Raw genomic sequence first — 288358 nt, 5'->3', positions numbered from 1 at the left:
GGCGGATGCTGTGTGTGTGCCTACCTATTAATTATTGTTATGCGACGTAGGTAGAGGCGTGGATCTAGAAATATGGAATGGGCTGTGGGGGGAGGGGTCCACACTTTTTCCAGTTAGAAAAAACAATTACAATTCTAGTACATATAGGTAATATATATTATAAATAACATTATAATGATAAGATTTGAAAACAATATTAACATTTTTATTTATAATATGTATTTTAAATGTATGGATATTAAGACGTATGAAGTATATTAATTATTATATAAATATATACATTGTCTAATTTCCTTCCCCCCCCCCACTGGATCCACGACTGGACCTATTTAAGTAGGTACCTATGCGAGCTCATCATACCATAGTAGATTTCCTATTATAATATTAATCGATACGTATGAAATTGGGACACGGCTGTAGATTTCACCATATTATAATAATATAATTATATGTTGTAGATTACATATAGTGTACCTACACTTACAAATCTGAGATGAAATGCTTTCGTAGAAACTCAAACTGCAGCGTAGGTGTTCAAGATAATATAGTGACCGTAATATTCACAGCACATGTGCCTGCGCCTATATAGACAAGAACGTCGAGATTAAAAATAAGCCATTCATTCGCATAATATTATAATTAAGACGATACATTTTCCAAATTGGCTCTCAAATATACGGTTTAGGTATTCAGGTACTTGTCACGAGTTTTATCAACAGTTACTATAATACTATATCAATTATTTACTTATATTTCTCTGATTTTCTCCACTGCAGTTTTCTTTTTGAATTAATAATAGTAGATTTTGTAATGTGCATTATATAATAATATACGAAGTAGTGTAGATTTTAAATGATCATAGTACAGTGTCAAAAAAATACAATTTTTTATTACGAGTAACCAGAATTTTAAGTCTTAAAACCCGTAGGTATATACTCAGCAAAATGTGCAGCTCCCTGGCTAAGGATGTTTGGGGTTACTATATGTTTCAAATTTTCAACTAAAATCGATCGCAAACCCTGCAAGTGGTATTAAATATGATATTTTTAGAATTATAATATGTGGACAGATCCTTCCTACACAAATGTATTAAAATGATTTTAGCTCTTCCAAGATTTCGTCACTATAACATTACATGCGGTATAATGCGACTCTCGCCATTGTCTCACTGTTTGCAGACGAGTCCATCCCTCTTTATCGTGTACATTATACGCAGAACACGGTTCGAAAATAAAACTAAAAAATATCTACTTCCCAGATAAAAATAATTTTAATAAACGTATACACCGTTATTATTATTATTATTATGTACACGGCCGCTAACGCCTCGGGACGAATTTATATTCTCCGGCTGGCGCGACAAAATGGCCGCCTCCCCTCGAACGACGTTATCGTATAGTTATTATTATTATTATATCTGGCGACGACTACGACGACGGCGAGACGTATATATGTATATACCGGCGTTCCCTCCGCCCACTACCCTATCGCCAAATTCCCCTCCTGACCATCCCTTCGCGAAGGCGTCGTCGTCGTCGTGGTGAGAGGGTGGCGAAAAGCTGCTCGGGCGCACGCGCCCGCACCCCGCACCTTTCGCCAAAACCTTGGCGAATCTATATATACCTAAGCCACCGCCGTCGCCGATGTAGACGACGATACTCTCGGGGAATGGAGAGCGGTTATTCGTATATACATATTGTATGATACATGATATACAGGGTGGTCTTGACGCCATACGCACTTTTCGTCGTCGTCGTCGTCGTCAGTGATGGATATTTCACGTGCTCACAATATGTCCTATACGAGACTGGTCGTTTTCACCAACCAAACGATGACTTTCTTTTCACCGACTTCCAAAGATATTATTCCGCCGTCACGCCAGTGTTTTTTATACTGTTTTTTTGTATACCTATACAATATAACAATCAGAAGACCTTCAGCACTCATCAATAAGCGTATTGATAATATTATTAATACCGCGTATAAGTGCTAAATACTATATTATAATTATATATCCGCTCGGAAGTTTTTGCGCCACTATATAGGTACTGTAAGTATTATAATATTATAATATGCTAATCGATAAATATATTATATAGAATATTATACCTGATGACAATATTAATTTTCCAGTTTTTTTTTCCATTCGTGAGTATTACATATAAATAATATAATGTATAATATTATATACACTCGACGTATACAACAACAGTCGGCCGACAAAAACCAACGATTACGTGTCGAAAAAAATATCACCTTGTACGAGTATAACACACGTTCACGGCCAATATGCGCGCCTCTCCGCGAGCAGCGTTCCGGATATTGATTGAGCTCCTCCTCGTCCCGTCTTCTTCCGGCTTCCGATGCTTCTGCGGTGCGGCAGTGCATAGTACACGTATTTTAGGTATATATAATATGGAGCAGTTTATATATATATGTATAAACTTTTGCCACCACCCTCCCTGGCGTCTTCGCGTGGATTTCCGGCTCGGTATTTTATTTCTCTCGGGTTTTTTTTTTTTTCATTTACGTTTTTCTTTCGATTTTTTTTTTTTTTTTGTACTCCCGCGACGAACGTTATTATTGGCCGCAAAACTTTGGGTATATACATACATAATGCTATATATAAACACCGCACTGCCACAGGCTCGGCAGCGAGAGGAGAAAAATAAAACCCTGCGATGCCATAGTATCTCCCCGACTGTGCATATATATATATATATATGCACTGCACCCACCACCGTCGACGTTCACCCCGTCCCAAACGCTTTTCTCGCGTGCGCAACGACGTGACCGTATCGTATATACAACGAAGAACCGAGGGCGAACGAGACAAACATTTTTAAGTAGCTGTTTTGATCGATAAAAATACGTTTAAGCGCGTATAAGCTCTGCGCGGTATAAAGCAACAGCAGCATACATATCATGCACAGTCTTTTTCAACTTCACTTTTTTTATATTTTACTATGGAAAAATATCTAGAAATGTAAACTCTAATAGAATATAAATTATATTATAGGTTTAATATGTTAGGTATAACAATATGTCATTTTCCAAAATAAAAACTACATTAAAATAATAGCATGGTACATCATATTATAATTTGTAAGAATATTTGATAATATTATAAGACCGTTGCAAGCCCGTATTGTCGTCAAAATGTTGTTGATGTATTAATATTATGTTATTTTGATGTTTAAATTATACAGAAATCTATAATTACATATTATTATATTTACGCCGTGGTATTAATTGGTTTTATTTTTAATTTTTAAATATAAACTGCCTGAAAATTGTTTTATTATTATCACCAATATCCAGAAGACCAGAAACACAGTTTTAGATACTGGAATACTGGATAATCGTCGCCACTCGCCAGTCGGCACTAAATTATTTAATTGCATATTAGTGTCTTGTGCTCGTAGCCTTGTTCACAAATATTCGCGTGTTTTTCCTATCCTTTGCTTGCAAGGGACAATAGTACGATGAAGATCAGTCAGCACGTATGGTTGGCTTGTTAAGTGATTAGCATTGTGCCATCGTGCTTATTCGTATTTCATCACATCGTGCCTTCGAGTTACTAAGTTTATCATGGCGACCAGTGGCGTGGCGAACTAAAAATTGTCCAGAGGCAAGTTACAAATATCCCAAGTCCTAATGCATAATAATGTATTTATATAATATAACTTATTATATTTCAGATCGTTATTGAGTACCGGTAGCTATTGAGTATATCATATTACATTTACTAGGGGACCCACCGGCTACCACCCACCCTTAACTATTTAAGAAAAATCTGAGAGGTAATTGCCTCTGAAATTACTGATTACTAAATACACTGATGGCGACTAGAAAGGTAAGATTCATTATAGTATACATCAAATATCAATACTTAGTGTACCTATGTTATATTATTATTATAAGCGTTATTACGGTTAAAATGTGAACTTTTGGGTCATGCTCTTGTAGCCCTGGCATCTGACATTCGTACCCCCATGTGTACATATCGACATTCGTCAGGTGACAAAACAAATGTAAATTGATTATGTTTTAAGTTTTTATTTAGGAAAATCAACAAATATGTTTATGTGCTTTCATGAACAACAACAATGATTGTGGGTATTTAATTATAATTTTTCCTAACGATTATATACCTATTAAAATGTTCTTCTACACACATTCCATTTTAAAAATTCATTGTGTTTTACTAGGTACCTAATATTATAATTTATGGATAGGTAAATTTTATTTTTATAATATTTCACTTTTTATATAAAGGGTGTACCTATCTTATGTCATTGTACGCGGGGTTTTTTAACGATTATAGATCGATGACATGGAATATTGTTAAAACGAAAAAAGACGTGTTTCTTTATTTTTAACAGGCAATTTTTTTATTACAATTTCAAAATTTTTAAACACGCAGGTGTACCAATAGCAAATTCAACTTTATTTTTTCAAATGGCAACTACTATATTTTTTAATGGATTCTGATAAAACCTTTTTTTCTGAAATTTTGGACAGTCAAATCATCAGTTTTGGTTTTGCTAGTTTATTAACTAGGGTCCTCTAAAGTTTAGTAAAATCTGCATTAATACTTTTAATTGAGATAATTGGTATAGGTTTAATTTACAAGAGCTAAATACATATTTCTTATATCTAACTTTCATAACTTGAAATTTGAACCATAATAGTTTCCTATATTGGTAGGTATCGCATGCAAAGTATGAATTTAATAGTTGAAATTCTTTAAGAATTATTTAATAATCGTGATTTAAAACAAACTATTTGCAAGATATTTAGATAAATAGTCAATCTCAATATAGGTTTGTAACCTAACTAGTTTGTAACCTAACTTAGGCATACTTTTAATCAAATTTAATTACATATTTTTAATATTATTATAACAAGAATCAAATATACCATTAGGTACCTAGTCCTTAGCCGCCTAATAAAGAATCCAAATTGATGCTATTGTAAGAAAAGTATGATAGGAATGTATGATAGGAAAAGGACGAAATAAAATTTAAATTTTAAATGTCCAAAACTAAAAAATAAGAGGGGTTTCATATTTAATTTCAACTCCTAAATTCATACTTTGCATGCGATACCTACCAATATAGGCCTACCAATAAGTATAACCTATATGGTTCAAATTTCAAGTTTATCCCACTACCTGGTACGAGAATAGCACTACAAAACATTGCACTTTTTTCATTACACATTTTTTTTAACCCCCATACATACCTAAGACATTAATGTCAACAATCGAAAACCATTTACCAATTTACCATTATTACTTTAGCCACCTAATGTAGAATCTAAATGTATGATATTATAAGAAAAGTAACTGTGAAGTAATCTATTGGAATATACAGTAAGTATACTCGTGAATCACACATTTTTCTTTTTCTACTTCACACCCTGTTTTGGGTGTTGGTTCTTGGTAGTAGTAAGTACCCAGGTACCCTACTTTAACTCATATCGTAATCGTATGGGTAGATATTATTTTGAAATGTATAACTTTAATGGTTTAAATAAAATATATATGCGATAATCAACGGAAACATACATATAACGTTTAATGGAAACATATATACGACGTTTAATTAAAACATATATAGGTACAGCGTTTAATAGAAACATACACACGATGATTAAAAGTAATATATAGGTAATATTTCGATTCAGGTCCTCATGAAATGTCCTAGGAACTTCAATGAAATGTAAAATTGCACGGTGGGTACTGGACATACCCCGGCTCGGGATCACCCTGGCCTACTCTGGATACAGCCATTGTCTCATTGCGATCAGAATTATTTTCATCGGAAACGAAGTTGTTGTCAATCCATTCCATTTTATCTTCAGCAACAGTTCTATACTTTCAACTTTTCAACTCCATATTATACTCAATTTACATACCTGAAACGTTAAAAATGTTAATTTAAAATGGTTTTTTACTTAACTACTAAGATAAGACATATTATGATAATGATCATGTATAAACTGTTTGATAACCATGATGTTGACTGCCGCGGATTAGAAGATAATCCATATTCTTCTTTTTTTCTTTGGACATATTTATATACGAACAGATTAAATTCAGAGGAGTGGGTGATTGTAAAAACAAAATTGATAGCACAATTCATTTATGTAGGTCCAAACAGAACATCTTTAGAATATTGTTACTATGGTGTCAAGGCAACGTACCCACAGTATTATTATTAGAAAACTTAAAATTCGAAGGAATATAGAAATACGAAATAGAATATGGAATGATGAAAATTGCAGTAAAAACCAAGTGCTGGCGAAATGGGAAAATGTGTACATATAAAGGTATTGTATAGTCGTGCTGGGGTAACTGACCTACTGATCACTGCAAATAGTTTCAAGTTATTAATAATATGAAATAATATAACGTAAACTATTTTAAGTTCAGTGTGGTTAAAACTTAAGACATATATGATATAGCTACTACAACAGAGGTTTTTTTTTTATTAATTCATGTAATGTACGTACGTATAACCTATTCCTGTAACGTATGCGTACATGATAATAATATAATGGCTAAAAAAAAAAATCAAGAACCTACGATATTTTGTTTTAATCTGTAGAAAACACCGCGACTCGACACTTTAGTGGTTTTCAACAGACGGTATTATTATTTCACATGATATATTATGTTATTATTTTGACAAACTAAACGTTTAACACGAGTTACCATAATATTCGTATACGAATAAAGAACTCGTTATACAGGTCGTTCGGTGTTTTCGGATTAGAAGAATTTGATATTAATATATTATAATTATACAACGAGCGAAAATCACTGTACTTTTTTAATATTAATAATATAGGTATTATAATAATATGCACAGATTAAAGTCAATAGCGCCCCAACACTTATCGCGAAAAACGCGAGTTGATAATTGTATTGTACTTCAACTATTATATTATTATATCGAACGCGTTGCGTGTTATATGATTTAGGTACCTATTATAATATATTATATTGAATTATCGTTTTCACTGTACCTATAGGTATAATAATGATAATAAAATTGCACACTCCGGTTTGTCCGTATACTTAGGTACTATAATACACCGCGAGCTATTATATTATTATTATTATTATCATCGTCTGAACACAGATTTAGACAAGGTTGAAAACTATATAGCAATATAGGTATGTAGTACTAAGTAATAAGTTATATTATGTACTTCAGTGTCTCTTACGCCTCATACGTATAGCGCATAGGCAAAATACGTTACCTCGGTATCCCTAAATTTAAGCAAATATGTTTTTTTTTCATGAACAAATCCGTCTAGCTATATACAAATAATAATCAGACACGATGTTTGTTTTGTTTAACATTTTGACCGTTACTGAAGTGGTTGTACAGTGCACACTGTGCCTATACACATAATAATATATAACTAATATTCGACAACGATTTAAAAAACCATTTTGAAAGTATATTATCATGAGTTTAGAAAATGTTAATATAAATATTTGGTTAAAATGTCAATTCTCTTACGGTTTTTCATATTTGCATTACAACAATCTAACTAAAATAGTTAGATGGCAAATCGTTATATTGAATGCAAATGTTAATAAATATCCAATTTTGTAAAGATTTGAACCTAAATGCCTATAAAAAAATGTGAAGATCTAAATGTTTGTTTATTTCAAAGGTAAGGTATGTATTTTCAATATTTTTAAATAGCTTTAATATAGAAACGACTTATAATGAACATTGTCTATATTTTCAAACTTTATACCGGCTAAAATGCATTTAATTATTATTTATCATGAAACACAGCCAAATATCCATCCACATTAATCGCTTCGATCAGAATCTAATATGTCGAGATTGTATCTATAGGTACATGATGGTATAATATGTACTAAAATGATTTGCATTTTATTAATAATTATTACATAAAATATGTACGTGTAAGCGTATATTATGTGCCTATATTTAACATGGTCAAACATTTTATTTACGTTTAAATGTATGAGATTAAAAAAAACATTTATAGTATTATAGTTTCGACGAGGTCAATTTTAATTGATTTTACTAATTTTTTAATCGTATTTGTCTTTGTTCTCAGTGAACTTTTTTTGCGTTATAATATATTATTATATATACAGGTACCTTTATCATAATATGTATTTATATATATACATAGTATGTGTAGGTACTTACCTAGTATAAGTGAAGTAAAATTAATAGATACGTTTTAGGTATACATAACGATTTTACTAATATCGGTGGACAAAAGTGATTTATAAGTTTTTTGATATGTTTCACTGTATGTTTTACGATCACTATAAATTAATTATACGACGTTTTCCGTGCTAAGTATAAATTAATACTAACACTGATGGCAGTATATAGGTAGATGGTCTTTACGTATATAATCTGAAATGTCATTCTAAATGTTTGAAATTTCACATTTATGACGGTCGCAGTATCACGGATTTAACTAATATTAATTATTGCTTTATTCAGGAAGTAATTTATTAATCGATAACATTGTTGATAAAGTTGGGCTTGGCTCACGGCTTGTATGGTTCCTGTAAGCTCTGTTGGTGTTACAAAACGTGAAAATCATAAATTAAAAATGTAACGGGGTTAAAAGAGGAAACGTCACATAAAATATTGTATACCTTATGCTCAATCGTGTTGTACCGAATTTTTTTTATTTCCCTTTTAAATCCCCGAGAACGCCACTTCACATCGTACCTACACGTAGGTACGGTATGGAAAAAAAACTTGTCAATAATTCGCACACACCACACACGCGTGGCTATTAAAAATTAAAATAATAACACCTGTGTATACATGTTATAACAAAAATAACTGACAGATATAATCACCCATCATAATATTATCTAATACTTTTATTCAAATCAATTTTATTTTAAAAAAAATTATAAATGTTTACTGTTGATTACATTATGTCAAAAAAAAATAAAATAAAATACTGATAAGAAAATGTAAGTTATTATGAAATTAGTTAATTACAATATTATATTGTTAACGGTTTCTGTCACAACCTGTATAATTTGATATGTACCTATACCTACACTAGTGCTAGACCAATATTAAAATATATATGGGTATACTATATAAATATAATGTATAATATTAAATTAGTAACAGAATGACCTGGCAAACTAACTTTTTAATTTTTTCTAATCTATATTAAAAAAATTGCTTAATATATAATTAAGGTATAGACGTTTGTGCTACAAGTACGGTATACAATTGTTGATTTTTATTTTTAATATTGAACATTTCAAATTTCAAATTATATTACAATTTTTTTTTTGAAAATTTCAAAATAGTCAATTTTTAAGTCTAATTTTCAGAAAAATATTGATGGTAAAACGTTTATTTAAGTCAAGTAGTTAATTGTTTAAAACTTTTTGAAATATTTTATTGGAGTAATTTAATTTGAAACGTAATAACTTTTTTAGTTTTTACAAAATATTCTAATTGGGAATTTTCAGACTTAAGTAAATCTCAAATTATCTATTATCCATATAAAATTCCTAACTTTGTTCATTCGTTTAATTATAGTAGGATACATTTTTAATTTTTAACTAGTCAGGTCTTTCTGTTGCACCTATATATACGACGCGCGACGTTGATACGTACAGTCGCGGAATAATTCAATTTTCAGCCAATTTCCCTTTAAGTGAATTTGCAAACTCGTTCGCCGCTCCAGCAGCAGGTACCTGCCTATATACCATGGTCGTCGTTTTAAAACTTTACCGAGAACGTATTATTATTATATTGTGTACGAGCAATATTATATAGAGGTACACGACGATACCTTCGTATATGGCCACGCAATAAGAGATATGATTCACACTGCGCCTACATATATGTATATTGAACGTGTAATAATAACACAATATATAATATTATAATGATAAGTCGATAAATCACGCGGCGGCGTTTGTTACATTATTATCGGCCGTGTAATTTTCACTCGGGACGTATACACACGCGCACTTACATATTATGGGCACCTATACGTATATAGTATTATAACATATATTATGTTTTTTAATACTCAGTTTTACGACGACATATTTCGAATTGACGACCTTTGACTACCGTGCGATATATACGACACCTGTAGACTGCAGTTGTAGTGCCCATACGGGTAGAGGTAGAGGTATACGATGCCGACCGAAATGGAACTTTCTACGTCCAAACGTAATAATATTTTTTTTTGTATTGTACCTATTCACCGACCTCGTGATTTACGCACGACCGCCGTCAGCTCGTCGTCCGTTCCCGCCGCGTATAAAAATAATATTAATTTGCGGTGGTCGAGTTCGAACAACAACGACATGTCCATTATATGAGCAAAATAATAATAATATATACCTGCGAGGTTCGTCCGCGAACATGCGCCCTCACCAGTCACCACAATTTTTAGTTATTTAATTCAAATGTTTAGAACATTTGAGTGACCTATATCCGAGGAACATATTTACAAATAGTAATATTTTTTAACATTTGAAGAGTGTCCTCCAGTGGCGGCGATACCTACAACTTCTTTTTCAAATACGATCGACGCTATTTTATATTCCTTTAAAAAGTTAAACACATGAGTTCTTTAATTTTTTTTGTACAATTTCATGTATCTATATTATAAATCAAAATTCGAAAAAGTACCTCCGTCTTTTTGAATTATTTTACACTGTGTAGACACTAAAATCTAAATAATTGTAAACATGATCCTTAAGACGTATATTTCAAAATTCCAAAATTCGGAATTTGCACAAATTAATTAATAAAAGAAAACTGGGGATGATTATGCTTGGTGATTCATCCTGTACATTACAAGTCGGTTGTACAAACTGACATGACTGCGACGTGCTCGGTGGGTGCAATATCAAAATATAATTTGGGCAAACGGATATGTTACGTTTTTATGTCTTACACTACATAATACGTGACGGAATATTATTTTAGGTAGGTACCTACTGGGTGTGTTGGATAAGCTTTTTCCTTAAAACATGCGTTTACGCCATCGAGCCCTCGACGATATTAAATCCCCACTTCCGGTTGTATACTTATAACAACATATTCTATATTATATATGTACGTGTCGTGTAGGTAGTGTGCTATCTACAAAATTATATATAGGTAATCGTGTCCCTACTTATCTATGATTATAATATCAAAATTCAAAGCCACGCATATCGGGTTTCAATTATTGCGTAACATGACCAATATGATACTATTAAAGTCTATTTTAAGTCGGGACAGTGTGATTTTTCACATATTCATAATTTATAAAAATACCGGAAAACCGTTTAGTGCCACAATCGATTTGGCCATCGGAAATCAGTTGACCAATGGATATACATATTGTAACCTACGACTATACGTGTTTTTAGCAAAAATAATAATAAATATGCATTACACATATTTAGACTCTGAGCGGAGCGATGATGATGAACTTATTGATTTTAAAATTATGTTTTGTGTGTTTTTTGTACACTGCTGTTATATTACTTATTAATATAATAATAATTTCAAATTAATGAATAAATGAATAATGGTATAGCGACAATAATAGCTTAAAATGTAACCATTGTCATGACTGCTAATACTTACAAAGGACCTTCACACAGCATCGTGACGTCCGAGTTGAAATATATTGAATTTGTAAAATATTTAGGTAACGTACTTAAGTGTAATCAAAAATATTTTATACTGATGTAGTGAGCATAATACACGTACACAAAGGACACGAGCAAATTCAGTTTTTAGACACCTTAAGGTTTAGGTAAATTATGATATATCTGACAGCCACCATCAAACGCATATATACCTTGAGTACTTAATGTGGTACAAGAGTCATTAAATATTTATTATCGAAATAGGTTGAAACACACATTTTATTTTTTTATGTTTCTATGTTTGTACCTATATAATTAACCCGCGTGAGTTGTAAATTATAAATACATTCATGTACCTATATAGGCTTATATTGAATGTATCAATTTAATAAAACAATTTTACTAACTAATTTGTATTTATTTATTTTTTTGTTAATGAATATTTTGTTTAAAAAGACACCCATTTCTCATAAGTGACACACTTTTGACTGGGAATTGGTATTTGGATGATCAGTAATCAGCTATTTTGACGAAACAGATTGTTGTAGACGCATTGCAAAAGTTTGAAAAATACTGCATTGATTCATAATTTTTTTGAATCACATATTTTTTAAACGAGGTGCATTGTAATTAACATAGTAGTTAATCGACACACTTTGAAATCGTATTTGTCAAAATATATTTAAATATAATCGCCATCATATAGGCGCAAATAAAGATTCAAACTTTTGTGTTTTGTATATCAAGTCGAATACAAAAATGAAGATTCAAATGAAACGATTGTGATTAAAAAAAAATAATATTCAAACTTTTGTGTTTTGTGTATCAAGTCGATTACCAAAATGAAAATTCAAATGAAACGAGATTTTAACAAACACCTTTTCAGATATTTCCGATTAAAATATTATTGTCTATTCTAGTTATTGATCATTCAAATTGTTGCTGGTCTTCCATTGTTGTACATAAGATAATATGGTTTTCAAGTCGTTAGCGTTGAAGGGAATAACAAAAAGAGAGCCTGGGCAGTGAGCCAATTATTCGTCGTTTCTATTGTTTGAGAGTTGAAATTACACAAATAAAAAGGGCTAAAATTAGGGGGTCGGTAAATGATTTGAAGTCGTATTATAATGAATCTTGACTTTATTTTATTAAGTAACATATAACTTGGGGAGACAAAAAGATAATGTGATTTTGTACTTAGTGACTAAATATTATATAAAACAGTGCAATAATACAATTTTAGACTTTCTTAGCTATATTATAGAGTACACCTATATTATTTTTAGCGCAACTATCAAAATATTTAAATATAACTAGAAATAAAATAAGTTACATTTTATATTTTGGAAATTGATACGGATGATATTTAATAGACATATAGGTAATAGGTTACATTATTATATAATAATGTCAATTAATCATAATATCTAGTATACACCGATTTGTCTATAGGTTAAAGAGTTAAATGACTTCGACGTGAGTACACGACCACGGCAAGTAATATTGTTTTATATATTGTTATAAACACAGTTCTGTACATAATAGAACATAAACTCAAATAGGAAATCGAACATAGAAACAAGCATTTCCTGGTTCTAAAAAATTTTAAAATTAACTTTTAATGTTTGCCCAGTAAGTGCTCGATTAAATATAATTGAGTTGTGCGATTTTTTAAATTAATCTTATTATTGAAAACTTAATATTTCCAGCAGTGCGTTAGAACGGTCGGTCAGTATATATTATAGAAAACGTTTAAACGAATATATTCATATAGTGACCGAAAATGTCGGGAGTTGTACAAAACGTCATATAATATAATATTATAGTCGGATTCACTGTATGAGTGCTCGATGTACCCAAAAAGGCACCGCAATGAAAACGATCTTCGGGTTACAAAAAAAAAAAAAAATTGGAATAAAAGCGCTTCGGACAAAAGACTTCGTAACACGGTGAGCGGTGCCTATAAAATAAGGACGTGTCGTATATATATCTAGGCGCTATAATGACACACACATACATATATTACAATGTGTCCTTATAGTCCTTAGGGTTTATTACGTATTTTTTTTTTTTTTTTTGGGGGGGGGGGGGGTCCGAGTGAAGAATGCGATAAATATTACTGTCGGCCTCGCGGTTTCCCACACGACACATATTGTAAGACACAGTATGATATTTTATATAATAGACATTATTGAACAGATATGCATAGGAATACCACACATTTCGTTCGTTGGTGTTCCGGCCTTCACGTTCATGTCGATAATAATATATTATATTATATTATAATATATTCGGGGACGTAGTACGACGTGTATAATGCACAGAAGTATCCACCAAACATGTTCACCCACATGTTATACATAAATTGTGCGTTTATTCAGATTCTAATTTTTGGAATTTTTAATTATATATACGTCTTAATAAATACCATGATTTCAAATACTTAGGTGGCGTAACAGATTTCTTTTTTCAATAACGAGCACCACCCTTTTCTACTCGAGTCGTTTAGTACCTACATGATTTTTTTGAAAATGTCAAAAATGAAATCTAAACAGCTGAAATCTGCACAGTTATTAAACTCTTTAAACTTTATACGAGAAATCATAATTAATAAACTCTAGGCTTATTATCATTATATTATATAAATTGTTAACATTGCCCATGCATAAATGTATTATAAGTACTACAACCTACCTATCTACTATACTACAATTTATATCTATTTTATATTTTATGTTTATATCTATAATAGCCCACATAATGTCTTCTAAACCTGCAGTTATTATGATTCGCGGATTATTGTGTTTGTAAATATGGTACCTATATATATATATAATGTATATTACACATTAATGAAAAGGTATCCAAGCTTCCCCGTGGACAACTTTTGACGTGTCAACTATTCATATTATCTTGTTAATTATTTTTATTCAGAATTGTAATTAAATAAAATGGAAAAACGCTGGGTACGCTAAATGGCTATGCCTCTTCAGATATACCTCCCTAAGCAGCGCACGGTGGTGTTCTGCTAATAACTTGCCCCTATTTATTATGTTATATTTCTTGAATTTCTATAAAAGACAAAACTCATCATGAAACTGATTGTGTGATTATTTATTTTTGCCCGTTGAGTTTTTAATATTGTTATGTCGAGTAAAAAAGTCGAGAGAACTGCGTATCGATGTAGGACCTGTACTGGATGTACTTAAAAATACCACATAATATCAGAATTTATAGAATTGCATAGCCGTATGCCAGAGGTGACATCACTCCACTAAACAATATTAATAATAATAACACTTGCGTTTCGTGTCGCACACTCGATGTAAGTGTATATGCATTCATATTATACTGCTCATATCCTTTCACCCCGCCACCGCACTACGACCGCATTGCGTGTATACATTTATAGTATATGTGTTTACCTCGCCCCCAACCGTCCAGTCGACGCGGTTTTCTACGGCGTGTGGCGAATCGGTTTTTTTTTCAACTGTCTCGGTCCTTCTATCCTCGGGTCCTTGACGTTGCAGCTAGCCATAGGCGCGGAAAAAAAAATACGAAAAGAACGAGGATAAGAAGACAAACTGAAAAAAAAAAAAAATAAACGAAAAATCCTATACACATATATTAATACGGTTTTGACAACTTTATGGGGTCGTAAATCGCTCCGGACTCGTCCTCGCATTGTATACGCCACCGCCACACGCATCACTATAATAATAATATATAATATCGAGCCGTATTATATTATATTATTATGGTCGTCGTGGCCATGTATGTGCGTCTGCAGTCGTGTGAGAAAAGGTACCGTTGCCCGGCGGTTTTCGGCTCCCGGTGTTTGGTGTGAAGGGTTAAAACTGTCACGACGAGAAGTCGCGACGGAAAAAAAAAAAATACGGACAGAGACAGAGAAGATCGACCGCCCGACAACAATAACGCTCACAGAACAGACCTTTTGTGCGTTATGAGGCCACACTTTTTGTGTAAATAAAACCACTCTATTGACACACACACGCGGACGGACGGACGCTCACACGTATAACGATAATCATAATAATCGATTGCACGGTTAAGGAAACCCACAATACGCATAGAGGGCACCTATTTATGTGTGCGTACCTATATATAATATGTTTTATACGTGTATTACATTACACATTTAGGTGTACCCTACGAGCGTAACGTCGTAATATTTTGTATATAATATAATATTATGCTCATTGGTCGCGTTCCGGTCGACTTTTTTTGCCCCTTCGCTTTTATTTACACCGCGAGCCGTTTACGATATTTTATGTAGATACCTATACGTTTTATATTATGTATAAACACCCTGCACATTACACCGCCCGCAATGCCCGTGCATATAGGTTTACGATTTCACAAAATATCGCGTCATGTACAATATATTATTATATTTATTGTGTTCAAGTTAAAACGAATCTCTGTTTGATATGATATGAAATCTATTATCTGATAACAATAACTGCATTGTACGTAAAATACGTCGAATACCACGTTTAGGCACCTACATAAGCACTATTAATACACTGCTAAACACACTATTGGTTACATGCATCTAAAACAATTGGATCAAAAGTAAACTGAATCCTATGTTAATTCCTAATATTTTTGTTGTATTAGTATTCTATATATTATCTTCCATGCGTGTACAAGCATGCTCGCCCTCTTTTTTCTACAACAACGCAATTGTTAAAAATCTGATTTTTTGAATTTTCAAACGTACTTTATGGCAATATTTTCAAATTCAACAGCTTCTGTTATTAAAATGGTATCCATCCCTTTTTATTTTGTAAATTATTTAGCGAATAATTTTTTTGAACATTTTGATGTATGAAAATAAAAATTCGAAAGAGCAGTTTTGAGTTATTTAAATTTGTGTACTATTAGGATAATGAATAATAAAGATACATGATAATGGGTTTATAAAATTTGAGAGCTAAGGTGACTTGAACTTTTTGGTAATTAATATTAATCTATCAACATTTATAATTTGTAAAAATGGTCCAAAATAATAAACATTTTATCCGATATTACCTAACAGGGTACCTTAGGTCCATAGGTACATCTATTTTATATTTTTGTAAAACCATTTTTAATGACTATTGTCATTAGTACAAACATTTTTATAGGTAACTGAAAAACTACTCTTTCGATTTTTGAATTAAGTGTATCGACATTTTCCAAAAAAAAACATGCACTAAATAATTTACTGTGAAAAAGGAGGTGGAGGTTTCATTTGAAAAACAGAGGTTTGTATCACCACAAACACTCCTTAAGTGGTACAATAAAATCTCAAGAATTTGGAAATTTGATCTTAAGTGGGTAAATTTAAAAATTCAAAACATCAGAAAATGAATAAATTCATTATTAAATGAAACAACGGAAGTAATCATTCTTGATGAATAACCCTGTATACTAATCAGTGTTTTTAAGTAACAGGTCTTGGTATATTAGACATTCAATTATAAATTGTCATTTGATATTAACGCCAAAAATATAAATTCGCATTAAACAGTTAACATGTTTATTTTTTAATTCCAGAGTTACTTCTGCAATTTCACAAATCAAATTAAATCCTTATGTATCGTTTATTTAAAAAAAACAAGGCAATTTACAATCTGTACACAATGATATGACCATGAGTAAATTTGATAAATTAATAAGTAATACATGGCATGAACAACATGATGAGAAAATCACCTGTTTCTGTATAATATATCACCTCTTAATTAAATTACAATTAAATAATAAACGTACATTAGCCTAACATGAATTAAAAAGGCGTTTATATGCACCTATATATAGTAACGTGTTACAACACCAGAATTAACTTATAATGCGCATTTACGATTGCATATTATTAAAGTGGTACATAATTATAATTTCAGTTTCAGCTTTAATACTAAATTTTTGAGTTTGACATACTATTCGTAATTCACTAAACATAATTTGTAGGTATATTTTATAGGTACAAATACTTTCAAGGACCACAGTGTTTTTGTTGTTTTGTCTAATTTTATATAATTACAAACATTGTACATTACAGATGTTTAATACAATATAATATACGCATCTTGGATTACTGTACAGTATAAATGGAAGGGTTTCCGAATATTTTAGTTAAACAATATTATTATGATATAAACCATTTTACCACTAATAGACTTTTATCCGTACTTATAAATAATTCCATGTGTGAATAATAATTTATGAAATAATATAATATACCTACATACTGCGCAGTCGTAGGTATACAGCGCATATTCAATTTTTAAAGGGGTTAATAGAAATCAAATTCATACAAAGCAATATAAAAATACATTATTTTAAATTATTCATATGAGACTTGATTAATGTAAAGTATAATACATTACTGCGTTTATATGTATAGATATTACATGTTACAATAGTTAATTTTCAATAAAAAAAAATATAAAAATACCAAATAGGACTAAAGTCTATGATACGTATAAGGAAACAATAAAAATAATTGATACTTTGTTAATAGTCAACGTGGATACAGAGAGATACAATAGAGATACATATTTGGAATTTCTTACTTTTGACCCATTCAAAGAACCTATTAAATTAAATTGTCTACTTGCAGGCATTGCCATCAAAATTGAAGATAAGAGTATTTTTACTGCTCCGCACTGCTGATGACAGATTCAAAAAGCTAACACACAACATTATGAGACATTATAATACATTCTATTCTATTATTCAATCTAAAATATTTTTTGATTTATACGAACGTTTGAATTCATAAAAATAAAATAGGCTATATTACTGACAGTATAATATTATAACAAAACAGTTTAAACAGTAACCATATAACGCTAAAAAAATATACCTACCTATGGCGCCATCCTTGTATTGTTTGTCAAATACTATGAAATTAATAACAATAACATATTATAATAACATAATAACGTTATGTCAAGGTACTAATTATTTATATACGATAGTGTAGATAGGTAATGATTTTCTCCTTTAATTTCTACTATAGTTTAGGACGATAATGAACCATGAAAATATTCTATACGAATAGTCTATGCCGACGTCCGACAAATTGATTTGTGAATGCCACCCATATAACAATTATTATTATGACGAGTTTATTAAAATTTTATTTTTTTTTACCTTTTTTACCACTGGATATATAATAGATATTGAATATTTATAGTTATAGATACTATTGTGGGAAGTACAATTACATTTACATTATATCATTGTACAGTGGTGAATGGGTTATGGTGATTCAAGAATCGATAATTGTTTGGCTGACCAACGAGACAAATTGAGGTACCTACATAAATGTCCTTGGATCCGTGGGCTTCTAAATTTAAAGCACAAGAACTATTTCAACATGATTTTTTTCACACAAAATAGGTAATTTATAGTTTAAATTATTGTAGTTTTTTTTTTTTAATTAAGTGTCTATTTTAATTATATTTAATTATTCACCGATAAGTTTGTTATTATTTTTAATATATTAACCTTTTTTGGGGGAAAAGATGATTTGGAAATGTTTTATCTATCTATCCCTAGTGTACACAGTACACGGCAGTACATATTTGAAGAATATCTTTATGAAAACTCATTTAAAAATTAACTTACGCAATTAGGTAAACATAAAAAAAAAAATAGTAATTTTGAAACTAAATGCCTATTAGATGTAAAAAAAGTATGTCATAATGGGAAATAAAAATATTGTTCTTCAAATTTGGGTGACTAAATCTAAGGATCCTACTCAGGGCTCTTGGCCTTTACAAAAGTACATTATTCCTTTAAAATAAATAAATAGAAATAAGTATTTCAATTTCAAAAAAAAAAATTGATTGTTTATCTACAATAATTTCATTATATTGGTTAGGTTTTTTCACTTGGTTTTTGTTTCAGCAGTACATTATATTTATTTTTTCTCGCCGGTTTTATAAGATATTTTATTTTTATGGTTATTATTCGCTGACTAGTGAATTGCATTTATGTGAATGTGTTGTTCTTATAAATAATAATCGGTTTAACTACCAGGTAATTATTTTATATTTATACCTGTCTTAGAAGTCTGCAGAAGTAACAATTTACTGTCGAAGCGAAACGAGAAATGTGTATTGGGTTTACAATAATATCTCTCCAGAATATATTTTTACGATCTTTGACGTTATTACTTTTAATATAATTTTCATTGTAATATATTGTCAATGATCATTCGTATAATTTCCATTGAACCACTATAGGTGTTATAGGTACTTGGCCTAAAATATAAATTCTAAAATAAATAATCATAATATATGGATAATTTCAAGCACACAAATAAAATTCAACCAATGTCTAATATGTAATTTAGAATAAATATCTAAAGAATATGGAAAACAAAAACAGTGTTACAAAATTATTCTGTTCATATTAAACAAAACAATATTGAATTGTTGATAATTACAGAACAGAGTAAATAATATATTTCGTTTGTGGTTCAAAAAATAACAAGTTTTCTATTACCTATAAATAAAAATAAATATTTATTATGTACAATAATATTTATGTTAACGTGTTACGAAAAATCGTTATGTAGATAATAGCAACAGAAATAACACTGCAGTAAATATAAAACTCGCTTTAAATGTTATTTATGCATTGAAAAGTGTTCCCTTTTTAGAGACCTCGTCAGAGTAATAACAAAAATAAAATTGCCACTGATAAAGAATAATTTCTTTACAATAAAGGAATTAAATAAATCAATATGACGTCTGCGTATAATAGTATTTCGGATCACACTTTCACACTAATAAATGTTTACAGAACTATTGTCCAATCCCTGGTATAGTGAATGTATAAGACACCAGTAGGTTGCCCATCGACTTGTGATAAGAAAGTCAGTACAGTGAATCTGCCTTTTTTATTATAGCAATGCTCCTTGTCCCATATTATTTTTTAGGACCACCTCCCCCTCTAGAAATTTTTTTTAATTCGCCACTGACCATACTATCTTAAATTGTGGTATAAGAGCCACTACCCGCTGACGAACGCCCGCGCCCACACACATATATAGTATATAGAATATTAGAATGTATGTACTATATAGGTATAGATGCACTCGATTGGAAGCGTTACATTAATTGCCAGTGTCGATAATTCTTTCACTCACATACGAGCGGATAGAACGGGCGTGTACATGTACTCACGCATGATTCAAACGGAGAGCTGAGCCTCCCCGCAACAGAAGTGTTCACTTCAACAAATCAAAAATATGCAATAAATTAAAATTTGTCCTCTACGTCGGTGAATTTGGGTCCAGCGGCCTCCACGCCAACCAATCTCCAATCTACCGGCTCGCATAACCTCGACGATACCGTTTTCACCCCTTTCGTAGGTACACTGAACGGCTCATCCTCCTCCTCCACCTCGGCCCGTGGATCGGTTTAATCCGAGGCCGATATATTGGCGGCGGCGACAATGCCCCGTGACTAGAACGAATCCGACGATAATAACAAACAATAATGTACGCGTCTCCCCGACCCGACGCATAATAATAGGCATATTGTAATAACTAACAGTATGTGCGCAACGACAAAAAACGAAACGTTGACAATGCTCGACGCATATAAACACCCCGCGACTCGTTTTGTTTGTGTTTATTTACTCTTTTCAGACGCGTTTTTGTATCGCTTTCAATACGTCTTTAATATTTATTGCGTAAACAAGTATATATAGGTACCTTTTACGTCGTAACCCGCGCGTCTAAACACATTTTTTCAACCACGTGTTAGTACCTACGCGTCTTAACGCTGTAGTTACCCTTGTATGTAAGCACGAGGTGCTGCATGATAGCGGGACTCTATACAGTTTCACATAATGATAATATTACCATATTTTATGCTATATAGGAACAAATATCTCACTGGTTAACGTCATCGCGATTAGGTATATGTACACGATGGTTTAGCAATGCTGAGCACAAACGGGAAAATAAAACGTTAGAGTCAAGTTCATTTAAACTTTTCAACTGATCTTTTATTTTTAATTTAACTTTAATAACTTAACTTAATAATTGTCATGCTGTAATTGACTAATACCGGAAGCTATATAAATAAAAAAAAAACTTAACTTGTAACTCGATTGGTTTTTATTGCGTCAATTTGTACCCAATAGTTATATTTGTATAATAATAATTAAATAAGAAATATTATAAAATTATGATTGCCTAATGATACATACCTATAATTATGTCCAAATAGAAAATTAAAAAATAATTTATTAAATGTCATGGACCTTGGCTTACATTTAAGCTATAACCTATTGACTCTTAACCACATGTAGAATATGTCTGCTACAAAGCATTTAAAATATTCTATACTGTTGTAATGTTGAAAAAGGACTTTGGGCAAAGTTGCTTGTTAAAGTATTATGTTGTGCTCTTATCCCCCTTATATTGGAGTATGGTTGTTTTGTCTGAGATCCTTGACTGCTAACTCAAAGGTTAGGTTAGCACGTTTTTGAGCTTTGCCTGCAGTTAGGTACTTGCTCAAAATTCTTTGCCCGCCGCTCGATTATGCACTGGTTAGGTAATATACTTGGCGTATTTGGCTAAAAGGATACGCACTTTACAGGTACTTTAAGGTCGTTGAAGAGTTGCTGAATGCAATATTAAGAATTATCTGCACTTGTCTTGCTGGTCGCTACTGTCTCTGATTATATAAGTACCCTATATGTTCAACTGAAACCACCAAGGCCGGATTAAGGGGGGGGGGGGTCAAGCCAGGGTGGAAGCCCCGGGGCCTTCTCAAGTACTAAAATAAAAGAGATCCAAACAATTTCAAGCTGATACACATTTTTCAGTGATTTTAAAGAATAATTTTTCTATATTTTAAAAACCATTTTTTTTTATCGACAAAAACAACTAAATAGTAAATACCTACAAAAGCACTATGGCGAAAAGACGAACTTTACTGTTATTTAATATTTTCATTGATATCAATAGTATCATCAATAATGTTATTTATGTACGAAGAGAGCTTTTTCTAAATTAACTAGAGTAAAAAATAAGTATAGGACCAGTCAAACCCAAGAAAACTTATAGATTATACATAATAACTTAAGCTCATACAGACCTTTGTTTGTTTAAGTTAGTACTATGTTTCAAATAAAATAATAAGTAAACATGTATAGCAAACAATGTTAGCTATAGAAAAATATATTACTTAAGTCCCATAATATATTATGTTACTTAGGTAGGTACAAAGTACACTATACCTATATACACTATTTAGTATTTACCTACTATAATATAATATATTAAATATTTTTTTTAAATGCAATAATTTAAATATTACGTTATTATATTACATACTTTGTTTAGATTTCACGCATGCGTCGTAACGAAATTTTTATGGCGCCAAGTGTAAAATCAAACAATTACAATAAAATTGATAATTTACTAAAATGTGAATTTTGTTTTAAAAATATGATTAGTGTACATGTTGACTGTTGGCAAATCAGAGGCAAAATAGGTTTATCACCCCGGCACCCCCGCTACTATCACAGGGGTACCTAAATAAATAAGAAAAAGTAATAAATATAATATATATTATACGCGGTGAAAGAAATTGTTTATACATGACTACATCACAGGATTAACATATTATACTATACCTATCATGTTTTTTAATGGTCAATAGTACTTAACATATTACGAGAGTATGATACAAATAGTTCATGAGCAAAAAAACCAACTATAACTCATATTTTCTTTTTAGTGTATTTTTTAGGTGTTCTCGTGTCAGTTTGCATTTTTTTTTTGTTCTATCCCATGTTGTACGGTTTTTTTTTTGTCCAATAATAAACGCTGTGATACCACGTGTAGTTTTTGGAAATATTTTGACTAAAAGGCTTTGTTTTATTTTTGGACAAAAATCAAAATTATTTTTAAAGTTACCACGCGTATTTGACACCCTTAATCCTTGGCTGTATACATAGATTATGTTATTAGCGAAAAAAATATTCATTTTCCATTTTGGTAATTTACGACTGAATCCACATAATATAGCATGTTATATGTAATAATATATATAGGTATATATAGACACTACAACTGCGATTCAATAATTATATAAATGTCGTTCCACGTAGTTTGTACAAACCGAATATAATATATTGTCATTAGGCACGGCGGTTTCATAAATTATCCATACGAATAATTTTTTATCGGTTTGATTTGTTCTGTTTACGTCAATGAGTTGAAAAACGGTATTTTTTAGATATTTTGATTTAAGGTTTGGCACATACAGTTCATTTTTTTTACAGTATCTGCAAGCGATCAGTTTTATTTTATCATCGTTTCGTCAGGTACTAATAAAAACAATATAATGACCGATGAGCAACAATATTGAAAAGACGGTCGGAGGACGTTTTTGGTTTTACGTTTTCAGTTGGATATTATTCTGTCGATTTATAGGAGTCCGAGCTTCGTCGTCGTCGTATGTAATAATAATATATACGCGACCCCAAAACGTGTACTTACGCGGCGGCGCAATAATAACGCCCAACGCTATCGTCGTCAAGCCGATGACGGAGAAAAGTTCTAATTGCAATATGTATATCTAACACCTACGCATACCTAGGCTCGGCGGCGGTGAGCGACGAGTGTTTCGTTTCGATCGCTGAACATCAAAATATAATACTCGATGACTGACGACATCCGACATACCGAAATGATAATAATAAGCTCTGTACGAAGACTACTCTCGGTTAGATGATCGACGTTCGAGGGGGACACGAAAAAGTCACAATATCAGCTTATGACAGTTTGGAAGAGATTTTTTTTTCCGATATCGAGAATATTTAGAATAGTTATATTTAAGTACGAAGGTTCGAGTTACAGCCGCGGGTGTTGTAACTTGTAGTCTGTGATAACAATGACTAAATATAACTGTATAGTATATATAGCCATAGTTATTGGAGGTGGTTAAATAGGGGGAAGCTCCGGTTGTTTTAGCTCTATAAAACTCCAAAATAAAAATCCCTTAAAATTATAATACTTATCATCACAATAAATTAATTTTAAAAGCGATTGAAAATAATTGTAATATTTAATTATATTTATTATTGGTATAAGTATGGATAAAATTAATAAATTTAAAAATGTTTTAAAATTCTTTAATGTATATAATATGTGTTACATCGCTATTAATAGGTATTCTGTATAATATAAATCATTGAACAATAAACATAACTGTACGAATGTTAAAATCTATTCAGCCTATTTTAGGTGGGTAAATGAGATAAAAATAAATATCTACTCACTTTTTAGATATTATTTAAAATAAATATATGGAAACGTTTTAAATTTACCTAATAATTGCATGTAATAATTTACAATAAAGTCGAATTTCAATGCAGTGTATCGGAGTGGTTTACTCTCTCCCACCTCCCAACAAAACCTTTGGGAAAATTAAAAAAAAAAAAATACATAAGTGTTTTATGTGCATTGGTATTACAAAATAAAATATTTATATTCTATTATTATTATATTATCAATCAACACTAATATAGAACTGTTGCATTATCCAGATGACAGGATTACAGGAAGTCATTCTTAATAGACTTCGAATATGCCACAAGTAGTTGTTGACCCACAGCCACTTCATGATCAGAGCAGAACCAGACCAATACCATACATGCGGAGAAATACTCACAGTAAAATACATCATTAATTGCCACTGCCGAAACTACAGGAACGTCAGAGGCAATCTTGAAATAGCCTCCAAGAAGCATTACAGACAGCATCAAAATAATTTTAAAATTATCAAAACTGTACAATCTAATTTATTACCAATCTAATGAAATGAAATTGCACTATTTGCCCCTCTTTCTTTATTATTTTGTTCATAATGTAAAAGACAATATTATATACCTTTCTAATGATTTAAAAAACCAAGAATCGTTGTTGTTGTTGTTGTTTCTTCAATAACTAAATGAAAAAAACTGTTATGATTCATAATTATTTGACATTCTTTTAATGTAAAATCAATGAATCATTGACGTTGCGTTTTTAGTTTCTTTATATCTAAAGTTTTATGTTTGAAGAAACCGAAAATTATATACCTAAGGTTTTTTAGTGTTCCTTTCGATTAGCCTATTCGACTTGCCAGCCCACATTGACCATATTTCGTGCAAGGCAAATAAGGTATTTGGTTTCATAAAGAGAATCGCAAGGAACTTAAAATGTTAAGGTTCTTAAAGGCATTAAACTGTTATTTAGTCAGGCCGATTATTGAGTATGGTTCCGTGGTGTGGAACCCTCGCTTGATGGTATACACTTCCAATAAATCGAGCGTGTCCAGCGTAAGTTTCGCAGCTTCGATGGGTTCAATTTAAATATTTCCATCCACCTCATGACTATGCCCCGGTGCTCCAAAACTTGAACTTATACTATCTCTGACCGATCGCCGCAATGCTCGTGACTTAACCATGCTCCAGAATATCATATGTGGTAAAATTCTTTCTCTCATTCAACACATTATCTTTAGAGTTCCTACGCGTCCTACCAGTAACATTGGTCCGTTCTCTATACCATAATGCACCACTCATCACCTGAATAATGAACCCATCACTCGATGTATGAGACAGGCCAATCGAGACACTTAATTAGATACTCTAACTAAGTATGTTGTTTTCACCAAATTACGAATCGTTTTTCTTTTTATTTTCTACCCATATATTCTGTATATTTTTGTATATTATTTCTAACTGTAAATATCAATATTACTGTACTACATCTTAAATGGGATTCCGCCCGTCAATATTAAATAAATAAATATATTATAAACATAATTTATTTAATTTATTTTGTACATATTATATAATAGATAATATTATATTGTGTAAGAGATTTGCATATTTTATTTAAAATATCTTTCATAATAATACATTGTAAAAATATTTTACACATACTATACAATAAATTAAATTATGTTTTCTTAAAATAATATAGATATGTACACTACAACAAACTTCATTTTTTAAACCTTTACGTTATAACATAAATCTCTGAATATATAAAATCGAAAAAAAACAATGTGCACCAATGAATGAAAAATGTATTGTTGTCGTTGGGCGAAAAATTCAATTTAAGTTTACAGGGTGTTAAGGATTTTTCTTTAATATCATATCTGGTAATTAGAAAAAATTGTTCTTTATGAATATAATATATATCGCATATACATATTTATTACTTTTTTCAGCCTCTCATCAGCCCGGAAATATAAATCTCCATACGCTTTTGTTGCAAGGTATGCAAAGATGATCATGACGTATAAGTGTTCGGTTTTTCGAAGAATTCCAACCTAAGCCGATTTGGTATGGATGTGCAACAATTATTGAAGAAATTTCCATTACGAACCTCGCCTCCAGAAGAATTCTGAATTAACAATATGTAAATACGTGCTAAGACCGCGCGTGATGTGACGTTGAATAGTGCTTTAGCAAATGCAATTTATTATATTATGTTAAATTATTATGGAAGTTTGTTCATTTTTGAAAATATTTAATACCACGTACCTTGTTTAAAGGATAACGTTTAATTAATGTTGGTTGATTTTTAAGTGACATAAATTTATAGTTGTTGCAATTGAAATCGTTATTGCATAAAAATCCTAGTCCTAATTATAACATTATAATTTATATACATATTATACCATGACCGGCCCGCGTATATAGTTAACGTTATAATATATTGTGCATACCTAGTTAGGTTAATACCAGGTACCTATACATAAACATTCGGTATATTACACATTATATTTAGTTATAATAATTTGTATTTATATCACGTATGATTATCTTATACATACATACCTAATAGGTGTATATATAACGTGTATACCTAAGTATCTAAGACACCGTGGTACACAATATGATATATATATATATATGGGTGTACTGTGTATATATACGAGAGCACATAACGTTAAACGTATATTATATATATATATATATATATATGGACGTCTTATAACTAAATATATGTAAGCGTAAAAAAGTAGGACCGAGTGAACGACACGGCCACGACGATAACTCATTCGCGTTAAAAAGAGTCTCGACATTCGGATAACAAATTACGAGACAAACGGTTTTATTATTATTATTTTTATTTTTTTTCGGTGAAACCGGATTTCGGATTTTCACTATTGGTGTGCCTATAGTATATTATATTATATTATACGCTGCGCAGCACCCGTCCACAGTAGATGCGGTAAGGTAGCGGTGTTGGCGATACGAGCATAGGTACATAATATATATAAAGTAGCAGACAGCAGTAATCTTAAGTATATAATATATATATATATATATTCCCATACAGTTATTATACACATTAATACACACATGTATGTGTTTAGTATTGTGTAGTAGTCGTTTCGAGTCGTCATTCCGAATTGGAAATAACCCCGACGTCGGCGTTGACGTGATCGTTAAGCCTCGGTTTCCTACGATAATCGCGCGCTAAAGTCGAAACACCCAACAACAATATTATTATTATTTTGTGTTCATTAATAATTGACGCGAACCTATCCTTTACGCTTCGTATTTAATATTTTCGTTAGGAATTTTTTTTTCCGTGGCGCATGCAGAGACGCAGGACGCGCTACGGCCACCGTTTCATGTGGGTGTCTTATACAGGGTGATTCAACAAGCATGCTCACCAAATAACACAATGACGCGATCCTCTAAAATCAGGTTTTGATATTTTTTGTAATACTTAACCTTTTACAGTGACGCGCGTGGTATCACACCTGATAGCTTTTTCCATTCAAATAATAATAATATTTTTAATACAATTTTTTATATACTCTCAATTCAAGCATATTAACTGTAACATAGATAGAAAAAATAAAAATAATATTTTGACATTTATTGATTACACCATAATTTCTAAGATATCACATTACTCAATGGTATATCGAAGACTCACAAAAATATAGTATAGCATATACAAATAGACTGAGGTAAACGATTACCCCACACGCATCACCGGACGTTAAGGAGTGTCCTGTGGCGATAAAAACTTCTGTTTTTCAAATGAGAACCCCTCTCTCTTAATTTTTTTACTGTAAGTTATTTAGTGGATAATTTTTTTGAACATGTTGATGTTGATACATTAATATTAATCACCAAAATATTCAAATCACCATAGGCTCCATATCATCCAAATCCATTATCATTATTATCCTTGGTACACAGGTTAAATAACTCAAAAACTACTCGTTCGAATTTTGATTCTAATACAACAAAATTATCCTCGATCAAACTCGGATAATGAGTGATTTATTTTTGTACAGCTAACACTCATACTCAACATCACTAAAAGTATCAACGGTTAGATTTTTAGAAAATGTTTTTTTATTTTTTTTTCATAATAATGTAGTCATTAATTTTTTCCTATTTTTCGTTCTATACTGTTTTTAATTACAATGCATACATTTTTAAGTACCCATGTATTTCAATGCTGAATATTTTTCCAAGAATTTGTATACATTGAATGTCATTATGCTTAGGAATCTTAAATTAATAAAGGTTAAATATCATTAAAAAATATTGTGAAGGATAATGACTTAAAATTATGAAAAAAAAATGTTTCCATATCGTTTTTGTTATAATGTACTATACTGTATTAAGAAAACACTGCGTATACATTGTACGTATTGATTGCTAGTATGATACATTGATTCAGCACTCATTAATAAGTATATAGTATATTATTGCTATATAACCTATATAATAGTAAGTGCATTACTTAACCACAAACAGTATAATTTCCTCCGTTAATTTGTTATCGTTATAATTTTTAAGCGTTGGCTTTTTAAAACGACAACATATAGGTACGTCATACATTTTTAATTTCATATTTCTATGTAGAACATTCTTCTATGAACTTATTTTTACAAAAAATGCTTTCAAAAACACTTAAATTTATTAAAAAAAAAATTACTGTCAAGGAATTATATAATCACCCAGTGGCCAGTATCCTCCTGAGTTCCGAGACATTCATTTCCTTTTGAAATAATGTTTATATCCAAAAATAATTTATACATTATAATGGACGTATCTATTTAGTAAACGCACCAATGCCCAATCTAATTATAATATATTTATTAGTAGGTACCGGTGACCCATTTTTCATTATTTTATAATATTTTACCAATTTCGATCATAAAATATATTTTTCTACTTTTGTATCATGTAATTGCAAGAATTATTTTAAATTAAACAGTTTTTACTTCACTTTTGATACTATACTTACCTATTTGATTGGACCTCACTGTCACCACAGTATATATTATGTATAAGAAATATTAAACACCTGCAGTACCTATATATATTGTTACCTCCAATTTTCTTCAAAATTTTAATTTATTTCGTGGATATACGAATATCATCGTGCGATGATTTCCCAGTAAAATCATTTTATTTTATTTTTCCCGCACCATATTACTAAACTTTGCCAGAATTGTTACTCCTTAATAAATAGCCGGCTCCGACCAGGGTTGTAGATTTTAGAGATTTGACGCTCTGCAAAAAAAAAACGCCTCATTATACCAAATTTTAGTTTAATGCAATTAAAATACAATAAGTATTGAAATAATATTACAGTCTGTAAGTAAAATTTTGACATTTCAGTCAACAAGTACTTACAGTTTTGAGGAATTAAATCTACAAAATTCGAAAGTCGAAGTACCTAATCGTTATCAATTTATTGACAACAATTTCTTGAAATATCGTCTAATAATAAACATTTTAAGTTTTTACCAAAAAAGTTTATATAATTTCCAAAAAATAAGTGCATTTAAAAATTGTTTTATATGATTTCTGTTACTCACTGTAGTTAACACTTGTGTATAAAGTGTCATGCAATGAGCTATCATACTATAGAACTCCGCCCGAATCAAATAATGTCAGTAATGACCTGTTCAGTTCTATATTATTATTATTATATTTTATACTCCCTGCTGTTATGTCTATGTAGGTGAGCTCTTTAACACTGGGAATATTTTATGTCATTAAAACCAGAATAATCGTTTCGTTACGTACAAGTTTCACATTCCGAAGCAATTGTTGTAATATTATGTAAAAGAAAAACAGTGTTTTATTATTACGCCGTTAAAGGATATATAGGTACTATATAATTATTGTAGTTAAAACACGCTTTATATGGGAACCCCAAATATTTCGTGTTTAAAACGATAGGTACCTATTCAAAGTTTTCCACAATTATTCGGTATATGCAAATAGTTTGTACCTATACCAACGCTGCAAGTCGACAGTTTTATATCTGCTACACATATACTCGGTAGTTTTAAACTTTTCTACATATTGAATATATTGTTTTTCGACATGTATACGCAGTTAGAAGACGTTTATGTTTGCGTTCTTAAATGTGCTATACTTTGGCCTAACCTAATATTTAAAATAATTCACCTGAAATCATGTTCTATGCGTTAATTCTGAATTTTGGAATTGTCGAGTGTCCTCCAAGACTACCTTAGTACCTTTAGATAGGTACTTGGATTTTTTTGCGACTTAAGAGTGAAATTTTAATTTGCGAATTGTTAAGAAGATTATTTATTATTTTTTTTCAATATTGATGCATCTAAATCATAATTCAAATGAGTAGTTTCTGAGTTTTTAATCTCTGTGCCATTAAGAATCCTTAATAATGTTTTTGCATGAAATATGTGTGTCTAATTATAAATTAGTATATTATAGTACCTACTCTATAATACTTGAATGGTTTTTAAAAATTATAAAATTATGATTAATAAGTAATAACTATATAATTTAAAAAAAAAACTATTTATAATTATTAATTTCCATATCATTAAACCCCTAAATTTCTAAATCTATTATGATGGTCAATTATCTTTGGTGCATTAAGTTTAATAATTATGGTTAGTATATTGAAAACATATAACATCTACCTTTTTAAAAATAATAATAATTTGTTTAAAAATTTACGGTAAAAATAGTAGTTATAATTTTTTTTTTTAATTTAAGTTTTAATTTACACGGAGTAGCATTCTTAAATGGTTCATAAATCTAAGTATTAAATATTAATATGGCCTCTAAATAGTAAGTACCTATCACGTACCTATATGCTTAAAAATTCTAAAAATCATAATTTGAATAAGCACATTTTTAAAGGAAAAATTAGGGTTATCTTGCTTGGCGAATAACCGTGTATGCATATTTGGATATAATAAAAATAAATTAGCCGTAGTGTCAAAAACTTGTGAAATTCGCTAATTTAATGTCCGGTGAAAATGCAAAAGACCTCATTGTTCTGAATCTGTGTAGTTAACAATCGCGCTGTATAGGTACACTCTCTCTGTAAAGCATAACAAATGATATTAAAATGATCCTGTTGCGTTGGAAAACTGTATCGTATAATATATAATTATTAATTTATACTGTTTACACACATGTCGACGACATTGTTTCGACCATGCATATATTATCATCATCGTTAACATTCCGTCTGCGTAGACAATAATATTATATATTATGCGCCATTATTGTTGTAAGGTACCTACCAATGTCATTCTACTATTATTATTGGGTATTCCTTTCATTATTTACCTCCACGCATGCGCGCGACGGACCGAACAGAATTTCATTGAATATTTAGTAGGTAACTATAAACACAAAATATGTAATACACAGATATACACACATATCGTCGTTATAATATGCACCTATCGTTATAACATCGTGTATACGTCATATATGTAGAGGATTTAGTAGTTTAGTATAATTCACGCGTACAAACGAAAAAGGAGAAATACGACTCTTCTAAAGTCGTAGCTGGTAGGTACCTACGTCTCTTATATGCGATGATGATAATATAATATGTATATTATTATAATGACAGGTACACCTGTAGGACAGGACGCGTCTTACAACTGTTCGATTCGAAACTAATTGCCCCGCCGCCGCTTGTCTGTTATAATATTATTATTATTATTATTATTATTATAGACGTGTTTGTTGTGTTTACGATGTTATCGACTACTGCTGCTGCTGCTGCTGCACACACGATTAGATTCGAATTCGTTATTTGAAATAAACGCTCGTGTAAATGCAACGGACGGCTGGGCGATGGTATAATATTGATGTAATGACAATAATAATAATATTATACAAATCTTTCGACGAAACAAACCGGCGGCGGCGAGCATCTCCAAATCTCCCTGCCGGTTTTTTTTTTTTTTTTAATGTCATGTTTTTTTTCCACACCGATAATATAGTAATAATAATCGTTACAAGTGCACCGTGTCCTCCGACCATATAGGTGTAAGACGTGTAAGTGCACATCGACGCATTATAACAATATTTTTAAGTACCTATACCTCACAATAATACGATAAACGCGTTTTCTGTTATTTTATGGTTATTATCAATAATATAATATGCGATGGAATGATAAAAATATATAGGTACCTGCAGGATAATCCCCGTGTTCTTCCACGTCGATAACTTTTTTGTAATTAATATTTTTGAGATGAACTATATTATATTTCGGACACTGCACCGCCGTAATAAATTACTGTATTATTATAATAGATATATGCATATATTATATTTATAGGACGATGTTTCCTGCGTTTGTTCGATTTGTATAAGCCACCAGCTAATAATGCACCGCACAATGCAGGATACGCGAGTTTTTTCTTTTCTTCAAGAATCGTTGTTTTAATTCCTTCAAGTTGTATTGTTTTAAATGCGCCTATTTTATTCGTGCTGAATGCTAATGTAGAGTTTTTACCGAGTAATTTCTCATAGTTAACCATTGTATTCCAATCAAACAAACCCAAATAGTAGTAATTCTCTTGGATAAATCTTATAAGGAGTGTGTGTGGCTTTGACCGGCCAGTGATGTCATTATCGTATATTTGTATTTAAAAACGTGTTGTATATAAAACAATTACTCGATGTCTAAATCGGTGTGGGCGTGTCATTGTGTCATTATAATATAATACATATAAATGGTACCTATATAATTCGGTATAATATATTAATTATATAACTTACAGGTACCCATATACAATGATACCTACAGTTCAGGGATGGACGATTAAGGCCTATAATACATGCCCAGGGCATCGATGAGCCGTACATGTTTGTGCATGCAAACATAAACGTATTTGTATTCTATAATGCATTCATAATACCGATTGTTGAACCGATTTGTAATGTACTTGTACAATTAATACAATTACGTACTAAAATGTATAACAGAATAAAAAATAATATTATTTGTGTTGCACACATAGATATGCATATTATAATAACTATACGGCTGACAGTGTTCTTAACAATTATACCCGATAGGCGGTAGCCATTTACAACTTGCGCAATACCGTGGTTCAAGATGAATTGATATATCTTTAATCGTGAAATTTACTAATCGTTAAAATTATATGAAAATTGCAACAAATATGGCTAATCCAAGGTGTATTGATACACCTTGGGCTAATCCATCGTTGAAATAGTATAGATGTCATCGGATATTTTTTTTGATATTTACGAATTAAGAATTAATTCTAACATCCAAAAATGCAAATAATTCGTCCAACCGACAAATTTTGACTTCATCATATTTTTCAGCATACTAAAATACATAAATCCACTAATAATGAAATTAACACAATTTTACAATAGTCAATGTTATGCTGTATTTTTAAAAATATAAGCTTCTTTCATTCATTAAACTGATTTCAAAATTGTTTTTTTCAATATTATAGATGAATAACTCTACAAAATGGCTATTTTCGCATTTTGAAAAACAAAAAAAAAATGTAAGCGTTTTTTATATTGGGTACGAACATTAAAAAAATTGCTCTTCAGAATCTGTATTGTATATTTTCGAATTAGAGCTATTGACTTTCCAATTAATTAACATACTACATGTATTTTATTTTGTTGAATATATTATGTTATAAACGAAAATCAATACATATTTTTGTTTATAATATAATCGTAGTTTTATTTAGTACACTATTAAAATATTTTTCTTTTAAATAACTATTTATTAAGTACTAATTAATTAATTAATAAATACTAATTATTAGGTATCCTAATTTATTGTATCTTCATTTGATGGTGAGAGCGGGTGTTTAAGTTTAAGGTACCTATCACTATCACTGAATATTTAGGACCGTAGTTTTTTTGTAATTTTTCTATGTATTTAGGGTCTTATGGAATGTCTTTTACCCAGATCCTCGTAAAACAAAACGCCAAATAGATACAGTTCGATCATATAATTACATAACATAACTATACGTAAACGGTATACCCTCAAACGACTCGATTTAAAATGTATATACTGAGGATTTAGCCATTTATGACTAGATTTTTGTCCGGGGCGTTGGTCTCGTATAATTTCTAAACATTATTATAATGTTTCATCGGCCATATTATGTTCTACTAATATGAACTTGTATAATAAGCCTGACAAATAGTTCCATTTTTTTAAATCCAAAAAAAAAAAAATGTATTTTCATTTGTGTCTGCAGGTTACTAGACTCTATAGTATCTTGACTTAAAAATAAAATATTAAAAAAGATACAATATTTGAATCGGACAAGACACACACCTGAGAAAAAGTTATAAAATACAAGACACAAATGTCAAAATATATATGTACAGTAGACACAAATGTATCTATATATTCTATATAAGACACTGCAGGTCAGTACGTATGCAGCGTACCTAAATAAGCGACCGGAAGTAAAACAGCGGCATATTATATTATTATTCATATATTTTATTACCATAATATATGTATTAGAATAAGTGAGTATGTGTGTGCGCATCTCGAAATGTTATATCAATTCTTGTGGTTCGTCGCGGTCGGTAGCCGTCTCGGACGTCATATTACATTATATTATTAATATCGTCGCCGGCGGGGCGCGGGCTGGATGAAAAATGGGCGTGTGAGGAAACACGAAAAACGCATTTGTATATATACCTAGGTACTTAAACTATGGGCACACACACACACACACACACACTCAAGCACACGTGAGCTAGTTGTATTTATTTTTGTACATAATATATATATATATATATATATTATATATACGAGTGAGGAGTATATTATAACTAATAACTAATAATAACTATAACAACGTTCGAATAGTCGGCGGGTACAAAAAACAAACAAACACAAACAAACAGACAAATTAATTTCTGTTGAGTTTTTTCCACCAAGACCCCTCTCCCTCGCCCGTCATTAGCCGACCCATTCGTACCGCCGCCGGCGGTGGTCGAGTTGTGTTAATATACCGCGTATACGTTTTAAACTGCGGACCGGAATCCGGTGACCAATTATAACAAAATCGAAAACGACGATAACTCGGCAAAACACTTAACAAATGTGGGGCCCGACACGGTGGCAGATGTTTCACTACGTACCTACCTCCACCGATAATATTATAATATCAGCAGGGGCCTCTGCGCCGGGATCCGGAGACGCGAGAGCGCGCGCGCGCACGTCGGAAAGCGTATATCATATTATAATATTATAATATTCTATAGGTATATGTGATGTGTATAAATATATTACCACGGTATAGGTATCCATACGACGCGTCACGAGACTGCATTTATATTATTATTATTATTATTACGCCGCAGCAGTGTGTCGGGGCAGTGCCCGCAGAACGGTTCAGTCAGTCGGCGGCGGGCGGTTAATATTATTAGGTATATACCTACATATTATTATATTATGGCGTATATAGTATATACCTATACCTACCTACCTACCTACCAGCGCGTTACCGCTTATACAATTTAATTACTTTTTGTACACGCAGTGACCATTGTTTCTTCAAAAGAAGTCGCTCGCTCGTCAGTCGTATAATATATAATAGCTGTGATGACGGTTTTGTGCAGTAAAATAAATACGACTTCGTAATATAAAGCAACGTTTTTTAGTGCATTTATACCATTCCATAGCATATACTACGGTCCAGAATTAAATAACGTGCACCAAAACGTACAAAATATGGATGCATTTATGCACTTATAATCATTAAATATGCACTAAATGTATTATGCAAAAAATGCGGAGAAGTGAAAAAAAAATTCCATGTTATTAAATTGAAACGAGTTTAAAATTATAAGATTATTTAAATAAATAATTCATATTATATTAAATAAAAATTTATTAAATAATTTAAATAATTGAGCCGTGTATTGAACTCGTATAACTCATTGACTCATTGCATTGCACATTGTACTATGAGTATTAACTCATCCAAACAAATTCATGGACAAAACTCAATTTAAAATAATAAAAATATTAGATTTTTATAATATTTTATAAACTTTACACACCAACTCATTGGACCAAGTTTTAAAAGCATGTTTATACCACGTAATTTTTAAACAGATAAATTAAAATATGGAATTACATAATATTATAAACTAGTGCCCTTAAAATAACTTATTAAAATATGTAAAAACTATGCAAAATCCAAGAACTAAAAAAAAGTGCAAGTTTTTTGTTTTTTATAAACGGAGAATATAGCAGCTGAATGTACTAAATATGCATAATAATATGTTTAGAACGTTTCTCGAGCATTATAATTCGATGTGCAATGATGACGTGTAAATAACCTATTACCTATCTATATTCTATACCTACGGAGGACATTATAATATAATATGGTACTTTTTGATCGTGTATAAAGTCTCTTGTACACGAATTCCGCGTTACAGATTTGACGGGGAACAGGTAGGTATTCCATTCAAGAACTTACGACGCGATCCCCACCAATTTTGTAACACGAAATTCGAACGACTCGTACCTACACACAACAACTATTATATTATACTACAATAATAATGATAATAATAAATATTGAAAACGTCCTCGGTAGCGCACACGAGAGAAGTATAATAAAATATGGTATTTATTATATTATAATATAATAATATGAGTGTCCGCCGCGTGTAGTCTGCACCACGAGACATCACGGTGCTGCGGGAGCCACGGGTGGGTGCTGAAAATAGTATGCTCATGTGTATTTGTTTAACTTTTCTCCTCCACTGCCTCACGGGGGTGTGCGGGGGAGGACAGTGACGTGGAAAAATTACTATACACACATTATACATTACTTATATTATATTAAGTGTTTGTGTGTGTTGTTATAATGCGCGTTCGATAATAATATAATACATCGTGTTGCATTGATGTGTGGCGATGGCACTCCGCGTGTAGCCGGTAAACCCATATTACGTATAATATATATATATGTAGGTGTATACCCCCGGTGATGTAAAATGACTATATGTATATAAAATAATAATATTATTATGCACGCGTATATATACATATATGTGTGTGTATGTAATATGTTTATATGTATATAATGTGTAATGTATATATGGAGGTATGTGGGATATTTACCGGATATTCAAATTGAATATACCTGCAGCAGGTATTTTTCGTGTTCAATTTAAATTACTTTCGTAGTGTTATTTATCTACACACTGCATCGGTCCCGTGTACCTATATAGTACCTTATAAATTATAATATACTTATGGCAACATATAATATTATACATATGCGTATATGACTATAGGTACCCACACTGCTGGTACGAGTGATATGAGTATCTACAAATATGAGTTTTACATTATTTTTTTTTTCTTAATTACTATCGTTGGTGTTTAGTACAACACTGTGTGTACCGAACCAAACTATATAAAAATATGTAATGCAAGTAGGTAGGTACCGTACTCAACTTAATGATATCGTAGAAATATTTTAGTTTAAATTAATACATACAAATCGACTAAAGACGCTTTACAAATACCATACGGGACTTTTGAATTAATACATTCAAATGTCGCGTTACCTTATAAATACTATTTAAGCGTTCATTACATTATTATTAAACAGTAGTGCCTAATGTCTATTCCTAATTTATTATGATATTTAAAAATGTTTTTTTCAGGTATTTTCGAACATAAAAATGCAATTCTACAGAAATGTACAATAACTAACAAAGTATAGTAATATATTATATATATATAATATTATATAGTTATCGTAATGAATTATATAATTTATATATTTTGTACATTTATGCAATAATACAAAGTTTTGGCATTTAAAAAAATATTGGATTACAATATTGTGTGAACTTTATCCATGTATATACAGCGCGTAGAGGTGGTGTTAAGGCATTTTCTTTCTTTTAGGGACTATACATTTAGAAGCAATAACAACGTGTTGGACTTGTTCTAAGCCCAAAACCGATTGTTACTAGGGTATCTATATGTAGTGTAAATGTATGTACCTATATGTAATCCAGACCCGATATCCAACGTATTTGCATTATTTTTTTTTTTTTGTATGCCTACCTACGTTGGCAATTCATGTTTTTTTTTTGTCATAAGTCAGTGTTAGCGTATTCCATCAGCTATAACAGTGATGGTGTTGCAATGTATAAACAATTAATTTTTATGACGTGCGTATACTGTGGACGACCTGCCCGCGTTCGTTGTATGGGATTGTAATAAATAATAATAAATGTATACTTTATGGGCTGTGTCGGTCGGTCGCGGGTATCCAGACATCTGCAGCAGCAGCTTGACCGATCGGTTGAAAAAAACGGTGTTGATGGGCTTCTGCGCACCGTTCTTTACAATAATAATTCCGTTCAGACCCCCCCGTATGATATCCTGCACATAAATGCATGCACACAGAACAATATTCAAGTATAATAATATTGCCTCATCTGCGACCACCGCCATTGCGGTAGGTTAGACATTCGCAGCGAGTTTGTTGTGCGTCGTTTAAGACTGCTTCTTATTTATTTTTTTTTTTTTTTGATTATATTTTTATTGCGTTTTTTTCCATACACATAACTACTGCACTGTTCGTAGTTTAATAATACAGGTGGTGCCTATATAGCTGATGTTATGGTATTATATTTTCATATACCGTGCGCGGTCCTATTCTTTTCATCATATAATAATATTATAACGGTCAGTTTGCACCACGTCAATTAAAAATAGATTATTACGTGTGCATTGTACATATTATAATATGATATTACTAATTAGCAATTTGCACCACCGAATATTCTTCCATGTTGATTAATTATCGAAAATAATATGTAATGGATGATCATGAACATGTCTGATGGTGGGTATATTGCAAGGAATTTAAAAGATTATTTTAATTAGCGTATATAGTTATAGGCGTTTGTCATATCGTATTAATATATATATAAATACGATTTTAGATTGACCACCTGCAACCTTTAAAGACGCATGTTCGTGATTTCATTGAATTGTGCAATTATTGTCTTGAGCGTTAATATAAGAATAAAATGCTTTACTAGTTACTAGTCTTAACATAAGCCGTAACCATTATTATCATTTTACAAAATGTTGTCTCTACGCTAAATAAATAATAATCGGAAATATTTGATCGCGCAATAAAATACAGAATAGGTAGCAAATCACATAAATTTCAATTAATCGGATTTGGATTATCGAGACACTAGTCCGGGGAACATTTACAATATTATATTATTATATTTTATATCGAGTGCCGAATTGGGGAATCGGACAATGTGCTAGGAATAACGCCCGGTCCACACAATAGCCAGCTAACACGTGCCAAATACATTGGAAATTTCCAACAATACTCCGTAATTTCACACTGCCGAGTCCGCCAAGTGGTAAGTTAATAATTGTGTCGGTCAAAATGATGGAAAAAAAAAAACAAAACAATAACAATGCGTTTATACTTTTTTTTCCAAATTGAATTACCCGACGTGACTTTACTGCGTTTATTTGTTCGCGGTGCAATTGATGGATAATTTATTTTCATATGAACCTTTTGAAATGAGATTTTCTGCTTATCACAATAATTATAATGATATAATCGTCTGTACTGAACTTTGTTGTTTGCCGTCAACGCACAAGCAATTCAGTTGATTAATAATCGTTCGATTTGTCCGAACATTTATACGACCATCTCTTATATTATTCCTCGCATTGTATATAATTTAGAGTGGAGATTGATCATCAAATTCAACAAACTTTATGGTCATTCCTCAAAACAATTCGTCAAATAGACATTTTTAGATAAAAATGTTTTTTTTTTTTTTTTTTTGAAACACTATCAAAAATGTTTTCAAATGTTATGGAAATTTAGAAGAAATTTAGCTTCGACACAATTAGAGCAGGCGGGGGAGGCCCCAAATTACCCCTTCACTCAATATATACAGGGCGATTTTTTCATTATGCACCACTTAATATTTCATATAAAAAAATATATATTTTTTTAATGTTGTTTTTAAAAGACATGTAAAAAATTATTTTTCAAAAATGTTAATAGGTACTTTTTGAGATATAACGTGTGGTTCATGATAAAACCAGATACAAACACCTGGTATACAAAAATTATTTTACGCCACTGTCCTGCAGGATTTCTCGTTTTGACATCAATTTCCCGAGCCGGCTGTAGCCCGCATACCTATATTATAGTAAGCTATAGCCTCGTTCATCCTGACTGTAAACTTAATATAATTTATATTTATAGACATTATGCGCATAATATAATGTGATGTAGGTAATAGGTATGTTAATATCTATGTTGTTTTTCAGACAGCGAGCCAGCAGCCAATAATTTCTTGTCGAATTCCCCCCCCCTCCAAGGGTTCACTATATGCGATGCACGCGCCCTTGAAACAAACTGTTTGCACCCTATGCCACGTATTCAGACAACAATGTCGTTGTTATATTATTATGTTTTTTCGGCGTCGTCAGCGCTACAGACAAACGCACAATATATTATATTATAATACGTAAAGGTCAAGCTCATTTGCCGGTTTGCGCCCTCCAAGTGTGATCTTTATATGACTCGATGAGTATTATGGTCAAGGCCGCTTTTAGGATCGTCCAAACGGGCCATTTGCCCCGGGTGGTAATTTTATTTCTAAAACGTGTATTGAAAAATCTCAATTCAATTCCTTTTTTTTTTTAATGGACTAAACACCATGTTAATTATTATAAACTCATGACTTATACATTGTTGTATATATACCAACTTCAAATGTATATAAAAATAAATAGATGAAGGCGTGGTGGCGAAAAAAATTTCCTCCAGGCGAAAATATTGTAAAGTTGTATACCCCACTGACTATGAACCAGGTATAAGGTACATATCCTATACCTGCAGTACATATTATATTATTATAATAATTATTATTATAAACAGTAATCGCAGTGTATGATCATATAAAACACTGCAATGTACTTACACCCTATAAAATAAACAATTCGTATGTTTATTAGACTCTAATGCAGTGGTCTCAAACACGAGGCCCGCAAAAAAATTATTTCATCAATAATTTTGAAAATAAAAATAAATTATTATTAACCAAAATATCAATATGTAATCGTTGTAATATCTTTAGTACCCATTAAATACAGTTATAATATAATAATTATAATCAATAGAATAGGTAAATATTATTGTTGTCCTCATTTATTTTGTTTGTTTTGGATTTCGTATGTTGAGTATAAAAAAAGTGTTTTGCCTGCAAACCTTTGACGTTTAATATTAATTAATATATGGCCCGTTGGTAATTTGAGTTTGTCTAGTTTGAGACCATTGCTTTAATGCAATAATTGGCCTCTTTCGCAGTTTCACATCTACTTATTATTTTCGTTGTATAAGTATTATACAGAAGTTCATATTTTTAGTTTATCGTTCACCTATAATAATATAATCCACAATTAGATTTTGCATAAAAATTCTATACATTGCAATGGCGAATGTGAATAAAAAGTTAATTTATATTCATACTTAACTATTTTTATAATATTAAGTTACGTAGATTCTGTAATTTGTTGAAATTAGAATTAATAATATTATGCAAAGGTTCATCTGTCGAGGTTAAGTACCTAATATATTATGTTACCTAGTTTGAAATGTCCACTATGAAAAGTAGATATCATTGTTCAGTATTGTTACTTAAAATTGTAGTTTGTTAGAACTACTTTTTTAAAACTAGTTATATACTATATTACTATTTAAGAATCGTCTAATCAAGATATTATGGGTTGTTGTGAAATTTTAATTGAGTCAAAGGACAGTGTACTCTACCCACACATTAATTGTTACTGTTATTATTTTTATTAGATAACCGAGTTGATTCAGTTAGAGGTTTATGTATTCTCTTTACTTGTAATTTATCCTTCTCTATTAATACTAATATAGTTATAAATAAAATATTTAAAATCCTAGGTTTCATATTAATAGGAATATAGGGAATTGATAAATGATCTATTGTTGCCTGGTTAGATCTGGCACAGAGTTTGGATCATTGATCTAGGATCAAAATTCGACTCCATTGATAAACTGTTTGTCAATGTTTAATCTAAATTCCTAAATTCGATTACTTTTTATTTGAATTTACCAATTTCTAGTGACTTATTTTCATTAGTAGCAGACTATCTATTTATAATCAGCCATGTGTGGTAAGACGTAATTCTCATGTCCAATTTATTTATGATCTTCTTAATAATAATATTGAATGTTCCAATTTATTATAACTTATAATTTATAAGTATAGGATCGGTATTTGTGCGCATAATTATTTCATTTGAAATTCAAATTTATTTTATGAACCATTAAAAAAAAATTATTACATATTTTAGTACCTATATAGTGCATATATTATAATACATTTTATTTTTAATCATAATTTACTATATACAATATGTGTATTTTGCTATTTGGTTTAATTTTTTAGATACCGTGGGATTTATTATTCGACCAATTTCTCTACCAATAATACTCAAAATTATTGTTGAATCTAAAGAATGGTTTTACACAAACTTGCATTCTCAGTATACTACTGCAATATAATAATATGACAGTTTAAGTTTTACATCTTGTTCAATGAAAACCTAAATTTTACATCTCATTCAATGCAAAAACTGGTTTTACAAATGATTCAACGCAAACATCTATTTTTCATCTATCAATTTCAAAATTAATTTAGTTTTTAAAGTATTACAATAATATATATTATTATAAATTCTGATTTGAATTTCAGTGAAACGCTCTTATAAAATAGCGAGCGATTTCTGTCTACTTGTCATACTTTATTAGATACTTAACTTCGTCTAAAATTAAGCTTCAGTTTTTTGATATTATAAAACAAAACCTTTAACATCTGCATACTTAAAAGTAACTTACAACCTGTTATTTGATTTGAATCATCTCCGGCCAATTATATTTTCGTTTGATCACGAAGTTCTTATGTTATATAGTTATATTAGTTATATTAGTTATATTATAACGACTATTATAAACAAAATATAAATATCGAATTTAAAACGAAAAAAACCTAACCTAACCTATATTCCTTTCATATAGACTTCATAATGCCTATACTCTTTTTCAAATGAGAACGCACCGGGCGGCGGACGAAAACCGGTCGAAACGCGCGCATGGCCTCCCCACTCCCGACAGTTTCAGCTGTCGTAGGTGGTGCCACCTTGTATACGTAGTGAGTTGTATTTCCACAACATTGACGGCCGTTCGCACAATATGTGAAACGATATCTACTGTTTTGTTTACGCGCGCTCAGTAAATATATTGAATTTTGGCTTGGATTTGTGCGTTTAAATTATTTTTTTTATCGTGTCCTGCTTATTGGACAAAATTATGGATGACGAAATAATTGTTACACCAACAAAAAAAAATCCAAAGGGAAAGGTTTGTATTATTGTGATTAATTATATTATAGAATAGTGTATATTATGTTATTTGCAATGTATACAATAATATTATTATCATACATTTATTTATTCCAGTTTGTTTCATCAAGTCAAAAAGTGATGATTATCAATGCGTACAAAATGGAGTTGAAAAACAATCCGAAAATCACTATTAGGGAATGTCGGATAGTTCTTTCCAAACGCCTAGGCATTGGGCAAAGAACAATTTCAAACACTATTAGTGAGTACAATACCTCAAAGACTGTGATGTCTCCAAACAGAAAACGATGTAAGAAATCGTTTAAAGACGATTTCGATGATTTACATCGTAACACTGTGCGTCGTCATGTACATTCTTTTTGGTACAACAAAACCATTCCTACATTGGCCAAAATATACGCAGTTATTAAGGACGACGATAGTTTACCGTATGTATCAGAAACCAATTTATATCGTCTTTTAAAAACCATGGATTTCGAATACACCAAACGAAGCCGCAATAGTGCTCTCGTCGAAAGAGACGAAATAGTTGTATGGCGTCAACATTACTTGGAGGATATAAAGAAATACCGGGAAGAAGGGAGACACATGTACTACCTGGACGAAACGTGGGTCAATGCAGGAGAATGTACCAACAAAACATGGGTAGACAAAACCGTCAAATCGTGCCATGATGCATTTGTTCGAGGCCTCACAACAGGGCCGAAAAATCCAACAGGGAAAGGCAAACGACTGATCATTCTACACATAGGGTCGGAAGACGGGTTTGTACCAGGTGGACTCCTATGTTTTGAGTCAAAAAAAAACACGAATGATTATCATGACGAGATGAACGGTGACACATTTTTTGAATGGATGCAAAATATATTACCAAAACTAAAAGAAAACTGTGTCATCGTTATGGATAACGCATCATACCATTCAGTAAAGGCAGACAAAATACCTACTACATCAACAAAAAAGGCGGACATAATTAAATGGTTGGAAGAAAAAGGTGAAGTTATCGACAAGCCTATGGTAATTCCTCGACTACTTGAAATAGTACGCAGAATTAAACCAATGCACGACAAATATGTAATTGACGAACTGGCCAAAGAACACAATCGCACCATCTTAAGACTCCCACCGTACCATTGTGAGTTAAATCCGATAGAGCTGGCTTGGTCATCAGTCAAACATCACGTCAAAATAAACAATACCAGCTACAAATTACCTGATGTGAAAAACTTGTTGTTGGAAGGTATCGAACGGGTAAATTCCGTTATGTGGAAAAATTTCATAAGTCATACCGAAAAAATCGAAAAAAAATTCTACGAAATGGATTTCATCGTTGACCAAATGTTGTCTGCAGAAGTAGAACCTGTTGTCATCAATGTAAGTAATTCCTCTTTCGAGTCTGAGTCTGACTAAATGTATTTTTATTTTTTATATTTGTAATTTTTATTTTTTTTTTATGTGTAATAAAAAAAGAAATATTAAACAAATGGTTTTCTGTACTTATTAAAATATCATCCATAAACCTATCCATCGTGTTTCTGTGTATAATATAATCAAATAAAATAATGAAGTATATATATTTATATACATTTATATGTATAAAAAAAAAAATTTTTAAATGTTTTTTTGTTGTAAGTGATATACAATTATAAACTAACTACCTATCTGATCGAAATCAATTTAATGAACCGTTTGATTAATTTAAATACATATCTAATAATTATACAATCATGAAGAGCCAAAAAAATCTTTAAATTCAATATTATATAGGTACGATTAGTGTCGTACTTATATAAATGCGTATTATAATATATGAGTTGATATACATCATAATATATTATATATTAGGTATAATAGGTGTGTGTGTGTATATATATATATAAGTATATATATATATAAGTATATATAATTATCCCATTTAGACCCTAACACATGGATGTACTAAAAAAAATATATATATAAGTATAGCATTTATATACACGCGTTAATATTGTGTACGTATAACATAATATAATATAATGGTCCCCACGATGCTATACTTTATATATATATAATAATTAATAACACACCAAGTATATTATCGCCAAAAATGTGTACGAAATCTTCGCCGACCTGCTATGAATGTTCGAATTTCAAAACGTACATTCTCATCACAATAACCTCGTGCGGCCCGCCGCCGGACGTACACAATATATATTATACTATAGGTCAGAGTTGGGCCAAATTTTATCTAGATAATTATTCGAATAAATATGTATTCGATTAATTATTTATTCGAATAAAATGTTATCTCAATAATCATCTAAATAAAATTTCATTCGAATAACGCCCTACTCTGCTATAGGTAAATACTATGGACTCAACAAGTCCCTGTGGTGAACTGGCACCACAGCCTGCTACGACTGCTATGGACGATTTAATAATTTTGTTTTAAGAATTAAAATATATAGGTATTATTATAGATACCATATTACCACGATGCCATAATATCGACAATATGTATACTATAAGAAATACATCAATAAATAATGAATAATAATAATCCGTAAGTGTTTACGTATTTGAGTATAAAAATAATAATATTCTGTGGCGTGCAACAGTATGATGCGGTAGATAATAATTATAATAATAATTGAACATTCTGTATGCCCGGCGGCGTCGAAAGTAGCCGATCATTGGCGACTAATCAGAAATTAATTACTAACTTTGTGGGAGGGGCTTGTGGTTCCGCCTCTGATAACGATGCGCGACCCGGTGCGTTCTCATTTGAAAAAGAGTATAACAACAAATACGAACATTCACGGTCGCCACAAATCACAATTATGATTCACATTAGATAGCAAATGTAATTAAGATAAAGACGCACACTATACGATCACATATTATGAACTACACCAGTGAGATATTATATCCATTTCAACAATTTAATAATAATGAGATATATATATATATACATATACATATAATGATAAACAGAATAATGTAGGCCTAATGGATTTGCTGCATCACATTTTACTAGAGCAAATTAAGATTTCATTAGTGCTCAACCGAATTTTATAGAAATTAGACAGTAGTCATTTAGAAACAGATTATTTAAACTATTTTACAATACATATCCGAGACGAAATTAATGAAGTTAATGATTTTATTTTGAATGATTTAGGATATTTATTGATAAATTGGTGTGTAAAATTAATAATTATGATAAATTAATTTGGATAAATAACAAGTTTGTGTTTTTTTTTTTTTTTAAAAGGAATATTTTTAAATTCATTGGAAGAAATTATTACAAGATTCACATTTCTTCTCTGAAGAATTGATAGTAAAATGCTCGTGGACTGGGCAAAGAAAAAATATAAACACTTATGTGGGAAATGCAGAACTATTAAATATTTTAAAAAGTAATTAACCTATAGAGAAATTATATTTCTTCAAGAAGTAACATAGTATAGCATTTAAGAATGCTATACACTAGAAATATTTAAGATTCAAATCAGTTTCAGATATTTCATATTTACTTAATAATAATGGAATTTATAAATACTATGAATATTTTTAAAAATGATTTAACAGTTGTCACTCATTCATAGATATTAAATTAATATATTTGTGTGTGGTTTTAACAGAAGTTGTCGAAAAGTCTACCAATACAAATGTATTAACTGATGTTGAGTATGAAAATGTTGCATCAGACTGGGTTAGATATGCCTAGACTGAGCAGAGCAAAACAAATTGATTTCAAGTTTAAAGAATAAGTTAAAGAAAATGTTGTCATTATTTATCCTGTTTTTATAATATTATATAGTTTAATTTTTAATACTAATATTATTTACAAAGATAATTTGTTAATTATTTAATAAACAAAATTAATATATAATTGTAAGCTTGATTGAGTAAAACAATATAATTATATTAAATAACGTTTGACTTTTATTTTTATAAAAATGTAGAACATGTAACAGTACACCGTCATACACATAAAACGGTCCTTTTCAGGACCACCAATCATAGCCCAGCATAACAGCACAACCCGGCAGAATAACTTTGCGCCCTCAGTACAGAGGCCCAAAGTTATTCCACACTCTGAACAACAAGGGCTACAAAGGTGTGATCAAGACGAGTCGAACAATACCAACCCCGTACCTATAGCCCCAAAACTATGCAGACAACACCACTTCCCGCACAGAACATAAACACAACAGCAACGGCGGCAATACAAGCGTTTACTAGTCGGTACGGGACCTAGTATATATACCGGACGCTTTCACCACACCGACATCATCACCCGAAGGTTAACCTAACCTAACCTAACCCGAAGTCACCATCATCAGTCATCAATCCGGTGTTCATTCAGTGCAGACGTGAGTAAATAAACAACCTCTGAGACACATCCCGATCGAAACAGCATGGGCGGCCGCAGAGCCAGCTCCAAAAGGAATCAAACTCCTCCAGTCACCTAATCGAAGAAACTCCGCAACGAGACCTTCTCACCGCCACCTCTACAGGTTGCCGCCACACAACGGCAGCGTGATGAACCGCCATCGTCCGATCCATCAGATTCTGAATCGCTGTCAGGCGACTCTTATGTCTCAACGGAAAACTCTCATCCAACCAGCGAACTTTCGGACTCAGAATCGCCTCAGACCACACCGACCGGATCTTCTTCCACTCTCACATCGGGTAAATCAAATACTATGAGTAAAATTTTAACCTATCCATTGGACCCCTCCGCCCAAAGTATACCAAAAACCCCGTTACCACCGCCAATCATTATTACTGCGTCCTTGTGGCGTCAAGCAGCACCGCTCATCTTCCAAAATCAAGAAACCTCTCCAATTGGCCTTACTGCCAAATCTACAACCGACGGCAAAATCTATATCAAAACCTCAAGCTCCACACAATTCCGTCAAATTCAAAAGACTTTTCTTGCTAATAAAATAGATTTCCACACTTTCTCCCTCGCCGCTGACCGCCAGCTGAAAGTAGTTATCAAAGGTATTCCTACTGATATCTCTGCTGATGAACTCGTAAACGAACTGGTAGCCCGTAACTTCGAAGTAAAACTAATAAAACGCTTCGGGCCGGCAGATAAACCTATGCCAATCTGACTCGTTATCTTATCCGGCACCCAAGCCAAAGAAATTTATGAACTATCTGAATTATTCTATCTAAAGATCACTGTTGAATCTTAAAAGAAATCCGGCCCTTCTCAATGCCACTCCTGCCAAAAATTCGGCCATGGGTCGAAAAACTGCGGCAACTCTCTTCGTTGCGTCAAATGTGCAGGCTCGCACAGCACCAGCGAATGTACCAAACCCCGCGATCAGGCCCCGACTTGCAATGGTTCTCACAAAGCAAACTTTCGCGGATGTCCATCTTTCTCCGAAATAGCTAAAAATTTCGCAACAAAACCATTCATGCCAAACAATCCATCACTGAGCAAATCTACCTATCTTTCAACCTCACCCCAAAATAATGCCACCCCACCAACTCAACTACCACTAGGAAATCAACCCACTCAGTATCTCGACTACGCTAATGATACCAAAAACAAGCCAGCAATCTTCTAACTGAACTCCTATCAGCCATCTCAACAACCGAAGATCCTAAAAAAATCATCTCTGTTACAATAAGCTCATTCCTATCTCTCTTAAAAAACAGTTATGAATGACCTTAAAATTCTCTACTGGAATTCAAACGGCATTAAATCCAAAACAAACGAATTACACGTACTTATGTTAAAAACCAACGTTGATATCGTATTATTAAACGAAACTAAATTAAAACCTATCAATCAATTAAAACTCCGTAACTACCACGTATATCGTTCAGATAACACCTCAGGCTTACGGGGTCACGCCTGTGATGGCACCGCCGCACTCGTCCACCGCAAAATAGTGCACAGACAAATTATCATACCGACGACAATTTCGTCAACCACTGTCGAAATATCCATGGGCAACTACCAAATACAAATCTTCGCCGTGTACAAAAGCCCAAATCAACCAATGAAAACCGATGATATAGACGCGCTGACCAACGGCAACCACTGGTTTGTTGTGGCGGGCGATCTTAATGCTAAACACCCACTCTGACACAGTCATTGCTCAAACGCCACCGGCGTTATATTATATAACCATGCTCTAAATGACGACTACACAGTTACAGCCCCGGACACACCAACGTTTTTTCCGGCTGTCGCAGGTCACAGATCTGATGTATTAGACATAGCTCTAGTCCGCCTTCCACAACTCTCCTGCGATGTAAAAAACCTCAACGAACTTTTCTCCGACCACAATCCAGTGCTAATTACACTATCCGACTCACCAATCACCTCTTCGCCACCTCAAACCTCAAGATGCGTCAACTAGAATAAATACATGGCTACAATTGGTTCCCTATCCCTATCATCACAGTATATATATATCACATATATCATCATCAATCACATAATCAGTTCGAACCACAGTTCGTGCCGCCACAGTGCTGACCACCGCGCCGCCTGACCCGTGCTGCTCGCCGCCACGACGAACGCGACAACGTGCTCACTCATCTTCACCTACCCGATCAACGCTACTACAACTTAACTGTAAGTAAAATCATTCTTATCGACCACGAGGCAAGTGCTGCCCGAAACGGGTGCACAACGCCGGGTCCTAACCGGAAAAACAGTATCAGTAAACCACCAATCATTCCCGTAACCCCTGACACTATCAACCGCTCGCACAAGCGCAGCGGCTCGTACAGCCATGGCGGGGAAAACCAAGAACAAAAAGAGAAAAACGCCGCCACCGTCTTCACCAAATTACCGTTCACGTTCTCCTCTTCCGAGGAAAACAGGACAACGCGATGAACCTCTAGATTCTCCAAACACGAAGGAAAAAGCACGTCCAACATCACATCAAAACAAAACAGAAAATGATAAACCAACGTCTGTAGATAATGATCAAGAATCGATGTCTGGAAATTCCGATTTATCATCATCAACATCCGACATATCTAAAATTGACAACCAAACTCCCGAAACAAAAACCACCAAACCAAGTCATCGAATTCCACCAATCTTCATACAAACCAGCCCAGAAATCTCATGGAGAGAACTCGCCAAAGTACTCTACGAAACACCAAACCTCGACCCAGTGATAGCAAAAACCACATCCACCCCTTTCCAAATTCAAATTAACTGTCCAAATGAAAACTCTTTCAGAATTGTTCAAGAATTCATGACCTATAACAAAATTAATTATCACACCTTCGCACTACCTGAAGAGAAATCCCTCAAAATTGCAATTAAAGGCATCCCTCTCGACATTACAAATGAAGAGATCATGGCAGAACTCCAACGAATTGGTTTTAAACCCAATTTTGTACGAGCCTTTGAAAAGAACGGTAAAAGATTACCAATTCACATGGTCTCCCTAAACCGTACTGAGAATGTTAAAGAAATCTATGAAGTATCCGACCTTTTCTACATTCGTATAAAAATCGAACCATATAAATCTACAGGACCTGCACAATGTTTTTCCTGTCAACGTTTCGGACATTCTTCTCTGCAATGCGGGTACCCACCGAGGTGCGTAAAATGCGGAGCAAACCACTCAAACAAAGACTGCCAAAAACCGAAAGTAGACGATCCAACATGCTGCAATTGTAACAGAAAACACACTGCTAACTACAGGGGTTGTTCTTTCTACACAAAAATTATTACCGAAAAAATTGAAAAATCTAGAGACACAAACACTCGAACAATCCTGAAAGCCACACCTCCGACAACTTTAACTCAAACACCAACGACCAAAATACAAGATATCGCCACAACAACAATTTCCTACGCGAAAGCAACATCAAAACAAACAGAAAAACCTGAACCCACCATCAATGCATTAACACTCCTTCGCATTCTAAATGACCTCCTCACAACAGCGCAAAAATGTGTAGATGCTACATCGAAAGACGCAGTCATTTCAACAGCACTAAAAATCATCAACGCCATACCTACAATCCACAATGAATGAACTAAAAATTATTTCATGGAACTGCAATGGCATAAAGAACAAAACACCCGAACTCACAGCTTTCATCAAAGAAAACAAAACAGACATCATCCTACTAGGTGAAACCCACTTGAACCCAAGAGACAAATTAACAATCCCAAACTACTACACGTATAGAACTGATCGACCAAAACCAGCGAACTGCCCTACAACAGGTGGAACGGCCATCCTCATCCGTAGGAACATACCCCACCATTACCTGGTACTTCCAACAGAAATGGAATCTACTTCGATCCAAATAAAACTAAACAACAATACGGCACAAATCACCTCAGTTTACAAAAGTCCTAGAACAAAACTCCACCAAAAAGATTTAGATACTCTAACAAAACACGATGGACCCTTCCTAATAGCTGGTGACCTCAACTCCAAGCACCTGACTTGGAATAGCCGACAAACGAATTCATCAGGCAGAAAACTTCTTCAACACTCAGAATCAAACAACTACATCGTCATCGCTCCTGATTCACCGACACACTTTCCTTATAACGGTAAACACCAACCTGACGTTTTAGATATTGCCCTGATAAACCTACCTTCAATTAACTACACGCTGACTAATCACAACGACCTCTCATCAGACCATAACCCAATTCAACTTAACATACAAGCATCGCCGATATCAAGAAATCCTCCGAAGACATCCAACAAAATCAACTGGACAAAATTCAAGAACGAACTCTCGCAAATTAAAATATCCAATGTCCGAACCACCACAAGAAATTGACCACAAAATAGATGAACTGACAAATAACATCAAAACCAAACTAGAAAACTCAACCTACACCATCGAACCAAAATTGAATAAATCACACCTTCCCGCCGAAATAACACTTGAAATTGAGACAAAACGACTTCTTAGAAAAATGTGGCAAACTACGAGAGACCCAAAAACGAAGAAACTATACAACGCCCAAATAACATTTGTCAAAAAACTGTTAACTGACCACAGACAATCAGAATGGGACGCCTTCGTACAAACGTTAAACTTTAAAGATAAATCACTATATAAACTCAACCACTGTCTTCTCCACAAGAAACCTGCGAATACCCCACTACAAACCACGCATGGCCGAAAAATATTCGAAGCTGACGGAAAAGCAGAGCTGTTTGCTGACACCGTGGAGGATCAATTTACAAACAACCCAGGAGAAAACATACAAGAGGCCGTTGATACGTATACGGAAATCAATCGAGACAAGACACCGTCTCAAGAGTTAGTCACGCCAAAACAAATTTCGAACATTATAAACAAACTCCCAAACGGAAAGGCACCGGGACACGACAATATAACCAACAAGGCATTGAAGAACCTTCCAAACAACATACTTACTCAACTAGCTCATATATTCACAGCATGTCTTCGGGTAGCCTACTTTCCAAAAAACATGGAAAAGAGCTATCATAATCATGATACCTAAACCGGGAAAAAATCACTCCAAACCAGAAAGCCATCGCCCAATATCGCTATTGCCTACCATGTCCAAATTATTCGAAAAACTAGTACTGAAATCACTACAAAAATGTATCAAACCACGACCAGAACAACATGCCTTCAGAGAGGGACACTCGACGACCACCCAACTTGTACAACTGTTCAAAGATTTAAAAAACAACAAATCAGAAAAGAAATACACAGCTGCAACATTTTTGGACATAGAAAAAGCGTTTGACCGTGTGTGGCACATGGGTCTCATCTACAAACTAAATAAGAATACAGATCTACCAAATTACACCGTAAAACTAATCAAATCTTTCCTGACTGGACGTTCCTTTCAGATAAGAGTAGATGACCAACTATCAACAGAAAGAACCATACAAGCAGGGGTACCACAAGGCTCATGCTTATCACCGATACTATACACGCATTACATCAATGATCTCCCTCTTCATCCTCAAGTAAAAACATCAATATTCGTGGATGACACAATGTTCCATGCAGCCCACAGAAACAAAAGGTATGCGGTATCCCATCTGCAAAAACAAATCAATCTAACTCTTGACTGGACCGACAAGTGGAGACTAAAAATAAATGCAGCAAAAACTGAATCAATTATCTTCGGAGGAAAACCAACAAAAACTAAAATAACCGTACGAAACCAAACCACAAACTGGAAAAATAAAGTTAAATACCTTGGAATAACTATCGACTCAAAATTACATATGCAACAACATGTAAAAATCGCAACGCAAAAAGCAAAAGGAGCAAGAACTTCCCTCTACCCAATATTAAACAATAAATCTCCTATACCGCTAAAAACAAAAATTCAAATATACAACATGTATATAAAACCAATTATCCTATACGGCTCAGTTGCGTGGGCACCACAAATTAGCAAGTCAAGCTTGAAGAAAATGGAGGTCGTACAAATCACAACATTAAGACAAATAACGGGCATGCACTATCTTACTAGAAATGAAGCTATCCAAAGATCAGCAAACATACAACCCCTCTCAGACATCATAAAACACGCAACCCAGACTTTTTACTACAAGGCCTCAATATCAAGATACCAACACATTCAAAAACTATCAACATAAAATTCAAAAACAAACAGTCCTAAAAACTTAAAACAATCAACAATCAAACTAGAGAGAAAAGCCTGGAGCTCTAAATAGGCCATAGGCCGTCCTACAAAGGCAAGTCCAAGTCCCTATCCCCGTCGACTAACCCGCCAATCAGAATGCCACGGGACATCGGCGCGGCTTTCGACCATTTTAACACGAGCATTATAACCGCCGTTAATAACAGCAAATACATAAAAAATAATCGAGCATTCAAAAACACTCTATCCTTTTGAAGTACTAAAAAACCAGAAAATATTGAAACTTTTTGCCAACCATTTATTGTTGATTTGTCTTCACTCTTAGATACGGGTATGGAAATTGATGGCATTGATATTAGATTTGAAATAGGACATAATATAGTGTGTGATGCACCTACTAAGACATTTCTGTTCAATGTCATAAGACACAATGCATATTTTGGATGCACATCATGTGTGCAGGAGGTACATATATTCAAAATCTAGTGTTCTTCTTAAATGTTAATTCATCACTTAAAATAAACGATCCGATTCGTAATAAAATTGATGAGGATCATCATAAAAGATGGCCATTGGATCAGTTGCCAATCAATGAACAGTATGCTTACACTTCATGCATAATGTTTGTTTAGGTATTACCAAACAATTAATTTAATATTGGGTTAAAAGAAAAAAAAAAATGTCTGATTAACTAACGATAAATCTCAGAGTATATGTACCATATGAGTTCTGTCGCTTTCCACGAAAACTTGAAGATATCAAGTACTAGAAAGTAATTGAACTGAGGTTTTATCTTTTGTACTGTGGTACAATTATATTGAAACACAGATTAAAAAAATAATTTTATTCACATTTTCTGCTTTTGTCATGTGCAATTAAAGTTTTTATCTCCTCATATTTGTCAAGTGTTCAATCATTTAGCTGATGGGTTATTACAACAATATGCTATGTTATACTAATATTTATATGGAGAACATTTTGTATCATACAATGTTCATAACTTATAACATTTACCTAAATTTGATCAAAGATATGGACCACTAGATAATTTTAGTTGTTTTAAATATGAAAACTATTTACAAGAGATAAAAAAAACTACAAAAGTGCAAAATACCTCCTTCAAGAAATAAGGAATAGAATTAAAGAGAAACAAAATATTTTTGATTCTTATGGATACTCAATTAAAATTATTTCAATCAATAACAGTTAAAGAATTAGAAAATAGAATACCTTCATATCTTACACATTAATTTATAAACTTTTTTAAAGCATTATTTTTAACAATTCAAATATTTATATAAATGTTTTAAGATTGAGTGACAAGTATGTTAAGTTAAAAAATAATTTACTGGTAAATCATATTGTTAAACAAAGCAAACTAGACCAAGATTGTGTAGTAAAACTAATTGTAAAAAAATATTTAAATTGAACCACTTTCTTTTATAGAATTCTAGTATTATAGATTCATATATAGTTGACACACAGCTTCTGTAAAATAATTTTTAAATTTATATTTGTGACATTAAAATGATTTTATATTAGTATTGCAGGTGACAAAGCTATATTGTAAAAAAATTAAGTCTTACATTATCCGTATGAATCATATATTATTTGATATATATTTTCATAGAATATCTATTCAATGATAATTTCAGGTAAACGATCACTGGCTATTAGCAGTTACGACGAAGTACATTTTATAATAACTCAACACATTTTCTAATGTTACATGTTACAGCGTAATATTGTATTATATAACTTATCATCAATGCAACGTTGCACAGTGGATATCAGATGAATAATTTGTAATAAGTGTTACGGATGTAAAATATAAATATTTTTGTACCTATACCAAATTAAAAGGCAATTGTAACAACATTATGCCATGGTAATACGGTATAGCTGAGTAGTGCAAGTTATTTATATAAAAATGAATACATTTAGCTACCTATTATTATTTTTATTTAATTAAAATTTATTTTTTCATAGGTTAGGTTAGGTTAGGTAACAGGCAATTTTATAGAAATTATCCTCCCAAAGTTTAGAACCTAAATGTAGTCATTTTAGTTTTGATGAAAATCCAAAAGTAAACAGCTTGCCAATGATGAAATCGATTGAAAACAATATTACTATAAAACCATGGAAAAAAATGATTATTGAGGATTACTTCCACAATTAATTGTTATTTATTGCGAAAACAAATTAAGGATACGACGAGGTTTATAAATATAACTGGTGACAAAGATTTAGGATAAACATTTTCGTACACTTTTTTCGTATTTCTACCTTTAGTATCTATACTTACCTGGGTAAAAAGTGTTCGTTAACATGTTATTCCAAACTGTGGTGCCGTTGGGCGATGAGAAATGTTTGCAATGGTGATCTCCCCAAAATCCCGTACCGACGTGCTAACACAGTACCACGTATAATAGGTATACGTGGTAATATAATTTATTGTAAATAGGCAGCGGTAGCCGATTTTTGAATGTCAGGCACGTATACGAATTAGACCGATTAGAGTCGACAATAGTTTATTAAATATGTTATTTTTTTAATGAAAACAAAACGCTAAAAATCAGATAAAAAATAATTGGTTTTTTGTAAATATACAACCTCCGTAAAATGAAATACAAAAAGTATTGCTCAGTTGTACAATATGTGTCTAGAGAGTCACGGTAATGGATTTGAAGATTGAACTGAATGACTTATTATAATCATTACAACATAAAATTACAAAATAATTTGGAAATGTTCGTAAATTTTACGAAATTTATCAAAATTCCAACTCCGTACGCTCCTAATAATTTGTTGGGGATTTAGACGGTGGGCTTTATTGTAAAAGTAATAATGTGCCATTCTATCTAAAAAACCCACCCGAAAAAATCGGAAATTTTTTTCGAAGTATTAAGTGCGTGGTTTTTTGATTTTTGATTTTTTCTCCTTATTTCTATACCAGCCCTCTCCAAAAACTATATAGGTAATATATTAGATATTAACAATCCGTCCTTTTCCCTATAGTTAATTGTTATTGACGTTAATGGCATAGTTAAGTTTTTCGTTTTGTTGTTAGTTATTCCATTTTGTTTGGATTATTCATTGAGTGTTTACAGGGAAGTTACCTAATACCAATGATTAAATATATATTTCATCAATACTTATACCTTATATTAAAAGTAAAAGACCGTTAACGTTTCTATTGACCATTGGTGTGTAATTTTTTCGGTAAAACACGATTGACCATATACCTATTTTGCAACATTGGTTTTTTATGGGTTTTTCAAAATATCAAGTGGGTTTAACCCAGAAAAGCTGCCTTGGTTTTTTCGAACTGGGCTTTTTCGTGCCAACCTTGATATAAATAGCTTGACATGAGTCAACATATTTTGAAAATATTATGGTGTATAGAAAATGATAATTTAAACATCCAGTGAACATTTCCTGTATCTATGGAAATTTCTTTTAGAGTTACCCCAAAACCATAATTTTGAGTAAAAATTTCCGTTTTTTTTTATTTTATTTTTGTTTTTCTCGGTGCTTATAAAACCACTCGGAATTTTAAATGCTGACCTCCCAAATACACTTACTAGATTCACTTTCCCACCAGAAAAAAAAAGTTGAAAATCGAAGCATTATTTCAACCAACTTATCATGTACACAGACACAAACAAATTTTAAAACACATTGTAAAATGTTATCAATATCCGTTACACAAGTAGCTGCTGCAATCGAATCCTCGGCGGTCCATTTATTTTCTAAGATAATCTGCAACTGATTGTTGTACCTAAAATATGCAGGAAGGACTTTTGAAAGGTAAACAAAAAAAATGGGACACATTGATCATATACGATTATTATACTATTCTTTATTACACATAAAACGTTCACTTACACGATAATAATATATATTATAATTTCAATAGTGTTACACTCGAGTAAAACTGTATAAATATGTACAAATCACACGAGATATATATGTATAGGTACGACAGAAAATTCAAACAAATACATATTATAATAATTATTATATTTATATTTATATTATTATTATTATTATTTTTTTTTTTTTGTTAAAAATTAAATATAATAATTAATATAATAGCGAGATATATGATTTAATAGAAAATATCTAATAATTATAATAATAATATAATATAATATTTTACATGAACGTATCGAGAAACGTATACGGTAAATAATTAAATAAATAAAAAAATTTCTAACGGTATTTACAGCGTATGTAAAAAATAATAACACGCATAACACATTTCGCGACAGCCATCTGCAGAGCGAAATGCATAATAATAATAATAATAAGAAACATCTTTGGTTACCTAGTTTTTATCAATCCATTACACCTATCTATCTATGTATATCTAATATACAATGTACATTCGTTTAAGGTATATTATATAATATCAATATATTTATATGTGTGTGTGTGTGTGTGTGTGTGGGTACTTGAATAAGCCAATAAATATGAATTAGAAAATGTTTTTATTTTTTGTTGTTAGTGTATACAAGGAAAGAAAAAACCAAAAATGTATAATATCATAATAATGATGAAACATTATTAAATAATAATAGTTTTTTTTGGTAACTGAAAATTTTGTAATTATAAATCACATTGATCGTTATTGTAATAATAGATTTTAAAATATTATATGAGTATTAGTGTCCATGTCGCGTAGTTCACCTGCGCACGTGGACGAGAGTATTTTTCGATACGGTTGTAATGATAATACATATCATAATCAACACATAATAATGAATGAATATTGACGATTTACGCATGTTGTGGACGCAAAACTATGTAGGTACGCGATGAGAAAATATTTTGTACCAAAAACGCGTTTTTTTTTTTGGCAAACTGAAGAAATTATCATAATAATATATAATAATGATGAACAACTGGAAGAAACGAAAAAAACACGACGAAGTAATATTATCATAATATATTGCACATAAATCTGGCGCACCTCACACGCGCTATATACCGCGGTACGGTCTGTAGTGGTTATGACTGGTGGCGATATTGGGGGGGGGGGGGGGGGGTTGTTGGTGTTTATCGATTTTCAGGCGTTGCCTATAATATACGTACGTAAAATGAAAAGGTGATTTGAATTTGAAAAATCTCAGGTCCCAAACACGCTTTCAACGCTAAAAGCGGATTTTGACGGCGTGCGGAAAGGAAAAACAGGTAGGCAGTCAAAACGGCTTATAGGACCCGGCAATGCCTATAAAATATCAAAACCAGAAACCGGAAAACCGCACCGTTTGGACTACCCGAGGAGAACTATAGTAAGATATAATAAGTGTTATACTTATCGGCGGTATCACTAACCTATATAAGTACACCCCAAAGACATGAACCACGGATACGCAGGGTACCAATATTGGTAAGAGGTAAGCGGTAATACACAGTGGCGGTCAAACGGGGGGGGATGAGGGGGATAGATCCCCCCCCATGAATTTTTTTTCAATACCTATTTATAACAATTTATAATAAAGCATTACATATTGTTCTATTTTTTTTTCTAAAAATAAATTTCGATAGACTATATATGACAAGACTATAATAATATTATTATCTAGACTCAAGTTTAGGTACTACTAGTTACTACTAGGATATTATTATTGTTATTAATATTTAGTTGTTTACACAATATATAATATTATGGGAATCCCGTATTATCCTACTCGATGATTAAGAATTTTCAATAACAACACGCTCTACACATTTCCAGAATATTGCCGATACGGGCGATTACATTACGATCGGTAGGTATATTTTTCAATACTACGTAGTCGGTTGAAAACTTGAAACATTGATTGTTTATTATTTGTCATAATATTAGTTATCATCTATCATCGTCTTTCGTACACGAGTTTTCTACTGTGTGTGGTGTGTCCGTGTAGTGTACTAAAGTGTCAATTATACAGTCGGTGTTTTTATTATTGACTATTGTTTATTTTACATTTTTATTTTTTACCATTATTATGTCTAATAAAAGGAAAATTACTAGTTATTTTGATGCAACTTGCTGTACTTCTAAACGCTCGGTGTCGGCAGATGAACAAATAAGTAAGATCACTAATATCGTTACAGAAAATCAAGTTGTGGACTTAGTGGTAATATTTATTTTATTAAAATTAATATAAATGTTTTATTTATGAGGAAAATGGGAATTTCGATTAAAATTATTGTTCTAGACTGTTGATTTAAACGTTCATGACATTGGATCCTACATTAATAGTACCTTGACCGATGCTGATAGATATTTGGTAAGAATTACAACTTTTGTTAGTAATTTATTATTTATTGTTTAGATTACTTCCATGTGTAGTTATAACTTATAGTTCATTATTACCTTCAATTAATACAACTAAAATTGATTCAGATTCTTAAAGATGTGTGGATACCACCAGCTACATTTCCATTTCCATTACTTGATTGTAATGCCAAAAGAGGCTTAAAATTCAAACACCATTGGCTCAATGCTTATAAATGGCTGGCCTATTCTGAAAAATACCAAGGTGCTTTTTGCAAATACTGTGTTGTTTTCTCAACAAATGGTGGTATTGGTGGTCAAAAATTAGGAACCCTTGTATTGGAGGCTTTTACTAACTACAAAAAAGCTATAGAAGTATGTATATTTATAAACAAATTTATTGAAAATTTTATTTATAATTTTTCTATATTTTGATAGGTGTTTAAGAAACATGCAAATTTGGAATACCATAAAACTGCATTACTGAAATCTGATAACTTTTTAAATGTTTATTTAAATAAGAGTTCTTCGATTATAAACCGTATTGATAGTGAAAGGTACATACAAATAATAAGTATACCTATTTAACCTTTAATTAAATATAAATAGAATATAGATGTAAGAAATATATTTGAACTAATTTTTTAATTTAATTTTTAGAATGAAACAAATTGAAGAAAATCGAAAGCGTTTAATTCCAATCATTGAATGTGTGATGTTATGCGGCCAACAGGAAATAGCTTTAAGAGGTCATAGAGATTATGGTCCTATTTGTTTCAGTAGTATGTATATTATATAATACTATATAGGTAGCTTACAACTTGTTAAGGCTCAAGTAGAAAAAATAGTTAATGCCAAAATTGTATTAGACTGTTCAATACTTTAATAGGAGTAAATACTAAAGAATATAGTTTTTATTATATAGTTATAATATAATATAGTATTTATTGTTTAGGTGAATCAAATGAAAACGAAGGAAACTTTCGTGCTATCTTGAAATATAAAGCTAAAGATATAGATTACATGAAAACCTATTTAGAAACAGGCTCTAAAAACAAATATATTAGTAATCGAACTCAAAATGAGATAATTGAAACATGTGGAGATATTATTTTAAAAAAAATTGTTCAAATTGTCAATAAATCCGGTTTTTTTTTCTGTCTTAGTCGATGAGACAACAGATGTTTCGGTAAAAGAGCAACTCACCTTATGTGTCAGATATTTAAGTGGATCTGGAGAAAATGTGTCTATGAATGAGAGCTTTTTAAAATTTATTGAAGTACAAAGTCTAACAGGAGAAAATCTGGCTACAGTTATTCTTAATGGTAATAAATAACAAGATTATTTTATTTTATAACAACTAGGTAACTCTTTTATTCATTTAACGTTTAATTGTATGCATGTAAATTATTTTTAATTTTAAGGTTTGAATGCTTGTGGAATTGACTGTAATAATATGGTAGGACAAGGTTATGATGGAGCGAGCAATATGTCAGGACATTTAAAAGGTGTTCAAACTATTATTAGGGAGACATACCCTAAAGCATTGTATGTGCATTGTGTGGCTCATAGCTTAAATTTAGCTGTATCTAAAGCTAGTAATATTCTACCAATTAGAAATTGCTTGGGCGTTGTAGAAAAAATATACTGCTTTTTTAATTCTCCTAAACGCCAAAATGTGCTTTTAAATACAATTGAAGAAAGTGATCTAGACCCAAAAGTAAAAAGCTTAAAGCGGTTATGCGCAACAAGATGGGTTCAGAGGTATGAAGCTGTAAATGATTTTATAGAGCTTTTTAAGTTTGTAGTGGTGTCCTTGGAAACCATTTCTAGTTGGAAAGATACTAGTGCTACAGATGCTACTATTTTAATTAAAGCGCTTGATTCTGAATTTTTGGTGTCACTTCAAGTAGTAAATGTAAATTAATAATCTTTTAAATGTTATATTTTATTTATATAAATCATTTTAAAGAAAATAATTGTTTTTAGATATTATTTTCTTATAGTTTACCATTGTGTAAATTACTACAAAGTAAAGGCATTGACTTAAAGGAAGCTATAGATCTTGCAGGTGATAATGTTACAATACTTAAAAACTTAAGGAGTAATATTAATACAGAGTTTAATCAAATGTTCAAAAAAGCACAGGTAATTATGATTACTTTGATTGAAACTTAAATATTTTAAATTAAATTTGGAAGTGTAAAATTTTAATTATAAAACATTTATGATAATTTATTATTTGATTAGAAAATGGCTGAATTCTTGGATTTCGATATTAAAATTAAACGAATTAACAAGAGACAGATATATAGAGATAATTCTATCATAAGAAATGATGGTTCTACGCCTGATTCTGAGGAGTATTTTCGAGTATCCATATGTGTCCCTTATATTGACTTCTTTATAAGTCAATTGGAAGAAAGGTTTTTGGCTCACCGTAGTATTTTTAAAGGTTAATTTCCTATTTAAATAAATAATAGTTCAATACTTCATACTTGAATAGTTCTATTTTAAAAATTAAATAATCAAATAAAAGTAATATATCATCTAATTTTAAGTTATTTCAAATTTAATATATTTATTGCAAATTTAGTTTAATTGTACTTAATATTAACTTTTCAAGGTTTTCAATGTTTATTTTCAAATGATTTTGAATTAGAAGGTTTTGAGGAATTAGTAAATTTTTACCTTTCTACTGATATTGAAACTGTGAAAGCGGAATTGAATTTATGGAAAACAAAACTTTCACGCATAGGAAAATCTCCAAGAACAGGACTTGATGCTATAAAGTTCTGTAGACGTGAATTATTTCCTAATGTGTTTGATTTATTACAAATATTTTGTACACTTCCGGTATCAACCGCAACACCAGAGAGAATGTTTTCATGCCTTAAACGGTTGAAAACATATTTAAGAAATAGTATGGTAGAGGTAAATATTCTGTATTGCTGTGGTCAAATATTTGTACATATAATCTATTGGAATAAGTATTAAATTAATAGTTCAAACATAAAACACTATGTTTAGGACTAACTTTTTAGGTTTTGTTAATTTCTTTTGTACATATTTCAATTATCCTTATGAATTTTTGAAATGTCAATTTAATGCTTTATGCTTATATGTAAATTGTATAATTTTATTATTCTAGAGTCGTCTCAATGGCTTGGCCACTATGGCTGTTCATCGTGGGGTTATAAACATTACATCCAACGAAGTACTGGATGAATTAGCAAAAAAAAAACAAAAAAATAGATTTACTAATATAATAAAAATATTGTTAATGCTATAATAGTATAATATATTTATAAAGTCGGTATACCTAACTAAGTTATAAATAAAGTTTGTATTTCCCATAATTGTATTAATTGATATTAGAATTAGACATAACCATAAATTATATTTTTAATGATAAAATTATGGATGTTAAAAAATTAGCCATATTATCCCCCCCCATGACAAAATCATTTGACCGCCACTGGTAATACAGTATACATATTATCATTATCATATAATATAATGAGTATTAAGTAGTAGGTAATAGTATATAGTAATAGTAGTAGTAGTAATAAGTACCTAAGTATAATCATATATATAATAATAAGTATAATATATATAACATAATAATAATAATATAATAGTTGCGTCCGGTGGATGAATATTATATATAAAAATGATACAATATATATTTACAAAACGGGTTAGGACGAGGAGGCGTTAGGGGATGATGGGCGGGGAAGTTTGTACAGGAAAACGCGCTCAGAGCAAGCGGAACGGATTACGATTCGTCGGCCTTGACGGCGTCGAATGGCGAATACCTGGCTGCGGACGGCGAACGGCGCTTCTGGTACTTGGAGGCTGACCTGCCGTCCACGTCCGGCGACGGCAATGACTCGGCCGAAGACGAGCCGCCGGCGCCGGGTGGCGTTCGAGCGGGACTGTACGCCCGGTGGTGGTGGTGGTGGTGCTGTTGCTGGTGCAGACCAGCGCCGTGGTGGTGTTGGTGATGGACGATGGCCGCGGCGGTGGACGACGGCGACGACGATGACGTGGACGGCTGGGGCTGCTGTTGGAGAGGCGGAGGCGGCGGTGGCTGAAGCGACGCTTGCGGCGGGGATTGCGGCGGGCCGGCCGCGGTGGACGACGAAGTCGTGGGCTGTTGCTGCTGCGGCGGTGGCGGAGGCTGAAAAGCGGCGGCCGCCGACACGTACCTCGGGTATTGCGACTGCGGCGGCCACGTGAACATGGACGATGGGTGCGGCGGGGGTGGCGGACCCGGGTACGACGACGCCGCGGCCGCGGCTGCGGCTGCAGCGGCGGCAAATCGTGACTGCGACTGTTGAAAGTGGTTGCCGTACACTATGAGCGAGTGCATGCCGGCCGCAGCAGCCGCTGCGGCAGCGGCCGAGTGCTGATAGTGCTGGGCAGCCGGCCCACCGGCGCCACCGCTACCGTCACCGCCAGACTGGGACCTGCCACCGCCGGACGCAGCGGCCGCAGCTGCCGCGTTGTTCAACATGTGAAACTGAGCCCGGGCAGCGGCCGCGGCGGCCAACATGAATCCCGAATTGCCGCCGCCGTTGCTTTGATCCTGTTGTTGCTGTTGCTGATGCTGCTGCTGCTGTTGGTGGTGTAGGTGGTGGTGCTGCTGCTGCAGCTGATGCTGTTGCTGGTTCAGCTGGTGCTGGTGGTGTTGTTCCATTGCCGACTGCTGTCCGGGGTGGACGCCGCCGTCCTGGGACGACGGCCAGAACATGGGTGTAGCTGCCCGGCTGAGCAAGTGCTGGTTGTACTGGTGTTCCAGGAACATCAAGTCCACCGGGTCTCTGCAAAAAGAAATTGACATCAAGTGTGATTATTATAAACTTGTCACGTTATTCATTGTGACGTTCAAGCGTTACGTTGTTTGCTTATCGAATTATTAGCGGCTACGATACAATATAAGATATATTTAAATCAAACAAAAACGCATCATCTCGCCACTTCAAAGTGTTATCTCAAATTGCATGTCATACCGTGCCTTAAAATAAACGATCCTGATGATCCACACGTGTGTGGTCAAATTCAATTTGATTTATAACACTAAGATTATACAGATATATTATATTATTACTGGCGAGAATATCTACTTGTGCAGTATTCTCCATATGACATGAAATATATACATATAATATATTATATTATCATCAATTTAAATAGGGTATCTATTGGAGCGCGTATCTACTGTTTCTGACGAAATAAATTGTTGGAATAAACTTTAAGCATTTGTTATTGAATCATCATTTTACGTACTACTCGACCTGCGAAGGCAAACTTGCACTCGTACTTTGTTACGAAATCCGAGGCACGTGCGGTGCAACACACTCACGCACTCATAAACACATATATTATATAGGTATAGGACTCGGGTAGAGAAGACGCAAAGGGGGTTGGCGAATATAGCCGTTATGAAGAATATGCAGTAAGCGCCTACTCCACAAACGGATTTGAGGGAGGCGTGTAGGGCGTCATCGCGATCAATGCACCCTTGGTGTAAAAATATCGTCGAACACCGCACCGGGACAGTGGTGTGTGCATCATTATTAAAATATCACAGACATATTATTATTAGGCTTGTGACTCGCTGGGAGAGGGCGGCTCATTATTGTTATACATGCACGCAAGGTCGGGCGGATAAGCCGCGTTCGGCGTTGTCTCATAGTGTGTGTCAATTATTTATCGTCGTCCTAAAACGGGGTGTCGGGCTGGGCGGCACGTGTCAATTTGTCGACTTTATCGTGTAGATACATGACAATGTATATACTGTCGGGTTACAAATCCGCTGGAAGACGCCGTCTGCGATGGTGTTGATATCGTGGCGCCGCCACGAATCCCGTGTATATTGATATTATTGTTAGCATTTCCTCTTTCGGAACTCAATTCCAACTAGTATTGGCTCGACCAGAAAATTAATGAAAGCTCTGAGTTCCGAATTGCGAATAAAAGTACCTATATTATATAGTTACGAATTCTATGTGAAAAATAAAGAGCCGCGAACATTCGCAGGGTGGTTCTTGGACAGTCCATAGGTACTGAGATAAATGAAACGCATTTCATATTGTAAAGTTAACCGAAGTGACTAATTTTCCTATTTTTTTATCGCGATTGTAGCCCATAAAAAGTACGTAAAAAATATACTGTTTTCGGCAAATATTGAACAATATACAAATAAACATGCCGACAACGTCTTATGTATTTTTATATAGATAAAGCAAATTCATAAATGAGCAAATTATCATGACGTATATCCCTAAACGAAAAACTAAGCAATGTTTTATCCGAATTCAAATATTTGAAAAACTTAGGAAGAAAGAAATATTGCTAGAACTATATAGCAAAATTAGAATTTAGAATTTATAAAAATCAATCTATTGATCAAAAACAAAATTATTTAAAGCAATTTATTTCTTTAACTTATTTGACTATATCTACCTATGTAGTATAGACATATATAAGTATATAACTATATGAGACATGATAATATTATGATGTCGGTGTTAATTGTAAATCTGTAATACTTTGTTCCATACATTTTAATTAATGATCTAACATTGTTGTGTAGGTAATATACTTTTATTTATTGACTACTAAATATAATTTTATAAAACTGACAAAAATTTTATGAATCATTGATATTTTGTTGTGTACCGAATGCGTGTAAAACCATTGAACAATATAATATTTGTATTATTAGGATTAATTATATACATTTATACGTTATTATTTTGCATCCTAACTTCAATCGCGGGATACATATTTTATACTTGGACGCATGTGTAGAGTATATCCGAATTCGGCCATCTCCGCCCGGTATATATATTTGCCGGGTCCCCAGCGCCCTCGCCAAAATAGTATAGGTTAAGGGTCTGGGTAAAAAGTTGAATGAAAATTTGCGGTGAGAGCGGTCTACATCTGCGGATCGGAATAAAATTACGGTGTCGCACCGCTGCTGCGGGAACGTATTATAATATAATATATATATTAGGCATATGAAACGCGGTCGGTCCGTTCGTCAAACGGTTTGAAAAAAAAATTGGTCGCGCCCCTCGCGGGCGTAAATAGGCCACGTATTATTGTAATTTATTATTATTAATACGACGCGCGCCGCCGCCGCGCCGAACCGGTCGCGGCGGAGGCGCGTGAAAAAACCGAGGCCGGTCATGATCCATTAGCGGTTGTTATAACAACGTGCCGATGGATTTCGTCACACACACATTCACAAGCTGCGCCGCCGGCGGCCCGCGGGAGCTTGATAATAATAAAAAAAAAAAATATTAATAATAATAAAAAACGAAAAATATAATAATAATAATAATATAACGTCAAACGGTCGGTTTGCGTTGCGGCCGGCGTGTTATTAAAATATTATTATTATTATACGTGTCGGCAGAGAGGTGCGAAGAAATTTCCAGCCGACGACGTGTCGTCGTCGTATACGACGCGTCTACATAGGTTTTTGTGTGTATAATTTACGCGCTGGACGTGTTAAACACTACACGATAATAATAATATTAATAATAATATTCCCGTGGCAGAAGTGCACAGAGAGTGAGAGAAGATTATAAATATTGTTATATGCGGAGAGAAAAAACACGAAAAATTATACACGATAATAATAATTAGAAGCCGACGGCGATTTTCCGTTTGCCGCGGTCAAATTACCGGTTTTAATAACATAATATAATAACAATTTCGCCCCCACCACCGCTCGTGATACCGATCGGCGGCGGCTCGGACATCCGAAACAATAGGTCCGTCGATTAATTATTATTAACACCCCGCGATGATGCGCACCGTTCTCACAATTTTTTTCCTCTCCTCCGCACAGTTAACGCCCACAGTGCGCATAATCAAACCGACCGCCGCCTGCGGCCTTCGGCTAAATTTTGAAAAAAAAAAACCGCTTTGAAAAACACACGCTCGCCGACTCCCGAAGAAATTCTCGATCATAGGCTTGTTGAGGGGCGGTCGGGGCATATAGCGGTTTCCACACGGTCTTATTTAATTAGCTACTTCGACGCATTTACGTATTAATTGGCGTATAGCACTAAGAAAATTAACTCCTGTGCGGAAATCTCCCCAGGAGGGGAGGAATGAGTTGGGCAACGAAATATATATATATTTTTATTGATTCCCATTTTCCGTTTAGGATAGTCATTATTTCCTGATTTTGAAATGTATCTCGGGACGGCTAATCGCATCTGTATCGGAAGAAAGCCAAATTTATATTTTGTCTACACTCTATATAAATGTATGTTATGTATAATATACTTTGAAATTGTAATTTTACTTTTAATCCGTTAACTTAGAGCCATAACTCGTGGGCATGTACGAAAGTACATATCATTAAGCTCTGCTACTCGAAATCAGAGTTTTCTCCGTGCAAAGTTCAACCCATAAAACCAGTTGTAATGCACACTCCGTATGAAAATTATAGCAAAAATTATTGACCAACAATGAAATAATGGAACGGTTTTCAAAGAAAATTAGGACAATAATTAAATTTAAATAAAAATTGTTTGATTACCACCTGAAACTATTTTACACGTCATAATATCGTACGTTATACCTACTTAATGTATATAGGTACTCTGCAGCTTGTTAAAATTTTTACATGAACAGTTGTTTTTATTTAACACATGTTTTCCGGAAACATAACTATAGAGCCATACGTTATATTAATACGGTTAAAAGTGTTGTTAACACGATAAACTGTGTGTACGGCTAAATATTAGTAATAAAGCTATATAGTAAAACATCCCCCAGACCATTAAGACAGACGACAGTTGGTTCACGGAATAATTGAGAAACAGCACTTCATTATAATAATATTGTAATAATCGTGAACGAGTAAAAAGCTTTATGGAAAAAACTTTAACTTCCAACCCGGAAAAAACGTATAATATGACTGAAATTCCAGGGCAATGACACACATCCGACTCCGGTAGAACAGTGTAAATTCCGACTTGATGACTATTATAAAGGTTAGGTTATGTATAATAATGATATATGGTATTCCTCTGTGACGGATATTTTCAATTTTCATATGTCCGCAAGACGGAGGTTTCCGGGATCGCGGGCACCGAAGGAAAGGGAAGGGTTTCACCGTAAAATGTAATAAATAATAATAATTATTCGATTATTATTATTAAAACGTATACACACCGGGTATAATAATATAATATGCGGACGTAATCGTTTTTATAAGCGGTTATGGTATGCGGTAGGTACATACTTATACAGTAGGTATACCTACCTACCGCCTACTGTTATTATGTTATATTGTACAGGTTAAGGTATATTGGTATCGATATGCGCACGGTGGTAATAAAATATATATATATATATCATTACGAACGAATAATACCTATGTTTTATAATGAAATGAATCGTATCCCCCGCGTGGCCGATCGCGACGACGAGAAGCGATAAAACGGACGACGACTCCCGCATGCAGCAGCTGCAGCTGCAATACACGATTGAGCACAAATTTCAAGTGCACAGTTCAAAATTGATCATAGACTTGTATTGGTTTTCATAAAAATCGCTCGATTCTTTCAATGTCGTACATACATAATTATTGTATGTATAATTACAATATTATTAAAAAAAAAATAAATATAGTTTTAATGAAAACACAATGAACACGACCAAACGATTCAATCACATTCGTTTGCACTGGAAAACCGTTGTCGCCACATGAATATATTACGTTGGTAATTTATCGGGTTTGTTTGCATTTTTATTTATTTATTGTTAAATCCTTATTATTTTTTATTTGAACGCGACAATAGAATGCTATATGTAGATATGAGCCATGAGGTACCTATATCTTAATCGTATATACCGTAGGTGTGGTTGTTATTGGGTATTATAGGTATCTTCCTGTGGTTTGTCCCAAGGTTGGAGTATCGTTTGTTCAAAACATGTTTGTTTTATCGCTAAAAACAATTAAAAACCGCGTGTGTAGTTCGTCGTTAAAATGAGAAACACGAATTTTGCCAATCTCGATTGGTCACCCCCTCCCCCTCCCCCTCCCCACACACAAACGCTGCCACAGACAGTCGACCTGCAAAGGATCTTGTAAAAAAAAAACAACAATTTATAGCTGCTATGTAAACGCAAAGTTAAATGTATGTGATGGACGATGGTACGCGTTATTATTTTGTTACTATATATTATGTATTTGGATTATACAATTTTGAAAACAAAATTTGCTGTATTTAATGCGTTACGACCAACTATAAGTATTATAATAATAGTATAAATATTACATACGATGATAATATCAAAATATTATCATATACTTGGAACCATATAACCTCAGCATGGTTTTGTGGCAGCTAGACCGTCGCGTGTCTACTTGCAATAATAATACAACACAGGTGGATCGAAAAAAACCGAGAGCGCGTTCGTATTGGCGGACTTAGAGAGGTCCGTGATGGACACTACGTAGACTATAAGGAAATAATTAGCCAACCCAACACGTGAGTTGGCCTTTTTGATTAGTTTTTGGATTTATAGTCGCCTTTCAACGAACTCAAGTATTTGACGTTGTCCGTAGCTATATAATAGATACAATTTATATCTGCCAGACCCCATAAATTAAAATCAGTAGAACCCCAAATTCCGACCTTACGTCGGCGTTGTACACCTATTGCTGTGTAACGACTACTACTTCAACTGCAGCACTGCGGCCATATAATATTTGGAAATTTTGCCGTTTTGACGGACGATATTAATTTAGTACCTATAAGAAAGCAGAACGCAAAACCCAGTAGGCAGCCGGTATAATATTATTACAAGTAATAATAACGTTCGCACGAGCCGGACGAGCGGTAATAATTCAATTATTTAAACGACGTTTTGTCCTTGGCGATTTTACGATTTCTTTATACCTACCTATCTATTTTATATTGTACGTGCACATAAGTCGAACGGCAGCGGTATCATTTATACATGTACAATAATAATATATAATATATTATATAGGTGGGTACACTGCATCTACGGGTATAATGATAATATTAAACGATATATCATGTTAGGTATATATAGGTACCGTGGGTATACATCATATTATGTGCATTGTATACGATACAACCACCGTCGTGTTGTTGTAATGTGTATAATAATATGATTTCAACTTTTCGGTGTGTGCACTGTGCAGTACGCGCTCGAGAAGGTACACCTAAATAATAGTATGATAAATTATTGTTATCGACGTGTCGAAACAGCGCGTGTAATATATTATCGCGTATTGAGGTCGAATCGCTTAGCCTTCGCCTAGCTCCTACTATACACAAGTATCATATCGTTATAATATAGTAGTAATAAAATAATCGTATAGTCATCGTGTGTGTGTGTGTGTATGTAGGGATGATGATTTTTTTCGAAATGTATCGAATTTTATTTTATAAACCGTAGATATCTTCAAAAACATGATATTTTATATTAACTGTAAATCATCGACGTCCTCAAAATTAATTGTTCAGGTCCCTATACTTAGCTCTCATATTGCGCACCACTGCACTGACGGTAAATACCAATAGGAAATATAATCAATAAAATACCACCAGAAGAGAGTACGATTTATGTCAAACTTATATTATGACAGTTGTATAAGGTTTTTCGTTTTTGCAAAATTAATGAACATATCCACGAATCGCGACCATTTTTTTAATCAAAACTTATCGTCTAGATTGTTTGGACATATTTATTTAGATGGTATTCAATTATTTACACTTGGTAAATTCCTAGTCTTATATACATAACACAACACGTTTCTATATAGCACAAGAAAATACATTATAATATAGTCTCTCACTTGGAACGTGCACAAAAGATAATCCATCACTGCGATCATAGTATAGAATATTGTGATTATGTGCGTACTTATGTGATTATTAATTATTGTTGTTACTGTTATTGTTATTATTTCGAAGCGGTGTCGACTGCTACTAACGTTAATTTTTTTCGACTTTCTTGCACCTGCTTACATTTCAGAGCACGCATTACTGCAATAATTATATATACATAGGTATATACACGGCACTATAAGGTACATAGGTATAGGTTAGGTACATACAGGTGACTTCCCGCGAGCGGCCGAAACGGAGCGTAAAAAAAGAAGAAAATAATAACAATATAATTCTATTAAGAATATAGTTGCACGACTATATCATTATTGTGTGTGGTTTTTCCTCGTCGTCGTTTCCGACGCGCAACACTGACGACATTTCCACGATGACTGGCGGTCGCGCGCCCATGCAGTATAATCTCTTTTTAATGATTTTCGTTTCGGAGCAGTACACAGAATTATCGTGGAAACCATCACCCGGCGCTCACGGAGTCCTAGCCCGACCGACAGTCAACTAGGCGCATTACCTGGAATATACCTACTTAAGTATATTATATGCCATATTAAAAAATAATAATAAAGACGTCGTATCTATTACGTATATACTTGAAGCATCAGCTGCGGTGGTCGCCGACGCGATGAAAGCAAAATGGTAAAAAAAGATGTGGTTTTTTATCCCAATTGAATTAATTTTAAAATGATGAGCTACGCAGTACCTATTTTGATGGGTAAACAGTGTAAACACATAACAGTAGTTTTTATAGAAATCGGTTGTAGCAGTGGCGGAATACGAGGCCGAGTTTGGTCGCACTGTGAATTCGATATACGCTTCACTTTAAACGATGCGATCTCCATACTAAATATTTAACTTCTACCATATAAGTCCCTTATGTTTTATGACCACAAAACATGTCGTTATCACAACAGACGTATAAAAACTGCAGCAAACCGAAAGGGATTATTTTGTGACACACCAGTGCCTAAATGAATAGAAAATTGCTTAGATAATATAGGATTTTTATACACAGCTCAAACGCATCGCACGTTGATAAATATCGACCTCTGCAGACGCGGTCCTGTAACGATATAATATAATGCAATGAAATATTGTGTGCTGTTGTGTTCAAAGCGCATAATATAATATGGGCATATGGCACATGGCCCTACACAGCTCCGAAAACGTCTAAGAGGGTTAAACGCGTCGAGTGTACGATCCTAATGGACGAACCCATATCTATTATACAGCGAGTACCTACCGCAGGGTTAAAAGACGATAACGGAAAGCCTGTGAAACAATAATCGTCCCATCAGGACGTAGATATATATATAAAACATATATAGCGACGCGTAACCTTTTAGACCGATGCTCAACATTTTGATATTAAATATCTTATGTCTATCTAAGACTACGTATGTATTTGCGGGGCGAAGCATCATTATACTATTAAAACGTTATTATCAAACAGTATGGTGTCTATGGCTTATGGTTTTTTCTGACGCCTGCACTGGATAAACGAGCACGTGGTCGAAACACATTTATACCACAGCGATTGGCTTTTAAGAGTAAAACGAACCTGTGGTATACCGCGCATCAGTTTCGTGTGCACATAGGTACCTATACAAGTTATTATAGGCGTATGCGTAAATGTATATAGTATAAATGTCATATATATATCAAGTGTAGTTGTGTTATAGGTACGATATTATAGGAGCAGAGACGTAATTTTCAAGACGAAAGGATGTGCAGATATAATTTTAATCGTTAGATTATTACATCATATCATAGTGATAATATAGCAACAAATTATATATAACGCATCGTCTTACGTAAAATATATTTTTGAATTTGTAAATTTATCTTATCGCATGTATTTGATTTTGATTTTCAATAAAACATAATTAATGAGTTTTTGTTTTAGCCTTGCACATATACTCTGTAAGTTTATTTTATTATATTTTAGGCACAACATTTTTTATCACCCCACCAGGTTTTCGTTTTATTTCTTATAGTATCTAATAGTATATTATCACCCACCATAATGTAGCTTTTTATTTTTATACGAATTAGTCATATAAATCGTCGAGAACGACAGACAAAAATGTATGTTATTGATGCAAATGTTAATTTCTTAACAACAGTTCGAACAACAATAGTTGTGTGATAGTTCGAAATATTCACAGTTTGGAGTAAATTTCCATCACGAAATTAAGCAAAATATGCCTGCATTGTCTGGCAGCACTGTTGTAGGTACCTATTTGTGGTGTGTTCGGCGGAACGGGCCCTGTCCAAACCGTATCAAATATTGAACAATAATAATTGAAAATCGAATATAATACAATATGCACGCAGGGCCCACGCTCGTCAATCGCTAACCGTGGTATGCCTCGTGTGTTGGCGGCACTATATTATTATTATTACTCTATATTTATATGGGAAACAATCCAGGGGGAAAAAAAGGGTAGTCAATAACTTCGACAGTACATATTATTACCTACTATAACGATCCGACATGAATGGCACCGCACAATGTATATTACGCGTACACGATCGTGTGTCTGTCGTTACACAGCTCGAGGCGAAACACGCAATGGTTTTGTTTTTTTCAAATAATATTATTTTTGTCGAAGAAATTATACCGCGTTCGCGCGCTCGGTTTTGACAGACTTTAATAATTGATACATACATATTAATTATTATTGTGTACGTCGTACATATTACAACGCACTCTGCACGAGAGGATACCCGAGTGTGACTTTATCGGTAGGTAAATTATACATATTTATACGATACCTACACAATATTGCGTGGGCGATAAAAAACGAAAAGAGACGGCGGTGTAGCATAATGTTTTATAATATGGTATAATATACAAAGCGCCAATGCACTTTGATAATGGTAATAATAAACTAATAACAAAACAACTCGACCTAACACAAACGTTGGTCGGGTTAAATTCGGCGGACACGACCGGGCGGGGCTTTTCCGATTTTACCCACCACTGCGCCACTTGTATCGCGAGTGGCAGTATTTAATACACACGCACACAAGTATTCCTACCTAAATTCATATATACACGTAGGTATATATATTAACGCGCTACACCTCAAAGCGAACATGTATATGTGTGAGTGTGTGTGTGTGTGTGTGTGTGTGTGTGTGTGTGTGTGGTGTACAGTGCAACGCGTATAATGTGTAGGTACCTAATATGTTATATTATGTGTATATATATATATAGGTGTAAACGGAATCGCGTGTAAAATACATCGCGGCGATACCGTGCCCTGTAATTTTGTGGCACGACTGGAAACCCGATTCTATATACATCACCCGTGCGTAAATTTGCCATATAACAACGTGTCAAAATGATAGGTTTTAAGGGGACTGTATATTATATTATACGTAAATGTGTGTGTGTGTGTGTTACTTTTTCTTTTCTTTTGTGACCGGCTCTTTTCCGCCGCCGGTGGTTATATATCGAGTAGGAGGTGTCGAAACATAAAAAAAACAATATTATACGCATACGGAGAAAATAACAGTTTCAGTACCTATTTATATATATATATATACAATATGTAATATAATGGTATGAAACAAAAACGCGATGTTGTAAGCGCGAGAAATAATTATCGTTTTTTTTTTATTTTTATTTTTTAACAACGAAATATTTTGCACGGCGGCGCTCGTTACCTACACCTTATTATATATATTTAAATATGCTATATATTTTATATATTATACAGAGTCAAGTAATTGTACATTTCACGGAATGTACCTATACAACATAATATTTTGTACAAAGTTCAACTATATGTTATTGGAGCACTTCTAACTATACATAAAATAGAATGAATATTTTCGTAGTCTGTACTGTGTACCTAAATATTTTTAATTTTGGCTTTGAATAGAAAAATTGCATTAATCGGTGTTTTATGCGTTATTTCCGCATAAGGTTTTTAGCCGCAGGGCACACTATCGACGAATAGTCACGACCACTGTTTAAACTAAATATAAGCAAAAAACGTAAGCAACTGCATTGGGTACTCAAATTTTAATTTTTAACCGACGACGTCAATAAATTACTGGTTTTAAACTAGCACTCATGATATTCGTACATTTGTATAATATGGACTCTGAGTAAGAAAAAACGTTATATATATATACGTTGCACGAATTCGTGTAGGTACAAAGTTCCGACTTTTTTAACCCCATGACTTTTATACTTTCTTCATTATTGTACTGCTGTATAGACAATTATGTATTAAAAATCGACCACTCACCTTTCTAGTTCTCCTAGTCGCGAAGAATCACGGAATCCTTTTGCGAATGGGTTGCTGTCGATTTTCAATTTCGTGATCTGGAATGGAAAAAAATACATAAAAAATCTCTGTCATTATATCATAGTATATTTTATATGATAGTTTTACAATTATTCGTGCGTGAAAGTCGGGCTATGGTATTTAATACGTTTAGCATTAAAATAACCAGTAGGTCGATAATATGTCTTTAAACGATAAAATAGATAGTTAATGTGAACAAAAATATAAATAGGACGATCACTAAGTGTCGAATGTCGATCACCAAAACATTATACAACTCCAACGCCACGGTTTGTCGCTTGTTATTGTATGGCTGGAAGGGGAGGGGAGGGAGTACCTCTAAACTGTAAAGCTTCTTTATATTACCTAAATATATATAGGTTTATAGGTAATTCTATATTTCTATATTACGTAGGGTCTACGGTTTTTTTTTTAGTTTTTCTTCAGACTATGAACGCTGAACTATGTATTTACATTTTACAGAGATAGAGGTATACGCGATAATAGTGTGCTGGAAACAAGTTCAAAGTCAGATTTAGTAGTTTGATATAAATGTATAATGTTATCTCTGACAATATAGATTGCATCGATTAACACAATTTTGCAATTGACACTGATTAGGTATAGTTTTTATATATTTCTTGAAAAATCACATTATATAATGAAAACTAAAAAGTTGGGTTTATATTAATCTTAAAAATTGTAGTCGATCACTATGATTAAAATACTATTTATAAATGGAAAGTTGGACATCATTATATAGGTATTTAGTACTTACAAATACTTTATAGAAATTCTAGGAAAGAAGCAAAACGAGTTTAAATGTTTTAGAATTTTTTACTGCGGTTTTTATATTCTCCGTCAGTATATAATAATAGTAGACATAGGTCATGTGCTAAAATTATTTCTCTGTTTAAAACTGAAGTTTTCATTATGATTTTAGTCTGCAGATAGTGTAGATATGTATTTGTTGTATTATATTGAAATGTTTAGTCATTCGGGGCGTGTTTTAATAGGTTTAAATAGAGTTAACATTTATTAGTTATGAGTTATATGATTACATATTACGTTTGTATGATTACCGAAGGCATAAAATGTGTAGTTAAAATTAAAGCATCATAAAAAATACAATCTAACATAACTTTTCTACTCGGTACAGACGCACAAGGTGTTAGCAATCTGCGGTGCGTACAATACAGCGTACGGTGTAACGATGACTTGCAACCAAAAGCTTTGGAAGGATGGAGGAGTTCGGGTACGGCGTTTATAAAAAAAAAACGGAACAAAACGTCACGACATGGACGTGGCGGTGAACGTTTGGAATTTAATTTGCGTGGAGATAATAGTAATAATATAATAATTAGTATAGAGCATACAACACACGTGGTAGGTATATATGTCATTTATAAGCCCACGTTACTACATATGTATAATATTATGTAATCGTCACACACGCGCTCGGGACTCGACAACTACGCGCGCCGGGGGAAATAAATTACGCGTAGAATGAAAAGGAACTGAGTTGGAAAAAAAAAACGATTTTTGTCAGGTGAACGGCTACCGCGGTACCCACACCAACCAATATGTGTATAAAATAATACGTACACCGTGCACACGACCTGTCTACTTATCTGCTGCTGGCTGTCAACTAAATCCCCAAAGACCGCTGCGAAGCGCGCGCGCCGTTGACGACCAGACAGACGCATACACATATCGTCGAAATGTCGAATTATTAGGAACCTATAGATAGATATCGTGAACCGGTCGGAAATGTCTTGGGAAGCACTCGGATTATATACCTATATTTGTTTTTTTAACGTTTAAGAACATAATATTATATTGATGTACCATTTTTCCACAATATGTGGTTATCTGTATGTTTTGTTCTTGAATTTTAAAAATTTCTCGTACACTTTTGAGATATTGCCACCGCGGTATATAAAAGGATCTCCGTGTGTCTAATGTCTATATACCATACTAACCCGCACGTACATTATATTATGCAGAAGTCGAACGCTACCACCATCACGTGCGTAATATTTATATATAGGTACACATGCAGTTTTGTACTTACCAGTTGATTTTGATAAGCCGTGACGGCCGTGAACACGGTTTCTGGGAACACGAAAGACCGGTACTTTTCCGCGTCCAAGTCGGTCACCATTCCCCTCCACTTGACCAGATGTATCCGGGGCTGATATCTGTGCATCGAGTTCAAAATGATCTGCGGGGATAAAACAAAAATGACGGATCGATATTATGATGTATGTTTAATACAAACGAAGACGACGACGTATAATGTGTATAATATTATGCGTGAGAAATATCGATACAATATTGGTATTATATATATATAGACATGTGTAAGTAGGTCAATTAGAACGCGAGTCATATACATACATATATACATAATATAATATAGTGTCTGATATGATATAGTATGCAGCAGACGCGACTTTGGATAATGTAACATCGTTCAATCGTTGTGAAATGGGTATAAGACGCTCTCTCTCTCTCTCTCTCTCTCCACATAGGTCTGCTGAATGTCGAACGACATCGCTCTCGGCGTGCCAGTACGTCTTATATATGCATAAAATATCTAATATATTTATATAGAGTGCTACACTACATAGTTTCCAAAGTGAATAAAAAAACCGTTTTCAGTGTAATTGATTTCGAGTGCACGTTGAGATCATGACGTTATAACGTCATTTCCGCCGGCTATATAACTTGCAGCTACATTATCATTATTATTATGATCATCAAAACCGCCATACAGCAGTCTGTCTGTTTCCATCAGCTCTCTGGAAATTCTGTTGTATATCACGAAAGCATATTATGATATACTTATTATTTATATTTATATGCCTACACAGAAAGATTAACCCACGGTCGGTATAATAACTATTATAGTTGGTCGGTTTCGGCAAGACGCTCAGCTAGCCTGGTATAATACGATATACATATATATAAGTACCTATTTTCATCAATCTCGAATTCTTCTACTACAGTACCCATAACCAGCTAAATTTAGCTGTTTCAACTTATCTTTTGATTTTGCAAACTCAACTTGTAAATACACACGACGCGTGAGCCACTACGATACAGCAACGAGGCGAGTGACGAAATGAGGCGGCGGTATAATAATATAAAAGTTAGATACCTATGTACGATTACACTGCACAATAATAGTAAAATAATAACATTATGTAGTACCTATGTTATAATAACGTGCATTAGGTAGGTATATGATACACATGTATACATTATACATCGCCGCCGCCGTCGTCGTCTAGCCCCCGTCCGTCATCGGTGGTCGTATAATGGATAACTAACCGGCAATTAACCGTTTTTTTTATAACTGACACCTTGGGCCGCCGATGATGGTATCTATCCCGTTTCTACACCACCGCACGTATTAAACGCGCGGTAAATACCCGGGTCGTACTACGGTCTTCCGCCCGCCACTGCAGCCACCACCACCACCGCCCTACGGGTCCGAGCCGTCATAAATTTCAAATTGCCTTCGAAAAATTAAATAAAAAAAAAAAACAAAAACAAAATAATAATAATAACACGTCGACCGGCTTTACAATATTACATATTATTATTATTATTATTACTGTTGTTGTTGTTGCTGTTGCAGTACATGCGCCGCCGCAATAACACCATACGGCGGCGGTGGCGGTAATGGGAATAGAAAGAGAGGCAGCACCGTCAATTGTCACTCATAATTCCTGTGCTTACGCCCACTTCCTAATTATCAGGTGTTGGACAAAAGGTTTCTCCGACTCACCGCGCGACGATAATAATTATTATAAAACCGGGCCCGGACGCGCGCGCGTCTATTACCTGCAGTGGTATGTTCAAGTATAATATACCCACTCCGATATGACCCTACATGATATATGTGTATGTGTGTGTCCGGGGGTAATGACGAGACCGCTCACTCGCGAAATACCAAGTTGTTTTTATTGTAGTTAAAATATAATCGTTTGACTTTACGCGCGAGAATTTCGTTTTTTCTTTCCCCCTCAACGACGATGACGATGACGACGGCGACGACGACGACGTTATCGGCTGCGAATATTAACATAACGGCGATATAATAAATACGATACGACGATATGGGCGGGAGAAAAAATATATATATGTATGGGTACCGACACGTCCGGCCAACGCCACTGCTGCTGCAAGAGATGTTATTAGATGTTCTTCGTGAGAGATCAAAAAAGCCGCTAGCCGTCGCTGCGACCAATAAACCTCCGATACTTACGCGCAACTCATATAATAATGCTCTACACGATTCGCACACGCCATTATAAAAATCTTAGTTACGCCGTGAAGGACGGTGTTTTTTTTCCCGAACGATTTGTACGATAACATTAATAGTAATAACTAATAATGATCAGTGGCGTAACTAGGATTTACAGTGCTGGTGGCAAAATAATCCGGTTCAATAATGTGCAGTTCCAACGTATTTTTTCAGAAAAAAATCACCGTATTCAAATAAAAAAAAATAATTTTACGATGAAAATACTACGGACATGTTCATAATATTTATAACAATATAGGTAATAATGATGATGTATTCAGTGATGGCCGATTGGCCCCGCTTCTGTATAGTCGTAAGCCCGTTACTTTATGTCCTCATAACGCCGTAACTCTATAGTTTTGCCACTGAAAATAACTCGAGATGGATTGTACCTTGTGGTAGGACGATCGATGTCTTAGCAGCACAGATTGTAGGTATCATAATATTATAGTAGTACTGCGCGGTTTCTGGCATATTTTTTTCAGGTTTCGAAGCACGTTATCGTTGGGATAGAAAAATAAAATAAACTATAGTATTGCTTTTTATCGTATACGGTTTCGACCTACCTCCCAACCGATTTTAGGTTCGTAATGTGATGTGTACAATAAACACGACAATATTATTATGATCGCGACACGATAACACGAAAACAGCCGTAAACGCGACGTAACGACCGTCGCTTTGTCGTCGTTGTCCCCCGCATACATAATAAAATCGTTTCCATCGATCATAAAAAATTATATATAATACATACCTACGTCCTACATCAAGCGTAATCGAGGCAGCGGCAGCCACCTATTGTAATATTATTATTATTTTATTTTTATTATGCACCTACGTATCGAGCGTTCGTTTTTACAAGCCTATGCAGTTGTATGATATTGTTTTTTAAATCGTTTCGTTTATCGTCCGAAAACATCATTGTTAACAATCTGTTCTCGAGCTTGCACTTTGCAGTATTATCTTACCCCTATAATGACAATAATAATAGTATTTATTCCATAACACGTGCGCTAAAGCAACGTAATATACCACCAGGACTCGGCAGTCATCGTGTATATAATACTGCAGTTGATAATGATAATTGACCAGATAATAAGTCAGTAAAAACCGAGACTAAAAACAACATTAGCTATAATGTAGACGAATTTAAATCGCAAGCCTAGACGACCAGCGTCGACGTCCGCGGCATCAAAATATTATTCCTATTCAAAAAGAGAAAACCGTATAATATTATAATAATATATGTATAATTCTTATTGCGGTCTGCACAGCGTCCAGAAGTGCCACGTCTAAATAGTAAACAGTGACTTTACGGCTTAAAATCTCCCCGTGCTTTATCGGCTGTAAATATTCGTCACGCGTCTGTCTGCGGGAGTGGGAAATAGTAAGGTTATGTTTTTTTCTTCGAGTCGTTAAAAGTGAAAAAAAAATTAAAATGGAAACGAACGGAGGAAATTTGTCGACTGTCACACGACGACGAGTGTCCGCTGCGGGGGGGCGCACACGAGCAGCATTCCACAGCGTTTGAACCGCGCGCACTCACACCAAGCTCGCACACGTATCATATAGGTAGGCACGTCGGGTGTGTGTGTGCGTGTTTGTGTGTGTGTACGGGTAACTGCTGCCGGTGGTGGTCAGACCCGCGAGACGTCGTCGTGTCCGGCGCGTTTTTCTTTTTCGTTATTATTTATTTATATATATTTTTTTATTATTATTATTATTATTATTATTATTACTATTATTTATGTTTTAATGTATAAAAATGTGTATATAACGCGCGTACGCACATAAAAATAAACCGTCACTGCTGCCGCTCATAACGATCGTCATATAATATGTATATAATATATATCTTGCATATGTGTGCTCGCAATGGCTTTCACACTGTCATACACACACACACTTACACACGAATATTTCGGCTAACGATTATCCAATTAACATGACAAAAGATTTATATATATTGTTATTGTACACACACGCGCACACACACACACACACACACTGCACATTATATTATATACTGCACGTGCGTCAACCAGCTCCGGTCGTCGTATGGTCTACGCTCGCGAGCCAGCTCCGATCCCCTACCGCGGCGAAGTCCACGGCTCAGGTCCTCGAGTCGTGGTCGTCGTTTTGGGTGCAGTGTACAAAGAAATTGAGTCTTTAAAAACGTTCGCGCGCGCCTCCTTTCTAACCGTTAAATCATCGGGCAGTTTAACTCTTGCGCGGGGCCTGCAGGTCGTAATATTATAAATAATAATGCATAATGCGCGAGTGTATTGTGTGGGTACCTACATATACATACGGGGATAACGATGACGATCCAGCTTATGCTTATCCTATTTACCTACACCCTATACGAGCATAATAATATGTAATAATATACCACACGTAAACACATTATATACGTAATATATTATTGTAACCCCGCACCGACACCCGCGCGTATTATAGGTGATATTAACGAGGCAATGATGGCGACGCGAGTTTTATTTTTTGTGCACGCCTCATAATACGTTTTTTAATTTATATAGGATCATGTTAACGTATTTCGAATTCAATTGTTAAACAGTTATGATTAATATATTAATCCCCTACCCCCCTCCCCTCACCATAAATAGACCAATAAAAATATTATATAAACAAAAAACAATTTCAATTTTTGTTGGCATAGGTACTTAATTCAAATATTTTCAATGTGTTTTTTTCTTATCGTAAATGTGTCATATCCATTATCTCGGGTTACTGTTGCAGCTATCAGTCAGTAGATATCTATGTCATTTAAGTAGGTATTGAGTAATGCCACTATACGTCTTGTTGAATTTCTTTTAATTCTGGTTCGAAGCGAATCGTGATATTATACCAATAGGTATGCCTATAAGCTACAAATGTAGTTTTCGCTCTCGTACTAATGGTGGATTTTGCATTGAACCAGTCGATGTATGTTTGAATAATATTGTATTATAGGTACTATTTGTCATACAATAACATAACAGTAATACATAGTATAGAAATGTATGTTATATACTTATATAGTTATATAACTATTAACTATGCACGTACGTGCAATTTTAAATAGTCCATGTCAACGAAGCATGCATGAACCGATGTAGCTTAACATAATGCATGTTAATGTAAAACACAATAATAATATTATTGATATAGATAGATCGGAAAAGGGAGAGTTTATAGGTGGATCCCAGAGTAAAAGCCGATGAGGATTGTATACATAAGTATTATATTATGTTAAAGACTAAATAGGACCTAGGTACATAATAATTCATACTGTGTTGATATTTTGTTTTAAAATTCAATGTGTTATTATAACCTAAATTGCAAATACAATTATATCGACGGTTGGTGTAGCCATCGTAGGTAAATGTACAATTATTTATGACACTGTATTATGATGATGACTGACCTATGTAGAAATAATATAGAGAATAAAATATATTGCGAAGCGACCTGCTTGTCATGCTCGAACACGTGCAGTGACGTGCGTAGTATTTAAGTATCTATACAGTTTATACTGAAATAATATACCTATATAATATGCGCACTGTTCGCGCGTATCGTTTATGGTCAATAGAGGTTTTGGCGATAATTCGGAGATTAATTTTTTTAAATGTTCTTAGACTGGACGGCGAGAAGCCTAGGACGTTCCCATGAAAAATAATATCACGTTGTCAAAATGTGTAATCCGACTCCGCGACGACTGAGACCTTAAAAATATATAATCGGTATAACACCCAAACGCGTCGCGCGTATGGCCCACCGCCGCTGGTAAATGGAAACTGTTATTACGAAATAATAACATTATGATATAGACACGCGCGCGTGGGTCGGATAAAGGTAGGTTATTATATTATATACCTATATATGAATTTAATAATAATTACGTTTTCAATTTATTTTTTTCTTGTACGAATTCGACTTGCGGTGTTTAAAAGTGATTAACCATAACCTGGTTGATCAAATATATATATATAAAATATGTTCGTTTATATAAATCTTACGTATGGTTTCCAATAATTATCGTGACGTCCTTTTTTTATACGCTAAGAGATTAATAAGATTATTAAAAAAAAAAAAATATAACAATAATATAATATCAAAAACGGTGAAAATTTAATAAGCCCTACCATAGTTGTGCAAAAAAAACAACATATAATACATCGCAAACGTATATACGTTTGTTTAAATCTTACTTATGGTTTCCGATAATTATCGTAAAATCGTTTTTTTTGTGCACTCGGAGATTAATAAGATTATCAAAAAAAAAAAAAAAAATTATAAATAATAAGCCCTTGCATAGTTGTGAAAAAATAACATATATGTATAATATTACACACATACCTACGTTATACATATAACTCATATAAGTAATCGGAGACCTATTTTATAATCGTATAAATTTACACCACGGACGGGTTTTATCTTTTGTAGATAGGCCACGGTCCACAGAGGCACATTTCGATATGTGAATCCCCCCACAATCGACTTTCGGAACATTTTATTTGCATGTATATAATTGTACACTGTCTTTATATTATATTTATACATAATAATATTATATCAGTACCTACTGCAATTTTAACCTTGTCTGTACGTTTCTATTTTCTACCGTATAGGTATGCTTCTAAAATAAGTTTTAAAAAAAAGAAACAGATTCAAAAATCATAAAGCTGGTAGAAAAATAACACAACAAAATACAAGTTTAAAGTGCGGGAAGTTAAAAAATTGTGTGTTCGTTATCGACTATATACCCATAGTATGTATAAAGCCCCCCGAAAATCAAAATCTGAAGTCCACCTTTATGTCACAGTTACGTGTAAACACGTCGGTTTGATCCGAAGAAAAGAATTAAAATGGAGTTTCAAAATTCATATACATTTAAATATTTGTCTGGGTCCATGGCGCTGAAATATACGCCCATAACGTGCATGATTCGGAACGTCATCGACCAGAACGCTTATAATATACCTACGAATATAACCGAGGTGTATACATAGGTACCTACCATATTATGTAATAATAAGTAGACACCTATACACGTAAAGGCAATAAGAATTTAAAAATCCAGCAAGAAATCGTGAGAAATACCTATAGGACCTATATTGATGTATGAATTTTTAAATGCTTACACAGGCTTTAGAAATAAACCACAACAGTTTTAATGTGTTGACTATTTACAATAGGTACAACAGAATATCGCACCCGTATATAATTATTGTATTTTAATTTAACGATCGGCTAAATACTTAGGTCTGACAATTGACCGTCGGCTCACATGATCACATCACATTAAAATTAAAAGGTTTGCTTTAAATGCACGACCCCGCATCCTCAAAACTCTAATTTCCAAAAACAAACACACTCTTTTAAATACTAAACTCCTAATTTATAAATTCTTACCTAAGCCTATGTGAACCTATGGTCTTCAGCTCTGGGGCAATGCCAAAAAATCCAACACTAATAAAATTTAAACCTTCTAAAATAACAACCTTTGTAAAATCACAAATTTTGCTCCTTATATCTCTAACCTAACTTTACACACCGATCTAAAAATTAAAACAGTCCACGAAGAAGCAGTAACTTTTTACAAACGATTCCACTCGGCCCTTTTCATACCAACCATCTCATTTCAAACCTTGCCACTTTCACAATTCCTGGGAACCCTCCCAGGAGGCTCGAAAGGAAATGGTGTCGAAATCTTCTCAACGAGTAATGTAAAGTATAGCAATATATATTAAAAAAATTGAATGATATATCTATGTAAAATGTATTAAATAATAACTATTAATACAAAAACCAATGAATTTTAACAACATCACTATTCACTACACGTATTATATACCTAGACCTAAGATTGAATAATGTGTTGTTTTTTTTTACTTCGAAACATTGCATAGTATAACCACTGTATATTATAATAGTAACTAATCAACTAAAATAAATAACTCATTTTTATCGCCGAGTAGGTATATGGAAACTATATATGAATAATACTGTCAAATCCTCTTAATACACTCTTTATATTATACGAGTGGCTTTTCAACAGTTAATTGTTTGTACACAAATGTTAATAACACTCAAGTGTATTTTAAAATCTAAATATATACTTGACAGAATAACTATATAATATTATATACCCACTTACCAGTCACTTAAAAATCATTTATGAATTATTTTCATAAAACGATATTTCTTTTAAACGCGTCATATTATTCATTAGTTTTCAAATTATTTATGAAGTGACCTGTAATATTTTATAATTTTTCGTTAGAATTAGAAATTCCAAAAAACAAGTTTTCTAAGAACGTTATCACATATAAGTAGTTGTGTAGGTAGTGACATAATAAAACCGGCAAAATAAAAGAAAATAATGGAGATGCGCTGTGCGCAGATGAATATAAGAATCCGAATATTATAATAATTTATTTTTTATTAACTAATCGTTACATTAAAAAAAAAAATAACGATATTGGTTGTAAACTATTATAATATACCTAATTATAATTAATAACCAATTTTTATATGAATTGTTGTTAATTTTCAATTATTTTGTGGATATTATACTAAGTAATAAAAATATAAAATTACTAAATATTTATGAACCAGTTATCTATAAAATATAAATACAAAATACAATATATCAAATATCAATATTGTTACTGTAGAATACAACTCAACTCCGAAGATCTTGTTAATAAAAATGCAATTAGTGCATCATTATTTTGGTTTTCTCTGCAGCTATCAAATTGAAATATTTATTAAAGCATTTATTCGCAATTATTATAATATGGATAAAACAAAATGTAACCAGTTTTTGGTGTGAAACCTAATTTATTATTTGAACTACAAAAAATTGAAGACGTTATACGTTATACGTTCATTTATAGAACACAGTGAACTATATAGGTACCTACCGAATAGAATATAGACTAACATTAAAATGGACAAACGCTTATAATGCGAAGAAAATATTAACTCGCCATCCTGCAGTTGGAGCATATCGAATAAGCGCGAACAAAAGATTACACACAAAATCTTTTTTTTATTACACGGACACATAATATATGATAAATATATTACATAGTAATTAAGCCAAATGTATATTGCAGAATTGACGATTATTTTAATCTCTTTTCGATAAAAGATAAAACGCACCAGCTTAGGCCTTAGAGAAAAAAAAATAATGCGCACGATTTGCGCACGTTTAGTCCCGAACTCTGAGCGTGTACAGCTGTGTATGTGATGAGGTCGACGAGGGCGGCGATGGTATCTGAGATCTGTGAACGACGAGTCGAAAATACGCGCGCCCGCGTCATTTGATACCTTTGCGTCCGTCCGACGACGAAACGTCTTCGTCCTAACACAGTCGCCGGCCGTGTCTCTCGTCGGCCACGAAAAAAAGCATTTTTTCCTCTCTTCCTTTTTTTTTTTCGTGTTCGCGTCTCACTCCGTTGACACGTCACCGCCACCGGTGTCACGTGCAACGCAGATATATATATGTATAATTATAGGCTGCGCGTTATAATATATCGTTCATCAATCATCGCGTCTTGTCAAAATTGGATACGTACACACACACAGAAAGAGAGAGAGAAATAGAGATCTAAAGAGAGCCATTTTGTGCGCACGTCTACTGCATATCATAGTCGACTCCGTTTCACCGACGAGAGACCTTTCTGACTACGCGTAATTATTAATTATAGTATAAATATGTCACATCCACTTATTATATATTAAATTATTATATAAATCGCTCTTATGGTGGAACGGATAATAATATTATGTACAAAGTAAAAAAAAAAAAAAACGTTTTTCTAAAAGCCGTGTACAACTGTCATAATAATATAGACTCAAAAATGTAGGTACCTATATAGTTTATCATGTTATATAATATACACGTTCGATTGTTACGTCCGTCTGTCCAATATATTATGATAGCTGCAATGTACCTAATCAATTCAGTTAGGTTAGACATTTTTCAGTCTTTGAAGTAATATTTATATGATTTAAATAAGCACGTTCACAATTCACCACTATCTGTTTTACAGCAGATGAGGACCATAATTCTTGAAATCCGAATACGTATTATTTTATAGTTACTAAAATTGTATAGTTTTGATATTAAAAAAAAAAAACAAGTCTGGGCGTATAATATTTGTGCAATAATCGTCTCTATAGCTTATCAATCACAAAAATTCGATTACAAAATAAACTCATAGAAATAATGAACACGGCAGCAGATTTATCCAACGAATTATAAAACGATTTTGATAGAATCACAACTTTTGGTATCTCTACTATATCGATGTACAGATTTCAGCAGAAATGATGTTCCGAATAAAATATAATATAGCCTATAGGTAAACATATTGAACTAAACAATCGTTTTAAATATCATAATTCTATAAAGACCTATGGTATATTTAAAAATGTATATCTACCATATAAATTCATTTATAAATAATTAAATGTGCAAAAACGATAATAGATATATTATTATTATACTACCTATATTAAATAAAAGTATAACGATCCATACGAATAATTTCACCAATTTAAACTTCAGTACTCAATTATTTTGTAAATCAACTTATATTATGACGCCGTTTCTAAGTTAATACTCATCTATATAGATTATAGACTAGTTTTATGTATTATATTATGTATATAAGTAATGTATATGAATTCAAGATTAAGGAACGCAAGAACAAAACGTGAGACAAGTAATTTATATTAAATAAACCGCTCTTACCTGTCCACTGATGTCCATCTCGTTGTTGGTGAGCTTGACTTTTTCGAACGACACAAACGTCTTGTGCAGCTGGTCACCCGTGAACGGTGAATCGGGGTGAGTGTACAGCCGATGTGGGGCTGGTGGGTCCGCCTTGCCGGCAACTAGCCACGATGACTTGTGGTATGCGTACCGGTATCGTTTGTTGTCCACCGGTACGATATCTATGAGCACCGAATACTTTTGGTTTGGGTCCAGCTTCCGGAAGCACACGCGCAGTGTGGGGAACATCCTCCTGCAAACCACGCCAGATGTCAAGATCAAATAATATCGCAAATGGAACCCATTTTATATTACATATATGACCCATCAGCTAACACCAACTATACTGGTGGCTTCACCTCTTACACCCAAATCCTAAGGCTTCCCCCCCCCCGTTTGTAACTTGAAATTTAATATCTGTAATTTAAAATATTTTTAAATAAAATATGAGGAATATGTAAATATTACAAAACTTTTTTAATATAGGTAATATTTATCATGGATGCATCACCAATAATGTGGATTGGATTTTCCGTTTTTTTTTACCGCTTTGACAAAAAAAAATATTTTTATGGATTTTCGTTAAATGTAGTATCTCAGTACTACTATAATATTTAGATTTTGAAATACCACTGAAGCAATATCACAATTTAAAAAAAAAACCTTATTAGTGTTGCGAAATGTTTGCTAGCAATATACAAACCTCTAATTTTGAAAAACGCGCTTTTAAACTAAATACAATATCTGATAATAATATGATAACCACAAGTCCACGCGAGTATGCTGTAAAGAATGGGAAACGATATGTACACAGCTGTACCTATTATTATATGAACGTGTTGCGTCCTTTTAATAGTTAATATGACATATTGACATACTTCCTATTACCATCAGGTATTATTTGTTCATCGGTATAATATTAGTTCGTGTACTTCGTATGTACACGAATTTTTAAAGTTTAACCGCATAAAACTATCGCAATCAATTCTCGCTCGTGTGACGAGGTCGGACGGGACGCGTCCATTACCTGCAAAGCCGAGCCACTAACTTGTTCAGAAAGTTAAAATTAAGTTTAAAAGTTACTGTGTAATAACAAGTTTATAACTCAATCGGTTAGTTTGGATTCTTTATACTACTGCAACTAACTCAGTTCGTAATTCGTTGTATCGGAAACGTGAAAGTATTTAATTAATTAGTGAATCCACTTATATAGCACTAAACGCAATGCACTGCTAGAAATATATATAGTTGTGCGTACAGTCAATTAATGTCATTATTTTTTCTTGTACACAAGATTACTAAACATCAGTAGGTATAAAAAATTCACCGTTCGATCATAAAATATATAATATGTATATGTATAATACACACGATTTATGGAAATACAAATTTATATTTTTATAGTGTGTAGTGTGTATAGATATGGATATATACATCATTCACGTTATCGATGCTGCAATTGACTATAATATATTGTATTATGTCATTACGAGAGCAGACCGATTTACTCGATCAAAAAGGTTTTCACTGACGGTTGTATATTATATTCAATCGGATATCCGGAATGTCTACATCTACCTGTGGTATATATTATTAGGTAGGTATACGTGCAGCGTGCAGTTTTGCTGCATAGTATATAGGTATGTGTGCATCATATCAAAGTATAGCCATAATAATAGTATGTTGTGGCATATATATTATAGTATAAATATTATAATGATGTGTAATAGTTGACTATAAAAAAGAGAATCGATTAAAATTGAATATAATATATACTTCGAATCAAATAATTGTGGACTGGTTTTATATAACACTATAAATAATATATTATACGGAGTGGCTTGAGAATAAGAAACGTTATAATATTATATAGGTAGTAGCGTAACTTTTATTCAAGCTCGAGTTATAATCGTTTGCCCCGAGTGCACATGCACTGCACACTGCAGTTCTATCCGACCTGCACAGGTTGAGACATGTGTGAATTTCAAAAGCTATAAAATATCAAACTAGGTCTACATATAATATCTGATGAGTCTCTAAATTATTATACACACTCTGCAAATCAAAGACAAAATTATTTGCCTCGTATGATCGCTGTGTATACAAATTTGCTGGTTCGTTTTCGTACATTGAGTCAAAAAAAAAAAATTATAATATAAAGTACTTAAAAATCTGTTAGTTTTTATATTTTCCGCCACCTCGACTTGAACCAGTTTAAAATTAAAGAGCTCGTACGCAACTTGTCGTCATCATTGCTGTGTATATATAATTGCATTACACGACGTAGGTATACCTACTACGTATCATCGTCTTGTCGCACCTGCAGTTTACGCGTATATACATGAACATGTCATATGTGTAAGATAAATATTATATATTAGGTACATTGACGTTGAAAAAGCGCAGGTGAAACAAGCGCGGCTAATTATCCGTTAAGTCGGAATATTATGTTTTATGAATTATCGTTTTCGCCGGGCGTGCAGCTCGGAAGTGGCTTTTATTATTAATTACGATCATCCCCGTATTACTCGCGCGCACACACACACACACACACACACATAATATTTTATGGGCGTTTGTGTGTGTATGTGCACATAATATAATATATAATGGTATGTCAAGAACTCGTTCTCTCTCTCGTTCTGCGGGTGGCGGCAGATATTATTATTATTATTGTTGTTATTGTTGCTGTTGTTTTTATTATTATTGTAAACTAAATATTGAATTTCATGCAAGCGGTCGTAATAATATAAAAATACTATTGCAGCAACGTTATTGGAAACCAGTCATTATTGTACGAAACGACCGTCGCGGCCACCGCCGAATTCTGCAGAAAATAGAAATGAATTGTTTGAGTGGATCAACTAAAATTAACTCTAAATGCAGAGAATACAGTATTCTACTGATTTTTCTAACTGAAGCAGGCAGATGCGCGAAATTCTATTTTTAGAAATGTGTTTATTTTTTTTGGATTTCTGAACGATATAACGTTCAAACGAGATAATATGGATTGATGATTGTGTTGAATTAGTGAGTCGTGGAAAATATGTACAATGACGTACGAAATTTTCAAAAGGCGCAGAGTAAAAATACGTGCAGAGTTCGGCTTAACGTTTAAGCGGTGATAACTGCAAATTCATGTCAAATGCTATAGACTTTACGAGACGACTGCGTGATGCTGATGACACAGAAGGCTCATTCGGTTCAGGCTTATTCGGTGATCACCATTATACTGGTCAGTCGGTTACCACGACTAACAAGTTCGGTTACTCAATATAGTTAACCGTGCATTCCGTACAAATCTAACCAGTAGGCAGTATTAACTATGTATTATTTAAAAATGTTGGACTATTATAATATGCAGTATTGCAGTGTCCGCAGACTAACCAACACGGCTATATTATCAGCTGTACGTGTATACAATTATACATATAAACATATAAAAAACAATTTATGAATAATATCTGTACAGCCGTGTCCCCCGCCAAACATAATTATATTATAGGTTTGCCGCATCGCAGCGCTCCGGGTGGTGACCGTAATTTCCTCACCGTCGTCGCTATGTATAATGATAATAATATATTATATGAGTGCGCGTGTATGCTTTTATACCTAAATCATGTTATACAGATGCCTAAAACGTTATTTGTCGACGACCACGGTATACCGCAGCGAGATGTTTGGTTAAAAATAATAACACTCTGTTTGATTTAATTATCGCGCGTTTAGTGGGCTCGAAACGACCGTCGATCATGATAATAAAATATATCGCACCCATAGCTATCATAGTATAATATTATAATGTATAGATGATCGTGCGGGGAAAGAATATAGCATCATGCATTACAACGAAATGGAATGGGAAATTCATCGCTCGCGCATATAACCACGAATTTAAGCAATCATTATATTAATTCACAACTATTTGGCAGTGTTTTGAGTCACGCGTGCTATTTAACAGTAGAAAAAAACGCTAATAAATTACAAAACGGCATCGGTCTACGTATATGTGCGTATATATATAATATAATTTACAGTATAATACACGCGTCATCATCATCATCATCATCATCATACCACCGGACCTTGACATAAAAATAATAATAAATAATAAAATCATTAATATATGTTTTTGCAATCGTATACGCGAAACGACGTGTAAAAATATGGTATAAACGTTTATCGACCGATAAAAAAGCGAGTTGTTTTAACGACGGGATCACAAAATTAAACGTGTACCTTTTCCGGTAATAAAGGAAAAAAATAATCACAAAAACTAAATTATTATAAACCCGATATTTTATAATTTTTCTAGCTTTCAGCAGAGATGTTATTTTTTTTGTTTTTTTTATCGACATCTTACATAATATGTCGTACAAGTAAGCGATCTATTTATTATAAAAAGGGAAACTACTTTTTTGTTAAAGTGCAATAATAAAATAGCATGTTAGTATATGTTGTCGGCTTGTCAGTTGTCGATACTGTTATGTGTACGGTGTATGGGTATTGGGTATCTACTGTCAAGTGCGTCAAGCGTGCTTATATTATACAAATATTGAAACATTATTTTTAAATATCGTTTTCACTTTAAAGAGTTATTACTTATTCACCGACTCACACACATCGACTTCAATTTTTACAACAAAACATATTATCGTTAATTAAATGTGTGACAATAATAGTAAAGAAATGACGATTAAAGAATCTTTAGAAAATCGAATTATTTGTTTGTGTTAATTTATGTGAGCAATTATAAGATATTTATCATTGTGCTTAGCTTATAAAAATATATAATATTTCCTATTATTATTTACCTAATTTTTTTTTAAAGTTTTTTTTTCATGACAACTGTCTTAAGTACGATGGACGCCCCGACCACGATAGTGGGTTGATAACAGACAAGTATAATATAATATAATGGACCTATGCATACCTAGCACATACGTTGCAAATTCCCGGCACAATATTATAATTCCGATAACCCCTTCCCCCATCTCCCTCATTAGCTCGCTGTGACCCTAAGAAATACAACATCCAGTCCATGACGCATACATCACCAGTTTTCCTGGCGTCCCAAGCCCTGTACAATATACCCTGTATAATAACGAGCCCAATGAGCGTTACCACGATAGTTTGACAGATCGAAAAAATAAAAAAAATACAATATAATAAAAAATCGGTTGACATTTGTCAACGTCGCGACGTTTGCCGGCGGCCGCGACCGTCGACGCAACGCGACGGAAGACCGCACGCTGCGCTCGGTATAGAGCTGATTGTAGTCACTCCATCGAACCAGCAATGTGCGGAGAGCTACCCGAGACGATAACCTTAAGTGGGAAAACGTATATAATAATATAATATATAGCCATTTAGGCATATTGATAAATCGGTGAGCAGCATTCTTCTGAATACCCAGATTTTGTCTGTACAGGTTGTGTTTGAAAATAGGTGTAGTCGCGATATGTGCGGTTATGTATGAATGATAAAGGAGCAATTAGTAGGGACATACAAGAACGATCGAAAAATACCAAGCGACCGTGAGTCTTTTTTTCATTTGTTTTTATTAAGTTTTTTAAATTGATGAACATTTTACAGCTAATATGTAACAATATTATAATTTATATACCTGGTAAATAAAACATAAATATAGCTTGTTATTCAGAGAAATTACATTTGACAGTATATTTTCATTGTACTAGTAGTAGCGATTTCGATCGAAATTTACCACGACGATGACAAGGAATGAGACCGAGTAAACTACCACGACTCATCACCATTCATGCATATCTCGAGTATTTTCAGAGAGTTGCGAGGATCGTCTTGTATACGAGTCCAGCGTACTATATATCTACATGACTACATATATAATAACTTTACACGGGATGATTCACACCAAAAATGCTCAAATTTCGAACAAGATGTATCAACGTTTAAAAAAAACCACTTGTAACAATTCACAGATAAAAAAGGTTGGTTCTCATCTTAAAAAAATATGTTTAAATCACTACTACAGGATGATCTCAGAACAAAATCTATAATCATCTAAAAGTATGTCATAAAGTATATAGGTAGGTAGGTATACTAAAATGTTCAAAACCATCAAAATTTGAATACAATGCATTATTAAAGGATAAAATAATCCCCTGAAAAATACCACCCTGTATAATAGCATCACGGTCGTAAATCCCATAATATATATGTATTATATTCATATTGGTATGTCGGTGTGTGTAATCGGTCGCGACAGTATCATTGTATGCGTCATTTTTTTTATTTACCGACCACGCTCGTCTGTATGTATATAATATATATGTATTATTTATTTACGCGGTCTCCGCGCGATGTATATTAATGATGGCGCGTCAAGTCAACGCCGCGCGACGTCCCCGGCCCGCCCGCCGGTGACTTTAATGCAATTTTTTATTTTAATTATCATATGTACGTATACACAGACGCCGCAGACACGCGCACTGAACGTATAAGTAGAGGTAGGTTATACATTATAATATAGGAACGACGACATCGCGAATCCGGACAAACTGCATTCCCCGAACAATATAACATGTTTAGGTTTATAATATTATGCTGCACGCGCATAAAACATTATATAATGTTATTGGTAGGTACCTATGTATGTACAAATAAACATCATAATCTCGTTGTCGGATTGGGCCAGACCACTAATCAACGATTAGACCCTCCGGTTTTTGTGGGTCCCTGGCTACTCTATGTATACACATATAGGTAATCGTATTTAAATTAAGTTTCCAAATAACATAAGAACTAAATTAACTTATTGTTCTATAACTATATTTAATGTCATTGTTTAATGTTCAATAAATTGATTTAAACGTTTCAAGTGTGTGATTGAATGATTTTATTAAGAGGACGTTTCACCCGCATGTGTTGTCACCATACGTTGTCATACGTTTATAATACAACAAAATAAATTTATGTCCAGGAGAATCTATTAAGTGTCATTAATTTATTTATTAGGGTGAACTGCTCTATAGATATACAATTTAAAGTGATAACATTATTTAGATACTTTTATCGATATTTAAATTTTAAAGCTATATAGTTATTCTTATCAGCATTTTAAAATGTAATATTTTACATAGATAGTTATAAACTATTACTTTAAAATTAAATATCTAAAACATTTTCGTGATAATATATTCTGAAATTCTTACCATTAAATGTAATAATACACCCGTTCATTACAATATTGAAATTAACGGCACTAAATGGATTTATCTGAACGAAAATTTGCAGTAACAAATTGTGTGTTCGACGGAGACAACGCATAGAGTATTATATTATAGAGTAGTCCTAAATGTAATCTTGATATTATATATTTATAAGTGACTATTAATTATTTGTTTTACAAGTATAAAACTTGAATAAATCGATCGTTAGCGAGTTGGTACATTATATTAAATTTTGAAAACTGTTTACTAGGTAATGATAAGAAGTGAGAACACATAATATTATCATATTATTATTCCCTCGCAGTTCCCACCCACCTACAATTTACCAACAACATATATAAACACATAACCATCGCGGTATTATTGTAACCAACGCGAAATTATGTACACGATATTATTAAACATGGCCATGTTGGAGCGTTATTAAAATATAATATTTTATTATTGTAAACGAGTCCAAACACGTGTCTACACGTACGAATGCCACATTATATATTATATATAAAAAACATAGTATAATATACGTTTTTTTCGAGCCCGCAGCGTCTGTACATACTAAATACACACGATCATTGAGGTACACATAAATATAATATTATAATATGATGTGTGCGTTTGTGTGTGTGTGTGTGTGTGTGTGTGTGTGTGTGTGTGTGTGTGTGTGTATTATACCTACACTCGTTTCATCGCCTGCAAACGTTTAAATAATATGTAATTTAGCGGAACCAGTTGACGTCCGCGAATATTTCGAAATAGACGTCAACTGTTGTCGTTCACTTATTCGTCGTCGGGTTTTCCGAATATGATCAATAAACAAAAAAATTTGTATGGTAATAAAAAAAATATATTTTTTTTATCTTTATCATACAAAAAAGTCATGTGCACCTATTTTATATTCCACATATTTCATTTTGAAATATTTTGAAATACAGATATTCAATTTCAAGATGCAAAGGTTGTCACAGAGGGTCTAGTAATAATATATACATTACACCGTGTAAGTAGGTATACTAATATTAGTTTTGACGATCGGTTCCTGTTAAGGCTATGTCTTTCACAATCAAAATATTGTTATAATTATACAAATGAATAATGGTTATATTGTACATCGGCGGACAGTAACTAGTTGAAAAGTTAAATCCAAGTTAGTTAGTGTTCACTTTTCTGATTATGATATATTAAATTAAGATGTAAGATAAGATAAAATGTACCATGTTAAAACCTATAATATGAGGTGCCCAAATAGTAATATTTTTATCTTAGACGGAGGCAACACATTCGGGCGTGACGTCCTAAGTTAAAATCACGTTTATACAAATCTAAACTAAAACTTCCAGATCAGTGGTCCTATTAAATTCCGAGTTTTACTGCCATTTTTTTTCGTTCTAGAAGAAACGATGGCACGTGTGTGACAACAGCTGTAGCAGATTTGTGTCCTGGGACAGACTGCACTTATTAGGATATAAGACAGGACTTCGATTTTATTTTTTAGGTGGGGGAGTATATTCAAAAATACCTTCCCGTGTATTCAAGTCATCAAATACCCGTGAACATAAATCATTCACGATAACAAAGAATCGCGTCCGCCTAAGCTACTTTTTTTCAAATTCAAGTGCCGTGCTATAGCTTATATTTAAACATAAATAACTATTTATTGTTTCTCATAAAATAATCAATTTTATTAGGACTCAATAGCTGTACCAGTGTAACAAATTGCAAAGTTTCGATAATATTCCCGATATTGTTAAATTCTAATTTATATTTTTTTTATGTGCACATTTTGACTATAAGTTTTTTTTTTTAATAATATACAAAACTGGTTACGAAAACGACCATTTATTGAGTTTTTAATGAACTTAAATACATTTCAAACATTTATTTTTATTTTTAGGGCATTTAAGTCCGTTGTCTAATATTATATTATAATATACGTTGCATCGACCGGATATCGTTTCTCCTCGCACCCAAATGGCCATATAATATACACAATAATATAAATATATATCACATATTTATGTACAGTGCGACGTACTTTTATAGGTACATATACCTACCTATATTAGTGTATAATATACGGACCAAATGTAGATATGTCGGCGTATTATATATACGAATTTATTACGTGTGCGCACAGGTGTCGTCGTCTTCAGTTATAAATTCACAATATATAATAATAATAATAATAATATTGTACATGACGACGCGATCACGCTGTTCTACCGGGAACACACACACACACACGCACACGCACACGCACGCACACACACACACACACACACACACACACACACACATGCATACGCGGTTAAAAAACGTCTCTCGTTATTATTATCACCGTCGTAACATTGGCCCTATGCAAATAAGATGCCGTAAACAAGTGACAATAATAATATTCGTCGAGTTATTATTATTATACGATATTGCGTTTTTTGTGGCCGTCCGGGAACCACGTTTAACATATATTATATACATGTTATAGCTGCTGTTATATTATTATTATATACGGTTGCTACTTTTTGCTGCTGCTGTTAAGGCGTCGTTGTTATAATATTATTGATGAAAGCGATAATTTTTTTTTTTTTTTTTTGACAGGCTATTATGGCTGGTTATATAATTTTATTTTATTTCATTTTACACCACGTTGTCCGTTGTCAAAAATTAAACACGCTCGCCGATTTCGACTGCGCTCAGTCGTGGGATGTACCAGTGATTTCGTATATACCTATATTATACATAATATTTAATAACATTATAAATTATTATGTATTTATCTAATATATTTTCGCATTTTTAATAAAAACCCGAACAGGTGGAAATAGCGAAGTAGTGTTTTGTGTATTACCTACAGTATAGCCAAGGCCCAAACGACCGATATAAATGATAATATTAATATTTCAACTCGACGCGTCATTTTATATTGTTTAATGCATCCGGCGCAACTATAATCAACAATTTAGCTTGAAAAAAAGTAGCAAAAATTAATAAAATTATGATAATTTTCAAATACATCGACATGTAATATAATCATAGACCGGATAATAAAGAATAAACGGGACATCACATCTTCATGTTGATTCTTGAACATGGTACTTGAATAATTATTACTATATTATGTGGTAAACATATTTTGGTCCACGATAAATGAAAATATAAATGTTTCGTAATATATGTACGTTTGATAATATGTTTTACCACAAAGTATGCATAATTTATGCACGTGCGTTTAAAAATGTGTAAAATAACTATAACATTTGATTTAATCTGCTAATCACTCGCTGTTGGCTGGTTATTTTGAAATTTGTATTACGATGATTATCAATAATTGGTGTAGTGATATTAGTCATATGAACGGTCACAAATTTACAATGTGCATGTCGCTTTGTCCTATATAAGTCTTCCCGCGGATCATCCCAATAATTCATCTATCACTAATCTGAGTTATCACTAATATTATGACAAAAGTATCCTTCCTCCTAACCAATAGGGACATCTAACCCCCTCCAACCGAAGACTATAATAATTCCAGCCATCTGCAGCAGCTGCAGTTGTGATTGCGGGTATCACGCGGAATTATCGCATTTGAGTTATAACATTAATTTCATAATAAAAAATATTTCCGAAATACGCGATGCATACCTATAATTGTGCACAGTACCTACACTGAAAGTATATATTATAATTTTAAATAATATATGCAGTGCCGCGTTAATCAATTCTCTGCGGGTCGCCGCACAGTGCGACTGCTGAGTTGGACCGCGACCGATAGTGACCATATATAATATTATACAATATAATATGTTGCGGCTGATGATCATATTATTAATATTATACATCACAGTCGTCGGTCATACAGTGTGGCGGGTTTCGCATAAATATGTATAATAAATATGTCATAAAATTAATTCGACTACTGAAGGTGCTGCTGCAGTCAATATGTATACTTCATACGTATATTAATATTGTATTTATAATATTACATTTATACATAAAGAAAAAAATAATGAGCTAGGTAATAGACGGACTTTTTATAATTATACAATCGTGTTTGTTTTCAACGACCTCGTATAACTTCTCTCTTAACACCACTACCACTATAGGTTAATAACGTATTGTAAATATACGTATAAAAGGTGCAGCATTTTCAAGAGATCTGTGGTTTAAATAATATATCAATTGAAATTTCTGATTTTTTTTATTATTCCAGAGTTTTTGATGAGATTATAACATACAAAGTTCACATAATATAGATAGCAGATAGGTATGTCCGAAAGCGCTCTGCAGCATACTTGTGGTTCTTACACTTATAAATTATATAAGTGTATAATATAGTGTCATCCACGGAGTATTGTCTTTTTTTCTACTTATAAACGCCGTTTTTCGAGTGAAAAAAAAATGAGAAATGATGTTAAGATAATATATAATTGGGTAGTCCCCGCGTGGAGAGTCGTTTGCAACCATATATGCTGCTGCCGGCATTAACTCAGCATCATTAATCTTCTCTATTTCTCGAAAAATAACAGAACAAATTAGGTCTGCACGTGTTCAAGAAACGATATACACCCAAAACGTCGACGTTTCATTCTTTCTCGCGCTAACGTAGGTCATGTGAAATATACAATACTTATAATATTATACGATTTAGAGGCGCGTATCATATGTTTCGACCGATTTAGCAAACAAAACGTGTTTTGAAACTACACAACTCGGAAATCAATGAACTTGGTAGACACCTAGGTACGCGAAGTATTAGGTACAGTGTATACTATACATGTACAATTATTATTGTAATAATTATTTATATAAATTATTATTATGCACATAATATGATGATTACGTATTTGCTCTTAATTTTATTTATTAGCAGACATTAGCAAAGGAAACCGTAAATAATATATAAATATTCAAATGTTTGCGTGTGGTTTGGTGTACCTCCCAAATAATTAAATAAAATTATTATGCCATTTAAAGTTGTATTATTGTTATGAATATTTTTTTTAATAAAATCAATTATTTCATCTTTCATTCGTCCCATAATCGCTAAGCAATATTTGACACATAAACTAACACTAACTTGTCAGTTATAGCTACTAACTAAAAGCCTTTGAATGATTGATAATAACCTATCCTGGACAGTAAATAATACTAATTTGATAGTTCTTATATCACAGTGTGGTTGATTACCTAACTATACCTCAAATATCAATATAATTTATTAAAAAAAAAAAAATAAACGCTAAACAGAAAACAAAAAATTAAAATAACGTTTAGAAATATATATGTATTTATAATAAGCCGAAGAAATCAAATAACGTTTGAAAGTACAATAATGATAAACATTAAAATTGTATAGCGTTTAAATATCAGAAAACGTAAAAACGATATTATTTTAAATTTAAGCCCTGCCCACTAGTCACACTTCCGTCATACCAAGGAGCAAGTATAATATATTAAAATATATTAATATTTGTATCTGGTTATATATTTTTATCAAATCGGACGTCAATGATTAATTTAGTACAATATCTTTGTCTGTCACACGCCGGCAATGGAAATCGATGACAACGTCGTTAATTAATTTAATTTCGTGTCGTTGTCACATGATGATGTATAAATAGTATTATTGTTCGCAGTTTTCAGACCAACCCCCCCCCCTCTTCTCAACCATTACCTATACATAATATACATAAATAAAATATGTACACAAAGCGAGAACGCGCCATCCCTGCAGCATAATAAGGGTATATAGTATATACGTGCATTATATATGCGTATTACAATATACAAACGTATATATAATATTATTACATAAACGAAACGTGTAAGTGGCGCTGATCAACCCGTTCCCGCAAGTGGCACGTTGGGGTCGGTGGTGGCGTAGAAAACCATCGATCGCCTCCCTTCGCTGAACCCCTCATCACGCGCCGCCACTGTCGCCGCCGTCCGACAAACCACGCCCTTGTCGGTAGGCCTGTTAACGGCGACGGCAGAAAAAAAAAATATAATAATATCATCCTGTGTCTATTGTTGTCTATATAATATGTGTTTGCGAAACCGCCAAGTCGATTTCTGGCGATTGGCCGAATATTTATTTTCACTCATGTCGTAATTTTTTTTATACGCGTCGCCGTCTCGCGATCGATGCTGATTGATTATGAATCGCAGACGACTTGACCCGGTCGAATGCAATGGTTTTATATATACTGCGCGCAGTTGTAGTACAAGACTATAAATATTATGCTAAGTATGCCATTCTTGTAATATAATATGTATTGCCAACTCAGCTATTTATTTTCCACCAATATCCTCAGATGTCATATAAAGAACAAGATTCTCTTAAAAATTGATAGACTTTTATATATCTTTATAGAATAACACAATATGTTGGTGTATATATCAATAATTACAGCAGAACTAAAGTTGTGCAAAATAAACTTATAAGACTTAATTCAATACCCAAAACCATAATGTATTCACTTCCATTATTAAAAAAAAAAATTATCTAATAATTTCTATAGGTAGGTAAGTTACATACTAATGAGAAATATAATTTAATATTTGTTTGTGTAGAATCAACTTAATGGATTCAATGAAGTAGGTAATTTATATTATAATACACATAAACATTTAATATTCCCTATTGGGATCCATTTTGGGCCCCTTCCCCAATGTGAAAATGTCAAATCCACTGTAGTGTAGGCTCGCCTACATATCAAATAAGTGATATTATCTAATTATCTGTATCTTAAAATATAACACGATATAAGATAAATGAATTGTGCGTTATTATATTATTTTACCAAAAATTATATAGGTACACGAAACCGCGGTTGCGTACCTATGTAATATGTATGTGTACAAAATATAATACACAAATGCGCGTTCAACGTGCAATGTGCACTGAATTTGAAAAAGACCATGCAACAAATTGGAATATTTAAATTTTAAAATAAATATACATTTATCATTTATGTGACCTATGAAATTACTCACCATAGAGCATTTATAACTACCTACATTTAATGCATTATTGAAACAAATAACGTTCACATTTCACCACATCTAATATCATATAGACTATATTGTATTTTAATCAGGACTTGCAAACGTTATAATAACGTTATGATTGTAACATTACATTTGACCAAAAACGATTAAAATTTGTAAACGAAATTATAACGGAAAGCGATAATCAAAAATAAATAATAATTAACTACCGCAAAACCAAACATAACGATTAACAAAATATATTATATATCATTAAACAAAAGATAACGCAAAACGTAATTTATAAAATTTAACTAAACAAAAATAACGCAAAACGAAATAATTTAAAATCCATTTATTTAAAAGTTCTATTGGTTTCGTAGAACTATTTATTTCATACATACGTACATTAGAATTGATATATTCCTTGCCCGTATTAGTTATTAATTATTATTAATACATTTAATCACTATTCTAAATAACGATAAACGAAAACTTGTAAAATGTTTTAATTCTGAATAACGATAAACGCAAAAATTGTGTAACGTTTTAATTGTAAATAAAACGGAATTTTTTTTTTTAAAATATTAGCCCTTTTTTATACAACGTCTATTAAAACATACGAAACGGTCGAAAATTAAAATTCACATAGTTTTGCGCAATAAAATTGTTATTAAGTTAAGCATAATAGTATAACAGTTTGTAATATTATAATATTATGTTTGTAATGTTTACAGAATTGCAGTATACGCATTAAGACCGGACCCTGATTCTGTGATTCGTGCTGCGTATAGAGAGCTGTAAACAGGAAAAAATGCATACACATTTAGGGCGTAAAACAATAAAATGATAAAATCTTTCGTGCCAATCGGATCAACTAAATACCTAATAATTAAATAGGTATTATATAACATACTCGTACAAAAGTTACAGAACAATATAATATTATACTCTAGTTAATGCGTGTTTCGTAAGAAATATTACATGTATATTTACTATACTATATATACTTTATACGACATGGGTACCTATATACAGAGGTATATGAAAAATATGTAATGTATTATTCAAAAGTGTACACAATAACAAATTCAACTGATGTTTTCGGTAGATGTAGTTATAGGCAGGCTGAAAGAAATCGATGAGAATGGGTGTTTCTTTAGACTATTATTAATTATTTTTCTTTGTTTAATTATATTTTAATCTATGTAATCCTTCATTAGGTACATATTAAAATATGGGTATAACTGATTTTCCAACGAATTCAAACACCCATAATATGAGGCTGAGTTATAAGTATAGATAGCTATAACAGATTTCCCTTTTCGGTTAAAATCAATTTTTAATTTTGCAAATAAATACATTATTACACTGTCATTTTTTAATGTTAAAATAACTAGATAAGGGGAATAATTTAGATAACCATTTATCTGCTGAAACTTGCGTAAATCATAAATGCACCTCAAAATATTTATATCAGAAATTAAAATTATATTTCACAAGAATAATACAAACAAATCTAATGCCTATATATAACGGGTTATAGCTTATAACCCCTTGGGCCCCCTAAGAGGCCCATATGTAGCTGCAGTTATACGCCACTATATAGAGATATAATATTATACCTAACTTCATATCATGCGTGTATAGGAGAAACGGGATAACGCAGTAATCGAAGTATCACGATTCTCGAGTGAAATTATGTATATAATATCGTCCCCGTTCATGCAAAACACACCAAGTCCAAAAACATGATTTTTGAGTATGAGCTTTTGCAATTTTTCCAACCTTTAATTCCATAATATTATGTAACCAAATTTTTTTTTTGCTTGTTTTAATTGATTTTCTCTTAAGTAAAGTAGTCATTTATAAATGGCTGTAAACAATATTACACTGTGAATTGTATTATTCTTATTATAGTTAAAATACAATTTACTAAGTTGGACTTAGTGACTTTTGCATAGTTTACATGGACTTAGTGTGTATTGCAAGTATCTAATTGTTGACCTGCAGAATCTAAATAATATAATATAAAAACTCATTTTAATACAATTTAATTCTTTTTATTTTTTTATAATCAATAGGAAACATTTTATATTTTTTCATAATATTATAATGATATTTATAGGTATAAAAAATGCATAAACTTTAACATTTTAAAGAATAACAATTAAAATAACATTTTAGAAATTAACATAAGCAATATACTTTAAAATAAAATAAAAAACTTTAAAAAAATATTATGTAATAACTTTTTTATTCTGAAATCTTATCAGAATTTCTTTCAAGTCCTGAATTTAAATTTAATTCTCAAAATAAAATAAAATGCATAAACAAATATAAAATATAAATTAAAAAAACTTTCACTTTTAAAATGTAATTAACAGAATGATTTTAAATAAAAAAAAAAATTAATAGAAATACATAATACATATTTTTTATTCTGAAGTCTCATCATAATCACTTTCTAGTATAGGATTTAAATCTAACACTCTTAATGTGGATGGTAGAGAAGCATACCAAGCATGGTATTGAGAAGGAATAACATTTTGCTTGCATAACTTTTGCAAATCATTGTACTTAGCTGTTGATATTGGTAACATACTTGTATAGGCTTTTTTAAGTTGATCAGCTTCTTTAGGTACAAACTCAGTTCGTGCAGTTGACCTTCTTTTGACTAATTTTATGTTTATTTTAGAAAACTCATCAGAATAATCATATCGATATAGCAAATGATTTGGATATTCTTTGTCATATCTCAGTGTTTTTATTAAATTTAATTTTTAAGTTTAAGTAGTTTAACTATTTAACTAATAGTTCTTATCAAAATAATATTCTAATCTTCGCGAGAAATAACTATTTATAAACTTCAATAAATATAAAATAAGTATTTATAATAAATATTTATAATCAATTGAATTGTAACCACTAACCACTAACCACGATTAAATACTTTAAATCGTGATTCTAACTACTCAATAATGATAAAAAAAATAATATTATTAATAATTTATAGATTAAAAATGGACTTAATTAATTTTGCATGTTAGTAACTATATTCTATGAATCAACTCATGCAGTCATGCACAACGCATTAAGTCCACGTGTGGACTTAGTGTGTTCTGCGTATTAAGGAAAATATCGAATGGACTTAGTTAACATTTTGAATTGTATATTAAACATCTTTAAATAATATTGGGACTTAGTTGAATACAGCATATTGTAGATATTTTTAAACTGAATTTTATATGACAATAAACCGGAAAACCCGATTTTTGGACTTAGTGTGTTTTGCATGAACGGGGACGATATATTAGTTAGTTATCTGCAGGTAAGTCGCTAGCGATGTTTATAAATATATTGTACACTTATTGTGCCACGTGTGTTACGGATGGATGCAGGCTGGTAAAAGTTTAAAACGCAGTCGCCAGTCACCACTTTGTAAGATAATTATTATGATATATATATATATATATATAGAACACAAATACATAATTTCTGTATGTGCGGCCACTTCCCACTGTATACATGACATAACGAATATAACTATTATATACAGGCATTCATATATATTGTAATTTGTAACGTATCTAAAAAATTATATTAATTCATCCATATAAATATGGACGGTCATAATTTATTTTGTACCTATAATATTATTGTTCATTGCAGCAGTTACCGCCAGTACCTACCAGTACCTACCTATATACCTAATATTATGCATATCTAATATAATATACAGGGTTAGGTTAGGCGACAACGACAAAATTTTATCAAAATATAGACATAAGCGAACTGCAGATATGTAGTTTTGTTATTATCAGAGTAACGAAATATTAATTGTTGTACCTACGGTTTATTTTTATGGTTTTTACATTCATACAGCCGGCGCGGGGGCATGTCTGCTATTGCACCAGGACACCCGGATGTAATAAACGAAAGTAATAACTCGCACGAAAACTATTGTACAACATCTAAACATATTTAATATATATATTATATTATTATACACATAATAAAATCATTTTTATTACCCTAACATGACCGTGAGTAGATTTCTGTGTAATTCCACATGGAGAGACCCAGTGCGCACGATATCCGTTGTTGATACAATTTTGTTCATTAGTCGTAATTACTAATTATTATTATTATTATTATTGCGTCTGTGTTCCGTGCGCATAGTGCGAAAAAAACTTTGTTACTATACAGTATATTATATTATAATATGTGTATATACTGCAACTACTTCAGAACATATATTACCACTATAGTCTAGGCTATAAATGTATTTTAATAGGCACAAATATATAAATACGGTGCACCTACTTTGTATAGCCTGTACTTTGTATACCCTACGCATTTTAATATATTTAAATGTATTATAATATTACTGCTACCGATGCAACGGCGTACTTAGTGTCCAATACAAAAATCATATTATCTTGACTCCTAATCTTTATATACCTATTATAATTATTGTCTTGCTAAACATGCAATCATGTCGAAAGAAATCAAATTTTTTTTGGATAACTGGAAATTATGAACAATCTACAACAAAGTTTTATTTACATTCCCTTAATCTAAGGCGATTCTTAGGGCATGTAATTTTAAACATCACACACTAAAAAATAATCCAAGTCGATATAATATAGTACTTAATATTAATTAGTGACTAAAGTTCAGTATGAAATCGAATTATTATATCTTATTATGAATGCGTCTATATCAAATGTATGATAAATATTTATTTACATAATAATTGGCTGCGGTACATCACGTCACTGTGGTTGCATTAGACCGGTTTGTCAAAGAAACAGTCAGCAGACTCATTTGATAAAACAAATTATATAGAGCCAATATACAAACAAGTAATTAGCTAATAAATGTATTTATAAAGTTTACTTGAAATACGATAAAGCCCTTCGATTATGTGTGATTAATTTTTGTTAAGTTTTAAATAATTTTGAAAGAGAGTTTTCGTTTAAAATATACAGCAAAATAACGAATAAAGGTCATCGCCACCATACAGTGCAGCGGTAGCTGTAAAATTATTTTGTTTTGGCGGTGCTGTGTGCAAATAACATGTATGCAAAATAAGATAAAAACGTTGAATTTCGCAAATTACATTTTTTGTTTAAATTACCTACCTAATTTAACAAAATATAATTTCGTGTATTCCTGCAGACGTGATTTCTTAAAATAGGTAGGTACCGCATTAAATAAGATTTATTGATTGATTCATAAATTCTTGAACTTTATGTCAGCCTTATTAGGCCACAATTATTGTTTAAAAGTTTTGCGATCAAAAACGTTTCCATGTGATTTATTTTTGCCGGTATCGGTGTGGCACACATCATATTATAGTGAGTATATAAAATCTATATATATGAAGTAGGGTTTTGCATATATAATACGTAGGTACATTTGACGGCATCGGCGATGGGACAACAATCAATCGGTTTTGCCACGCTAAGCCGTTTGATCCGGACCGGAAGTTAAGTATAAAATAACATATAATCCGCGGTGCCGATTCTAATTTTCGGTCCGTAACAATTTCACACCTACAGATTGGTCGGCGGCAGAGAGGGCAGATTAAAATAGTCAAATTCGTCTATTAACGCAGCGCGTCCGGTACGGCTCAGCGCGGGATTAGCGTCGGGTCCGAAAACGACGAGGAATCGTATATTATACATTTATAATTCTCGTATTATGATAATATTTCCCACATCCGCGTAAATTAATATTCGTTTTAACGCTCGTATGCAGCGGTTATTATTATTTATAATCCAATCGATTGTTGGAGGCATATAGGTACCTAACCTACGTTGTGGCGAGCGAGTTTTTAGTCACCTCATCCACGGCCACCGATATATAGGTACGCGTAATCCGCACGTGCGTTGTTAACATATTTTACGCGGACAGTTTCGGGTATGTGGTATAATCCGAAAATGTGTTCAAACTTGTTTTTATATCTTCATTCTCCACACGTCGAATAGTTGTCACATTAACGAATTACGGTTGATTTGTAAAAATATATCAATTATATTATATTTGGTATTAGCGTACTATAAAATAGATGTGGGTACTTCTACGGCTCTACGAATAATTTATACAATGTGAAATGTACTAAAAATGTAAGTACTATATTATTTAATGATAGAATTGCACAAATTGTCAAAAATATGTATCTCTATAGATGCTTTATCTAATTTTAATATATACGGAGTACGGACTACACGTGATTTTATCGTTCTACCGATAAAGTCCAATGAACTTTGCCCTATTATACTTTATGGCCTTCTTCAACGAAACGCCATTAAAATTAAAAATAAATAGATAATTCTCAATAATTTATTTTTATTATAATATAATGTTATAGACAAAATTGTTGAGCAAATAACTCAGTATGACTAAAGTTTATATAAGGATTACACTATATCGACTTCATTAAATTACATACATCCATTGCATTTGCCATTAGATATAAAACTATCTTATGGGACAATATAATAAAATAATAATTAATAAAACATGTTTGATACTTGGAATATGCGGCTTGTCTATTAAAAAAACAATTTAAATCCAACCCGTGCCTACAAAAATCCCTATATTAACTATCCCCAAATGAAGTAAGATAAATAATTAATAATAGGTATATTGAAACAAAATAGTATTTTTGAAAATAACAAAATGGCTGATTACCTAATTAATTTCAAAACGAGAATACATTTATAATAATAATATATTATGTATTTGTATTTTATATCTTATGATTGGCCATTTTTTTTAATAATGTATACTGAAATTAACTTAGTAAAATTAACTAAGTAAAATAATGGTAGGTAATTTTTATAAACTAGATCAAATTATATGAGCTTGAAATTATATATGAGTAATAAAATATACAAAATGCAATTTAGTCATATTATATTATGGACTACTATATAACAATTTATATATAATTAATCTTTTAATACATATTTTGTTATTAATTAAAAATTCTACCTTGAATTATCAGTACTTGTACTCTTAAACATTGTTTTACAATTTAAACTTATTATCTGAGCTTCATATAATTATTGGACTTTATTATTGTGTTTAAACCAATGTTTAGTGTTTATTTTTTTCATATACTAAACAGTGATAGCTACTGCACAAGAAAATTGCCATTATAATTCTATGTTTTTGAAATATGTTGATAATAATATAGTAAGTTGAAATAATATGATAATATTAATATTTTTTATTCTTTGCTATGGTTATAGACAAAGCGTTAGAAATTAAAATCCCATTTTCAGCGGTTTTTCGTAATTTGTCGGTAGTTTTTCCCGTGGCATTAAATAACTATTGAGAAAATCGAAAAATAACCTCTGTAAAGTACCATCTTGATCCAATTTGCTAAAACATTAGGTACTATATGTTGAAATCTAAGCACTTTTTCTGGTAGAAATTTTGTATAAAGGATAAAAAATAAATAAATAAACACCATTGTCAAACCACTAGCTTCTTCGCTCCGCTCAGAATCTAAAATATATTATACGTAGGTACATATTATATGGGTTACGTTATAAAGCTAAACAAAATTAACCACGGATAACGATTAAATTTTAATCAGCAAATATTATAAATTTAACTAGCTAATAGTTTTTTTTCATACATGTATTTAGTGTAACATCAATATTTACGTTTATAGATATCATGTTTATCTATTAGGAGTTATTGACAAATGTAATGAATGTTTATTTATTGAAAGTTATCAATTTTAAATTATAATTGTCATCTTTCTAAGGTTAACCATTATAATAGGTATAGAATATTTTTGCCCAACACTGGCGATTATCCCCCATCAATTTCGTACCAGAAATTCGTATGATTCTATATACCTATTATATTACGCGCGTTAAACTGGCGGAATGGCCATGTGATATATATTATATACATATAATACATACATTAAAGTATGCGATATTTTTAATTACGATTACTATACAATAATAATTGTTGTGTGTGTGCGCGCGCGTATATGAATAATTCACGAGTTTATAATAACGTATAGTGCGTCTTCGGACGGACAACGTGAATGGATCGCACATCGAATGGGAGGAATAACTTAAGCGCGTGCAGTGTAGAATACACATCACACTACACGTCATACCTACATGTATATATATATGTAAGCGATAGGACCTTACACGTCGCCTATATGCACTCGAAAAACGAAACAAAACAGAAAACACGGGCCGTACATATTATTTAATATATTAATAATAATAATAATAGCATAAAACTCGGGCGTATTCTCGTACCTATTTACTCATTATTAAACATACATAGGTATATGAGCGCGCACACAAAAAAAGGAGGAAGCCCGCCGCCGCTAATTGCGTTCTAATGTTTTGTCGGCGAGCGTACAATAATTTGTGACGGTATCGTGTTCGCGTAAAAAAACGTATACAGGTATATATATATACGTGTGCGCGGTTTTATTTTTTAAATTCATTATTTTATGAAGGATATGTACGTAGCGGTCGGTACGTTATTATATTAATATATTATGTATATACAGTGCGTATAATATATTATTGTTGTCGGGTAATTTTTTTTCATATTATTATTCTTATGAAGTGACACACACACGCGTTGTAATGATGATGATGACGACCGAGATAGAGTGCTCGCGACGGGGTGGTGGCGGCGGTGGGCTTAATAATAACCGGAAGTCGAATGGGCGGAGCCAACCGACGGCTGTCACCGGGCTGCCGCCGCCGAATATCACGCGAACCGCTCATCAGCGCCTATATTATCATGTACATTACAATAATATATTTAATATTGTATTATATACGGAGCGCGCGCCGACGACAACGACGGCGTCCCAAAAACGCGTAATTTACACCTTATATCTGCCATGTATATAGGCTAATGCCAGCAAATATATAGGCGAGTACAGACATAATATTATACGCCACAAACAGGGCACCGATGTCGACCGCGGTAAAGCGCGGGGTGTATAGAAAATGATAATAAAAAAAATTAATGACGATAATAACCGACAACAAAAAACAGAAGAAATTACGGTAGGTATTATATTGTTATATATATAGGTAGGTACATTTTATAATACGTATATACCTGCTATATATATATATATCTGACCCGCAGCGGCGGCATCGGCATATGTATAATATAATAAGCGTACAAATTATATGGTAATTCACGTCGTTTAGACGCGCACACGTGAAATAAAAAACAATTTGAGAGATTTCGGTATTTTTCGTCCGTTCCGCGCCCGTAGGTAATCCGTGCACCGCGCCACCGCTCGCATATTTACGCCCAGGGGTAATGTGAGTCGGTCTTTTTTATTGTTTTTTTTCCGTTTTCATTATTCGTTTTTTTATAACATAAATACATAATAATAATATACGTGTGCGTATAATATAATATATTAAACTGTGGTGGCATTAGTGAAATCTAGTGCTATATATAATATAACATAGGGTCACCCTCCCCCCTCCCACCTGCCCCTCAGCCATCCACACGTCGCAGACTTATTGTGCATTTCGCATATTATTATGTGTATACTGTATAATATATATATATATATATATGCCGCCGGGCCACCGACTCGTGTGCGATACATTTTCCAGCGAACACATAGGTATGCCACATGGGTAACCTACCTATACCGCCTGAAGTCGGAAAACGTTTTTAGAAACATAAACACGGCGCAGCCTAAAATTAAACAAAAAAAAAATTTAAATACAAAAAGAAACGAATAGCGTACATACGTGTGTACTTTTAATGCGTTTAATGGTGTGTACGTGTTATAATTATCGCTATATAGTTTCCCATGGAAACGGCAAAAATTATTATTATTATTATTGTCTCGGCGTGCAGGTTCGGCGGTTTCGTATATACCTACAAATGTATAATATATATACGCGTGACCACCGAATATACATATAGGTATACATAATAAAAAGTACCTATATGTATATATTGTATATAGGTACGGTAAAAACTACTGTGTATACACTTTTGGTAATTTCACAAATTATACATCGTACACCGCACGCCGCTCGCGAAACACGCATATTTTGTCGCCATTAGATTATACTATTATTATTATTAATATTACGTGGGTATAATATATACATATTATATATTATTATGTATTGCATTACGTGTGCGTTCGAACGCAACTCGAGACCGGTGAAAATGTAATTAAAAACGAAATAATAATAAAATATCAACGAATATTTCATATGTTGTTTCCTATTATTCGAGTTCTGCGAGCGGTGGAAATATATAGTATACTATTATTATTATTATAAACACGATTTTTTTTTATTCTGTTATTTTCACATCGTTTCTCGCGATTAGTATTAGTGTATAACTGCGGCAGTACATACCTAAGCGCGTTATCGTTACAACAATATATTAATAATTTCTCTCAGCGATCTAAACATGCGACGGTTAAACGCGTGACATCGAAATACGCGAAAATGTATATTTGTTATTATAATATATTATTATAATTTTCTGGCCGCAACTAGACTTGATTTTTTTCCCGGTCTATAAAATATTAATATTATCGTATAAATGGCGTGTTTAGTTTTCGTAGGTACCTATTATACTTGTTGAAGTAAAATAACGATCGCGACGTGACGTGCGAAAATAGTTTAAATTAGACAAGTCGCATATAAGTATTATAATGTACCTTCTTATATTTGTCGAGTGTAAACTAAAAAATATAGACGACCAAAAATTCGGCTTGTTTCTGCCCCATAGGAAGACGTAATGTATTTTGAAACGCCCAGAAAATTCCAAAAACGACCCGGGCGTGGAATTTACCTATTCATATTAGGTACCGTATTTACAAACTCTGCAGCCATACAATATAATATAATACATAGAATACTTAATACATGGTGTAGGTATATGATGTGTGTGTGTGTGTGCGTGTACATCGTATGTAAACAAAACGACGTGCACACGACGCCCCTCGGACGGGGTGCGAAATAATACGCGCACATACACCATCATACAATATACAAAACGCTGAAACCGAGAGTGTTGTGTCAAAGGTGTTTTTTGCCTCTCTTCTCTCTTTCATTCTGTCTTTCTCTATCCACCCGGCAAACAAACGATCAATTTACTCGCGTGGAGGTGGTGGTATGGCGGCAATGGCAGTTAAACTCGACGTGTGAATGTTTGGCGCGTATACATATACGACACTATACAAAGGCCCCGGTGGCGAAAACCGCGTTTTGTGTTTTATCATCATCGCGTATTATTATTATTACTGTTGTGTACATTACAATATAAACGCAGTTGTGAATTTCATGCACAGATGACAGACACGCGTATATATATACACGAAATGCGATTTTTATTGTGCGCGCGAGTTTACACACACATGTATATAATAACACGCGTACGGTGCAGGTCGGTCAATGTAATATCATTTACGTGGCATACACATTATTATAGCCACCGCCGAATTGTGCCTATATATAATAATAATTTGTGGTTTTATGTATACCTACTATGTTTGTATAATATATTATTGTCACTAGGAGGAGCGCTTAACAAGCGCCCGTTGTACTTTGCAGTCGGACCGTGACCCGCGCGCTGCTTTGTGCGTACATTATTACTATTATTATTGTACATCTATACAGACGAAAAATCCGATCACTGATAGCGAATTTTCAATTTGTATTATTATTGTTGTGTACTCGATTGCGCCAGAATCGGAATAAACGACGAAAGCAGCTATAACATCATATAAATGCAGGATCGCGCAAAACAGAATTTATAGGCGTACAACTGGTATGGTGTCTGGATGGTGGTATAATAATATTATAGTGACTTGTTTGGTGTTCTAAAAGTTTATTTCCCGTCGCGAGACTCGGTAGCATGTGAACGGGACGTCATAATAATAATATTTGTATATGCACACGATTCCCACTTATATGTAAATATAACATTATAATATCAAGTTGGCGACCGTTTACTTTTTTTCTGCGTGCACACACGCGTATACACGAAACAATATAACGTCAGAAGCAGCAGCCGATGATATTATACAATGATTATTATTGTTATACGTATTATTTGAATAACAACGGGCGTGAAATTACGTTTGACATGTGTCAGTCAGTCAGTGCGAATGATACGTGTGTGCGACTCGTCAACGGGCGTACAATTTATATAGGGTATAAAATAGCGTCCCCAAAATCACACCACAGATATTATAATATATAAATATAATTTATAAATACAATATTATTATATCATACTGTAATTTCGATTGTATATTGTAATATTTACACAACGATTTTTACGAATGTAGGTAGGTACAACGTTCATTTTTTTATTTCGCTCCCCTATTGGCTTTTAAGATTTTATAGTGCTAATACAAAGCGTATGCAGTCGAAACTGCAGTTGTTGGCGTATTATAATATTTTCCATATACTCTGTAACGCGTATAAATATACGTTCACGGAAATGCACAAAATCGATATAGCCTAAATTAGAAGTAGGTGCGTGCAATATGCATCGCTGTATATATAGGTATAATATGAAAATCGATGGAGAGAAGGCATCATTTGTATTTATTAATTTATATTTTACATAGTTTTCTCCGTGATAAAATATATGTATTGAATACCACTGCATGTTAAACTTTGATATTATGCCTAGAAATGTATAACAAAAACTATAGTTCGTCCCGCTACTGCTATAGCCACATAACAAAGTAGCGATCACCTCCAACAGGTATATTTAAAAAAAAAAATAAGGACACGTCTGTTATGTAATAAATAACAATAATATAAATATATATGATACGTGTATAATAATATGTATTATATCCGCGATACTCGCGTGACGTGTGAACGTTGGACGAGTTACAATGAGCGTATTTGCGCACAGTGCAAATCGAACCACAAAATGAGCACAAAATCGGCAATCAGCGCGGACTATTGTCACATACACACACACGCACACACACATACACCCCGAAATAATATTATATTTATGACGTGTATTGTGTACACATTTTTTAATAATATAATGCGACCGCCTCTTTACACGCGGCTCGATGTCAATATTCGTATAAAAATAAACTCGACAGTAATTTTCTATGGCGTCGTGTGACGTATATCACCACGGGTAGGTCGGTATATAATAATATAATATTATAATATATAGAAATACCTGCACGTTTTAATATTATTCGGTGTCCGGTCACAAAATTGTCAAAAACCCGCCACCATAATATAAAGGTGAGAATTATTATTGTTTTTTATTGGCGACACCTATGTAGGATATATTATATATGTGCTGGAACACACACACACATTTGTGTATATATAAGCGTGTAATGGTTATAACCAGTCGAGAGACCCGCTGCACGTTCCCGTTTTATTATATTTTATTCATCGCGTTATTATACTCGTATATTATTGTTCAATACTGCCTCGGTGCGCGGTCGCGTGATGGTGTGCAGTGGATATATATACCTACCTACGGTGAAAAAGAATTTTTCATCTGTTTGCGAGGTCGCGTATAGCCTGTACAATTACAATATATTGTAGAGCTTTACAGCCCAATACTATTATATACGCATCACAGCAGCATATGTTATATTAAAGGTCTGTAAAACTCTTATATCTTATAAAAAACCCTTAATCTCACTATGAAACACAATTATTTATAAATAACTTTAATATATTAAAGTTAAATAATAAATACAGGTTAATTTTAAATTAATATTATAAATGTTATGACACTAGATTAAATTTCCTCGGGCTTTTGGAAATATTCAACTGCAATATTATATTCAATAATGTATACAGAATTTACTTTTTTACCACGCTGTACAATGTAGTACCTTCATCCAAAATATTATTAGTCCTTTTCGCCATTTAACCGAAATTTTTTTGATGTTCAGAAGGTTTTGTGATAGATTTGTCATTACATAATTTCACCAGAAAAAAAGGTCTTTGGGGAATCTATCCACATAATCACGCCAAAGCTATGTTTTGTTATATATCGATCGCTTGGAACATAATATTAAATATGTATGTAATATTTAATTATGTAAATCGTTTGATTAAAACGTGTATGTACGAACGAAATCCGAGACGCGCAACGTATATTTGTCCGTAAAGATATTTTATTATAAAGGTATGTAATAATAATAATAATAATATGTAGGTAATACGAGATAACACGCGTCATTTATACGTCGGCAGTGTGCGTATAATAATATAATGTATAATTCATTAGTATCTATAAATAATAAGGAGTGGTAAAGTGATGGCAGTGTCACCGACTCAATATACGCACGCCTTTTTTATAATTACATTTAAAGATTGGACTGTTGCGATGTCAACGGAAACGTGTATGTGGAACATAGAAACTTTCATTACAGCTGGTAGGTAGCTGATTATAATATATTATTATTGTGTTTGTAACAGCGGTACCGCGGGCTAATGTGCATAGCCCGTATATTTTACCTCCTACTGCAAATACACGTCAGCGGTATCATATTATTGTAGGTTAATAATGTTAATATGGGTACATCATTACCACCTGAACAGTCTTCAAAGTAAGTAAAGTGTACACACAATAAGTTGTACCTATGATATTCTATAAAATACAATACTCTATATTATAATTAATCAGGATTTTTTGACGTCGGGGAGCGTAGACCGGACGTGACAGGCCTAACAACGAGTTCAAAAAAATATCTCGGTGAAAATATATACATTATGTAAATACATTTGATAAACATAATATATTATTAACCACCATAATCAAAAACCTATATAATACCTATAATTACACAAACGGAATGAACGAATTCGCTCGTTTTTTAAGTATGATATATTTTATGTATAAGGTATACATAAACGTCATAACCTGTAAGCAAACAAAAGGTACTATAGGTGGTTGGTATTTGAAATTTTAGTTATTACAGTTGTATAGCAACATAATATTACAATTATTATCGAGAAGTGTTTGCTTATTGCGTTTAAATATTAAACGAATAGTATATTATTAAAGTAATAAGAACTACACTATAACCTACACAATTACCAGGCTTGTATATAAAATCTCATAAAATGTTAATCACGAAGAACGAAAATCTGCAGGCTGTGTTGAAATTCCAAAATAGGTATCTGCAGGCTTATAAACGTTTGAACAATCAAAGCTCATCAATCATCATAATATAATATTTTATATTAGTACCTATACACATTCATGTCTGATGTTAAATTATTGTATGTATATAGACATTATTTGTATATATCTAGGAACAAACACCAAATAACGTAAATAATTTCACACAATTAAATACAAACACTTAAGTCTCTTCGCGACTTCGTATACATATTGCAGTATACGTAAAGACACGAAATAAATGGTCGGGAATGACGCAATAGCTTAATATACTATTATTATAGGTATATTATTGCATAGAATGCTCTTTTTTATCCTCTGAAACAATGGAGCATACAATATTATATAACTAATATTATGGCATGGATCATGCAATAATATTTCCCTAAACAGACACTCGTAGATATGTACAGTCAAACGTACAAATAATACGATACGATTCTCCCGATTATGCAAATACCTAACTATACGCGACGACCGTCTGCTAACAGACTGCCCAAAATGTAAGTTTCGTGGGTGTCTCGTGGACAGTAGGGTCGTGGAGTTAGGGTGCAGGGGCAACGTCGCTGCATATCTCCGGGGATTATTATACATTATGGTGTTGTTATTATTTCTGTGTTCTCGACATCACAGGCACAGAGGAAAGAGTCTGAGGGTAATTTATCAATCATTGTGCCATGTATCACGTTTACAAGACTGACAAACTCGCACCTACGGTGCGTGCACCTCAGGGATTATAGGTGGACGTTCGATGCGGGTATACATAAAATATTTTCTTATTTTTAGGAACATAAATACAATAACATAATGTGTCTACAATATATTTATCGTACATATTATCATATATAATATACGTCTCTAATGCACTCTCGATTGATATGCGTCCGAATAATAATAATAATAAAACGGCCGAGTCACCGCTGTTGTACGTGGGGAAAACGGGTAGGTATGTCGGTCGTGCGCATTATAGCGACTATATATAATATAACATATATATTATATACTGTCGGGCGGTAAAACCATCGTTTTGTAACAAGTTATATTGTCGCGCGCACGAATTGCACGGTGGCGGCGGCAGCGGCGGCGGCAAAGGATTACAAGAAGGGTAACGAGTGTTACGCCGAAAGGATATATTATAGCCCCTATTAGGTATATACATTGATAAACTGCAGTTAAGGACGATATATTATCGCAACCCCGCGGGCAGAAAGGTTTGTGCGGACAGAGGAAAAAAACGCACAGCGTGATTTCGGGTCTTATGAGTATATATATACATTAATATTATTAGATCCACACTGAGGATACGGCGGGGGTATACACTATGTGACGTTTTCTCTTATTCCCGAGGACAATATAGCCACGAAGGAGTAAAGATACAGCGATAATAGAGAGTGAGAGAGAGAGTACGCGGAGAGAAAAACGTAAAAATACTCCAGCTATCTTTTATTTACAATGAATTGTGCACGGTTTTTTTGTGTGTATGTATAGTTGTATGCACACACACACACACACACACACACACACACACGTGGGAGACGCAAAGTATTTAGCCACAATATATAAACGACGACGATCGCGCGACGTAACCGATGGGGCGCGGTGTGAGGTCTTGACGAGCGTGGTTGTATCATCTCTCCATGAAAGGGACAATAGCCGCTTGTATTATATGCCTTTTAACAACGTCAAAACACACACTCACACATACATATATGATATAAATACACGTATTTATGTGTGAGCGCGTATTTTTGGTTCTATATACACACTCTCACACACACACACACACACGCATTATATATACGTATGCACAATAATATAATAACAATATATATAATACGCGTTATATACGCGCGGCGGTCTGTCTCGGTATCTCGCGCTCGCGCCTATACCCATACCAGCTATGGCGTTTGAGGAATTCACGAGGACTATTAACTTCTGCCGCGGCAGCCGCTCGCCGCATTATATTATTATTTTATCATCGTCATATACACACGTCGTACGGTTAAAATATATATATACAATAATATATGTATATATATAAAATATGATATCGCCATATGGGTATATTATATTACCTACCTCCTATACGCACCTATACATAATATATTATACGCGCGAGGTGGACCTACAGCGGCGAAATCAACTGCGGTAACGCACGATTAGAATATAATATATATTATTATAACATAATAATATGATCGATGTGGTATAACAGCGAGACCGCCCCCTTTGTCGTGACGTCATCTGCCCCTTCGAGTTATCCTATAAGCGGTTAACCTATATATGGATAGGTATATTATGTAAGGAATGTCATCGTCACATGATACTATACCTATATCATATTATTATATAGTTCCGGTAGACGAAACGTCCGGCAATACCGTATAGAATATTATAGTTGCTTACATAACATATAATAATATTATAAGACTATATATGTATAGGTATAATGATTATAATGTACACGCCGTGTTTGATTGAAAATGTTACACGTAGGGTGTATAAGTTATAACGACCATCGTGCATGTAAAAATGCGAAATCTGATGTCATCACGGGGTGCGGTATTGGGTATACGCGAATCAATATTATAGAAATTCTAACGACTGTAATTGACCCAAGTCTATAAAAAAAAACTAATAATATAATAATAATATAATAGTTATAAATAATAAATAGATTATTATTTATTACTGTTGGTGGGTCGTTTCGGAACATCGATAAAACGTCATTAATAATAACTTGTGTCCTGTGTATACTTTTATACCTATATTTATGAATGTGTGTGCCAGGGCATGCACGATGCGTATAAACACGCGATTCAGTTTTATATTATTTTATGCGGACGTCCCTTGTCGAACTCGTCCAAAATGTATAATACCAAATCAATAATAGGTACCGTATGACACCGTAATGATATATTTATAGGTACCTATATTGTAATAACTTATGCCTAATACTTAGTGCATTTTTTTTATTTTCGTACGAATTAACGTGTCGTATGATATTTTCTTATTTTATTGTTAGGTATATATATCACCCACCCATGTGAATACTAATGCAACGGGATAATAGTTAATATAATTATACGATAGTATTGGTTATTATATTATTGTATAAAAAGGCATAAGTACTACAGCCTAAAACAATATCACTAAAACATTATTTTGATGATTGCATAAAGTATTGTGTATTTAATTCCTATTCTCTATCTAAAATCAGTATGATTATTTTTTGAAAAGAATTCAAGAAAGTAAATAGCTGGTACTTATGGAATAAGTAATAACTCATATGAACTCAATCGAAAATTAAAGCGATATTGAACTCGACTCACAAACACTTTGTACAGATTTTACAAATATACATATAGATTATAATCGATTAGAATTTAGTACCAGCATCAAATACATACTACAGGAACAAGAACAGAAAACCTTTAGGCCAATTTTAATCCATGAATTTCAATACATAACAAATTTTTTGCAGATTAAAAATATTTGGTTGATAATTGTATTCTATAGGGTATAAATATATATTTTATATATAGACATTAATTAGAGTTCAGGACTTCAAGCATTTGCTTTTTTTCGCCTTTACTTAAAAGTTAAAATATTCCAAATTACCAACGTTCTAATAAGTAATAAATAATAGTAGGTAGGTAAAAAGGAAGATTTTAAGAATCAACCAGCTTTTTTTAAGTGAGAGGGGTAAACATTTTTAAATTATTATTTTCTTATTTTCATGTTTTAAAGTGTTTTTATACTTTGCGCTTATTTTGATTATTTTAGGCACTTCAAGTCCTTGTATATAGAAATTATTTTATTCCATGGAATATGCTTATATTATAATATAAAGTGTAAGATTTACACACACAGACATATTATAATATATAGGTAGGCACTTTGCAGCTATAAATTATAATGACGTTTTGGAAAATGTGGTACTTACATCTAAATGTATGGATAAAATAAAGGTAACTATTGAAGTGCGCATTGCCATGAAATGCGAATATATACCGAACGTTATATTACCTAATTACATAATATTTTACATATATATAGTATGATGCATACCTTCCAGTTTTGGTGATGATCATTTCCGTGCCCAGTTCGTGAAATTTGGACCAGAGCTCTTTTGAGACGGACTCAAGGTAGCATTCCGTGGATGCCAAATCCGGACTGGTACATTTTGCCAACATTGTTGCCAGGTTCTTGGAGGTGGCCTGTGCAGAATCGTGTGGAGGCGGTGTCCGGTCACCATCTTCAGATGAAGCGCTAACCGTTTCTCGACATCTCTTTTTCTTCGAACCACTAGCCGTGCCATTTTGCTTTCCGGTACCCGCGTCCACCGAAGACCGGCGATGATAGCGGTTGGCGGCCAAGTCTTCTGGTTCCGAAGTCTCAACGACGTCCACTTCAATGTCCAAATCTTCAGTCCCACCCATCGAACCTTCGCCCTCCGTACCTGCACGAAATTCAATAATGAAATAAAAAAATAATGACATTTGACCAACATTGCACTATAATAGTTGGTACCCTATAGGCTATAATCTCTCTCTCTCTATATATATATATACTTAATATTAGGAATACATTTATAATGTATACTAAATATCTGAAAAATAATAAGTAGGTAATGTTTGTAGCAAAAATAATAATATATAATATGTATGGATACTATGTAAAAAAATTTAGTTCATTATATTATATTCCAGCTAAGTACTAAGTAGTTTTATAAATTATTATATTCCATTAAATTATAATACTGAACATCATCGGTTTTAGTGAAATTCAGTTGGTTTTCAAAAAACTTACCTAGATGATAATAATATTAAGTAATAACAGTATTCAAAGAAAATATGCAATATTATGTATGAAATATATTCTACAGAGTTTAATCGTTGTATTATTATGTATATAAATAGGTAATAATATTATTATCATTTAATTTTATAATATGGCGGCCTAAATAAAGTTTATTTATATTAAAATACTAATTATTAGGCATAACTCGTAACGATATATTATGCATATACCTATACATACCTACACATTCAAGTATTCAACAAATATATTTGTAAACAATTTCAACAAAGCAAAATAAAAATGGAATTTATACAAAATGTCCTGTGACAAAATAGTTTTGTATTTTTATATTAGGTACCTAATCTAGCTATAGAATTAGACAGTTTTTACAATAATTAGTAGATGATGTCAACGCGAAATTAATAAATACAAACACAAAAATTTTTTTAAAAAAATGTAGTTTTTGTTATAGCAATACTAAATTTCTTTGAGTTAATACAAATATTGTGGCTAATATTATATAGGTGTCTACAATAAAGCTATATCGTAGGGTATTGTGGATATTTAAAATCTATAAATTTATTATTATGTGCCAAGTCTAGGTCTGAGAGTTGTAAACGTCGAAAAAACATGAACCACGATTACATAACATTAATATATGCATTAATAAGTCGAGTAGATTTATAATAATATATAAATATGTTGGCACTCACCGAACATGATGTTGTGTCTCGAATCGGCGGCAGTGGCGGCGGCGTCATCTTTGCGCATAATTGCGTCGATCGAAAAGTCCGTGGGCTTTTTGATCGCGCTGGCAGGATGCTGTTCCTGGTTGGCCGTGCCCATTATCATATTATTACCGGTGTTTAGGTATGGTTACCGTACCTATGCGGCCGGCGAAGCGGTAACGAAAAACGGACGGACGGATTATATACCTAGGTATCCACGACACGGTATACCAGGACAGGACAGGCGAATCGCGGTCCTAGAATAATATGATATTTCGTGGATACACCTAATGCTGCAGACGGCGAAAAACACTCGCAAACCGTTTGACGAAACGGAATGTATTTTCGTAACTGCGGGTCAAACGCGAACGGCTGCGGCGTCAGCGGCCGTCGTCGACGTCGACTTGCGGACCATATCGTGCCGTTATAATAATATTATATAATTATGGAAAATAAAACGCGGCGGCGGCGACGGAACGGACGTGTCGATAGCGAATGCGATCACCGCGCCCGTGGTCGACTGATGGGTACAGGTTTGGTATACGGTTGCGTCGCCGTCGTCGGTCGTCGTGTACGCGGTGCGACGTGCGTGTGCGGTGTGTGCGCGGCGTGTGCGGCCGGTCGGTCGGGTTAACGTTGTGATACTAAAACGCGGCGGCGACCAGTGCGCATGTCGAGACGTTCGGTGGTGGCGGCGGCCGCGGTCCCGCAGAGCACAGCCCACCGGCAGCGACCGCGGGGGGGTGGGGCGTGGCCGTCCGGATATCGATCTCGCCCCCCCAACCCCAACCGACCGGCCGACCGCTCGACGGGGCCCGATCCGATGGGCGTGCACCCGTCGTCCCGCTGCTTCTACGCTGCCCACAAATACAGCGCGGCGGCGGCGACGGCGATAATGTGTGCGGGCCCGTCGTTGATTTTCTCCGTCCTCCCTCCCCCCCTCACCCCTTCATCAATGACCGACGAGCAACCGAAACCGCAGCCACCCCCCTCCCACCCACTCACTGAAGCACGTTCATCGCCCGCCCATTAAACGCCGTCTCGGCGCGAACACAACACGACCGCTATATTATTATTATAATACGTAATAATAATTTCCGCGCGAGTTTATACATATACATTATAATATACAATGTGTATACGCAGGTACCTTTAGCCGCAGTGTTTTTCCGCACAGTTTCGTCGCGCAATTTGCATAATAATAATAATTTGAAGTATAAAATGCGTGATATTCTTATTTAAAAAAATAAATTCTCGACGCCCCCTCCGGTCGTTGGCGAAACAATATGCGCTGCAGCAGTTTTTCGCCACGTCTATATAGTTTATATAGGTAGCGAATATTTATATATCACTGTACCACTTTCCAGATTATAATAACTTCATAATATATAGTGTAGGCGACCTACCGCGTTCAGTATGGCATGGCGAGAACATATTTTTTTTAACCCTATACCTAAAAGTACCTACATATATTATTATGTTATAGGTAAAATGCAGTAATGCACCGCACCAAACGTCGTTCCCCGGCCCCCTCGCCAATAATCGATCTTCCTACGTACATATTACTTATTGGTTAGGTATGTATGTATATATCCATGTATATGTAGATTGTAGGTGTTGTAGAATATTATATTATATCTGAGTACCTACCTATGTATACATATATAATATATTAATATTATATAGAAAAAGGGAGTAAGGCACAATAACAGTGGTCAGTTCTACGATTCCACATGCTTTTTATTATTATTATATACCTAGTTAGTATTATGGATTTTTCTATCTAGTTTTCACGCTTCAACGGAACTATTAAGGTATAAAAAACCATATTTTATATGAACAGATAATCCATAAACAATATTTTTCTGATCGAATGATAAATTATAACATGCTGATAAAATGTTAATTGCTTGTATATAATCATTATTTTATCATTCGTAATTTCGTTAAAACGATATTTTGCAAGAACCAGCATAATATAATATATGCAGTTATTATAATATCGATGAAAATTATTTTAATGTCAATATGTTCAAATATTATATTATATAATAGGTACCGGGATTTTATTTAATAAATCTATATCTACCTACATTGAGTTTAAGCTCTATTTAATAAATAATATATGGTTATACATACCTATACGACTATACCTATATATATATTATAATTAAATTATAAATCAAGTTACGCTGTATACATAATTCCAATAATATTAAGTTAATATCTTTTTATTGGCTTTATTAATTACATAATTTATTAATTTTAATTTTAAATTAAGGCTTCGATAACTCAGGTCATTAGCCTGATACTGTGGGGGAGGGGGGTATGGCAAGGATTTGTTACTAAAAATCCCGGGTGGTCACCCATCCTGGTACTAGTGACACCAGTCGGTGTGTACACTCTCGGAGCATATTCGTGACTGAAAGCAAACACCACGCCACAGTTAGATAATTACTTATACATAATTTAGGTGTTTGGAAATATATAGGTAGGTCATGCTTACAATTCCAAAAGTTTTTAGACAGTAACAATACTTCATTATTTTTAAGTTTATTAGAAAAAATATCGTATAATAAGACTGATGAAAAATAAAATAACTTGTTTATGTTACACCGCATAATATTATATGATTGCGTTTCTAGCGAGTATATAATATTTTTTCTATCATAATGTAAGTATATATACTTATATATAGTAATAATATTATTACTATATATATATTCATATGAATATAACATTAACCAGCTTCATATTATTATATCATTGGTATGACATGCATATATATATATATAATATATACTATATACGTAGGTACTTATGAGTGATGAGTTATGATGGAATTATAATTTTTTAGTAAATTATATTCTTTATTTAAACTTTTCTTTATCGTCTACGCTTTTTTTTTATTATGATTCACAGTAGTTTTGCCGCACATCACACCTGTCACCTGCCGGAAGTCCACCGTCACCACCCGCGCACCCATCATCGCTTGGATAACAATTTTCTACTTTATTATGTTAACATCGGTAAAATATTTTATTAGAACTCTTTTAATGGTGATAATAAATGCTTTCAACAATAATTAAAAATAGTTTTCTGGTATAACCACGTTTGAAAGTGCACATCAACAACAAACAAGGGACTTATAATAGACGTATTATATAAAGTAATTAGTACGTTTCCTTTTATATAACTCCTCAACACCCATACTAGCGCTGGTGCATGTGTTGTTAGATTTTTATTACAGAATCCTCGGAGACGCTATCAGTGATGCTATACTCTGCACCACGAGAGAACGCTACCGCGCATTTTCCGCCAAGACTGGTATAAACTGGGTGATAAACGTCTTGGACGACAATTTTCGCAGTACGACGATAACAGTGTTAAATAATATACAATTTTTAAACTACAATATCACTCATACTTCTACTTAAGGTAACATGCTGTATTATTCATGCATGTTTTTTTTGATAACTTCACAGAGTCCGGACAAAATAAATATACTGTTATTTGTAAATAGCATTTATTGAATAGGATAGAAAATAATGTTTTTAATTTGTTTTATTTATAATTTGCTGTATTTATATTTTATAAGTATACAAGTTTTTCAATATAATAATGATTTATTGATATATCATATAATAATTATATGATCATTCTACCAAACAATTTTCTATAACAAAAAAAAAATATATTAAGTTATGTTAAGTTAAAATTTGTATTATTTTTCTTACCTACTGGCTACTTGCATATTATACCCCATACTGTTAATTAATTTGATAGTATGTTGATATTTAATTTAAATACCTACATCACAATACATATAAAACAATGAAAATTGCTCTCACTTTTTATAACCTAATATCAGTTTTACTCTTCTTTCCAGTGATGTATATAAATGATAGTTAAATGCAAAATCTCACAAAATAAAATAATAAAATATGTGAGTCAAATTTAATGCTATATAGATCATATAACAACAACGACAGTGTGTATTAAATTTAACTCTCAAACGACAGACGGTTTTTAAATTTTTCTACAAACGAAATTGCAAGGTAAGGTGAGAGTTAAATTAAGTCTTATTTAAGACGTTCGAGGCAGTCTGCAACTTGTTAAATTATTAAAAAACTTATAACGTGATACCATTTAAATAACATAAAATAAAATAGGTGTAACAGAATTCTATTCATAATATAATTAACGTTGGTCAATGGTCAGTGACGGTTGTCAGGAACACGTCGAGTGACGCCGGTCACTTACAAAAACAGACTGACTCGCACACCGTTATCGCGGTCGTGCAAGCCGGAGGTACGGGTCCGGTGTATGCCTCAGTATGGCTAATCTCGGGCACACCGTGCCTTACAGATATTCACATTTATAAAACAAATAAATAATAGCACTCGCCCTCCCTGGCCAGAGGGATTGCACTCAATCCCCGTATGGCGTAACAGCAGTAAACAAAAAATTAGAACTAAATAAATATTAACCCACCGCGGAACATACAGGGAAAATTATAAATCATAATGTACAGCGTAAATAAAATAAATATCAACTAATCTGTTCGGTAGTCCGGTGGTCTCTTCGCCCGTAAGGTGATTCTCTAAAGTTTTAGTCGATTTAGTGACCTTTTCCACCAGCGTTTTTAAACGCACGTTTATGAAATGCATTGGGAGAAATACAAGTGTACTCGTTTAAACGCGCGTGAACGTGATATCTAGCTTCTACGTGCGTTTTTCTTTAAACGCGCGTTCGATAGCAATCAATTGCAGATAGTTAGGACGTTTCCACGGGAAGAAAAACGCGCATCTCGGTACCAACTATCATATAAATATATAATTTATGCGAAAAACGGGGTTGGTACAATTGACAAAAGATGAAGAAAATCATGACTGTCAAATTATAACTAATGCTAATTGCTAATTGTTTTATTACGAAAATACAAGTATAGAAAATCGTTTTTTTTTCTTTTTTAATTTCTTTATCAACTATGGTCTCGAGAAACGAATATGTTGAGACTGAATTATTTATAAGTACTATTGAGAATGAGAATGCGATATGGAACAGTCAAATTGCTGAATTTAGCCAAAGAAATGCCAAGACAAAGGCCTGGGAAAATATATTTAAAATATTTTACAAACATTTTGACGATAAACCTATAGCAGAAAAAAATAATATTGGTAAGTACATTAAACATAAACTATACTTATTGTTCATATATTTAAAAATATAATTAATACTTAACAGTAGCGGTACTTAATATTAATCTCAATGTAATTATTTTTTATAATTCTAATAATACAATTTACATGTAGTGTTTAGTTGTATAATAATACATGAATAATTAATATTCATTATTATTTTATGAACAATCTGTTCATAGTTGTTTATGGTTAAGTACTATACATCGGAAAAAATAATTTAAATATTTAAATATTATTAATTAATGTCTTATATTTTGTTAATTGATTGTCATATAATATCAAATATGATTGAATAGTAAAAACTAAATGTTTTAAGTGCAAATTGAAATAATGTATTAACTATCGTGAAGTTGGCCCTCCTAATTACTTCAATTTCTTTTAAATCTATGTAATTATTTTGCAAGTTATTTGCAAGTATTTGTAAGTCTATTTTTAGAATTTGCAAGTCCAAACTTTCACCGTTAATCCAAAAAATGTAAAGATGGGCCAACTTCACGTAGTCGCCTCCATTTTGACCGAGAACTTCGAAATCGGTATCAAACGAAAGCTAATGATTAGCAAGTATTTGAAAGCCCCTTTTTGAAATTTGCAAGTCCATCAGGCGGCCACTACATTTTTGAACTACCTAGTGAAGTTGGCCCACCCACTTTGTCTAAGAACTTTGAAACCAGCACTGAGCAAAAGCTAATGATTAGCCAGAATTTGCAAGTCTCGTTTTAGAATTTGCAAGTTTATCGTACGACTGCTATGCAATGGCGTAATTAGGAATTTGGTTTGGGGGGATATAAGTTTTTAGCAAACATGAATGGTCATTATCAATACTTTGATCAAAATGTTAACGGTAAAAAAAAGTTTTTTTGGGGGGGTCCATCCCCACTCCTTAATTACGCCCCAGCTGCTATGAGCTTTGATGTTTGAAAGTTGGCCCACCCAAGTTGTCCCAAAACTTCCTAATAGGTATCAAACAAAAGCTTATGACTACTTATGACTACTTTTGTTCTTAGATATACAGTGACTGTACTTATAAAGAATACTTTATACTATAGACGTACGCAGATAGCCTACAATTTCTGGTTCGAGGCTGGAACAATTACCATAATGCCCAAATACTTCGATAGTGCTTCAATTTTTTTTAACACACAAACATACAATCATACATTTAAATTGTAAACAAATAACTGTGTTATTGATATCGATAAAAATAAAAAACTTATATGGATAAAAAATCTAAATATAATTAAAAAAGCTAGTTGAATAAAATACATCTACATTTATAAAAAAAAATATAATTTAAATAAATAATCTAAAATGCACGAAAAATCTAATTAATCAATTATAAAAAAGTCAAGTTATATTTTTTTATCCAAATTACATTTTTTATTAAACTTGATTTTTCAAATTAGTTTTTTTATTAAATCTATATAAGTTTAATCAACTTGCATTTTTTCATTCCATTTAGATTTATGTATTAATTTTAAATTTATTTAATAAATTATATTTTTTCAAAATAATATTACAATTCAAATTACATTTTGAATAAAAAATGAACAATAAAATAAAAATCTAATTTAGATAAAAAAAAGTTATATTTTTTAATTCTTTTTAAGCTTTTGTATTCAAAATAGATTTTTTATGAAATGTAGAATTATTTTATTTGACTTGATATTTATTAATTCAATTTAATTTTCATTATTAGATATAGATTTTAGTGATATTCCACGATTTTTTTTTATGGGATATAAGTGACGAGTTGTATAGAGACAGAAACAAGAAAAATGATGGATGGATGGAAGTTGCAACTGTTATATTTGAAAATTTTAGTGAAAAAACTCAAACAGAACAAAAAATAATTAGTGAGTATCATCTGATTACTTAATTTATTTTAATATGATATTATTAATTAATTATGTATATTACTATTAACTATAAAAATAAACATAGGTATATAATATTTTAAATTTTTTCATTCTGCCATGCCACTTGTCCTAATTCACAACTGAAATAATTTGCCAGTGCATCCCGATATTTGTTAATAGATCCATTTACGTTGAAGTTAGTATCTAGTTCGATGTCTTCCATACCGGTTACTGTTAGAGAATCTTCAAAATCATACCCATCACGTTTGCGAACGAAATTGTGCAAAACGCAACAACATTTTACAATATCAATTGCTAATTCTACATCAACATCCATTGGGCGGTGAAATATCCTCCATTTATTGGATAAAATTCCAAACTCACACTCTACATGGCGTCGTGCACGTGAAAGTCGATAATTAAAAATCCTTTTATTGACTGGTAAGCATTTTTCTGCATATGGTCTTAACATATTTGTCGACAACCCAAAGGCTTCGTCGCCCACAAATGCATATGGCATAGGTATCTGAATTCTGAATACCATGTATTTGACTAGGTTTTGGAATATTCGGAGAATTATTTTGTAGATGCTTATGTTAAGTTGAGTTTTTAAAAATTGTAGAGTCTGAGTCCTTCTCAAACGAACAGACATCAGTAAACGTGAAACAATAATTAGAGTCAACCACCGCTAATAAAACCGCAGAAAAAAAGTGTTTATAGTTAAAATATTGAGACGCACTTCCACGTGGTTTGATGACTCTAATGTGTTTTCCATCAATAGTACCTACCTATGCAATGAGGAAATTGTGCTCGTTGTTGACAACCTTCGGCGATGTTCAGCCATTTTTCTTCATTTGGTGTTGGTATACATTCATCGTGTATAACTTCCCATATTTGCAAACACACTGTCCGTATGATACCAAATAAAGTCGATCTACCAATTCTAAATTCGTAGTATAAATCTTGAAGACTGTTTGTACTACTCAGGTATCTGCAAATAGGATATGTGGATAAAAATATAAAATAACAAAAATAAATATACGCATACAAATAAAAAAATCGCAAAATTAACCAAAACATTTTACTATTACATTTTATTCTAAATTAAATATTTCATAAACGTTAACTTTTTAATCCCAAAATAATCAACAAAAATATTTAACTGTAATAAAATTAATACATCAAAATAATATTTTATATCCAGTCCTACCTATATAAATTATATATTTTTTTATTATGATGTACGAACTGATACCATGATACTAAACATGATGCAGCATAAAACTAAATCCTGTGTTTTTTTCAATACGTTTTACACAGTACAAGATCTTATATCAAAATGGAGAAGTGTACGCGATAATTATGTCCGTAGTTTAAAATAACAAGAAGAATGCAATAAGTCTGGCAGTGGTCGAAAAAAATACGTTACATTTTTGAAGAACAGCTCTCATTTTTTAAAAAAAATAGAGAACATCGTCCCACTGCTAGTAGTATTCAATCAAATTTAAATGAAGAAGATGCTGATGCAACACAATTGTCAGATGATATGGCTATAGCAGATGAATGTTTGACAGATGATCATTCAAATACTGCAGAAAAAACTCTTTTAACACCTCCACCCACTAAAAAAAAGAAAATCAACTTAGAAGAAAAACTACCTTTGTTTTTGGACTCGAGACAAAAAAGTAGTTATGAACCAAACCGAGATACTGATGATGAGGACCTAAACTTCTATAAATCAACATTGCCATTAGTTAAGACATTGAATATGGAACAAAAAATGCAATTCCGAATTCAACTTATGCAGCTTCTACAACGTATAAAGCTAACCAATAACACACCTCCATATTTCCAACCACCCGGTCCAATTTTCAACCACAATTCTGGTGTACCGATATCTACATTAAATCATAGTTACAACACATCTATGCCCGTGTACCCGTCTACAATGCAAGACACGCCGATGTACAGCCATGATAAATTGGCAAAAACAAGTACAGCTCGAATAATTTCACCTTTGTCTTCAAAAAATTCCGTTACTGGATATTTTAGCCAGTTTTCTCCAGACGAACAAAACTTAGCATCAAATACGTCATCAAGTAGTATGTAACTTTCAAATAATACACAACCTAATGTTTAATTTTAATTTGTTTGTTAATCAAATGCTAAGGATCACAAATAGCATACTTAAAGGTTTATTGTTTTTTTTTTTCAATTTTTTATGAAATATAATTTTAATAAGTGCAAATATTATGACTAGGTAGTTATTTAATGTAATTATAAATGATAAAATTATATAATTATTTATTTTGTATATTTTATTAATTTATTACCTCAAAGTAACTGCCAACATCTCTTCTGCTGGTATCGCAGATCTCATACCTGTATCTTGACGCATTATTTTCGTTTTACTTTTATTGAATAGTTCGTCAAATTTGCTTCGTGACATGCAAAAATAATTAAAAAATTTCGCATTGTCAGCTCTCAGCAAGTTATAAAGGTTGTAAAATGCACCATTTAATAATCGTTCACTATTTATTGGGTGAACCCACCATTTTCGATTCACGCGTTTTTTTTTCGTAATACTCGTATAGCGGAGTACACAAAAATCGCAGTATCCAAATCTTCCATCTTGTAAGATGCGAAATCAACAACTGACGTTATATTCTACTTTCGTGTGACGAAGGTAGTGACGTCCGTTACAACTTAACGTCCGTCACAACGTCCGTACTTTCAACGCTCGTGTGGGGCCTTAATTGAATACTTCAATGTTAACATTTTATTCTAATATACCTAATACGTATAATTTATTAAAATTTTTTATAATAGGTATAATTTATTACAACTTTTTACTGATTTCTTTTACATTTTGATGAAAACGAAACACCTAATTCTTGATAATATTTTTATTGTGATAATAATATTATGATTAGGTTAGGTTAGGTTAGGTTATTACATTATTATTTATGTTTAAGTTATATTTGATGTATTATAACATACCTAACTAGTCGTATTTGATTTAATTTAAAGATCCTGGTTACACTATTATACCCAATATTCAAGGGGCAACAGTGTCGGGAACATTATCTGAAGGGCCATTGCAAACATTTTCAACAAATAATAGTGCTTCTTTGTCATCAGCAGTAGACTCCACTTTTCACAAAGAAAATAGTTATACAGATTTGCAACCTTTGACATTGCTCAATTCAAATACTATAGCATCTCTGATGCAAGCTACAGATTACATGAATTTACCAACGACAAGTGAATCTTCAAATCCAGTATCACAGGTACATACAGTTCAATGTTCTTATAATAAAATGTACTAAACAAAATCTAATTATTATTATATTATATATTACAGAATCTTGAATCTACGGGGTCTCAAAATCAACACTTTCCAAATACTATTGAAAAATTATCTTATCCAACAATACAAAATTCATCTGAAGGTAAGGTTAATTTGAATATGCCTAGTAAAAGTGATGAAAATGACCAGACATTTAAGACATTTAAAATCAATTCATAAACTAATCATAGTTAAAATAAATTACTTTCAAAAAATTATACTAAAAATTAGTTAAGGGTCTTCGACAGTAAAACTAAAACCTAACAACGCTCACTGTGTTATCGGTCGTGCCGCAAGTCGCGTCCGTCGACACATTTCCAGGAATAAGGAGTGGGGGATTTAATAATCTTGATCGCCGATTAAATTGTTGAGCAGCACAGGTTGTGCAACAAATTATTTTATATATATCATTATATCAATAAACATGTTCTAGTATTTCCATATTTACGGCTTCCAAGGCAGGTTTAGAGAAATAACATACCTATACAAAATTAAAGCCAAGATCTTAATCTAAGTTCATACCAGATACATTTTGAAATAATCTAATATTAAGCTTTTTATAACTGTTTTAAATTCTTAAAATATCAGTTCCTTAATAGCTTGTGTTTAATTAAAAAATAATAATTATTAAAAATGATCTGGTGTAAACACAGAAGACTAGGTAACGAGTTCAGATCAGTTTTCAAAATTGAAATCGAATAGATTGAACAGTGTTCATTTTTGGAAATTCAAAGACCATTTTAAGCTTGTAGGTATTTTTTTTTTTTGTTAATGCAATGCATCTCAACATAAATTAAATTATTATGTTATATTATGTTATATTATTATGTTATGTATATTATTATTATAATTATTATTAAATTATTATTATAATTACTATTCATTGTTGCAAAAAACACGGCAAATTGCGTTATAGGAATGTTTTTGGAACTCTAATGGAAGTTCCGTAAGAACGTTTCAATGTTCCTTAGGAATATTCCTTTTACATAATCGTAACTGTTTTTTGCACGGTGGGTATCATTCTACCAAACAATTTTCTATTACAAAAAAAAAAATATATTAAGTTATGTTAAGTTAAAATTTGTATTATTTTTCTTACCTACTTGCATATAACCCCATACTGTTAATTAATTTGATATATTATATATTATACAAGAATGTTATCTGTATATACGGCCACTTGCTCTAAGTAATGTTCAACTTTTTCCAAATGAGTCAGCACTTACTTACTTTATACCCTACAAGAAATATAATGGACATATTAGACCAAATAGAACTAAGTTGTAGGATCGCTACTCTAATATGCGAAAAGATAGTAGAAAAGATAGGAATTAAATAATAACGTCGTAAAGAAGTCTGCAAGTATCATAAATATTACTGATAATATTTCTGATCAAGTTTCATAATATATTAGTATTATTTTTACCTGTACCTATAAAATAGTATTTCGTATAATACAATCTAATAGGTACCTAAATTAAATTTTAAATTTGGTGTCTGTGTCTTTTCCTCGCCTCTCACACAGTAACAATTTTGACCGGACAACGACAATCAACGACTGTCGACTGAAGTCATCGCAGGCAGCGTCACACAGACAAAAACAATTTTAAATATTCAATATTGTATGTTTAGGATGGCTACAACTCATTTACTTTTTTTAAAACCAATTTGCGCACAATTTAAAAACCATTTAATGTTGCCTTTGTATTATACTACTCAACACCTAGTTACCTAGTAATAATCAGGCCTCCCAAATCAAATTTTGAGTCCCTGTACTAAATGTATTTGCGGGTCCTATAAAATATTATTTAATAGAATATGGGGGCTCTGGTAGTAATACTAAAGTCATATTTGTTTAGTTTTGCAATCCGGTGCGTAACTCGTGGCTGATTACGGTCCAATAAGAATATCTAACGTTTTAATAATAATGCTGCAGATATTACAAACTATAATTATTAATTGATACCCTTGGTTTGAAATGAGTGTGATAAAATCGATAATGTATACGTAATCATATAGGATTAATCGATTCTCAGTCACGTGGTTCGTCGTGTTGTTTCAACTTTGTTTGTGTTTGCGTATTAATTTATAATGGGAAAAGATAAGTTATCCGCTATAGTGCAGTTTCAAAAAGTAACATAATATCTAAATTCACATATTATGGGAAAAAAGAAGATTTTGAGGGAGAATTGTTTTTTTTAGTTAGGTACCTAACTTACTACTTACTAAAGTACTATTTTTACTGGTGCGTGTTACCGTTTATATGATTGACATTATATTATAATCGTAAATATTAAATGGGATTACTATCTTAATTTTTAACTCACCGTACATTATAATGTTAATATTGAAAGCTTGGAATCTGAACTTAAGATAATACCCAAACTCATAAATAGACATCAGATTGATAAAAAAAAAAGGAAAATTAACACTATACTTGATTTCACACAATTATTATTAGTGTTACAAATTGGCGTTCTCTGAACTATATTTACTGTGTACCATAACAATTATCATTCTTCCTTCCAGTGCTGGGGTGGAGAGAACTTTTTCTAGCCTCTGACAAATTAAAAGTTATTCAAGAAATAAAATTATAAACACAAGATTATCAAATATAGCAATTCTTTCTAATGAAAAAATTTTTTTCTAAAAACCTAGATATGGAAAAATTTATGGACAAGCTTTCTGCTGCTCATCACAATAGAAAAATAAAGCTTATATAAAATATTTAATTCTTTTTTATTTTTTTTTATATTACTATTATGTATCAATTAATGTAATATGTTATTATATAATTCAGAAACTCACTATAATAGTGTTCACTGGTGCATGAATCATTATTTTTTTTTCTATTGATAGAAGTTCAATCATTGTTGAGCTTGTACCTTCAAAAATCGACTTGCCCTTTATCACCCCCTAAGAAAAAAATTCTGGAGCCGTCCCTAGGTACATGTTGTAATACACATATATAATTTTCTGAATTTAAGGTAATTAGAATAGAGAAATACAAACAAAACATTTAGAAAAATAAATAATATAACAATTTAACTATACAGTAAAATCTGTATAGTTAATACAGTAAAATCCAACCACATAAAATGTGGCATCATTTGACCACGCAAAGTATCCATTTCCAAATTTAAAATCAAATACTATTGTTTTTTGGTCCAGTTCTTAAATTGTATGGCCTGAAAATGGATAAATTCTAACTAGGGTTTGTGATCTGCATAAAAAAAAATGCCACGCCATGGGTGTGCATAAATATAGAAAAAGAGATATTTCTGATCTGATTATAAATTAGTCTCTCAGATATATAATGAAAAAATAGGTACCATATATTGTCATATGTGGAGTCCAAATTATAATCAAACATATTATAACGGAAGGAAGGAAGAAAGACTTACGTGTTTACCTATATTATTGGGACAAAATTAACATTACATTATTCTGATATGTGATGCTTATAATAACACGTATATGAGAACTCAATTCTTATCATAATTTATTACAATGTAGGTAGGTACCTACACCAACGCATATAGTCAAATAAACTGTTGGCGCTATTCTAATTAAGTTAATCGATCTCATATAACATTATAAACACAGATAGATAATCTTATATTTTTTATGTAAATTTTTTTTTGAAAATTCTTATGTTGGACAAATTAATTTCAATTACTAATTATTAATTTTTTAAACTTGTTTATACTTAAATGTATATCGTAAAATATACAAGATACCTACTTATGTACAAATAAAATTAAAACATAAAAATTATCCGCATAATGGCACTGATAAATGGAATCAATGCATTGGCCATATGCATGGCGCCACGCCACCGTACGAGTATTAATACGACTCGTGGAAATCGATCAGTCTAACGAGTAGGGTCTATTTCCACCTATTTCTATGTAAACCATTACTGTAAGCACTGTAACTCTTCGAGACTAATTTTAAATAAAAAATTATTCCGAACATAGGCGATGATATATATGCTTGGATATAATAATGTCCTACAAAATCAGTATTGAATTAAATTTCGCAAACACTTCACGTATGTATCTGTACCTATATTAAATATTAATAATAATATAGGTACATCATTTACTCTCTGCGGCACATCATCGTCGACGCACGCATAGCACAATACAAACATTTCGTTTTATGTTTTATCATATTGTATTATGTAGGTACCTATACTTGTATTATATTATTATTATTTATTGTGCATATTATTGTTAAAGATACAACAACGAGCAGATTGACCCAAACTCTTAGCCATAATATGCGCTCGGGCCGGTGATATTATATTATTATTATTTATTACACATATAATCGGGATCCTATTGCGATGATAATGACTTGTAAATTGACTCGTATCATTAGTCTATTGTATGGTCCGGTATCACAAACACACATGACAGAATATGGAGACGACGATATAATAATATAATAATATAGAAGGTATTATTATATGTGTATAAAAAGGCCGACAACCAACATTACAGATGGTTTAATATTTACCGTCGGGGTCCGCGAAATAATAATAAAACATATTATTATAAATTATAATCGTGTTCTCGCCGTGTGCGGTAATCGAAGTCTCCGATTATAAGATCCCGAGTGTTATCTCTATGACAAAGAGTATAAATCACGATAGCTATATAATATTCGTGCCAGTGACAAGTTTAGCCGTACATCGCAATCGTGCCGATTTCGACGTCCGAAACCATTATCAATATTTTCAATGATAAAACGATTTTCGACGAAAAACCCAACAACCCAGTTTTGAAGGGCGACAATAATAAAATTTTTTTTTTGTAGGGTTGTTAGTAGGGGAGGAACGTCGAAAACTCGTTTTTGTATGTGTGGCAAGGATTCGTTGCTGAAAATCCAGGGCGGTCACCCATCCGGGAACTAGCAACGCCGGTCGTTACGTAGGTACACTAAGTGCGTTTCCGCAATTTCGTGTACGGACACCGCCAGCGCCACACCAAGCCACAATATAATAATTATTATAAATTCTTCAACAGACGTTTTGATAATATTATGTATTATAATATAATGTTGTTTTTACGCGTCGGCGGTATAGGTATAATATTATTATTATTATATTGTACGTCGTAGCAATCACATTTCAGTAATTAATTATTAATATTATAATAATACGAACACGCCGCCGTGCTCACGTCATAAATAATATTCAAATCTAATATTCTATGTATTAGTCATAGCACAGTTACAAGAATAATCCGATAATCGTTGATAACCATTGCGATTTATGTTATGTACCGAATAATATTATGTTGTATACGCCACAACCGCATCCAATGAATAATACAATTAATAATAACATAATTCGTTTTTTTTTTTACTCTGGTAACTCAAGTTCGACGGTTATGTTAAAATGAATTCCTGCGGCAGTCAAACCGTATGGAAAGTTGAGGCGCGAACGGGTACCTATAGTAATTTGTACTTGCCACCATATTTTTCTCTGTATTTTCCCTATAGTAGGTATAACAAATCGACGATTTGTCGATAACACATTCTTCTTCGATAATGCGTACCTGTAAATTAATAACGTAAACATAACAAGTACCAACCGGGAAATAAAAATAATTAAATCATTGAAATAGTTCATGTAGGTATTTAAAGTAGGTAGGTAGATTTAAAATATCTGACAGTGTCTGTACGTACTATTTATTTTCGTTTTTACGGTACAATAAGAATATAGGCTAAAAGTAACACATATGACAAAGTACCTAACATTATTTTGATGAAAGGAGCCATTCGTTGATGACACTTATAAAATACAGATACCTATATGCTTCATAAATACCTACTTAATACGTTACTAAATAAACATTTTTTTTTTCTATAATTGTTCTACATTATATATAATAATGGTATGGAGTATATTTCACAAGGTTCGAATAATTTGTTCTACAAGAAGTCAAAAAGGCATGTTGCTTCTTTTTCTTTTTCTTTCCATACTATCGACTATGGAGATTATGGAGTCAATCCAAGTTAGTAACTCAACATGTTGGCTTTCTGTCCTAACCTATAGGAAGACAGTTAAAGTATAATATGTATAGCGCTCCCTTTGCCTGCCATCCCCGGTTGCCGATAATATTGGTGTGAATAGAGAGTTTTTGCACAACGCCGGTTAAACACTCCGGTAAAAATAACGTTCGGTTAAATTATACGGTAATATATTAACGTTATAGTTACAACTTTAGTTTTTGCATTACCGGATATATAATATTCCGTTAAAATATTCTATCACATTGTAAATAACTGTAAACATAACCAATATTAACCAGGTTTATGACTAAAGGCGGGTTCACAACTGCCCGTGTCGTGTAGTGTCGTGTGAATTGTGAATTCAAAAATCAGGACGATACCAACTTGGTAACCATAAATTCTACCGTGGTATTATGGTACCATGGTTATCAAATTTTCTTGCGGGGTTTTTTAAAATAATCAACTTCCATAGACGTACTAATTTATATGTCCATGTCAACTAATATTTTATATATTTATATTAAATATTAATTTAAAAATCACTAATAACATAATAAGTAAGTATATTAACATATTAATCAGTTGTTCTTTGTTGTTAACTGTCAGTGGCTGAGTAATGTTGTTAATTCATAGATGTATTTTTCATATTTAATTTGTAATATTATCTAATTTGTGAGTTTTTTTCTTTATTTTGAATACATTTCAAAATGAAACGAAACTACAATGAAGAAGAATATAAACGCAGTGTGTATGAATATAATATTGAAGTTCACAGGCGAAAGTTCCTTATAGTTTCATATATGTATCTTATTGATTCTTATAAATTTTGTTCGTCTAGGTAATATTATATAATTTAGTTTTACATTTCATATTCAATTTTGAAATGTCTATAATACAGTATTTTACTATTTAGTTACTGTTTATCTGTACCTACAGGTTACATTAGCTCCCTACCAATATATTTTATAGTTTTGTACCAATTTAGATTTAATATAAGATACGTAGGTATTAATATTTAGTATGTATATACATAGTTGTGTGTACAGGATATGAATACTTTTTTTTTATAAAAATTGATACATTAATGTTATTTATCATTAACATTACTGTAATTTTAAAGGGGAACTTTTTTGTTGCTTCTTAGAAAGAAGGAACACATTTTTAATATGCATATTCTGCCAATGAAGTCTGCACATGCCTATGGGTTCATAAATAAATAATATTCAATGAATTATTAGTAGTATATTAGTGTACTACACTACTACATATAGTATGTTATGGTATGTTAAAGTTAATATATTATATTATTAGTATATTTGAACTTTAGTATGACAGTTGTTAGTTCATGATGTTGTCCTAATCTATAAATCAAAACAAACGTAGATAGATACAATATCTTACTTTTACATAGCTCATATTGTTGAGTGTTGACTCAATGTACCTATAATATAATTTAATAAATTTAAAATTATTAAATAATTTTATAATTATAGTTAGTAATATTTAATATTTATTATACATTTTTTTCTTATCAAAATATAATAGATAACATTAAATCGCACTACCACATCGTGAACATTGTGACCAGTACGATCAAAAGTTGAATATATTCAACTTCGCAGTACTCGCGGCATCGTGTTGGTCGACACGATCATATTTTTACAATCACATTTTGGTAAGCCAATCAGAAAAAAGTATCTTACACGACACGACACGACACGGGCAGTTGTGAGCCCGCCTTTAACCTTTTTGATATCAACATTTTAGATTCGTAAAAAGCGGGATACCAAAAACCGGTGACTGATAAAGAAAACAGCTGTAATCACCCCACATTTTTTTACTTGCCCCGGGCCCCGCAAAACCTTGTGCCGGCACTGTTAGGTATACTTATATATAACCAATATATACACAATGTAATAGGTACACATTAATTATCGACACCATTAACAATAATTCATTAAATGGTTTAATAATTAGGTAATCATTTTTTTAGTTAAATAAATAAAACTAGGGTCAGTATAATATATTACTATAATTTATGAATATCCATGATAAAGTAACATGGTGTGATGGCAACGAACCGAATACCGTCGGAGTTTGCGCAGGTCATTGTATCCAGTTCGCCTCATTTCATTGGTTTTTGATGTTTGCCGCCAAAAACAAAATATATCATGATAATAATATATTTTGTATCAAATATCACATTATAATATACAACCACATACAACTTTTATGTTATCTGTGTAATATTTACGGTTCATCATTTAACCCATGGTAAAAAAAATTAACAATTGTACCATTTTTAATTTTTATATTTTCCTAGCTTAGTACAATTTTAAATAACATAACAATTATAATGCCAGTGTGTATATATAAAAACTGTTTTAGCAGTAGTAAAAAAAGGGAATCGATATCGCTTCAACTATTACGTTACACCGTTTTCCCAAGGATGATACTTTGAGACAAATATGGCAGCAAAGTTCAATGGTTAAGGGCATGGTTAATTTTGATTCTAGAAGTATTGACTTCATATTAATCAACTTTATATGAACTTGATGTATTATTTTTATGAGTAATGATTTTAGCTGTGGTATGTTCATTACATTTCAACAAACACAATTATGAAAATCCAAAAAAAAGAGTAAAAAGGCTAATTGAATGTAAACCAAAACTGAAACTTAAAATGGATGCTGCACACAAGTCAACTATTATTTATTAGCAAAGTACTTATACAATTTTTATATTGAAATTTTATTAATTACACATTTTGTAATGTAATGATATCTACATCATTGCGCCTACACAGCTTAATGATTCAATATCATCATAATAATATTAAATATGTCATTACTAGAAAACCACAATAAATATCTGTACCCATGTACCCATTATATTACCCAAAATTATACATAACAACAGTCATACTCATTATAAAATCAAATTACAAAACAATATCTAATAAACACTATCAAAACATAATAAATATCTATACCTATGTACCCTGATATTAATCAAAATGTACAAAAACTATTAATAAGTAATAACCATATATATACATGTATAAATGTCACTAATCTTAAGCCGTATTCCCACGACTGGTGTACTTGGCCAATATTTGGTACTGGTGGTTACTTGCCATGCCGTCGGATCGGAATACTTGTACAATTATTTGTCACTGGTGTCGTTCCCGACGATTGTCGGTAAATGTGACACAAGTCAAAGGAACGGCCAATATACTTGTACTACTGATCCCACGACCGGTTCGTGTTGACCAGGAAAAACAGCAGCATGATAACTTTGGTCCAGTGGCGCCAAAGTTTATAGGTATTAATAATATAATAATTTTTTTAATGTACAATGTTATAATTTTTTTTTTGTTTTAAAAAATTTGCAATGTTTATAATGCCGTTTGTTCGCTTGTATAGTAGGCGGGAGATGCTAGGAGCACAGTCCGTCAACCAAGGGTCAGTATACTTTAGCCAATTGACAAAATAAAATGTTATCAATTGTTACCAGGGTGCACTGCGAGGAAGAGTATACGGGGCGCACCCCAATACAAATTACCTAAAACTAATATCAGATTATCTACATAAATGGTGACTTATACCTAACACAGATAAAACCGTAGTGACTACATTCCACTTAAACAATCGATTGTCAAAATACAAGCCCCAAATTAAATTTGGGGGAAAAAGTCTTGATTACGATCCGACACCGAAATATCTAGGAGTGACGCTTGACAGACAGTTGACTTACAAACATCACATCGAAAATACTGCTGCTAAACTTAAAACTCGAAACAACATTATTCATAAACTAGCTGCCTCATCTTGGGCGGCAGCTATACCCACTCTGAGAACGTCGGCCTTGGCGCTAGTCTACTCTGCCGCTGAATATGCCTCCCCAGTATGGTTAAATAGTTCGCATTGTAGCAAGATCGATGTTCAACTTAACCACTCTATGCGTATTATCTCTGGCACTGTCAAATCGACTCCGATAGAATGGCTCCCAGTCCTCTGCAATATTCTACCTCCACACATCCGGCGTAAAAAGGCTGCATGCAGAGAGTGGTCAAAATACTTATCTAATACATCCCTTCCATTAAATCAAGACACGTCAAACCAGAACCTTAGGCTAAAATCAAGAAAACCTGCTTATCTAACTACAACCAGACTCATTGATAACCAGTATAACGGTATGGACGAATGGAAACTAGAATGGCAGAACTCTACCATAGACAAGTATAGCCTAATTAAAAGCCTGGATAGTCCAGTTCCTGGTCAACAATTAGCCCGTCACGAGTGGGTAACACTTAATCGCTTACGTACAGGACATGGTCGCTCCGGAGAGATGCTACATAAATGGAAAATGAGAGATAGTCCAGGCTGTGACTGCGGCCACCCATTACAGTCCATCTCTCATATTATAAGTGATTGCCCTCTCCGTGCATTTAACGGGACAGTGGAAGAATTCCACTATGCAACTGACAACGCGGTCAACTGGATAAGGGACACTTGACATCCAACTTTAGACAACTATCAATTTATTGACAACATGGATAAGTTACCCATAGCCTTAATTTTCTTATATTGAATTATTTATATGTCTTAATCTGTATCTTGTTTGTAATGCTTGCATATTATTACCATACGATAATAATAATAATAATAATAATGTTTATAATTTATATGCACACATTTGAGATCGATAGTTGATAGATTAGCATTTTTCTATGCTACCTATATACTTTTTAATATGATACCCACTCACCCATACTTACGTTTTTTTTTTTATTAAAATATAGGTAGGTATTCAAAATCAATTGTTGTGGTTAGATAATAATAAATATTTTTATTTAATTAATATTACAAGTTCTTCGTTCATTGTCTTTTTTAGTTTCATAAATTAAATTAGATTTATTGTTTGTTTTTGTGAATGAATGCGGAGTTAATTTAATTTTAATTTTAATAAGTGATTTTGTTTATAATGATCAGAATAATCCAGCTATTTTTAGAAAAATATTATGACCTAAACGTTCATGTTTCCATATTTGGAATTTGGGACCGTGGTATATTAGTATTTAATATCAGTCATCAGTTTTCCGGTGTGTAAGGAACAACTCATTTTAGTACTTCACATTGTTAAATCAAATAATAATATGGAGTGGTCAAACGAATCCGTGCTTGAATTCTTAAAACTATACGAACAAGAATCTGTTATTTGGAATACAAAACATCTAAAACACAGAGACTGAAATGCAGTCTCCGATGCGTGGTCAAATATACAATAACATATTTTGATTATACCCATGTACATATGCAAAATAAACAACAACAATTTAATATGGAACAACAAGGTATCAAAGATCAATACTATAAGTAGAACCCCCATTTTGGTATTCAGATCAGTCGGTTCACATTAGCCAATACTGTCTCATACAGTTTCATACGCACCGTCTTACTTCGCTACCAAAATTATAAAGCGATTATTAATTTAACATGCTCATATCAACCTTATAATATCTTGTTGTGAATTATTAAAATAACTTCTATTTCAAACAAAAAATGTGCTAACATTATTTCAAGAAAACTAACATCGTCAATACTCTCTTTTCAAATTGAAGGGTCCGGTGCAAAAACAAGGTATCTCCACTTTTTTTCGATATGCATGTTTTAACATATTCTAATAGTGGAAAAATTTGTCTACATTTCGGTGTAATAACGATATATCTCCGACTATTGAATATCATACAAAAGGAGATATCTGGTTTTAAATGTTCTGGGCAAGAACCGGATATCTCCGGAGATACCTTGCTTATGCTCCGAAAGTTGTCAACACTGTTATACACATTTACCCACCAGCAAGACATTGATATTTTTTGCAGTTACTAGGTTACTTATCAGCCAGATGTAAAAAAAATCTATATTTTCAGCGATAACTGCAGCTCTCAAAATAAAAATATAGGATTAGTTCAATTTTTTTATGCGATAGTTCAATCCAAATGTTTTGGTTTGGAGAGCATTCATTACCGCTACCCAGAACCAGGCCACAGCTTTCTCCCATGTGATAGATGTTTTGGAAGAATTGAAAAAAATAAAAGAAAAGTAGAAAGAATATTTATTCCAGAAACTTATAAAGATATTATCCGATAAACCTCACACAAATTCCATGTGATTGATGTATCACAAGATAAAAAAAAATGATAACTCATCAAATAATTATTACTTTTAATTTATTAATTAAGTATAAATTTTTAAGTTTTTATGTACATAAATATTTGGTGTCAACTAATACCACATTATAAGATCTGTTAAAAGGATTATTATTATGTTTATATTTTATTTGTTTTTATACTCAAGGTTTATGCTCAAGGTGTTTTGTTATTTTCAATTTGTTTCTTTTTGATTTATTATATTATGTTGAGAGTAACAACAAATACATTTTTATCATTATAGATATATTTTCTATTTATTTATTATGTGCTCATTAATAGGTATTAATATGCTCATGATTATATTCTAAAATGAAATATCCTACCAAAGTAGTTTTGTTAAGTATTTTTTTAGTCGTAAAGGATATCAAAGCTACATTGATGAATGCATAAACCAAAGTTTTACTTATATTTTGGGTAAAAAACCAGGTATCTCCTTAAAACATATAGTTACTCAATTTAATCATTATAAAAGGTTGTGATAGGTTGGATGATTTTGATTATAGGTATAAATTACACATTGTAAATGTTTTTTGAGATTATTAAATACATATGATGAAAGAATTTCTGAAATAAAAAAAAAACAAAAAACATGGATTTAAATTTTGGGGCAAAAACCCATCCACTAAATTAATTCAAATTTATTTAAAAGTAATAAGGCTTTATGGAATGTTATATATACATCCAAAGCATAAAAATCAGTTTTTGAAACAGTAATATGATGAAAGGTGGGTCAGTAAAAATATTTTTTATGTCTCCTGAACAATTTCAAAAAGTGGAGATACCTATCATCGTTCAAATCAAGCAGCATCAACCAGGTAAGAAGTTATAATAATATACATTCACTCAACTTCAATAATAAAATTATCATCAGTACGAGTTCGACCTCCGCCCAGAGCACACGGCTGTTACGTATTTATTAGCTTGCGATAGCAGTATATATTACTACATGAACATTCTTTTGGCAGGTATGTAACTTCTTATCTTTATCGGTCCTCACTAATTAGCTAATTAAGCCGCTGTCGCTCCACAAAGCGCAATCAACCGATAATATGGCTTCGGCTAAGTTACGGATACCCACATACAAACACAATCTACATCTCAAATAAAAACCAACACTCCAAAATCATTCGCAGAAACCACAGCCAACACCATTTTTCTAAAAAAAGAACAAGTTATTGTTCTTAACACCATTAATGACATAGCCCAAATTGAATATATAAAAGCCCTCGGAAAAATCACTTCAACCAAAAATATTTCATTTGCATCTCGTATTTCCAACAACCGTTTTTGCGTTTATTTCACGGACAAGCATAATATCGTCGACGAACTAATTAAAAATTATTCATTCATATCAGTAAACGAACGCCAAATACCTTTTCACCGGTTGGTCAATCCTGCAAAAAGATGTTTCATCTCTAATGCACACCCGATAATCCCGCACAAAATAATCAACGAACATCTATTATTAGAAGGCTTCAAAACCATATCTCAAATAAAATTTCTTAAAGCCGGTTTTCATGATGACCTGGCACACATTAGTAGCTTTCGTCGCCAAGTATACAGTGTGTAAACGGTAATCGAGAACACTCAATATCTTTGCGTAGAGACCTGCTATTTGAATTCTGTTTTTTTGGCAGTTGTTATGACATAAAAATATACATTTTTATGGTCTTTGAATTTTTTTTACTTAACTAGTCACGCGCATATGCATGTCGACTTTTTTTTTTTAAATGGCAACCCCCGGCTTTAACCACTAATCATTTTTTGTCTATTTTTTTAATGAATTATGGTAGTTAAATCAACTTTTTAAGTCCAAAATTGACAAAGTTACAGCAATTCAAAAAAAAAAAATGCGCTCGATGATTCAGCTTTTTGATTGTAACTCTGAAAATCATTATTTTAGGATTGTTAAAGATTTACATTTTTATAGCTATTTATTACGGTGATATTCATACGTTATTTTAACTTCAATTACTGAATAATTTTCTCTTTAATTTGTGTATAAATCATAACTTATTATAGCAGAAAAAACGTAAATTAGTAAGTTATTTATTTCTTTACATTTAATGGATCTATTAGAACGTTAAGTTATGTAAATGTATTAAATGTATTTATAAATTGTTCAAATTAATTAGGTAATTACCTCTGCTAATCTAATACTTTTCGTATTTTTTGGTCATTTATAAGATTAAACATTAGGTTTACCTTAAAGTAAACTTTTATCTGTATGACAATTTGATATAAAATTAAATACGATGAGATAAATTAAATAACTGAACATTTCGATATTTTTCATCGTTCAAACCATGCGTTACTCCGTGACAAATAGCCTCATTCAGATAAAGTTGATATGTTTTTTATTTATTGGGAGTGTCAAAAAAATGCACGTCTTGCGGCACAAACATATGCACAACGTTACCCAGGTATAAATTGTCTTTATTTTTCTTAAGATAATCTTTTAAGTTACTTTCGTTATTTTTATTTACTTCAGATAGAGAACATCCTGTCCATAGTTTTTTTTATAACTTAGAAAGGAATCTAAGAACCTATGGATCATTTTCTAAAAGGGTAAATAATTTACAACAAAGACGAGGTGATGCTTTAGGTGAAGAGGTCGAGGAAAATCTATTAGCCTATGTTCGAGCAAATCCCAGAAGTTCAACTCGGCACGTTGGTAGAAGAGAGCTTGGAATATCTCATACCACAGTTTGTAAGATATTAGAAAAATATAAAATGCATCCATATCGACCAGATTTAGTTCAGCATTTGCGTCAGGGTGATGCACCTCGTAGACTAGCTTTTGTTGCGTGGTTGATGACCAGTTTAGACGAAAATCCATTAATTTGAAACTCAATATCATGGAAAGATGAATCCAAGTTTACTAACAATGGTGTAATTAATAAGCAGAATAACCGTTACTGGGACGATCAAAATCCACATTGGACATTTGAAACCAACAATCAAACTGTTTGGGGAACAAACGTTTGGTGTGGTTTAATTGGTGGTAAATTGCTTGGTCCATTTTTTTATGATGGAACACTCAATGGTAAACGATATTATAATTTTTTACTAAATTACCAATGATGCTTGATGATATTCCTTTAGCTCTAAGAGGTAATATTACACACATAGTTCACATAGTTCGCGGCTATTTAAATACACAATTTCAAAATCGATGGCTAGGAACTTACGGACCCATTAAGTGGCCACCACGATCACCTGACCTTACGCCACTAGATTTTTTTTATGGGGACATTTGAAAACAATAGTGTATGCCGATCCTCCTATAAAGCTATATAAACTATATTATTTTTTTTCGATTTTTATCGATATTAATCGATTTCAAGCCCAGCTATTATCGATATTTGTATTATTATTTATATTATATATTACTAGCCGACCCGTCACAGCTTCGCCCGTGATTGGTTGTTTATTTTGCCTTCGGACCATGATATGTAGAATTTTTTATTCAAATATTATTGTTTAATGTGATCGGCAAGTAAATATGAAAAACGGTTAATGAAAACGGATTGAAATTTTTCTAGCGTTATAAATGATAAAAATAAATACAGATAAAATAGAAATAATTTATGGTTGATAAAGAATTTGATTGAAGTTGATTAAAAAAAAAAAAAACAATTAAAATAAGAATTTTATAAGACTTCTGAGTATATTTACGAACATAAGTCATGGCATCCTGATTTTTTTCATGCATGTAACGTGGGGTGCCAGTAAAAGAGGAGGGAAGAATTACTTGTTGCCCCACGTTATTAGCATTAATATTTGCATCATTGTTAACAGCATCTCGGAGGTGAACATAAACATCCGCACGTAGTTGTTTTTGATGGTTACGAATAAAGTGTAGTCTTTCAGAAATCATTTTTGCCATCATATCTACGGCGAATTGGCTGAATAATGTTTTGTAATAATGTAGATGATTTAGACTTGTTTCTCTAACCATAAACCTATAAGAATAAAATTGCATGCAGGATACAGTTTTGGTTCGATTTTGGTTATTTTCCTGTAATATATTAATGTGATAACCGTCTTCGCCTCTAGTATACATCAATGGATATTGCAGTGCATTATAAGATCTATTCAATTCGGAAACTCGACTCAAGTGTCCACTCCGACCATGCAGAACTATATCTCTGGGACCTTTATCTTCATTAACTAATAATACAGCTACTTCATCGATGGTAGGTGCATTATATTGACCTCTGTGTTCATCTTGAGGAACTCTGTCAGCATGAATAATTAACTTAAAGTTTTGCAACTCATCAAACGACATCGACTCCAGATTAGATCTAAAGCTCTGTATGAGGTGATTATTTTCACGCAAAACTGTTTGCAATGATTCAATTAGACCTCTTTTTAAATTTGGAATCATATTTGTTCGAATATATATTTGATCCGACTCTGACATAAAATATATTTGTAAAAATTTAACATTATTTCCAATTTCGGGTAATAAACTACCTATTAAATGATGCACTTGACCCTGAATTTTAAAATAGGGCATTTAGTTCCCTTCACTTATTTCGTTTGCTCCAAACGATGTCATTTGAAACAGAGTGTTATACAGTCTAGAATTATTAAAGAAATGTTTTAATAGAGGGTGAGAATTATCAATTAAACTTTTAATTAGGTCTGGAAGATCCTCAAATTGGTGTAAAACAACTTTACCGTCAGCGCAGCAAAGTCCATGGGTTTCATCTTTCCATTTTATTGCATGGCACTTAGGACATAATATAGTCATTCGTCCAATTTGAAGCGCTTTAATATTTAAATAATCAATTTCGGATTGATAATTAAACGCTGATTTCATACTCAAAGCGTTACGTTGCTCCCGAGCACGTGTTTGAGAACGTTCTGGTGTGTTATTTTGTTGCCTTCTGTTATACATTCGAGTTGCATTGGCAGTTCTTCTGCTAATGCGTGCTCTTTGCGCTCTCGGCATGATAATGAGGTTGATACCGAGTTGCGGTCGAGATTATAACAGGTAAAAAAAAAAATCCGAGTTACGGTCGGTATCAAAACAGGTTAAATATCAAAATATGTAAAAATCCTAGTTGCGGTAAAAAAATATGATTAATAATTATTATGTTTTAAATATTGTCATAGTTACATATTATTATGCTAAATACAAAAATTAAACTGTCAAAATACGTCCCGCACAATATAGGTACAATTGTTTTTAATTTTTTATGAACTTTTATGAACTTTTTTACTGACAAAAGTGGTACTATAACCTTCAGCAGAGTGTCCGGTTTCAGCCAAAAAAAATTTCAGCCAAATCGGTCCAGTAGTTTTCTCGGTTAGCGCGGTCGAAGAAAAACCCTTACAATTTTATATATAGTATAGATTATTATTATTTTTATATTATTTATATTTTTTCTGCTAGATGGCGCCACCGGTGTAACTCAGTTTTTTTCTCTAAATCTCTAACTCACATCAGTTAGGTCCATAATTTATGCTATAAACCCGCTCCCCGACATTCTCTATCATTTAAAAAAAATTTTAGCAAAATCGGCCCAGCCGTTCTCAACTGATGCAATTTCGAATTTTTTGTCTCCATTTTTATATATATAGATACAACGAACTACAACTAATCATCCAAAAACACAACCCAAACATATTATGCTTACAAGAAACCAATTTTAATGATAACTCAATAGGAAACATTCCAGCATATACAGGATACCATAAAAATCGTACAAATAGACTCCCCTCCAGTGGCGGTGTATCCATCTACATCTCCGACACTCTCTTCAGTACACAAATAAACCTACAAACCAGTTTAGAAGCAATAGCGATAACAATTCACGGAAAAGAAATATTTACCGTATGTAATATATATCTACCTAATCAAATAAATTTTAACGATAATGACCTAGTCCAAATAATCAGTCAACTACCCACACCGTACATTATCACTGGTGATTTTAATAGCCACAACGAACTATGGGGCTCATTATCAACGGACAAACGCGGCAAAACAATAGAAAGATTATTAAAAAACGACAATCTAACCCTATTAAATACAGGAGTCAGCACACGACTAAATCCTCATAATGGAAACTTCTCAGCAATCGATCTATCCTTTTCCAACTCAGCATTAGCCCAGCGAATCTCTTGGACAGTTGACACTGAAATATACAGTAGTGACCATATTCCAATTTTCATATCTATTATACCTAGGAAATGCGACACAAATGACAACCCCGGCACAAGATGGAATTTAAAACATCCAAACTGGCAACTCTACTCAGACATTATTGAAAAAGAAATACAAATGAAAAACTCAATAATTAATAATTCAACACCACAGCAACAAATCGATTTCTTTACAAATTTAATCATAAATACCGCCGAAAAAAACAATCGGCAAATGCACAAATAATAACAAACCAAAAGTACCGTGGTGGAACGATAATATAAAAACAGCAATTAAACTCAAAAATACGGCACTAAATCACTACAAAAAGACTAACAATTTCAACGACTTCATTGTTTTCAAAAAACTCATGGCCCATACCAAATACTTAATCAAAAATAGCAAAATCAACTCTTGGCAAAACTTCACATCAAATCTAAGCTTTAAAGTGGACCCTTCCAGCGTCTGGAATAAAATAAAATCGTTAAAAGGTCTGAAACGAAACAACCAAATTAACATTCTTAACAATGGAACTATAATTTCTCAACAAGAAGCAGCAAAACAAATAGGCGAACACTTCCAAAAAAATAGTAGTAATTTAAACAATACAACCGAAATTAGAAAAACAAAACTCAAAGCAGAAAAGAGACCGATACAGTCCAAAGTTAACAAAAACAATCCACTACAAATAAAACTCAACGAAGATATTTCAATCAACGAAATACTTCATGCCCTATCCAAATGTAAAAATAAAAGCTCCGGCCCTGATGGAATACCAATCTCTTTTAAACAACACCTCCCATCCAACGGAAAGAACCTTTTATGTCATATCTACAATATTATCTGAAAAAACAACTTCTTCCCCAACAACTGGCGCAACTGTACAATAATTCCACTACTGAAACCAAATAAATCTAAATTCCAAGCAGACAGCTACAGACCAACATCCCTAATTAATAATATTAGCAAAATACTCGAAAAAATAGCAAATTCAAGGCTATCATGGTACTTAGAAAAAATAAATTACATTTCATCCTTCCAAAACGGGTTCCGGAAAAATAAATCCACAATCAACAGTTTAGGATATATCCAAACAGAAATAAACAAAACATTCTCGGAAAATCAATCTATGAGTCTAATAAGCTTAGACATAGAAAAAGCCTATGACTGCACGTGGAAACATAGAATAATCTCAAAATTAAGCACAATATTATGCCACGGAAACCTATTAAATTACATTAAATTTTTTTTACAAACCAGTACATTCCAAGTAAAACTAAGCAACAGAACTTCAGAAACATTTTCTCAAGAAAATGGAATCCCACAAGGGCCATCTCTATCCCCAACATTATTTTTAATAGCCATAAATGATATAACAAACTGCATCACTGAACCCATCAAGTACACCCTCTTCGCAGACGACCTAAATATTTTCTACAGAAGCCAACAAACAAACACAATCCAAACTATACTTCAAGAAAGCTTAAATAACCTAACAAAGTGGTCTTCAGAATCAGGCTTCAACTTTTCATCAAATAAATCACAGAGCATCTGTTTTACAAAAAAAAGAAATCAAAAACCTCCCACTTTTAAATTAAACGAACTAACAATTCCAAACAAAGACTCAATAAAAATTCTAGGCATCACATTCGACAAAAAATTATCATAGATACCCCATTGCTGTAACTAGGTCAATTTTGGACTTAGAAAGTTGATTCAACTACCAAAATTAATTAAAAAAATAGGCAAAAAATAATTAGTGGTTATAACAGGGGGTTGCCATTTAAAAAAAAAGTTGACATGCGCATGCGCGTGACTAGTTAAGTAAAAAAAATTCAATCTGAACATACATCCGTCTTCTGTAAAAAACAAAACACTATTAAGTGAGGAGGATAGTGTATTATCTAATCCCTTAAGCTGTACTTAAACGATAATTACTTCCAATGAGAATGAAAACGACACCCAGAACAAAAACACTAACCTTAACAGCACTCAAGAGTTAACCCCTATCTACGAAAAAACAAACGTTACCCAAAACTCCAGCGCCTACCTATCAGAACCACTCAAGCCTAATAATGCATCATGTATCCCTAATGAACCAATCAAAAGACCTCCGCCATCGCCAACCAGCTCGTCATCACCATCAGTTACACCACACCACATCGAACAACAGAATAATAAAAATCCCGAACAGCCCAAAAACATAAGAGAAAAACTATTAGAGTCAAACAAAACAAAAAATAAAACTCTAGAATCATCCAAAAAACTTAAATAAGCAGCTCACTCGAAAATATCCACACGAAACTCATTGAAGAACTCAAACCCGCCGAATCTTTTTTCTCAAATAATACAGAAATCCCTATATCCTACTCTCAATACTCATACGGAATGGAGAACTTTAATAACAAATCCATCAATATAAATGCTCTATGCGAAGAAGTCAATGTCGACATCCACACCCTTCAAAAAATTACTGAACAAGTCAGACCAATGATAAACGATAAATCTACAAAAGCCAAGCTCACCAGACTACAAAACCTTTTATTCCAATCCCTCCCAATACATTAGCTGATTAATCTAATCTCACTCCAACCATCCTCGTACAATCAATCTCCCAAATAAAGTCTCATCCTATAAAAGCATTCTCCATACTCTCAATACTCCTGACCTCGCCCCACCTAATATACCATTCACTATCTATTAATAAACATCTAATCATGAGCACAATTATCCAATGGAACATTAACGGCTTCTATGAACGGACAGTCGGTATATGACTTTCAACCTAAAATTATCTGCTTCCAAGAAACCAACCTAAAGAATAACCACACTGCCCACATCAAAAACTACTTAGGTTTTTTTAAAAACAGAACTTTCGCTAACAGAGCTAGTGGCGGTGTTGCCACCTTCATTTGTAATACTCTTGAAAGCGAAGACATCCCAATAGTGTCGGACCTTGAAGTAACAGCTACACTCGTAAAATTTGTGAAACACTTATGCATATGCAATATATATATTCCGGACAGTAAAATCTTTACAAAACAGCACCTCACAGATATTACACATCAACTCCCTAAGCCCTTCGTACTCTTAGGTGACTTAAACAGCCTCAACATGGGGTTGCTCGCACACCGATGATCGGGGGAAATCAGTAGAAGAATTTCTAGACTATGAGTCTCTCTTCCTCCTCAACAATAATGAACCTACCAGACATAATATTGCCAACGGAACTTTCTCAGTGATGGATAATCGCTATTATAATTCGGCACCACTATTCGAATGGCAAGTGCTAACATGAATTATCACATTCCTTAAAAAATCTACCAAAAATAGGAATCCAAACACTTCTCCTCATATACAATACCATATGGACACAAGGTTTCTTCCCCTCTCAATGGAGAAATGCCAACGTAATCCCCATTCCCAAACCAGACAAATCCAAATTTGAAATCGAGAACTATAGACCAATATCGTTAATCAGCAGTTTGAGTAAGCTCCTCGAAAAAGTTATAAACAAACGTCTAATTTGGATGTGAGAATCCAAGTCTCTCCTTAACAAAGAGCAATGTGGTTTCAGACATAACCACTCAACACTAGATGCGTTAACCTCAATACATACCAACATCTGCTCCTCAAATAGAAACAATCAGCACCTCATTGCAATTGCTCTCGTCATCAAAAAAGCATACGAAACTGTATGGAAAAACAGAGTTTTAACAATTCTTCACAACTGGGAACTGAATGGTAACCTCCTGAGATTTATAAACAATTTTCTTGCCAACCGTAAGTTTTGTGTCAAAGTTAATAACCACCTTTCATCATCCCACGATATTGTCAACGGACTTCCTCAAGGATCTGCTCTCAGCGTTACTCTCTTTCTTGTCGCCATTAATGACATTTGTGAAAAAATCCTTAAGCCGGTCAAATACATTCTCTTCGCGGACGATTGCCATATCCACTGCAGCGGATCGCAAATAATTGTGACAACCACCCACTTTCTTCAACTTTCCCTGAATATCCTATCCAGGTGGTTGACGGAGTCTGGGTTTACGTTTTCTCCCTCAAAAACGCAATGTATCATATTCAAAAAAAAGATCACTTTCCGCCAATCATGAACTTTCATGAACTCCCTTTTGACCTTTTCCAATAATATCCGTATCCTGGGTTTCACATTCGACGACAAACTTAGCTGGCGCCCCCACTTGAAAAAACTCAAAGGTGAATGTCTATCAAGAATGAAAATCATTAAAATACTCGGTAGCAAAATATGGGGATCTGAGACAAAAAGCCTCTTCAGAATCTACAAATCTCTCATTCTCTCGATAATTAACTATGGTGCTATAATTTACAATTCTGCAAAAAATAATGTACTCAACACCATTAATCCTATACATAACCAAAGTTTACGCTTGGCTACTGGAGCTTATAGAACCAGCCCGGTAGATAGCATCTTATGCAACGCTGGTGAACTCCCTCTTGAACTAAGACGCCATAGCCTTAAACTCAAATACATATTAAGAATTAAGAACTTGCCTAATCATATATCTAGCAAGATTCTTCACAACCCCCTTGCTACTAGTCCTACCAACAACAGGAATACAATTTTTGAACATTTCACAACGATCAGTACAAATATTGGCCTCCAAACACAATCGATGAACAAAATACAACTCTCATCGCCACCTTGGATGTGGTCTCCTCATATCAATACACAACTTACCAATCACTGTAAACATTCCACCGACAGCACTATCATCCGTAATCTCTTCTCAGAAATAATGTCTCGACAATACCCTAGTAGTACACCTATATACACTGACGCCTCCAAAAATCCCAGCGGTGTGGGTTTTGCGGCAGTTCTAGGACATGAACATTACAAATTTGCTCTCCCTCCCAGCACCAGCATCTACACAGTAGAAACCTATGCTATTCTCGAAGCTCTGAAAATCGCCTCCTCCTCCATTCCGGACTCTTTCGTTATCATCAGTGACTCTATAAGTGCTTTAAAATCAATCTTAAATCCCTACTCTACAAATGAACTAGTCCAGCACATCCAGGAACTGATATCAACATCAAATAAGACATTCACTTTCATGTGGGTCCCGTCCCACGTCGGCATTTCTGGCAACGAAACAGCAGACAAACTTGCAAACGAAGCTTCACTTCACCAGAATACTCCAAAACTAAACATAGAATATACATAGGATATCCACATCCTCAGAGTCACTCAACATCATTAACCTCAAAATACTAGAGACATGGTAGAAAAACTGGTCCAACGTTCCCCTATCAAATAAATTAAGGACCATCAAGCCCCACATCAAAAAATGGAATTTTTCCAGTTGCCTAAAAAGAAGAGACGAAGTCATCATTACCCGAGCCAGAGTAGGTCACACTCATTCCTCATCACCAAGGAACCTGCTCCAATATTCACTGCATGTAACGTGATTTTATCGATCGAACACATTGTAATAAGATGCCCAAAATACTCCCAAGCTCGGATAATCTTCAAGCACTCATCATCCCTCCGACGCGCCCTCAGTGAAGAAAACACCGAAGCAATTTACACATTTTTCCACTATATCCATTATCTTGACCATAAATTGTAAATATCTGTATAAATTATATTATCTTTGTTCAATTTTGTTGTAATCATAGGCTAATAACCTGTTGTTGTTGAAGCCTTTATCTCAAATAAAAAAAAAAAAAAATTATCATCAACGATAAGTTAATAAGGACACGCAGACTCAGGTGCATCATAAATCATTATAGCCTTCGTTTATAAATCTATACTCACGATCCGAATCTCTCGTAATAATTATATGCTTTAAATTGGTAATAAAAGATAGGATAAAAGAAGTCGCTATTCCAAATCCCTTTAATTATTATTAATTTAAAATAGCTTACTATACAAACTTAGTTAATATATTATTAATATTAAGTTTTAATCAATAGCAACGCGCATGCTTATTTTTAGTTCATCACAGTAAATTGCATGTATACAAAAAATAAGCATAAAGTTAAGCTTTTTTATGATGAGTTAGGGGTATTTCCACTCGATGATACCGATGAAATTACTAAGGACAATCACATTAAAAAGTATCATATTTTTAAAAATTAAATAATTCCTCTTTGTTTTATAACTTATATAATAAATAATAATATATAAGCAATATACTTATAGCTAAGTTGAAATATTGGTAAACAAATAAATAAAAATACATAATACTTATATTGTTTCTTTGTCCGTAATTATGTAGAGTATGTAGAATGAATAATTTAAAGCACAAAGTGATTTTTTTTTTTAGTATTTTAATTGTATTTATTATTAGTTAACTAGTGTTATATTTTTTGATGTTTATTTTTGTTTTATTGATCCAAAACTTTTACAGTTAAGACCATTACTTTTTCCAAATTGTAGTACAAAGTTTATAATATAATATAACATTAGTTACATTTTTAGATTCTGAGCGGAGCAAAGGAAGGTAATGGTTTTACAGTGATGTTTATTTCTTTTTATTTTTTATTCTGTAAACACTTTTTCTCCCTCTAAATTTGCTCAAAAGTATCGAGTATAGCATCTTTTCTAAAAAGTTATGTTCTTGAGCTAGTACCTTAAAGAGGTCATTTAACTAACTCGAAATAAAAGCGGTTAAAGAAGAAAAAACGTACGATTTCACGATTTGATAATATTTAACAATTACGAACGACGTTTTCTACCAGAAAAATTGCTTCAAATGAAAAATAACAAGAGATATTTTTTATTGTATTTTGGATTTTGTTCCTTAGGCCCATCGCACACCAAAAGAGCAAAACTGCGTTAGACAGTGTTAGTCAGCCTAACACAGTTTTGTTAAGAATAGAACATAGGAAATTACATTGCATACGCACACTGATAAGACATAGTCAAAACAAAACGTTTTTGCTTTAAAACACAATTAGTCATGACTGATACTGTCTGAAGTGTCCACATTTTTCTTTAGTCATAATTAGACAACGAATGTTATTTTTATATTTTTGTGCGTTTTTTTACTTGTATACAAATTAAAATAAAGCTATAATATATATAATTGAATAATTATACTATATTATTACAATGGCTTGTGATGGTGAAATTTTAGTTAGTTTAATAGAAAAAAGACCATCAATTTACGACTTTAAACATAAAGACCACAGTAATCGGACAGTCCAAGACAAACTGTGGGAGGAAATCAGTAAGGAAATGGATGTCAGTGGTATGTATAAATATTTTTATTATTATTTATTAATTAATTATATAAAAAATCATAATTATATTATATAATATTAATATATTAAATAATTATTTAAAAAATATATAAGCTTATTTTAAATTTTAAATAATATATGTATTCTGCCACGGAACTGATCCTATTCCAGAATTAAAATAACTCATGAATTTTTCACGAATCTCAATAGCTTCTCGTGATGGTCTACGATTTGTGGGTCGGTTGCTATCTTCCTGGTATACTTGCAAAGTAGTTGTTTCAATTTCACTATGAATATCAGTCAAATTACTTTCTTTATCCATAATTATATTATGAAGAACACATGCAGCCTGCGTTATAACAACAGCTTTATCGGGATGAACCAACATTTTATTTTCAAATACATTAAATCGTTTGGTAAGTATACCGAATGCACATTCAACGATTCTCCTTGCGCGAGATTGACGATAATTATAAATTCTCTTCATATTATTAAGCTGTCTTCGTGCAAATGGTCTCATTAGATTAATTTTCAAAGGATATGCCTCGTCTACCACAAAAACAAAAGGAAATTTTTCCTCTAAATTTTCGTGAATTTTTCTTGGTGTAGTTGGCAGATTTAATTTATTTTTATCAAGTAATTTTCCAAAGTTGGATTCCTTCAAAATACCTCCGTCGCTATTTCGACCATAATCACCGACATCAATAATTATAAATTTGGCGTTAGCGTCAACGACTGCCGGTAGAACGATGGAGTGGTGCCCTTTGTAATTAAAGTACGCCGATCCTGCATTTGGGGGACATTGAATTGCAATAATATGTTTACCGTCTATTGCTCCAACGCAGTTTGGAAAATTCCAAGTTTTTTCAAATTCGCTCGCAATTTTTAACCAACCTTCGGTGGACGGCAAAGGCATTTGTGGTGATACAATTTTCCAAATTGCTAAACATGTTTCATTCACAATTTTACCTGCAGTAGTAGCTCCTATTCGGAGGTTATAGTGTAGGCGTTGGAAACGTTCCCCAGAAACCAAAAAACTAAAAAATGAAATATTATGTTAATTATATTAAAAAAATATTAACACGGTTAATGCCACACGCTGTTTTTATTACTATTTGTTATTACTTATTAGTATAAGTTTATTGAAAAATTGAAAATAACAAAGTAAACAAAGAAACGATATCGGCACCGCAAACAGTCCGCGTCATTGAACGTGTTAAAAGTATTAAATACCTAGTATTAGTAATTTATTTTATTTTTCAGTGTCAGTGTGTAAAAGTAAATGGACTTCTCTTAGGAATTCATATGCAAGAGAATTGCGTGAAATAAAAAATAAAAAATCTGGATCAGCTGCATCGAAGAAAAGGAAATGGTATCTCTTCGAAAGCATGAGTTTTTTGTCAGATTTCATGTTACAACATAAACAAATGATTAGCAACGTAAGTGATACTTGTAATGAGCATAACGAACGCAGTGAATCTGAAGAATACTCGTTTGATACATCAACAGTAGAAGACAATATATCACCAGAAGATGGTACAGCATCAGAATGCGAACTAAACGAAACAGTATTCAAAAGACCGAAAAAACCTAAAACTCAGTTAAAAACAGCAAGTGAACAAGTAGCTGAGCCAATGATAGAGTTTTTAAAGTCAAGAACTAAGCAAGCTAACACCTCAGAAGATTCATCAGAAATATTATTTTTCAAAAGTTTAATCCCTGATTACAAAAAACTCAACGATAAAAATCAACGTCGCTTCAAACTTCTGAAATTAGTGTCTTCTTTTCTAATTTCCTCTCCTATTTGCTGTACGATAAAATCAAAAGTTGTAATACTAACACGTGTATAGCTTTTAAATTTTTTTTCATCAGATCGTAATTCACAAATAAATGATACAATAACGTTGTGAGTGATACGTTTTTGGTTTAATGGATGTACCCATAACTTTTTTTTTCCCGTTCTTCCAAAGTGTGTAGAGTGTACCACATACAAATAGCAACCTCTTCGTCAGATAACATTTTTGCAACTAAAAATCGAATAATATTGTTTGTCTAGTCTTGTCTTGACTAACTGATATGCGCGTATAGAAAACAAATTGTTTTTAATTGACTTAAAACAAAAATGACTAACAGTGTCTAACACAGTTTTGCTCTTTTGGTGTGCGATGGGCCTTACGGTTAGGTACCATTTTTGAGCTATATATAGACATTTTAATTTTGGTAGTTATTTTTTGTTGTAATTCGGTTAATAAAATTCGTAAAAAATTGAAATTTGGGTTGCTTACTTATATTAGCCTTACCTAGACATGGTAAAATTTTCAAAACATTTGAGCAACTTATGAGCTTTTTCTTTTATTTTATATTTTTTATCATTTTTATGATATTTCCTAATTATAAATTATAATTATAATTATATAAATTACCTATTTATATAAATCCTTCTTAAACTGTTCTTAAAACGCTTTGTGTATCACCATAGAAACGAATAAAATTAAATAAAAAAGATCCCTCGTCCGCTCAGCGAATCGTTTTTTTAGCAAATGCAATCATTGCATTCAAATCGAATACAGTAAAATTACACTAACCTGTCCGAGGCCCGAAGGGACGATGGACAAACATCCACCACCAAAATGCGCCGACCTACTTTTTTTTAAATATATTGACATATAGGTATGTACATTGAACAATATTATATTCAATTGTATTTATTATTAATTTACAAGTGTTATACCATTATTTTTTAGAATTATATTTTAGTTTTATCTATCTAAAACTTCAACAGCTAAGGCCATTAGTTTCTCTAAATTGTTATACAAAGTTTATAATATTTTATAACATTATTTATTTATTTATTTATTTTTAATAAGCTAATGGTAACAAAATACTTTTGGACACTAACATGGTACTTACGACGTACCAGCAGCAAGCTGTGAACCCAGTTTAAATCAACGGTCGGGAGATATAATTGCCAAAGGATTTGAAATCGTTTTACTTTTCCACGTATTATTGAAATATGGTAATGTATTCAAATTCGTTCCAAGAATTTAATCTGCACCGCCCGAGCAGGCACCATAGCTGCCTTTTAATCCCGCCATCACCAAATGAACTTTTGTGAATGTGTAACAAAGTCTAGAATCTAATTCGTACAGCGACGGCCAACGAATTTATCATTCGCTTTGTAAATGGTGTAGTGTAGGTATGCAGGTAATTTGAATTCGACTAAAACTTTTGCTTTTCAACCAGCATTGGTGAAATGGTGTTTGATGTTTTAAGAAAATTTTATTTAAATTATTTTGTTAACTATTATCTCTATTGGCTATTGTTAAATCATTAAATATACGCGCGTGAATTTATACATGGTGAATCTTATGTCATTGTACGCGGGTTTTTTTTAACGACTATGGATCAATAATATGGAATTTCGAAAAAACGAAAAATAACGTGTTTCTTTATTTTTAACAGGCAATTTATTTATAACAATTTCAAAATTATGAGGCCTTGGTTGAGTTGATGTATGATCAAAATGTATTTGTTTTTTATAGCTACCTTTTGATTTTGATGGTGAAACAATACTAAATTCGTTACTTGAATAATAATAAAAAAAAAAAAAATAATACGTTCACAAAAATCTAGTACAAGGTTAGTCAATGATACGATATAGGTATATGGGATTTTTTTAATTGAACGCTGTTATATATAATCTAAAATTAACAACAACTTATAGACAAATATAAAATTAACGCAAATTTTTCTCGAAATATCATGAGGCGAGGAACATACAATAGTTAACCTTATAATTCTACTCATATGCATTTTTCAAGTTGCCTACCTACTAATAGACTCAGTGTTGAGACTCATCTAGATAAATTTATCTAGATAATTATTTAGTTATCTTTGATCTTATCTAGATAAATAGTTGCGTTTTATCTAATTAATTATCTAATATAAAAAATTCATCCATCTAGATAAATTCGTCACTATACAAAAAAATGAAATACAATTTTTATTGTCAATTAATTTGTTTGATAATTAATACTTTAAATTTGAATTATTGTCATCTCAGTAAAAAATTGTATGTTCATAATAATATTATATATATTAGGTACCTACCTATTATTTATTATTGTTATTTTCCTTAGGGGCCCAGCTTAGTGTAAATATACCTATATTGTATAATAGGCATAATATGCATTCGCAGAGCCATAGCTCTCAACAATATGTTATGGTGTTGAATTGATTTATGACTTTGTAACTTAAGAGTTAAAAAGCAATATTAAAATTTGCTAAATTATAAATTAGTTTAACAACTTATAAACTATATGGAAATATGTTACTTATTTTCTTTGTTTCACACAACAAACCAATTTTTAAAAATGTTCACTTGAAAGTTGACGATTATAAACTTTTAGATATAATAAACATTTTATTTTTATTTTTCATGGAAATAAAATATTTCAAGAAAATAAATTTCATGAAATTTTAAAACCCTAAATTAATAAGTGATGTAAACTAAATTACTAACGAATGATTTCAGTTATACAATATTGAGATAAATTTATTCTTATTTAATAATTAATGTAGATCTATGATGAGGGATACACACATCTAACTGTAAATCACTAAATTCAATTTAAACATCCGGAGACTGGAGCATATACGAACAATATGTGGAAGGAATGTGGCGTTATGCGAAAGAATTCAATATTGTCGCAAAAAGCGTTTTTACCCTGGGTTTGGATAAAATATGTATGACCAAAAATTGTGAACTTCATAGGGTTATAACTAAAACCTTAATGTTAAGTACAGGCACGGATCCATGGGCTCCCCCCCCCAAAAAAAAAAAGATTATGTATTTTGTGTTAGTTGAAAAAATAATACAATATGCATAAATTTCAGTTTTGATTTATTTCAAGGAGATTTTTTTTTCACACTAAAAATGTATATAATATTATTATATATATATATATATATATATTATTTGTATATCCATTAAAACTACATTACCACTTGTTCATAAAATCATAGTTTCCTGCAAACGGGCAAACTTCTTACTTCTGAGAATATTAATAGCGATTATAAACTGATTGACGATACGAGTATAATTGGTACTTGCTAGCGAATAAATATAAAATAATTCAGTAGAAATGTTAGATTGTTCGACGGAAAAATAAAATATTATTTTCAACCCGTACAATATAATATAATAATATAGGTACGTCTACAATCTATATTAGGTATACATTTCGCACGACGCATGGCGACGTATATTATCCGTAATCGGCTAATCACTATTCGCTAATTTGGGATCTAATCACTTGTTACAAAATACCATGCACAATGAAAACGATAGTTAATATTTGATTACGTATATCATATTATTATATTTCATTTAATTTTGCTGTGAACGTCTGGACAAGTGCGTCGGTCGCCGAGTACTTAAGTAACGATGGTAGGTATCTATACTCTTATAATTTTTAAATTTTACCTTTTTACGCAGCGGGCACCTATTATTTTCTAAAAATATCGAGGCATTTGTAGTAAAAACATATATTTTATACAAAAATTAAGTTTTTATTTTTATAACATTTTTACAACCTATTACTTATTTATTATTATTAAAACATATATAAATTAACTTCTTACAATTTTTGATATCGATGTCTTATACTCTTATAGCCATTTATACAGTATGATTAAAATAGTAAAAATAAATCTCTCTTTTATTTAGGGTGATTCATTTAAAAGAACTAGTGGGCCGGCAAGAAAAATTGACACATTCTTTAGTAAGAAATTAAAATTTGAGTCTGAAAATCGACAAAATGATTCATCTATATCTATTTCGGTATCTAATTCCGACCAAGGAAATAGTTTAGCGATTGACATACAGTGTACGTTATCGGAATCCGAACAGAGAAAAGACTCACATCATGTCTATTTTGATTACTCTTCAGATATTGGTTGTTTTATAGGGAAGAAAAGCATTGATAATTTTACTAAAGATAATCTACTTGAAAAACACTGGATGCCACCTATAAATTATGAATTTCCTTTTTGTGTGGTCACGAAGAATGGAAAACAAACCAAAAAAGTACGCTCAAAATTAAGAATAAATAATAAAGGTATAATTTTAGTTAATAATTTACTTTGATTATTTTTTAATTGTGTACCTATTATATTATATTTTTGTCCTTTCAAAAAAATGACCCCCCCCCTCAAAAAAAAAAAAATTCTTGTATTTTATAATAATACTAGAGACAATATATTTTACAATTATTACTCTTCGCAGTGTTATAACTTAAAACCTAAAGATTTCCTCAATTCGTTTTGAGCAATAGTTCTAAGCTCGTAGAAATACAGTTAAAAAAAAAAATGAAATATTCATTATAAACGCGGTAAAATAGAGCGTTCTGTGTATGTGTAAAACACCAAAAATAGTGAATTTCGTAAGCCTATAACTTTTAACCTAATGATTTCCACCAATTAATTTTTCCACCGTTGTTCTCGTTAAAATACATAGATTTCCGAAAAAAAATTGAAAAATTCACTTGGCGCTAAACTAGATTTGTTTCCAAAATATAATATCACAGTCGACACTTGTTCAACTTTAACTTTGAATTAACCATAAAGTTATTTAAGTAACATAACTATTTTATGATAGCTAGCTCTTTTAAAATGAAACATAGGTTTTAATAGTATATACGATATCGTACCTCTCAGCAAGCATCATATGTGACATCTATGATGTGTCTATATACATAACTACATAAGTCTTTAACGGTTACTAAAGTACTAATTATAGATAAAGTATATATTCATAATATTATATGCAAGTTTTTGCAATTTTTTGCTAATGAAAGAGTCAAAATATTTTTAACATTTTATGGCGTATTAAAATCGAGAATATAAACATTCAGTGAAATTTTCATGTATCTACAGTTTTTCGTTTTTGAAATACAACAATATAACAAAACCGCATTAATAACACATAACATTTCAGCTTAATCAACAAAATTCGTTATTAGATCATTATATTATTAAACATATACATATTTATATGGTGATGCATTTGTAAATGATAAATATAATATTTTTCCACTTTCTTCGAAGTGGAAAATATTGAGTAGCACGCTACGTTTCTTACCGCCCAACTATTCTATTTTATATAACTTTTCTATTTTGTCTTTGCATTGTTTTTTATCACCGCATTTAACATTGTAATAATACGTGTCCCGTTATCGTTCGACGAATATCCGGCGGAAACATTATTTCGCATTAAGAGCTGGCGTGTATGTACGATAATTGTTGTACACCGATATCCCGTGTTATATTATAATATTATTACTCAATAATTTACATTGGTGGTGCATTGGCGAGTCCCGTGCGAATTGTTTGCGACGGACGTCAAAAACCTAATTTCCGTTCGTTGGCACGTGAAAAACAAAACAACTGTGCTCATATTATATAATTATTATAACGCTACTTAGGTGTCTGTGGCTGTATTAAACACAATCAAGGGTATAGGGTGATTTTATTTAAGGTGAACTCATATTGTCTTGAATAGTTTTCACGTTTTTTGAAAAACAGTACATTTTCGTGATCATTTCTTCAATACATAAAAATTCAATTTCGACTAACTCGTAGGTAACTAATATAATTAACTGATTATGAGTAAGTATTTAAAGTTTAGATGATGAGTAGAGTAAATAATTGGCACAAAGGTACCATGCAAAATATATTAGAATGTACAGTCGAGTCGCAATAACTCGAAGTTGAAGTGGGATAAAAATTCAACTCGAGATATGTATTATTCGAGATACCTAACTCGAATTTATCAAAATAAAATCATAACTTCGAGTTACCTATGTAATGAAATATAATTTTAAATTTTACGATAAAAACGTTATGACAAATATAATAAATTTATATATATACATAGATGCTATACAAAAACTAAATAAAATTTAAAAAATAAATACAATGAAATTATAAGTATGTACACATGTATTATTTATGATATAGGTACAGTAGAAAAATAATTTTTTATTAATTTTTGGTTTTTTTTTTTGTTTATTGACAAAATCTTCTAATTTGTCTATGGATTCGAAAATAGAAGTATCCACGCCTTCGACAGATTCATCAAAATCGCCTAACAGTTTGTAATGATGACATGCTTGGTTCACCGTAATCATAATATAAATAATAATATAATAATAACATAAAGTATAATAATACAAAAAATATGTCAAAAATATTGTTTAAATATTTTATATTGACTTCAAATTATTTTTTAATTATTTTTCTGATAACATTAAGACTTTTGGTGAAAATTAGTATTTACTTTGTAGATGAAAATCACACTGTAGGTTCACATGTTTTGACGATATTACTGTAGGCAACAAGAGTCTTATTACATACAGTAATAGTCTTATTATAAGACGCCAGGCGAAAGTAGGTATGCGTGGATTGTGAGACGAGTGCAGTCCAGGCAAAATGTATAATATTATAATCACCACCCCCGGTCGATTATTTTTTACAATAACCCACCTCGATGGACGGAGGAGTATGATGGCGATAATTTATACGTGCATTAAATTGTACACATCTCAAACTCTGTTTGTGTAGCTTGCAGAACGGTGCAGTGCCTTGATGGACGATGGTTTATAAATAGGTAGTTATATATGACAGACAGTTTCCGCGTATAAATATAATGTGTAGGTAATGTAATATATTTCTTCAATAATAGTTTAATCCGAAGTTATATTGCGTATTGTGTATTATGACCTGGAATAATATAATATGCATGAATATTATAGTTCCGTGGAGAATAAAAAATTAACATTAAGGTGCCTACACGTGACCGGGTATTTTGCACAAAACTTGCAGGAAAACTCTCACGCCTCGTGAAGTAATCCGATTACGATATTTTTTTATTTTCTCGGAAAGAGAGTCTCTCCTTACAGTGCATTGGACTTTTATTTTAAAATTCTAAACCATATTTACAAGTGTTTACTCAATGTGGGGAGGGGGGGGGGGGAGGGGTAGTAACTTAGTAGTAAAACCAAAGTTGTTTTTGTCGTGGAATCGCCCGCGGTTTATTTACGGTTTCAGATTAAAAGAAATACAATATAAAACAAACAACGTGAACCAACCAACGAGGAACCAACAGTGAACACATTATTATATAAACTTAACTTACGCTCATACTATTATAATATATAGTTCGTTGTATATTTATTATTATTACAATTTAAGACTCGCCGTGGTAGATTAGGTCTGCATAATATCACGACGACCGCCATACCGCAGCTACAGCTGATGTTTGCGGAATAAATTGCTCGGTCGTTGCAGGTGCTGGGTGATTCGTGGTTAAGGGGAACTTTGCACCCCTCGCCGGCGCCTTACCAGTTTGTTACATTTACTTGTACCAATATAATAATAATATTATAGTGTTCTGTACACATAATTCTATTGTCATTAACCATTAATACCGAAGTCTGCGCGGACCATCTGCGCTGTATATACCTATCTGTGCATATTATATTTATGAATATTATATATTTATTATTTGTATATGTAATTTATATATATAATTTACGGACATGCGCATTACTGTATCATCCAGAATAAAAACAATCTTATTAAGTCTTAATCATTCGTAAACCAAATCATAAGAAGAATAAGGTACTCTATTAATGTCGTCGATGAATGTTCTGTTTCCTGAAGCGACCAGCTTGAAATTCAAAGGACACCGCATTATTTCCGCGTTGTAAAATTAAAGATATTTCCACCCTTTGGACTTTTGGGTGAATCGTTATATTATTGAGTATTTTTGAAAAGCAAGTGCAGTTCTTACTCGGTTTTGTGAGATTTGGACCAAAACAATTGACTGGTTATAATAATATAAAATAATATTATTAATTACATAGAATTATAACACAGAACAACATAATAATTTAGATAAAATAAGAGTAATTTTTGTAAAGAAATTGGTGGTTAAATATTGGAGTGGGGTAGGTGGTAAAATTAAAATGGGGAGGCTGTTGACCAGACCACACAAAAAAATGTGGTTCGGCGCCACTGGCCCATCCAGTATAATACGTCATGATATTTTATGTAACAGTTATGATGTGGAGTTTACGAAAAAGCGCAATAAAATTTTCGCCCGACTAACCCGCGGCGCTTTATTGCATATACAATATTTAGATTTTGCGGGGTCCTCGTCCCTCGGGTTTTTTACTTGTATCTATTATGTATATTTTGTGTATACATATATATATATATATATATAGTATAGTGTAATGCGTGTATGCGTATAATATGCGCACGACTGATGTGGTCTATGTAAATTTTATGGTAATTCGTTTGGCGCGCGCTGAACGCCGGGCAGCAGTCGCGGCGACAGACTTTCTAGTTTTTTCAGTATATTTCGTCTACATATATATTATATACTTATAGGATGATATAATAATAAATATATATACCACGCGTGCTGCAGTAATGTGCATTATAAAATGTATAACACGCCGACCAAAGTATATTCACATAAATATAAACATAAATTATATTGTACGCCACGCTGTAGGGCATTAACGAGTTGAAAAGTTAAAGCCTGCTGTAAGTTCGTATTAATTAAGTCACATATTACAATATTATTATGTAAAACGAATTACAGAAATTGTACTTTGTTTTTAAAAAAATATTTTAATTCAGTTAATATTACGGCACCAAGTATATATGCGGCAACTGTATTTTTTTTCGTTTCCATTCAGTGGTATATTTTTATTAAATTTAATTAATTAATGCAATATTATAATAGGTTTTATTTTTAACGATAAATATCACCAATGTCAATTTTATAAGTTCTCAAAATATTTGCAATTGTTTAATAAGTACCTATATAGTTATTATAACTGACCATACATAATACGCACTTCGCAGATTAAACGACAATATTGATCAGTTACATATTATGAGGACGAACTTACACAAATTGACTCGTATATGAATTTTCGTTTATGGGAAACCGGATTCAGTGAGAAAAAATTTCCCTCCGACATTAAAAATATTAATTTTTCCGAAAGTCGTACGGCTGAGATAAGTTGTGGTTTACCTAGGTCTGACGTAAACGTTTCAACCATCTAATAAAAGTTTAAATAACTTATAATCTTGTTTTCCAATACCGTTTCGACGTTACGTAAAAAGTTGTTCAAATGTTGTCTCACTGTGCCCCAATTATAGATTTGAGCTCGGTAAATTTTACGGGTAAACGTATTCAATGATTAAAACTCATTAAAGTAATATTTTATTTATTCCATATTAGATTCTAAACATTCAAATTTAAAACAATACAAATTTGAATTTTATGGTTTAGTCATGTAAAATAAATGAAAATAAATGAATACAGTTAATTATACAAGTACCCCTACAGTACCACAGGCTAATGACCTAGTAATCAAAGCCTTAACCCTAATAATAATAAAAAAAAAATTAAATGATTATTCTAATTAAATTATTATTTAATTTATATAATAGGTATAAATATATAATGTGAGTATTTAGGTACATCAGATTGGCTATTTCTATTTCACGGAGGGGCTTAGAGACCGAGCCCGAATCCAACTCTATAGCTCCATCAGTGGAGTATTTAGGTTTTTGTCATGGGGGGGGGGGGGGGGGAAATATAATTTTATCCAGTAGCTCCGCTTTTAAAGCTAGGGTTAGGACTCTAAAAATTTAGCATATTATATACAGCCTATTTGTGGGAGGGGGGGGGGGAAATCGATCCCCTTGATCTCCCCCCGTTTATACGCCACTGAGCTCCCTATACTTTAACTAAAGCATTGTGGGTAGGTATGCGTAAAAAACGGGGAATTGCTTACTTCCAAAGGCCATAACTTCGAAACTAAGCCTGATCGACAAATTCTAATAGTACAATTGTTCTTAAATAGTTAATATATATAATTTCTATTTGAAATCGACTTTCCCACATTTTTGATGTTATCCACCAAATTCCAGAAAACGTTATATTAAAAAAGAGTATTTAAACATTTTTGTATTTTTGTATTTTTGTATTTAAATCTTTGGAGAAGCTAAAATCAAAATCAAAATTGTGGGAAACTTGATTTCAAGTAGATTTGACGACGAATTCAAATCTGTTTTCAGAATTCTCATCACTTCATTAGATCAATTGATATGTTTGGCAAAGAATCCGTCAAAAATCCTATGTTGAGCATGTGTTAGACAAAAACAGAAAATCACGGTATGGAATCCCCTTAATATTTAATTACAAATATTTTATACTTACTAGTAGTATAGTTTACCTACTTTTCATTAAAAAAATTAAAATCTAATAAATAATTTTCAACAATTAACAATAATATTATTTTGTTTTATATCACGATTGTAAACAATATATTATGTTAATAGTCTTTTTAAAAGATTAGATACCTACTACCTACATTCATTGAATATTTATTTGAATTATTTGACATTTCGATCATTCGAAATATTTTTATTTTTTATTTTATAATCTTTTAAATATTGTATCAATAAATAAAACTTGTAAAATCGACTTCTAATAATAATAATTATTATTAATATTGACAATTTGCTTATCTTTATATATAAAGTCGATTTTATTATTTGTACAACTACGTGTTGAAAAATTTTGAAAATGTTATAAAAATTGTTTGTTAAAAATAAAGAAACACGTCTTTTTTTGTTTTTACGAAATTCCCTATCATCCATCCATAATTTTTAAAAAAAACCTGCGTACAATTACATAAGATACACTCTGTATATTTTTTATATAGTAAAAAAAATAATAAGTATTTCTAAGTTTCAACTTCAAATTTAGTTCAAACCAAAAATTGAAACATAAGGTAGTAAAGAAATTATAAATTTATAGCATGTAACTAAAAATAACTTAATAGTTAACAAACATTTTGAATTTCAAATTCTAGTCGGCAATTTTGAAGATTACATCCCCCCTCATGATTTTTATTTTTGAGATCGTCCCTGGATACAGTACTGTGCCTGTTGTAAATGTCCGATTGGGTTATTGAATACTTCGATTATGAGAATGCGAAAAATACATATTTTATAGTGTATTTCAAAAAAACTTGTGTTTTTGGTCAAACATAAATTTTTTTTTTTATAGCTTCAGTCAATACAAAGCCATACTACGATCCAATCGCCGATCATTCATTTTCGAAAATTTAAAAAAATGTGGTCGTAGCATGTAACACACGTAGTGAATGTGAATTATAAATTTTATTTCTCAATTATATTATATTAAGACAAACAGCCGATCACTGATGTATTTAAATGAATAAATATTTTTTTGTAACTATATTTTTGTGTTTATCTTCTAAAAATTTAAATGCATATTTACCTATACTGTATAAAAAGTATTAATAGTACTTATATAGGTACAATGACTGCATCAAGTTTAAAAAAGGTAAGTGAAATAATATTTTTTAAAAACATTTTTTCTGTAGATTTCAGACGGTAACTCGTATGGTACATTGGTGCCTACGTATGTACGAAAAGGTCAGGCCATGCATATTTTAAACTTTAAGTACCTACCTAGTACGCTACCCATACATTTGTCGTCTCCGTCTTAAGGTACGTTTTGCAAGACGCGACAGGTCGCCGTGACCGACTATACTACTGCTCATGAAGCAGTACCGCGCGACACGTCGTGACGACCTTATATGGTCATATTAATTGTTTTTATTTTTTATTTGTCGTTTATTTGTCGTATTTGTACAAATTTATCATATGGCGTCAAAATTAGTATTTTCTCCATCGGAGGATGAAATTCTTATTCAAGAAGTACAGGCAAATTCGATTTTGTATGATTTGGCCGATGCTCATTACAAAAACATTATTATAAAGGATAGTATCTGAAAGGAAATATCCCTCAAGATTGAAAAATCTGGTAAGTAAAAAATTTAAAATCTTTTCGATTATTAAAAAAATTTAAAATTTTTATGTAATTACTTGAACGCAATTTTATAATTTAGTAGACGATACAAAAAAGCACTGGAAGAACATTCGCGATTCATACTCCAGAAACAAGAGAAACCCGGGAGCAGGATCAGCAGCGACTAAAAAAAAATGGAACTTGGCACCTCACCTTAGTTTTTTGGATCGAGTTGAATGTGAGCGAGCGTAAGTAATAATAGGTATTTAGTTATAACCAGATTTATACACATTATTAAATATTTTTAATTCATAAAAGTTCAAGAGAGATAACAATTTAACGTACATACAGGGGCATCATTTCAACTTTTTTTTGTTGGTGCCAAAATGTTTGCAGGCCATTCAAATCATTACCAGGCCACAAATAATTTTTTTTTTGATGGGGGATCAGTGAGGATAAAAACTAGAATATTTGTATAATTTATTTAATATGTCACTTATATTAGTATGAAAATATCACAATATTGTTAGTATTTTTGACGAACTATGTGTAGGTACTTAAGTTGTACTTATCACCATTATAACATTTTTTTTATTTTTAACCCTTTCACTGCTATGTCCGCATATATGCGGGAGAAGAAAACGTTCTGGATATGCTATGCCCGCATATATGCGGGCAATCGAATTTAAAATATAAAGAAATACGCGGGAAATTTGTTATAGGTTGTGTTATTATCTACATGCGCTCGTGAATTCAACGGCGTTTTCAGAATTGTGATATCACTAATATCAAAACATAGAACTATAATATATTATTATTGAATTCCTTGTATATTTTTTGTGTTTACGTGATATTTATAGAATATTATACCTTAGTATATTATAGTGACATTAATATTGTTTTAATTACTTGTTGTTATGTACTTTTTGTCAACATTTGGTTTAAAATTATATATTTTACTAGCTGATCCCGTGCACTTCGTTGCCCGTTAAATGTACCAACTCTATATGACTCAAACTTTGTTCAATTCGTTATTTAATATTCGATGTATGGTGTTCGAAATGTATCTTAACTTTTCTGTTTCCTGGAATAAAAATTCTGATTCGCAGCAGTATAGGCAATAGGGTAGGCAATATCAGGTAGGCAATTTATCCGTGGTAGGTCGCGGACCCAGTGCTATTTGTACGTAAGTGTAGGATTTAACTCTAAATTATCGAAGTTATACCAAGTTAATTTTGATATTATAATATAATTCGAATTGATGCCAGCTATTGTACCTGATCCGCCCGAATAACCAATGGCAACCAATAATAAATAATTACTAATTTCTACTGTAGAGTGTAACCAATGGCAACTATTAATAAATAAAAATAAAATTTCCAATTTCCATCTTGAACCTCAATGTCCCTGTTTGAGCAGCTATTTAAAATGCGAATTTCGAAAAATCCTTTCTTAGTGCGCCTATACATAGTAATAAATACATTTACTGAAAATTTCATATCCATAGCTTCAGCAGTTCCGGCTAGGCGATGATGAATCACCCAGGACAAGTCTTTTTATATATATAGATTATTTATTTAATTTTTAATCTGCTAAAATGTCTAAAAAATCTTTAACAGAAGTACTTTGTTTTATAATCTAACTTTTCGTTTATAATTATACTCCCCAGCCCCCGCTGCTTAGTCCTTCATCTATCATCTCTAAGCTCAATATTGTGAAAATATTATTACCTAAATACAACAGTTATACAAGTTCGGCGCGAAAACTGTGAGTGAATAATTAATATAATAATATACATACAAATAATATTATGGAAGCGTATAGATGCGATAACACCAAGCTACAAATAAACCTTCGAACCGGCTGCTGTATATATTAATTCAATACATTTGCAATTATATTTATATTGAAACGAGCCGGTAAAATCGCAATGACATGACGATAAAAATGCCAAATCGCAATATACAGCAGGTACGTTTATACACGTATATAATACTATATAAATGCATATAAAATATTCAGTTGGGTTGGGTCAATTTATTGCAGCGTTTCCCAAACCATGGGTCGCGACCCATCATTGGGTCGTGAAATTTTTTTGATGTGTCGCAGTTACGATTACAGTTATTTTAGTCGTAAATTGATAAATAGTATAAATAACTAGTATTGTAGAATAAATGACGTAAAGTTATTACGATTATGGATTTTTTTTTATCTTATCGGTAAATGTGCTAATGACTAGTGACTAGTGACAGCATGGTAAGCCACTTTCTGACGGAGAATACTTAAAAGAAGTTTTTGTTAAGGCGTCTAACATTTTGTTTCATGATTTTACTAATAAAAATGAAATAATAATAGTAAATAGTAAATTAATGCTGTAAAGATATATTAATATGTACATGTAACTTTATAAATAGTAAATAGTATAAATGCTGTAAAGTTATATTAATATGCAATAGTACCTAAATAGAAAATGCTGTAAAGTTTAAATATTTTATACACCTAACAACAAATAAAATCATGTTTATATGTTTAATTAATTATTTTTTAAGCAAAAAAAAAAGGTCTGACATGCGAGGCAAATAAAATCAAACCAAACATTTTGATTTGACACGCAGTTATCAAAAGGTTCGCCATCCCTGGACTAGTCGATGCGATCGGTCTCGGTCGTTTGTCCATAATCCATAATGTGCAGTTGAGCAACGAGCGGTACATCGAGACTACGCAAATTTTAAGTTTACGATTAAAAACACATTTTTAACTATTTTAACAAATTTTTACCTAATGGATAAATTTATAAATTTATGAACATAAATTTAAAAATGAAACTCTTGTAGATTTTTGGTGTGCAATATATAATGAATATCCAGAACTTTCAATTAAAGCAATAAAAAAAACTATTACTTTTTCTTACCACTTATTTGTGCGAAAAAGGATTTTCTACCATGGCCAATATTAAAACAAAACAAAGAAACAGATTAGATGTCACACATGACATGCGCATTAGTTTATTTAAAATTGTACCCCAGTGGAAATTTTATGCAACAGTGTCCAAAATCAAAATTCACACTAAATTTTCTATTATACTAATTTTTTGTATTTTATATTTTTATTATAATTTATTTTATTTATTTATTTACTAAGTTATTATTATTCAGTATATTGTAATCGTATTGTATTTTATAAAAAACTCAATGATAAAATGGATTATAATAAAAATCTTATTTATTTACGGCATATTTTTTTTTTTTTTGGGGGGGGGGGGGGGGTCGCGTACCTAATAAAGATTAAATTTATGGGTCGCTATTGCAAAAAGGTTGGGAAACGCTGATTTATTGTGTATACATTTGAAAAAAAAATACAACGTAAGTGTAATAAAAAAATTTGTTTGTGCTATTAAAAAAAATATCTAAATACAATAATTGTACCTATAGGTACTTACAATAAGGACAATGGTTCTTAATAATGGGTTCATGGTTGATCATAAAATATAAAATATATAATATTTAGTCTAGTATTGTTAAGATCCGACAATTTTTATAAATTATAAATAGTAATAATAGTACAAAAAAAACAATAAATATTAATAACTAAAATTTTCAAATCATAATAGTCCCCATGTAGTCAAATATTTTTAAAGCTATTACAATGAACTAATATTTCCAAAAAATCCTTATAAATGTGGTAAACAAAATTAAAATCAAAAGTAAATGAATTTAATTTGGAAAAAAATAAGGTAGCACTACAAAGGACGCTTATAGTATACAAATTTAAATAATTAAAAATAATATGGTCTCAAAGTACTCAGAAATTCAAAAAAATCATATTTTGAATAAATTCATGATTGTATATACAATATGGGGAGTGGGAGGAAGTGAGCTTGCTTGGTGAATCATTCTGTAAAATAATTTCGTGTGGCTGCGTTTAATAAAGTCGATTGTGTTCAATAAATATTGGGCGGTGTCGAGAGCTGTGCAAAGACGAAATGAAAAAAAGAACCGTAAAAATAGTCTTCCACGAAATCGGGTGTCGACATATTGAACATTATATAGTAGTAAGTCCACAGCGACGAAACAATCGTAAACGTTATGTAATATAATATTTGTAATAGGTATTCGCATTAATGGGCGACGGTCGAGGTACAAGAAAAAACAGCGATAATCGTTTGGAAATATTTATTATATTGTATGGACTATAATAATATAGAGGAACCTCTACTATATAAACCTGCGTCAGCTATATATTTTTTACTTACAACTCCTCGAACGATGCCTCGGGCTGAGTGTTATTTTTAATATTTGTTGTTTTTTTTTTGGTGGAAAACACTCAATCCGAGTATAATAATATACGCAGTTTAATATCAGTTTATTATTCGAATGGAGATTGTTCTATAATTATTCCGACCGATAATTATTCTGTGGCTTCAGTCATGATATTTGATGTTAACAACTTTGCAGAATGTATTAAAGATTATTTTACGATTAAGCATTATAGTGTAGTACTAATTAATTATGTAAATATTATCTTATGTTAAATTTTTAAATCATAGATCTTTAAAAACTTCATGAATTTCTAACTCAAAATAATTTGCAAATTTTCGTGATTTTGATGACGCTCATATAAAATTAATATTGATTCACGCTGAACCTTTTTTTAATTTCCACCAACAACAACTTATGATTAATCTGCAAGTTTTTTGACATCGATAATAATTTTGAATACGAAAGAGTACAAGATCCGTACTAATGACTATTATAGGAAGTAAAATATTGTCATGAAAACATAAAATAATAGACATACATCATTGTTATTTTTGAAGGTGGTTAGGTTAACCTGTAAAATTTGATAATTGATAAGTAATAAGAGTGTAATAATAACTTCATCGGAAAACTCCATGACCTAAGCCTGACTATAACATAAATATTATTAATCATGTTAGTCACGCAAACTCTTCCTTTGATGTTTTTATATTTTTATGAATATTTGTGAATTTTGATGATGTAGATAGGTACATCGTACCAGTGGCTTAGAAATAATAGAGTTGATTTTACTTATGTTAAGGTATTAAATTAAGAGTTAAATCATTTACCTTTTAGATCTTATATGCACAAGTGTTGGTACATGTCACTTGCAAGTAAGACACTGTTACTAAAATGTTGTTTCCATGGTGTTTTGTATGTAATATATAAACAGTATGGTGTGGCATAGAAGTAGAAAAATATGTACCATTATTATTATGCATTATGCACTGGCAGTAGGTGTTAGTTTAATATTGATATTTAATGAAGTAAATATTCATTTTGAACTGTGTTATTTCTACATAACTTTTATAAATTACCCTTACTACCAAGGGCGGATGCAGGGGTGGTACTGAGGGAAAGTGCCACACTGCCTCCCTCGTTGACATAAAATAATATAAAAAATATCCAAGGCCTATTCTTAGCTATATTATATAATTTTTCCTATAAAGTGCTCCGACCATAAATAGATGCTGGATCCGTCCTTGCTTACTACAAATGGAATTAGTACAACTTCAAATATTTGTTAAAATTATATTTATTTTATACACGTTATTTTGACAATAAGTAGAATTAGAATAACCTATGATTGGTGTTATTTTTACATTTGTTATAATTGCCACTGTGATTAATTACATAGTTATTTTAAATACCTACTGTTGTTGTTGTATCTACCCCTTAATAGAGTTTAATAATACTGAATTACACAGTAAGTTGTTTTAAATACAGTTGTTGTTGCATCTACCTCTTAATAGAGTTTGAGTGTACAAATCAAGCATTTACAATAAGTTCAATGTTTTAACTATAAATTATAGTTAAATCAACTGCAATTTAGCTCTGAGCGAAAAACGACGTGCAAATGTGTACTACATTAACACCTTAATGTGTTAAAACGACAACACTTTTCTATGTGTGTAGTTTACCTAATGCAATTTGATCATTTGTTCTTTGACATTTTACCTGTATTCCAAAGCTCTACCCATTCAGTTGACTCCAAATCGTCAGGATCGACGTTATTGCCAAACGCTTGAAAGCGGCCTTTTGAACTTCATCTAGACGTTGGACACAGTCCGTCATCTTATATAATATGAAAGCGTAAAAAACCTGTGTAAATTACCAGCACCGGAGAAATTCCGACTAAAAATGTCAAGTTCATTAGCTGGACTTCCAGTTGAATGGCTGCAGTTTCAATTTTTAAACAAATTAGTAGAAAATAATTACACGGCATTCATATGCTCAAAATGGTTAAAGTAAATGGTAAAGTTCATTATTGTCTTCTGTAAATAATATTTCTCTTAGTTTAAAAGAAGCATTGAATAAAACTGGAAAATTTTCTGAACTGCTGGAAACAGTTATTTTAATTAAATAAATATATATTTATGTGATAATGTAAATAATATTACTTGTCATATATATATATTATTGTTTATGTATTCAATTGTAATTATATTAATTAACGTATTATAAAATCTATTCCCTAATAATTTATTTTCATGGGTACTGCTATATTAGCTGGTTTGTGTTTTATACAGTAATGGTACTTCAAAAGTCATGAAGTTCTGATGGTGGCTTGTTGCTCGTCTGATGAACGCTTGTCCACCAGCTTTCCTCGTTGGGTCAGACCTTGTCCCTTCTATACTCTGTCAACCGTACATGGTCGTTCTGCGGTTAGGCCTAGCGTGAGATTGTCACACACACGCTTTTGCACACGCCGGATGTCTAACATATATTTATTGTTATTGTGGATTTGTGGTGTTATTCCATATAACGGCACAAAATCTACACGGACATAATAAAGTTATTTATATACAAAGTCAGATATATATATATATTAACGCAAGCCGCTCATAGTCACGTGCTCGATATTATTATCTATACGCGTTGTTTACGCGGTATCGTTGATATTATTATTATTAATGATTAGGTACATATTAGGCATTTATTTACATAGGTATTTAGATAGGTAGTCAAATAGGTATATAGTCACAGCTCGCTACACTTATACCAAGGGGATATGAAGGAATTATTAAATATAATTTAATGGAAACAGCTTACATAAATTTTGATTTAACTTTATTTTCATCCCAAAGTGAGTGTCATTGATGGATGGCTTCTCACAACCCATGTATCTTGTAAATATATGTTTATGTTAGTATGTATTAATGTATTCACACTCATCTCATGTACCCATTGTGCCTCATAGGTATAGATTGTATATTTCAAATAAATAAAAAAAAAACTTTATTTTCATAGTCTACGGTTACTTTGGTTTTTATAAGACTGGAGATCAAATATTTCAAAAAAGGTTCAAGAAAACCTACCTATTCAAAACATAAAAACCTGTTTTAAGTATATTAATTACAATTATTATTGTATTAAAATTATAGTTTAATTTTACAATCAAATTTAGAGATAATCTAGGGAAATAGAAATCATGGACCTCATAAAAGCGTTTAAACAATATTTGGATCTCAAGTATAAAATTCCTACAACAGTTACTGTTATGCTTTTAACAGTTATGCTCATAGCTAAGATCTATCTAATCCTTTATCAGAATCACCTGAAGAACTAGATCTGAAAGAGAAAACATACAAATACAAATTAAATACTATGAAAATGTCTAATGACTTGCCAATACACTTAGTCAATTTATTTGGTAAAGTAAACTGATTAAATTTATACTTTTATGACAGTAAAAATAGGTAGGTGTACCTACCGTAACTAATACATTTAATTATGGAGAACTGCATAATACCCATTGTCTGGTATTTATAATTAGCTTAAAATGTAAGTATAACTGTAAATGTAAGAATATGACTGATGCTATTAGAGAAAATACAGTACAAATGGGCTCTATTGTGAATGCTATTAATAAAATGAAAAACAACTTATAGAAAATGTAGCCCAAGCATTAAATTCTTTATGTGGCCTGGCTTCTAATTTTCATGCTAATAAATAATAATAAATTTCTTAATTATTATTTTTTGATTATTGATTTATGTTTTTTTAATTACTTAAGCTTATTATAACTGACAAATATTTTTTACTTCTATATATTATCAAGGTCCATTGCTATATTTCATAATTTAAACTTCAACTTTACTGCTCTATAATATGTATTTGTTTTTACTTGTAATTGTTTTCTAAATTCTAAAATATATATTTTACTCCTTTATAGCTTTATAATATAATATATGTTTGTTTTTTCTTGTGATTCTTTGCTAAATCATAATATTTATTTTTACTGCTTTATAGGTAGCTTTATATAAATCTGTTGGTTTTTACTTTTAGTTTTTAAAATTATTTGCTAAATATTAGTTAATGATAAATAATAATATATATATTTTTTACTGATATATAATAAATTGGTTTGTTTTTATTTGAGATTCATTGCCAATTAATAATATACATTTGTTTACTGATTTATAGTTTTAGACAGCCTTGAAACTAGTTAAGTATTTGAATAAAACTATTCAAACACTTTTTAGCACAAATTACAATACAATTTAAACATCTAGTGATCTATAATAATTATTTATTTAAATTAGAGGAAAGTTTGAGTAAAAAGTGTATAGTATACACATAAATATATACATTGTGAGAGGGTATAGATATATGTAATTATGTAATAATATAAATATATGATTAAATTTGAAAGTATTGTTGAATTATTTGATACCTCATTCTTCTACCATAAATATTTCTTTGTATGGCTCCTTCAATGTTATTGGACTCAATTACATTATTATTTAGTATCATGTTCTCATTTCTGTATTCTAAACTGAAATATTATGATTAAATAAAACTGATATTATATTATGGTGCCTGAATATTAGGTTATATACATTATACCTATACATACATATGCATAGCAATATTATGTAGTATAGCACAAGTCTTTATGATTGTAGTTGACTGTATTGGTTGATAGTGAAGAACGCGATCTTCACGCAGACCACTCTATCTACATTTTAATACACCAAAAAACCCTTTCAATTGTATTACAAACAAAGCAGTGGTTTTGAGTATAACGATACTCTGGTGTATTTTCTGGAGCATTTAACACGGGCGTTAGCATTATTATAGTAAAACTACACAATTCACTTATTTTTCTATTCATTCTTCTTTTTTTTGTCAGTTAATTGTATTTAAAATGATTTGTTTTGTTTGTAAATCAACATTTTCTACCCTTAAATTGTTGGTGGTTCATTTTAAAATATTTCATTCACTGAAGTCACACAGTACATACGAATGTTTAGAAGAATCTTGTCATCAGTTTTTTCAATGTCTAAATAGCTTTAAAACACATGTTTCAAATAAACATGTTTCTCACATTCCTAATAGTTGTACAGATAAAGTCCATAATATTATTACAAATGTAAGTAGTGATACAAATGTTACAGAAAATAACATTGAAACACCCATACTAGAATATCAACACATCTGCTTGGAATCATCCAATTCATTTAATATAAATGTTTCAATTAATGCTTTGTATAAATCAGCTATTACATTTATTATGAGTTTGCACAATAATAATAATTTTTCAATCAAAGATGTTTCAAAAATTCAAACCGGTATAGTTGATAATCTAACCAAACCAATGGCATTAATTACTAAATTTAATGAAACACAAGTAGAAGATCCCACAGTTAAATTGAAACTTCATAAACTTTCCACTGTATTTTCATACCCTTTTCAGTATTGTAATACAGAATATCGCTTAGAAAAATGGCCAAGTCAAAATCAGTATATTACTAATTTGTTACAATTTACAATTCATAATGAAATTAGTAACGTTCAGCTTTCTGGTGAAACAATATATGACGAAAATACTACCAAAGGAGTTCTTTTACCTATAAATGAACAATTTAAAAAATATATTGAATATGGTGATAACTATAATAGTTTCACAAATAAACTCAATTTGTTAAAAAATGACAGTTCCAATATCTCTCATTTTGTGCAAGGAAACCTTTGGAAACAGAAAACATCTCAGTTTGCTGGGAAAATTGTTTTTCCTTTTTTTTTGTACATAGATGATGTAGAAATAAATAACCCTTTAGGGTCTCATTCAATGGCCCAATCAATTTCTGCCATATATTACAGTTTTCCACTTGCAGAAAACAGTTCTAAACTTGCAAGTATTTTCCTAGCTGCTCCGATAAAATCCAGATATTATAAACAATTTGGAAATGAACCATGTTTAAAACATTTAATAAATGAAATAAATATCCTTGAAAAAGAAGGAATTAAAATAACAACAAAAAACGGGGAATTTCAAGTGTATTTTATCCTAGGACTTATATTAGGTGATAATTAAGGTTTAAATACTATACTTGAATTCAGTAAATCGTTTTCAGCCAATTACTATTGTCGTTTTTGCAAAGTCAATAAAACTGAGGCAAAACAACTTTTTGTGGAAAAAAAGCAATTAATGCGTACAATTGATAATTATTATAATGATATTAATACAAATAACTCTATGAATACTGGAATTTATCAAGAGTCGGTTTTAAACAAAATATCTAATTTTCATGTTGTTACTAACTATTGTGTTAATATCATGCACAATATTTTCGAAGGTATATGCCATTATGATATATGTCATGTACTTTTATATTATGTACAAACTGCTTAGTTATTTTCTTTAGAAACGTTTAACAACCGTAAAACTACTTTTAACTATGGCCCTATTGAAATTGGTAATATTTCACCCCCAATTACTTTACTTAATTTACAAAAGTATCATTTGAAAATGTCTGCCCGTGAAGTTATGACATTTGTACATTATTTTCCTATCATGATAGGAGATTTAATCCCTGAAGATGATGAGGTATGGAAGTTTGTGTTGATTCTAATTAAAATAGTTGATTTATTACTATCTTATACATTTACTGAAAGCTCTATAAATTATCTAGAACAATTAATTAAAGATCACAATTCTGCATACTGTATTCTTTTTAACGATACATTAAAGCCTAAACGTCATTTTTTGATACACTGCCCTAATATAATACGAGAGTCTGGACCACCTCGACATTATTGGTGTTTCCGTTTTGAGGGAAAACATAAGGCAATTAAAATGTATGCTCGTTCAATTACCTCAAGGAAAAAATAACATTAACACTTCCGAAAAAATTTCAAATTAAATTTGCCTTTTTACTAATGCGACAGATTGAAGACAATTTGACATTAAATCCTAAACACAAAATGCAAAGTGTTTATGATCATATAATATGTCATAAATATCAAATATCCTCAAATTAATATGAATGCTTCAAGAGAATTGAATACATAGGTACTGATTATAAAGTAGGGTATTACTTGACTAGGTTTGAGGATGAAATGTGTTTATTTGAAATAACAGAAATACTAATAATTAATAATATTCAAACGATCATTGTATGCAAAAAAATTAAATTAAATGGGTTTAATTCTCATTTTGAAGCCTATGAAGTAGATAGGAACGAACATATTATTTTGAATCCAGTATTCATTCAATTAAATCACTTCAATGGACCACCAATAAATTTAATTAATACTCCCATAGGCAATAAACTGTTCAGAATAAAACAATATTTTGTTTGACAACTATAATAGAATATACATACTATAATATTTACTCAATTTTTAAAATTAATTTTTATATACCTATGCCCTATAGTTTTTAAATAATTATTACATTGTTAATTGTGTACAGTATAAAATATAAAATATATGTGTGATAGAAAGTAATAGAAACGCAGACGAAAAAGATTGTCAATCATAGTGATGTAAGTATATTGTATATTAGATATTTATCAGCTCGGGTTTATTTTTTAAATAAAATGTATGTTAAAATCAGTATTAATACTTAGACATTATGTTTAACAGGCGTCGCCAGTTGTTGAATCCGACGAAGTAATAGAAACGCAGACGGAAAAGATTGTCAATCATAGTGATGTAAGTATATTGTATATTAGATATTTATCAGCTCAGGTTTATTTTTTAAATAAAATGTATGTTAAAATCAGTATTAATACTTAGACATTATGTTTAACAGGCGCCTGCAGTTGTTGAACCCGACGATCTTCCTTTTAAGGTCGGCTCCCCTGTGAATGTAACAGCAATAGGCTACCCGTATTATGCAGCTATTGTTGATAGCTTTGATGATAAATATGTAACAGTAAAATTTCCGTTCTCAAAGAACACTAAAGGTCACAAATATCATTTGAAAGACGTAAAGCCATTTAAACCACAGGTAATAGTAAATAATATAATGCCAATAAAATATTCAATAAAAAAATTAACCCGTTGCCAAAAAAAAAATATTAAATTATATGAAACTAATGTACTGAAACACATCAGTTCAAATTAAATCTACTCGTATTATAAATGATTGCATTGTAAATACTTTTTTCAATTAATTAAATATGAGTTCACAATTTGTAAAACAAATATATTAAATAGTTCTTAAAAAATTAAAAATCTAAGGTTGTAAATTATTTAATCAATTTATTATTTCGCGTTATTAATAACCGTGTATAAACGACGAATAAACCAAACTAGAATCATATAGAGAGGGTACTTTTAACTGGAAACGAAGTGCACGGGGATCAGCTAGTTAATAATATAAGTAATAATATAAGAATATAATATAATATGGTAATATAAAACTAAAACAGTGTTACTTTATTGTGTTCCAGGACTTAATGACCAAAGAAAAACAAAAAAAAAATATGTCTATTGTTTTATCCATAGAACGATTAAAAAAAGATATTGATAAATTCCGTGATAAATATAAGAAATAAATATGAATATTTAGTTTTTTTTTTTTAATATAGTACTATGACAAAAACCATAAGTATTTATTCGTCATAAAATGGTCTATCAGAAAAATATAATTTCAAACAGTTTGGGTAAAAACTAAAATAAAGTTTTTTATACTACATTTGGTGCGCAGACTTAAAAAACAACGTATTCACAGCTACACGCAAACAGCCTGGACTTCAACAGAAATCTACAAAAACCTATTTTCTTTAATATAGCACATATCGACTTGATTTTTTTTTTTAAATCTTCAGAACGGTATTCTTACTCATATTTTACCGTTGGAAAATTTTTATCAACCTTAGGACCGAAAAATGGGGTGAAAATTACGATATTTTGGTACCTAACCTAGTAACCTAAATATATTTATCTTAAAATAATGAATAGAAAACTAAACGTTTTTGAAAATCTTGATGATTCAATGTCCGAATCAGTTTCAAATTATGACGACTTTACTTCAGCATCTCAAAGCGACACCAGAGATTTAGTCAACATGCAAGTCAGTATTTTTTTAAAAATAATTAAAAGTGTAACTATTAGTCTATTGACATTAATTGTACTATAGGATCAAGAATTAACTATAGATTCAGGTGAAGTTTTGAAAGAAGTATTAGCGTCTACTAATGAATTTGAATACATAGATATTCCAACTATACCTGGTTACAATTATCCAATAGATGATGATAATGTTCAATCAATTAGTTATTTATTAAATGAATGGGGATTGAGTTGTCTATATGAAACATGCCTAAGTAAATTTAACGTACTTGATAAATATATATATTAAAAGGCAGTATTGTTGTTGACACAATATGTATTATCCATACAATAATATTAAAATGTTGATATCAACACATCTATTTTATCAAATTGATAACAGAAATTGTATGGTAACAAATTATTTCATTACTCAATAAGAAATGTTTTATTGAGTTAACAAAAATAATGATTCAAATGATAAATTATACCATGGTGTGCAAATAACATAATATTTTATTGAAATGATCAAATATCAAGCTAGGCCCAATCAAAGTGTATCATCAAAATTATAATAAAATGTTTATCAAAATTATAAACATTTTGTCATTCACACAAATTAACAATTTGGTTTTGTTAGTAGAACAAAGTTCTTTATAGGTTGTATAGTGACAATACATTTGTTGATTAAATCTAGATTTTTATCAATTTTACCAAGGTTTTTTTTTAGTGTACGCCGCCCTCGGACATCGAAAACGCGAGATTCGCGAAAAAAATCGAACCTTCCGACGCATGTATTCATGCCTGTATACAATAGTAATAACGACGCGACGGCGGCGCTTTTCGCCGTCTGCTTTCCGCGATGCCGCTCCGCCCCAGGACTCGTCCCAAAGGAAGTACGGCGGCGCGTGGCCTATACATTTAGCAGGCAACTCGAATAACCGTTCAACGGGGCCCCAAGATATGTAAAAAGGGCTAAAACTTGAATTTTCGACAAATACGGCAAAAAAAACCGCGCGACGACGGCGCTCGGTTTGCCCGGCATCTCGGCCGCGGTAGACCCGCAGGGAACGGAGTACGGCCGAACGCAGCTTGTAAATTTAGCAGGGAACGCGAATAAGGTCCGCGAATAAGGACGCAGGAAGACCTCAAAGGGGGTAAAAATGAAAAATTTGAAGAAATCTTGATAATTTTGAAAAAAATCGTTAAAAGTGATACTTGAAAAGTCATTGGAGTTGATTGATATTTTAAATGATTTTATACTACTTTATGTATTTGATACTTGAATTCAAAAACTAAAAATGTATGAATAAGTTATTATTTATTATAGTATTTTTTTTATACTAAATTATTGATGACGTCCTATAACAAAATTCTAAATTACCATACAGATTTAAACATTTTAAACTATACATATTATATTATGTGGTAGGGTGGGTCATTGTTTACATACTTTGCTTAGCGTTTGAAATATGTTCGCCACGCCACTGCCTATAAAATACCTATGTACCTACATATTATAATAATATGTGATATATCGACTATGAGATTCGTCGCGCAATATTATTTTTTAATACCTATTTTATTTCCACCCATATTTAATAACACGTACGAAACGAAAAGAATAAATATCCTATACGCGCTGTTGGTGTATAAAAAACTCGTTGGTTTTTTTATGAGAGGAATACCGATTTTTTTTATCATTATTAGGTACATTATTATCATTCGAAAATACTTCACACACGATTACGGACCACCTACTTCAACAAACTACGCACGGAGGTGAACACCAAGTACTATACATTAGAATTTTTTTTTTTTTAAATGTAAAAAACGCGTTTAACACAGACGTCGTTGCCGCCGCGTGTAGTTGGTGCCTATATTGTGCGTGTGTGCACCATGTATATTGTGTAACGAACATTCCGAGTTTTTTACGCGAATACCTGTTTTCCGAATTATATATAGATACACGCGTATCCGGTAGCTTCCGACTTACTCTTAGTCTCTATTCATTGCTCGTCCGTCGCACAATATGCGTGTGATGCAACAACGACGGCTAAAAAAAACACACAGTAGTATGCGTTACAAATCAATTCCGGTGCTGCAGCAGGGCGCTATGGCATTGTATCGGGCGAACTGCGAAAAAATACTATTTTGACACTTTTTTATGCGCAGTCGTAAAAAAACACACGGCCGTGTGCCATTGTTAAAATTAACCCAAAAATTGCCCATTAATAATTGTTGTTCGTTACATCGCAGCACCCGATGGCCCCCGACGACTCTCGTTTGTCGGCGCGTTTGCGAGGAACAAAGAAATCCAACTCGCCACGCTTTATTCTCGTCGCACACATGCGTAAACACAAACTGCGCGCTCCATTCACTGTGTCGTGTGTGTGCATTGTGTACGTTTATTATTATTATATGTTTCGATTTTTTATACAAACATTAAAACGTAAATAATAATAACGAATAAAAAACGGAGAAAAAAATTAGGAACGATGGCCAGCGGACGCCCCGTGGTTACGGATAAAAAACGCACTGCGCGCACCACCCATATAAAATACCTATATATGTAGGTACATTATTATGCGTGAATGGTCGAAATCTCCAATTAGTTCTCGTGCCAGCCAGCGTTGAAAAATGCGATTTACGATGTTGAATTAATGATTATTTTTTATTACATTATTATTATTATTTGTCTAAACGAAACTGTCGTACACACATATATATATATATATATATATTATATACTATATATTATGTATAAATAAATGCACGCTGTGTTCAGCACTAGATACGATAACGGACAGGTGAGACCGAGTTTATTATCAAGTGTAACTCAGTAAACCTAATTTTAATTTCTCGAAAACAGCTTATCGATATTATTGTTTGTTTTGGATTCTCGACAAGACAAAACGACGCGTGGATTTTAACAAGTTCGAAACCAGGCATGTGAATATTATGTGATGGCTCAAGTAGGTACTACGAGTTCATTAAAGTCGTTTATCACACAGTTTATTGCAGCGGACTGAAATTCGTTTTAACATTTTTAGAATATAATATTTTACCAGCAAACTACTTTAAAGGTTAATGTAAACTACTAAGTGAAATTCGATTGTAAAAATCGATTTGTAAAAATATATATTATAGGTTTTTAAAACGCAGAACATGATTGACAGAATCGGTTCAAAATTGATCGATCACCTCAAGTCTTAACATTTTTGGACATAACGCCGATAGCAAAATAATATTGGGCGGTTTCCCAATTCACAAATTTGTATTGATATTTATTATTATTGTCATCTATAAATCATAATCCTCATAAATAATAGAAACAATTATTATAGTATTACGTATAGCAGCCATAATCAAATTAGATCATATTATTAAAAACCACTAGATACAAAATATATTACAATAATTATAAAATAATTAAATTGCAATTACCAATTACCAATATGGCAATATACAGTATTATAAAGTAGTTCTGTGATTTAATATTAAAATAAAATAACCAAATTTACCAAAAATAATGCAACAATTTATTTAAGATACATGATATTGTATATATAACATCTCTGAGAATCTTTTTTGAACACAGGGATAAATGTACCTATTGATTTTAAAATAATGTGTTTTTGTTGTGTCTGTCACCACCGTTTAGGGCAGTAAAACTGCTTCGATTTTACCTCTACTAGATTCACTTTCCCATCGAACAAAAAACTGTTGAAGAAAATCGAAGCCGTTCTACTGCCCCAAACAGTGTTGACGGACAAAAAAAAATTAATTAAACACACATCATTGTAAAACCAATGCATTTATCGCTCCGCTCAGAATTCAAAAACAGATAGGTACACATTTTCTCCCAAGGTTTATGATATTGTCTTAACGCTGTGGAATTATTATCGCTAGAAAGTGTTTCATATATTACTATCAAATTTAAATTATAGTGATTTATGACAGCCGCTAAATCTTCGGCTTCTAAACATATATTGGAGTTATATATTTTGTTAATTTTAACAGGTCTGTAATTTGTTTAAAATTTACACTTATTTGTTCATTATTTAAAATTTTAACCTACGCGTGTAAACCACAATTATCATCCGATAGTACGTTTTCAAGTTTAACGAACTTTGAAGCTAAAGAAGTTATTGATTTATTTAACGATTCGTATCGGTAATTTATTTTGTCATTATCAATATATTATGTTGTTCCAAACAGAGTTACAACTTACTACATTTACTTTATTTAAAGTTTATTCATTTCGGGTTTTACTTTATGAAAAAGGGGAAACTTTTTATCAGAGTCATTAATTTGTTTAGCTCATTTTTCCAATAGTATCATATTTTCATTTTGCTCATTTAAATTTAAATTATTTTTACTATTATTATCGGTATTCAACTTGATTTTATTTTCGTGAGTTTTTATCGATTGTTTATTTTGTTTTCCACTTTCTTCAACAATTGCACAACCACTTAAAATATCACTCTTTGGCTTAAAAGTAAAAGTGGTTTTATTTTTATATTTTTGTAGATAACTAATTTCTTTATTAAAAAAATCTCATTGTACTTGTTAATTACTTAAAAAGTCTGTAGCAAGTAATCCTGGTCCTGCAAGATTTGAGAAAAATATAAATTGCGTTGGGAAAAGCAATATTTTAAATGCTATATCAATTTCCATTTTACCTATTACTTGCTGAACGTTTGAACAATTATGAACGTTATTCTTATTCTGTTACGTTTCTTTATTATAATATCCGTATTATTTAATCTTAGTAGTATAGTAAAATTTGTGTCTATGTTGTATTTACACAAATTCATTAAAAATATTAAATATGTAATAAAATCAACTAATAACTTACATAACTAGTTCTGCAATTTGCTCATCACCAATTTATTCCCAATAGTTTTTTATACCCGTGACGTGAGCTAATCCAACTACACCAACAAAAACTTGAGGTTCTATTTTCAATTATATATTTACTATTATTGTTATCATTCAAAAATGTATAAATAAACAAAAAATAATTTTGCATTTATTCTATCACTAACTTGAATTAAATACATTAGGCTTATTGCCAGTTTTTTCAATTACAAATCTAGCTCAATTTTGTAAACTATAAGTTAAGAACTTTTATTGAAGTAGTGTCGCTTGGACACTCCCTTCCATCAAGCCGTCCAGTTTTGTATAAAAATCATCAACCATATTACTCCTCGTATAGTTAATACAGATTGTATATATTTTCTTTTAATAATAAAAAAAAAAAAAAAAGAAAAGTTAAGAACTTATCTTTTTCATCAACTATTACTCTTTCCAACTCTGGATAGTCAGCAGCCATTTCATGTGTTAAAGTTTCTAGTAAGTCCATGTTTTTTAATTGTTCGACATCTTCTTTTCTAATTGTTATGGTTAAATATTTTAAAGTTTATAAATAATATTTGATAAAGAGTAATATGAATAATTACGTAATTTTAAAGTCCACAGTAAATAACATGTGTGCCAGAAGTTAAATGCTTTCTGGCCAGCTCAACATTGAATCCCCTTTTTTTATAGTGATATCAATTAATGTATCACCTAGATATATGTGGCTAATATATTTTTAAACCTAGAAAAATTGTAAGAAATTAATACTTCAATGACAGCTCTACGAAATTCACCACCTGGTATCATGCCAAGATCACGACATATATTTCTTGATATATTTATCATCAGTTGATAAAATATACCTTGAGTAAAGCCTAATTTTTTAATTGACCCTTTCAAATCTTCTATAAAAATCAAAATCAAAAATCAAAAATCAAATTATAAATTTTAGATTCTGACTGGAACGATAAATGAATTGATTTTACAATGTGTTTTTTATTTTTTTGTGTCTTTCATCGTCTTTTAGGACAGTAAAAGTGCTTTGATTTTTTTCAACAGTAACTTTTCTGATAGGAAAGTGAATCTAGTTGGTACTTTAGGGGGTCAAAAGTAAAAATTTCTAATAGTTTTCAAAAGCGCCGGGAAAAAAAACATAAAAATTAAGGAAAAACGGGAATTTTTACGCAAAACCGGTTTTCCACAAAATCGATTTTGGTTTTTGGTGTAACTCTAAAACAAATGAACGTATACACATGAAATGTTCACTGGTCATTTGAAAAATATTAAAAATCCTGAAACAGTTTTTTTTTAAAAGCATTTAAAGTTCAAAAATTGACAAAATATGGAAATATCACGAAAATTACCAAATTATTTTGAGTTAAGAATTCATAAAAATTTTCTTTTTAAATCTAAGATTTTAAAATGTAATACAAGATTCCTTATAAGATTATCTATCTTATCAAAAAAAAAATGTCTATAAGAAAGTCAAATTAAATTTTTACGTGCGTTTGAAGTTCAGATTTTCACAATATTGGATATTCACTCAATTTCTCATGTAGCGGTTTTGTCATTTTATTATTATTCAAAAACGAATTACTGTAGATACATGAACATTTTACTGAATATTTATATTTTCATTTGCTATACACCATAACATTTTATAAATATTTTGACTTTTTTTGAGCTGGTTATGGACATTGTCAGTTTTTAATTTTTTTTGTTTTTTTCCTATAAATATCAATAACATTTTATTTGTTGGGTAAAAAAGCGTGAAAATTTAAGTCCAGGCTCCAGATATATTTTTACAATAGCAGTTGAAAAATATTAAAAATACATAGGCACAATTTTTTTTTTATAAGGATTTAAGTTATTTATAAGTTTGAATTTTGACAAAATGTATCAAATTTAAAACAAGGTTCCACGTAAATAGGTTATATATAAATTACTTTATTCACAATAATATCTTCAAATATATTAGTAATACCATAGGCTGACTGACCGTTTTCGCTCAGAATCGTTTTTCATATTATATCATTGAATTCAAATTTAACACCATCCAAATCAGTGACCCATTTGTAACCCACTGTACAGCAGAGTGACATCCACTTACCCACCTTTTTATTAGTTGCATTATTTAAAATTCAGTTAGTTTTGATATTAGAGTGATTTTACCTATTATATATTGTTTAGATAATAACATTATCTGTGCTTAAGCGTTGGCTTTTATTCGCTATTTTAATTTTTGATATTTCACATACTCATATTTTGCTTGAAAATAGAAATTTTTAAAAATCGCCAACGCTTAAGCACAGTTAATATTCTTACCTATAAGTTTTATAATAGGTAAATTCGCTCTAGTATCAAAACTAACATTAGACTATTGAAACTAGTGAACAATTTGCTATGTCGTGCGTGTGTAAGACGGAGACAACAAATGTATGGGTAGCGTCCTCTTAATACAAAGGAATCGGTATACGCATAGATCTTCGACGTATAATATTATTACATATAAAATGAGTATGTAACGTCTTATTAAAACGGTTATATAGATACGCCAAGTATTATATTTTAGATATTATACTAATCTGAAAATACATTTCCTTCAGATGCAAAATATTTAAAAAAAAAAAAAAAAACAAAATGTCAGAGAAGAAACCACCGACCCCCTCCCAAATACGCCACTAAACATACTTGTCATATTTATTGTTATTACTAATAAATAATATGTAAACATTTTGTAAAAGATTCAAAATAATTTGTTTTGTAGCAAATACATCCATTTATATTTAAAACAAAATTATAAAAAAAAAAACAAATGATTCTCGTGAGCATGGATTTACCTGTTTTGAAAAATAAAATTGTGGTAGCTTATGTGCAATAAATAAAATAAATATAATGTTGCGAATAATAAAAATAATAATAATTGTTGCGGGATTCATTAAGTTCAATGAACAATTTATTACATTACTCGGGCAAGCTGTCAGAAATGACATTGTTACATTTTTCCTGCAATACGCCAATACCTAATTTTTTACGACAAATTGATTATGCTGAACGCTTAATAAACATATTCAATATCAATTGAAGACAATTAGTAGATCGATACCTATATTTAAAAAGGTTCTATAATCATATCTAAAATGGCTATAAAATATAAATATATACATTACTAAATAACTCACGTTCAATTAATTATGTTTTTTATACCTATTTAATAATGTATTTAACATAACATGGTTTAAAAACAGAATGGTTACAAAATTGGAGTGGAAAATGGCCTGAACATGATTTGTTTTTTGCTCAAAAACATGCCTTACAGGAAAACTCTCATATCTCGTAGAATCATCGAATTTTAATATTGACAAATTTTGCAAAAAAATATATCTAGGTGTTAAATTATTAATAAAGTACCTATTTTAAATATACTTAATAATCGCATAATTCAATAGTTATGTTTGAAGTACCGAGTTTCTCCTTAATTAAAGGAATATTTAACCTATAAATTTACAAATAAAAGAGTAATTAAATTTTGTCCGTTAATTGTAATGAAATCTTGGATGAACCTAGGCGCGATATGAAAATCAGCTTAGAATAAGGGTCCACTTTGTTTGTAAGTTATAAGCGTATAAAAATATGGTACAGTTATTTTATGTATAATTTTACAAAAAAGCACAAATTTTTAGCATAATATTTTGACCAGGGCCTCGCAAGTTCTGCAGCTGGCACTGTCCACACAATATAGCTAGCTAGAACTAGACTACAAACTGTGGTATGTGTAGACTATAGGACCTCCACCCCTCTACATAATCACTAAATCTTGCTATATTAGGTGCTTTCGAAATATATTATATTATACTTGTGTTAACCGTCAACATTTAACCTCGGTCTCCTCGTTAATCGTTATGTATATACAGAGAGGCTTATCCGGACAAGTCTGTCCGGGTCGAAATTAATCGTCCTTTGTTTGTTTATCCACACAGCCCCCCTCCCAGCCCCACCCAACAATCATCATCGTGGCACGCCACTGTTGACGATTATTTACATATAATATAAAAACAAAAAACGCACAAACAAGGATCACTCACCGCGGTGGCGTTGGCGTGTACGATAACGCGTGACATTAGGTATGTTAGATAGCATTCATAATATATAGGCGTATATAATATGTATTTTATATACATTATAATATATATATATATATATAGTAAATCGTAACGCGTTTCCGGCTTCCGAACAGTGTACTGCACCGGGTGTCGCGTATAATCGTACTTATTATAGGTATAATTATTATACACATATCTTATCACCGCGAGTGCCGCGGTAAGGTACGGTACACGGTATATATTACACACATAATACGGACTTATTGCGGCGGCGGTCCGTCTATAAAGAAACGGTACGATTTCCGTGATTTAAAATCACGCGATTCGTAAATACATATAATACGTGTGTGTCGTGTGCACAGATATATACAATAACTAGATAGCTAACTGATTATATCCGAAGGATTATGTAATATGTAACGAAAAATATAATTATGACGAATGTAGTTTTTAAAAAAAATTGTTAATTGTTTAACAATTTTTTAAATTATATTTTATTGCCATTGAATATTAATATTAATTGTTTGGTTATTTCAGAACAAAATTATGGCATACCAGCTGCACCAATTCCAGTGACAACTATGGAAATGATGAGGCGAAACCAAGGTAGTTATTGTATTTAATCTTTTTCTTTAAATCTTATGTTAATTTTTACATTTTATTTAGGGTTTGGAGAAAATATAATATATATATTACTTTTAACCATTATTAACATTAATTGTTTGGTTATTTCAGAAAATGATTATGACATACCACCTGCACCAATTCCGGTCACCACAACTATGGAGATCATAAGGCAAAACCAAGGTAGTTATTGTATTTAATTATTTTTTTTAAATCTTAGGTTAATTTTTACATTTTATTTAGGGTTCAGAGAAAATATAATATAAATATTACTTTTAACCATTATTAATATTGATATTTTGGTTATTTTAGCACATAACATATTTCCTACACAATATGAAAACGCAAAAACGATGATGATGCGCACCCAGATGGTTTTACAACTCTTACGACAAATCAAAATTGAATAGTTGCCTCAAATCTATTGTAAAAAATGCAATTTATGTAAAAAAATAATTTATACAATACATTTATAATAAAATTACTAAAAAAATAATCCATATACTGTGTCTCAAAGTTACATTACTGACCTGTATCATTATAAAAAAATTTGTATGTCATCATAAAAAGCGGACAGTTTTTTTATAATGCAATGGGGAAGAAGTCAAAACTAATTAAATAAATTTAAAGATCATAAAGTACTATGACAAATATTATATGTAATTATTTAGCACATAGTGAAATAACCTATTTTCTTTAAAAATGCACTTATCGACCTGATTTTTTTTTTTAATTGTTCAGAATGATATTCATATTCTTAGTCATATTTTGTATATAATATGTAATTAATACATAAATTCAATCAAAGCAGTTATTTTTTTTTTTTCTTAAATTCTCACTAATATTTAAAAATATTCTAGATAGGTACCTAGTTATATTAAATATCTACATAATCATCTAGAATCTTACAAAAAATTTAACGACGAGCAAGATGCCACATGGGGTGGAAAAAGGACCAGGTACATTTATAATTATACACTGGAAAATGCTGATTCATACTCAGCTTTTTTAATGAATTAAGAATGATATGTCCACGTCAGTGGCGTATATACAACAAATTTCTATAGTTTGAACTAGAAACCTCGACCCACGGTTAGTTATCAACAATGCGTGCGATTGGTAGAAATAAGTATTTGAACATAATAAAACAGTAGAATTTACAAATATCCCATAATTTTACCAACCTTTTTTTGATCATAACTCTATAAAAACTTGAAGTATTTTTCTCAAGTCTATGAAATTATTTTTTCCAGATAGAACGGATTATAACAAAATGTATTATGTGCAATTTGTATATGTACTTAACATATTTTGGAAGTTATCATTTTTTGAATATAATAAAACAGTAGATTTTACAAATATCCCATAGTTTTACCAACTACTGTTTGAACATAACACTATAAACACTTTAGTATTTTCCTCAAGTCTAAGAAATTATTTTTGCCAGATAGAACGGATTATAATAAAAATTATTATGTGCAATTTGTTTATGTACTTAAATTATTTTGGTAGAAATAAGTATTTTAACATAATAAAACAGTAGAATTTACAAATATCCCATAATTTTACTAACCTTTTTTTAAAACATAATATTCTTTTTTAGAAAGAAAAATCCGGATCCAGGATCATTGTTGTACGATATTATTTATCATTATATTTTACCTTTTAAAAATTACATAATTTATGAATTCATACAAGTTTTTGATGAGCATTTCAATAATACAAAAATTAGGCACGGTTCATTCATATTTTACCAGTATATTATTTATGCCAGCATTTTGTGATTGTTAAGTAAAATTGATAATTTTGACAAGTGCCTGGAATTTGATTTAAATATTGTTCCGTAAGTTTCTTATTTTCCACCTATAAACTAAACTAATAATAATAATATAGGTACCTACATATTATATAAAAATACAATTTAGTAAAATAAACAATGGTCCTCTCGGCCACTTCGTCTCCAAAAAATATAAAAATAAAATGAATTAATTAATATAGTAACATAATTCACAGAATGTACAAATCTATCAGTGTTGAATTGGAAAATTATGTAACAAAATTCATTACCAATATACATTTGGAACAAACAAAATTTAAAGTTGAGGAAGTTCTTGTGCTTGGCGCCGTTAAGTGGTAAAATTGTTTTACGTACGAGTCATATTCTACGGTATTTGTTTCAAGCTAAAGATAATAACAATGTTAATTAACACATAAATATGAAATTGTTTTTAGGTTAAAAATATTTACAATACTTGTGTACTAAAAACACAATCCTCAATTTTAACTTTCAACATAAATACAATATACTAACTTTCAAAACTATATTAAACAAATTAACACAAGACGTTATTCAAGCTAAACAATCAAACAAATACAACAAAGGCCGATACGTTTATTTGATTGACTATGACAACACCGACACATCCGGCGTTATAAATGTCAGCATGTACCTACCTACTGCTACGGATTCTGTATTAATACTATACTTCTTTCAAAAATTTTAAATTTACCTACTAAATTGTTTAACAAAGAAATTGAGTTTTATACTATATAATTGAAAGTATTTATTTCATTTTTTTTAAGTATCAGATATTCAACATGTATATAATACCCAAGGATATCGTCCAAATTACCGGTAACATACAATTTATATAATTAAACAAGTAAGTAAAGTTAAAGTCAACATGCATGCCGTGGTTACCAGAGAAATATTTGTGTAGGACAACACTGTAAATACATGTAGGAAAATATCAGCGACATATGCCGGCAACAAATCTCCTTCAACGGTTAGTAACATTCTGAAAGTATCGGCGCAATAACAATATTTGATTCGGGTTAGGGAGGCAAAAGTATAATACAACCCTCTCAAATGGCGTATGCGCCACCACGGCTGTAACTATTTTGTCTTTTTCGAGAACATATTGCGTGTGCGTGTGTGTGCAGTAACAATACGAATTCAAACCACCTCGGCGTTTTTTTTTTTTTTTTATGGGAAACACTTGTAAATTCGAAACTTTACTCGAATAACACCTGCGCCCGGCGGCTCGCATATAATATGCAAACCTGTATGATATATGCCTGATGTACGAACGGTGCGCGGTTTATGACCATCACACTACAAAATTGTATATTATAGTTTCACCGAAATGATCGCGTGACCTGCAAATGTCACCACGCGAGTGCCCAAAAATCCTAATAATCGCGGTATGACTAATACTAGGGCGCATTAGGCCACAATTAACCTTTTCTCAAAAAGATATACGATAATTGGGCCACTACAGATTTACCGGCGATGCATGATTGCAGCCCGAATTCAGTTAGTATCGTATTGCGTTTAAACACACATTGGTTCATAAAATAACGTACCTATACACATAATTAATAAAATAGTTTTATAATAGTATTGGTAAAATAAAACTAAAGTTTTATAAACTTATATTTTCATTAAAATGCATCATAAACAGTAAATACATATAAATAATCTAATTCATAAAAAGCAATAAATGTTTACAATAAAAAAAGATGTGGAATTATAAATAAACATAGCAATAATATTAAAATACTCATAACTCAATAAAATATATCAATAATAACTGATAATAGGATAATAGTTTTTAATGGAACAAATTAATAATATATAAATTACTTAATAGTCAAGTCAATAAATAGTCGAGTTTAACTTATTATTTTTACTCGAAATTATATATTTCCTTGTTTTTAATTTTAGATACTTAGCGAAGCAATGAATATATTAATTTTACAAAGATGTGTGTTTTTTTTTTTATTTTTTTATTTTTGTGTCTGTCATCACCTTTTAGGACAGTAAAAGTGCTTGGATTTTCTTCAATAGTAACTTTTCTGATAGGAAAGTGAATCTAGTTGGTACTTTGGGGGGTCAAAAGTAAAAATTTCCCAGTAGTTTTCAAAAGCGACGTGAAAAACAAAAGAAAAATTAAGGAAAAACGGGAATTTTTACGCAAAATCTGTTTTCGAGAAAATCGATTTTGGTTTTTGGTGTAACTCTAAAACAAATGACCGTAGGGACATGAAATTTTGACTGAATGTTTATATTAGCATTTTCTATACACCATAAAATTTTGAAAATATTTTGACTTTTTGAGCTGTTTACGGCCATTGTCAGTTTTCAATTTTTTTAGTTTTTTTTTCTATAAATATCAATAAAATTTTATCTGTTGAGTAAAAAAGCTTGAAAATTTAATAGAAGGCTCCTAGGTTATTGTTTCAAAGGCAGATGAAAAAAATTAAAAATCCTTAGTCACAGTTTTTAATTATAAGCATTTAAAGTTCAAATTTTGACAAAATACGGAAAAATCACGAAAAATAGCAAATTATTTTGATGAGAATTCATAAAAATTTTTCTTTTTAAATCTAAGATTTGAAAATGTAATATAAGATTACTCATAAGTTTGTCTACCTTTATCAAAAAAAAAATGTCTAGAAGAAACTTAAATTAAATTTGTATGAGCGTCTGAAATTTATATTTTTACAACATTTGATATTTACTCGATTTCTCATGTAACAATTTTCTTATTTTATTGTAATTAAAAAACGAATGACTGTTGTAGATACTTGAAAATTTCACTGCATGTTTATATTAGCATTTTCTATACACCATAAAATGTTGAAAATATTTTGACTCTTTTTGAGCTGTTTACGGACATTGTCAGTTTTCAATTTTTTTAGTTTTTTTTCTATAAATATCAATACATTTTTATTTGTTGGGTAAAAGCGCGTGAAAATTTAATATAAGGCTCCTGATATATCGTTCTAATAGCAGTTGAAAAATATTAAAAATACATAGGCACAATTTTTTTTTATAAACATTTAAAGTTCAAATTTTGACAACATTTATCAAATTTATAATTTATTAATTATTTTGTGGTTAAAAATTTATAAATTTTTAACTTTTATGGCTGAGGATTGAAAATTTAAACAAGGCTCCACGTAAATAGGTTATATATAAATTACTTTATTCACAATAATATCATCAAATATACTTGGTAAAATCATAGGCTGACTGACCGTTTTCGCTCAGAATCGTTTTTCTTATACAATGATATTATATCATTGAATTCAAATTTAACACCATCCATTACAGTGACCCACTTGTAACCTACTGTACAGCAGAGCGACATCCACTTATCCACCTTTTTTTATTTGAAGTTGTATATATTTTTTTAAATATATAATATATCAAAATACGTATCGGACTTAATCGGGATGTTTATTTGGTTTTAATAACCACTGAAAATAGTATTTCCTACTTACTATATATCGGGATAGGTAAAAAGGTTACTTGGGCCGAAATGAAGCGTCCAGATTTACATTTATAATAGGTCGACTTGGTGATTTGGCCACTATTAAATTTTAAATTTTAAATTTTAATAAAATAATGTTTTCTATAATACGTAGTTACAATACCTAACTTAATCATGTCAATAACTGTATAAAGATTTAATGTACATATTTTGTTTATAGCACCAAAAGCGCGATTAACGGTGGGCTTACAACTTCATGATAACAAAAAAACCAAGAAAATAATAAAGACACATGCTTTCCCATCTCAGGAGGCTAAACATTTTTATATTAACTCTAAAACTTAAAATTGTCTTTACATAGTGCATGCCAAGTACAATTTTAAAAAGCAAAACAACTTTTATCACTTTATTTGTATTAATTTTACTAACAATAGAATTCTCACTTATCGTTGGTCGCCGCAATAAACCTATTCCACGGATAACAATATTGTATTCTAGTTTTTCTTAAAATCTTTATTAGTTGAATTAATTTCTATTTGTTAACATTTGAGATGATTGACTTGTATGGAATTTTATATTTTAATTTTTACAGGTTCCTCTGCTCGTTTATCGATAAACTCACAAAGTTTATCTGATGCATCAACATCAATGGATATTGAAACAAGTGTTATTGGTATACAAACATTTTTTATCATCCAAAACTCCCCGAAAAGTTGCTCTTCAGGAAAAACTAAAAGAAAGTGAACGGGTTCAGGCCGAGTTGAAACAAATTATTATAAATTTGAATCGGCAAATAGCAAATGAACCTAACAATAAATTGGAGAATTGCTTGGAAACGTGTAAAGAATACTTGTCACCTACCCTCTTTATGATTGTCAAATCGCAAATCAAGAATAAGGAAAGAAATTATCGAGGATTCAGGTATTCTAATGAAATTAAGCAACTTGCCTTAAGTATTTATTTTCTAGGTCCAAGAGTTTACAATTTATTGCAAAATCATCTATCCCTTCCTGTTAGTCGAACACTTAGAAGAGTAACTTCAAAATATGAAATAAATCCGGGTCTAAATGATTTTCTTTTTAATTTTCTATCATTTAAAATCAGTAGTTTTAAACCTGAGGCGCTAGATTGCGTAGTTTGTGCCGATAAAATGGCTTTAAAAACAAATTTATTTTATAATGTCTCTAAAGACAAAATTATAGGTTTTCATGAATCAAATTATCGTAAAAAGTATGAACCTGCCAAATTTGCTTTAGTCCTTATGCTTGGAGGAATAAACGAAAATTAGAAACAACCAATTGCTTATTTTCTTGTGTCAAGTAGCTGTACCGGTACTGATCTGAAAGACATAATTATGTCAACAATTTGTCGCCTACAAAATATTAAACTTAATATCAAAGTTTTATTACAGATCAAGGCACAAAATTTGTAAGTTTTTCTAAAAGCTTTTATGTTTTTCCTAACAAGCCATATTTTGAAGTAGATGGAAAACAAATTTTTTACATTTTTGAACCACCTCATCTTTTGAAATCTACTCGGAACATGTTGTTTAAACACAACTTTATAATTAATGATTCAATAGTAACTAAATCACATATTGATTCTTTTTACAATTATGATTCTGAAAATAATCTTCGCTTGGCTCCAAAATTAAAACATGCACATATTCATCCAGGGCCATTTGAAAAAATTAAAGTTTATTTAGCTGCCCAAATTTTCAGTAATAGTGTTGCTTCTGGTATGTCTACGACTTTAAAGTCTGGTATTTTGTCGCCTAGCGCTCAATACACTATTGATTTCATCAGTTATATGGAAAAATTATTTGACATATTCCATTCTTATAAAGCCCCCAATCTTAAAGAATTCAATAGACCATTTAAAAATACTGAATCAAAAATTAATTTTTAAACAAAATGGCTGAAGTTTTTAGTAATATGAAAGTTGTTAATAAATTTAATGGATCAAATATTACTAATAGGATGAATTTTATAAATAGTTGGTTAATTTCAATATCTGCATTAAAAATGCTGTGGCATTCCTTAAATCCAAATAAGAATCCAAATTATGTTCTATATACTAGATGCCTAAACCAAGATCGTGTAGAAAACTTATTTTGTTATTTCCGCCAACAGCATGATAACAATTTAAATCCTACACCAATCGATTTTTGTAGATCATTTAAAAAAAATTGTTGTGCTAATTATTTTGAACATTCTCCAGGTGCAATTGCATTGAAGATTTAGATGAAATTTTAGGTGCAGAACTACCACAACCTGAAAAAATACTTCAATTTGAAGGATCAGATAAAAATCTTTATAAATTTAAATGTATTAGCATTGGTACAGTTGACTATAAACAACTTGACATTCCAGAATAGAATGCATTAACTTACATTAGTGGTTATTTAATGAGAAAATGCTTAGAAAATCATATTTGTCAGGTTTGTATAGACTATGCGTACTATCAAAAAGAGTTGAACCAGTCATTTCTCTTGAGTTTCTATAAAGCATACCCTACTGGAGACAACTCAACATTTGGAAATCTGATGATGCCTCATGATGACTTTTATAATTTTGTATCCGAATTAGAAAATATTTTTATTGATAACTTCCCTTCCATTTCCTATGAAGACGGCGTGGGTTCAAAACTAAAGCAACAAATGAGTAATGTACCTTTTAATTATCCTTGTGAATCTTTTAATACAATTTTTTTGATTAATTTATTTACACGCTTTAGAATTTTTTCAGCAATCAAATTTTTAAAGAGAGCTTTAGTTTCTGAAAAAAAATTAAAAGATAGAAAATTGACCATTTTGAAACATTTGTAATCAAGTCGCGGGCGTGCTTACTTATTTTAACTGACAGTGTTTGCATTTTAAAATTTAAAAATTAATTCGCGTTTAAAAAGGTTCAAGATTAGTGATGAAAGTGTTGTTAGGGAATTATTGGATAATAAACAATATTATTGAATGTAAATAAAGTTTTTTAAATTTTTAATTAATTTAAATTTGAAGTTAAAACAATTTATTTTTATTAGGACCTTGTTTTTTAATTTTTTTTTAATAATTCTTTATTTTAAAAGATGTTTATTTTTTGTTTGTTTTAATAGATCATTATTAAAAGTGATGTTCGTTTTTTTTTTTAATTTAGTATTAAAATTTATCTATTTAATAAAATAAAGGTTTTTTTTAAATAGTATGATTTTGACATTTTTATTGTATAAAATAAAGATTTTTAATAAAAAATTTTCTTCCTTGGTCATTTTCTGTATTAAAATATGATACGAAATTAATAATAATAATTATTATTTAAATATTTATGGGTACTTATTTGAGTAACAATATAACTATGAAATAAACTTGTACAAGGGTAAATAATATACCAATCGAAGCGTAATTTTCAGCTCTACGCCATGAAATAATTATAGAAATCATAACTACAGCGCCAAAAAATGTATTGCTATATAAAAGAATATGAGAAATGCGGCAGTATGGTCTCACAGGAATAAAATGTTACGGCAGCTGGCGGCCTAAAATTCTTAGTTCATAACCAGATTTTTGTGGCCGCCGGCGGCTGTATGGCGGTCAACGTGTTAATAGCTAAGGATTAAAAATTTGAAATGAGGTTTCTCACAAGTATATAATATTGTAATCAAAAAATCTAAACAATATATTAATAAGAGTTTATTTTGAAAGACATTTTAAGTTCAATTTTTAACGAAATTAGATATTTAATCCAAGAAAAATGATTTTAGGTAAATTTTTATTTAAAAATATTGTTATTAGGTACTTGAAACTCTTTTAAATTATCTTATTATATTAAAAATCCACAATCACATTTAAAAATTCAAAGTTTTTTTCAAAAATTAATTCAACCTATACTGTAAAATAAATTACTTTTATAGCAATAATATCATAAAATATACTAAGATAATATTGGCTGATATTCGCTCAGAATCGTTTTTCGTATGCTTTGATTTATCGCTGAACTCAAATTTAATAAATCCTGTACAGAGACCCACTCGACAACTTCTGTACAGCAAAGCGGTACCCACTTACCTACCTTTTTTTTGTTATATTTGTCTATTATTTTGATAATTTGTAATTTATGATGAACTCAAGTGTTTGTGGTTTTTGTTGTAAAGAAAGAGGAGCTTTAAACCAAACAAATTGGAATCGACCTACCTAATAGGTTAAATTGGAGTGATAAATTGCGAGCGAAGCGAGCGACTTTATGATGGTTAAATTTACAACTTACAATTTACAAAATCATTCAATCATGTAGCCGGTCATTATTTTGCTCTAACTTTTTGGGTGGTGGTGTTGACAAATTTTTATACTTTGCCCCATAAGTAATTACTATATAAATTGTTATAAAAAAAAAGCTGAAATAATAGTTTTATAATATCTATATATTAAATATCGGTTAACAAATATCGATCCGATATTTTCAATATATCGGACACGTAATATCGATGAAACGATATTATCGATATAGCTTGTACACCCCTAATTCCAACAGGTGTGCTTGAGTTTGAGTGTTTGACTATACCAGTATCTCAGTATACCTCCGCCGTTGTCAGTCGTGAATCGTGTTTTACGTTATTTACAGACGTTTACAAAATACATTTTTCATTGTTATTTTTTTACATTGCGAATTTCAATTTTTTAAAATGAGTTACAATCCATCTACTTCTAATTTTTTCGGCTTGCTTTTACACACAGGTACAATAAAAATGCCTAAAATGTCGGACTATTGGAAGACCGACGAACTATTTAATTTGAACTGTTTTCGAGAAAAAATGAGTCGAAATAGGTACATGTCGATTATGCGATCTTTACATTTTTGTAAAAATCCCAAAGCTGGTGAAAAGGCACCCAGTCGCATAAATAAGGTTAAACAAGTTTTGGACTATTTCAATAAACGAATGCAAGATGTAAATCAGCCTTCTAAAAATTTGTCATTACATGAATCGATGGTACTTTGGCGGGGCCGTCTAATATTTCGACAATATATAAAAAATAAACGCCATAAATATGGCGTCAAGTTGTACATGTTAACTGAACATCAAGGATTTGTACAATAAATTATGATTTATTCTGGCCAAGGTACTGGTGTTAGTACTGGTATTGCCCGGAGTTAGTCATACCGAATATGTTGTAGACCAACTAATGAACAATTATTTTGACAAAGGCTATTTATTATTTATGGATAGCTACTACAACAGCGTTCAACTAGCTCATAAATTATTGGTAGAAAAACATATTGTACCTGAACTCTACGCAGTAATAGGAAAGGTAATCCAAAAGAGGTAGTAACAAAAAATCTCAAATCTGGAGAATCAGTTGGTAAGTATACTAAGGATGGGATATGTGTGGTAAAATGGAAAGATAAGCGTGAAGTTCTTAGCATAAGTTCAAAATTTAAGCATGAAATGGTAGAAACAGCAAATCGACATGGTCAAAAAAAAATCAAACCTTTGCCAATTTTTGAGTATAATAAAAATATGTCGGGTATCGATCGCCAAGATCAAATGATGTCATATTATCTAGCCGAACGTAAAACTTTACGTTGGTATAAAAAAATTGCAATTCATTTTTTACAAATATGTTTATTAAATTCACATATACTTTATTGCGAAAATATTAAAAAAAAATTTATATGATTACCGGTTATCAGTTATAAAAGCTTTAGTTTCCAACAAATCTGTCCCAGTACCACGACTTTGCCCTCAGATACCCGAACGTAATTTTCCATGTAAAGTAGAAAAAAATCATAAAAAGAGATACATTCGCAAAAGATGTCGATTGTGTGCTTCCGTAGGAAAAAGAGAAGAAACATTTTATTATTGTAATAAATGTGGTACACAACCCCCCGGTTTATGCTTCGATTCCTGTTTTGAAAACTTCCATAAAAAATTAACGTACGTCACACCAGCCCCCCCATTTTCAAAATACCGAAATTTGATTGTTCTATCTTTTAGTATGCTATTTGTACGAATTTGTAAGCAGTGTTACAGAATTTGTATGACCAAAGTGGCTCAGATATATCAAAAACTCGTCGGGGGGGGGGGGGGGGGCGAGACGTCACGCCAGCCCCCGACATAGATAAATCGATTTTTTTTTTTACCAACGCTTTGCCCTCTATTCGTACGTATTTGTACGCGCAATATAAACATTCGTACGCTCTTCGTTGCGGGGGGGGATATCGATAAACGCGTCGGGGGGGTGGCGAGACGTCACGTCAGCCCCCGACATAGATAAATCGAAATTTTTTTTTTACCAACGCTTTGCCCTCTATTCTTACGAATTTGTACGCGCAATATAAACATTCGTACGCTCTTCGTTGCGGGGGGGATATCAATAAACCCTGCCATGGGGCGGAGGGGTGGCGAGACGTCACGCTAGCCCCCGACATAGGTCATTTGAAATTTCAAATGCATACAATCAAAGCTCTAAAATTAAAATTATTTGAACATACTTAGCGTATTTTTGAGACTTTTGGATTTATTTGAACATGATATATCGTCGCTTATACTGCAACACCACGTATCTCAAAATTTGACAAAATGAGATTATTATCGATATTGATAAATCAAATATTTCCCAGATGTTTTGTTCCGTTATTTTTTTTCGTTAAAAATGTGGTTACACTGTAAATCATGAAAATGATAACACCACTTATATCAAAACCTTGTATCAACATAACGTATCTCAGCAAAATAACACAGCATGACAGTAGCATTGTGAAGACGTCGACCTAAAGTAAGTTTATTCAATATATTCAGTTAATATTTTGTTTAATGTAGTAGTTTATTTCATTTTGGGGAGTCTTTAGTACTAAAAACTGAAAGAGTCGTACTAATTAAACATGCACAAAATTAGTTATTTACTATTGAAAATATACAAGTCAATTTGTTGAGATAAGTCTAGTTACCAAATCAAATAAAATGAGATAAGTGGTGTTTCCATAGTATATTTTATAGTTATAGTTATTTGTATTTTTTTTTTAGGTGATCAATTGTAAGCTTGAATGGTTAGTACGAACATGACGTCTGATATTGAGTCAGAATATGACAGTGATGATCTAAATGTTTTATCTGTTGATGAATTGTTTGATGCTGTTAAAAAAAAACCTCATGGTAAGACAACAACTACTAGGATAAATAATAATGATAGTTCTATGCAACAGTATAATATCACACCTTTTGAAGATGGCAATAACTATGAAATAAACTTAAATAATATTGAACTCTATGAATTTGATAATTTTAACAATCAGCTGGAACAAAATACTGAGCATCAACATGTTGAAACTATTGAGTGTGAAAAAAAAGGTTTACAGAGTATAGATGAGGAAACGTTGAATACACCTAGCACAATAATTTCTCCAATAACTGAGAACCAAAATATTGAAGTTGTTGAATATGAAGATGACATTCATAACAATTTACAAAATGATGGTAGGAAACGTAACAGAGTTTCAAATTCAAATTCTTGGAGCAGAAATGAAACTAAAATCAAAAGACTTAAAGGAGAATCATACATAGGGTACAGAAGAAAGGAAAAAGATAACACTTTGAATATTTTACATGACACACCTCGAGAAGGACGAAATCTTGGACCACCATGTCAGTCTAAAGTATGTGAGAAATGGAAAACAAGATTTTGTTTGGACATAAAAAATGAAGATCGTTCAGATATTTTTAAAAATTTCTGGTCAATGACATCGTGGAGAGAAAAACAAATATTTGTTTTATCACTGGTAGAAAAAGTAATTCCCAAGCAAAGAACCACTGAAAGCGCAACATCTCGAAGAAATGGTTCTTATTTTTATTATTTAAAAGTTGGGAATGATAAACTAGGGGTCTGTAAACAAATGTTTTTAAGTACTCTAGGAATTAAGGAAAATACATTAAGGTATTGGTTGGAATATAAAAATCAGTATGGATTACAAGCTCCAAGATTTGTTAGAGAGGAAGTGGGAATCGAAGATGAAGAAATTGACTCCTTGGTAAATGAAACTAATAAGCACATAACAGGTAACTCTAGGAGAGCAATAAAACACAAAAATAATTACTTGAATACATTTTTTGATAAACTTCCAAAACTTCCATCTCATTACTGTAGAAAGTCATCAAGAAAATTATACTTACAGACAGAAATAAAATCAATAACACAACTTTACAACATTTATTTTAGTGAATGTAAAACTGATAATGAAAAACCATTATGCCGAAAAGCATTTGACAATATTTTTTTCCAAAAAAATCTTTCAATTTTCTCACCCAAAAAGGACCAATGTGACAAATGTTGTCAATATAATTTGAAAAACTTGCCTGAAGAAGAGTACCAAATGCATGTTTTAAAAAAAAATGAAGCAAGGGATGAAAAATCCAAAGACAAAATATTAGCAGCTGCTGGTGAATGTCATGTTTTTACCTGTGATTTAATGGCGGTACAATTGCTTCCATATTCACAAGCAAGTTCTATATATTTTAAAATGAAACTTGCTGTTCACAACTATACTGTATACAATTTGAGTACTAATGAAAGCATTAATTATTGGTTTGATGAAAGTCAAACTGAACTTGTGGCATCAACATTTGTTTCATGTTTGATTGATGTTATCGAAGAAACATTAAAGAAAAGTTTAAAACCAGTTATAATTTACTCTGATGGTTGCACTGCACAGAACCGAAATTGTGTTATGTCAAATGCTTTATTACATTTATGTATAAAATATGACATAACTATAACACAGAAGTTTCTAGAGAAGGGTCACACTCAAATGGAGTGTGACAGTGTACACAGTGTGATTGAAAGAAAACTTAAGAAGACTGATTGCTATTTACCAAGTCAACTATCTCAGCTAACAAAAGAAGCCAGAATTTATCCATTTCCATACACTTCAAAATTATTAACATTCAATTTTTTTTCGGATTACAGTAATAAAAAGCTGATGTTCTATGAATCAATAAGACCAGGAAAAGTAGCTTCTGACCCTGTTGTGACAGATTTAAGAGTTATACAATACTGTCCAATAGGTGTTATATTGTATAAACTGAACTACAGTGATCCTTTTAATGAGTTGCCAAGAAGGCCAAACAAAATTGACAAAGAAGATATTTTTAAGTTTCCCAAACTTCATCAACACCCCAAAAAAATTAGCTTAGATAAGTGGAATGATCTTCAAAGTTTGAAGTCCATAATGCCCTATGATTGTCATTGTTTTTATGACGCATTGCCACATATGGATGAGAGTGTTCGTAAAGCCAAGAAAAAAAGTAAAGAATGAAGACCAAAAAAATACTGTTTAAATTTGATTATTTTTATTAAGTATTGTTTTTTACTATTTTGTAATATATTTTTAATTTAATTTTAGTTGTGACAAAACACTGTTCAAAAGTGTTATTATTTTTATTTACTTGTTGATTTATTGTCATGTTTGATGTATTAACATTTTAATATTGTGTAACAAAAGACTGTTTAAAAGCAATGTTAATTGTATTTACTAGTTAATTAATACCTAGTTATGTTTTATTATAATTATTTTTTAATTAATATTTTATTTGTTGAGTAACAGACTGTTCAAAAGTGTTATTATTTTTATTTACTTGTTGATTTATAGTCATGTTTGATGTATTAACATTTTAATATTGTGTAACAAAAGACTGTTCAAAAGCAATGTTAATTTTATTTACTAGTTAATTAATACCTAGTTATGTTTTATTATAATTCTTTTTTAATTACTATTTTATTTGTTGAGTAACAGACTGTTTAAACTTGTTATTATTTGTTGAAATAAATTGTTCATTTTTATACCTAATAATAAAAAAAGAATTTACATGGCACTTATAAATATTAAAAACGTATTTTATTTTAATGTTCTAAAAAATAAACAAAATATATTTCAAACATTATACATTTTAAAAACCATACATGGGAAATCATTAAAACAACCTATCTCAATATTATTATTTTATAACTACACGTATCTCATTTAAAACCATTATTTTACACTAAATATAATATTTATGTATTTAAAATACATTATAAGTACAAAATATATAAATTAAACATTACCAGTACTGAAATTAGTAAGTATAAATCATTTAAATCACGTTATTTGCTGCTCCTGAAAACCTACAAAAACTGAGATACGTGGTGTTGCAGTATAAGCGACGATATAGTCATAGATAGGTATAGTTTATATACCTATTATTCTAGGAGTCCATATAGGTACTTAACGTTATTGTTTAATTTGAAAAACTTTCACGGTCACCAATACAATCTGTACCTACCTATGTATTGTAATATATTAATCTATAGGTATTTGAAAAAAAATTTGATTATACAAATACCGACATTTAAAAAAGAAAATAGCTACGTAATATTATATTATTCTCCTATTTACCATCTACCTACTATTATATTATGGTCAATGTGTATCCACTAGACGAGATGGTGGATAGTTTCTGATCAAACTGCTGTACTATTTATTATTTCCAATACTTTTATTAATTATTATTTAGTTAATTTTTCTTTAGATTCAAACAAAATGGTGTGGTCATTATATTATAGACTTTATAGTAGGTACTATACTATATTATGTACTATATTATGTCCGCGAATTAAAATTTTTTTAGTATTAGGTATTGTAAAATATTTTGAAATAAACTCTGAATATACCTTTAGACTTCCATTATTTATTAATATTTACTATAATAATTAAGACAATTTATTATAAGTCTGCTGTATTGAGTATTGAACCGATTGGTCCGGGACTTGTAAATCGGATTGTAATTGCTCAAAGAATCATAATTGAATCACGCATGAAAGTCCGTAGGATTAGTATTTATCGAGATATCGTATTGTAAAAGAGTTGAATAACGATACGTAGATAATTCCATGATACAGACCGCGGTGTGTATACAACCTCGATGTTTTGAATTTCAACGGTTTACTTTTCATTTTTAAATAATGAATATTCTTGCGATCGACTTGAAACCTTCACTGTTTCATTGCAAATGTACCTGGCTACCATCCCTGCTAGTTTCGTGTAAAAATATCAAAAACCCCGTATGCACTGAGCTGACGGCTGGAGTTTGACACTTTAACGTGCAATCACCCGGTAGTTGTGCAAATTTTGATTTCAAAAATTAATTAAAAATCGAATAATAGTACGCAATCACCTGTTTGTTTGCAATCACTAAGCAATCACCTGGTTGCAATCACTTGGTTATTTTGCAATCACTCATGCAATCACCAATGCAATCACTAAGCAATCACCTGGTTGCAATCACCCATGCAATCACTTGTTTGTTTGCAATCACTTTGCAATCACCAATGCATGTCTACCAGGTGATTGCAGCTAGATCGGCCAGACTTCAGCCATCAGCTCACTGTGTACAGGGTTTTTATTTATAGAATATATAATAATAACTGGGTTTTTACCGTTCGCCTTATCTTATATCTTATCTTATACCTATATCTTATCAATTGCGAGTACGCGTGTACAATCTCCGGCAATACCCAGCCATCCGTTCCTGGACTCCAGGGTTTTTAATATTTTTACACGAAACTAGCAGGGATGGTAGCTGGGTACTTGGGTAATCTAATGGTATACGATTCGAGTCGGTCGTACTGTTATTCGATTTTTAATTAATTTATTATAGTGCAATTTGCATGACGTCTGGGTGAAGTCCAAATAACGGGCACCCGGGAGGTAAGTTTGAATTTTTACTGCTGGGTTGCATTGCAATCTGGCGGCAAACCAGATATGCCCCAGTTCAAAAAATCAGGGTTTTGACTTAGAGTCATGAAAATGGTATGACTGCATTCCTCTTTACCTCCACTATCATCCCTTATTACTTTTGAGAACAACAAGTACAAATAACGGCTGTCCGGAGGTAAGTACGGGATTTAGCACCGCAGAATTGCAACCAAAAAATCATTTTTTCAGTTATAAGTCCTGGACACCTTAATTCTTAGTCCTTATTTTTGAAACTTGTACACCGAGTAGCCACCGATTATACCTACCTAACGATGTGCTTTTCATAACGATTGTACAAGAATTGGATTTTTGGTGAATTATCAAACCCAACATGTTTAATCAGGATTAAACGGCATTTCCGAGTATCCGTCGTGGATAGCATCCGTGGAAATAGAGACGGAGACGCATGTTTAATTTCTTGAAATTATCTATGGCACATATTTTCATAGTCATGACACGACTTACAGTCCGCGTTACAGTCCGCATTACACCTTGACGGCGTACAGTTAATTTTCATCATGGACGACAGTGTTGTGTTGTGTTATATGGATTTTCTGTGCGACGAATTGACGACCAATGTGTACCATAAAAAAATTAAAATGATGATACGGGAAAACGAGAGAAGAATATATATCGATATAGGAGACGTACGTAAGTACAACATTGTTAGGGCAAATGAATTGTTAAACAATTTTTTGGTAGAAGAGGTAGCACTTAAGCGTGCGATTAAAGAATGTGTCCAATGCATAGACCCATCTTATGCAAATAAACACGAAGAGTTTTTTGTTGGCTTCTATGGTGCGTTTGGCTCGAATCATGTAACGCCTAGGACCTTAAGATGCAAGTTTTTAGGCCGGTTAGTTTGTTTGGATGGTGTTGTAACAATGAGGTCGGATATAAAGTCAGTGTTAGTGAAAAGTGTCCACTATTGTCCCGCTACTAGAAAAATGCATGAGCATACACATACTGACTTTTTATCGACCTCATATAGTTTTGACTCTGCTACTTCAAATTGCAATTACCCGAGTAGAGATAATGAGGGCAATCTCTTGGAGACTGAGTTTGGCATCTCAGTGTTTAAAGATCGGCAGTCCTTAATTATTCAGGAGTCCACTGAAAACAGCCCAGCCGGGCAAGCTGCCCGGTCTGTTGATGTGGTAGTTGAGCATGATTTGGTGGATATGTGCAAACCGGGTGACAGGGTAATGATTATTGGTCATTATCGTTCTTTTCTTCCACCAAAAGGCAGCATTTTTTTTAAAACAATGCTTATTGCCAACAACATTGTTTTAAAAAATACGTAAACAATTTTGTTTTATATGTAAATTCGGTATTTGTTGCATTTAATAATTTTTTTTTTAAATTTAAAAAAAAATTGAGTGGCAATAAATTACCGGAGACCCTTATAAAAAATAACCATTTTAGTATAATATACATGTACACTGAAAACAATGATTTTAATGATATTTCAATTTTAAATAACAACTTCACCGGGCTCGGGGAACCAATGTCGACACGCGCGACTCAGTTTTGGCGCGGAAACTCACTATACACCCATCATAAACACCGTGGCATTCAACGTGTTAATAGTATAAGAATTTATCACTGTGTTTGATATTACGTGATCACCGATTTACATCAGGTCATTTATTCTGGAGCTGTTGCGCATTGCAGTTGTCTCAGATCTCAGTTTGCGTGTAACTAAATACTATTTTCCAGCCAAAGTAGGTAATTTATTAATTTTAACAATTTATATTATATAAATACAATCAGAATTATTTATTTAAAATTGTTTTTCGTTTAGTCATTATTATATTTAAAACGTTCACTGCCGATCGCCGATGTCAACACATAGTTGACGTTGGTGATCTTGCCACGGTGACCAACGTTAACACAGCACGTTTTTGACGCTATCCATGGTTTGATCTATCCATGTTTACGTATTCATTGTGTTTTGATTTTTTTGTATTCCTATCATATTGATATAAAATTATTCCTTATTATCTGTAGATTATAATGGTATATCGGGTTTATGTTACATTTTTACGGCCGTCACTTCTACATATTTTTTTTTTTAGTTTACTCGCGACAAGTATTTTATACGTTTACCGTTTCAAATAAGAATGTAGTTTAAGTCGAACCCCCAACATTAATAATCTATACCTACGCCACTGGTTGTAAGATGAACGTTTAGGATTTGTGCTAAAGATTGCAGATAAGGCTTGGCGCTTTGGCGGGAATGTTTAAAAGTTTGAGCGTCTAGCAATCCGTCACGAACATTGTAAATGGATACAATATCCAGGATCTCCTGGCGTTTGTGTCCATTGCTTTCGGTTGTTAAAATTATTAAAAAGTTTAGAGTCGATAGGTGTATTTGGATTGTCTAGCTATCAGTCATCAAATCACATAGGTAGGCAATCCGACTGCGTCGGATCGCGGACAATATGCGATGCGTATATAACCAAGTATGCAATCCATCTGCGGTGGATTGCGGACGCCGTTAATAACGTAGGTAAGTGAATATTGGAGAATATAGTTTCTATCGGTTAAAAGTTTAAAGTTTCATAAAAATGTGTGCTAAGGATAAGTGGTATGGATATGGATAAGGCCTGCGATTTGGCAAAAAAAGTTTTAGCGTCTAGCAATACGTCACTATCGTTGTAAAGTGTCTAGCTATCATTTATCACCGGTGTAAGGTTATAATCGACTAAGAAAGCCAAAAGCAGCGGATTGGATACGTGGATACTGCCATCGTTCGTATGGTGCTTTTGGTTGTTAAAAAGTGTAGATTCCATAGGTGTATTCGATTGTCTAGCTATCAATCATCAAATTACATAGATAGGCAATCCGACTGTGTCGGATCGCGGACAATATACGTACCTAGTTTATATTACCAGGTATACAATCCACCTGCGATGGATTGCGGACCCCGTTAGTTGCGTGGGTAAATGCAGAATGGAAAATATTGTTTCTAGTGGGCTTATGAGACTCCCTGAGTGTGAGCACAAATTTTGGAGGTCTAGTCCTATAGGTATAATGATTAAAAATCAGAAATTAAATAATGTTTTTTTTATACTTCCGATCTACAGACCAAGCACATTCAAATTTTGGAAAAAGGGATAAACCTTATTTTCAAGATTTGATGAATGTATGTAAAAAAAACATTTATATATATAAAATGATATATATTATAATCGTATGTTTGGTTTCGTGTTATAGAAAGATTTTACCCGATTTGTCCGGAGCTGCTTAATAAGTTATACGGCAAAGAAATGAGGCAACGTAAAAGTTGTCGTGGACCGTTTTTGTGGCGCCGGCGGCTACATATGTAATTCAGCTTGCCAGACAGTTTGACAAAGATACTGTAATATTGTTTGCATTAAAAATAAATAAAACCGTTTTTGTGGAAATAAAATGTGAATTTGTTATTTCTACTTACTTAGTTGTAATTACCGAAATGTAATAATTGTCTATAATATACCAATATAATAGGTATGTCCCCCCCTTCTGTCTATCAGGGGGAGACCCCCCGGAACCTACAACAGTGTTAGCTGAAAGTGAATAGCAATTTTGGTGATAAGATTTTGTGATAATACCTCTCTGGCGGTCTCTAGTAAGATAATACTTACAACGTCTTTGATAATTTTTTAATTTTTTACTCCTTGGTTCCATTATATCTAGAGGGCGCTAAAAGCTTGCCATCTTATAATATTAGACAAGTTAATTATATATTATATTTTATCTATTATTCTGTGGTGATTACGACGCGTATCACCACTTACGCTAGCGCGTCTTTTTGTATCGTCTTTGGTCGCGTAACGACACGCCTCCACAATTTTTTCTCCCACCTCGCGCACTGACTTTTTCGCTGTTACAGGCTCGAAGCCGTTTTCGTTCGCCTGTCACAACACTAGTTTTTTCGCTCTCCGATCCCGACGACTCAACGTAATACGCGCGCCTTAGTCCATATCTCCGACTTACCATATTGTTTGTTGTTTTATTTTTAAAAATAAATAAATTAGTAGTAACCTACCCATCGAGCATTCCGTCTTGTCCTTCTACAAAAACCTTCTAAACCGAGTTAAGGTAGTGTTCTACCGGTACCCCGTACCACGTTACGGCCACGACGCAGCTGCACTGGTAAACACCATAATTCCAATGAAATTATTGTAATTTCTATTTTCTATTAATTTAATTTTAATAAAATATTTTTTATTGATTTCTAAATTATTTACTTTTAATATATTAATGCTGGGTTGCATAAACAATTTATTGAATTTAATGGTTCACTAAAAATTTAATGGACCAATCACGGGCCAAAATCTTGTTTAAGGGACCATTATTAGCTCACTATTATTAGCTCACTAAACGAAGTACCAGTTAGTCGTCGTCAACTTTTTTCTAATTTTAATTGTGAAGATGGTGATATGTCGGGAATTCAGCCACTAGCTACCCCTTCTTTAAGTCAATCAGATCGTGAAAGTTCTCAACCTCAAATAAATGTACAACAAAACCACCATGAAATCGATATTCCATTCATACCACCAATTTGGTCAAAAAATAATAATAAAATGTATTCAAGTCCTTTATTTACTAGTTTAGAAGACGTCACAAATATTATAGAAAATCTCCCTTTTTGTACACCTATTAGTATATTTATAATATATTATTTAACGATGAGATTATGAATTTTATTGTTTTTCAAACAAATCTATACGCCCAACAAAAACAAACTAAGACCGGCAAATCATTTATACGAACAAATTTATCAGAAATAAAAACTTTTATCGGAATAAATCTTCTAATGGGAATAAAAAAGCAGTGTAGTTATAGGGACTCTTGGTCATCTTCGCCAGATTTGCACGACTCATACATTAGTAGTCTTATGACTGTCAACCGTTTTGGTTGGCTATTGGCACATATACATTTAAATGACAATACAGTTATGCCAAAAAAAAATACAGATAATTACGATAAGTTATACAAATTAAGACCAATTATAAGTATTCTTTTATTTAATTTCCAAAAATCATACAATCCACACCAAATTGTTTCTATAGACGAGAGTATGGTTAAGTTTACTGGAAGAAACTCAAATAAACAATACATGCCAAAAAAACCCATCAAAAGAGTTTTCAAAATTTGATGCTTAGTAGACAAACATGGGTATTTGTGGAATATTGAAATTTACACTGGGAAAGTTGGTGATAAAGTTGAAAATCAATTAGGAGCCCGCGTGGTCAAGCAATTGTCACAACCACTCCAAAATAAAAATCATTTATTATTTTTTGACAATTACTCGAGAAGCTTCTCGTTTAACGAGGGCGTCGCGGCATTTGGCGTCGTCGTCATCACTTGTGTGTGTGGTGTGTGTGTGTTTTTCTGGGAATTGTTTCTACCGAACTTTCTGATTTCTAACTGAAAGAACACGGCTTTTCAAAATTAAGAAACATATACCAGAAAAACACACACAAGTGATGATGACGACGCCAAATGCCGCGACGCCCTCGTTAAACCAGAAGCTTCTCGACTCCGCTATCCTGTCCATTAACAAGACAGAGACGCTTAATACCGTTTCAAATGATACCCGACCGTCTGTACAACCAGACAAAGTGTCTAACACTGATTTGAAAGATCAAATCAAAACGAAACCAGATGTCGACATCAAACCAGAAGTGAAACATGTACCAGCGATGGCGCGTAAAGATTTCATTGCTACTGCCCTAGCACGATTTCCACTCGTACCAAGAAAAACGCTACAAGTTTCAACCTTCACACCCACATCGTTCAACTATTATTAAGTTATCCATTACATGGACCAACTCATGACTGACAACCTGTACTACGAAAGGACTGGCCAGATATGGCATCCCTTCCTTTCTAGAGCTTACTTTGGAGTACTGATGTACTACCAGATAATGCGCGCTATGAACTACTCCAAAACTGGAGATTACAACGTTCGTCTCATGCATTCCCAACTCGAGAAAGATCTGCCACCAGAACGCTTACCCGTTCCGGGCCCGCTCCTCCCTATGCTAAAAAGCATATGCGCCACCACCCCAGATGACGCACATTACAGAATGATCTCTCCGATTATGCCCTGCCACCCAGGACCACGCAACCCAGGAGAAATGATTAATCCCTATGACTACATGCTTGGCATGCCCAACATTCCAACCATTTTAGGATTCGCTAATTCCATCATTACTGCTCCACTAGACGGAATCCCCGACTATACAGACCAGCAGACCTTTGACAACGATGCGCAACACACGATTACTCATACGAATAGGTATACCTACGTTGTAAGTTCAACTTCACGCGGTAAGTGACTGCGACGGCTTAAGTGCCTACCCATTAGACCCATTACCATTGAACCTATACTTATACCTATTATTATTCCGAAAATCGAAATGATGTTATATATGTAAATTATTTATACGCACTCCTCGGTTACACGACGCGATGAAAATATTAAACACTAAATTACTTACCAGCCGCGATAACTGCAGCAGCACCAGCAGTAGGCAGGCGCGAGTGCATAGGTCGTACATATTAAACATATTTAACATATTAAAATGGCCGCGGGGGGCTGCCCATGGGCACACAATATATTATTTAAGACTCGGTCGCATCCGTGTCGGAAACTTCATTTTAATTCGGCCAATTAAAAATATTATATTTTAATGTCTTATGTATAATATAGGCGCGCACGACACCGCTGAAGTATTATAATGTAGGACCTACTGTCTATAATATTATATATATATATACTTAGGTAAAAATGTATAGCTATGAGGCGGTAGTTAGCACAAGACTTACCGACGATATTTATCATTAAGTCGGTGCAATTTTAACACGCCGTAATACTGCACCAGTGCCGATAATGCCGCTATAATAATATGTATATCATTATGACATTATAACTACGGAAGTAGTTACGGGTGTTAATAAACGCGCCGAATCGTTGTAATAAATAATTATAACGTATGACGTATTATACTTTTACGAGTTTACGACCTCGTTTTTTTCTTTAGTACGAGTTAATCCATTTCGTTTTCGGTTATTTTTTTTCACTTTGAATTATTACCTTGCCATAACGCGTGACGCCTTGAAATATCAAACTATATAATACTATGTGTAGGTATATTTATATAATATGTATGCATGCATTTTACTATCGCGTAATTTAAATAACACGTGTGTTTTATAATTAATTATTATTATAATATAACCATTGGTTTGCATTTTAACAAAATAGGTACCTAGGTGTTTAAAATAAGAGACTCCTATATTATACTACAATATATATATAATCTATTAAGACTATAGAAAAATTAACAATATGGTAGCTACCTATATAAAACGCTTTCTGGTTTTGATTTCAACGAATATTATGTCTTCTGATCGATCTGTGTCCGGACGATTGAGTGACGAGAACAGTCGATATTTCTTAAGTATGATTTTGATTAAAGTGATTACCACAATTTCTAATCTATGTAAACTAGTTTTGTTAATTCCACTTTATACAACAAAATTTGCATATTATGATAAAACCTTAAGATAAATAATATTTAAAATATACTTCAATAACAGAAATTTAAAAGTGAGGGAATGTAGTTTGATTGATCTATTTCAAATGTTAAACCTTAAAATAGTTAATATTTAAAATATATTTCAATGATTTAAATTTAAAAAAAGGTGGGCAAGTGGGTGTCGCTCTGCAGTACAGTAGATTACAAGTGGGTCACTGTCATGGATGGTGTAAAATTTGAATTTTATTCAATGATATAATATTAAGCGTAATTCTGAGCGAAAACGGTCAGTCAGCCTATGATATTACTAAGTATGTTTGATGATATTATTGTGAATAAAGTAATTTATATATAAGTATATAACCTATTTAAGTCGAGCCTTGTTTTAAAAATTAAACATTTTTAACTACAAAATAGTTATTAGGTACATTTTAAATTCGATACATTTTGTCAAAATTCGAAGTTTAAATACTGATAACAAAACATTGTGCTTATACATTTTTAATATTTTTCATCTGTTATAGTAACAATATATAAGGAGCCTTGTATTACATTTTTACGCTTTTTAGCCCAAAAAATAAAATTTTATTAATATTTATAGAGAATATATTTTCAAAATTTAACATTGCTTGTCCTCCACGAGAGAGTCAATATCCAGATAAAAACTGAAAAGTTGTAGCCTTAAATCACGCTTAACATTCAGTTAATTTCTACATTTATTTTTTTCTAAATTAAAGTAAAAAAGCACGTTGACACTTCACACAGAAATGTTATCGAAACGCCCATCAAGTTTCTCAGTGCAATTTTAGCAATCTTTCTATTAGGGTTTGGAGAGTACACATCATGGTTTCAGGACAACACAGTCGTTTCCCAATATGGTGTTGAAACATCCTCAATACGTACCCAGGGAAAGAACATCAGGAGCATTGCGAAAAGCACAGCAGTAGCCCAGCAATCATTGGAGATAAACCGATTTGGTGCTGATGATGAAACTGAGAATAGGGATAGACAACGTGACACGACTTTGGAGAGTGCATATAACCCCGGGAGAAGCGCAGAGAAATATCGGGGATAGTTTAAGTGTTGTCAGAATGAGGAAGATGTATGTGGGACGGATCAAATTGTCACCTTGAAGAAACCAGTCTAAAAGAACAATTTAATAATATTTATTCATTGTCAATTGCTTCTAAAATCGTATTTTTATTTTGTATTAATTAGGCTAATATAATGTCTTCGAAAAAGCCATCAGGATCGTGGTTTGCGAAACAAAGACTTAAAAAAGAAAAGGAAAGTAAAAAATTAGCAAAAGATATTAATAAATGGTTAATTTCTGAAACCATTAATGCTAATAATGTTGTAGTTGCGCCACCTGAGCTAGAACCATCTGGTATATCTTCTAACCATTTAAACATTTCAGAAGTAGAATCTGAACAAATTGACAATGTGGATCATTTTATTGAAAATAACCAAATACATATTGACTGTAATATTAATTTTAAAGACCCTGGAACTTGGCCACCAATTACTTCATCTATTAGAACATTATTGGTAGAAAAGTGGCCGCAACATTATGAACCAAAAAATGTACCAAGTGATGATAAAGGTCGGCACTTCAGTAAAAAGTGGTTTTATAGAAATTTGTCTAATGGAGAGAGAGTGAGAAGACAGTGGCTCATGACTCATTTTCAAAAAGTACAAAAAAAATCCAAAAAAAGTAGTGGTAGTTTTAGTTTAAATAAAAAAAAATAGTTGTTTTAGCTATAGTTAAAAAAAACTCCCCCAAAAAAGTAGAAAAATAAAACCAAAAAAAGGTATTTTCAGTGGTAGTTGTAGTTAACAAAAAAAAATGTAGTTTTAAGTACCTATAGTTGTAGTTGTAGTTTTAGTTATAATATTAGTTGTCGAAGAAGGTAAACTCAGACAGCTTAAAGTGCCGACGAATTGTTGTTAATTCCGACACGAAATAGTCGAAGAGGGTAAACTCAGACAGCAAAAAATGCCGACGAATTGTTGTTAATTCCGACACGAAATAGTCGAAGAGGGTAAACTCAGACAGCAAAATGTGCCGACGAATTGTTGATATTTCCGACACAAAATAGTCGAAGAGGGTAAACTCAGACAAAAAGTCGTAGAGGTCTTATTCAGGCAGATACAAGTGGGAATTCAGACACAGAAAAAAATTATTTATAAGCTTTAAAATGAGTTTAGAAAAATAATTGGATGAGGTAGCTCATTATATTAAGACTCAATATCCAAATTTAAATTTTGGAAACGTCTCAGTTTCTGACAGTTGTGTAACTAATATTTGCAATATCATTTTTAATAAAGAAAATGATAATAGTTTAAAAAAATCAATTGCAAATGCTATCAATAGAAAAACTTCATCTCTTCAGAATGTGTGAGAAATGTGTCAGAAATGAATAGTACTATTATAAAATGTATTGAAAATTGTAACTATACGTCTAGTGATTTCTTAAATTACAATAGCATAATTCTAAATGCCATATGTAAACACATTAAAGTAGCTGCAAATCATGTCAACCGTACTAAAGTGTATAGGAAATTTAAAAAACACTTTGATGTGTCTTTGTGTAATCCATCATATAACACAAACAATATGAATTCAAATAGTCTTTATTTTAATGAAAATTCTAGTATTGAAAATTGCATTTCATATTCTGATCACACAGAGCCTGAACTTGTGCATAAAGACCACGTTTCACTTGAATTCACAAGTGTATCGCCCTAAAGTGATTGCAGTTGGATGATAAGAAATCCACTAATACCTTGTAGTACTCCAATTCTACCACAACGCATAAGGGGTTGAATCTGATTTTGTTACACCGAGTAAATTGAAATGCAGAAAAAATGTTGGACTTGTACAAGTCCACCCTTAAAAATGCATATTTTAAGAAAACCCCAGTTAAGGCTGGTGTTGTGCTGCCTTTGGAAACAAAAAATTGTTTTCCAAAACAATACGATAGCCGATGAATGTCCGTTTTTTGAAGGAATTTTCACATTTTCATGTGAAGAGTGGTCTCTTTTGATATATACATATATTAACGGTAAAAAACTTTTGGAAAAGACTAAATATCCTATTATGTTTAGAAAGCACATAAGAACTGTGAACAATTGTTGTTAATGAAAAAAGGGTAAGATATTTTAAAAATCATTGCAATGTGTACATGTATTGTAGCCATGAGGGGTGTAAACTTTTTAGAATTAAAGTCCAGCCTCAAAACGGAAAGTTTGTGGCGAAAGTATATAGTTCTGGTTTAAATTACCATCACAATCCAGATGACAATGGTCTCACGAACCACGTAAAAGGATTTCAGCGAGACTTATACATAGAAGCGCTGAAAAAGACTAAAGCGTTTTCTTTCAGGTCGGACGCGGTTGACATGGCATCACCCACTCAGTTGAATTGTGGTAATTTGCAAGGCATTAAATCAGATGACGTCGTCAGAAAAATCAGATCAGAGGCCTTAAGTGCTTATGATTATGATAAAGATGATTTTCATGACATTGTATTGATGTGTAATGACAAAGAAAACAACTTTGTAAAACATGTCGGCATACCGTCTGTTCACTGTTATAGTAACGAGCAGTTGGACATACTAAAAAATCTGATTAAAAAACAAAAACCAGTAACTGGGTATTTGGATGCAACTGGTACAGTGGTCAGGAAAATTGACAAGAACAGCAAAAGGGTTCTGTACTATGTTCTAGTTGATAATGTCCCATTACCTAGAAACTCAAGTGTCACGTGTCCCGTTGTTGAAATGATTAGTTCAGCCCACGACATTGTTGCGATTTCAGAATGGCTGAACGCTTTTAAAGCATTCGTTTTGAAACACAAACTGACTTGGCCAGTATTCACAAATATAGTGACAGATTTCAGTTATGCCCAAATGAATGCTTTGTGTATAGGATGGAATGGTTTTACTTCCATATTCGACTACCTTAACTGGTGTTACAGAGTATTGGTTGATAACCACGACGAATCTAATGTCACCATCATAAATATATGTGCAAATCATTACACAAAAATTATAGTAAACCATGTCTACACATATTTTCAATCTGAGAAAAACCATCGTAAGGCTGTAGAAAAAACCAAAAGAAATCATGTTATTGATTGGATATGTATACTTTTTAACACAACCAGTTTGACAGATGTTGAACAATGGTTCAAAATATTTTCAGTAATACTGTTGTCACCTTATGGTACAGCAGACACAAAAAATGCCATTAGTACAATGAGAGCCAAGTGTAATGATATATACCAATTCCCAAATGAATCGAACAACGAAGGTGAGGATCACTTGGAGGAAATAAATAAATTTCTATGCGAGTCCAACACGAGTAATTCCATGATGTTCTGTAGATTTCAGTCAATCAAAGAACAGGTTAAATCTGAAGTCTTAAATCGTGCTGTAAATATTTAAAATATAAGCATTAATGAATATAATGATGAATCATATTTACACGAGTTTATAGTTAAGTGCGTTCCCGAGGTACCTTTCTTAGCACTGTGGACACCTATTATGAACAATAAAGTCAACAATGGCATTGAAATCCGCCAGAGTAATGCTACCGTTGAATCTTGGTTTAAAACAGTCAAACAAGACATACTAGAAGGAGACCGTAGGTTTAAATGCGGCTGGTTTTTAAAACGTATGAGACAGCGTGTGACGAATGTACACAAACAAATGAAGTACAATATTAGAAAAGGAAATTGCACTCGTGCGCTTGATTTTGACAGTAAGTCTATAACAGAGTACAACTAAAGAAAATGGAAAAAGAAAAACTTCGGAATTGTCTAGCCTTAACCATTTAGACGAAACAGAAAGTTGGGGAAAAAAAGAAAAACAACACAAACATCTCCAACACACCAACTACCGTCCTTTCAAAGCACTGTCGTTAAAAATCCCAAAATCTTCGACCATTACGGCAGATAAAAATAACATTTCACCCAAAGTGGTCGATGGTATCAAAAGCGTTGTGGTTATAGAATGTGACAATGAAACTAGGTTCACTGTTGATGAGCCAATTAACAACGACATGGTTGTACATGATTTGAGTAAGCCATTGGACGATATTTTTTTAATGTAATCGGTTTCGACACCTGGCAGTCATAAATCTCCGTTTCAACGATCAGTGCAATCTATAGATTTACACAAAAATATGCTACCTAAAGATTTGACATACTACAAACGAATGGCAAAGAATAATAATTATATAGTTGGAACTTATAGTTACATATTTGATAAAGAACGAAATTGTGACATCTTGACCGACCTTTACTTCCAAGATTTTGATACATTGTCTGGGGAAGAATGGTTGTGTAACTTTGTTGTAGACATCTGTTTGATGTCATATGCTAAAAAGCAGGATTTAAAAAACACACACATTTTATCAGTCAACCGTGCAAGATCGCTTTGGAAAAAAGAGAAATTGGTGAAGTGCATAACAAAATTACTTTTACTCAGGACAGTACGGTTATTCTACCATAGTTACTTAATACTCGTCACTTTATAGTAGTTATTATAAATTTCAAAACCAAAGAGTGTTACATCATGGATCCATTTAATCCACATGACACAGAAAGTCGATTAGCAATACCTCGTTTCAAAAAGGTATGTAAAATGTTGAAATCAGTTGTAATGTACGGTTACGACAGACAACAATATCCACCGTTATCACATATTCTATGCCCTTTAAAAAACGTTCCACAACAAAAAGATTCATTTAATTGTGGAATTTATTTAATATACTACGCATTTAAAATCATGGACAGTTCTGAGTTCAGTTTAGACTTTAATCCTCAAACGTACAAAGAATATTTAAACAATTATGAACAATTCTGAAGACATGACAAACGTATGCTTATACTGTAGCCGACATTCAAATAAGCACCGAAGTCTCCCCGAAGATGACTGTGTAAAACGGATGTCATGTTCTGTGTGCCGCTGGATAGCGATAAATTGCATCCCTAAAAAAACAGAATTGATAATTATGAAATCAATGATTTCTACTGTTTTTTTTGTCAGAAATGATGTAATGAAAATATTTAGAAATTATTAGACTATAGAGTAAAGCACGCTACAAATTGCATATAAAAATTATAATTAAATTATTTCTTAATTGAACTTACTCCTATTTTAATTCACCTATAATCAATTTTTGAAAGCCACCAATTTATGGTGGCTCATAATATTAAAGATAAGTAAATGAACGTCTTATAGGAAATTTTCCAAAAATACGAAAAACGGTCCCCTGGGCTGGTCTGACGCATATTACTATGTCTCCGAAAGCCGTGTACACTTTTGAACTATGAACTTACACGATGTCATTAATTTTTTTCATTTTTATACATAATATATTGTTAATTTGTAAAAAAATTCATTTTGCATATTTTTTGAATATTCATGATATGAATCTGCATATTTTATAGATATTTATTGCATATAAATCCGGGTCCTTGTTATCAATAACTGTCCGAGAAAATAGTCCCCTAGCTTTGGTCCCCCAACTTCACACACGTACCAATTCGCCATCTCGTATCCTCTCCTCCTGGTTCATTGTATCCTGTCCGACGTTTTTTTTCCTTTAAATTATCTCAGATTGTTCGCTTTGTACATTTCGATTTTTTTCTCCCTTGTTCTCCATTTTTTACGAACATAATAATATGAAATAATAATGATAGCCCCAATTGGTTATTTTTTTCAAAGAAAATAATTGTTCACCATATTGTTTTTATTTAATTAATAAAAATATTTTTGTAAGCACAAATAATATTGTTTGTTTGTTTTTTGTTTTGTCGAGTGTATAAAGCAATTGTTACAGATTTAACGACTAAAAAATCATTAAAAAAACTAAAAACTCGTTACTCTATCCTACTAAGTATAATGGACCGTGTAGACGCTATATGTACAGTACAAACGCTACATGGATAATAAAATATGTTTCAAGAAATATTTCAGCCATCAAACACTTAAGGTGACGAAAACTGCTGAATAAATCATAAGATAACAAATTATTACACCGGCGAATACGACATGAATAACAATTATAAACTATACAAGGATTGTAAATAATAATATGTAGGTATTGTGTATAACGTGCGAAGGTCAATATAGTCGAATAGTTTATACAAAATAATATTTTAATAAAAACAAAATTGTATTTTACATAGGTATATAGGTTATAGTAACAGTACTCGCGAAAAACGATGTCAGTAAACAGTTTACTTATAGATAATCCGCTAAAACACCCCTAATGTCATCTATCAGAATGTTTGACAAGACATTTTTGGTCTGATCATATACCTATATTTATTATTTTCGTACTAACATTTCGACAACAACGTTACTATATTTATTAAAGACAACGTTCAAACACACTAATGTGCAATTCTAGCAATTCACATTTTACAATAATCACCTGCATGCGAGCTAAAAAAAAGTAATCCGTTGAAAGCCCCGCAATATTTGCTAAGATAGATACAGGACGTACCCACACGAGATATCGTGTTCATTATTAAACCAGAATACATTAAGGCATTCTCAATATGAGTGTACAACGAACACAACGACAATCAACACAACAACTAATGATGAGTAACGACTACGAGTCGTCTAACGTCAGCCGACAAACGGAGTAAGGTATGTGAACTATGGAACTAGCGCCACGAGTGGTTGAAAACGCAGACAACAACTGAAAGTGAAGGCATTCATTGCATTATAGACACCTTTTGCAACTAGCGCTCTGGTGAGCAACTCGCGTACTATTTATGTGTGATAAACGTATAAGGCTATAACGAATAGGGTTATATAAATTGATACAATCATAAAATCAATCATCTTATATGTTATATTATGGTTTTCCCGATATTATAAAATTTTTTTTTTAAAAGATCCACTAAGAACCGTTTGCGTTTCCTTTATGTATACATTTCAAAGTTAATTCCTTACTTCCAATCGTCTGCAGTGATAACTTTTATTACTTCTATTCAAAAATGTATCGTTGTGTGCACTGTTAAATTACATAGTATAGTACTTTATAAAACCATAAATCACAGATCACGTCTACAAGGCTTTTTGCCAGTACATATGTGTCCATGAATGATTTTTGAACTTTCTGCATGAGTAAACACTATCAGATATCACATTTATATGGCTGAATTGAATAAGAGTTAATAATACTAAACTTTTCAGATGTACCTTTATATGTCAACTATAACACTTTTGTGAATCAATGTAATAAAATATAATTAAAACGATTGAAAAACAAAATTATAATGTAAAGAATTTCTATAAACTATTGGAAGATTTAATCACACTATCAGTCCTGATATTAATGTTATTGGGATTTGCTATAAATTGAAAGATTTGTAATCAAAATTGTGGTCACATTTTCGTCATGCGTGCATTTTTCCAAAAATATATAGCTTTAAAAGGATTGGGATATAGGTATACGAGCATCCTTGGTCAATTTAATATAATCTCAAGGTACAAAAATATCTGTTTCTTTCTTTCTATTAGACGCCGGTGTACGCCGATTCCATTTGAGTGTAACTCAACTTCATTTAACTTGGAAAAATGAAGATGTACATTAAGTAGATATACAATATTTCTGTTTTGGTATCTACAACCATCCAAATAAATAATGATTGGAATTTTTTCCCCCTATTCTTCATTAAATGTTTGATAAGAATTCTAACAAATACTGTTGCTCCAAGTGGTGCTTCAGTTTCATGCCGCCAGTAGTTGCGACAATATCTATTTCTTATATTATAAATTGTTACATTATATGGTTTTAATTTCATTGAATAATACAATATGGTGGCTTGAAGCCTGAAGGGCTGCAAATAATTGAACAGCCTGTATGTCAATACATAACTGATTGTCTATTGCTTAAGTTTTGTCATGCTTCTTCTCTTCTCTAGCTCTATTTTCTTTTTGCAATATACTCAGCATAATCCTCTTCAGAACCTTGTCTTACCTCATATGAACTTATCATAAACCGGTGAGAAAATTCAAAATTAGTTTTGTTTCATGTAGTTATTAAAAAAGGTTTTACCTTTATTACCATTTACTAAATTTTGGTTAGATAACTTTAAAAAGCGTTTCAAAATGTACAGTGAAAAACTTTCGAGTAAAAAGGACTCCATCAAACCGTTCCAAGTTGAATTTAAACAACTTAAATTAAAACATAGTAAACCTTCAGTAAATCCAAGGTATGATTTAAAAAAAATAACTTGAATTCTTGTTCCTTCCCACTTAAATTTTACCAGTAAATACAAGATCTCTAAGTTTTTATAATTATTTTGTAGAACTAACAATGGCCCAGAGAGCTTTCATAGGACGTACAATGGTCAGTTTTATAGCCCCCCATCCTCCAACACACGTCGTGATATCAGTTTTAAAAGAAACACAAGCTCAAAATTTGACAATAATAAATTCAATTAAAAACAACGTATATAATCCTATGGCCAAAAAAGATAAATCTAAAATTGAATTAACATTACAAAATTATAATGATTATAAAATACGCAAGGATCTAATTTTATATTTAAGAAAAACTGGAAATTCCTACCAGGGAAAAAATTTTAAAAAAGCAAAAATGTAGAAAACAATTTTTAAAAGCCGTTATTTTATTTATTTTTCAGCTTTTAACGTAACATTAACACGTAGATTTTGTAATAGTATTATTAATAATTATAATTAAATATTATTTTATTTTATTTTAGTTTGTAACGTAGTTGTTGTTTTCATTGTGTAATTAATATCAATAGTTTTTATTTAAAAAAAATATTTTGTAAACTTGGCAACGTGGTCTATAAAAACGTTCGCAATCGTTCCGTTTTTCAGGTAAAACACCAAATTCTCTGATAAGCGTCATTCGTTCGCAATCGTGTTATAAAAAAGGTAAAACGTTCGCAATCGTGTTGTACCCAGCCTATAAGACGTAGGTATATTATAAATGTATAGGTACATTTGATATTTTAGGTTTTAAATATTTTTGATATCATTGTGGTATAATTTAACATTTATTAACTTTATCACCCTTCCCCTCCCCCTAATTAAAACTCTAGGTACATTACTACTTCGTTTACAAGCAACATTTGACATATTTATATACTTAAACAAAATGACATATAATAACAACTATATGGTGACGCGTCTTGCGATATTTTTGTTTGACTTTATTACTAACATAATAATATTATGTTCGTGTTGAGGCAACCGATGATGCCTACCTAGCTCATCCGAAATTATGATGGATATGATCCAAAATAGTTGTTGTTAAAATGCAATATAGATACAACTATATACACGTGAATAATCGGATCTATTAATCACACGCGCAAACGCATTACGCCTGTATAATAGGAAGGGTTTTCAAAAATGATGCATATATGCATGTGTATTTATACATAATATATGTTTATCCTTCACGTGCCACAGTAGGCATCCTGCACAATCAACAGTAGCACGGGTTCGTACAAGCAATGCACGTATACAACAACATGCGTAATAAATATAATGTGATTAAACGGTCAAGACGATTAATTACGTCCACGTTCGTGGTTGTGACGAACGCGGTGGTGTATATACATAATATTATACAATGTACTATATACATAAAATGGTATCCTGTCATATATATATATATTATATTATGCGTATGTGTGTGTGTGTGTGTGTGTGTGTGTAAGCGCACCAATATGTTAATGTCGCAATTCTGATGAAAGCCTGTCATTTACATACACCATGCGCGTATATATATATAATAAGCTATACCGGTGTATATACATTATACTTATGTATGATCTAATATACCATGCAGTTGAAGTACCTATATCGCCATATAGTTATCTATATATCGCTACACGTATATCGAACAAGTGCCGCCACATGCTGCGTCGTATAATATGTCTACTATATTATAATGTATATGTATTTGACGCATATGTTGAACATATTAATATGACAGACATATCACCGGCAGACGGCAGTAAGTATATACATATAAATATATAATATACGTGTTTCAGATCAGTTTGCAAGGCTGGGCATTAACGAGTTATAAAGTTAAAGTTAAGTTAAAAAGTTAATTTTATTTTAACTTTTTAACTTAACTAGTTACTTTTGGCTTTTCATTTACTTAACTGTTAACTTACTAAATTTCTTTCTTAATTAACGTGAAATTAACGAGTTAATTTTTCATTTTAAGAAGTAAGTTAAGTTAATTTATTTTGTTTTAAATTTTATAATATTTCACTATTTCAGTCTAAAAAATATGTATGTAAAATATGTCAAAAAATATGTATCGTAAATTGTTTAATGTTAAAAATGTATATCATTCGAATCTAACTTATATGGAAATACTGTATGAAGTATTAACACTATATCCTATAATGTAGTTTTGGGTTGGAAAAAAATTAAGTACGCTAGCGTTGTATAAACAAATTAACTTTTTTTTAACTTAATAAAAAATTAACAAAAAGTGTGTATTAACTTTTAACTTAACTGAGTTAACCTAGAGTTAAATTAACTTTTAACTTTTTGTTATTAGTGCATATTAACTTAACTTAACTGAGTTAAAAAAAAATCATTAACTTGCCCAGCCTTGTCAGTTTGTAATTCGAACAAAAATTTTAAAAAAGTGGACTTATTTAATAATAATTGAATATTGATTATAATAAATTCTATTTTATAATAATGTGTTTATTACTTTGCGACTCGATATATTATCATAAATACTATCTACAACGATAATAATGATACCTAGTTGATAATAGTTGTACATTGAAGTATTGAATATAGGGCCACCTTGAAGTACAGTCTTCAAAATATAATAAAATAATTTAAGAAATATAAGGCTTGTTCCATTTGGAACGTTCCTGGAGCTGATCCAGTGGCGGATCCAGGGCTTATTTTTTTTTTTTTTTGGCGAGGGCATGGAGGGGGCAAAAGTGCAAAAAGTACATACATTTGCTACAAAAATGGCTCAACATAGTGTAACACAAAGGGAAAATATGGTGATTGGGGGGGGGAGAACATGCCCCCTTTCCCACCCCCTGGATCCGCCGCTGAGCTGACCTAGATATTCCGTGCTCCAAAGACCGAATTTGATGCATTATGTGTTGTATTCTTTGCCACCGTGACAACAGGTTATTAACTTGGTTATTTTGATTTGTCTCGGACGCCTCTACGACTGTCAATTGTACAGACATCAGCACTACTCGGGACGATTGATTTGCGTCTCCGCTGAAGCGATATTACGCTTTCCGCCGTCGGCCAGTTTTACCATGTACGTTGTGCCCAGTGATGTTAAAATATTAAAATAACCATTGATTAATTTAAACTGTGGACATTTCAGATATATTTATAAATTTAAAAAAACACTAATTTATGATAAAATATGATTATTTTTTGTTCGAATAATCTTAATTGTATAATACAAAATTAATACCGAGTCAGACGTCTTTAAACCATAATAAGACGAACGACGACGACGTAACAGAATTGTAAGTAATATTACAATCAATATTATTATCCATTTAGTTGTATATTTGGGGGGGGGGGGGTTGTTTTGTTATTTTCTCAACTAAACAGAAATAATGGGTGTTGGTTTTTTTACAGTTTATATACGAATTTAATACTAATATAACTCTGAAATCAGAGTAGGCAGGTACTTATAAATTTGAACGTAATTGCAATTTTCTATAAATTATTAACTAACAATAATATTTTATTTGTTTTACTAATATTTTATTTAAAATTTCTCTGTTCTCACCACACACAATTACTTAAAAAAAACAATAATATAAATATGTGAATAAAAAATGTGATGAACTAGATTAACAGTGAATAAACTGCAAATTAAGTAATAACTATGATTAAACTACGAATAAACCACAGTTAAGTTCATTGTGTCTTTAAGGATCAGTATTCCTCCAGGTTGATTTAATATTATAATAAATGGCTAACATAAATCGTAAGACAATAATCGGGAAAACAATGATAGGGACCACCTAGTATATTATATTTTTTTTTTGGATTTTAATACTTATAAATTTGTTTCGTTCTAATGGCTAAAGGTTCGTCTTTTAAAACCTAGTAGTCCATAGTAGTCCGTATTATAACATAAATGTCAAAGTGAATATATACGATCAACTTCATTGAACAACAGTCATTATTATTAAAAGATTCGGCACAGGTCGAATGTGTGCGACCTACAGCCGATGTGTGTATTTCCCTATATGGCTATGCATGGCATGGGGAAATATGTTTGGTTTTGTGTAGAGATACAAACGTGATGATTGTAAACCGTTCGGCATTTAGTTACGGTCTCACTCTCTGTCTTTGTCGAATTGCGTTTTTGTGAGTTTTAGTAAATTTAAACACAGCGTTATTGTGAGTTTTAGTAAATTTGTGGTTTTTATTAAGAGTGTTACATTAGGATACCTATATCGACATTCGACATATTATAGGTACACGATGAAAAAATGTGTGTACAATTCTTGCAAGACCGAGAATTATTACCATCACTAAATGAAAATAATAATCGTTGTACCAAAGTAAGAAATAATGAAGAGTGTGGTGGAATATTAAAGGAATATGAAAGAACGAGTAAAAAATGAAACTCAGATGGTACCTTTAAAAAATACATTATTTTTAAGTGTTCAAAAAGAGGTTGCCAAACTTATTGTTCAATTCTATTAGGAGTATTTGTAGTATTAGAATAGATGTCAGTATGTCACAGTAATTTATTATTAACCGAGATAACGGAATTAGTATGGCATTGGACACATTCGTTACCAGTTCATCAAGTTGTACAATTTACTGGCCGAAGTAAGAATACAGTTGTCGATTGGTTTAACTTAAACAAGCAAACTATATTTGACGAATTTTTATCAGACATGACATAAATTACAATGAATTCTTATCAGACGCGAAGGATAAATTATAAATAAATTATTAACTATAATAACTATTGCAGTATAGGTCAATACCTATATGTAGGTCGTACACTGGACCGAAAATGTATGCGTAGGTCGCACATTGGGCCGGCGCCAAAGATTCCAGTGGCGGATATATCCTATTTCTGAGGGGGGTGAATTTCAAATCCACAGAGGTAATGATGTTCAACCCCTCCCATTATTTATTACATAATGTATAGTGGTGGTGAAAATCCCAAGAGGGGGGAGGAGGTGGTCCACTAATTACCAGTATAAAATATATCCACCACTGAAAGTTTCAGTATGACCTCATATTAATACGCAAGACCAAACCAATGATGTGAAATTTGCAATAATATTTAATAATATTATGTTCAATACTTTTATAGAATTATACTAATATCGCGAAACACAATACAATTTAAATTTAGCTATTAATTTATAATAGGTATATTATTATCGACTAAACAATAATTGTGAATAATTAACCTAGCGCAAATCCCAGCTCTAGAAAATAATATTCAACAAGATCAGTATTTTAAAAAATAATATTAGTATAAGGAAATTTAACATATTTAACTTTAGGTGCTTACTTATAAAATAAAAAAATTGATTTATTGTATTCTTTTGAATTTTTTAAAAAATATACTTACCTTTTTTATTAATTGATTAATTGATTACACAAACAATTAAAATAAATGTACTATAGTATACTAATATACTATATTATGTACTATAGTCTATAATATTATAATAAAATAATTGGTAATCTTGTCAGGCCTATCACATTTTAAATCAAGCCAAATCATTATAAATACCTGCAAAACAAATCATTATATATGCAAAACGAGGACGTATTGTTATGTTATATATTGAAATTACTTATTACTTATTAGTATTATAAGTTAATTACATAATTAATATCAATATGATGAAAAGTAATACGTGTACTAATGAGTACTAATGATAAACAAATATAAGCACTCGTTTTGATTTATAGTTCATTTTCATTTTACACAAAATATGTAATATTGTTGAGTTTATAGAAATTATAATGGACATATTGTGTTTTGCGTAGCGAGCAACTACTAGTGAGTATAGACTAATAAGCCTATATGCATATTATTTCAATTATTGTTTCAATCATATAGGTATTATGTGCATAATAGACTTAAAATATGGTATATTATTTTGAAAATGTAATTAACACATAATTATAACAAGACGTATTAAACTAAATTAAATTAATTATATTTTTTTTACATTTTCAACATTTAACAACAGTTATTAATAAATTAATATACTGCGTAATGAAATTACCACTAACAATAATTATTCCACCTCAACTTTTTTTAGTTATATTTTTATAATTATTATTATAATAATAATATATTACATAAATTGTTCTATAAATTATTAAGTATCGTTAATGTTTGAGAAAGGATTTATTAAATATATTATTATTTATTGTATGCATGAAACATGAAAACATTTTTATTATGTACAAATACAATATTTTACGACAAACTAATATTATTTGTGAATCAATTATGGTTTTATGAACATTTTGTTTTTGATTATATTATTATAAATAATATTTATATACATGAAATGTATGTTGTATATATTATAATATTTTATCTCTTCTAAAACTATAAAGCAGTCCCTTCTCTTCTCTAACTATATAAAGCAGAAACCCGAGGGCGCTTCTTTGGCGATTTTTGAGACGGCTAATGAAAAAATTCGATGGGCGGTCTCCCAGGCCTCTGCTTTGTAATATTATATATCAGAAAAAAAGGTATATTTACAAAGAACTTAGAGATTATAAATTTGAAGATCTATAGAAAATATTAACAGAAAAAAAAGGTATATTTACGAAGAACTTTGTATTTATATTTAAAGATAAAAACTTATATATTTTATAGATTAGTTTATTTATTAATCTATCAATATAAATAATTTACCTACCGTAACAACCGTTAAAACAATTGTAAAATCAACCTACCGTACCAACCTTACGTCCTTACCCCTACCACAGTTCATAACCACTACAACAGCTAATGGCCATAGTCGCCGGGCTTAAGTTCAATAAAAAAAAAAAAAAATAATTTAGTTTATGTATGAAGATATCAATCTTTACCCGCTTTGAGGAATTCCTGCGTCCTCGCTCGGACCTTATTCGCGTTCCCCGCTAAATTTACAGGCCGCGCGCGGTCGTACTTTGTTCCCGGCGGGCCCGCCGCGGCGGAGATAACGTGCAAACCTAGTGCTGCCGTCGAGCGTGTTTATCGATAATTTTTTAGAAAAGTTGAGTTTTACTATATACAAGTTCGATTTTTTTATTCATATATTTACATGTTTTTTTTTCGATTTAATAAACTACGGTATTATTATATTATATTTGACTGCCTTTTGTCCTTTTGCCTTACTCGGTCACGCCGTGGCTTCCTTATATTGATGTTAATATTATACATATATGATTTGGCATAAATATACACGCTTTAGCCACTGTATCGGTGTGTAGTTAGGTAGATGTATATATTATTATAAATAAATGTATAAATATTAATTATATAATAAAATATCCTAGTTCGAGTCGAGTCGACTATACTATAGGTAAATCATGAGCATAACATCAAATTAATAACTAACCTACATGTATACTATATGACTTAATGAGGATCTATTTATTTATTAATATATAATATTATATAGTAACTGTAGCAGTATTTTATTAATTACCAAAATAAGAAAGTGGCTATTTGATTTTTCGTTTTCGGCGGCAGTAAAGAACGTTTTTTACGATTCGACGCAGTTGGATTGCATATACCTGATGCCGTGACCCGGCCGTCGCCCATTGTCCGCCATCCGACGAAGTCGGATTGCCTACCTGGATAACTGAGGTGACTGACCTGCCAGACATCAAAAAAATCACGGCGGCTATATGATTTTTTTACGGAATTTCGAATTTCAAGCAGCATAACCCGGGTTACCACGTCGAACCGCGGTGGTCATAACCTTATCACAGTTTCTTATCATCAGATCTCCTCATCACACACCAACCGGCTCGAGATCAAACCAAAAGACCACAGCAGTTTCCGACATCGGTTAAAACTCTTCGCCAACTCGGGGGGTTTGGGGGTCTCTCCCAGCGACGCTCGGAGAGCTAGTTTATACATAATACACGAACTATAAAGGTATACAACATACAACGTAAAATAATATGGGCATATAATATATACTGAGTTTGTATATTCTTATATAATAAAATATTAGTGTCGAGCACTTGCAAAATATAAGTGTCTTTATAAATTGAAAAAAAAAATGTTGTGTACAATTCTGAAAAGATAAATATCGCTTTTTGAAATTTTTTTTTGTGATTTATTTTACATTTTTTTTTTTGAAAAGTGTATGAACTTTTTGTTAAAATATAACAGTATACCCAGGTGACCCACTTACTACTAAGTTATTTATATTTCAATACAATATTATACATTAGGTACCTAGTTATAACTATGATTTCCTGAAATTTTAATAATGTTAATAATTAATTATAATTTCAATTATATTTAGGAACCGCCACAAGATGACTCCAACATAATCAGAATAATATGTTTATTTAATAGTATTAAGAGGTTAGAGTTGGAAATAGGTGTCCTACTAGATAACAAAAATATTATTATTTGAAAATTTAAAATTTAAACAACAATTAAAGGTGAGATTAACAACTCAAAATTACAGTTATTAGAATGCATGCACATCTTTAAATAACAATGAAATATATAACATTAATTTTTGGAAATATTTCAATTTTTTAAGCAAATAATGTGTGTAAAATATTGCAGTTTGAAAATGCTCATAACTCGCTTAAATATTAAAATTTAAAATATCATAGCTAACATCACAAAATTTGTTCTACTATGCAATATTATACTTCAGGTAAGTTGATTTCCTGTAATTTAGATAATGTTATTTTGAAAAAAGGTTTGGAAAATAGTACAAAATAGTCGAAAAAAATGTTCAGAATCAGCTTTAAACATTTCATTCACTCTTTAGTTAAAATTTGAATACTCTATGCCTTGGATCTAAATGCCTATCCTATTATTTTATATTGAATATTAGATTCTGAGCGGAGCGAGGAAGCTAGTGGTTTTACAATGGTGTTTATTTATTTATTATTTATCCTGTATACCAAACTTCTAACAGAAGGAGTGCTTCGATTTCAAAATATAGTTTCTATCTTCTAGAAAATTGGACCAAGATGGTACCTGAGATAGGTAATTTTTCGATTTTCTCAATAATTATGAGGCATTATAATATTTAATGCCACGGGAAAAACCACCGACAAATTACAAATGTGATTTTAATTTCTGACGATTTGTTTATCACCATAGAAACGAATAAAAAATAATAATATTATAATATTAATTCAACTTACAGGATATAATAAATAACAATATAAAATATCCAGACTGACAACCCATCTCCGCTCAGGATCGTTTTTCTAATACGATATTAAATAATATTATAATATTTTTTTTAAAAATATTTCTTATATCATTGAATTCAAGTTTAATACAATCCATTATACACTGTATCCACTTACCCGCTTTTTCTTTTATTAATCTACTTAATTTTTGTTTTTGGAGACATTTAAATAAAATGGAATACTTACTCAAAAATAACGTTGTATAAATAGTAAGTGTCTTAAACATAAAAAGTAAATACAATGGGCATTATTTGTTTGTTTCATCATTATCAGCGTGTCATTTATTCACATATTAAAAATAAATTGTTTTTTGAAATCGTTTGTTCCCCAGTTTTTATTATATTAATTACATATAAACGAGCTGAACTTTAGCCGTAATAAATTGTTAAGCTTAAATGATATTTATTCAATTTAAAAATTAACAACATTTATTTATCTGCTTAACCCAAAACGATCAAAAGTTTTTCAAATGTATTTCACATCAAATTACCTATATCATTATCATTGGTGAAACTGTGCATATATTCAGGATTGTTATTTTACCACCTAATTGAATAAAACAAAAATATATATTATTGCTGTACGCAAGGGTTGTCACTGCCTGATGAGATAAACGCGGTATCAGTCCAATTTTTAATCGCAAAAAAAAAAACAATATAGGTATTATAAATAGAGTAATTCTTATATTTTCCGTGGGCCGTGACACTAGCTGTGACAGTGAGGATTGTAATCCATGCACACGTCTGAACATATTAAAATATTCCATACCAATTCAAAAAAATATTATATAATACAGACATAATAATATTGTGGTAGTGTGGTACACACATACGTCTATATTTTCATATTTGAGTTATACGAACTCGCATATATGTATACCTACACCTACCTGCAGCACTGCAAGTGTATAATTATGTATCTTTTTGATTCTAAATGAGTAATTACAGTGTATAAAAATCGAAAATATAATACGTATACCTATAGGTAATATATAAATATATAATTGGAAATAAATAAAAAAAGGATTAGTGAGCGGCCCTAAAAAAGGTCGGTACGTAATTTAAATATATATATGTAAGCCCGTAAAATCGGATATTTCTAGGTACCTATACCGTATTGGGATTATCCTTTCAGACAAGTCATATATGTCATAAAACGAATTTAAATTAAACAGTATACATGATGGAAAAAAATAAAAGAATATTTTAAAAAAATCGTATTTATAAAAATGTTATTAAAACAAATGTATTTGGAATTAATTTTTTTTAATTATTGCGCTCGACGTGGATTTAACGATATTGGGCATTTTTATAATTTTGTTCCCTCTTTGTTCGGATTTTTATTTACACAGCAAGGAGATTAATGCTGAAAAACCTTTCATACTGCAGTGGGCATAGAGGGGAATGTTTGTTTGTCACTAAGTGTCACTACGTGAGGCTTATTGCTGTATAAGGATTGGCTCAATCAATGTCACGTTCGTCATACTAATGACTTTGTGTGCCATTTTTTTCACACAAAATTATTCATTTTTTTTACTCTGTGGCGTCTGTGTGAACGGAATATTTTGCCCTTTTGCCAACTAAATAAAACAGTGTTTAAAAACACATAATATAAAGCAAATACATGCACCGCACATACACATGTGTATCACTACAAAGAACTGATAACAGTAAGAGTGCACCATCATCGTATGTAAACACAAAGATGCGATATTAGTATCGTATTTGAGCCCTATTATAATATTAACACGAGTACAATTTCGAATAAAAAAAAAAAATAATAAAATATTAACACGTTAACCGCCATGTACCCGTGGGCGACCATACGATATTGTATTACCACTTCGCTAACCATATTTTTCCATTTATCCAAGTTTTGTTTGTGCTATTGTAAAAGAAAAAAAATTGGTAATGATTCCCACTACGACACTGCGCTTTTTATAGTGCATTATTGAAGCGCCAGCGCCATGGACAAATTAATAATATAAAATGCCGTATTTGTAAAATTAATTTTAACGCTCACGTCTCAATGTAATCTTAAAATTTCCGTCCGCTAACAGAAAAATTTTGTACACGATCGTCCTTTTGTCGTTTACGACGGCGATGGCAATCTTGCGAATTGGAATAAACATATTGTTAAGTTTTGGATTGCAACAACCCATTTACCGTCGATTGCATATGGAGGGTTTTAACGCTTACGGGTCAATGCATTATTTTCTCCACTATTTTGATACGTTTAAGTACAGACCTCTGAGTTTTACACAAATGCGCGCATACATCAATTAATTTGCATTTTTTAAAAACGTAGATCTCTTTGGCACCAACTGTTATTAATTACTTAAATATATTAACAATTTGCATCGTTCGCACTATAACATTAATATGATGTCAGCGCAATATTTGTTTTCTTTGTTTATGTTCGGGAGGTGACCTGTAAGCGCGGAAAACTGAATATTACGTAAACTCAAAAAAATAGCAAATTTAGCCCCCTCAAACAATGAATTTTATCGACAAATCCTATATATCGGAACCCTGGAAGTATTTTCAGCCATTGGAGTGGGGTCGAAAAATCAATATAATAGTTAAGTTAATTTAAAAAAATAAATACATTTTCCTTTTTCATAAAGGTAACATTTTAATTATACGTAAAATTGTTTATGTAATTAAGGCAAGAAAATAGTTTTATTGTATAAGTTCCAAAAAGTAAAATAATAGTAAAAATAATAATACGTAGATACTTTGTTAATACATTAAATATTATATACTATATACTATTATTTAGCTGTAATAATTAGCGTATGTTTGTATAGCACCGTATCTAAATGTTTGAACAAGACATTAACACATTGATTGACATTGCTTGAAGGCATAAATTTCTGGACTATGTTCGTTCATGATTACCATTAAATCTAAACATTTATGTTTACAACAGATATACCAATTTACATCACAATTTATTATGTAATGCTTTCTTATATGTTACGGTAATGCTTTAGAACAACACTATTTGCGATAGTAATTTTGTCCGTTAGATTGATTTTCTATAAGTAAATATTGATAACAACAAATGATAATAAGCCCCAAACCAAGCACCCGTCGACCAAATAGAACAATGACTTTCTGAATGACCGTCAATGTCCACTGTAACTAATGGCATCTTTTACAGTTTCGAGATTAGTTATTATTCTAGTTGTTTTTATTTATCGTTCACCTATAATATAATATTATATAACACTATAACAGTATAATCTGCAATTGTATGTTTACGTAATATACTAATATTATATATTATAAATTCTATATGCCTTTATTACTATGGTGAATGTTAACAAAAATATAATTTATAGTATACTTAAAGTAAGTAAATACAGGTTCCCCACAAGGGAGGCGCCGGTTGGCCCCAGAATACAGGGGTACAGGGGCCCATTGAAATTAATTTGTAGTTTTTAAAATGTTGATAGTAATATTTATTTTATATTAAATAATATTTTATGATATAAATGCATATTATAAAGTAATTTTGTTATTTCAAGCTGTAGGCTAACTATTGATTACCTAGATATTGTATATGGAACACACGTATCATTTGTAATGGGTTATATTTTATTGGAAGTTTTGTATAGGTTCCACAAAAACATTTAGTACAGGAACCCAAAATTGTATGTGGGGGGGGGGGAGGCTGAGTAAGTATACTATATACTTTTCCATTTTTGTAAAAGGTATTCAATAATGTAGAATGTAGATTCTGCAAGTTGTATATACAACAGCTTCATTGGCTTCATAATAAGTAGCAGTTATAGAAATATGAAATGGAACAGATTGGCGTGTCGTACAAGGGCAGACTTTGAAAAGTGTTTTAAGCTCCTTGCAGCAAACATAGTTCCAATGTTCAGATTGTAAGAAAGATATGGTGTTAGAGTAAATCCCCAGAGTACCAACAGATTTTTGTAAGGGTGGGATGGTGCAATCGCTGATGCTGTACTTAAAATTATCCTGGTCACGGTAAAAGAGTCACCCTGTGTGCGTATTGTACGCGGGTACATAATATTTATATTATATATTATACAGTACGCACACATATTTCCTAATAATATTATATCTAATGCAAATGCTGCTACCGATATACGCCGTCGCAGATGTCGCGTCGATATAATAATATAATATATTCAAATCGACCGCACGTATTGCGACTTGCGGCGGCTGCAGCGACTGGTGCTCAGCAGTGGGATTCAGGAGGAAGACGGTAAAGGGTACACTATATATATATTATAATATTATACCCATCTCGGTCATCGTGGCTGTGCGCCTGTGTACAAGACTTGCATCAGTAGTACACGACTCCTCCACGACCGTATTATTTAATATTATGTTATTATTGCTTTTTTCCCCGGTTTTTCGTTTTGTATCATATTTCTGCATTCCGCTGTATATAATACAACGATGCTGATGTCTGCGAATAATAATAAAGGTCGTCGTCTACACCGTGTCAGCATTTTAGCTGTAGCCCGCGAGTCATATACTCATCATTATACATATTTTTATTTTTATAGCTTCAGCTGCAGGTTGGCTGGATGACGAGAGACGATCATCGCGTATTAGCTGCGGTGGAGGTGGATACGGTCCTTACAAAACATACACATTTGGTTACATCTTATATTCATATTATAACATGCATGACGCTTAAAATAAATAAAACCGAATCGTTTCCTTCATGAAATAGTCTGGTTGTAACGTAGATCCCTGTATCACCTTTGCCGTGACAAAAAATATATGTGTGGCTCGTGCAGGAAGGCAATATCAGTCTTGGGCGAAATGCGGCTCGTGCCGCATATGTTCCCCGCGACTGAAATAGCTCACTTCCCGCCATTGCCACACAATATACCATGGTTGAAATATACAGGTTATTGCATACCGATTCGGATTGTTATCTTCAAAAACAAAATGGCTGCGTAAAGGGATATCACAGCTATAAATTTTTCTTATCATCAAAAATACGCTGAGAATAGCAGACTAACAAATTCAAAATCCCGAGTATATATACTTGATTATTATTGGCTCCCTTTACGTTGCCATTTTTATTTTTATCATCAAATATTTAATTGGGAAGGGGTATATATGCAATAACCTTGTATATTTTAACCATGCAATAAACTATTCATCCCAGTAAACCCCACATAATACGTATCTGAAAAATATCTCTCTCACATTTTCGTTGAGAAAAAAACGGAAAACGTATAATCGCTAACCTTGAACCGTCGATTAGTCGATCTAAGCAAATAACACGATCCAATTTAAAGTAACATACATTTCATGCATGCATTTGATCATCCATTTTTCTTTATTATAATTATTAGTAATTATGTCAGTACAATGTACATATTATATTATATGTATTAATATTAGTATAAATTATTTATTTTAGATTCTGAGTGGAGCGATAAATGTATTGATTTTACAATGATATGTTTTTTCTTTGTGCCTGTCATCACCTTTTAAGACAGTAAAATTGCTTGGATTTTCTTCAACAGTATCTTTACTGATAGGAAAGTGAATCTAGTTCATCCCGAATCCAAAGCCTGATTTTATACGATTTTTTAAAAATGACTACCGACGATATCCACAAATATTGATATTTGGAGAATGGGGGGGTATTGAGCACATTTCTACTTTTGATATGTCGGTTTTGAAAAATCACCAAAAATACAATTCTTGTACCAACTTTTATAAGTAGCATATCTATCGATTGGTATACACGTCGGCTACTCGGTGTAACAGTAACATAGTTAAAAACTAAGAATTACGGTGTCCATGACATTAAGTTCAAAAAATGAATTTTGAATTTAAACCAAGCGGTAAATACCACACTCGCCTGCCGGACGTACACCATTCGGTTATTCTGAGAAAGCACGAACGGGTTCTTTATCTATTATCGGGCTGTAATATATTCGAAACCCTTTTCTCCAAAATCTGCCATTTCGTGGTGGATCTCCTGTTATCTAATGACGATTATTAAATTCTCGGTATGTGTATACTCCGCCGATTCCAATATCTATCTAGACGGTGTCCATGACATAAAGTTCAAAAAATGAATTTTGAATTTAAACCCAGCGGTAAATACCATACTCGCGATTGCAATTCACTTTGCCTTAAAGATGGGCAATACGGGTCAATTGTAGGGATGGCAATGATATATCGATATATCGAAAATATCGATACATAATGTTGATATATCGAGACATTTTATATCGATACTTCATTACCGATATATCGTATCGATACTATCGAGTCTTACGATATTTTAATACGATTAATCGTCGGGAAACTAGTAGATATTAATAATAACTACGGCTATCTTCCTGTATGCGCTCTACCCCAGATTGCGGTCTACCTGCGATTATCGGACGATTGTTGTATGCGCTCTACTATAAAATTTATATCTTTATTGTTGAATGGTAATAAAGATTAGAACTCTCTTTTTCTACATCATATCATATTTTTTGATCGTATAATATTAGTCGTTGGGTGACAATACTTGAGTTCATACACGGTTTTATACTTTCATCACGTTACGTTCAAAATGTTAGCAATAGAATTTTACAAAATCATACAAAATGAAGAAACAGTTACTAATTTTTTAATTGCGAAAAATCTATTAGTAAATCTAGAAAATATATTATGCAATAAATGTGATAGTGAAATGAAATATTACATAAAAAAAGAGCGCGGCAATGAAAGAAAATTGTTGAGGTGTAAAAGGAAAGGGTGTCAAACCACTCAAAGCATAATATAATATATTATAATATAATAATAAAAATACAAAGGTAAATATAAATATAATAATAATTACAGGTATCTCATTGAAACGTGGCGGAGAGGAATTAATAAAAGTGACACATTTAACGCTTTTCTGAGGGACATGGCACAAGTATTTTAATATTTATTTAAAATATTATTTAATTTTTTTTATTCCATTTTATATTTATTATTTATAATTATTATTGAAACAAATAACGAGACGGCGACAAAACAATGACGTGCGTTGATATTATAATATAATCATTTTCATTACTTTATTCATAACAATTTTTGTTCGTTATTAAAACTACTTTACATCATCCCACTTATACTTGAATATATTGTAGGTGGGTTACCCTGGCACCCCCAATGTTTGAATTTTTTATTTTTTTTTTTACCATTAATTGTACTACAATTTGTACCAATTTGTACCGTACATTTCAGAATTTGTACCAAAGAATTTCCCCCGGAAAATTCGATTTTCCGCTGGGGTGCCAGGGTAACGTTACACCAGCACCCCCGTTGCTAAAAAATGGACTTTTAACAATTTTTTTTATACCATTAATTGTACTATAATTTGTACCGATTTGTACTATAAGTTTCAGAATTTGTACCAAAGTATTTTCCCCGGAAAAATTTATTTTCCGCCGGAGCGCCAGACGTTACACCAGGCCCCCCGTTGCTAAAAAATGGACTTTTAACAATTTTTTTTTTACCATTAATTGTACTATAATTTGTACCGATTTGTACTATAAGTTTCAGAATTTGTACCAAAGTATTTTCCCCGGAAAAATTGATTTTCCGCCGGAGCGCCAGACGTTACACCAGCCCCCCCCCCCCCCCCCCGTTGCTAAAAAATGGACTTTTAACAATTTTTTTTTTACCATTAATTGTACTATAATTTGTACCGATTTGTACTATAAGTTTCAGAATTTGTACCAAAGTATTTTCCCCGGAAAAATTGATTTTCCGCCGGAGCGCCAGACGTTACACCAGCCCCCCCCCCCCCCGTTGCTAAAAAATGGACTTTTAACAATTTTTTTTTTACCATTAATTGTACTATAATTTGTACCGATTTGTACTATAAGTTTCAGAATTTGTACCAAAGTATTTTCCCCGGAAAAATTGATTTTCCGCCGGAGCGCCAGACGTTACACCAGCACCCCCGTTGCTAAAAAATGGACTTTTAACAATTTTTTTTATACCATTAATTGTACTATAATTTGTACCGATTTGTACTATAAGTTTCAGAATTTGTACCAAAGTATTTTCCCCGGAAAAATTGATTTTCCGCCGGAGCGCCAGACGTTACACCAGCCCCCCCGTTGCTAAAAAATGGACTTTTAACAATTTTTTTTTACTTATACAGGTGAATTTGTGCTTTTCATCTGTCGGGCTGAGTATTTAAATGCTGGGTACTGTATCATGAACAATATTTGTATTTTGTACCTAATTTTTCCTAGTACCATCCAGAAGTGAGAATAAGTTTGTGCAGTCAAAAAAAAATATTTAAAAAAATGTCTAATTCAATGTATTATTATACAAATTTTATATGGTATAAAATTAAAAATATTTTTTTACGTACACAAATTACTATTATAGTATTATCATATAGAAGATAAAAATTAGAACGAACCTAACCTAACCTACCGATTTAACACAACAAATTGTAACAATTTTTTTAAATATTAATTGTACTATAATTTGTAACGATATGTACCACTAACTTAGGAATTTGTATAAAGTTCCGCTCTGATCGCTCTTATATATATATAACTATAACAAAACCACAAAATGTATTATAATATAATTATTAATTATCATTTTGAAGATAAATACTATGACGAACAAAACTTACCGATTTAGCACAAAATTTTTTTTTAATTTATTAATTGTTTTCGTTTTTATACAAATTATACTCCATTTTATAATACTCTAACAGAATAACATTATTCTATACAGCGTACATATTATTATGTAATACCATGCGTCACACAAAATTATATTAATACGTATTGGCGTATTTACAAATTCAAACACTAATAATAAGAACCGACGTTTATCTAAAATTAACTTTTGATATTATCCAATATTATTGACTTTTGATATGTCTATTATTAAATTAAATGTATATTATATTAAGCAAAGAAATGTTGTATTTTTATATTAATACGTTTATTTCATAATTTCATTTGCCTCTTGTCCTTCATGGAGTATGGGTGCTAAACGTGGTAGAATTCCGGCTGTTCCTAGCCATCTTATAGACGAGGAGCTGTTGAATAATAAAAATCAAATACGTGATGTTTTGAATTTTAATGAAGCAGAAGGCAAATGTAAGTAAAATATTATGTTTTAAGTCATGGACCTTTACCTATACATTAAGGTTAAGGTGTTCAACATACCAACATATTTTGTGTTATTCGTCCATCTGAAATAGTCTTTTTTATAAAATATATAATAACCAATAGCACCTAGGTGCTAAACTGAACTAGGGAGTCGTAATCATGGATATAAAATACATATATTATATATATATATATACAGCTAGAAAACTTTTTCTATATTATGCGTGAGATTAACAGAAAACAATGAATGTTGGTGTGGCCGCCTCTTAATTTGAGCATGGTGTTTATATTATACATTTTTAATTAGGTATATTACTATTCATACATAGTTGTTACTAAATTACTAGATAAATCATTAATATTTTGATCTATCATAGTAGGTACTTATTTAAAATATTAATAGTACATTAATGCCATTATTATTATATTTGTTTATTATGAATATGTATTGATGATAATATGCCTATAAAATATTATAGACGTAATATCAACAATATAGACTCTACAGTAACTCGCTATATCTACCTACGGATATACGGAATACACTATAATCTATAGACTCTCTATTGTAAGTATTCTGTATTTTCATTTCAGAAGTTATACTCGTAGATGCGCGTGTCGTAGTTTTGGGTGATGCGCATGATTATTCCGTGGATGTTCATGTTATACGTTTGCGTCTGTGTTACATGTTGACCATTGCATATTTTATATCACCCATGTATTCTTAGGTATGCATTTATCTTAATATGCATCTATCTTATGTATCTATGCACTCAACGCGCTCGCAACTCGTTAGTTAATTAGTTATTAAGGTGTTGACTGTTGGGAACGTACTAAACTACATAGTAGATACTATAGACTCTACGCGAATGTTCGCGGGTCACGTCGTATCAATTCACACGAACATTTTAGAACCGATATTGGTATATAACCAATATAGGTAATAAATAATAATATATATGGGATGACAACCCATACGCGGTTATTAGTTGTATAAACTGACCGTAGTACAATTAATGGTAAAAAAAAAATTGTTAAAAGTCCATTTTTTAGCAACGGGGGGGCTGGTGTAACGTCTGGCGCTCCGGCGGAAAATCAATTTTTCCGGGGAAAATACTTTGGTACAAATTCTGAAACTTATAGTACAAATCGGTACAAATTATAGTACAATTAATGGTAAAAAAAAATTGTTAAAAGTCCATTTTTTAGCAACGGGGGGGCTGGTGTAACGTCTGGCGCTCCGGCGGAAAATCAATTTTTCCGGGGAAAATACTTTGGTACAAATTCTGAAACTTATAGTACAAATCGGTACAAATTATAGTACAATTAATGGTATAAAAAAAATTGTTAAAAGTCCATTTTTTAGCAACGGGGGTGCTGGTGTAACGTTACCCTGGCACCCCAGCGGAAAATCGAATTTTCCGGGGGAAATTCTTTGGTACAAATTCTGAAATGTACGGTACAAATTGGTACAAATTGTAGTACAATTAATGGTAAAAAAAAAATAAAAAATTCGAACATAGGGGTGCCAGGGTAACCCACCTATATATTGTCTATAAATGAAACATAGTTGTAGGGTGGAAAAACACGGTAGAGCGCATACTGCAGTCGCAATGCTGCCGGTAGAGCGCATACAGGAAGATAGCCATAACTACTAACAAATACAATTATAAATTATTTGGGAATTTGGATTAATAGCTTTGTGCGTATGTTTAATATTTACACATAGCACCACATTCCTCCTTGATTACATCCAAAGTCGATTTAGGTATATTGTACATTTGTACGGTCGTACGATACCACGTAATATCTATTATTAAGCTATTATTAGAATGCCGATAAACCCTTGAGCTCATGAAGCCATAAAGGTATATTGAAAAATATTGTCATATGCTCATATTGATCATTATTTATTATCGTTTATAAGTTTTTCGTAGACCGTTGTCCGTTGTACATTACAATCGGATTATTGTACATTATTTTGTATCATTTTTTATTTTTGTGACTATACGTCTATACCAAAAATGCCGCCAATAAGTAATGTTTGGAAACATTTTACTAAAGTTAGTAGCAATTTGTCCATGTGTAATATTTGCCGGAAACGTCTTAAAACATCAGGAAATACATCCAATTTACGTAGCCATTTAAAAACGCACAATAAGTCGATACACCAAGGCAAAGATACTCAAGATGAAGACGACCCAATTAATGTAAGTACTTGTTAATTATTACTTATTAGTAGGGCTAGGGACTTCTAGGAGTTTGCATGTTTTTCAATAATCATTCAAAATATAGCTAAGTAATATAGAAATTTGTTTTATGGTAATACGAGTTCATATTTAAAATTGAGGGGTGACATTCCAAAACGTACTATTGCCAAAAACTTGATTTTTCAGGAAGAGCAGTTTTCTGTTTTCGTTGAATGAAATCTCATATAGTGATAACTGATCTTTTAAAAAATAGATAAAATTCATTTGAATTGCTTTATTAAATCCAAATGAAAATTTAATAATTTTTTTAAAAGATATAACAGTAAATAAAAAAATAAAATCATAGATTTCGTCCAAAACGTGCTATTTCCGTAATTAGTGCGTTTTGCTTGGAATTAAAGTGAAAATATATTTTAATATTTTATTTGGCTATTTTCCAAAACGCACTATTTCCATCAATAGTGCGTTTTGCCCTAAAACAAGAAAACCAATATTTGTGTTAATATAATAATAATAAATTTTTGTATTTTTTCAAACATGCTTTTCAATGGAGAGAAAAAATGTTTTTTAAATAAACTAGGTTTATACTATATAGTAATAGAGTGTTTTATAGCCTCCGTACAATTTAAGTAGGTACAATAAATTGACTTGAGAACCATAATAACTATAACTAGGTAGGTACATTATATTATTAATTAACTATAGTACAGTGTAGTATTTTTGAAGTAATAATATGTAGGTACTTGTTCTTACTTTTGTAGACATGCGACACATTTGCATTGCTCTATTGCTTCTATTCGCCATATTTCAATATTATTACTAGTTATTGACTATGGTGTATTTTATTATTTGTTTATAAGTAAATAAATAAAACAATATTTTATTATAGTCGTCACGACTCACAAGACAGTAGACACGAATAATAAAATTCACGATGCACTACACCATCAGTAAAGATCAGCGGATAGCTGCAGTATTTTGTTAATAACTTTTCTATTAATAGAAATTGTAAACAAAGTAATGAATTTATCATAACTCCTATTACGTAACATCAAATAAAAATGCTCATTTTCATATCTTATTCAATATTAAATATATTAAACGATTATAAGTTATAAATATTAAAATTAAAATAAAAACTTCACTGGAAATAGTGCGTTATGAAAAAAATTGTCCCCTCCACATAAGTTGCTTACATGGTTTTAATATGGGCAATAGTTCGTTTTGGACTAAAAAAAAAATAGTACGTTTTGAACGAAATTTACTGTGGAAATAGTACGTTTTGGATGAATTATACATTTATGAACCGATTTTTTTCATGGAATAGATGATTAAAGCTTAATTCTGATATCACCAATCGACTTCCCGCCTTTTTTTCCATAAGAATCGATGCATATCTCGATTTTGTATATTTTGGCAATAGTACGTTTTGGAATGTCACCCCTCAATTTATAGTTGCATATTTTGCATATTTGACCATTTTTTAATTATAATTGCATATTTGAGCATTTTTAATATGAAAATGGTAGTTTTATAATTAAATAAATATTTTATAAAAACAATTTTAAATTTAGATCGATTTCCTAGACCAGAAATATTAATTTTATGGTTTTATTAGTATTGTTGTTTTTCTCGCCGAACGCTCCCATTGTTATTTATGGACTATGGCTACTAAATGGTATACTTCACACGTGATTCCGATAGGCGATAGCCGTCAGCCGATAATATTACCAAAATAACATTCTATGAAATTATGACATATATTTATAATCCCGTAGACAGGACGTTCCGTGATATTTTTATTTTTGATTATACTCCGGCCCACGAGAGAAGTAACCCGTTTCGCGCATGCAGACTGACGGCTGCGACCGTTCCGAGACCTCTATTCCCCCACTTTGTGTCATTCAGTGTCGGGTTGTGGCGTGCATACAGCGCGAAACAAGCGCTATACAGAGTGATTATAATATATTGTCATTCATAATATTAACGTATAGCACGAGTGGAACAAATGTTAATTAAAATTTATTTTTATTTTTAAATATTCAATATTTACAAAATTGTACGTAATAGTATAAAAACATGTAAAATTTAAAGTATATAAGTACCTACATAATATGTATACTATAACGTGATATTTCACGTTTAGGTATTCAAAAGTGATTTAGTTATGTTAGTATTAATAATATATTTTACAATTGTATGAAAAAACAAAAAATATACATAATATTTAGTTCATAAATACAAAAAAAAAATGTAAGTCACTTTTATAAATATTATATATTAGAATCGGATAATAACAAAAATATAATATTTAGTATATAAATACAAAAAAATATTTAAGTCACATTTATTAATTAGGTATATATTTTACAATAATTACTCGTCAGAAAAATCAGAAGAAGTGTCACCAGTTATAGTCATTATATGTGAATGTGATTCTTCATTAAGGTCGATTCGCACTATACGGAACGCCGACGTCACGTCACAGACCGGCAACGTCACGTCAAAATATTTTACTATGTATTTATACCGCAAAGTTCACATACACCGGCAACAGTACGCAACGTCAACGTCACGGAACGTCAGGGTTTATCGAAAACTATATTTTGACGTGACGCAACCGGTCCGTTCTTGTCCGTTCGGATTGTGTGAATGTCGACACGGAACGTTTCCGTCAACAATTTTCAGTTTACTCTATATTATACTGTATTTTGGATGTGGAAACTCGTTAATTTAAAAATTATTATATTTTAATTATTAAATACACAAATACAAACATATAAAGTAAGTAAGTAATATTTATTTAATTCTCAAATGTACAGTAAAAAATGAAATTACATTAATTATTCGATTAATTAAATAACATATTATTATTATATTATTATAGTTTAAATAGTTATGGACGATGAGATGCTGATTGAAGAAGTACGTCATTATCAAGAACTATATGATATGACACACAAAAAATATAGTGACAACATTCACAAAGATACTATTTGGAGAAAAATTGGTAGTGAATTAAAAACAACGGGTATAAACTTAATTTAATTTAATTTAACTATTATTACTTATTGTTAGGTACTTAATATTACTTTTATAGCTTTTATTTGTACATTTTACGTAAACTTATCTCTCTGCCATGGTAATGATCCATTTTCAGAGTTAAAAAACGTTTTATATGTTTCACGTACATTAAAAGCAGTAGTAAGGGCATTTCCACCTTGCCTATGTATACGTCCCCAATTAGGTTCACATTCTGGTGGATCTAAATGTTGATTAATTAAAACATTATCTTTGATATAGTTATGCAAAATACAAGTAGTTAATATTATATTGTCAACATTTTCGGGTAAAGATTTTATACTTCTAAAAAAGATTCGAAATTTTTGCACCAAGTTTCCGAATGCATTTTCGGATACGCGCCTAGCTCTTGACAATCTATAATTGAATACTTGTTTCTGTATATCACCATTAATTATAGAACCAGGATAAGGTCTTAATAAATAAGTTTTTAGGGGAAATGCCTCATCTGCCACAATGACATATGGCACTGGACATTGAGTTCCGGGAAGATTTTTATCTTTTGAGACATGAAGTTTATTTTGTTCCAACGCTTTTCCTAAATTCGAATTTGCAAATATTCCACCATCACTATTCTTACCGTAGGATCCTACGTCTACAGCAATGAATTTATAATTTGCGTCAACCAAAGCTAACAAATTTATAGAAAAAGTTTTCTTGTAATTAAAATATTGGGAACCACTGTTCGGAGGAGCAAAAATTTCCACGTGTTTCCCATCTAACGCTCCTAAGCAATTAGGAAAGTTCCACATTTTCCAGAACTCATCAGAAATTTTTTCCCAATCTTTTTCTTTTGGTTGTGGCATCACTTCTGCTAACAATTCGTCTACTATAGCTTTGCATACTTCTTTAACGATGTAATGAACAGTCGAATGCCCCAACCGATAACTAAATGATATAGTTTGAAACGAATCACCAGTCGCTAAAAACCTAAATAATTAATTTTACATAAGAATAACTGTTCAGATAATATACTAAATTTAAATTTAAATTAGTTAAATAATTGTTTTAATTTATGAGTTATTTTTATCAATCAATTATGAAATGTAACTGTGTTAAAAGTATTACACCAAATGTTTATATTTATAGACAAACCGTCTCTGCTCAGAATCGTAACAATATGATACATAATAGTTTTTATGTTTGATCTAACCAAATTTTATATTTTGAATAGGCCCAGCGTGCAAGAATAGGTGGATATCATTACGTGACCAGCTGAGAAAAGCAATAAAAAAAAATGTTACGAAAAGTGGACAAGCTGCTGAACATAAAAGAAAGTGGAAGTATGAAGAATCTATGTCATTTGTAATTCCATTTTTTAAAGAAAGGGAAACACAAAGCAACATAGCAGAACCTGATAGCTTGAGTGACGGATCGAATGATGAACAAGAAGGTATGGAGAGCGTTGTTATTACAGGAGATACTTCAGAAAAAAATTCTAATAACAACATAAATAAGCAATGTACAACATCTTCACAAAGAAGTTCTACTAGGTATTCTCTAAACAAAAGAAAATTTGAAAAAACAGAGACAGCTTCATCTGTACTAATGAAATATTTAGTAGAAAGTGATAAGAAAGAAACAAAAGAGACTGCTAATGATCATCCAATAGATATATTTTTCAATAGCCTAGCCGCTACTGTAAAAACTTTTTCACCCGAGTACCAGCATATGGCAAAGTCAAAACTTTTCAATGTTGTATCCGAACTCGAGTGGGCTCATTTACAAAGTAAAAATACAAATTACCAAGTGCCAACACCAATTAATTTTCCAGCTCCAGAGAACAGGTCAAATAGACACCCAACACCATTTGTTCAAACTCAAAACATCCAACAAGCAGTCTATCCACAACAACAAATGTATGAAATTTCACGTGTGTCAAACTCATCTACTCTATATGATTCACCAATGTCTAGTCAAACTCAACCACCTTCACCGTCACCGGTAAGTTCCGGAAGGTCATCTGCACAATCCTACTACGAACAATTTCAGCCAAATAACTTTTAACACAGTTAAAGTACTTTTGTTAATAATAATATTAATTATTTTGTTTAAATACAAAAAATACAAAATATAAAATACAAAATGATTTGTTTCTTACCTTAAACAGACCATTAATTTTTCCTTTGGACTAATTGCTTCTCGAAATGTAGTGTTTTGTTTTTGAATTTTAGGTTGAATTTTAGTTAAAAGGATATAAAATTGACTTTGTGACATTCTAAAGTATTTATAAAAAGAAATTTCTTCATCTTCTAATTCTTTGAATAATGTATGAAATTCTCCTATGAATTTCCTCTGAGTGAACATTTTCCGTACCCACTGTTTCTTAGTTCGATTACAATTTTTTTCTTCATCGTCTAAAATTAAGGCAATCATCGCTAATTGTTTTTTATTGAACTTAGGCATGGTACAAATTCGAATATTTAAAAACAAAATTTAAAACACAGAATGTACAAGACCTAGTCTAACCTAACAGAATGGACTGAACGGATTGATGGCGTTTCCGTGACGTTACCGATAGATGCGAATGTATTCTATTTTTGACGTGACGTTGCCGGTCTGTGACGTGACGTCGACGTTCCGTATAGTGCGAATCGACCTTTAGACTTCAACCAATTTATTATGTCTTCTTTTTTCCAAGCCACTGTGGGAACCGGGTCTTTTTTGACAGAATGGTACGATGCGTTGTCCATAACTATTATTGAATTTTCCTTTAATCGAGGCAGAACTCCACAAAACCATTCGTAAAACGTGTCGCAATTCATTTCGTCGTGGTAGTCTGCTGTGTTTTTTTTCGACTCAAAACACAATAGACCCCTTTCGACGAAACCATCTGCTGAACCAATATGGACAACTATTAGACGTTTGCCTTTACCTGATGGATTTTTGGGGCCTGTAGATAGTCCTTTCAGGAATGCATCCCTATGAGATTTTACCGAAGTGTCAATCCATACTCTACTGCTACATTCCCCTGCGTTTACCCACGTTTCATCAAGGAAATATATTGTACGACCTTCACTCCGATATTGCCTTATGTCCTCAATATATTTTTGTCGCCAAACAACGAGATCTCCTCTTTCCGTAAGCGCACTATTCCGATTCCTTTTTGTATATTCAAAATTTAACTCTTTCAATATCCGCTGTAAAGAGGTTCTAGGTAAACTCGGAATATCTGGATCCTCATCAATAGCATTGACAATTTTCCTTAAAGTTGGGATTTCACCTCTAAACCAAAATCCATGAATTTTTTGACGAATTGCGTTTTTGTCAAAATCGTCAATTTTGTCATTGATTTTGGGGCGGATTTTTGTTTTACATGGCGACTTCAACTGTCCTGTATTTTTGTACTCACTTATTGTGGTTATCACTGTACGCTTTCCAATCCCAATTTCTTTTGAAATAGATGCTATCATATCTTTATACTTTATGTCTGGCTGTTGATGTTTTTTTGACTTGTATAAATTCACAATATTCTGTTTTTGCCCTCTTCCAACAAACTGAAACAATAATTATTTAATTATTTAATTACTATAATACGATGTTCAAATATAAAAATGATTTCGTTTCGTTCATAATTTAGAATTTACGAATTATGTAAAACATATACACATAAGGTGTAACAGATAAACCTGACCAAAAAATAAATAAATAAATAAATAATGCTACCTTAACGTAGGACAACAATTTTTTAACATTATATGAGTAGTAAATATACTCATGTCAGAAAATGTCCTAAAACTAAATTTAAAAAAATGTTATTACGTTCCTAATGAATTTAATCAAAAAAATATTCATATTTTAAAAAATTCTAAAAAATAAACTATTTGACTTAGATAAATATTGTTACCATCAAAATTGTTCTTATAATCAGATTTACAAATTGGTTATATTGAACTCATTAAAAACAATTTAATTCAATTTAAAATTTTTTATATTCAGTATTAAAAAATAAAAATAATTTTCTTATATTATAATATATATGTAGCGCAAGTAACTGTAAATTATATATATAACAATTCAAAATATTGATTATAAAAAATGTTATTGCATTAGTTAGTCCTTTCTGTTACACCCTGTATATAATTTATAAAAAATATTTTTACGAATAAAATACTAAGACTGAGTTAATAAATCTAAATTCAATAGATAAAAAAAATTTAAAAATTCTTACCCGTCCTTTTCGATTTTTTTTAATAGGTGAAGGCATTTCTGCAACATCGATGCTTGTTTCAGCACATGTAGCAGGGTCATGTTTTGATTGACATTCCTCTTGAGAGATATTCATTTAAAAAAAAAAATTAACAACAAAAAAAACGACAATAATTAAGTAAACAGGTGGTTTACAGACGTATAAGTGGCGCGGAATTAGTGACACGGACGTATTGACACACTATAGCAAGTATACGTTATGATACACACTATACAACGTTACCGAACGTGAACGGTTGAGATCGTGCAACGTCGATATGTCAACTAGGTGGGAGATGCGCGGATTCGAACGCGATTCGGTCGGGACACGGGTTACTTCTCTCGTGGGCCGGAGTATAGTTGACAGTTGTTGTGCGTTCTTCGTATCGTGTTTTCGTGCCGTGATATTTTCTTTTTGAAAAGTATCGTACTATTGCGTGAATTCTCAATAAAATAATTAAAATGCCTAGACCAAAGTCTAAAGTTTATGATCGGCTAAACAATTTTGTAAAAGAATTCGGTGAAACTATATTTTTGGCAGATAACTCTGTTTTATTTTGTAAAATATGTGACATTAAAGTTAGTGCTGAGAAAAGATTTACTGTTATGCAGCATATTAAAACAGCAAAACACATCCAGGGTTTAAATCGACTACAATTGAAACCAACTAAAACTCAGCAACTTGTATCCACGTCTTTCTCCAAGAAAAACGATTTTAATAGAGACTTATGTAAAGCGATGTTATCAGCCAATATACCATTGTATAAACTGGAAAATAAAAATTTTCGAGAATTTTTGGAGCTATACACTAAAAAAGAAATACCGAAAGAAGCCACTCTCCGTAAAGGTTATGTCGACGATTTATTTTTAGAAACAATTGAAAAAATTAAAAAATGTGTTGACGGAAAAAAAATTTGGGTCTCGATAGACGAAACCACTGACGCATAAGGACGCTTTATTGCCAACGTTATAATTGGAACTCTTTCAGTAGGCGATCGGGGTAGTATTTTTTTGTTGAATTCGGAAAAGTTAGAAAAATCAAACCATTCGACCATTTTTAAGCTTTTTGACCAATCATTGAACTTGCTCTGGCCACAAGGTGTGAAATACAATGAAGTGCTTTTATTTGTAACCGATGCCACATTCATGTAACCTGCTTGGCACACGGGCTTCATCGTGTTGCTGAAGAAATAAGAAACCAGTATAAAAACGTCGACCAACTCGTATCTAATGTGAAAAAAACTTTTCTTAAGGCACCGTCACGTATTCAAACATTAAAATCTGTTGCATCTGATATTCCATTACCTCCGCAACCAATTTTAACCAGGTGGGGTACATGGATTGATGCTGCTTTATATTATTGTAAACATTTTGAAATAATTAAACAAATTATTGATATGCTTGATGAAAACGATGCAGAATCCATCAAAAAATGTAAGAAAATTTTAAAATCAAATAATTTGGAAGCAAATTTAGCTTTTATCATGTCAAATTATGGATTTATTTCTACATCTATCACTCGACTTGAAACCAAAGGCATGTCACTTACTGAATCCATTAAAATTATTAAAACTACAAAAGAATCTATACATTCAGCAAAAGTTGGTGGATGCGCTCAAGCTAAGGCAATTGATGAAAAATTCCAAAAAGTTATGGAAAAAAATGTTGGATTTGTGCAACTACAAAAAATATCAGACATTATAAATGGACAAAATGAATCTATGGACGGATTGCCAACAGATATTAGTAGTGGTGATATTCCGTTTTTTAAGTTTGCACCAATCAGTTCTGTTGACGTGGAACGTTCTTTTTCAAAGTATAAAAATATTTTGGCTGATAACAGGAGGTCATTCGAATTTTCCAACTTGAAAAAATATCTCATAGTTCAATGTAATGCTCAAGGTAATAAATACAATATTAATTAAAACAATTTACAAATATATTCAATTTAAAAATGTTTTTTTTTTTTTATTTTAGACTAGAACTCGGGTGATAGAAGAAAATCAATTATTTATTATGACAAGTCTTTTTACTCTAAATTAAAATTTTATTAATTATGTCTACATATTAAAATAAAAAGGTTTTTATTAAATACTGTTATTTGTTTTTTTTTAGTGCATATTTTAATAGCATATTTGGTAATTTTAAAGGCATAAATGCATACATATTTTAAGGTTTTTTAGGGAATGAAGTCCCTAGCCCTACTTATTAGTTATTATTAATATTACAATTATTCCCTTAATATTATATAAATGCAATAAAAGTTTGCTATTTTTTTATAATGATAATATCAAAACACAATTAAAATAGGTTGACACGAATTCTACTACTGTAAACGTATCTCATAGTATTGAAATTGCCAGTACTTCTGAAGCTGCTTCTACTTCTGGAGCTTCTATTTCTACAGCTACTTTAGAACCAATCAAACGACAGCAGTCTATTTCGCAAGCTTTTACAAAAGTGACTCGATTTTTAGGTAAATATTTTATTTTTTTAAATATTTAATTATTCATTTATATTGAAACTTTAATTTTTATATGGTGGATCACAACACTCCATATGTACTGAAGCTATAGTATATTATATTTGCAAAGATAATCAGCCATTTAGTACAGTTGATGGTAAAGGGTTTCGATATATGATGTCACGGATTTGCCCACTATATAAAATAACCTACTAGGAATACAATTAAAAAGTATATTGATGATAAATTTGATTATCTTTCAATGCGATTCAAAGACAAACTTGAAAATGCTGAAAATATATCGGTTACAACTGATGCTTGGACTGATGCTTATACCATGAAAAGTTTCTTAGGAATCACAATTCACTTCTTGAATGGTTGGACTTTTTTCTCAGGTAAAAATTATAATAATAACTGTTAGGACAATTGAATCATTTGAATCCTTAAATTGAATTAGTATTATTTTAGGTACACTTGGTGTTGTAGAAATGAGCCAATCTCATACCTCTGACTATATAGGAAGTCAACTTCTTAATACATTGACAGAGTGGAATATTCAAAAAAAAAGTATTGCAGCTGTCGTTACTGATAATGGGGCCAATATGGTGAAAGCTATTTATGACCAGTTTGGAAGAGAGTTTCATATTCCTTGTTTTGCCCACACAATTAACCTTGTTGTTGAGAATTCAATATCAAATTCTGAAGACTTTAGAGTATTATTGCTCAAAGTCAGAGAAGTAGTTAAGTACTTCAAACGGAGTACTTTAGCGTCTGACGAATTAAGAAAATTGCAAATAAATTAAGGTAAAATTATTCTATGATTTTTTTTCACATAAGGTACTATTTAAATGAAAACAAAATAATATATTTATAATGTATGTATAAATATAGTTTGATTAAATAATAAATTAATTGTATTTTTCAGGAAAAAAAGAAGGGAATATCCATAAACTTATACTAGATGTAAAGACAAGGTGGAACAGCACCTTTTACATGCTTGATAGATTTTTAGTATTGTCTAAAATCATTTCTGATGTCCTTCTGCAAAAACCATCAGGTCCTGAAATGCTTACAGCAAAAGAGCTACAACAATTGCGTGAAACAATAAAATTACTACGGCCATTTGAAAAAGTAACTCTTGAAATATCTGGTGAAAAAAATGTTGTTATCAGTAAAATTATGCCACTGTTGAATTGTGTTACCATTGAAATAGAGTCATTACAACCTACCTTAGAAATTGGAATGGAACTAAAAAGAAACATTATCACAGAATTGAAAAAATGCTTTGGTAAAATCGAGTATTTCAATATGTTTCCCATAGCTACAATTTTAGACCCTAGGTTTAAAAATTTGCATTTTAGAGATCCTGTAGCCTGTCAAAAAGCCATAGCCGAGGTAAAAAAGTTAGCCAAAAATTCAAGAGAGGAAACAAGCTCAACTGAATGTTCAAGTATGGACGAAGAACAGCAATGTGATAATTTTGATTTATGGGGACATCACAAAACTTTGGTACACAGGAAGTATAAAAAAAAACAAACAAGAACAGTGTGGTTGGAGACGGTCGTCATGTTTTGCGCATGATATTAATTTGATTGTCCATTGTGGATTGACTAAAATTAAGCCTGTTGTAACAAAAATTAAAGACATTGTATCTTACTTTAAAAGAAGTTCTCATGCATTAGCTAAATTACAGGAATATCAAAAACAAACGGGAAGTACAATTTTAAAGTTGAAACAAGATTGCCCGATACGGTGGAACTCGACTTATGATATGCTGTATAGAGTATTGAAAATAAAAGAGCCAATAATTGCAACATTAGCCATTTTAAACAACACCGAATTAAACTCTCTAACTCCAAATGAATGGCAAGTTGTAGACAAATCTAAGGTTAGGTTATCCTAACCATAGTACAGCTAGGAGCTGTTAAACATTTTTTATGATGTTACAGTTGAAATAAGTGCTGAAAAAAATATTACAATATCAAAAAAAATTATTTTTGTAAAAGCAATGCTTAAAGTTACACAGACATTTATAAACGACACAAATTTACCCAGAGAAGTACTGGATATAGGCTTGAATCAAAAAAAATATCAAAAATTTTGTTTTTAAACCATAATATGTAATTTTCAACATACATATTATTACACATACATAATTTGTATATTAATTGTAATACCTATTAAAAACCAATGATGAACTAAAGGTTAAGTTAAACGTCAATCAGGTAATTCAAAAAAGTAAGTATGTACTTGAGCAAAATAAATTAATAATGTTTATCTTTATTATGAAGTATTTTAATTTTTAGTTAATTAAAATTAATATTTTATACCTATTAGTTACTACCTATATCAATCATGTTCTGCAGTACAATAATAATTTATATTACCTATATTAATTTTAAATATTATATTTTATAAATTTAAATTAGTTATAATATCAAAGCTTAAGGCACCAAGAGGCATTTAAAATGTATGTTTAATAAACTATAACTCACCTGTTAGTTGTTACTTTTTACATCCAGCTTCAATCAATTGTATATTATTACTACAGAATAGATTTAATATTTAAATTTATTCTGTGTAGTTACAACGCTTTTGAGTAATAGGACTTTAAGTATCACAATTATCAACTCCAATTATTTTATATTGTGTCATGATCATAGATATAAATACAACAACAAAAGGAAGAAAAATAAGATTCACCAAAGGTAAGACGTAACTAGTATGTAAAATGTTTTATCAGATTATCACAAAACTTAAGGTATTATTTGAAATATAAATAATATAATCAATTATCATTTGTTGTTGTGATCACGGACACGATTATAGATAACTGATAAACTAAAATTGTGCCATTGTGGTTTGAAAATATCATAGGACATAATAATATAGTGATTACTATTTACTTTTACTGTATGGACAACAAACATAATATTAAAGTTCGGATCACTCATCATTGAAAATGTTGAGTTGGTAACAATGCAACCCGAACGAGAAGTCGAGAACGAAAATGAACGAATCAAACGACTTTTTATTTTTTCACGATCCGAATCGGTTCGTTCACAAGTTTGACCCGTTCGTTCGCGAACGACACATCTCTACTTTGCCTACGGCCGTTACTCGTCTAGGTACCTACTACAAATAATTTTTATTTTTGTTTTCTGTCTGTGAACACGTCAACACGAAGGTAATATAAATTATTAAATTGTAAGCGCGCACACATCGCTTAATTTATTTGCATTTATAAATATCGTACACGACACGCGATTTACCGCAGGGCTATAATCTCTAAGTTTCCTCGTTCAAAAAAGAGCGATTTAAATAATTGTTTTTTCTACCTTAGACCGACCACATTTTTCGGGTTTTATTTTTAAGCTATTGCATAGCTTTTATCGCAGGCCTGGTGTGGTGACTGAAAAAAAATTTTTCGTAACGAAAAAGCGTGACCACTACCTGCGGAATCCCGTAATCCCCCTCCTGTCTACCGCGCGGCGACCCGTATTGTCATACAATGCTATCTGCGATCGAAGGTCGGCTGTCGGCGGCTATTGTTTGCAGATATATTTCCAAGGAATAATAATGTACCTATAATTAATAATTATACATATAATAATAAAGCTAATAATAAAGTGGTTCAGATAAAGTTGGTAGAAAAAAAAGACAAAAAGGAGCTGCATTAGCATTGCGAAATAAAGTCAGCAATCTCGCTGTTCCCGTTAAATTACGAACAGCGAATATTTCATTAACATCGGATAGGAAAGTGGTAGTCAAACGTAAACATTTTCCATTAATTGCAGCTCTCGCTATGACTATACATAAGTCGCAAGGTGGGACTTTTGAAGAAATAGTATATGAGTATAGTAAAACACATTCACAAGAACTCGTTTATGTTGCGCTCTCTCGTGTAACAAATATTGAAAATTTGTATATTGTGACAAGTGATGATTCTACATTTAAATTTTATCATAATCGAAGGCAAGCTACATCAATCGCTTCATTGTTGCAAGAATTTAAAAGACTATCGTTGAATTGTATGCAGACAAAAGCTCAAAGTGTCTTAGATTTTATTAGAAATAGAAATGGCGTTTCAATAATGACTTTCAATTGCCAAAGTCTTAACAGTCACAAATACGATTTACAAGATTCCGTAACTAGACAAACAAATGTATTACTTCTAAGTGAAACTTGCATGTCAAATGATTATCCGATCGACATACCTAATTTCAATTGCATAGTTCATTTCGAACGAGATACTGTTTCAAAAGATGGGGTAGCCATTTACCAAAATAATAATAATGATACTACCAATATTATGACTCCGAATATTGATATAAATGTGGCAAATGTTGTAGATGTAAATGTTAGACGCTCAAATGTTGGAGATATTTGTGCGTGCTTATGCAAACAGCAAAATGGCCTAGAAATAGTCATTGTAGTCATTTACATTACTCCAGATCCAAAATTGGACGAGGTAGAATATTTTATTCATCGCACTTTACTGGAGTACACTGTAGAAGGGTCAAAAATACTTGGTGGAAATTCCCATAAATTTCCACTTATCTTGGCTGGCGATTTCAACATCAACTTCGCTGATAAAAAATCAGAGAGACTAACAACGTTTCTCTTAGAAAAATTAAATTTACGTATAAATAATGATCCACAAGAATCTACTACAAAATATGGGACCACCATCGACGCCGTATTTTCCAGATATTTGGAGAATATTAAATCTCAAACTTATGTTTCATATTTTAGTTATCATAGGCCTATAGTTTCTATGATACAAATATATAATATATAATATACAATTCTGTATAACTAGAATAATAATAAAAAATTTAAAATTATATCAACTTCTTATTTATTTAATATGCAATAGCTTTATCGCGGCAATCCCCGAATGCCACTTGACTTTTTTTTTAATATTATGTAGCCTCGTAAAAATATTTTGGTATTAATGTAAATTACAGAAACGATATTTAATGCATATATGTTTTATATATTAGGCATGGCAAAAGGTGTTATATTGTCGTGTGTTGACGACTTATGCACAGCACAATATGTAGATAAATTCCTTGGCTTTACAACGCGTAAAATGTGTTTGGACGTTAATGTGTTTCCGCTTGTAAGAAATTGTGATCGAATGCTAGCAAAAAAACATCAAACGGCCTATGAAAATTCACTATCGAAAAAATCGAGAATTACATTTAAAGAATGTAATTATTTACCTATGAGAAATAATTATAAACGTGTAATGGTTGTTGCCAATGAAAACATAAAAAAAAAAAACTGTGCTTAAAGAGTTATCTGGTCATTGTTTCTCCATCGAAGACAAATACATCAAACCAAGTACCTAACATTGTTTTTTTTATTTGTTACCATTTTGCAAGTATTTATTTTTTTTTTACTATTCATTATAGGTGTACACAACTTCGCCACACTATACAACTTCAGATCACACAAATCGTTTGTGCTCCTAGGGTCCATAGCATATGTGAATCGTGCTCGTATGTATAACTGTTTTTACAAACCTTCGGATGGTGGAAAGGTTTATGCTGTGGCGACTAGCGACATAGCAAAAGGTGAAGAAATAAAAATCACAATTGGTTTTTGTTTCTGTGAATTGTGTAGAACGGTGTCATCTGTTGTAGAAGAATGTAAGTTTAGTAATAATTGATATACATATATTATGATTTATTTTTTTTATTCTGCTCATTATATTATCTTTAGTATGCAAATCAGTGGTTGACAGCTTCAATAATCATTATAATAATGTACAAGTCTCGAATTCTTGTACCACCTTTATAAATAGCATATCTATCGATTGGTATACATGTTGACTACTCGGTGTAAAAGTTTCAAAGTTAACAACTAAGAATTACGGCGTCCAGGACTTATAACTGGAAAAATGATTTTTTTAGTTTCAACCCTACGGTAAATCGCATACTTACCTGCCGGACGACCGTTCTAGACACTTGGAAATTTTTTCAATGCTAAGCCCAGATAGCTTAGGTCCCCCCGAATGCAACCATACCACTTGCAGACCTCTAAGTCCAAAACTAGATTTACTACGAACGCCCGAACCCGACTATATTCGTCTTACCGCTAGATTGAAATAGTGTTAAACAGCTCTAAATAAGTCAAAATAATTGGAATTTTCAATCCTTAGCCATAAAAGTTCAACATTTTATACATTTTTAACTACAAAATAATTAATGCATTTTGAATTTGATAAATGTTGTCAAAATTTGAACTTTAAATGCTTATAAAAAAAAATTGTGCCTATTTATTTTTAATATTTTTCAACTGCTATTAGAACGATATATCAGGAGCCTTATATTAAATTTTCACGCTTTTTTACACAACAAATAAAATTTTATTGATATTTATAGAAAAAAAACCTAAAAAAATGGAAATTGACAATGTCCGTAAACCGCTCAAAATAAGTCAAAATATTTGGAAAATGTTATGGTGTATAGGAAATGCAATTATTAACATTCAGTCAAAATTTCGGGAGCATACTACTTGCGTCCGAAATTATTATCAGTAGGTGAGTTGCGTCCCGCAAAAAAAAGATTCAAAAAGGTCATAGCGTATTTGCGTCCCGGTATACCTTTTTCTATGACCGATATAATATAATCGATATAAAAATGTACATTGATGATACAAATTTAATACAAATAAAAATGGTTATAATAAATTATCAGTTCAATTCAATTGCAATAATAATAATATAAAAATTCATGTTATACATTTTGTCATAATAAATATAGTATAATACAATAAAAAATAATAAAAAAATCATATGTTATGAATTATTATATTGGTTGAAATTTAAATGAAACGTTAATTATAAAATGTAATGGTGAAATATCGTTTTTTTTTAAACTTTCAATTTGTTTATTTAAGTAATCTAATTTTAAATGTTTTTTTTTCTATAATCTTTCTTTTTAGTATTAACGCTATTAATTAAGACATATGTATTAATCTGGAATGATTTTAAGACTTCAATGAATTGAAAAATATGTGGATGACTAGAGTAAAAATATGAATTAAATTTCGAGTGAAAAGCTTCACATGCATTTGTTGTTCTTTTTATACTATTTGAACATTCAGACAAAACATGAGGAGGGAATTTAGAATTTTCAGAAATATAGTTATCTAATATATAGTCAGTAAATTCTTCACAACCAGTCGGAGCAATGGCCATAAGCTCAAACACAAACACATCACTCACCTTTTCAGGAGGTAAAAAAGGTAGTCCAAAAAAGCTCTTTAAAAATTTACCGATTTCTGTAGAAGTTCTGAAATCATTAGTTAAACCAATAGCCTGAATTTTTCGCCACCTATAGAAATGACGTATTAATTAATTATTAAAGTAGAATTTTATTTATTATTACTAATTTTATGTGATCCTAATTTATAGTATTAAGTCTTACCAGGATTGGGCCAAGTGAAAATTGTGACTATGTATTTTTAATATTTTTCAACTTCTATTGTAACAATGTATTAAGAGTCTTGTATTAAATTTTCAAGATCTTTTATTCAACAAAAAAATTTTCATTGACATTCATAGAAAAAAAAACAAAAAAATACTGGAAACTGAATATGTCCGTAAACATTTTAAAATAAATCAAAATATTTTGAAAATTATATCGTGTATAGAAAATGCTAATATAAATAACCAGTGAAAAATGAATGAATATACGGTCATTTGTTTTAGAATTTCTCCGAAAACCAATTTCGCGTAAAAATTCCCGTTTTTTCTTAATTTTTCTTTTGTTTTTCCATGCGCTTTTGAAAACTTTTGAAAAATTTCAAAAAATGACCTCCTGAATGCACTAGATTCACTTTCCCATCGGAAAAGGTACTGTTAAAGAAAATCGTAGCATTATTTCGACTACTTCTCGTGTACACAGACACAAAAAAAAAACACACATCATTGTAAAATCAATACATTTTTTTCGCTTCGCTTAGAATCTAAAACCATAAGACCAATATTTAAAATTTAAAAAAATCAAATTTGAATAAAAAATCCAAATAGAATAAAAAAATCTAAAAAGAATCTGAAGACCATAAGACCAAAAATTCGAATTTTAAAAAATGAAATTTGAATCAAAATTTAAATAGAATAAAATATAATAAGTAATTAAATTAATATTTTAAATAGATTTTTCGTTTTAATTTATTTATATTTTTTTGTCCAAATAAAATTTTTTTATAAAATATCTGCTGTATGGTTTTTAATTTTCATCGGATTTTATATTCACATTACAATTTTCTTTTTTTCTTTTTTGACATTTTTCTTATATATTGAAACCTGAAAAAATGCTAAATTATAAAAGATTTTTTCAAAGCCTTTTACTAATTTTAAAGTTTTGATTAATTAACATGATTTTTCATAATTGTATTTTTCTTTTTAAATTTTTTATGAAAAAATAACAAATAATAATAAATTATTTTTAAGTGTTTTTAAGTATTTTACGTTTTATTAAAATTGTTAGATTAAATCAAAAGGGAGGAAACCAGCTATTGATCCAAATGTACTATTTAATATACAGGGTGTCCCACTGAGATCTGACAAATGAAATAACTTTTGTTCTAATTAATATTTTTAAAAAATTTCTTTTAAATATAATTCATAGACTATTGCGCTACATTTTTAGTATACATTTTTTATTTTTTAATACTGAAAATAAAAAACTTAAAAACTGATAAAAAAAATTTCCAAAATATCCAAAATAGCCAATTTGTAAATCTGATTTTCAGAAAAATTTATATCGTAAAAACATTTATTTAAGTCAAGTGGCTGATTTTTTACCATTTTTTAAATATCAATATTCTTGTTAAGTAATATACGATCTAGTTTATGTTAGAAACATTATAATTTCAAAAAATATAAATCATTTTGAAATTATGTTACAAAATGTTCATATAAAATAATTTCAAAATGATTAATATTTTTTGAAATTATAATGTTTCTAACATAAACTAGATCGTATATTACTTAACAAGAATATTGATATTTAAAAAATGGTAAAAAATCAGCCACTTGACTTAAATAAATGTTTTTACGATATACATTTTTCTGAAAATCAGATTTACAAATTGGCTATTTTGGATATTTTGGAAATTTTTTTTATCAGTTTTTAAGTTTTTTATTTTCAGTATTAAAAAATAAAAAATGTATACTAAAAATGTAGCGCAATAGTCTATGAATTATATTTAAAAGAAATTTTTTAAAAATATTAATTTGAACAAAAGTTATTTCATTTGTCAGATCTCAGTGGGACACCCTGTATACCTAACCTACCATCACTAAAAATCTCATCTTTTTTATCTTTTAAAATATTATTTCCGCTTTGGTGAGGATTATTATAATTATTATTATTTATACATATATTTTACATTATATTATATCATATTATATCTTATTATATAATTAATTATATGTGTATAATTATATTATGTATAAATAAAAAAAAAAGAATATTTTATGCTATTATTATAATTATATTTATTAATGTAAATAAAAAAAAGAATATTATTTACTATTATGTAGGTATTCTATTTTATTATGTATTTTATTTCAAAATCTATATATACCGGGTGAGTTCAATATATACCGGGTTAGTTCAATTATATACGTCTGCGGTAAATCATATACTTATCTACCAGACGGCCGTCGATTCGGTTTATAATTCATTAAAAATATTTTTATTTTTATTTTCCTTGATATAATTTAAAATCACGATTAAACGCATATCAGAGTTTCCGTGGAAAGCTCTATACTCTGAATAACAGTGTTCCCGATTTTTAACTTCATGGACAGGCAGACGAAATACCAATAGCTCCATGTACTTAAGATTATTATTATACTAGCTTAAAATCACGATTCATTCGTTTCTCAACGGCTTTTCCGTCATGTTAGTCACGTATTTTGTTAAAGTTTTCTGTAGGTACTGACTCTGTCGCTACTTTTCAAAATTAACATGGAATCCAATAACTGTAAGTATTTAATTAAGTTCTTCAATTGTTAGATTCTGAGCGGAGCGATGATTGTATTGGTTTTACAATTATGTGTTTTTTTTTTATTTTTTTTTATAGTTTTGGAAAACAATCAGATTCAAAGAAACTATTCGGGTACGGAAAAAAAATATAAATTTCTAATGATAAATTGCCCATTTTGTCAAAAGGCGTTTATTTATGAATGAACACTAATATTTCATATGAACATCACGCACTGCCAAACATCAACATTATTATTACATAAAAGAAAATATTTGACAAATGAAGTATAAATGTTTTATTTTTTTAACAGCATTGGTGTTTTAATATTAATTATATATATATATATATATATATCTCAGGACATAGTTTTGAAAATTGCGACGGCAATTCCGCAATTCACCAACACAGAAACATTATTACATTTTTTATAAAGTTATGATTGCCGTATTCAAAATAAACAACATTTGAACAACATAATATCGACCAACATTGACAGAATACCATATCATATTAACAATTACACACAAGTACATAACAATCATAACAAAAAATAATAATAATAATACAATAATAATAATATTTACAGATTCTTACAAGATTCACAGATATACATATTTTAATCCAATTCATAGAGGCAGAGGGAGATGAGGACACAATAATCAGAGGGGAAGCCAAGGCCATTCAAAATTTAGTCAAACAATTCATATCAAAAAATTGCAGTTCAAAAAATTAGGCAAAAAAAATTTCAAAAAAAGTTTAAAAAACAACAAAAATATGCACTGGCAATGCAGTTCAAAGCTATTCAAAATTTCTCATTAACAAAAAAAAATTTAAAACAAATAATAATCGGTGACGCTGCACAGTTTTTAGAAATAGAATTTAATGATTTCTTTGAACCCCAACTCCCCCCCCATCCATCAATGGAGACAAACTTGTAAAATAACATCTGCAGATGGTTTGGATTTGGAATTGTTGGAAATAATTAATTTTAATTTAAAGTATTCAGATGAAAAGTGAGTAAAAAGACTAATTGGTTAATTACAAATTGTCATTAATATTTTTTTTATTTTCTAGTGTATTATTCAATGATATGTTGAAGAACAAAGTGTGGCTCTTACAATGTTCATTGGTCATGGGGTTTATTACGAGATTTAAGAACCGTACAGAAGGCATTATCCAAGACCAATCACAGATATTGAATGCTCTTCAATTTGTGTATACAAATGTTTTAAATTCGTTAGATTACGACTTCAAAACAATCGTAGGCCAATTGGACAAATGGTGGTCCTATTACCACACAATCAATACAAATATTACGCATAGTGTGTAAGTATTATTTATCTAAAATCTTGAAACTTTAATAGTAAATAAAAATAAAAATTAATAACATTATATAGCTTTCCAGTTCGTAATCGTATGTGCTATAACATTGTGATGGATGAAGAAAGTGTTAATTTATTCCGGTCACCAACTATAGTGCTCTGCACGGTCCGTTATTTTAGATACCAGACCGGACTTCAAATGTTAACAGGGGACCGAAGTCGGACCGGACTGAATAATGATTTGACCATGTGAACCAAACCGAACCGTTTGCTGTTTTTTAGCATATTGAGAAGACCGGACCAGACCATTACATTTTTTAAACGATTAACAGACCAAACTAAACCGATTTTAATTGAAGTAAGACCAACCGGACCACAGTAAATTTTATTTTTAAATATTAGACCGAGTTGGACTGATATTATTTGATATAAATACCAAACCGGACCAAAACAAATTTTTTTCTTCTAATATTTCATTAACATTTTTTTTTCTATTATTTTAAAACTTTACTAAGATTAAGTTAATTTTTTTTATGTACCTAGTACTTACTACCTAGCATAAAAATATTGTCATAATATGAATTTTCTTTTCATTTCAATATTGTAACCATTATATTATCGTGTACCCAGTATCCACTACCCAAGTAAAGAATTTGAACCAACATTGTTAAACTAGGTCAAACTATTCATAAAAGTTGTCCATCAACACTAAATATGTATTTTAGTAATTTTGTAACTGTAACAAAAATGTTTCAAAAACAATGTTTCAACAATTAAATATATAATATATTTATTATAAACCCGAATGGCAGGGCAATAACAAACATGTACCAAGGTATTAATTAGTATCAAAATTAAAAATACATAATTTATTAACTTTATACATTCTTAATGAAGGGAACAAATTAACACTTTTATTTGTTTCCTTTGTGGCAAAAAATATAATAGTTACTTTTGAGAATAAAAACTGTTCAAAAACAATATAGCATCCACTGTTGATCCATCCTGACAACTTCTGCGCTCTTCTATCACTCTACCAGCTACACTGAAAGATCTTTCACTACTTGCACTAGAAGCTGGTGTAGCTAGTATCTGTCTTGCCAGTTTGGATAAATATGGATATCTTGTCATTTTTTTTGACCAGAAATCTAAAATGTGATCATCACCAACATAAACAATTTCTTCTCTATAATCTTCCAACTCTTTTTTATACTTATATTGTGGAAGATCATGATCTCCACAACCGAGTCATCGTCGCGTCGGGCGTCGATGTCGATCGGTAAATAAAGATAACAATAACAATTCAATAATATTCGAATCGTAAAATAGTTATTTATATATTTTATAAGATTCTATAGATATATAATAGTTCGTGGAATTGACAATTATACATATTACATAACGTCAAAATACGATTTTATATTTATAGGTACCCGGGTATCACTATTTCAATTATTTGTTGTTGTTATACAAGTTCACGTCAGTCTAGACTGTAATTATTATTTATTCTTTGAAAAACAGAAAGAGATAAAATGCTATTAGTGTCGGAAATTTAACATTTTATAAAACCGGGACCGAAGACCGGACCAATACCGGAACCGGTCTTAAACCTGGACCAGGACCGAGTTGAAAGTAAATATGAATATTTTATTCGAACCGAACTGAACTGTAACACAAAATATTTCTGTTGAGACTAGACCGAATTAATTTTTAAATTTCTAAAACTAGACCGAACCAAACTGTTACTTAATTTTATTTCATAGGACTGGACCAAACCAGACTGTGGTCCGGTCCGGTCCGGACCGGACTGATTAAGACCGGACCATGCAGAGCACTACGACACCAAGTAGTCAATCCTCGAATGTAAATTATTTGTTGGCATGCATGCACCTCTATTTCACGCACACTATAATGTCTCAAAAACACCACACTGTAAATAAAATACATACAATTTATTTAATACATATTTAAAATTTTTTTTATTATTATTTCAGCTTAACAACATATATAAACATATCAAAGTAGTTCAAATAATCATCAATAACACATTCATTAATAAACAATACTTAAAAGATAGTCTTCATAAACTTACAATAGACAACTTCATAAAGAAAATACAAATTAATAATATCACTACTTACGCCAAAGCCAATAAAAATGAAATGATTGAAAAAATAAACGAAATTAAAAACCATGACGCAAACCCACTGTGCATCGCGAGTTACATAACATCGTCGCGATGTTGAATTTAGATCACAAAAAGATCAGTGCGATGTTCTATAACCGTTTCATAAAAATAAAGTTTTATATATCAATAAGTAACATTACCTAGTTGTTAATTATGTAACACACAAGCGATATTACAATGTAACTAAAGTCTAAATTACAAAGTTTATATTTTTGCTATAAAAATACAAAAGTGACGCATTCAGATTCAGATTTCAGGGGTGGGTGAAAGGGGCAAATGCCCCAAGCGGCAAATTTTTGGGGGTGACAAAAATTATAGCTTTTGCTTACCTATGTGTTCATGATTTTTTTAATTTGTCGGTATTGTTATATTGAACCTATTTAAAACACATACCTACAAATTTTGTATTTTAAAAATATTGTTGAGTGTCTAATTAAAAATAAAAAAATTATACAATACCTATAGGGAATAAAGGTACCTACTATATTATATTATATTACTAGACGATTCCACACTCTTTTTTAAACGTTAAAAAAGCACCATTAAAAAATTATCTTTCTGGGTGTAACTCCTCGCTGCAGTAAGTGCAACTCAGCCTCCATGGTAGGCAATGTTCAAAATTCAATTTGATGCAAGCTGATCTTTTCAATTAACTTATGGAAACCAATAATAAGTAAATACTCATTTTACTAATTATTTCTCCTGTAACCAATTACAGCAACAATTTATAAACAACAAATCGTAAATCTTAAAGTTTGAACACCTTTCCTGGTTGGACCTACCAGGACTTACCTGGGAACCACCCTAGTGGTTATATTATTATGTGCTGTTCTTCACTCTTTAACATTCGTAGGATCTTAAAAAAAAAAATTAAAATTCGTTAAGGCGCCGGTGGTGAACAGAAAATTGTCAATTTCGGTAGAATATAACTTCCAAAACAATGATTTCTGAACATTATTTTGCAACATCGTTCTTAAGGAGACATGAGTTAAAGTGACATTTTTTGTCTCAATCTTACAAGTGAAACGAATTTATGTAGGCATATGTTATTGACTACATAATAATCTTACCTTTAAATTGTATAATTGTAACTATAATTTTTAAACTAACGGAGATAAATGTGATATGCTTGCTGTAAAATTTGCCATATTCACACTTATAAGACGGAGACAACAATTACAGTGTAACGTCCCCTTAACTCGTGGAAACTAAAGTGAATCTGTTCCTTGTTATTTCGAACACTAGACATACCCCCCCCCCCCCCGGTCCCCAAAAAGAGGTGTGCAATTTCATGAGTGCCTCGGTGTGCATAATTTCTAAATACAGATCCGGAATCAGCTAATATAGATGTTGCATGATGCAGGGAAAAATACTGGATACAGAACTATAATTTGTATTTTTACGTCCGCGATTTATATGTGATACAAATAATTATTCGAATATAATTAATAATTATGTTATCATTTATTAATATCCACGCTCTACTATTGGAAAGTCATATTCCTTAATATCTGTACACAATGTATTAATGTACAACATAATAATATATTGTATGATCATTTACCATTGTTAATTGTGGGACGTGGGTAAACAATATCGTTAAAATATGTTCTATGGTTAAATATAATAAACAAAATATTATTAAAAAGATATTTATAGAAAAAGCCCAGGACAATCAGTTATCGTCTTATCGAGAATACTATCATTATTATTATTGTTTTCGCCACCAATTACCCTCTCTTGAAGTCTGGACTCCGCCGCCTGCCAATAGAAGTACAATTGGACTGAAGCTAGAGTGCCCAGAGCCATACTTCAGACTTTTTAAGATTTAATAGTTACAAGTGTTATAACAATCTTAAAACGCTGTTGTTTAATTTCACGATTATCATTTTTCTTTGTAGCCGTTATGTTTTCAATGACAGAAAACAAATCAAAGGTAAGAATATCACAAATGATTACATGTTTCATTATATTATATTATATCTAAAGTATTTTAGTGAGTTATACATAATTATATCTACACTGTGACCATTTACCAGATATGAAAAAATTAAAGAAAAGGACCTATCCACTACAGAGTGTTAACTTGATAACAATTTCTAATAATATAGCTTTAGGTTAGGTTCAAATGGTGATACATTTTAAAAAGTTGTTAAGTGTTTAGAAAATCTGATGCATAATTCTTTAAAATTACCCAAAAACAACTCTACATATCAGTATATATTTTAATATAATATAATATGTATCATAAGTCATAACAAATATGTTTTAAAATGATTATATAATTTAAAATAAAATAATGAGAACATGAGATATGTATTAAGACTTTTAAAGGTTGTAACTTAAAAAACTTTTAATTTGTGATTAGTGCTTGAAGTGGGGGGAAATACCTAATAGAATGAGGACGCAAAAGTGTAAGCAAAATATGCGTACCTCAAAATGTAAATTTATTATTGATTAGGGTATTATTAGAAGGGATACACTAAAATATTTTTAAAATGAAGAGGTACTCCGTCACAATACAATTCAAGCACAATTATAATTTACAATTCATTTTTATTTTTAAATTTATGTAAATTTAAATATAACATAAGATTTATTATATGTATTTCAATTTTAGAGTCGTCGTTCCTCTTGGTTTTTAGCACTGTTTAAAGAAACAAACACCTATAGTGTTGTACCCAAAAATTGGATTTTACCTTGCAACAATAATCGTAGTTTGTTTGCGAAATGGCCAACTTTGCTGAATGTTACAAGTGACATAATTTGTGCTGCAGCAATTCCGTTACCAGAGTGGCAGTCGTTCAAAATAAAATTATTGGATGATGGGAAAGAGTATTGTAAGTTGTTTCAAAATAATTTAGTTATTTTACATGTTCCCCGTTACAGATCACGATTAAAGATATAATGGTTACCCGACGGGCTATGTCACAAGCGATATCACATGGCCTATGCTACAATAATGGTCACAGGTTAACCGCCAAATAACCACACAACAATAACCACTCTTCTCATTTTTTGGAAAGAGCTTATCACTCGACGATAGAAAGTGATAACACAGAATATTCTAGGTGATATTATCATTAAGCTGTAAATACTAGATTGTATGGATAGGACATTATATTTTAATTTTTTGATTTTTCAGTTTCTTATATCCCCTTATATATTTTTAAATTACAACAAAAACCAAAATCGTTAATATTGATTTTAATATGTAATTTCGTCCAAATTTGAATTTAAAATGTCTGTAAAAAAAACTGTGTTATTGTATATTTTAGATTTTTTGGTTACAGTATGAACTATTTATGAGAATCTTTGTTTTAAATTTTCAATCCTTAGTTATAAAAACTGAACATTTTATAATTGTTTAATTACAGTGATTGACAATTTTCAAAATTTTGATAAATTTTGCCAATATTCGAACTTCAAATGCTTATAAAAAAATTGTGTGCCTATGAATTTTCAATATATTTTACAATTGCTATTGTAAAAATATATCAGGAGCCTTGCATTAAATTTTCACGAATTTTTACCCAACAAATAAAATTGTATTGATATTTTTTGGAAAAAAAACTAAAAAAATTTTATGGTGTATAGAAAATGCTAATATAAACATTCAGTGAAATTTTCAAGTATCTACAGTCATTCGTTTTTTAATTACAATAAAATAAGAAAATTGTTACATGAGAAATCGAGTGAATATCAAATGTTGTAAAAATATAAATTTCAGACACTCATAAAAATTTAATTTAAGTTTCTTGTAGACATTTTTTTTTTTTAATAAAGGTAGACAAACTTATGAGTAATCTTATATTACATTTTCAAATCTTGTATTTAAAAAGAAAAATTTTTATGAATTCTCAACTCAAAATAATTTGAACTTTAAATGCTTATAAATTAAAACTGTGACTAATGATTTTTAATTTTTTTCATGTGCTTTTGAAACAATAACCTAGGAGCCTTCTATTAAATTTTCAAGCTTTTTTACTCAACAGATAAAATTTTATTGATATTTATAGAAAAAAAAAACTAAAAAAAATGGAAATTGACAATGTCCGCAAACAGCTCAAAATAAGTCAAGTTATTAGTAATTATTCAATGAAATATTAATGTACAATGGATAAATGATCTTCATGTAGTATGCAAAAGACATCTTGGTAATATAATACTTACTGATACATACAAAATTGTATAAAACTATAAAGGATGTGTTGTTTTTTTAGGAAAAACAATTTAAGAGGTATGTCTCCCATATTTCCCGTGGTTTAGGCCTCTTAACTTGTTTTGCACAGGGGTGCAAAATGTCTAAATGCGTCACTGTACATAGTTGAATAGTTCTTAAGCATTACATTCTTATATTAAATTACAAATAAATGTATTAATACTATGTATTAATGTATTTACAATAAATATGGTTCTATAAACTGTGATGTAAACATACGACGGAAAAATCATAATACAGTAATTAGTGCCTCAGGTAACTACTCATCACATAATAAATAAAAGACTTACATTTCCAAACAATGGTTAAACTATTCAGTACAATAGACAGTAGTTTATACATACCTGTTTCCGCAAAAAGTGATGTTTTAAATAATTCAAGATAAATGACATGTTTAAACCCTTATTAGCTAATGTAAAGATAAACAGAACAATGTGTGTTAGATTGTATAGTCCTTAGAGGAATTTTGAATTTATAACCTAACTTTCCATTATTTTAAAATAACTTTTAAAACAATTTACAATTACTGTGTGACATAGGGCGACATCTATTTGACGGTTTCGGTGCAATACTATGGCACCCCTGAACTTATATGAAATGCAACAAAACGTACAAGGTGTCTTATCACTTAGTCGTCCGAGAATTAGTCCCCTAGCTTTGGTCCCCCAACTTCACACACGTGGGGTAGGTCTAAAATTATTTGAGCAACACCGCTGTGTGTGTAGGTAAGTAGGTACGCGTACAATGTGTCGGTAACCGCCCCCGCGACGAGAGATTTCCCTCGCCGGGCAGACTGCTACTCGTGTTTGCATTCGTCAGGCACGTAAACGCATTATTATTATTATTACACGACCTCAGCATACAGACATGGACACGGTTTCGGCCATCGCTACCGGATCGCCGTAAAAACGTCACGGCTGAGCTCAGAGACGACCAGCGCGGCGGTGTGTAAGTATCGGTAGGTACTGGTTATAAGTCGGAACGAGAACGACACATAATAATATTACACGCGACGGACAAACGACAAACGTATTATAATAATAATACTTATACGAGAATAACGCACGCGCGTAACTCGCAATAATAATAATAATAATAATAATCATATATTATAATAACGACGACGTGCTGGTTTCTGAGAAAAACTATACGAGCACAATAAATGAATATTATATTATTATATTCGAACAACGAGCTTCATACGGCGGCGGCGGCGAATCACACGTACCTACAATATTATGTCGAGTTGTTATTATTACTGCTACACTTACTACTCCCGACTCCAAGGACTGTGGGCCCTAGCGGGAGGAGATCGCGGTCGGGACTGTCAAGTGACTTGAGCGATTGGTTCGCGCGACAAGGGGATATAATATAATATGCCGCCGCAGGTTTTTATTGTCGTGTTTTCGTGTTACTTTCACAAGCACGCGTGCAAATCCGTAAATCATATTTTATTTTCGCATTGTTTTACGAACGGCAAACGCCGCCGCCGCGTAAACGTACGCGCTCCGAACACTGTGGGTACCGGTATTATGTACGACGATAATAGCTATAACAATTAATATTATACACTGACCACCGGTCGCCAGGCTCATGGTGCTGAAGGAAGTAGGAGTGAACAATTTTTTTTACGTCACACGAGATCCAATTTAAATACGTTACGGTAGGTACAGTGGTTACAGCATGTATGGCAAGGGGCCACGAATCGTGTAATATTTAACGGTAAATATGGTGCACAAACACCACAGCAGCTGTCTAATCAAATGACCAATGAATTATGAAAGTGACGACGACGACACTAGTAATGTTTAAGTATATGATGATGACAATGGTGTTAATTTGAAAATTCCCAAAAAAACTATTAAATGCGTAATGTGTTTCAAGACTAACTTTTTACCATGGTAGTAAATTAAACATAATTCCTGATGTTCGATTGTAACTTTGAAAAAATGGTTACATTTATAAGCTTCTAAATTATGTTCTTTAGGAATCACTTTTTTTGAATTAAAATCAGATTTGCCCAAAGTAAATATTTATATGTATCACTAATGCAATTATTTCATGGAATTTTTGAAAAAAAATCCTTATTTTAAGGTGCTGAAAAATTGAAAATTGAAAATCGTTTAGCATTGTTAGCCTAGTATGTTTTATATTGTTATTATTAATACAAGTCGGTATTCTATTAAATGTTGAGTCTTTTTTTAATAATACGTTACTACTTCATCGATAAATCACAGATAAAAGCTACACTACTAGAATTAGCGAATAATATTATCTAACAAAGACAAAATACTATAGCTTTACAATTTATAAGTCACATCAATCACAAATACATCAAACAATTAAGATAACAAAAATATAGATAAAGTCAAACAAATCATAAATATTACAGGCGTAACATGGCGTCGTCACCAATATTTTACGTAATTTTATTTGTTTGTTTTGAGGCACCAATGGTTCACAAATTCAAATCATCTCTTTAATTGTGTATTTGTTTCAGCTACCAACAACCATCTATATACAAACAAATCCAAAATATCAACCAGTTACCAATAGAACGTCAATATTCAAAAGATTTAAAAAAAAAATCAAGTACACTACAAAAGTGTAGTAAGCAATTTATTCTGTTGATCTTCGTTATTACTGTTGTCTAAGGGCCGTTCTTACCCATACAGCATAAAAATAATATACCTAGTAGTCAAAATATTTTAAAAAGTTGCGTAAATAATTAGGAAATATTTTAGTTATATTTCTTGGCCTAAAAGCTTATATATTTGAAAATATTTTATAAAAAACATTTACAAAATATTTTAATCATATATTTTCGAAAAATCATTTTTACGGAAACTTTATAAAAATATTAAGTCAACATTTTTATGCAATCATATAGTACAATATTTTTTTATCATAAGAAGAAAATATTTATAAAATATTATTAGTCAAACCACAAAATATTATCATTTCCCAAATGCTGTGTGGGATACAATGTCCGGTTAAATTTAATCGACACTTAACCGGTTGAATTCTGCGGTGATAAAATCTGTTATCAGTCGGTTGGCGTTAACCGACAGTATACCGGACATTGTAAGAACGGCCCATAATGGTCTAATATATTGATTTTTACAATTTAGGTTTTTCCAATGGTTTATGTCCTTTTGGGGAGTGAGACGGAAGAAACATAATCTGCGTCATACTTCACTGTCCTACGCAATATTCTACCAATGAATACTTAAAAGTTAGAAGTTCGCCCCCTCCCCACCATTTCCTCATGTGCTGAACAGCGTCCCGTACGAACTTTTACCCCAAAGAGACGTGGTAGGGATCTCCAGTGCCTATGGAGTTGGACGTTCACGGTTTTGGCTACGCCCTCATTTTCCCATGTGCTGAACAGCATCCTTTATGTCCTATATGTTCTTTATTATGTGCTAAATATCTTTATATATAAATGTGAAAATGAAAACCTTTGAGCCCTATGTTCTCAGAAACTACTGAACCGATCGTTATGATTTTTTTTTAAATTGAAGAGCTCTTTGCAGAGAAGGTTTATGACATTTGATCGATTCTCTACTTAATAAACAAAGGAGTTATCAATTATTATAAATAATAGCCTGTTACGTAATAATAAATAATAATAATAAATCAGTAATATTTAACTCCTATAGCAACCATTAATAAACAACAATTTCTATCGTAAATCTCAAAATTTCTGTTTGATCACCAAGGGTGATCAATTCCCTTTTTTTTTTAAATTAGTCCATGACACAAACAAAGAATGTGGCTTTCTATTGGTGAAAGAATTTTCGAAATCGGTTCAGTAGTTCCAGAGATTACCCTCAACAATGGTAACTAACAACTCCTTTTATATAATAGTATAGACTAGCTGATCCCGTGCACTTTGTTGCCCGTTGCCCGTATCAACTCTATATGACTCAAACTTTGTTCAATTCGTTATTTAATATTCGATGTATAGTATTCAAAATTTATCTCAACTCTTCCGTTTTCCGGAATAAAAATTTTAATACGCAGCAGTACATATTCAGGTAGGAAATCTACCTGCGGTAGATCGTGCTGTTGGTACGTATGATTTAACTCTAAAGTATCAAAGTTATACAAAGTTTGTCGTTTTTACTTAATATAATCAATTTATACAAAATCCTATCCTAACCTAACCGTACTAAAATCCTATGAATAAAATAAATAACAAATTTAACCCTTTGTAAGTATTAACCTATCTTCTTTCCAGAGGTCTAATCTACCAATTAACTATATAAATTGTGATTATAACTAACTATACAGACTGAACTCTGGAACTACTTATTAGATCTTATAATATGCATATTGACAAATAACAATAATACAAATCAACAAATATGCCCGATTAACCAATAGCAACCAATATATTATACACAGAAGGATTTTCCTAAAATTTTCTGTTATATAAACCTTCTCCGTGAAATACTCTTTCGTTTAAAAAAAAATCAAGACATTTATAATATATACAAGAAGATCTGATGAGTAGTTCCAGAGTTTAGTCTATGTATATAGTTAGATATATATATAAATTAATGTTTGTGGGTAAATTGGACCTCTGGGAAGAAAATAGGTTAATTTACAAAGGGTTAAATTTGATAAATTTGAGTCTTGATTTCGATCACGATTTAAGATATACAGGTTAAACATCGGCCTATAATGAATAGTGCGGTGACTGGTGAACCAACTATCTGAAACAGCTGAGGGCCCAGAATCACTACCGCTCGTTGTGGTTTAAATATGTTAAATATATATAATATAATATCATAACGATATAAACCACTTACCACGGTTATCTGCTTTTGATACCAATAATACCTATAGTATATAGCATTATTGAATTTTTAAATTTGTCCTCAGGGTGTGCTAGTTGTACCGGGAACAGCTGTTTCAGATAGTTCACCGGTCAAATTATGGGAGTTCGATACGCAACCTGTATATCTTAAATCGTAGTAATAATAAATAATAATAATAAATCAGTAATATTCAACTCCTATAGCAACCATTAATAAACAACAATTTCTATCGTAAATCTCAAAATTTCTGTTTGATCACCAAGGGTACATTAGTACAACTATAATTTTTAATCTCAACATTTTACAAAATCAACATTACATTTTAAAACAATAATAAATAATTTATAATATACAATTACAAACTTTGAACATAAATATTTGGCTTATTTTCATCATTTTTGCTGGTTATTTTGTTTTTGAACATAAGCCTATTTAAATATTATTTCTTACCTAATTTTTATGAAAATATACTTTTCTGATACACCAATATGTGCTGAATAATTACATAGAATCGTTGTCATAGTACTATGCTTATTTTTTTTTTTTAGATTGTTAACAAATGTATTGTGACAATCCAAAATATCGTAATTTTAGATACATTTATATTTACAGATACATTACTGTCATTATTTATAAGATTAGCTTAGCATAAGTCATCCTGGTACTCTTTACTACAGTAGTAACTGTCGTTCTACTTTATTTTATAACCAATATTATTATAACTATTCATAACTTTGTAACATAGTTTTCTTTTCATGTAGGTATCATGCATATTGTATTATTTTATATTTTTGAGCTGTTTACGGACATTGTCAGTTTTCAATTTTTTTAGTATTTTTTTTCTATACTTATCAATAACATTTTATCTGGTGAGTAAAAAAGCTTGACAATTTAATAGAAGGCTCCTAAGTTATTGTTTCAAAGGCAAATGAAAAAAATTAAAAATCCTTAGTCACAGTTTTTATTTATAAGCATTTAAAGTTCAAATGTTGACAAAATACTGAAAAATCACTAAAATTAGCAAATTATTTTGAGTTGAGAATTCATAAAAATTTTTCTTTTTAAATCTAAGATTTGAAAATGTAATATAAGATTACTCATAAGTTTGTCTACCTTTATCAAAAAAAAAAAAATGTCTACAAGAAACTTAAATTAAATTTTTATGAGCGTCTGAAATTTACATTTTTACAACATTTTCGATTTCTCATGTAACAATTTTCTTATTTTATTGTAATTAAAAAACAAATGACTGTAGATACTTGGAAATTTCACTGAATGTTTATATTAGCATTTTGTATACACGATAAAATTTTGTAAATATTTTGACTCTTTTTGAGCCTTTTACGGACATTGTCAGTTTTCAATTTTTTTAGTTTTTTTTTCTATAAATACCATAAAATTTTATTTGTTGGGTAAAAAAGCGTGAAAATTTAATATAAGGCTCCTGATATATCATTCTAATAGCAGTTGAAAAATATTAAAAATACAGAGGCACAATATTTTTTTATCAAATTTATAATTTATTAATTAGGTATAAATGCAGTTTAGTTCCCACGCGAATTTTTCAATTTTTTTCGATATTTTCGATTAGCGGAGCGGAGCGACGGCTCCGAGGAGCGTAGCGACGAGTACCGCTAGCATAGCATCACCGACACACTTTATCAAAGCATTGATATTTTAAATTACATGTCTGAGCATTTCCCTCCTAAAGTAAATTATTAATTATTGCTAGTTTTTATAAAAGTTTTTTTATAATTTTTACGGTAGTCACGATAACTGACAAGTACCGCCAAGGGATATTGTGATATCGAGTTGTAATATTGTGTTAATTTGTTTTATTAGAGTTATCAATGTTTGGAAGATGAAGGATTTGTTCACTTAACGGTGAACCATTCTATTCAATTCAAAAATCCGGAAACAGGAGCACACACAAATAATGTTGAGGGAATGTGGCGTCACGCAAAGGCTTCGCTTTCTCAGTATTGTCGCAAAAAACGGTTTTATGGAGGATATTTAGCAAAGTTTATGTTTCTGAAAAGGTGTCGTATACTAAATATTGAACCTCTGACGGAATTTTTTAAACTTGCTGGTGAGCTGTATGACCCAAAAGCGATACAAGAAATTAATTTATTGGTAAGTGATGATGAAGCGTCTTCTGAAACAGATGGAAATGACGAAGATTTATAATGTAATATTGACAAAAATTAAAAAAAATTAAAAAACATTTTTGATTTCAATTTTTTGTATTTTTAAGCAGCAAGTACGATAGTTAAAGTCTTTATGCATATTTGCATATTTCCATCCATCATAAAAACATACAATTAAAAAAAAAAAAATGAAAATGTAGTTTTTTCAATGTTTTTTATCAAAGATATCGTATTTTTGAAAAATGTACTGTTTTATAGTTTTTTTACTATAACTTTTTAAGTAAAAAAATGCGAGAATTTTTGAATTAGACTTTTGTATTCAGTGCATAAAAACACATTTTGGGAAAAAAAAAATCGAAAAAATCGCGTGGGAACTAAACTGCATTTGTTCCAAAAGTTATGATTAATAAATAAAATATGTATTAAAAATTTGAGAAATTTAAATATTTAAGTAAGGACCTGGCACAGTGGCACATCGGTAACATAAATAAATGATTTTTGAATAATTTTCTGTGATAGACGATAGTATTGATAATAAGTACATACATTATACACTAGGGCTAAAGTAGCGCTGGTTGGTTTGACACATCTTAGAAATTAGTGTATTCAGTGTAACACATTCCGTTCCGTATCCAGTATATCTCAATTCGTGGTATATAAACTATATAAAACAGCGGCCACAACAGCAATTTCTCGGCACAATACGCAAAGACGCAGCGTTTAAGTATAAAAACAGTGCTTTTGCAGGCAAAATATTAAGGCAATAAGCCGCGAAAAGGAAATAAAATCACCGTCCGCCACCACATTCCCTACTGCAGGAAAGTCGAAAATCCCGACCGAAGTCAGTGTGCTAATCGTTTGTTCCAACCTGTGAGATACGGATAATGTTGCGAAGATGGACCCGGTGGTAGTCGTGAAGACGGTTAAACTTATATAGATGGCATTCGTGTACTTGGCATAGCTCCTTCAGCTTCATTAAATGAAATGTATTTGGATGAGGCCAAGATACGTGTGAATAATAATGCTGCAGGTCGGCTTACGAAACGCTTTATTTCCATAACAAAT

General features: G+C 31.5%; 11 protein-coding genes, 1 long non-coding RNA gene and 4 pseudogenes across 12 annotated transcripts; 9 read left to right on the top strand and 7 right to left on the bottom strand.

Annotated features, from left to right (window-relative positions):
- Window positions 1–44153: 44153 nt before the first annotated feature.
- On the top strand, window positions 44154–46046 carry LOC132935280 (uncharacterized). Its single transcript, XM_061001772.1, has 2 exons — window positions 44154–44484; window positions 44583–46046. Exons 1-2 carry the CDS (start codon window positions 44434–44436, stop codon window positions 45894–45896), a joined length of 1365 nt encoding a protein of 454 aa, XP_060857755.1. The 5' UTR covers window positions 44154–44433; the 3' UTR covers window positions 45897–46046.
- A 14464-nt stretch (window positions 46047–60510) lies between these two features.
- On the top strand, window positions 60511–64644 carry LOC132933513 (52 kDa repressor of the inhibitor of the protein kinase-like). The gene is made up of 11 exons (XM_060999789.1): window positions 60511–61211; window positions 61293–61364; window positions 61481–61726; window positions 61790–61908; window positions 62012–62133; window positions 62518–62676; window positions 62776–63269; window positions 63341–63499; window positions 63602–63806; window positions 63978–64285; window positions 64503–64644. The coding sequence occupies exons 1-11, from the start codon at window positions 61080–61082 to the stop codon at window positions 64641–64643; spliced, it is 2157 nt and encodes a 718-aa protein (XP_060855772.1). The 5' UTR covers window positions 60511–61079; the 3' UTR covers window position 64644.
- A 181-nt stretch (window positions 64645–64825) lies between these two features.
- On the bottom strand, window positions 64826–126236 carry LOC132933514 (optomotor-blind protein-like). The gene is made up of 6 exons (XM_060999790.1): window positions 125580–126236; window positions 124135–124525; window positions 90656–90929; window positions 79642–79791; window positions 77529–77605; window positions 64826–66177 (listed from the first exon to the last, which is right to left on the bottom strand). The coding sequence occupies exons 1-6, from the start codon at window positions 125716–125718 to the stop codon at window positions 65130–65132; spliced, it is 2079 nt and encodes a 692-aa protein (XP_060855773.1). The 5' UTR covers window positions 125719–126236; the 3' UTR covers window positions 64826–65129.
- A 24901-nt stretch (window positions 126237–151137) lies between these two features.
- LOC132950273 (uncharacterized) lies at window positions 151138–152631 on the bottom strand. The gene is made up of 2 exons (XM_061021630.1): window positions 151996–152631; window positions 151138–151206 (listed from the first exon to the last, which is right to left on the bottom strand). Exons 1-2 carry the CDS (start codon window positions 152629–152631, stop codon window positions 151138–151140), a joined length of 705 nt encoding a protein of 234 aa, XP_060877613.1.
- A 6545-nt stretch (window positions 152632–159176) lies between these two features.
- LOC132934538 (uncharacterized) lies at window positions 159177–160007 on the top strand (annotated as a pseudogene).
- A 1745-nt stretch (window positions 160008–161752) lies between these two features.
- On the bottom strand, window positions 161753–162541 carry LOC132950259 (putative nuclease HARBI1). Its single transcript, XM_061021605.1, has one exon. The coding sequence runs from the start codon at window positions 162539–162541 to the stop codon at window positions 161753–161755; it is 789 nt and encodes a 262-aa protein (XP_060877588.1).
- A 31172-nt stretch (window positions 162542–193713) lies between these two features.
- LOC132950253 (traB domain-containing protein-like) lies at window positions 193714–196417 on the bottom strand (annotated as a pseudogene).
- Window positions 196418–198235: 1818 nt separating this feature from the next.
- On the top strand, window positions 198236–198852 carry LOC132934124 (uncharacterized). Its single transcript, XR_009662983.1, has 3 exons — window positions 198236–198428; window positions 198558–198629; window positions 198759–198852. It is a non-coding gene; the product is annotated as an uncharacterized LOC132934124 (long non-coding RNA).
- A 9616-nt stretch (window positions 198853–208468) lies between these two features.
- On the top strand, window positions 208469–208810 carry LOC132950246 (piggyBac transposable element-derived protein 4-like). Its single transcript, XM_061021580.1, has one exon. It carries the CDS (start codon window positions 208469–208471, stop codon window positions 208808–208810), a length of 342 nt encoding a protein of 113 aa, XP_060877563.1.
- A 1624-nt stretch (window positions 208811–210434) lies between these two features.
- Window positions 210435–213579, top strand: LOC132934752 (uncharacterized). The gene is made up of 2 exons (XM_061001091.1): window positions 210435–210488; window positions 210737–213579. The coding sequence occupies exon 2, from the start codon at window positions 210757–210759 to the stop codon at window positions 213019–213021; it is 2265 nt and encodes a 754-aa protein (XP_060857074.1). The 5' UTR covers window positions 210435–210488; window positions 210737–210756; the 3' UTR covers window positions 213022–213579.
- A 2438-nt stretch (window positions 213580–216017) lies between these two features.
- LOC132950238 (DNA replication licensing factor Mcm3-like) lies at window positions 216018–216803 on the top strand. Its single transcript, XM_061021567.1, has one exon. The coding sequence runs from the start codon at window positions 216018–216020 to the stop codon at window positions 216801–216803; it is 786 nt and encodes a 261-aa protein (XP_060877550.1).
- Window positions 216804–227424: 10621 nt separating this feature from the next.
- Window positions 227425–228100, bottom strand: LOC132934431 (uncharacterized; annotated as a pseudogene).
- A 27642-nt stretch (window positions 228101–255742) lies between these two features.
- LOC132953734 (uncharacterized) lies at window positions 255743–257932 on the top strand. Its single transcript, XM_061026093.1, has 2 exons — window positions 255743–255875; window positions 257100–257932. The coding sequence occupies exons 1-2, from the start codon at window positions 255743–255745 to the stop codon at window positions 257930–257932; spliced, it is 966 nt and encodes a 321-aa protein (XP_060882076.1).
- Window positions 256589–258331, bottom strand: LOC132953735 (uncharacterized; annotated as a pseudogene).
- A 128-nt stretch (window positions 258332–258459) lies between these two features.
- On the bottom strand, window positions 258460–259338 carry LOC132950228 (uncharacterized). The gene has a single exon (XM_061021555.1). It carries the CDS (start codon window positions 259336–259338, stop codon window positions 258460–258462), a length of 879 nt encoding a protein of 292 aa, XP_060877538.1.
- Window positions 259339–261510: 2172 nt separating this feature from the next.
- On the top strand, window positions 261511–262205 carry LOC132950220 (uncharacterized). Its single transcript, XM_061021542.1, has 2 exons — window positions 261511–262015; window positions 262091–262205. The coding sequence occupies exons 1-2, from the start codon at window positions 261511–261513 to the stop codon at window positions 262093–262095; spliced, it is 510 nt and encodes a 169-aa protein (XP_060877525.1). The 3' UTR covers window positions 262096–262205.
- Window positions 262206–288358: the final 26153 nt, after the last annotated feature.

Source organism: Metopolophium dirhodum, chromosome 1 (assembly GCF_019925205.1).
Source record: "Metopolophium dirhodum isolate CAU chromosome 1, ASM1992520v1, whole genome shotgun sequence".
In the NCBI taxonomy this organism is placed as follows: Eukaryota; Metazoa; Arthropoda; class Insecta; order Hemiptera; family Aphididae; genus Metopolophium; species Metopolophium dirhodum.
The sequence above is the reverse complement of the archived record's forward strand: the minus strand, read 5'-3'. Positions and strand labels throughout refer to the sequence as shown.

What these genes read in the sequence shown, in the direction of transcription:
- LOC132935280 (XM_061001772.1), top strand. Translation starts at nt 44,434, where the DNA reads ATGGATGACGAAATAATTGTTACACCAACAAAAAAAAATCCAAAGGGA. An exon ending in AAAAAAATCCAAAGGGAAAG is followed by an intron (nt 44,485 to 44,582) that starts GTTTGTATTATT and finishes TATTTATTCCAG; the next exon opens with TTTGTTTCATCAAGTCAAAA.
- LOC132933513 (XM_060999789.1), top strand. Translation starts at nt 61,080, where the DNA reads ATGTCTAATAAAAGGAAAATTACTAGTTATTTTGATGCAACTTGCTGT. An exon ending in ACTACAAAAAAGCTATAGAA is followed by an intron (nt 61,727 to 61,789) that starts GTATGTATATTT and finishes ATATTTTGATAG; the next exon opens with GTGTTTAAGAAACATGCAAA. An exon ending in TGGTCCTATTTGTTTCAGTA is followed by an intron (nt 62,134 to 62,517) that starts GTATGTATATTA and finishes TTTCTGTCTTAG; the next exon opens with TCGATGAGACAACAGATGTT.
- LOC132933514 (XM_060999790.1), bottom strand. Translation starts at nt 125,718, where the DNA reads ATGATAATGGGCACGGCCAACCAGGAACAGCATCCTGCCAGCGCGATC. An exon ending in GAGACACAACATCATGTTCG is followed by an intron (nt 124,526 to 125,579) that starts GTGAGTGCCAAC and finishes AATTTCGTGCAG; the next exon opens with GTACGGAGGGCGAAGGTTCG. An exon ending in AGATGGACATCAGTGGACAG is followed by an intron (nt 79,792 to 90,655) that starts GTAAGAGCGGTT and finishes TTATCCCCGCAG; the next exon opens with ATCATTTTGAACTCGATGCA.
- LOC132950273 (XM_061021630.1), bottom strand. Translation starts at nt 152,631, where the DNA reads ATGATTCCAAATTTAAAAAGAGGTCTAATTGAATCATTGCAAACAGTT. An exon ending in CTAATAACGTGGGGCAACAA is followed by an intron (nt 151,207 to 151,995) that starts GTAATTCTTCCC and finishes TTCCCCAAACAG; the next exon opens with TTTGATTGTTGGTTTCAAAT.
- LOC132950259 (XM_061021605.1), bottom strand. Translation starts at nt 162,541, where the DNA reads ATGCCTTTGCCGTCCACCGAAGGTTGGTTAAAAATTGCGAGCGAATTT.
- LOC132950246 (XM_061021580.1), top strand. Translation starts at nt 208,469, where the DNA reads ATGTCGGACTATTGGAAGACCGACGAACTATTTAATTTGAACTGTTTT.
- LOC132934752 (XM_061001091.1), top strand. Translation starts at nt 210,757, where the DNA reads ATGGTTAGTACGAACATGACGTCTGATATTGAGTCAGAATATGACAGT.
- LOC132950238 (XM_061021567.1), top strand. Translation starts at nt 216,018, where the DNA reads ATGGACGACAGTGTTGTGTTGTGTTATATGGATTTTCTGTGCGACGAA.
- LOC132953734 (XM_061026093.1), top strand. Translation starts at nt 255,743, where the DNA reads ATGGACGATGAGATGCTGATTGAAGAAGTACGTCATTATCAAGAACTA. An exon ending in TAGTGAATTAAAAACAACGG is followed by an intron (nt 255,876 to 257,099) that starts GTATAAACTTAA and finishes TATTTTGAATAG; the next exon opens with GCCCAGCGTGCAAGAATAGG.
- LOC132950228 (XM_061021555.1), bottom strand. Translation starts at nt 259,338, where the DNA reads ATGATAGCATCTATTTCAAAAGAAATTGGGATTGGAAAGCGTACAGTG.
- LOC132950220 (XM_061021542.1), top strand. Translation starts at nt 261,511, where the DNA reads ATGCTTGATGAAAACGATGCAGAATCCATCAAAAAATGTAAGAAAATT.